We start from the raw sequence: 205,246 nt of genomic DNA, 5'->3' as shown, positions 1-205,246 counted from the left end.
TGTCATTAGGCTGAGCCATTTTATTTCTATCAATAAATAAAGTTTCTCCACCTTATTTTGTTTATATACATATTTTTGTATTTTGAATTATGTACAAACTATAGATGCAGTGTATGCTATCACAAAAATGCCATTCAAGTGGATTATATAAAACAAAAATTGTGCTGGATTGCAGTTATAATTATTAGTGTTTGTCTTTGCATGAATATGGAGTCTCCAAATACCTACTTATGGAAATACTATAAGTTTTAAAGGGGCATAATTGGGGATAATTGAACAAACTATTTTTTGAGTTAAAGGGTTGTGGAAAATCAATACTTTTCTCACTTCAAGAAACTGCTTGTTCTGTCATGGCATTCTTCATGAGAACAAGGGCACAGGAGAGGTTTTACTGAGTTTGAGAAATTGTCATTACATTTTCAGTTGCTTAATTAACGTTTGAACAGCAGTGTGAATATTTAAAGCATCATATCAGAAGTAATGCTGAAATTATGATCCTATTGAGGTAAATAACACTCCCATTAACTTCAGTAGGGCCAGAATTTCACCCAAAGAGTTCTCTATATGAATTGGGGAGATTACAGTCTGTGTTAGGCATTTATGAATGTTACACATCTAGAAGCTGTTTCAGCAGAAACCTGGAATAAAATAGTATAATATTTGCAAGTGTCTTTTGAGAAGAGCTGGCAATCTCTATGGGAAGCCTGGTTATGCCCTTTCTATAAGAAGGAATAATGCAAGTCCTAGCATAGTATAGGAATCTGGGGAGGGTATGAAATTGAAGAGCTTTACAGTGTGCTCCTGGTATTATTGAACTTGTCCTAGGTGTGGAAATCTGAATTGAGAATTCCTTGCCTTTTTAGTGTTTAAATTATCAACTACTACCCTGTAGAAAGTTTAGGTTTTTGTAGGTAGAACACATTCTCATCCTTAAATGTGCATTAACAAAGTTACACCTATTACTCACATCCCTGAATGCATTTCTGGAAGGCATGCAGATACTACAGTGATGAGGGCGGTATAAAACATTAATAGAATAGAGTGACAAGAAAAGTTATTAATGGATAAACAATGTGTTTTCACTGAGTTAAAAGCAAACTGCATTTCATTATACATCAGCAAGAGGAAAAATGACATTTGATGGCTTATTAGTATTTTTTGGTGATGGATTGCTCTAGGCAATGATCCTGGAGTCTTGGTGTATATTTTTACATTTGCTATTATGCAGAATGTTATCAAGTATCCAGGGTTTTCATAACACAACAGCTATAGTACAAGGAAGAGAGGCAGACAAAACACAACATTTGGCTCTCCCCCAAACAAATGTTCCTTGTCAGTTATCTCTATCTTAGGGAAAGATGGTATTACTGTTTAGCAATCTTTTAAGATTAAAATTTACAATTTTTGGGTAATAGAAATTTATTCACACAAATGGAGTCTGTCCCTGTTTATTTCTACAAAGACCATCTGCCAGTTGACTTCCTAGTACAAAACAGATTTCTTTCTTTGTAAAAATAAATAACATCTATTAAAGGGGGATTTATGAATTGCTGATTGCCTAACTCCTAAGCTATTGGAGTCACAGTGTTTGGATATGGCACACTTACTGGTGAATAGAAATTGTTACTCCTAAAGAATTGTAATGACTATTTCATAACTTCAGAATCTTATTAACAGTATTAAAATTACTTCATTATTATGAGGGTTTTTATCTTTTAAAACCCAATACAATTTTTTGTAGACTTTAAAATAGTAGTTGAAGACTTTTCAATTTAACTACAATTTTGACCATCACAGTGGATTTATGATAACTTGGTGCACTGTTATGCAGGAAATGCAAGTTGGGATCTGAATTTGGTGACTTAGGCCCAGATCGTCAAAGGTATTTAAGCACCTAACTCCCATTGAAATACCTTTGAGGATCTGGATCTTTCTCCTTTATGTGGGAGTGAGCACTGTACATGACTTGAATGACACTGTTGAGCTATTCCAAGGGTACTGTTAACGCTCTCCTGAGGGAATTCTCTTATAGCCCTTCTCAACCAAAAGGATAGATGGATTTTATGCTTGACCTTATAAGGTAAAGAATAAAAGAGGCAAATGAAATATAGCTCACCAAAAAAAGAATACTCAAATACGGTCAGGCTAAAAATCAGACTACCTTGGATATCTGACCTGAAGTTTTAATCTTTTTTTTTCCCTTTAATTTATGGCAACAATAGAAATTACAAAGGGAAGGCAGAATGGGGTAGTAGATCTGTACCATACTTTGTGTGCACGTCTGGTTTTTGTATTTTTCAGTATAATCAAATCTCTGTCAGCACACATGAAGGATCTAGATCCAGATATAATGTAGGCAAGTGCGGTGTTATCAATATACTCAACAAAAGTATGCTAATGCACTTAAGTTCTGACTTGTAACACCACTCCTTTTCTTTTCCCAGAACTTCCCTGAGCACAGACTGCCAGCTTTTGGATGAGGCCCAGTTTTACTTTTCTTTTGAGGCCAAAATACTAATTTTGTTCCCTGCCCTGATCAAGATAAGGGATTCAGAGGAATCTTGTCTTCCATCCTCCTATTCTTCGTGGTCAGCTGGCTTTCCCATGTTCCTACTGTCTTCATCTGATATTGGGTTCATTTCTTGGTGAAGGGTTGAGTCAATGGAGTGGTCAAGACAAGGGACTGCTTTCTTCTCAATTGCCTCTCATAAGTGGTCCTAACAACACATACTGCAGTCAGGGGCACCAGAACAGGGGAGACCAGGAGCCATGGCCCTCCCACTTTTTACAGGTTGTAAGGGAGAGTGACTGGGGGAGGGCTTGGAGAGGAGCGAGCAAGGGGCAGGGCCTCAGGGAAGAGTTGGCATGGGACTGGGGAGTGGGGCCACTGTTTGGACAAATCCCACACACACACACACACACACACTTTTTGGATGCTTCCACCTATCCTGACTGCAGTGACCTTACCTCAAAGCAACCTAAGACTCAAATGGTCTACTTAAAAAATAGAATTTATTAAATTCAGATTAAAACAAAATAAATGGCTTGTATAAAATATCTAGTCATAAACTGTAAGAGCTCAACTAGATAGGTACGGGGGGGCTAGCTGCAGTAGAGAAACAAAAGCCTTATGTTTCTAGAGAATACATTCTCTTTCCCCCAGCTGGTTATAGGAATATAGGAAATCCCATATTGAATTTGGATTAGACCAGTGGTCCATCTAGTCCAGTTCTGTCTGTAACAGTGGCTAGTACCAGATAGTTCAGAGAAAGTTGTAAGAAACCCTGCAGTAGGCAGTAATTCCATTACTTTCCCTTGTTTCCTAACACCCAGTAGTTAGAGCCCTGAAGCATGAGTGGTTATATCTTTTCCAAAAGTTGTTCATTTTTTGTTTTGTTTTTAGTATTATTCATGTACATATCTAATCTTTTGAATCCTACTAAGATACTGGCTACAATGATATATTGTGGCAATGAATTCCATAGGCTAATTATAGATTATGCAAAAAGGGTATTTCCTTTTATCAGTTTAAATTTGAATTATTTTCTTCACTGATTCTTTCACACCTTTCAGTCTGTTATCCCTCTACCTTCTGACCCTCTGACTGTTATAATTTTCATGTTTCTTTGATGTTCCTATCTTATTAATTTACCAGCATCCCCAAGTGTTTTTGGAAAGGGCTGTACTAGTCTGCTTCACATGCTTTTATCAAAGTCATTCATCACTGTAATTTTCACGTTAACAAACAATTTAGGATCCTCTTTTTCTGTACAAATTCCATAACTGAAAATGTTCCTTGAAGGTATATCCCCATAAGAGTTGTTTCCCAGTCTACCTTTGCATCTTTTTACCTTTTTCACCCCCTCCAAGGACTATCTGCACTTTCATTTTGCAAGTTTTGGTGTTGTTTGGAAATGTCAATGTGAAGCCAGCTGAGGCCTTACCTATGCTTGGGTCAGCAGCACCACTGCAAGTCATGGTTTACACTGGCATGGTGTGTTTATGTGAGGTGTTTGCACTGGTGCACCTACATCACTATAACTACATCAGTGCAACGCTCTCACCTGCCCACAGGGTTTACAAGGTCTGTTTTTAAAAATAATGGGTTTATATAATTCTGATAATTCTTTCTTGATATTAATTCTGCTCTATATCAAGTTTGAATTGAGGACAGATTAAAACCAACCTATCACAAAGTCAAAGGTGCTCCCCATAGCATTTCAAGATACATAAAGTAAGATTGTGCTGCACATCTACACTGTAGCTGTGAGTATGCTTCCCAGCTCAGGTAGACAGATGTGTTAGCTCTTCTTGTGCTAGGATGATAAAAATAGAAGAGTAGATGGGGTTAGCACTGGCAGTGGTTCAGGCTAGGTGCCTGAGTACAAACCTGCCCTCACCCCCTGGGTACATACTCAGGCTGCTAGCCCAAGCCACTGCCTGTGCTTCCTCCAACTACACTGCTGTTATTAGTGCACTAGCTGAAGCAGCCCTAGTGTGTCTGTCTCTGAGCTGGGAAGTATGCTTCCAGCTTCAGTATAGAAATACCTAAGAGGCATAGTAGCACACAGAACTCACAGCCCAGGGGAGTGGGTGCTAAAGTGGGTTTAAGCCACTTTTTCATCGTCCCAAATCTTGGGTGACCAACCCCCTGGTTTTATATAGACAGCCCTGGGACTGCCCTATTGGTCACAGCACTGGGCCCACCTCTAACTTGCCTTCCACCTTGAGCCACATCTCAGTACACAGTGTATATGTAAGGGCTTGCAAGGGAGTCCTTTCAGGCAGCCTGTGGCTGTCATCAGTTCTTGTGTTGGAGTAATTAATTCTCCCTTGGCTGGATCAGGAGGTTTTAGAGACCCTTTATGCAACTCCAGCCCTTTTATCCAGTGTAAAGGAGCTAGAGAGGGTGAAAAATCTCACCTATAATTAATTTATATATATACATATTTGGGATCATTTCTATACTATTCATGGATGATACATACATAATGTCTTATGGACCATTTTCTGTCCATCTTTGTATGTCCTTGATTGCTGTTGGAACGGTGGCTTTAATTATACATGACAAAATGCATCAGAGGTGTAATATGGCTAGCTAAAGGAAAGTGGCACAGTTTAGAATTTGCTTAAGAACTTTCTGGAAACCTATATCTGTTCAAAGCAGATGCTATGACCACTGCTCAGCAAGAAAGGAAATAAAAAACTTGGGACAGGTGTGAATAGTAGGGTGCTTTTGAATACCAGTTCATCTATTTTCTTTCCTGCTAAACAATGGCTGCTCTGTTCAACATGCAGAAAAATTCTTTTATATATGGTTTTGTGGGATATTGGACACAGTACATATAATTTCTTATGGCTGTAGAAGGTTCTTGATTGTGGGGGTATTGCGGATAGTTGGCTAGATACTACCTCTAGAAAGTATCCTTATATACTTCTCTCAAGATAGCCAAGACATGTAAATAATTCAGCTATTTAATTTGGTGCTATCTATCAGTTCTATAGAAATTGCTGATATAAATCACAATATGTTTTTATATATGTTTTTATTATGACTTCTTAAAGGAAATCCAAGATGACTGGAAAAAGGCTAATGTAGTGCCCATCTTTAAAAAAGGGAAGGAGGAGGATCCGGGGAACTACAGGCCAGTCAGCCTCACCTCAGTCCCTTGAAAAATCATGGAGCAGGTCCTCAAGGAATCAATTCTGAAGCACTTAGAGGAGAGGAAAGTGATCAGGAACAGTCAGCATGGATTCACCAAGGGCAAGTCATGCCTGACTAACCTAATTGCTGTCTATGACGAGATAACTGGCTCTATGGATGAGGGGAAAGCAGTGCACATGTTATTCCTTGACTTTAGCAAAGCTTTTGATACGGTGTCCCACAATATTCTTGCCGGCAAGTTAAAGTAGTATGGGCTGGATGAATGGACTATAAGGTGGATAGAAAGCTGGCTAGATCGTCAGGCTCAATGGGTAGTGATCAGTGGCTCCATGTCTAGTTGGCAGCCGGTATCAAGCGAAGTGCCCCAAGGGTCGGTCCTGAGGCTGGTTTTGTTCAATATCTTCATTAATGATCTGGAAGATGGTGTGGACTGCACCCTCTGCAAGTTTGCAGATTACACTAAACTGGGAGGAGTGATAGATACACTGGAGGGTAGGGATAGGATACAGAAGGACCTAGACAAATTAGAGGATTGGGCCAAAAGAAATCTGATGAGGTTCAACAAGGACAAGTGCAGAGTCCTGCACTTAGGATGCAAGAATCCCATGCACTGCTACAGACTAGGGACTGAATGGCTAGGGAGCAGTTCTGCAGAAAAGGACCTAGGGGTTACAGTGGACGAGAAGCTGGATATGAATCGACAGTGTGCACTTGTTGCCAAGAAGGCTAATGGCATTTCGGGCTATATAGGTAGGGCATTGCCAGCAGATAGAGGGAGGTGATCATTCCCCTCTACTCGACATTGGTGAGGCCTCATCTGGAGTACTGTGTCCAGTTTTGGGCCCTACTCTACAAGAAGGATGTGGAAAAATTGGAAAGAGTCCAGAGGAGAGGAACAAAAATGATTAGGGGGCTGGAGCACATGGCTTATGAGGAGAGGCTGAGGGAACTAGGATTGTTTAGTCTGCTGAAGAGAAGAATGAGGGGGGATTTGATAGCTGCTTTCCACTACCTGAAAAGGGGTTCCAAAGAGGATGGATCTAGACTGTTCTCAGTGGTATCAGATGACAGAACAAGGAGTAATGTGGTCTCAGTTGCAGTGGGGGAGGTTTAGGTTGGATATTAGGAAAAACTTTTTCAGTAGGAGGGTGGTGAAGCACTGGAATGGATTACCTTGGGAGGTGGTGGAATCTCCTTTCTTCGAGGTTTTTAAGGTCAGGTTTGACAAAGCCCTGTCTGGGATGATTTAGTTGGGGATTGGCTCTGCTTTGAGCAGGGGGTTGGACTAGATGACCTCCTGTGGTCCCTTCCAACCCTGATATTCTATGATTCTAAGTGACGCCATAATTGGTTCCTGTGGCTTGTTGCCCTATGCTGCTGCAAAAAAGTTCCTAGTTTGCAATAAAAACATGATATAAATTATGGATTAAAAAAATGAATAATAAAACATGCATCCCTAATGGAAGTACAGGCTGGCTCAAGCAAAGTTAATTGGATAAAATGGCTAATTTGTGAGTGATGCATGTGATCACGCGGATTAGATGAACTGCCATTGCCACTCAAAGAGGCAGAGGTCTAGATCTACAAAAGTACTTAGGTGCCTAAGTTTCAGGTTTAGACACTAAGTCCCAGTTTTGGCTCCACTGTGATCAACAAAACTCTCACTTGAACCAAAGTGATTGGAGCAGGGTCTCCCATTTCCCAGGTGGTAACCTAACCGTTGGATACAGAGTCATATTCTTTCTTTCTTTCTTTCATTGGCCCAATGTCAGATCCACTGTGGATAAATACTTAAATAGTCACTGACACAGAATGACTAATCCAGTCCACCTGCTCCAACTACTCATTATTTATTCACCATGGAATGGCTTCAACAGGAAAGACTGAGGGAGCCCCACCTCAGAAAGTCCCATATATCAGTGGTTAGAGCACTATCTTGAGAGGATTTCATCAGCAGTCTCCCCTCTGTCAGAGATGCGGAATTGAACCTATGTGTTCCATATCCCAGGTAAGTGAGCTAACCACTGGGTTAAAAGGAGGTGGGCGCTTTCTCCTTTGGCCATTTTGTGTAGAATGAGACCGGCACCTAACTCATTCCTGCAAGAAATTACTTAGGTGCCTAAGCTACCTGACTCCAGGAGATGGGTTCCCATTCATGGATTGCTAAACAGAGATGCCTCCCTGTAGCCTGGTTATAGGAGCATATCTTCGAGAGGGGCAGGGCTTAGAACATAACCCTCTTCTTGGCATCTCCCATTAGCTAGCTTAGGTGCCTCTGGACCTGCCATGCTGGCTTTGTGGATCGTATTCTGAGGTTCTTGTTGTTCCCCATTCATTGTATAAGGACCTAGGTCTTTAACACAAGTCTTTGTGGCTCATAGTATGTTTGTGTGATTTTTCTAGTTGCTAAAAGTTAGATGCAGTGACATGATACTCAGCATTGCAGCATCTACATCCCTGTGTGGAGCTGTGCCAGAGAATCCAACCATCCCTTTCTCAACAAGGTACTTGAGCCTGTCCTGCTGGGGAACTCTAGGTGTTTTCAGTACAGATTGGAGAGCATATGGGGAGTGATGCAGAGTCCTGCACATCCAAACTGCATCTGGTCTAAACTAAAAAGTTAGATAGACTCAGCTATGTCACTCGGGTGTGAAAAATTTACACTCCTGATTGATGTAGTTAAGCAGATCTATGTCCCAGTGTAGATAGCACTAGGTTGATGGAAAAAGTTCTTCCATCAACCTAGCTACTGCCTGTCAGGGAGGTGAATAACCTACAGTTATCGGAGAACCCCTCCTGTTGGCGTAAGTAGTATCCACATTGAAGCTCTAAAATGCCATTGTAGCGTTTCAAGTGTAGATGAGTCCGTAGCATGAGTGGTACTGGTTTCACTCACTTCCTGTGAAACTATATTTTAATTTTCTTGCATTTTTTTCTTCTTGGTAAAGTCTCTGTATGGTGTTAAACTTATTTGACAGTCACTCTCTGCAGTTGCGCTGTTTGTTATATTCTGGTACTGCTGATGCAGTGATGTTTTTTCTCTCTGATTAAATTTACAGGCACATTATCTTGCCTGAAAAGAACAGTGTGCCATAAAGATTTCCTGCTGAGAAACTTTGCAGTGCAGTGTGTTGACCACTCTGATTTTCCAGATATAATAATTACACCATCCCTGAGATACAGAATTGCTAATTAATCAAATAGCCTGAATTAAAATCCATGAAGGCTTTATTTCAGAGAAATAATTGTGATCTTTAAATAAATCAAGGAACAATCAGATAATGCATATTGCTGATCTCATTAATTTGTGGTAGCATCCACCGATGCTAGATGTTCTCCAAACACTTTTTCCTTTATGCCCAATGCACAAATGCAAACATTTTTTGAGAATAGGGGAGATGCTCAGTTCTTGACAGATGTGTTTCTCCTCAGTTGGGGAATAGATGTGATGTATGCTTTCTTACTTTTTCAGTTAATATTGAAGGCTGTAAAGAAAATCAGCCAGGACTCTGCCAAAATGATACTTGTTGCTCTAGCACGGCACAGGCAGCAAGAATACCCAGGACTTGCTTCTCTTCTGCAAGGGGAAATTCAAGCTGTGACTGAGGTCCCAGGGGGCCACACTGATGTTACTTAATTAGGGCAAACTGCAAGGAATGGGACAGACAATCCCCAAAGCTGGTGGTCATTCCAATACTTAGATCCACCAAGCTAGTCACAAAACAGCTTTACAGTAATACTTTACTGGTTACCTAGGAGCTAAAACACAGTTTCCTTAAAGCAACCCAGCCTTGGGCTTCCACCCAGATAACCCAGTCAAATATGACAAGGATTACTGAAAATCTTGTTCATCATATAAAAAAGTCCTACCAGGACTAGACACATTACCTCCCACGCTAATGAATATTTCAGATCTTACCCAAATACACATTTCCAGCCAATTCTTATTAAACTGAAATTTATTAAAAAAGAAAAGAGAATTGGATAAGAGATACATACAGACATGAATACAGTTTGGAGGTCAGTTTCCATAGTAGAGATGGTGAGCTTTCATGTTGCAGAGAGTTCTTGGATAAGACTTGAAGCAGTGATGGCACAAACTGTTAAGTGGTTAAGTCTCCGGTTGCTCTCAATTAATTGGAAGGTCCTCAGTCCCTTGGTTAGAATGCTCCCATTAATATAAGTTCAGAGTCCAGAGATCAGAGCAGGAAAAAGGCAAAATGGAGATGTTTCCAGGGCCTTTTATAGCTTTTGTCCTGTGGAGGGAAACCCATTGTTCCAAACAAAGCCCTCAGCCAAGTTTGTGGAAGAATACAGGTAACAAGATGGCATTTAGGGTCACATGTTCTAGTCACATGTTCTTGCATGCTTTGCTAAGTCATAGCAGAGGCCATTATCCATACTCTAGTTAGAACATTAACATGAAAGTCCATCAGATGTGGATAAGCCTCTTCTATAGTCCATTGTGAGTTAAGTGTTCATTCAGATTGAATAGTCCCTTTACAATGTACTGGCCAGACTGAATGCAAATTACCCTCAGGGGTGATATCACAGGAGCAAACAGATTTGAAATACAGGTACATAGCAATATTCATAACTTCAGATAAAAAACCATACATGCCTACAAATAGGATAATCCTATTCAGCAAACCGTAAATTTTCCAGTGACAGCTTACTTGACACACTTTGTACAAGATTTTTTGTGATTATATAACAGTGGTAGCAATAATGATCTACATGGTCATATTTTAATCATATAACATCACACAAGTGCTTACTTGTATCACCAGATATACTATCATAACAAGGGGAATGAATGTATCATCCAGACTCTCATTTGCTCCACCTTATGGCATGAGTGGTAGATTTTGAGAACTCTTTTTCTCTTGAAATGCAGCATGTATTGATTAATTCTATAAAACAATCTACTAGAAAATACTGATTAAAAATTGAGGCGATTTCTACTGTGGGTATCAGATAAGGGTTTTGATCCAGTATCCACTCCTATGCAAGTGTTTTTAGAGTACTTGCTGTTTCTAAAGAATAAGAGATTCTGTTTGATTCCTTACAGCACATACAGCTACAATGGAGGCTTTTCATTGTCCTGTGGAGGATGTCATGGGGTCCCATGAGAGTCTTTTCCAGCCTCTGTAACTGACCACCAAAACACCAGGTGTTCTTAACCACCACACTTTATTATATCACTTCAGCAGGCCACAGCTATTATTTACTGTCCGTATCCAGCTTCCCCCACATGTTTCTGGGGAAGGGTACAGTAGTAGACGCCACCAGTCCTGTCAATTCTTCCATTCCTTCAGGCTCCCTACTCTCCTTCCTAGCACTTCCTTCCTGTCTGCTTATATAGTACCAGCTGCTCGAGGATTACTTCTGCTCAGTTAGCCCCTCAGTTGTATCCCCACTCAGTTAATAGGCAACTTCTGCCCACTGCCTGTCTTTTAATCAGGTCCCAATTAATGTATACTGGTGGGAAGTTGAGTGACAAGGCACTGAGTCAGCTCCTGACTCAGCAAACCCTATTCAAAGGGGAAATCTTTTTTTCTCTCATTATTTTGTAGTAAGGTTTTTAAGAGGTCTGTTGAACCGATACTTGTCCATAAGGGACCCAGTTCCTCTGTGAGACTTAAACGTAGTTTTAACACAACTGATGTCTCTGCCATTCAAACTTTTATTAACTAGCTCTTTATTTCATCTTTCTGTTAAAACAGCTTTTATTATAGAAATTACATCAGCTAGAAGGATTAGCAAACTGCATGCTTTACTGGCAGACCCTCCATTTATATTCTTTTATAAATACAAAATAGTGCTCTCGCTGCACCCTTAGTTTTTACCAAAAGTAATTTCTGATTGTCATGAAGCAGCAAAGAATCCTGTGGCACCTTATAGACTAACACTATAAGGTGCCACAGGATTCTTTGCTGCTTCTACAGAACCAGACTAACACGGCTACCCCTCTGATATCTGATTTTCATGTTAATCAGTGTACCAACTTAACCTTCCAGTATTCTTTCCAAAACTTCACACTCAAGAGTGAATCAGTTACATTGTTTGGATACTAAAAGAGTTTTATCTTATTACTTAGATAGATCTGAAATATTCAAGACCTCACATAAACTGTGTGTTTCCTACACAGATAATTGTAAGGAAAAGCTGTTTCTGCTCAGACTTTATCTGAGATGGGTCTAGGGTGACCAGATGTCCCAATTTTTGGGTCTTTTTCTTATATAGGTTTCTATTACCCCCCACCTCCTGTCCCGATTTTTCACATTTGCTATCTGGTCACCCTAGATGGGTCAGACAGTGCATAGAAGAGAGATATAAGAATGTTTCAAACAATCCTCCTCTTGCATTAAAACACATTCTACCGGGATAGTTGGGACTTCAGCAGCATGCTTTGGACATGTTCCATTAAGTGAAATCTAAAACAACCACATGGAGCTCGATGCATACAGGGCCATCCTTAGGATTTATGGGGCCCTGTGCAGTTTTATTAAACTGGTACCCCTATGCCCGACTGGCTCTTAGCAACACAAACATAAGCTTACAGTATTGGAAAACTTGTCACATGCACTTTATTAAAAACAGTTTAATTGTGCCGCCTTCACCCCTAACCTCTGCACAGTGCCGCCTTCGCTCCTAACCCCTGTACTTCCCTCCCACCTGCACCCCCAACCCCAGCCCTGTGCTGCCAGTATGCCCTGCCACACTGCCCCCCCCCGGCCCAGTAGCCCCCCCACCCCCCTATGCCCAGCAACCCCCATGCCCAGTGGCCCTTCACCCAGAGATCACCACAGATCCCTATTCCCAGCAATCTCCCCCCCACAAATCCCCCCCAACTGCCCAGCACCCCATATTCCTGAGGCAATTCAGCACCAAAAAATTAAATTCTGTGCACAATATTTTAAAATTCTGCAAATTTTGTCAATAAATAAATGTGGAGGCTCCAGCATGGCAATGGCAAGCATAGGCCACTGGCTGCATGGAGGTGGGAGATCACCCTGCAGGCTTCCCCCTCCTCTCCCCTGCTAGGATAGGGACTTGGCAGTGAGATACCTCTGTATGCATGTCAAAAGGCCACAGGGGAGCGTTTTACATGATGGCTGGGATGTCAGCCATGACCCACAATCCATTTGAATGACAAAAAGGAAATAGCTGATACCATCCAGCCCTCATCCAGGCCCTTGCCTGCTACCACTCTGGGCTATCAACTCCCAAATGGCCTTTCATTCTCCCTAAAAGAGAACATTTCCCTCTAATCCAGAAAAGTAAAGAGGTGCTTGGGATGTGCAGTTCAATAAGAAAAGGAATTATATTCAGGAACCAGTCTTTTTTTCTGCCCTGATTTACGCTCCTGGTTGCCACACATGGCTCAGTGAACTGGGTATAACTCAGCACGCAGTTTCAACAATGCTTCGATAGTGGGGCTGGAGCCACAGCCAGCCAAGTCTCATTTGAACAATGGCTCTTGTTTTGGATTATTTAAGGCAGTTTTTAAAGGTCTTTCCCGCAGGTGAGGAAGAAGGTGCTGCATTCTTGAAGGGACCTTTAAAATCCCACTCAACTCTGCACTGTTTAGAACTCTCCCTCGTTCAAAATGGTACCAGCTTGAGAGACAGCCCTGGAGATACTTGGATCCACAAGAAAAATAATCACCTCCCTTTTCCCTAAATAAAAGTTTTCAGCTACTCCAGCCTTGTCAAGTGCGAGTCCATCTTCCTCCCCAGCTAAGAGGTTGCTCCCTCCCTTGCATTCTGCAGCCCTGATCGCTGCTTTTCTGCTCCTGGTACATTGCCTTCCTCTTTTTGTTTTAGTGTCAGTTTCCTCCTCTTGAGACCAGAATATTGTGAATGGGCAGAAAAGCAAATGCCACCTTCTTTTATTTTCCTTTAACTTTCCCTCCTCCCCAGCCAGGTTGTGTGTGTGCCTCTCCCTCCTCCCAGCCCACATCTACTGCTGATCCCGGTAGGGGAAGGGAGGAGAGGAAAAGGTGATGGTCCAAAAGGGATCCTCAGCATCTGGGCTTAAACTTCAGAGAAGAGGGCGGTGAAGTGAAAGAGAAGAGGGCCTGGTCTACACTGGGGGTGGGGGGGATCGATCTAAGTTATGTAGCTTCAACTACGTGAATAATGTAGCTGAAGTCAATGTACTTAGATCGACTTACCGTGGTGTCTTCACCGTGGTGAGTTGACTGCTGCTGCTCCCCCATCGACTCCACCTGCGCCTCTTGCTGTGGTGTACAGGAGTCGACAGGAGAGCGCTCGGGAGTCGATTTATCATTTCTAGACTAGATGCAATAAATCGACCCCTGCTGGATCGATTGCTGCCCGTTGATCTGGCGGGTAGTGTAGACATACCCTAGGAGAGATTGCAGGGCATTGCTGGCAGGGCAGGGCATGTGGGCAGAAGAGGGGAGAGGTGCAGGTAAAGTGTGGGGCTGCTTGGAACAGCTGCTCTCCCCTGGGGCCACGATCCTGCTCCCCAGGAGGCCCTAGTGCGTTCGCTGCTTGCTCACTGAGCCAGACAAAGAACCCCCTCTTCTCTTTTCCCTTCCCAGCCCAGCTCCCCCAAGCCATCGCCAGCTCAGTTCCTCCTCTGCCCCCTGCTCCCTGAAGTCCCGTGCCCAGTTCTCCCCCCCGAGCTCAGCTCTCCTCTCTCTTCCCAGCCTCCAGGTATCCCCCCAGTTCTGTTCCCAGCCTTGCCCGGCTTGCCCCCCCCCCCCCCCCCCCCGCTCACTCACATGCAAACTTTCATTCCTGGCCCCGCGAGGCCCCGCCCGAGCTGGAGCCCTTAGCTGGCTGCCTGAGGAGGGAGTGGGTGGAGGGGAGGGGCCAGGGCGTGGGTTCGGGGAGAAGCCTGCTGGCCCAGTGCGGGGGAGGGGCCGGAGAGGAGAGGAGTCTGCACCACAGTCAGTGAGGGTTGTGCCCCAAATTTTTTGGGTGCCCTACGCAGCTGCGTATGCCTAAGGACAGCCCTGGATACATACTTTTACTAAAGATTATGCACTAGACATAGCTACTAGGTCTAATACACAGTTTGGCAGGGCTGTTCTCCACTATCTGTTTAATTACGGTACCATGTCAGTATCTGGTTGACCAAACTATCGCAAGAGTGGGACTATGCAGAGGACACTCAAAGAAGAAGGTTACTTCGAGATGGACTCTGTATATTCATGCTCCCAGCCTGCCTTCCCCTCTTCTGAAGAGTCCTAATTAAGCACGGCTCTGCATTAGTGGTGGAAGGAACTGAGGTGGTACTGACACTCCCTCTGAATGTGCTGGAACGCTGAGGGGAGAGGCAGGAAGGGGCACTCGAGTACTAAGGCACCGCTTACAGCGGTTCCACCGTTCAGCTGCACCAGTCAGCACATATCCCAAGAGATTGAACACGCTCAGTCCATCTTGAAGAACCTCAGTTACAAGAAAGTAATCTTCATTTCACTCTGTTAGAATGCACCTCTCATCCCTTTATAGGTTCATGATAGCAGTCCCAGGATGCTGACTCGAGCAACATGTAGGCTGAGAAAAGAGGGCATGTCATTCTTTCTCCAAGCACAGTCGGAAAGCCCACATGAAGCTGTTCCTCCTCAGGAGACCAAGCAAGCCTCCTCTCATACAGACAGGAAGGCTGTAGCCAGGTCTAAGCCCTCTGGTCAGTCTCTCTCTCTATTAGTGCCCCAGTGAGTCATGATTCCACCCCAAGCTCCTGAGCCACATTTATTCAACGGCCCCATTTGCCTGCCACTACATTGGTGCTGACCTCTTTTGACAGGGGCAGAAAGGAGCACTTGGTGTAGTCCTAAACCTGAAGGTACCAGAATGCCACTGACTAAAAGGGGCAGAAAGCAGGGGATGAGGCTGGGGGGGGGGGGCAGAAAGAAGAAGGGGAGATTATACATCGGGGGCATAGAGAGTAAAGCGTGGGCCTGCCTAGGGCTCAGGCTACCAGAGTCTGGTGCAGGGGGCTAAGGGCCAGGGCAGAGCTGGGAGGTAGGGGGCAGGTACAGTTAGCTCGGGCTGGTCCAGGTCATGTCTCCCCAGGGAGTTTACCCAGCGTGATTCAGAATCCTGGGGAAGTTTCTCCTGTTTGCCCCATGGAAGTGCTGTCTCCAGCTCCTGGCTCCAATTTCAGCTGGTGTCCAGAGAGATTTCCCCTACCTTCAGTTGACAGAACAACCCAGCAAGCAATTCTCAGACAACCAGAAAATGGTCTGTCAAAGACCCGGTTCTACCCAGTCTATTGCAAGTAGGAATTCCCAGAAATAGACCTGTCATAGGCCAGAACAAGAAGTGTTGGATGTGTTGCTCCAGAGGCTTTCCACCCAGACTTCCTGACAGATGTCTTCCTCCTTCCCTGGACACCAGGACTGATGTATGTCTTTCCACCAATTCCCATGATACTGAGGAAACTGCGACAAGATGTAGGACTGGTAATTATGATAGCCCCAGCATGGGCCAGACAGTTCTGGTATTCAGATCTGATGGATCACTCAGCCCCCCCAATCACCCTACTGGCCCTGCCTGACATAGTCTGACAGAAAAATGGTCAGATTCAACACCCAGACCAAGCTTTGTTACATGTAACAGCCTGGATGATGTACACCAAACAAAGCTGTTCATTTGAGGTTCAGACATTCCGTTCTAAAGCAAGAAATCTTTAACCAGACTGAATTAAAAGGCTAAATTGAAGAGATTTCCTATTTGGGCATCTCAGCACCAGCTTTCTCGCTGGTGTAAGCCTGAAGGGTGTGTGTGTCAATTTTTATGCAATTGCTGAGGTGCCAGTTAGACTTTAAAGCTGAAATCTAACAAACTAGATTTGCCAATTGAATAAGTGTTTATAGCCATAATAGAATGGAATCTAACAGGATAATCCCTTTTATTGAGTTTATTGAGTTCTAAGTCTGGGTTCTTTTCAGGTCAACTTTTATCTTGAACAGTATATCTCAAATCAGGACACTTTCTTATTCCTAACCAACCAACAATTTATGAATTCAGCCAGAATCACATTAGTATACAATCAACAGTTCACCACTCCAGTGCAGACACAACCAATGTTCTAGATGTGTACTGCATACAATACAGTCTTGCAAAGCAATTATCACAGAATGGAGTTGAGGCTTAGTAGTTATACTAAAGAACAATGCAAATTACCAAGATTTCTTATGATATTTACTTATGATCATCAATTCTTTAGTACCTAACACATCTATCACATTTCCAAGGATGCACTTGTTTTTAAGACACTTTTAAGAGTGTGGTTACTATTGTTTGAATGGATTGGTCCAAAAGAGACAAATTGAGAATTTCAAAGCCAATTACTTGAAGTTATTGTTTTCAAGCTCTCTTAGGCCAATTTGCTTGGATTTATAAAGGAGTTAAAATCTAAAATATGGCTACGTGATGTCTCACTGGAAGGTGTAGACTTAGCAAGATAACCTATAGTTATTTGTATTAAAGAACAGAAGGGGAAATACAATATTTGAAATGAAATCTCACCGCTTCTTATCCTCTTAACTCTGGGTTGTGGGAGAGTCCTTTCCATATGGATAGGCCGGGTGGTGGTCACACTTAGGATTCTGCAGCTGGTTGCTGAATTCAGTCAGCTCTCAAGTTGCATGTGGTTATCTCAGTTTTATCTCAGGTCTTATTGCAGGGGACCACTCTCTGATTTCTATAGGACACCGGCCAAGTGAGTGCTCAGTTTTCAGCTCAGTTTCTCTGCTGCTTCCATTGGTATCCAGTAGATGGCGCAGGTGTACAACCAATTTCTTCAAGTTTTTTCTTATCGGAGGCTTTTTATGTTTGATTCATTTCAAGGATTGCATTTCATTATTAATCCCTACTAGCAAGCTGGATCTCCCCTTTTAAGCAATTTCACTTATTCTAAAGTTATATGCTGGTTTATATCTTTCAATATTCCCTTTTTCTTGTGCCAGACAATTCCTATTATTTCCAGAGTGCAACAATTATTTACAATGAAAACCAACAAACTCACTTATATCTTTTAAATTTGTCAGACATATGCCATACATTTTTTGATTGTACATAAGCAATTCACATTATTTGGGACTGACAATAGAACAAGAGACATTATCCATATATAGAAGGATGTAGAACTGACTCACAAGGCAAAGAAATGGCAGCTTCTCATTGGGGGTGAAAGACATGTTATCCGTGGTATATTTGATTTACACAAAAACAATATATCGTTAATAATTTGAGGGTGAAAACATGTGACTTGGATTTCTTGGGGTAGCAGGTAGTTTGCTCAATTTGACCTTCAATGTTAAGCCAGTCATTTCAAGTGTGCTTAACTTGCAGCTTGCCCACCCATCAGGAGCGATGGAAGCTCTCCAAAACTGGAGGGGCCATTGGCACCCAAACCAGGCCCCCCCATACTTCCCCTTTTCCCCAAGCCCCCGCCTTTGTGCTGCCTCTTGTCCCCATGCCCCTGCCTTTGCACCACCTCTTCCTCCCAAGACCCTACTCGCTCCTTTCCAGCCCTTCTTCCCCCATCGCTTGCCCTTATGGACAGTCAAAAGTGATGGGGCCATGGCCCTCTGCCCCTCCCCCCCATTTTGGTGTCCCTGCCACCCATCCCTCAATCCACTCAGAATGTGCAATGGGCCACTGCACAGGAAAGCAGGATGTCACCCTTGGTAACTTGGAGTTCTTTTTAGTTAAGTTGGGAAGGAGAAAGAGGTGTTCTCTATATGCACATTCTGAGAGATTCTTGCCTAAGTGATTAACAATGCTCTCATTTAGCCATTTCAGTTTTATTCTTGTGGATAGGGACTCCAATCTTGGCTGATTTGTGGGTCCTTAGCATAGGTGCTGACTCCATGGATGCTCTGGGGCTGGAGCACCCATGGGAAAAAAATAGTGGGTGCTCAGCACCTACCAGCAGCACTGTGCATCAGCTCCTCCCTCTCCCTCCCCATGGGGACCCCACCAAGCAGCTCCTCCACCTCCTTCCCAGCACCTCCCGCCCACCGCGATCAGCTGTTCAGCAACATGCAGGAGGCGCTGGGAGAGGGGTGCGCTCAGGGGAGGGTGTGGAATGGGGCAGAGCAGAGGTGAGGGCTTGGGGGAAAGGGTGGAGTGGGGGCAGGGCCTGGAGCAGAGAGTGGGGGGTCAAGCACCCCCTGGCAATTCACAAAGTTGGTCCTTAGACAAAGTGTCTCACATGATGTGACTGTTTTCTTATTGTCTTTACTTCCTAGGTGTATCTTATTTTGGGATAAACAGAAGTGGATAGCTTTTCTCATTTTGAGGGCCAGAAGGAATCACTAGTTATTAATTGTTTTAAGGCATATCTATTCTATATATCTCTTACACTTGTCATCATCACCAATTTCAGCAATACTGGAATATTTGCTAATCCTGAAAGAATCTAGGCTTTCCATCAATTCCAAAAGGGTCAATTTGCACTGATATCTGTGCAAGGCCATACTGTTTTTTCCCTCTCTAGAGTGGCAAGATTCCTTTAGGGCCTCATTCTTGGGTCTTCTCTTGGTTCAGGAGCCCCTTCCCTTCAGAAACTCCATACAATATCAATTGGGTTGATGGATCCTGCCTCTTTGAGCCCTTAGCAACCTGTACTCTATACTACCTTCTCCATACCACCGATCAGGGAAGTCTGCCTTTTTAATATCCATTACATCAACTTGAAGGATAGGGGAGATTTAGGCCCTCATGGCAGGTCCCCCTTAAACAGTGTTTAACAAGGAGAGGGTCACTCTCAGATCTCACCCCAAGTTTGTGCCCAAGGTTGTCTTTGAATTCTGTATAAATCAAAGCATTCACCTCCTGGTTTTCTTTCCTAAGCCTTACTCAATCCTTTGGGAAGCTGAACTTCACACACTTATTGCAGTAAGGTTACCATCTTTTTACATCTACAGGAAACAGTCATGCAAGAACATGCCCAGGCTATTTGTGGCCTCTGCTGACAGAGTTAAGGGGCAAGCCATATCCTCACAGAGGTTATCTAAGTGGGTCTCCAATTGTATAAGGATATGTTATGAGTTAGTCAGGTTAGATTCACCTAGCCACATTAGAGCTCATTCCACTAGAGCTCGGCCTTTGCGGCCCATTTAAGGAATGTCGCTATACCTGAAATTTGTAGGGTAGTTATGTGGCACTTTACAAGACACTATTTTTTAATAGAGGCTTCCAGACTGGGTGCCTGTTTTGGTAGGGCTGTCCTGCAGTCATTGTTTAAGTAGGGCTCCTTGTACCTGCCTCCAAGCAAATAGGCAACTGCACAGTAGAGTGGAATCCATGTGGACAATCACTTGAAGAAAAGAGAATGGTCACTCACCCTGCAGTAACTGTGGTCTGTGAGATGTGTCGTTCACATGGATTCCATGACCCACCCTCTGTCTCTGTTACTACAGAGTTCTGCCCTGTTGGGGTTCTGTATTGATAAAGGAACTCAGAAACAGTTGGGCCCCTTTGCACTTTATACCTTCAGATATGGGGGACAGGAGGACAGTTAGGGCACAAGTGCGGCCAAAAGAACCGGATCTTGCATGCACAGGGAACATGTACACCAAGAGTGGAATTCATGTGGATAACACATCTCAAAGAACCACAGTTACTGTAGGGTAAGTAACTGGTCTTTATTTTACCTATTTGTTTTTAATGAAGTTGAAATTAAAATGGTTCTGTAAGAGGGCATTATAGATCTTCTGTGGAGTCATGCAGGTATTGGAACCCTGTTGAGAGATACTAATCAAGTCCTGCTGATTTACTAGGGCATGTGTGGTTTGTTAAACTCCAGCCTGGATATAACAGAGTTGGGAGTTGTCCTCTGGACAGAGGAATGTAGAATCTGGAGCAGAGATGTCAGAAGGGAGGAATCCTAGGAACACCCAAAGGGAGACAAAATTGTCTGGCAGATAGGACACTGGACTGCAACTCTAGGTTCTTTTCCTGACTAGGTCACTGACTTGCTTTCTGATCTTTGCAAGTCACTACATCACTCTGTGCCTCTGTTATCCCTGCCACTATTTTCTGTCGATCTACCTATGTTGTAAACTGTTCAAGGCAGAGACTGTCTCTTGTTATGTGTTTGTACAGTCCGTAACCCAATGAAGTCCTGATATCAGGCAGTCTTTAGATCCTGCTTTAATACAAATAATCTAAATAACCCAAAAAGCCTTGAACAAGAGTATTAAAATAAATACCTCTTTATTAAAGCCAGAGCCCAGGAAAAGGTGAGTTTTGACTCTGGACAATGTGTACTGCCTATGTTTTGGAGCAAAATGGGAACACCACATGATTTATGGCTTTTTGGTTTTTTTACTTTCTATTTCTGCACCAGCTTCCCCAATTATATAAGCACAGCTTGGGCAAGAGTTAGTTATCTGAACTTCTGTGGATGAGACAGCAGTAGACAGACATGTGATTTATTTATTTGTTTCCTGCAAAGTGGTTTATTTTTAAAAAATTCTTGGAGTGCTGAATTTTTAATAAAAAAAACACAGTTATTTACAATATATAGAGCATTTCCCACAATCTCATAACATTTGTAAGGCATGCCAGTGAAATTTGGGTCCTAAGCTACTTGAAAGTCCTTCTAAACAACATATAATTACATAATTTAAAAAGTAATTAAAAAGAAAAAATTGTCCCAAAATTAAAACAAGACATGTAAATGGTTTTATGATTTATTAGTTAGATCAGATGCTGTTTACAAATGATAGGAAAAAATATAAGTAAACATTTACTTTACAAAAGGAAAAAGGAAAGTATTTACAACATATGTAACAAACACAAATAGTACAGGAATACATACAGCACACTAATTGAAATTGAAATCCCCACCGCTGCTCTGACACTGAGGAGTAAAGTTTCAGCATGATGCATGGGAATTAATTGGACTTTTCCAGTTATGAAGTCATACTCATGGCTCCATATTTAAGGCTGAGACCAACAATCCATTCTAAGTCCTGTTTTTGACACCCTGTATTGAAAATTTTCAGAAAAATCTCCTTTGTCCTGGAAATTATCGTATTTATTCTTAAAATTAAGTGAAATGGCTAAGCCATTTTAAATAATAATAATATAATAATATATAGCTCTTATATAGTGCTTTTCATTCATAGATCTCATAGCATCTTACAAGGAGGTAAGTACCATTATCCCCACTTCATGGATGGAAGTCCTTTGACTAAATCTTTATTCCCCCATACATACTGAATATTTAAACCTTTAGTCTCTGATTTTTACTATACATCATATAGTAGATAGGACACTGGACTGTGACTCTGGGTTCTTTTCCTGACTAAGTTACTGACTTTTTTAAATGTGAATCGGTAAGAAACGTATCTATTTATTAAAAACCAAACAAACCCTGTCTTACATATCAATACTTAAATATACTGGGAGATTTTTAAAATACAATATTTCAAATTCCATGGCCAAGGTCAACTCCTAGAGATGTAGTTCAGTGTCTATTCCTTCAAAATGTCATCTGTACTAGTCTAGAAAGCCCTCTTAAAAATGTTCAGACTGGCATAATAATAATTCTGAATAATGTTCTGAATTATTGAGATTAAAAGCAAAACATAAATCAGTGCTCTTACATCATCAAGAAGAAAAACAAAGGCTTGATTTGGCTGAAAAAGCATATAATAAGGTAGTAAAGGATATAGAAAAAAATAAACATTTGCTCTCCTCCTACTAGCTATTATTTAAGTAAAGAATCTGTATTAAAGCTTAGACATTTCTAGCTATCTGAACCAATTCAAAAGGAGCAAAAATCACCTCTCTAAATCATCATAATTATAACAAAGATTATTATTAATAAAAAGTATATTACAGCACTTACAATGCTAGTGTATTCCAACATCTAACATACAAGCTGAAAATTTCAGCGTACCAAAAGTAAAAAGTATATAAAGATTTAAATGTCTTAGAAATCAATTGATGTCTACAAGAAATGTGTAGAAACAATGCCCCATCACAACATAGCCATAATTCATCATTTTAATACAGGTACATTTAAATATTGTACATTCTATTAAAAAAAAGGTGAAACATCTCTTGTAAGAGTCAAGAAAACTAGATATGTAACAAATTGCTTCAATAAATAATTCTCCTGCACAGATTAATTCCGTAATTAACATTTGACTGACATTAGTGGGTTGAAAAGGAAATCACTAACTTTTAACTGCAAGAGAGCCAAATTAGATGAATTTGGAGCCCAAAAGATGTAGTAATAATAAACTGCAGCAATGCAAATGATGTGACTATAATTTATATGACTGAAAAATACAATGATATTTTTTCTATTGCTTTTGGGACTGTAAAGGCTGAAGTATGTCATTAGGTGGATGAGACCTTAAACACCAAGGCCCTGTAAGTTTTGCATGGACATTAAAGATTCCATGGCAGGTGGATCTTCCCCATTTTTCTTGGCAAAAATATCTCCTCCTTACACTGTTGTGCAGAGTCTGGTCTACCAGTTGCCAATCTGGGGGTTTATCCTGCGCCATTGAAGTCAATGAGAATTTTGCTGGGTTGGGCCACTGGTTCCTATTCTCCATCACAGAGGTGGCTGCATGATTTCTTTGTCTATAGGACAAAGATCTGTCTTAACTTATCCTGTTTAAACATGGCAATTTAAATTCAAAGTAAATGGTGGGACTAGATGAAGTAACATCCTATTTGGCTAGACAAATGAGAAGAATGACGGAAAGGGTCTGTCGTTCTGTAATACACGTTACAGAGGGCTCAATCCTGCAAGGTGCTGAGCACTCTGGGGCACTTTGGCTCCAGTCCATAGTTATCTTTAAGCATGTGCTTAGTTCTTTGATGGAATGGGGCCAGAGTGCTCAGCACCTTGAAGGACTGAGCTCCAAATGTTTCTCAGATTTTCATCTTCATTGATGTAGCATTGCTACACACTAGTTCCGAAGGTCCATAATATTATGGCATGGATGTACTCCAAAAGGAGTCAGATGTGACTGAGAGACCAGGGGCGAAATTTTCATGCCCACTCCAGCACATTTACACAGGATAAACTGGCCACAGTGGCATAAAAGAGCTTTAAAAGCCCTGCAGTCTTCTGAGGACCCTCTCACAAGCCTTGGCATAAGGGTATGCTGAGGCCGGGCTGACGCAGGAGAGGGGTGGCTGCAGCGCTACAAGCTGGGCAAAAGGGTGCAAAGGTGGCCAAAAATCACCATAACCACTCCCCCCACAGACCTCAAGTTCTGTGGTGCACCTGTTAGACATAAAGCACAGACTCTTACCCTGTTATCAGTGATTGGGATAGCAGAAGTACATTCTATTTGTGGTCTCGGGATCATTGTCATAGTAAGACTAGACACTTGTCCCATACTGAAGATAGGGAGGCAATAGATAATCTAGCAATTGTGGTAAGGGCTATGGATTTTAAGTAAAAATGTGCTTTGTTTTGAAAGTCTCATCACATGAGAAGGATACACTGCTCGGTTATTGCTCTGTCCATTATGTGTAACAGCAGGGAAAACATGAGCATTTGCAGGAGAGTGGAGGGGAGGATTTATTGAAGCAGTTGTTGAGATGTTACTGTGAGAAAACAATGGAATTATCGCAAAATGGAATTCCACACTCCCCAGCACGCCCCAAGCCAGGGACACTGTATTTGCACACAGAGCCATGCAAAAGAAAGGAAACATCCAATATAATCTCTAGAAGTTTCACCACCAAGTCGTCGCACATACCACCACCATCTGACCTACTGAAATCTCAAAATGACATAAATTAAAAAATACAATGATCTGTGGTGAAAGTACTTTTCAAATGACATTTTAAATGATTCTAAGCAAGTCTGTGTCACAAAGAACCAAATTTGTACAATTATTTAATTGTGACCAACAACAATAAAAATCATAAACTAGTTGTAAAACTAAACTGGTCTTTGTTTTCTAGTATTTTAAACACTAAATAAAAAAAACTATAAAAACTGTACCATCTTTATTGATGTTTTGGTTTGATACTTTCATCAGATCAAAATATCTGATTATAGAGAGGTAAAGGCTGGAAAACAATGTAGCAGAATGGATAAGGTAATGGGAGGGGGAATAAAACAATGAACAAGATGTTGCAAGAAAAGATGATATGAAAGATGAAATGGAAAGAAAGAAGCAAAGAAAGAAAATCATGAGAGACAAACAGAATGAAACAGTAAGGGACATTATAGGAAAATGATTCAGAGAACAAAGAAATAGAAAAGAGACACAGTCCCTGATCCAGCAAAGCATGTAACCATGTGTTTGACTTTAAACATGTGAGTAGACTCACTGGATTCAAGTTAAGCATCAATTTAAGTGCTTTGCTTTATTGGGGCCAGGGAGAACAAAGGGAGAAAACAGGATAATTTTAGAAGGTAACTACCAACATCCTACTGTTTTCAAGTCATAACTGAAAATCTGTTTCTTTTTAATCAGCATTTCAGATATTCCTAATGAGTCTGAGATTCCATAGAACACTAGCAAAAATAACACAGAGAAACTTTCAAGACCACCTTCTTTAAGATAGACCACCTGGTATGAGAGGAGACCACTTTTTGTCATCTGGTCCCTAATATATTCTTGTTTTTATTTTTGAAAATGTAAAGACAGTGTTTTAGAGAGACCATTTGTATAAGAGGTCACTGTTACCTGGTCCCCGTGGGTGGCCTGTGTGGATATATTTCTTTGCACTGAAAATTAACATGTCAGTAAAAAGCACCAGTTTGCTAATGAACTGGGGAAAAACAGGGCAAAAATGTCCTTAGGAACTTTGGGGTGGGGAGTATTTATAATCCTTATATTCCAAAGTCCCACGGAAAATACTCCTAAAAGAAAACACAATGAAATAAAAAAGAGCAAATGTATTGCCATAATAATATTAATAACAGAAAGAAAAGTGATTAAAATTAGCAAACTATAAATATAACTTTTTTCATTAAAAAACAAAAGGCACACCGCCTGCAGTTCTGGTCAGGTTCTTACACCCCGAAAAGTAAAAACTACAAATAAAAGAAATTAACCCCTTCATTAACCTGAAGATATTTCTCTCCTTTGCTAATACATTTATTGCACAAGCTGTGTGACTGATATACTTCTTAAGGAAATTTTGCATCACATATTCTTTAAATGATATTTCCTGTCCCCTTCATCCTTGAATTATTTTGGAAGTAGACTTTCTCTGAAAAGGTTCTGCATAAGGATGAGAAGAGGTGGATACTGTATAAGATCTCATAGTCAATATGACCTATAATCTGTTTAAAGCTTTTGCTGCCTGATAAAGGCTCTTCATCAGGGTGGATTTAATGCACTGGGACTGCCTAGAGGCAAATTAGGATAATCACAAGTGTGCCTTTCCTGTGGGCATTCCAGTATTCCATACAATTTCCCCTACAATGACAAACGTTGACAGGTTTGTGTTCTCATTAGTTATTTCAGGACCTGCTCTCTGTTCAGACTAATATTGCCATACTTGGTACATCCCTGTTTATGAAGTTATCCTGAGACATAGTAGTTAGAGTTAGAACCAGAGCGGGAAGCATCTTCTTCTGTCCTTCAAATTACAAGTAAGTCTTCTGTATTCCCCTTGTTGAAAAAACACTGGAACGTTGCTTACAAAATATCTTGGATCATTTAGTACAGGGCTTCTCAAACTGGGGTTGGGACCCCTCAGGGGGGTCACAAGGTCACTACATGGGGGGGTTGCGAGCTGTCAGCCTCCACCCCAAACCCCGCTTGCCTCCAGCATTTATAATGGTGTTAAATATATTAAACAGTGTATTTAATTTATTAAGGGGATCGCACTCAGAGGCTTGCGATGTGAAAGGGGTCGCCAGTAAAAAAGTTGAGACCCACTGATTTAGAAACTTGAGTCTCAGCGACTCCAAAATGCTTTGCTGCCATGTTTGTAAAAATAGTGCCAGTAGATCATTGGTTATGGAACTCTGAAGTGGGCTTTTTAACACTAATCATGATTCTTAAACCTGTGTAATGGGATCATTAATTTTCCTGGTGAGTTACAGTCCACCACATCTCTCAACTTCAGATCTTAGCAGCCAATCACATGGAGATAGATGATAACAAAAGGTGCATTTTAGCTGAAAAGCAGTTAGTAAAACACTGATAAAAAACAAATAAACCCCAATGTAGGCATGGTAGTGTCAGCTGAAGTGAGAGACGCTTGATATGGGTATATATATAAAAGTATCTTATTTCTGGGATTTATTCTGATAAAAAATAAATCACATTGGATTTGATTTCTGAATTACAACATGAATTGCTAGCCCATTATCCAAATCAGCCTGATTTTCTCTAGTGATTAAAATAATGTAATGCATTTAGCAAAGCACTTAACATATTTAACTTTAAGCATATGAGTAATCCCATTGACTTTAATTGGACTACTCATATGTAAGTGCTTTACTGAACTGGGGCATTAGTGCACTCAGTGCAATATTTGTACTTATTTTATAAATTGTAGCTCCATTGTTTTATTGCAGGAACTCTATAGTAGAGATACTCCATACAAATATATATGATTAGAGTTTCTTTCACTCTCAGTAATAGGAATAAAATAGGGGATGCCGTATTTGTGTGGTACGTGTTGTGAGGCATCTGAGGTTCTGGTGTTGTACACTCAGAATTTCATATGAAAGGGGAAATGTACTCTGTGACATTTAACTCCTTGCCTAATCTTTTCTTCGCTCTAGTAAATCTGTGCAAAACCCCTTAATATCTTGTAACTGTTAGAAATTGCACCACTGTGATCCTTCCTTTCAATCTTGGAATACTTCTGTTGAAATGTACCCACAGAAAAGTTTACATAAGCACTTTATCAAGACATGAGAAACATTTCTGGAGATCTAAAGACATCATTCACATTATTTTGTTCTGGTGTGTAGTGCCAACTAATACTTCCAATTTACATCATGAAAGACTGAAACTGAATGGAACTCCAGTATCCAAAGCAACTGCTTCATGAAAACAGACTTTCATCAAACAGCAGAATTTTTGTCTATTATGCCAGGATATAATGTGATTGTACAAACGGGATAGAAGTTTTGTTTGTGTGTGTACAAAAGATTCATTAATGTATAGCTTGTGGGGAGAATAAAAGGTTATGAAAGGATTAAAGATGGAATCATCAAAGGGAATAGATGGAAGTTTGTCATCTCGTAACCAGGAAAGGTAGCAAAGCTTTTACCATGTCCTCTTGGAGCTGCTCCCCAAAATGAATATACAAGTTTTTCTTTAAAGAGATGATTGTTCAAGAGAGAGAATTTCCTTATTGTACTGAGAGAGTCCCAAAGAATTATTGTCTGTATCTATGTTACACTTACTTTACATATTGGCTGCTGGAAAACAAACCTAATTCTTCATGCGAAGAGTCTGATGACGAAAATAGAATTTGGGAAAATGACCAAAAAAAAATAAATGTAATTTTCTAGCTCTGCTGTTGGCCTCTGGAAGGAGGGGACAAAAAAAAACAAAGCAAAAATGGTTGGTATGCCCATCTCCAGTAGCCACACCACGCATGCTGGTCAAGGACAATACTCTGGTGTGCGTGACTGAAGAATTCCTTCAAACTCCTGGATGGTAATTTGCAAACATCTTCAGCAAATATTCAGGAAGGATGTTCTTCTCCTTTCATTGTTGCAGTCATCCCCCAAGCTTGTCTCACTTTTTGGCTATCAACCAAGGAGTTTGACCCTTGAAGTGGTAGACAAATGATTTAATATGAAAATGGCCTATCAAAGGTAATACTTAATACTAGCACTGCTTTTTATTGCTCTAGGTTTTAGTAGAAATAGACCAAAATCTGAACCTTGAATCCAAACCTTCAAATTTCAGGGTGGTTCAAATTTGATTCCACTGATGACAAAATGCCTCTACGATCTGAGTTCTAGTTCTAATCCAAAACTGTAAGGGTCTGGAATCTTGTGAGAATAGCTGTTCAACCAAAATTTTAGACTAAGATGGTGGAAATATCATGTACCTTATATCTCATGCAATGCTAATAAAGCAGGACTAGATCATGGCTGGCCCTGTGCTGGTGCACAAGGAGGGGAAGGAGGGCACAGGGAGTGGATCACAATACCAGTTTCTGTGATTCCTGAATGCAAAGGCAGCAGGAGTGTTAGTGCTGCCAGCAATGTGAAGTATTCTGAATGGAATTAGGCCATGCCCTTCCATCAACTGCTAGTCACCCAAGAGGAAGGAGGCCTAGGAACTTCCAGTAGTGCAGAGTGGCCCTTTAAATCTTTCCCTCATCACCAGCATAGCTTTATCTTATGAAGCCACAATAGAATTTTTAAGTTTCTGTTGACTGGCCAAAATTTTTAGGGAAACCAAGGGAGCAAATTCAATATTTTTCCCTTTGCAGAGGTCAATTCCCCTTTTTACTTTGTGAATTGCCTGCTATCTAGGTATCATTGCCTCCTCCTCACTTCTCGCACTCTCAGATTTGTGTATACCTTGTAACACTCTTCTACTTTTCCTGTAGCTTCCTTGTTGTTAACTCTGTCAGACTCTCAGGGACAGATTTTCAAAGGTGTTATGGTTCCTTAAAGAACCTAAGCGAGTTAGGTGCCAAGCTCCCTTAAAATTAGTATTTAAAAGCCAAGTTTTCTTTTAAACTGAAGTCTACAGATCCCCTTTGCCTGGAAGTATTTGCTATTTTTCAGGTCAGGATAAAAATAAAACTAATTTGTAAAGTCGGTGGAATCTACCCAGAGCAAAACCAGGCCCGGTCTACACTACGGAATTACTTTGGTATAAATACATTGCTCAGGGGTGTGAAAAAATCCCCACCCCTGAGCAACATAGTTATAGCAACCTAAGCACCAATGTAGACAGCGCTGTGTCACCGGGAGAGCTTCTCCTGTTGGCGTAGAGCGTCTTCACTAAAGCACTACAGCGGTGCAGCTGCACCAAAGCAGCATTTTAAGTGTAGACCTGCCCTCAGTCTTGAAAATTTAAAATGCTTGGGCCTGAACTTAAGCTTTCAGAGAGTGTTTATGTGTTGCAGGGGAAACACTGTGGGGAAGAAGGAAAACTGGACTATCCCAGGGAGTAGAGGACTGAACTGAGAAGTTCCTGATACAGAGGAGGAGCACACAAGGCTAATTTCCAAATGGGCAGGGAAGGAAGGCTAAAGGTGGTGCAGATCAGTAGAAAAAACAGAAATCCCAAACCGCTCTCTGCATAGGGCTAGAGACGTTACTAGGAAACACAATCTTATTTATTTATTTATTTTTTATTTAGGGGGAGACTAATTGTTACTATTGGAAAATAATTATTTGGGGGGACCCCTTCAGTGCACGGGACCTGGATGTGCTGATCTCTTAGATATTTTACCCCATCATTGCCACTGAAGATGGGTGTGGGTCAAACTGCAACACAAAAGCTGCAGTGACATTTTTAAAATGTGCAGTGACTTCTTTAGGAAACCACAGAGGGAATGGTAAACCCCTGAAAGGCCTAAGATCTGATATCCAGACTCAGTAATTCACAGCCCAGTGATATCTTGGAAATTATTTAAAGAACAGGCCAACCCAAAGCTCTGAATGGAATTGTTCAAAGTAAAGCTGAACAAAGAAGTGGGGAGAGGAGCATGAGCTGACAGTTGCGGGTGTGTGTACTTGCACATTGCTGACTAAAAGGAAGAGGGTTCTAGCTGCAGCAATTGGTCTTTGATTCGCCTTTCATTTACACTGGTGTAAAGCAGTAACAACTCTACTGAAGTCATTGGAGTTACACTGGTGCAATAAAGGAGTAAGTGACAGGAACATCAAGCCCATTTTGTTTAGTGCTCCCAAAACCTCTTTCTTTTTTCTGTAGGGTTGCCAGGTGTCCCATTTTTGACTGGAACGCCCAGTCAATAAGGGACCCTGGCGGCTTCGGTCAGCACTGCTGATCAGGCTGTTAAAAGTCCGGCCAGTGGCGCAGCAGGGCTAAGGCAGGCTCCCTGCCTGCCATGGCTCTGCGCGGCTCCTGGAAGCAGCAGCATATTCCCCCTCTGGCTCCTACACGTAGGGGCAGCCAGGGGCCTCCGCATGCTGCTCCCGCCCCAAGCCCCAGCTCTGCAGCTCCTATTGGCCGGGAACTGCGGCCAATAGGAGCTGAGGGGGTGGTGCCTGTGGATGGGGCAGCATGCAGAGCCGCCTGTCCATGCCTCCCCATAGGAGCCGGAGGGGAGATATGCTGCTGATTCCAGGAGCTGCTTGAGGTAAGTGCCGCTTGCAGCCTAAATCCCTGACCCCCTGCCCAAGCCCTGATCCCCCTCCCACCCTCCAAACTCCTTGATCCCAGCCCAGAGCACCCTCCTGCAACCCAAACCTCTCATTCCTGGCCCCACACCAGAGCCCGCACCCCCAGCCGGAGCCCTCACACCCTTCCAGACCCCAACCCCCTGCCTCAGCACAGAGCCCTCTCCTGCACCCCAACCCCTGAGCCAGCCCAGTGAAAATGACCTAGTGAATGAGGGTGGGGAGAGTGAGCAACAGAGAGAGAGGGGAAGGAGTGAGCGGGGGGCTGGGCCTTGGAGAAGGGGTAGGGTGGGGGTGAGGCCTTGGAGGAATGGCAGGGTAGGGGGCAGGACAACGGTGTTTGGTTTTGTGCGAGTAGAAAGTTGGCAACCCTATTTTACTGTCATGATTTAGCAGCTTCCAAGCTCTGGCAATTGCGTTTCAAGGTCCCTGATGCCTCAGACAACAGCTTCCTTCCCCATAAAATTATCAGCTGAAAAACAGCCTGAGAAATAATAAATAAATATCATACTCCTCTGAGCACATGAATTAACTTTCAGTTGCCATGTAAAACAATGTTACCGTTGTAAGTTTTGTTTTCTTTTAGATAAAAAAAAATCTTGCCGTGACAAATTCATGCCATGCAACAAAGAAGAACACATTCAGAAAACAGGAAAGGGGCAGACAAAAGGCAGACAGTTGTGAATTTTCTTAGGAGTTTGTCAATGCCGGCTGTTTAAGTACAGCTGCCATTTTTAGAAAGGGTTGGACTGATTCATCTTGGTTGTTTCTTGGTACGAGGTTAGCAAAGGAATTCCTCTCTAACGCCGTAACAACCCTACAAGGACTGAGTTATAGGGTTACTATTAGGACAGGGTTTTATTTTGATTTTCGTACTGGCTGACTTTTTTGTGTCTGATCCAATTATAAGACTAGAATTGGGTAATATCAGTTAGTGTTCAGATAACTGCTGCCCATGCCAGCCTCGCTCCACAGCTCCACAACCTTGTAACAGGTAGCTGGATTTGAATATCAATGTTTTTATGAAAAAATAGTGCTATACAGTTGTTAGTGCTCATGCTACACTGTTTCAGACAAAGTGTCTTAACGCAGGGTAATGGCAGTTCTGTTTAGATGGTAGCTCCATTTGGCAACAAAGAGGAATCTGTTGGCTAAGATAACAAATTGGGAGCCCTCTAGATATGATACATGCTGTATACCGGGGCTTTTTTAACTTGCAGTTTCTCAAACCAGGTGTTCACCCTCCTTCTACTGCATAGATATGGGATTCTTTTTATGTAAGACTGATACATACAGTACTGCAGGTACTTTGGAGGTAGGGATATATAGCAAAATGGTGAGAGACCTGCAGTATTGCATTAAGCAACTTGATTTCAGTGCCTCTGTTTAGTTTAATTGATGGAGTACACTTTGTTCATCTCCACTGTGACTATTAGCTTCCCTTCTATCCCCCGATTGCAAACTTTATTCCTAGTGTTTCACCTTTCAGACCCAGGCTACAAAAGGTGCACAAGTTTTAGGAATTACACATCATCCCTTTCTTTCCAATACATAATACACACAGTGGGCAAAATTCAACCAAGGCATAAATGGAGTTATTTCAGTGGGAACTGCACTTATTTCATGACTGAATTCGGTCCATTGTGTACAATGTGAAATGCACAAGCACGAATGGAGTTTCTATGTTATTAGAATCACAGTTTGGCTTGTGCGTAATTATATGAAATTGAGATTTCTGATTTAGCAATCTCTTTCAAGTGGTCTTTATATATGGAGGTCAGTTGCTACACTAGTGTGGCACCCATTGTGTTCTTTTACTGCTTCTGCAACATACACTGTGATGTTCTCTTTACCCTACTAACATAGTTTTATCTGAGTGGGCACCTTAGAATTGAGACATTAATATAGGTAATCCAAGACGAGTATGTAAGACGTGCATATGCAAATTATGATTATTTTCTTCTGCAAATTTGCATGTAACCCTATGATTGACACTAAATGTCCAGTGGCACCTTAAAGACTAACAGATTTATTTGGGCATAAGCTTTCGCGGGTAAAAAACCTCACTTGCATCTGAAGAAGTGGGTTTTTTACCCACAAAATCTTATGCCCAAATAAATCTGTTAGTCTTTAAGGTGCCACCGGACTCCTTGTTGTTTTTGTGGATACAGACTAACACGTCTACCCCCTGATACTTGATACTAAATGTGTATTCATATGTACAGTAAGTATTCATTTAGGTCTTTATTGATCAAGGCATTCAAGCAGTTACTTAATGTTAAGAATGTGCATATCCCATTGACTTTAATGGGACTATTTGTGCTTAAAATTAAGAGAGGTGCTTGAGTTCCTTGCTGAACTGGTGCCATAATCACAAATGCTGGTGGCTAACTGGTAATGTGAGACATACCATCTTAACTCGTTACAAGAGTTTAAGACAGATTTTGTATGTGTGTACATGTTTTGCTGCCTAAACATCCTCACTGATGAATGGGCACCTTTGTTAAAATAGCACCAGTAGTGTCCTCTAGTGGTGGTTTGGTTGCACTAGGATATGGCAAACTGAGTAAGAAAGTCCTTATGCTCTAAACTGATGTAATAAATAGAAGTCCCTCATTTTAATAGCACTGCTGGCTGCCCCAGGCTTTCCCCAGCAACACCATAGTTTATTCACAAGAAGATAACATTGTCATATTTCATTTTAATAATAAAATCCATAACACTTCAAATATTCTTTACTTCTCCTGATTTGGCAAGGGAAATGACCTTCAGATCTATATAGGGCAGTTCCTTTTGGCACCTGAATGCAATAATTTATTAAGTTCCAATACTTATCAAGTGTGCACAAATATCATGCAAATATTACAGCTGGACTCCACAACAATATAAGCATAATATAGACACAGAATTATATAAAGTATTGACAAACAGAAAAAGGGAAATTTAGTATTTTCTGTACAAAATATATGCAGCTTTTGATAATTTGTAAAATGTATAACTTCTTGGCATTTCAGAAAAGAACATTGTATAAAAATAAATATTCTATGTACAAAACACACACAGGCCAGTCCATGGTTAGAATCATCACTGCAAAAGAAAACATAAACCTGTGTTAGTTTCACAATTCAAACAGCTGCAAGGATTTCTTAATGGAGGGAAACATAGCTGGGGGGACCTTGTTATCTGAGCATGCTCCAGGACACACAACAGTTGAGGAAGCAATCAAGAACCTCAGGAATGACCATTTTCATTTGTCTAGTTAGGAAGGAGGGGGTACAATGTTGGATAACTCTCCACCCTCCTCAGCCCCACCATAGCCATTGAAATTGCTGTTTGTGGAGCTGCTTTCTGCACTAATGCAAATAACAGGTAATACTAATAATAATGATCCAGAACCTGAAGTGTGGCACTGATGAATGCATAAGCCTGAAATGGCTATAGGGCATCAAGACCTCCTATGCAGCTGAATGGCAGAAAATGAAGGGAAAAGAAGGGACCTGAATAGGTTTCTATGGTATCTTTCTTTAAAGAAAACATGTTATTACAAGGTTTGTGTCAGTGCATGCCTGTGAGTATATCATTGATTGGAATCTTCAGGTCAGGGGGCCCCTACATTTCCATCTGATATTTCCATTTCGAAGATATAAATTTCTTCTTGGATAGCTGTCAGCCTGCTTGGGGATGTGTGTGTCATACCTATTCCTCTTGGACATCAGATGCATTGCATGATCTCAGTGCCTCCTTTGATGTCCTCCTCAAGGACTTGGTTGGGGGGAGTATCCCTGGGATGGAGTAGGTTTTGGGCAGCCTTGTAAGGGCTCTAAGTTGCCTCAGGTAGTGTGTCCTTTCAGAATTAGCACAAACTGTCATGACTGCAAAGCTCAGACAGACCACAGAGTCTGAGTGCTCTCCATCCTGGATACACTCAGGCCAGGATTTGGCATAGTAATTCTATTTTTCACTTAAACAGCAACCCTTATCCAAAGATCTCAAAGCACTTTACAAATCAGTTAATAAATTGATCTTCAAAGTAGATAATACACCCCTTTTTTCATGAGCACACTGAAGTTAAAACCTAAATGATCAAAAAAGGACTTCTAGTTTAGAGTCCTTCAATTCTGGATGTCTGAATTTAGAAACAAAGGGCCTAATTTTAGTGGGGCCGAACACCTACAATTCTAAGTGAAATGCATGAGAGTTGCAGGTGCTCAGCAGCTCTGAAAAATCAGGCCTGAGATGTCTAAAGTTGGGCACCCAAAGCTAGAGGCAGGTTTTGAAAATTAGGTCCCATGTGACTTGTCCAAGGCTACAGAGTATTTCAGTTGAACAGAGATTCCAAGGCTAGAAGGGACATTGTGATCATCTGGTCTGACCTCCTGTATAGCACAGGCAATAGAACTTCCCCAACATAATTCCTAGAACAGATCTTTGAGAAAAAACATCCAATCACGATTTTAAAAGTTTCAGTGATGGAGAATCCACCACACCCTCTGGTAAATTGTTCCAATGTTTAATTACTCTCACCATTTAAAATGTATGCCTTGTTTCCAGTCTGGATTTGTCTAGCTTCAACTTCCAACTGAATCATGTTACACCTTATACATCTGGGACTAAAACCTGAAATTCCCAGTCAATATTATAAACAATAAAATTGGAGCTGCTCACAGCAGTAGGGCTTGAATTATCATTATATTTTTAGATTGGAATTTCCAAAGGGGACTAAGGGAGTTAAGTACCTAATTCCTACTGAAAGTCAATGGGAGTTATACGCCTGACTCCTTTAGGCTCTGTGAAAATCCCAGCTGTACTGTTCCCTTCAGAGCTTTTAAAACCTCCTCAGTTGTAAAACATAAAGTATGCTAATTATAACCCAGGCAGAAGGTTATTGGAAGGAAATTTGGAGCTTTAGTTTATTTATCTTGATTTTTATCTTAGCATGCTGGATTGGCTGTAATAACAATTTAAAACAACCTAACCACATATAATAGATTTCTTTTTCAAACTCTTATCTCATTTACACCAGTAACTCCAGATTAACTCAGTTGAAGTCTACTAGATCTGCAGGTGTTTAGAACTTCTTAAAATCAGGTCAATTACCTTTATTTGGGTGCCTAAAATGGATTCAGGTGCTTAATATTAGGCACTCCACTTTGAAAATGTTGGCTTTTTTTGTGCGTCAGTTTCCCCCAAATGGGGATAACAGCGCTTACCCATCTTTGCAAAGTACTTTGAGATCTATGGATAAAAAGTATGATTTACTAATAATGATATGTAGGAATATAACACAGCTAATGAGTTTTGATTCGGTGCAACTATAAGATTTTTTTTTAAGCCTGGAATATCCAGGGTTGCCAATACAATTCCACCATTTTTAATCTATTTTATTTGTATATTATTGGATAAATCAAATGGACAGTTTTGGTCCTTGCATGTCATGAGCACTGGCACTGAAAATCCACTGCATGCTTTACACATCTGTTTTGTCATTAGAAAGACTCATAGAAAAGCATCTGCAAAATGCATCAACACCTTTAATTCAGCACAGTCATAGAAGTTCCAAGATTATTTTACCTTATTCCAGCAGCCCTGAACTGGCAAGCCATCTTCCCCCTACAACAAAGAAGGAAACAAACACAGTTTAGGATCAGGAGACAGAGCTGGAAGGAAGGAAGGAAAGGGTTAACTACTATAACTACTATAGCTGCAACAAACAATTTAAGTCTGAGTTGGGCTGGGATGAATGTCCTAATGTCTATAATTTCCCCCTTTCTGTTTTGGGTGACCCATTTTTCTCGCTGAAAGACCTGGTTAGGGTTCAAGCCGAAACCAGAGATTCGAGAGGGAAATTTGTCTGTGTTGTGCAGGGAACACACACAGGCTTCCTGTTGATGGGTATTAGGCTGCAGGGTTACGCATTTATGCTCTAGTTCTGCTCAGAAAATGTGTTGGGCTCTGCTTTCCTTGAAGAGGGAAACATAAAAGCTCCAATTCAGGAGTAAAACATATCAGGATGTTGGCAGTGGGAGATACGAACTGGCTGGTTATGTTGTCATGCGTGACTCCATGTCATAATTCGGAGGTTACGTGCCGTTCCTGACAACATACAGCAAAGCGGATCCCAAACACTGCACTAACATCTGGACTTGCAGGAATGTCTAGAAAATATTTTCATTTAATTTATCTGGGCTGGCTTTAGCATTGAGTGAGGAATGGTCACTTTGTCCACTTGAGCAAAATTCATTGGGAGTTATGCTTTCTTATGTCTTGGCTGTATGGTCCTTATTTCTAAATGTCAAGAAATCCCTTGTGTCAAATCTGCTGAGACATCAGAAACCTCTGTGTTGCACTGCTTGACACTTTTATTCTATTTGTAGATATTCTTCAATAGCAAGAAAGGAAATACAAATAGGGGCACTGGCAAATTCTATACAGCATATAGGGCACAAAGGAAAAGGTGTGGCAGTCGCAGATTTGTTAGAACACCAGTTCAGGATATGAGTTGGTACTTTAAACAATTTTGAAGGTTCTAGATTGCAAGGTGTTCATAGTGGGGACTGCCTCTTTATCTGTGTTTGGGCATACTAGGGTGGGATGTTTGGGCACTACCATAATATAAATTTTATTAACCATAATAACAGGACAGATACAGTAACTCCTCACTTAAAGTTGTCCAGGTTAACATTGTTTCATTGATGATCAATTAGGGAACATGCTCGTTTAAAGTTGTGCAATGCTCCCTTCTAATGTCATTTGGCAGCCACCTGCTTTGTCCACTGCTTGAAGGAAGAGCAGCCCGTTGCAGCTAGCTGGTGAGGGCTTGGAACCAGGGTGGACCGGCAGCCCCCGTCTCAGCTCCCCTAAGTTCCCTGTGGGCAGCCGCCCAGCAGGCTATCAATTGCTGGCAGTTCAGCTGTCCCTCCCCATACTGCCATGTACTGTTCCTGCCCTCTGCCTTGGAGCTGCTCCCTGAGACTCCTGTTTGCTGGGGGGGTGGGGGGGGGGAGGAGCGGAGGAAGAGGGAGACTGTTAGGGTGTCCTCCTCCCCCCTGCTCCTGCACCCCGCTTACCCCATCTTCTATAGGGCAGGTGGGACACACCAGGGCTCAAGATGGAGGGAGCTTGCTGGCAGCAGCTGCGGTCTCAGCAAGCTAATCTAATTAACAAGGCAGTGTACTTAAGAGTAGGGTCAGCATACTTAAAGGGAAAATGTGCATCTCTCTCTCACACACAGTGTGTGTCACTGTCTCCTCTCCCTCCATTCCTGCTGCCTTGTAGAGTGTGAGAGTTAACCATTGAGGGTTCAGCCAATTGCTAGTTCATCATTGAGCAGTAAGGCATTCCCTGGGAAATATCCCACCCTCTGACTCCTCCACCTCAACCAAGCTTCACAATCATCATCACTGTGTACCAGTATTATATTGTTTGTTTAAAACTTATACCGTGTGTGTGTGTGTGTGTAATATAGTCTTTTGTCTGGTGAAAAAAAATTCCCTGGAACCTAACCCCCTCATTTACATTAATGGTTATGGGGAAATTGGATTCACTTAACATGGTTTCACTTAAAGTCCCATTTTTCAGGAACATAACTACAACGTTAAGTGAGGAGTTACTGTACAGATAATCTTGGCCCAATAGGCCCATTTTTAAAGTGTTTGCGCTGTGCTTTTTGTGGGGAGTGAAGTGTGGGGATTGAGGCCTTTTCAGTGCTGGTTTGAAATGGATGCAAAATGTTTTTTCTGGTGCATCTGGCTAATCCCTTAGAGTTGGGGTGAAGTCCAGAATCAATGCCATCCAGATGGAGGCTCTGAGAATATATTAAGACATTACTGCCTCCATTTTGCTCAATTCCTATAGTGGTGGCATGGGACACTGATTTGGGAGAATGGATTATAAAACCGATTTCACCCTGCTTTGAAAGCTTATTTCACTGTCACAATAGGAACTTAACTGTTTAATAAGGAAGCAAAATATTTCATATCTAAATGCAAAAGTTTGTTTTTAATGTTAACTATAACATCTATAAATCTGGTTGAAAATGTATTTGGTCTTTGACATCAGGCTCCCTTACTTCTGCTGTCACTTTTCATCAAGATGGCTGCTGCCATGCTCAACCTAATTAAAATCCTAATTATTTTAAATGCTTACTACCAGGTGGTAGTTGGAGCCCTGTACTGAGGAAAATGGGTGCACTTTTCTTTAAAAGGGCCGTTTTCCACTATCTATCTTTCTTACCTACCCCTAATCCTGGGTACAGCCAGGGCCAATTCAACCTCTGGGATAACCTAGAGCAACCTCAGGGGTGCTCTTAATTGTGCTGGCTGGAAATAGCTTACTTGGAGCCATTATGTTTGTAGGGATTGCTGGAATGCAGACCGCTCCAGTCACATTCCTCCTGCCCCAACATGTTCCTACACTGAGAGAGTCTGGGAGGTGGAGTAGTAGAGTCGGCTCCACACCAGATAAGGATTCCTCTACCATGAAGAAATCTTTAGCTGCCCCTTTAAGACAGCTTTACGACCCCTTTGTGGCATCCTGAATAGCTGGCCAAATAGGCATTTTGCCTCAACAAAATGGATGGGATTAGGCCTGTATTCTCACAGGGCCCAAACCTTCAAGCCTTTCTTATGCAGCATTCCTTTTGAAGTTGGCAGGATCCTGCACTAAAGGATCACAGGATCAGACATCCCTATACAGGTTTAGTGTTTCTAGTTTGAAAAAAAATAGTATCCTGTAAACAAGTGGATATTAAAAGTAAACAAACAGGGTGACCTTTGCCTTGGTAACGGGTAGATGAATTTTTGTGAAATGTTATCATTAATTCTACTCAGATCAGCACTAACCAGCCTTGTGAAACAGGTAATAGAGGATGGTGGGGAGAAATTACTGGGCTAATAAACAGGTAAACAGCCTAACCTAACAAGTTAGGCCATTGATAGTTAGACAGTTCAATCAAATCCTCATAGAAGATGTCTACAACTGCTCTAACAGTTCGAGCTATTGGGTCATATACACTCCTGATGTAACTCTACTGCAGTCAGTGAAATTATACAAAGGATGAATTGGACCCATTTTCTTCAATCAAATTAGTTTATTCTTAGCTTCTTAACTATTGTAGGAGACATCTCCACAGCTCACCATCTCATTTTGAAAAAAGAAAAGGAAAACCAAAGAGAAGAAAATGAACATTGTTATAATGAGAGACAAACTAGTTAACTGAAGTACACGGATAAGCAACTTTGATGGATCAAATATCACTGGGTGATGACAGAAAGTCTTTTTCTCTTAATGTAGCCTCCCAGCAATGCTCCCTCCCCCAGGCTGCAGGACTGTGGAAATAAATGATTATGGATCCTTTACTGGGGAAGAAGTGCATTCCCATTGGTAGGCTGGTGCGGGGGGGAATGAATTGTGTAGTGGATTGCAGGAGGAAATTGAAAGTTAGGTGTGTAAAGGAACAGGAAGCTGGAGAGTTATGGTTTAGGGATCAAAGGAAGAACAGGGTCACAAGGAAGTGTTTGTTGCAGGCTAGTTTGCAGAGGGAGGGAGGTGGGACATGCTTATTAGTAATGAGTCATTAGAGTCCCATATTTCAGATTTGCATTAGTTCACAGACTCCATACATTTGTGCAGATCCTGCATGGAAGTAAGTTGTGTCAGCAGAATGCCAGGCAGAGGTAAGTGTTAACAGTTTTGGGTCAACAAACATGCTTATTTAATGTCTCAAACAGGCTTGGATGCCAGAATACTGTATATTGTTGGCATTTTCATTTCACCAGATTTCCTGGTGTGTCTCCCATAACAAAAATAGTCATGATAGACATGCATTATGCTGCTGCCCTGCAGTGCAATTTTCAGTTGGAAGGAGTAGTGCCAGAGAAGAGAAACTAGTCTTCCCACATAGTGGAAGAATCCTTTTATCTAGAGATCCTCTCAGAGTGTTTTATGCAATTTAGGAATGTTCAGTATAGAAGTGACTTGCAGTTGCAGGAGGTGAACTAGTTGATTGAACAGTTCTTTTGCATTTTTAGCTTCTGTGATCACATGTGTGAATGAGGGCAGAATTTGTTTATTTACCCAGTGTTCACAGAATAGGAGTTTCCATTAAAATCTTTATAGTTTGGCCTTTAAAGATGGCTATTATTACAGAAGTATTCAATTATTCACTCTGCAAAGAAAATTGAAGTGCAAACTGCAGGGAACGGGAACACTTGGAGTAACAGTAATGTTAGCAACTTGCAAAGGCAAAATTGTAAAGATTTTAATGGCAACCACTGTATTTATCTACTCAGGAAAAACTCAGTTCAGATGCAGCAACTGTTTCTCAGTAAAGTCCCCCCCCCCTTTTTTTTTAAACATAATTTTCCATTGGTTTGTCTATGGTCCAAGAAGGTCAAATGAGCTGGTTGTGTTCATACCTTTTGCAAATGTGGTTGTGCATATGTAACACTGAGTAGGACTTGGTGCTAACATTCTAAGGGTATTTCTACCCTGGAACTAAAGGTGTGACTGAAGCATATGTAGCTGTGCTAGCTTTGGTCTAGATAGCTTGAATAACAGCAGTAAAGCCAAGGCAACACAGGCTAGCTGCTCAAATCCATACCCTGGCTCCCAGGTGGGCTTGTACCACCCATGCTGTCACAGCTGTTCCCGGACTGGTCAAATTAGAATTGGAAACTAGGAGGATCAAGGATTTAATCCTTAAATCCTTAGACCTCACAGACTCTCAGTAGCTCTGCTTGAACTAGCAGGATAAAAATAGCAGTGTGGACATTGTGGCACAGGCAGTAGCTTGGACTTAGGTGGCTAGCCTGAGCTGCTACCTGTGTGTCCACACTGCTATTTTCAATACACTGGCTCAGTTGGTGCTATTGTAACTCACACACCTCCTGGGTGTGGTGTTCTGTCCTATCTAGTGCCACTTAGAGAGAAATTAATGAGTCTGTTTAACAGGCAATTGGCTTTTAGCTCATGCAGTAGAAGCTCCTACACTAAGCTCCAAAGGTCCCCAGTTCAATCTCGCCTGCTGACAACCAGGGTCTGTTGGCATTACACTATCATAAGCCTCACCCATGCTCCCAGACATACCGTAAGGAACAGATACTGCATTTGAGCTGAGTTTTTTTTTTGAGTAAATGAATAAACTGAAGCTTTTTAGTGTGATGGCAAGAGCAGCTTTGTCATATTTGGGTTAGATGCAGTATTTAGGAAGGGGCATTAAAGTGATAATATCTCTTTAAGAGTCAAGTAAGATGGATGTCAGGAAATGTACTAGGCAGCCTTCAAGTCAAGAGTAACCTTCTCTGAAACACTAAAGAACAACAGAAGGGAGAAATGTTGGGCCTGCTGCCAGAGCTGAGGCCAGAAGAGGAGTTTGAGCTGGCACTCCCTTATCACAAGAGAGAAGGAGCTGCTGGCATGGGATTCTCCATGAAGGTCCCTCAGTTCTGAAAGATTCTTCCATTAGAGCCCAAATTTGTTTACATTCTGAATGCACTGCAAAATCCATAATTTCCCCCCAGACATTTATGTTGCTCATGAGCAATTGAAAGATGACTTAGGTGAGGTCTTTTGTTAAGTCATGGCATAAGAGTGGAGTGCTTCAGTCTTTTCAGGACACTCTTATAATTAGAAATTAGTTACTGGAAACTTGATGACTTGAAATACTGTACTGGTATGTTTCTCAGGGATTGTTTGAGAGTTATGTCTGCATTCTGATAGGTTGTTTTGAAATGTGGGCGGTGCATAGGTGGTGTGGAGAAGAGTCAGACTTTACTTTCAAGTATTCACACTTGGCCAGCGGAGTTAATGGAGGATTTAAGCATTTCAAATGATCAAATAGAGAGTTGAGGTGTTGGAGGGTCAGCTTTCGAAGCATTGGTCCAGCAGGGGTTCTGAAGGAAATCTTACAGGAAGAAATGAAGCAGTTATGAACAATACTCTGTTAATACTCTAATGTGGTAGAACATCCTGACTACTGCTTCATTTCTCCCCGCACTACAAAGGGATGGCTGTAGCAACCGTGACTCACTGCAAAGGGTGTTATGGGTCATATTGTGAAGCAAGCCGGGTGAGGGGAGGTAGGATGGAGATTGGTAAGGATGACACCATTGCTGTAGGTTTGCAGTTCATGCCACTATTTGAAGGTATCATAAAATAACAATCAAGAATGAAAAGCAAACAGAAGCATGCAGGAAAGGGAAGGTAACACCATACCAATGGGCAAGGGGCATCCAGCCCGTCCAGCCCAGGTAACCCCGGCTCACCCTTCTCGCCTTTAAAACCTCGGAGTCCCTGTTCATGAAATCAACCACTATAATTATTCCAGTCAATGCCATCCCCTCCATGTCATGGGAGGAGAGGCCCAGTCCCGCACTGGTATAATCAAAGGGCACTCAAGCTACATACCCAGTACATAAATAATCAGTGTTTGAATCTCTAGTACATAACCAGTAGGAAAGGTTGCCTTGCTGGTTCTGTATTCTGTGTGAGTCTGAAGATGCTTTTCTGATTTTGTTAAATCTGGGAGGACTTTATTGGTTGGGGGAGTGGGAAGAGGATCTCTGTTTTTAGAAATCATCTTCAGTTGCTGTCCCCACTTTGAAACAAAAGAGAATAACTTCTGCGCAGGATCTGTCTGGGCACGTACACTGCACTTATTATTGTGGTACGCAAGTGACTCTTCAGCTTGAGGAAATAATATACTGGGGGGAGGGGACTAAAAAGGTCAGTGATAACATTTTAGACACACAGAACTTCCTTAATAGCGAGGGTATGATTGATATATATATAAAATAATCCTTGCTGCCATATATTATTGTTTTCCCATTCGTGTTTTAGAAAATAATTTGGATAATTCTTGCTACTTTTTAAATGTAAAGAGGCTTCCAATGAAGTGAGATAATGTCACGTTGAGTGACATGGCCATCTTGATCATTTTTTGTACCTCCCATCAGATTTTGCACCAATTTGTTTTCCCTCTGGGTATCCTAACCTGGGTGCCCTGTGTCATTAACAAGGAGTGACTCCCTTACAAACACATCAGATGGACACTGCTCAGAGGCAAAAAAGAAGGCATTTTCGATTTCATCGCTGCTTAAGGGTGATGATATTAAACATTGCCAAAGAACAGCAACCCGCAAGTGGGAGTTCCAGGGTTCTCCTTTCATAGTAAAACCCCTTTGCTCTCAGCCTCCTGCCATTTCACCCATTCCTTTTGGAGCTCCTGAAAGGAAAGGGCCAAAGCCCAAGTTACTCCATAGCCCAATTGCTCTTTAAGGGACTGTTCCTGCCTCACACTGAAGAAAACAGCTGTGCCATAGACTCCAGTTGGAGCAGCGCAGGACCTTATTTAAGCAATGTGACTTTCGTTATAGCAGGTGCTCTTTATGTCCAGCAGTTACTTTAAGTTTTCCTTCTTTCTTCCTCATTGGCAAATCTTAAAATAAAACATTTCATAAAACAGAACATACCAATGGACAGGGTGCATCTAATCCAGGCGCTCCTTGGTCTCCCTTATCCCCTTTAGGCCCTCTAGAGCCTTTCTTGCCCCTCTCCCCCTGTAAATAATAGTTTAGTCCAAGAAAAAAAATACACAAAAGCTTTAGGATCATCCATTTCAAATAAATGTCAGAGATAGTTTAAAAAAAAAAGAATAAATAAAACAAATGTCTAGAAAAATATTGTAAAAAAGGAGATTCCTTCAGTTAAGTTGCTCTGATAGGAAAGCCTTTTGTGGATTTATTGATATTTTTTATTTACATGTATTGCACTTCAGCAATTGTCTGATAAGGATTCTGACCCCACGGTTGCATTAAATGAACTGTCAGTCCCCTGAACTTTGTAGATGGGATTGCACTGGGGACTCCTCCAGCCAGGAGAGTGACACCTAATACCACTCCGCAGACTGGCTAGGACAGGGGTGGCCAACCTGTGACTCTGGAGCCACATGAGGCTCTTCAGAAGTTAATATGCGGCTCCTTGTATAGACACCGACTCCGGGACTGGAGCTACAGGCACCAACTTTCTAATGTGCCGGGGGGGAGCTCACTGCTCAACCCCTGGCTCTGCCACAGGCCTTGCCTCCACTCCACCCCTTCCCGCCCCCTCCCCCGCAGGGGCGGCTCTAGCCATTTCGCTGCCCCAAGCATGGCGGCACGCCGCGGGGAGTGCTCTGCCGGTCGCCGGTCCTGCGGCTCCGGTGGAGCTCCCGCAGACGTGCCTGTGGATGCTCCACCGAAGCCGCAGGACCAGCAGACCCTCCGCAGGGACGCCTGCAGGAGGTCCACCGGAGCCGCCTGCCGCCCTCCCGGCGACTGGCACAGCGTCCCCCCCACGGCATGCCGCCCCAAGCACGCACTTGGCATGCTGGGGCCTGGAGCCGCCCCTGCTCCCCCGAGCCTGCCGTGCCCTCGCTCCTCCCCCCCTCCAGGCTCCTGCACACCAGGAAACAGCTGATCAAGAGGTGTGGGGAGAGAGAGGCGCTGATTGGCAAGGCTGCCGGTCACTGGGAGCAGCGGAGGAGGGGGGAGGGAGCTGATGGGGGCGCTGCTGATGTATTACTGTGGCTCTTTGGGAATGTACATTGGTAAATTCTGGCTCCTTCTCAGGCTCAGGTTGGCCAGCCCTGGGCTAGGAGATGTTTGGACACTGAGTGGTCCTAAGCCTGGCTCAGGAGCCCAAGTGTGTCACTTCTTAGACTCTCATGAGCTCCACTGAGCCAAGGAATGAGATACTGGCCACTTGATTCCAAGTCTGGCTCTCCTGTTTTGTCACATCCTTGGACCTGATTACCAATTAATTAGTTTTACACCTGTTTTCCTTTATACTTCTCCTTGTCCTTCCCTCAAAAGTATTTCTGGTTTATAATAAGTAATTTTAAATGCATTCTCTTAAATGATTTTTAAAATACCGTATGTTTTACGTAAGCATTTTCCACTGCTTTGTTAAATGCTGTACTTTAAAAAAAAATCTCTCTCTTTCTTAATTAACAAAGGTAGGTCTGTATCGGTCACAGCTTTAATTTTAGCAAATGAATTAGCCTGATATTGCTGCTGTTTTGTGCAGAGAGGGTCTGAGTTTTCTCTGGTATAAAATTGGTTTAAGTCAGTGTCACTCCACTGACTTCAGTGAAGTCACTCCTGATTTACATTGGGGTCCGTGAGAAAAGAATCACACCCACAGAATGAAATTCATCCCTGTGCAGAGGGCCAGCATAAAGCCTATGTAAAAACAGGGCAGAAGAGGATCTTAAATAGTGAACAGGTCTCCCACTGGCCCTCTGCACAGGGTAAATTTCACCCTCAGCTCATACTGAATTAAATAGAAATTCTAAGTGCAGGTCAACATCAGGATAGGCCCTCGATCTTTACAAGAAAATATATATACAAAATATCTTCATATTAATTATATTTTAAAAAGAGCAGAACTTTTCAAAGCTGCTGAGGATACAATGGAAGTGGGATGGCTGAAGGGGGAATAAAATCAGGCAGCACAGGTATAGATTTAAAAAAAAAAAGTAAAAGGTTTTAGACAAAATAAATTACAAGCTGACAAAAGAAATGGATGGGATAGGAGAGGTAACTAGGAGAAATCACCCAGGATCAAACACTGGAACAGAGAGAGGATAATCCAGGAGAAAACGTGGAATGGGTTGTAGTGGAGGGAGGAGGAAGGACCCAGGAAAAAAGGCAGAAGAGGAGGAAGGGATAAAGGGGACAAAGGTGGACCTGTAGAAGCAAGGAATACATACGAACACAGACAGGAGAAGGAAAAAAATAGATATTATAAAAAAAATGTGAAGAGTTTAGCTTTAATGCACACGTTCAGCATTTATACTTTTTCAGTTGGGTATTCCACAAGGCTGTCATGTTCCAGTAACATTTCAGTTGTTACACAGCACACTATTTTCATGACCGCACTGGACTTGAAGGCTATTATTATACATCCTACAGTGACATAAGAACAAAGGGCTCTGCTCCACAGAAAAGATCCACAGCATAAAAAGGCAGGGTTCTGTCTTTTGCAACTGGAAGGCCTGTAAAGGGGATTTTTGCCAAATTACTGCAGGGAATGGGGTGGGCGCTTCAGAACCTATTTTTCAATGTGTTAATCACAATGTACGGGCATAAATCTTATTAATAGCCCATGGCTGTTACTAGTACCTACTATTAAAAAGATTTTTAAATAACAGCTTCTTTTCCAGCAAGAAAATGTATCAAACACAAGGCAAGTGTTTGAATTCAGTTGTTAAAACCCTCTGTTCCAGGTCTCCTGTCAGAGAGAGTCTATCTCAGAGGATCAAAATAAAAAACATTCGTGCCTGAAGAAGTGCATGTCATTTCATTACTGTGGCGTGTCTCCCATAAATGGGTATGAAAGTACCATCGCCCATGCTCAACCCTGGGCTATGGGAAAGGAGAGCAAACTCCTCGTGACTAAACAGTTTGGCTAATGAGAGACCCCATTTGGTAGCCTGACAATGAATTTAAGCACACAGAAGTCTCCAGATTTCTGCGGAATGGAGCTTGTGAGGTATTTGTAAGAATGTCAGTTAGACTGGGGCATCAGACAAAGCCATTTGCTGCGGGAAGCTTACATTTTTTTAAAATAAAATGTACCCTAATTCCCCAGAGTAACTCTAATAAGTGGCCCACTTAATAATTTGTTAAAAGGACTGTGGGCTGAGGAGGAGCCCTTCGTTAAATTGCTAGTGATAAAATATATATTTGCTGGATCAGACCTGAAAAGCTACAGTATTTGCCCATTTACAAACTCCGTTTTCTCAAACATTTTTGTTTAAAAAATTTGTTGCATTTCTGCCAAATATTTATTTCAAGGGGACTGTGACACTCCCCTCTCATCATCTATGGAAGTTGCTGTTCTTCTCACTTGTCAGTTATTTTTATGTGAGGGAGAACAATGAAGCCACGTTAACCCAAACTGATTCCTACTGCAGCCAACAAAAGTCCCATTCTCTAAATACATTATCCAGATTTAAAGCCAACTGAAAAAGTCTAAATAAAGATCCTGTTAAGCTTATGTCTTATTCAGGAAAAAAACCTTTAATAAAATAAAGAGAAGGTTAAAGAGCAAAACCAGAAGTGGAATGATTAAAAGGTAGCAGCACCTTGGAGCTGCCATGAATGTCAAGAAATTTGGAATAGTCTCTCCTTGTTTAAGATGCTGACTGGCAGTGCATTTTTCAAAATTGTTAATCTGTCCAACACAGAATCAGAGGAGCACTCCAGATGATAAGGAAGGAGAGACAGCACTCGCCCAATGTTATCAGCAAATATATTCATCTCATACAATTACTGCTTTGGCACATATTCCATCACAGCTTTAGTCTATTTCTGAAATGCTTGCATATGGCATCAGAGCCTTATAAAGAGTTTATAAAGTGAATAAACTATTCTCAACTGTGTATCTCTTTATTGTTGTTATCAAAGGATTCAGATCACTAATAATCCTAATATAAAAAATCTTTTAAATATGTACACTTTGGTATAGTTTATTTCTTTGTAACACAGGCACATGATGTAAAAAAGATTGTCAGCGATTAATATAATCTATTGCTTTTCTTAGGACCTGGCTCTGCAGTTCTTATACCAATTGAAGTCAAAGCCTGAGTAAGGAGTCTAAGACTGCATGATCCGGTTCTTTATTATAGTCATATTTAATTTCTTCTCCAGATTTCCATGTTTGGTTGAAAAAATGAAGTAATTCTGGAAATTTTGGAAAACATTTTGCTGCAATAAAGTGGCTGACATTCTTTTTCAGCATCAAGGGGAATTTGAGTACCATGTGACAAGATTTAGCTATACCGCCGTTATTACCACTGGTGGGAATTGTCTGGTTTACATCCCTGCACATCTCACTAAGCATGCTAAGGTAGGATTTTCAAAGGCACTCTGCATTGGCCTCATTCAGTGAGAACAGAGAGAGGCCACCACTGAGCGCTTCTGAAAATACAGCAGTATGCTTTAGTGTTTGAATGATGTAAACACTGTAAATTACACATCATAATTGCTTTATAAGGGTTTAACACGTAGGCATTCATCTGGTTTTTTCCAGGTAATTCAGAACTTAACCATTCCACCACTACATAAAGACATTAGTAACCAAATGCAGGAAGTTTGGTTCCTGACTTACCCGGTTTCCTTTGTCACCAGATGGGCCTTGTAAACCCTAAAATAGATCAGTAAGAGGGGGGAAAAAAAAAAGGATTTTATGTCAGCCAAACTGGTCCCTTTGTTTACTCAGTCAAAATAATTCTTCAGACAAAAACTCAGCAAATAAACTAACCTCTTCATTTCTATTTTAAAACGAAGATAGTTTGTGATCATCTAAAGCTACAGCTCCAATCCTACACCCGCTAAGCACATGAATAAACCCTGATCATGTGACTAGTCCCATAGAAGGGCTACTTGCGTGACTAGGGTTCCAAAACGGGGCCCCAATTCTGTCTTGTTAGCCTTTGGAAGGCTGGTGTTCAGTTCAGAAAAGTAAACACTTGGAATGGATATGTTCAATAATAGCACAAGCATGGCTTACTTTACCTAGTAATTTCAAGATCTACACTGTTACATATTTGATTCTCTATATTGTTCTGCTGGCTAGAATAATTCTTTTTCTATTATTTGTTTTAAAATATTTGAATTATTTAAATAATATCACTGAGGGCGCTGGGACTGGGAGAAAAGTCTCTTACTTTGAAAATTAAAACCAGGGTTTCAATTTACTGTTATTTGTACAAATTCCTCAACTTCACTTTGGCATTAATATGTCAGTGAGGGAACATTCTCTCCCATTACAGCAGAGTATGCTGCTGTTGGAAGGTGAAAGCTTCATGGATGGCAGACAATTTAGAGACCCCAATACTTACAGGAAGCCCAGCTAGCCCCATTGGTCCCGCATTTCCAGGGTCACCTTTACTGCCCTAAAATAGAGACAAAAGAGAAGATTTTTTTGTATACAGTATGGGGTACAAATACACTTCGATCTGGAGGTTCAACTCACAAGAGTGTAGCTGCAGTGGTACGAGCAGAAGGAGGTCCTAGCATGTATGTATATAGCACCTTGAAGGGTAAATGCTTGGGGTGGCTAGCCCCTCCTGCCACTTGTGCCACCACGGCCACACTCTACTTTTAGTGGCTGGCTCGATCAGAGCTAGCATGGGTATGTCTCCCCATGTTGTAATTCATACTTCCAGCTTGAAGTATAGACATATCCATTAATGGGCTGGGCACAGATGGATAAATGAATACTTCTGAAAATAATGCAGAGGGCATCCATTTCAGGGCCTCTAGTTGCCGTACAGAAAAAAGCCAAAATATAAAATTCTTAAAAGTCACAAAGAGCCAAGTCCCAACTTCTGGAAGGAGTGGCAGTTACTGTGCTTCAGAAACAGTAGCAGCTGGCACCGTCCATGAAACTTTGAAGAAGGTGTGTGTGGGGGTGTGAGAGAGAGAGAGAGAGTTAAAGCTAACTTACCCTTTCCCCTTTTGGTCCTGCTGGTCCTGGAGCTCCAATTGGTCCTGGAGTACCCTGCAATTTTAGAGACAAAAACACATAAATCATTTTCTTCATGTTCAGGCTTCTTTACAACTGAGAAACAGCATGGTCCCTGAGGAAAAAGCAGAGCTGAGAAGGAGATTCAATTATGTAAGGAGTCATTTGAATTACTACAGCTTTCAGGGTTGATGAGGACAGGTTCTCTTAACAACTCTCACATGCAGTTATAGGATCATAGAAATGGCCATACAAGATCAGTATATTTTTACAAAGCCTTATTTTTATTTGGGGTGTGGCCTTCTTGAAAAATAACATTGACAGACACCCCTTTATTTGCTAGGTGACTGTAGTTTTACCCATGAGTTTGCATCCCCAGCAAAGCTGAAACCTGTAGCTGCAGAAAGGCGATGTAGACATTTTAAGCTTTTTTCCAAATGAGTTCAGTTGAGCAAAAATGAAATAGAATTTGCATTATTTTTTGGTAGGCAGATCATCATGCAGTTTGAAAGGTCACCATGCCGCATGGACTAATGCAGATGCACGCATACACAGAGGCAAACATGAGAGAGTACCCATTCAATCCTAAATCCTCTGTCCACCCTTTCACCATTTAGATCACTCCAACAAGTTCTAGGTCATGGTAAAGGGAAAATCCAGTCTCTGTGCTCAGCCTTTGGCCCAGAATCAATCTCCCTTTTTCGTACGAAAATTTTCAGCCACATTGAAGCTTGCTTGGATGTTGGTAAGTTAATTAGTCAACCCAATCAATTCTTATCTTTTTGCATTAATAATACAGTAGGAGGCAATAGCCCTTTTGGCCATGAGAAGTGTTGTTATTCTTAAAGACAAGACGACTAATTTAGATTTTCTGTGGAAATCCTTATGATTTACACTCATTTGAATCTGGATTCAGCCTCTTGTGGACTCCTATACCACATATCATAACTAGGGTTGCCAATTTTGGTTGGACATATTCCTGGAGGTTTCACCGCATGACATAAGATTTAATCTTTAATTAAAGATTAATTCCTGGAGACTCCAGGACAGTCCTGGAGGGTTGGCAACCTTAGGCCATATGAGTGTTCTGTGCCACAGTATCTAATGTTCTCCAGGCTGCCATTTTAAAATCTAAATAAAGGATTAGGAGATTTCAAAGCACCTTCCTAAACAGAACATATTTATGCATTTACCTTTTTAACTCTATGCCAAATCAGATCATATTATGTTGGACTGGTGAAAAACTAGCTATCCATCCAAGTTCCAATTTTGTAATTCTTTCATGGACTGCTAGAAAGGAAAATTACCCCTCAGTCAGGAATGTAAAAGGGAGACCTTTGGACCTTTTACAGTAGCTTAGCCTTTTGATCGAAGGAAAAGGAAGTGGAGGTTTACTCATGAGAGGCTGGATCCTGCAATCCTTACTCACAAAAGGAGTCCCACTGACTTCTGTAGGATGACTCGTGCGAGTAAGGAGGACTATTTGTACCTGTAAGAATTTGCAGGAACTGGCTGGAGAAGTAATTCATCATGACACACACATGCCACTTCAGTGTAAACGAGGAAAAAAAATCATTCCCTGGACTCATGCAGGGAACCATAAGTGCACCATGGGAATTTTAACTACCTATACATTTTCTCCATTTTAAGATAGTTTAAGGCTTAGAGTCCCTAAAGATCCATAGGGAATATCTAGAAAATTTGTAAAAATAAATATACAACTTCTTAATATGCAAATTAGAAGTTGTCATTCATTTTCTGTTTCAGGGGAGTTATGGGGCAATGAAATTAATTCCTGTTCCACTGAAATAGGGGAAATCAAAGTACCTCTGAAAAAGTGAAATCTGACTGTATTTGGAGGCTATATAGCATCCTCTGAAGAAATAATAATACTTTGCCTTTACATAGTAATTTTCATCTAAGGATCAAAAGTGTTTTATAAAATTGGGTTAGCATCATTATTTTTGTTCTCATTTTACAACTTAGGAAAACTTAGACACAGAGCGGTTATCTGACTTGCCCCAGGTCTCACAGCGATTTAATGACAGAATGAGGGATAGAACCTAGCAGTCTTGGTTCTCAGCCTCCTGCTCAGCCACTAGACATCGCTGCCTCCCAGATGAATAAAATTAAAGTTAAAACTTCCACCAATGATTTTGAGACTTGGTAAAAGCATTTATGAAGCTGCTGAAGCTCAGGAAATTGTGTGGTGTGTTGGTGCTCACTAAAGGGTGGCTTGTGCTGTTTTTCAGAAGGTTTCTCACATGCCTCTCCTCCTACTGGAGAGGTGCATTTAAGGTTATAATAAGAGCTGCGCATGCAACCCATTGCAATGCAGTCCTAAATGGTATGTGTGAAAACAGTACACAATGAGGAGTTACTATGTCTAAGACAAGTCTGAGGAGATGCTGTTGCACAATGCTGTAAGCAAGGCTACCACGGGGAAAGACAAGACGGAGACAGTTCACAATATGAGGACAGAAGTACATGGCATAATGGGTTCATGCAGAGGCTTCATTTAATATAATCCTGGTAATAATAATAAATAAAGTAAAAAAAAAAAAGGTTAAAAGGATGTGAAGTACATTATTGAGAGTGACAAGAAGGCGATCTTTCACCTCTCAGTAACAATATCTAAATTTAGCATTTTGACATCCTATCCATCTTCAGGGAAAAGAAAGCGACTCATAATGTAAACGAGGGCATAGTGCGATGGACAAGACACATCACAGTACCAGGGAAGAGGAATGTAGGGTAATGGAGAAATGAAACTCACCGGTGGTCCAGGCCTGCCGTCTAAACCTGAAGCACCCTGAACAGATGGGAAAGGGTTAACAAAAAAGGCAGGAAGGAGTGGGAGGTGAGGGGAGAAAAAGGAAAGGGGGAGGGAAGAGGTGAGTGAAGCAGTGACTTGAGACAAACATATGCTCGCAATAAACAAAAAATAAGAACTCAAGGACAGGTGATAGTACTTACAAGGAAACCAGTGAAAACATAGAGACACTGAATGCATGTAATACTGGCTAGTGCCTTTAAGATACCTTTGAAACTGCAACATTCCCTCTTACTCTGTACCAAAGTACCGCTCAGTGATCACCCTAGGGAGAAGCTGCTCTGTGCTGTTCTAGGCAAGGAGGAGGGCACTGTGACAGTGGAGCTGCGGACCCTTGTAATGACAGTGTCAGGCTGTCCAGTGCAGCATTGAATTATTGGTGAAATGAAATACAGCACTGGTACTAGAGTGGAATTGAGGTGTCCGGAACCCACCCAGATATCGATAGGTTCTGGAGAACCATCCACTGCTCAGGGAGTTCCCAGCTAGAAGTGTGTATCAGTGGGGATGTACATTCCATTTTCAAAACTGCCCATGCCTCACATAGAGAGGGCTGCATGGTCTAGCAGTCAGATAAGGGGGTAAAGCTAGCTGTTGGGAGTGGCTGAAAATCAGATTTATATTGGGAATCTTGCTTTAGCTTCAACTTTGGAAGGGTCACTGCTGAGCCTTAATTTGAATTATAGCTTTCTCTATCTGCTTGAATCTTACACTGAAGTATACACCTGAGTTTAGTACTTAGGTATTCAGATACAATGGTGGTGAGGGTGGTTTAAATGCCTACATTGGTAGACAGATGGGTTTATAGGATCACTGTGTCGTCGTTGGTATTATTCTGACATCATATGTTTAATATTAGGTGATCATTAAATTATCAAACAGGAACAGCGAGTTAATGATCAAGGAGAATTCTTGCACACACACATGATATCTTGTAATCAATAGTGTAGGACATGTACATGATAGAGTGTTGACACAATATTTCTCAATTTTGATCTCATTCACCTGATTGCAGTGTGAATGCTTTAATTTGTAATACCTTCTAGAGTAGCTGTGTATTAAATATGTAAGGCCAATTCCATAAAGGTACTTACATGCCTTAGACCCATTTTTAGGCTCCACTGTGGTCTGCAAAACTTTTGCTCAGCTGCCACCTAAACTCACTTGGCCCCTACGTTTTTGTCTCTGGGTATGTGCACTGCTGTCTCAGTCTAGGTGGCTGAATGCCTGTGTCCCACCTAAGCCCCTGTGCAATCCACAAAGCAGGGGAAGACAAGCAGAGGAGCCAATCTCACCCATGGGGCCCGATCCAGTGGGTACGCTCAGAGGCTGCCTACCAGATTGGGTCCCATTCAAAATTATTATTATTATTAGTGGTGGTGACCTTACAATATTTAGCCAGAGGTCAGTGCTCTGACCTGGGTTGTGGGAGATCCAGGTTCAATTGCCCTTTCTGCCTGAGTGGGAGAAAGGATTTGACCAGTGGTCTCCCACCTGTCACGACAGTGTGCTAATTACTGAACTAAGGGATACTCTGATGTGGGACTCCTGCAGTCTCTCCTGTTGAACCTGTTCCTCTGTGAATAAATAATTAAAGGATCATTGGAACAAGGGGACTGGGCCCTCAGTGTCCCATTTCCCTGGTGGCTGCCCTAACCACAAGGCATTCTCACTCACTATCTCTCTGGATCCCTTTGTGGGTCTGGGTCTAAATGTTTAAAGTCGGTGGGCCAAATTCTGGTCCAATTTATTGCCCTTAGTTGAGCTCAGTGGGACTGTGCTGCTTTAACAATTGATTTCTAACACATTATCTACAGTCTATCTGTCACAATAAATGCTAATTAGATGCTTAATTATTTCAACCACATTTAGGGGTCTACATTCTGAAAACTAGCAGGATCAGGCCCTTTATATCTTAACAAGAGAGTATTTATATGTCCTGAGTAAGTAGCTTATTTCCTCTGAATATGGCAAATAAAATCCATCTACATCTCAATAAACATTTTGCTAACTGTCAATGACTGCTTAGCTCAATAATTACATTCTTTGTGGTTCATTTACTACCCAGTTATATTTTTGAGGGTGAATGTGAAATTGGGAGGGTTTCTGCTTTCCGCCTTTCTTATAACTCCCCTGAGAGCAAGTTTGTTTCTTGATTTATTGCCACTTGCATTGCATTATAAGGAACTGTAGATGGGGGACCCGACAAGGAAATGTGTGAGCCAGTCCATCTGTGCAACATGCTTCCCAACCAAGTTTCAGATGTCATATCCTCATTTTTTAAGTCATTTAGCACATCACTGCTTTAAACATCTTGGCACTATTGTTATAAACAAAGACATGCAATTTTCAGCCAAAACTATCTGGACAAGGGAGCTGGGTGATAACACAAAGGCCAATAACAACAAATCACACAGGTGCACACAACAAGCTCTTTGCAGTGAATGTTTCTAGGCAGTGTGAGGTTCAGCAAAGGTGTACTTTGGTGCTTTCACTTCAGTGCTTTTTTCTGAACAGGTAAAACTTTGTGCCTTTTCTTTACAAAGTCCTTTGGTTTTGATATAAAGCGACCACACTCTGATTCTTAACTCTACTGAAATGCATTAGTGCTTCCTTGATAACATGTAACTGAGCAGCACAGTAACACTGGTTTAAACATGAATATGTTGAAATAGAATATCCTTACTACATATACAAGAAAAGAATGAAACTTAATTGGATATTTACTGCTTCTGGGAAGGCAACAAGTTTTATTGCAAAAACAACAGGGATAAGTTAACTGGATTGGATAAATTAAAAAGACCCCAAAGCTTGAACAAAACCTTTCTTCGTTTAAAAACAGCTCAGCAAACTGTTTTCTCTTCATTTTTGCACATCTCAGCATTTCAAGGACAGGACCAAAACCAGAAGTGCCAAAAGACCAGAAGAAAAGCTGTTCATACAGTATTTTCAGCCAGGAAAGCAGAAGGAACTTGAGGGAACCTGTTCTAATGAGATTCCTAGTCCAATTTTACAGATCCGAGGGATAAGCTTTTCCAGTTTCAGATGCTGATCCCAACCAACTGTCCAAAACAGTTGAGGCTTGTCCATCACTAAAACCCAATAGGCACTGCTGCTCATAGGCCAGCTTTTTGTCCCTAATTCTAATTTTAGATAATCAAATCTTTATCTGTCTCTCTTATTTTGGGATCTTTTTAAGAATGGACTATGTATGGCTTCCCAAGTTCTCCTTGCTTCCTGGAGACTTACGGGCAATCCCAGTGGACCTCGGTCTCCTTTCTCACCCTGGACACCCTTCTCTCCTTTCATTCCATCAATCCCTGCTTCCCCCTGAAGGAAGAATGGATCAGAAAATAAACCCATCATGGCACCACTTCTAAAACAAACATTTCTCCATTCCAAAGGCATAGCTGCACCAAAGATAGTGTACGAGAGGCTAAAGAAACCTTGGATAGTGTAGACCTGGTTTTCCTCTCATACTGGAGAACAACATTGTAGCTCAACTGACTTCAGTAGGGTTACTCCTGATTTACACCAGTGCAGGAAAGACAAGAATCAGGGCCAATGTCTCATTACAGAATTTATGGGGAACAGAGCTCATATATTACCCTCCCTCTGGTGTTCAGAAATTAGTGAGAAAGTAGATCTATGACAAGCAGGTGGAAGGTAAGCGTATATAATAGAGCTGGTCAGAAATTTTCTGGCAGACATATTTCATGGAAATGTGTTGCCTTTGATGAAGGTTCATCTTGAAATTAAAATTGAACTAAAGTGACATTCTATGTTGACCTTTTTGGAATGGAACATTTTGGCTTTCCGCTTCTAAATGATTGATCTTTTTTTAATTTCATACTATAAAATATCAAATGAAAAAAGTTGTAATCAGAATGAAATGTTTCAATGTTGTAAAAAAATGTTTTGATCAACCAGAAACAATTTTTTAATGTGAATTTTGGTTCACAGGAAATTTTGCAATTTTTTTGTTTTCATTCCATTCTGGAATGGAAGAAATTTCAAAATTGCAAAACTCCCATAGAAATGCAAATTCCAGTTCTTGCACAGCTCTAGTATGTATATATAACACATACTTGCCACCTTTCCCTTTAATCATGAAAAAGCATTCCTTTTTTGGTAAAAATTGATATCATTGCCCCATTGTCCCAGAACAATTCTATTTGGCTTAGTGTATGTACTTGGAAGAGACTTCCTACCTCTAACATGTGCTTCCAAAGGGTAGCCAGTTCTCTTCCTGATCGCTACAAACTTGCCATAGGACTGAAGGTGCTATAAGGAACCTGGGAGTTTAAGGGGATGGAATAAAAGACTCCATACCTAATTTTTCCTGGACTTGTTTCTTTTGGAATCAGGCCAATAGGTATCAGAGCAATTTGAGGAGGGTCATGTGTGGTCCATCCTCCCTCACCTCTAACCAAAACTTCAAGAATTTCTTTGGTCTGGGTCTTTTTGGTATATACCCACACAAACTACTAGGCCTGGGTCTTTCAAAGGTTTTTCAGATAAGTGGTAGCAGTGGTTAGTGGTTTATTGAGCAACTGACATTTCTATATTTGTATGTGTACCCAACGCTTGGGGAAATAGGAATGAACATCTCTGGTTTTTACAGAATGTACCAATTCTGAAAGCCAATTGGTATGCAATGTGAGGACATCTGTCCCAAAAGTGCTGCGTCCTGTAAAAGCGCCATTCCAATTGGCACCATGAATGTATTAGGACGGTAAGCTCAGGTAGCCAAACACCTAGACTACTCAGGAGAAGTGGGTACTTCCATGTTTAGATCAACATCTTACAACATTCACTGAGAGGTCATTTAAACCACCTAACTGGATCAAAGCTAAAATGTAGACCTGAGCAGAACATTTTTTATAAAATGTTTTTTAGTTGAAATATGCTGTCTTGTCAAAGCCAGAATGTATTGCAGAGACATATTTAGTTTGGTGAAGTTTTCATCAGGAAGGTTTCTGCGGTCCAAGATTGCCTCTCAGGTCACAGAGAGAGACCTGAATTGAAAACTTGACCTTTTCAATCCTTAAACAGATGTTTCTGACACAATTCTATTTTGCAAAAATGTCTGAATGTTTTATCTTCATTCCAGTGCAGAACAAAAACAAATTTTTAAACCTCAAAATTTGTCGTGAAATGGAATTGTCATTCTCCAGCCAGCTCAAATAAAATATCAATACTTAACAGCTTCTAGCCTTACCTTCGGTCCTGGAAGGCCTTGAAGACCCTACAGTTGAGATAAGAAATGGTAAATATTTTGTTACTATGATTTTAAATCCCAGTATCCTGGTTTCATGTGCAGTGTGATAACTTGCTTTTCTGACAAGGTGGATGAGGTAATATCTTTTATTGGACGGACCAGCTTCTGTTGGTGAAAGAGACAAGCTTTTGAGCTTACACAGAGCCGATCCAATAAAAGGTATTACCTCACCCACCTTTTCTCTCTAATATCCTAGGACCAACATAGTTACAACAACATCGCATACAACCTTTCTCTTCTGGCATACTGAGCTCATATATGCTTAATATGACATTGTCAAGGATGTAAGCAGAGTCAGGATGAGCCCCACCCTGACATCTGGTGGTAAATTATGGGGAGTGCGGAAAGAAGTTTCGGTTATTTGCATTGGCACTCCCACCCCACTTAGCATACCGCAAAGCAGCATGGGATGATTATTTTCACAGCTGTGGGACCCCCAATTTCATTGTTATTGGGGCAGGAGCAATGAAATGTTGTCACCCTGATTGGGTAAATGGGGAACTACAAAATTGTCTTGTGATGGGGGGTTTCATTGTCAGCAGGATAGCGCTTGCTAGACGGGGGACATGGGTTCCAAAACCCATTGAGAAGAGAGAGAGGCTGGGGACAGGTATCTGTACTTGGTGGTGCAGGCTCCTTGTGTGAGCCAGAAGCACCAGTTCCACCTATGCTTCTCTCCACTGTGGAATGTCAGAGTTAATTTTTGATTCCCTTAAGAATCTAGATGCAGGTTACTGAGCTGAATTCACTGGTACTGGGGCTCCCCTACTATGAGCTGAAATCACTGAAGAGCTGGACTTGCTGAGCTGAGAGCACTGTGCTAATGAGTGGGGGAACCTGAAGCAATACTGGCAGAGTGGAGTGGAGCAGTTTGTGCAGCCACTGGGTGAGTGGAGCTGAGCAGCTTGTGAGGACGGCTGGAGCGGATCACAGGACAGCTGGTGGACCAGAGCAGCTGGCAGAGTGGAGCAGCCCACAGAGTAAGCGGAGCTGAGCTGTTTGCGGGGACGACTAGTGGAAGCAGAACCCCATGAAGAGGCAGGGCAGTTGGCCCCAAACCACGTAAGATGCCCCTTTCTACCTAGGCTGGGGAGGGGGACCTCTGCAAAGAGACTCTTGAACTCTGGGGCTGCCTGACCCGGGACAGAGACTTTTGAATTGTGGGACTTTTGGGACTGTGGGTGATTTGGGGGGTTGCTGGACTCAAGGGCCCAGAGAGAAGGACACGGCCCAAGTTGCTGGGGTGGGTCTTTGCTCACGGTTTGACCTATGAACTCTAGTTAAGGTATTTTCCAAATTTAATGCTTGTTGTTTATCTTATGTAATTAAACCTTTTCTGCTACACCAAGAGTCTGTGCTTGCGAGAGGGGAAGTATTGCCTCCTTGAGGCGCCCAGGGGTGTGTGTAAGATTTTCCCAGGTCACTGGGTGGGGGCTCGAGCTGGTTTGCATTACGTGGTGGGGAACGGACCCCTATGTATTGAACCTGGCCCTTGCTGCTATCATTTCAGCCTAGCAGAGGGGTTACATACATACATAGTGTTTTGGAAGGTATTTTTTACATTAGGGCATACTTCATGGACTTTGGTTTGCTAATGAAGAGAGTCTATCCAAAAACAATCTGGCAGTGGTGCATACCTGCTGCTAAGACTTTCCCACAGCACTTCTTATACACGAGAAAAGCTCCATCAAAAATCTGTACAACCATTACACTAACTTCATTCAAATATCTCCTTAAGTCTCATCCCCCAAAGTAATCAATCAGAACTTACTGCAGCACCTGGTGGGCCTTGGGGCCCGGGTGGCCCCGATACCTAAAAACCAAGGTAAAAAAGTAATTGTCATAATAAATGCTTCTGCGAAAGTACCAGGCACAGTCTACAGAAAACTAGGTATTTGGGAGCAGTGGATGGCTGGTTATTAAATCACATGGAAAATGGCGTTTTCCACTCCAAGAAGCTCATGAAAGCTTTGAGGATGCTGTCATGTCTGTGAGAAGGTGGCTGGTGTGAGACCTGCAGAGTTTCAAGAACCACTGGTGACAAGATTCAACTGTACATCATCTGATAGTACAGAAAAAAGTGAAGAGAGACACTTACTGAGTCCCCTGGGTCTCCTTTTCCCCCATCCTCACCAGGTTCTCCTTTTTCTCCCTGTAAACACAACAATATAACTATGTGAACAGAAGCACCAGTGAGTCTAGCTCCACCAACAGCCAGCTATGAAACAGCCACAAGTTTAGAAATAGCAATGCCTTCAAGGAGGAAAGAGAACTTAGCATTTATTTACAGACATCGTCCCTTTCTGCTCCCCTGAACATCTGTGCCAATATTACACACCATGTGAAGATTCAGGTCTCTGAAAGTGTTGTCCGAGGATGGATTTTCAGTATAGGGATTATTCCCTTAAATCCTAGAGTTGGGGTATGGAGAGTATAGCTAGGATCTACTATTATTTCACCAGCATGCAAGGTAAATTTTTCAAAAGTGCAAAGCAGTTTAGGAGTAAAATCCTATTGACTCTCATTCAGATTTAGGATCCTATATCCCTAAGTCACTTTTGAAAATGGATCTAGGGCTCCTAAATTATGTAAGCCCTTTTGAACATGTTACCCTCAGAGTTTTGGTGCTTGCTCTGCCCTCTGCTTAACCCAACTTGAAAATTCATTCATTCTTTTGCACTCTTACTGTCAGTCCTGGAAGTCCAATTAGACCTGGTAATCCTGAAGGTCCTGGTATCCCTTGGTCACCTTGTTCTCCTTTCTCCCCAGTTGGGCCATCAAGACCCTACAGATCAAGAAAGACGTTTGTTTCTTGCAATAGTAAATCATGCAAATACAAAATAGACATAACATTAAACTGAAATTTGAAAAGTTCCTTTAGTTCCTTGAGCAGCATGGGTGATGTTAATGTTCTCCACTTCACTCCACTTGAAATCAGAGGGTTACTTGTGCATGAAAACATGCACGTTTAAATGTTTTGCTGCCTGGTTTTGCAGTTGTGAAGTGCTTCATTGCTCCATGTGAAGTCAATGGGAATACTCACATGCTTAAAGTTATGCTCATGCTTAGGTTGTTTCCTGGATTACTGCCAAAATCTCATCCTAAAAACTAACTCTTATGGGACTGAGAGCAATAGTCAATTATTAATAACCTTGTGGAAACACATAAGAGATGCTTTATTCTGTAAAGCATTATTAATCCACTATTACTTTATTCAGAGAAACAATTGGGATGTGTCACTCAGAGAGCAGCCAGGGATTTCAACACTGAAAGACTGATGTGATTACTTCTACACATACATGCACTGTACACTAAGGAGGGTCCCTGTTCCTAAAGTTCACATTCAAGGCCCTCAACCTCTGGGAGTGTTTGCACTCAGGCTTTTGGTTCATGTCCATCTCTGCCGTGACTGTTTGCAAACACAACTCACTACTATGATGTGTTGTATTTACTCACCGGAGAGCCAGCTTCTCCTGCCTCCCCCTTTTCCCCCTTTGCTCCTGGGGTCCCTGTAAGTCCAGTCGCTCCCTTCATTCCTGGAGGTCCCTCCTTTCCTGGGGGCCCTTGGGGACCAGGAGGCCCCACTTCTCCTGATTTACCTCGTGGCCCCTAAAAAGATATTCACACGATTTAAAAATAATACTTCTACAGTTAGGGAAAGACATCAAAGTATGGGGCTTAGTTCACTGGAGTCTCTGGGCCTGACTCTCATTCACAATGAAGCTTCTTTACACCACTCAGGCAGTGTAGCAGAGCCTTACAGTGAATGTAATCAAATGTAATTCACAGAGGAATATGGGGGCAGGAGGCTTAGTATAAATGAGATTTAGTCCCTCTCGCTCTATTACAAGATACAGCAGGGGTAGGCAACCTATGGCACATATGCCAAAGGCGGCACGCGAGCTGATTTTCAGTGGCACTCACACTGCCTAGGTCTTGGCCACCGGTCCCGGGGGTCTCTGCATTTTAATTTAATTTTAAGCGAATCTTCTTAAACATTTTAAAAACCTTATTTACTTTACATACAACAATAGTTTAGTTATATATTATAGACTTATAGAAAGAGACCTTCTAAAAATGTTAAAATGTATTACTGGCACGTGAAACCTTAAATTAGAGTGAATAAATGAAGACTCGGCACAGCACTTCTGAAAGGTTGCTGACCCCTGAGATACAGTATGGTGGTTTACACAGAGGTAGTGCTTAGCATATGAGTAGATGTCATTAGACAATACTCTCCTCTTGTCCATGGACAAGTAATGTGAAATTTACAGCTTTCCTTTATCAATATTTTTGGGGTGAAAGAGGAACATTTTATGAAGTAGTGAATAAAAGTCCAAAATTATAAGCAGTATCTTGAAATCTGCTGATTTTATTTGAACATTGGGTATTACATGGTCATCTTATAACCCTCTGATGAAATTTGCTGTCACATTCCTGAAATTTTTTCTTTAAATTTTCATTTTTGCAGAGTGAAAATGATTTTTGTTGTTGGTTTTTAGTGTAAACACTCAACCAATCATGGGAAAAACATTTGTGACATGTCACCAGTAAAAAAGAAATGTATGTGTGTGAGTGTAATGGCAGAATGCAGCACCTTTACATAAGGCTCATTAGAAAAGTACTGAGGAGTCTGGTGGCACCTTAAAGACTAACAGATTTATTTGGGCATAAGCTTTCATGGGTAAAAAACCCATTTCTTCAGTGCATCTGAAGAAGTGGGGTTTTCACCCACAAAAGCTTATGCCCAAATAAATCTGTTAGTCTTTAAGGTGCCACTGGACTTGTTGTTTTTGTGGATACAGACTAACATGGCTACTCCCTGATACTAGAAAAGTACTGGAACTGCTGTGGTTTTGCTATTTGACACTTTTGCATGCAGTTCAGAGAAGTTGTTCATGGAGATTCTATCCCACAAAGCTCTGCTCTGTGCACTTTTTCTTCACAGATGCATGGAGGAGGATTTGGGTGTCAAGTTAAGGGCAGAGGCAGAGCTCATGTATCAACAATTATGTGAGTGAAACTAGAAAAAGGGAGACTGTATAATTCCTGACTTAGGGCTCTATCCCACTAGCTGCTGAGCACTTTGACCCCAGTCCAGCAAAGCACTAAGGGGTCTGATTCAATGCCCTTTAAGGTCAAGAGAAAGAATCCCATTAACGTCAGTGGACATTGGACTGGGTCCTAATGCCCTAGTTCAGCATGGTTCTTAAGCATGTACTCAACTTTAAGTACCTGAGGAGTCTCATTGGTTTCAGTGGGGCTACTCATATGCTTAAAGAAGTTAAGCATATGCTTAAGCACTTTGCTGAATCAGACTCTAGGGGACTACTCGTGTGCTTAGCGTTAAACACATTGTTAAGTTCTTTGCTGGTTCAGGGTCAGAGTACGCAGCAGCTAGCTGGATTGAGCCTTAATGGGTCTGATTCTGCTTTCATGTAAACTAGTGTAAATCAGGAGTAACACCATTGTTCTTACATTGCTGTAAATCTGGTACAAATGAGAGATGAATTAGAGTGTATATCTTTCATGTATACAAAAAAATGTGAAAAAGGATGCGGGTGAAAGGTTCATGTATGCTTATTATTTAGAACTGGTCAAAATTTTCCAAAATCAGTTTGCCATCCCCTTGTCCCCCCAAAAAACATGGATACATTTTTTTTTTGCAAAAATGTTTATGAAAAATGAATCCTGTTCTTGAGCAGCTACAGTGCTGCTCAAGAAAATTTCAGAATTTAACAGGTTGATGAAAACTTATGGTGAGATTTTGAATTTCAGTGGAAGAGAGAGAGAGATTGTTAGAAAAATGTTCATGAAAAAATATTCCCATTGTTGACTAGCTCCAGTTATTATCAGCCATTAAATTCCCAAATCCAGCAACAGAGAAGAGTCATAACTCTCATCTGCACATGGCATCCCTCATCTTACCTTCTCGCCATCGTGTCCAGGAGGACCCGGTAAACCAATTTCACCCTAAAGTGCAAAATCATCATAGATCATTTTTTTTAAAGTGTTATTTTGCCTATTTTTACATGAGGCCTGGAAACTGGAAGATGGGGCTTGTGCTATGGAAACAGTCAACAGCAATGACTCTGGGAGAGCTAGTTACTTATTACCAATAACCACAAAAAGAAAGGCTGGAAATGCTTAAGAGACAGGGCTCAAAACAATGTCAGAATTTTAAGGGTGATTAACTCCACTATAGTTGTTCATGCTGATTGGCAGTTCATGGCCTGGACTACTCTGTAACGATGCACTGAGATTAACTCTAATATGCAGTTGTTTGAAGGACAGTAGGAGTAAGAAAGCATTCTCCTTCCTGGAGCCAAGGCCATGCCTCGTCATTGTGGGAGGAATGTGAGATATGGAGAAGGCAAAGAAATGATAACCGAGCATGTACAGAGTGCAAGGAGGAGAAGAATTGCAGAATGTCATGGGTGATGCAGGTGGACAAGGAGCATAATCGCATCAGTATTCCAGCCTTTGATTCTCATGCATTTCTAGTTATCTTTTCATGAATGACAAAGGGAAAGTGGTACCTTCTGTCCTGGTAGCCCTGGGGGCCCAGCTACTCCTGGAAGTCCAGGAGGTCCCTAAATAAGAAAAATACGCAAATGACTTTTTTTTTCAAAACCTCCTCATATTGGAGGGAAGGCAGAATTGTATTTTCTTTACATTTTTGCACTGGCAATCCTGAAATATATTAACTTGGAAAATGAATAACTAACAGTGGGTTACTGAATAACCAAAAATAGCAATTCAGAGTCAAATATAACCATAGATTTATTTCTCCACTTGATGAATGAAAAATAATTACCATGAAAATTTTTGATTATCTGCTTCTGATAATGAAGTGAATTTAATTAATTATTTGCTATTGATAATAAATACATTATGCTTGTAGAAATCTGGTACCCAAATAGAGAACACAGATAGCAGGAAAATTCTATATTTCTGAGTTCCTCAGTGTAGGTTAAATTTAATTAAGTGACAAATTATCACAAATTTAGCAATGGTAGAAATGATTTATTTACCTGTAATTTTCAAAAGTGCCCCAATTTTTGGGTACCCAGCTTAAGACATGCATGTTGTCATAAAGGTGGGCACTCAAAAATGGAAGCCCCCAAAATAAGAAGCCACTTTTGGAAACGGTGGCTGATATGCAAGTTCCTAATGTGCACATAATCATAGTATCCGTTTGCTACATATTAAAGGTCACAGCTATGTGTGTCCTATAATGGACCGAGTTCTTCATCCCATTTTAAATTGCCCCCTCAAGTGGGATTAATATTGATGGCTATCGCCCAGGAGAAACAGTGCTGAGTTATCATACATCCCTGGTATTAGGGAAGGGTATGCTTAAGAGAGGAGACTTTCACTGGCCTTGAAAACAGCACTACTTAGGCCCATCCTGACCTGCACTTGGCTTTCCTTACTTTGATCCTCTCTGCTGTCTTGAGTGCCTGAACAGCAGCATAACCTTTACAAAGCAGGTAAACAAATAGTACTACTAATATAAGAGCCTCAGGAGTATAACACAAGAAGTGTCCTTCTTTTAGCAGTCAATGCTGCTTTTTATAAGTGTCAGCACATAACTGTAAAGGCCAGACATTCTTGTGGCAAGGAATTAAAAGTTTGTCAGTCTGTATCACTGTCTACTTTCCTTCTAGCTGTTACTAAAATCCAGTTACTTCTTCAAAAAACAAAATGCACAGCGAGAAGAGTAAGAACTCACCATCAGGGCCAAGGTTCGTATTTCCTAAAAATTAAAAGAAATAAATAAATACAAATAAAAGTCCCACTTGAAATGAAACTATTTCTGACCATCATATTTGTGGGTTTTTTTCTCTTTTAACACTATACTGGTTAAAACAGCTAGGGAGTATATTACAGGCATGAAATTAAAATAAGCAGAAAAGTAGCCCTAGCCCCCTTTGTAATAGTATTCCAGAAATGTACTCCTTCTGTGCGGGGAGCACTGAGGGGCTGCCAGGAAGGCTGGATGATAGAAGTTGTGAGTAATCTTCTGCTGGTAGGTGCATGACTAGTCTAGAGTGAAAGACATTTCCCTGCATGGTTTATGGACTTTTTCTAAACAATCTAATATGTATGTTCTGGGTTATTCTTATGAGGGAGTTCAGATGAACTCTGTGTCTGTCTTTATTAAGAATGTGTCCTGTGTCGTTGTAAAGGACTAGCACTGTATAAGTAATAAGCATTATTCATTGCTATTAGTATGGAAGAAGTATGTTGGGCTGGACTGACATGCTTAGTTTTGTTCATTCAAAATGAAATGTGAGATCAACAGTCTTAAATTTTCTGTCTTTCCAAGGGGACATTCTCTTCCTCTGGCCCCACCCTTCTTCCATCACCTGGGCTACTAAAAAGTGTAGCAAAGGGAGAAAGAACCAATCTGACTGAGAGAAAGCATCACATGGAAAACAACCAAACAATTCACTCCAGGAGTCACTGAACATGGCTCCTGAGCCATGTAGGATAGTTTCTCACCTGTAGAGCTTCGTTGATGTTACCATCATAATCCACCATTTCATCCTTTCCTGGCTCCCCTTTGGGACCCTATAAAATGAACCAGAGCTCCAGTCAGGACTTGGTGTTCCCATGCAGAGTGGAGTTGTCTGAATTCTTCTAAGTTAAAACCGTTCAAGGAGCGATTGATAAATACAGCTGTGGGGAAGTGCTTATGGTGGGAAGACTCCAGCATGTAGGTTCTGTGGGTCAGATTCATCAGTATGCTCTAGCTGCTGTTCCCTACTATGGCAATACAAAGGCGCTATAAATAAACCCAGTTGATCATGATAAAGGAGTTTGGTAAGACACTAGGAAAACAGTCTGGAAGCCATTTAAATGGGACAAGTAGTCTTCTGCTCTTTCTAAAATTTCTTATATTTTCATGAATGAAGCCCCTTTATTAGTCAGTGAAGTAGCACCTACCCTTGGACCAACAGGCCCCTGTTCTCCGGGTACTCCAGGTTCTCCCTGTAACAATACAAACATTGCATTATCAAAGGTCTGGAGTTTTTTGCTGCAACTATGAAATGATTTAGGGCTAGATTGTGCAATACATTGACCCTGTGTAAGGGGCAGTGCATAGCTGTGTCTCCCCAGAATTACCCTGCAGAAGGATTCTCTTTCCCTGCTCTCTCCTTGCCCCAGTGGGGGATAGTAATTTGCTACAGACCTGTACCAGTAGCAAATTACTCCCCCCCCCCCGACACCTCATGCTGTCCCACTGTGCTGGGCAGCGCATTCAAGAATGACAGAGCCAAATCTCTGCTCCCTCTCCACCTCTCCCTACCCACCTGCTTGAGGAGAGAGTAGCAAGTGCTCAGCTGCCACTTGCCTCTGAGCCCAAGGTCCAGGGCAGGCACTCAGACACGTGGGGATGGGGCACTCCTACTGCCACCTATGCCCCTGCGCAGGCCCCTACTCCAGGCCCCAGTCTGCGTCTTAGTATATTGACTTTGATATTCCCTCTTCCATTGCTGATGGAATGTTCTGCACAGACTAAAATGATAGTTCTGTGATCAGGAGTGCGGCTCTGAGACATGACTGTGTTCAGTCACGAAAAAAGAAGAGCAAAATGGGAAATTGATTATGGTTACCAGTACTCAGAATGGTCACAATACAGGGACCTTGGGTACACAGCCTGTTGAGATGGCAGGGGGAACGGTAAAACAAGAAGTCACAATCTAATGTTCGGGGGCACTTGAAATCAGAATGTGAAAAACACACCAGGAGAGGTGGTTCACGCGGGTAGTACACATTAATGAAGGCAAAGGCTAGAAATGCCTTTATTGTTCAATAACATTACCAGGGATATTTGTTGGCTTTTCCTGTCTAACATATCTCCCACCACCAAATAGCAATCCAAACTAGCAGTGTTTAAAATTCTCTGTATTGAGAAGTTTGATACTAGACAAAGCTGATTGTTTCAGGTCAGGGAGATGAACATGGAGTGGCCAGCTGGTATTTTGTTGGTGATGAATAGCACTAAAGTCTTTGATCCTCCTACAAATTTCATTCTTTATCCTTAGACATCCCATCCCATCGGAGCCCTGATTTACAGCCAGAGTGATGCTCTGTGCTTCAGCTGCCTTAACAGGATTTTCATGGACAATTCCCATTGTGTATGTGGCCTTTTGTAATATTCTTTTCAGAGAAGCATTCTTCAATACTATGATGTAGACACTACATATAAGTGCCTTGTATATGATAATCTGACATCTTGTTTGAACTTCAAATGAGACTGTAAAGCTCACATTTCAGGAGCGACCATTAAACACAGTCACAAGTGCTACATCATTATGTTAGGAGGTAAAGCAAACGGGGATCAGCTGATTAATGAAGATACAGCTTTCCAATCGAAGAGACCCTTCACTCCCCAGAAAGTACATTTAGTAATAACCCCTATTTCTTTTTCTTATTTCAGGACGTTCAGCCCAAAACACTTATTGTTGTAATTCCATCTGCTGTTTCTACTTGCAGTGTACAGCCTGGAGTGACTTTAAAGAAGTAGTTCCTATTTCAGCATACTAGAGGGATCTGGAAAAACATATTTTTGAGCTAAGTTTACGCCCTACTATCACCATTCCACAACACTGTCTAGCATATTCTTTATTCAGCACATTCCCGCAGAAGCTGCTTGTTTGAAAAGATTGTTCAAAAGACTAGGTCAGCCAAGGGAGAACCTATAAGCCTTAAAATGTTGTACATCTCCTATTTTCCTAACCCTTTAGTCCCAGTTCTTGATACACCTCTTTTGAAAGAAGCACTTCTGCTGTGCTGCAATGGTACTGAACAACATGTTCAAATTGATTTCAGGTAGCACCCTGCCCCCTGCTAGTCCCATCAAGGCCCGCCCTGCTCTGACCCACTAGACCCCTCCCCTTTCCTCCCAGATCCCAGGAACCCTGCCTTTCAGCCCTCCTTGTCTCACTAGCATACTGGCCAACATTTTCAAACTACTTTTAGGGAGCATCCTGCCCCTCCACTCCCCCAGTCCCACCAAATACCCCCACTGCATCCTTCCATCTCCCGCAAGCCTCACTGCCCCTGCTCCAGCCCAACCAACATCCCCACTGCCCAGGGCCGCCCAGAGGGGGGGGGGCAAAGGGGGCAATTTGCCCCGGGCTCCGCAGGGGCCCCCAAGAGAACAGCGGAGGCTCCCGCCTCCGCCCCTCTCCTGGAGCCTCAGCGCATCAAGCGCTGAGTCTCCGCCAGGGCCCCTGAACCCCGCCCCGATCCGAGCCGCGTGGTGAGGGGGCGGGGCTGGGAGCACCGGGCTGAGCTCAGCTGCCTCCGCTCGGCGTGGAGCTCCCAGCCCCACCCCCTCACCACGCGGCTCGGAGCGGGACGGAGCTCAGGCCCCGCCGGCCACACGCTGCGGCTGTTCCGGCGAGGCGCTGAGACTCCGGGTGAGGAGGGAGCCGGGGGTAAGAGGCTGGGGCCGGGGCCAGGGCCGGGGCTGGGGCCGGGGGGGAAGCGGGACCCGCCGCCGAAGCGCAGCCCGGTCTTCGGCGGCGGGGGGGCCCCTTCGGTTCCGGGACCCGCCCCGAAGTGCCCCGAAGACCCGCGGCGGGCCCCCCCCCCTCCGAAATACCGCCGAAGACCGGGCTGCGCTTCGGCGGCGGGTCCCGCTTCGGCGGTAATTCGGCGGCGGGGGGTTCCCGCTGCGGGTCTTCGGGGCGGATCCCGGAACGGAAGGGCCCCCCGCCGCCGAAGACCCCGGGCCCCCGGAATCCTCTGGGCGGCCCTGCCACTGCCACGCTCTTGCTCCCTCACTCATACCTCCATTCAGTCTCCCTGTCCGCCCGCCCAGGGCCTTGTACTCTGGAGCACACACAGTGAGGCAAACAGAATTACAGGACCCTGTCTTGGCCAGGCAATAATGAGCTCAGCCAAAGGTGGCCTTTGGGGAGACAGGCCCACAGTTACATCTGGGGAAGCAGAGACAAGACATTCACTCTTGTCAGGGTGTTTGCAGCAGAACGGACCGTGCAGCCCCCCCTCTCCCTGCTGTGCCCAGTCCTGGGTCTGGAGGAGGTGTTAGCCCTCCTCTTGCACCCAAAGGCCTGGGGAGAATGAGGTATGATCCCCCAGCCTAAACTACAACCCCTGTGCTGTGCTGAGTCCCAGAATGAGTGGGAAGGTTCCCCTCTCTGAACCCCTCATTCACCCCCTCTCTGCTGCAGCCAAGGCCTGGGGAAAATGGGGCATGGACCCCTCCTTGATATACTGATATACCACTTTGCACTGCTTCAGCTCTGCATCACCATCACACCAAATCTACCTCCCTGCCCTACCATTGGCTGCCAAGCCCAGCCAACTCCACCCCTCTTGCACTCCCAGTGCCAGAAGCAGAGCAGAGGTCAGCCTTATTACCCAGAATCTTGTGCATCAGGTGCCTCAGCCCCTCTTGCTGACTCAGGGAGAGAGAGACTGATGTGTGTGTATGTGTGTGTGGCTAACGCACAAGATTCTGGGCAATGTAGTTTTATGAGGGAGATAATGTTATTCAGTCAGGAGTCGGGAGTTTTTTTGGTTCAAATGGGAGTATCTCTGACTTACTGGGAGAGTCAATCAATCTGGCTGCAACCCTTTCTTTTCCCAGAGCCTTCTCCTTGTCTAGCCCCACACTTCCTATCCTGGACTTGTTTCCTTCCTCCCTTCCCTCCATCCTGCTAATCCTCAGCTATGGGTGGCCAGCATGATGTCATAGCTCCTGTACTACATAACTGCAGTTGCTAGGTGTGGGCTGGTTGGCCAGTCCTCAGAGTCTCCCTGCCTGCTTGGGCATTCCCACTGCAGCTTGTTTGCCTTCTTCCTGCAAATACTGTTGCACCTCAGACCCAGGCTTGTGTGGGCCTGTTGATTAATACTGCTCTGATTGCTTTGGATGTGCAGATCCTGCAGAAAATGTTGTGTGTACTGGAGAAAGTTGTTATTTCTTTTAATGACTGATTTAATGACTGTGTGTATAGCCATCAGGTTAGGTATAGTTTAAGGGAAGTTTTTTGTATTGGGAAACAATTTTCCTATTGCCGCATTGTAACTGAGCTCCCTGGCCTGGAATCCTCTGCTAAGCCATAAGCCCATATTGTGCTTTCCTCCTCCTCTGTACCTTTTCCCCCTGCGGTCCTGCAATTCCAGTCTGGCCAATGTCACCAGCTTCCCCCTAGGAAAAAAGAGAAGAGCAACAGATTCATATAAAGGAGCAGAAAGGAGCAATTCTAACAATGGCTGTGCTAGGGGTCAGCGGTTAGACCTGACAGCACTTCAGACAGGAAGCATTCCACTAGCTCAGGTAGACCTGGCATACCCAGATTTCTTTAGGAGTTTCAGAGCACTGGGGTGACTTCCCATTACTACACTACCCTTGGGCTACGGGGCTACAAAGTGAATGGGTGGTATGAACTGGGACCAATGGGTCCTCTCTTAACTGCACTGTGAATGGAACTAGTCCTACGTGTCCTAAACATCCTCTGCTATCAGATGTTGTTTGAGGGCTGCTAGTTCTCTAGGCAGGAACACAGCAGGAGAGGAGGTTCCGAGTCCTGATACACAATGTTCACCCTGTCCCAGCTGCCATCTATGGCACCAGATGCTGGCAGTGATTCTGAGGGACTGTTTGCTTACAAACCCTATAGGGAAATCATTTGAACACAGGTAGGATTTCCCCCCCCCACCAGGAAATGCAGTTCATAAATGTTCTGACCTTCAGCATTTAAAAATAACAAAGTAAAGAACTCTTCAGGAGCTGGCTAGCTTATGAAATCTCCACAGTGCATAATTACAGGTGCAGACAAATGCAAACTTCAACCCTTTCCTAAATACCCTGAGCTAGGTACATTCTCATGCAAAAAGGAAACACAGACTTCATTGGAGGAAAGAGACGCACCTTTGGTCCTGGAGGCCCAGGTAGTCCCGGGTGTCCGGGTTCCCCTTTACCTCCCCCGAGTGCATTGCCAGCATCTCCCTTCTCTCCCTGGTTCAAGGAGGAAATAATCCACTGTCAGTTAAATCAATTTCTCATTCTGTAACTTCACCAGCCAGGTGGTGGTGTTGGGGTGGGGGGAAGCACGACAAGGTTTGGCTGCTGGATGATACTGAAGAACCTGGCTGCATTTTACTTAGTTGTTTACTGGTGAATTTTAGAGCTGAGAACTGGAGACTGATAAAACTGGCTAGAGAGGGGTTCTCCCCATGCCACTGCATCTGGAGTTGTAGCCCCTCCTGTTATTGGACTTCTGTGCCTGTACACAGCTCTGCCAATGCAGTTCATGCCTGACTCCCCACGTGAGGAGACATACTCACACTGGCTCTCATCGGTATAGAATGTAGCCATGGAAGCATGAGCAGTAGGAGGAGCTAAGCTCCCTGAGTACCCACCTCGTATCTGATGGGCACACACTCAGGGAGGCTAGACCCTCCCACCACTTGTGGTGCAATGGCTACACTATGTGAGCTCGTGAAATCGGACCCCCAGCTCCATGTGTAAACACACCCTCAGTCAGCAGCGTGTTGGCAACATTTAAACAAGGGGCTCCCTCAAAAATTCTCCACCTCAGTCAGTCATACATGTGACATGGCTTGAAAAACACCCCCAACCCTCCCACCATCATGCACAAAATCCATTCATTCCATACTCTTCCTCCAGCCCCAATCCATCAGTCCTTTCAGCCCCACCCCTTTTGACCTGCTGGCACCTCTCCATCAACTCATCTGACAGCTTTGGAGACTGAAATCCTTTCTGTGGTCACAAAACAGATACAGCCTTGACAGTACCGGCACAGGCTTCCCCACATTGCTCTGCCACTGTGTCTCAGTCCCTTTCTATAATAGCCATTCTAATAGTGCAATAGGTCAGCCCATTCAGTCCATTGGCTCTCTGCTGAAGAGTTAGTGCCAGCTGCAATTGCATTTGGGGGTGTGTGTGTGACATGCACTGGGAGCTGTACAGAAACCACCCTCTCATTTTATATACAGCATCAAATAGCCATTGGATAGTAAGGAGCATTTTAATCGTCACTGATCTGGACACGATTTGTGAGCCAGTATCCTAGAGATGAAAGGATTTGTATTCTCCTGTCAGTCCCCTAAACCACTCATTCCTCTTATTCTGTAGACCAAGTTTATCACTGTCACAGGCAGCTGTGTCTCCAGTGCCATCAATGGAGTTGCACCCAGTTAGACCAGCAATATGTTTGACCCCAAATGTTTTATTTCCAGTTGGATCCCAGTGTTTTGTTTGGGTTGAAATAAATCAGATTTTCACGCTAGGTAGCTGGGTATTTTTTAAAAAAGCTACATAACAAAATAAAAATAAGGCTATTAAACTAAATCAAATGGGATCCAGCTGCTCTTGGGATGGGTCTTGAAATTGCCATCTTGCAGGGATTGAAGAGGGGGGTACCATAAAGGTAGGGTGAGAAATGTGCTGTGTTCTTCCTGTCGACATAAAATTAATTCCCTCTCCTCAGTGGAACTGGCCATGGAATCATGTTCATATTATCTGCAGAGCCTGACCCTCTCCTATCTGTAGGGTAGAGTACAGGTTATAGTATTCAGTGTATTTGTGTGTGTGCATGCATATATATGTGTAAGTGTGTATGCAAGCACATGTGCATACAGTTTAGGTAGTTGTGTACGTGAGTGCAAGCTTCTTTGTTAGGGGAAGGAAAATGGGAAAGTGTGGCAAAAGTCAGAGAACATTCAAACCTTCTGTCCTAGGAATCCAGGAAGTCCGGGATCACCAGCTCTTCCCTTCTCTCCCTGTTGGTGAAAAGCAGAAATGGTCAGGGGGTGGCTTTAAGGGCTTCCATTACTTGTGAGATCAGTGCAAGTGCTACTGGATCCATAGAGCTCATCTGATACAATACAGCAAACGTTCCTAAAACTCTTCTTTTCCCTCTGGGACACCCTTTTAAGAGGCAGCCAAGGCTTTCTCCCTGCCTTCAGTATCTGCTCAACTGTGTCATCATTTTCTCTTATCTCTGACATCTTTTCACCTTATGTTTTAGAAAGCCAGTATGTGCCACTGTCTGTTCCTTTCTATGAAACTCTTAGCATTAACAGGTCACTGTACAATGGTCCCCTACCAAGTTAAAGGTCATTTTGAACTTTAAAACCTGCACTTTGATTATGTATTTTCCTCCTTGTTCTAGCAGCCAAAACTCAACAAACTCATTGCAGATGGGCAGTGCTTGGTGTTGTTAATTCTTTGCCACCTGCGCACATGCTTCTTGTGTAGAACACATGAGTTGTTGCTAGTCCCTTTCATGCAGCAAATGAATGTTTGAAAGTGAATGCAAGATACAAATGGTCGCATGGAATCAAGTAAGAGAGACATTTTCACACAAGATACTATTGGGATAATTCTGTGGCTGGTGTCAATTGTTAGAGCTCATTTAAGTAAATGGAACTATGACCATTTACACCCGTTGAGGAACTGCTCAATTAAGTGTAAATGACTGAAGTCATCTTAGGGCCTGATCCTTGACTTCACTGGAAGGCTGAGTGTTCTGAGGTGCAGGGAATATGAAACTGGGTCCTCTGAGCAAGCCAAATATCAGGTAAAAATTCAAAAACTTGTGAGTGAATAGCATTGCGCAGCACTGCTTGATAGTGCAACAATGCCCCAGATTGTCTGAGGGGCACGTACCGAAATAACTCTTTTCATTTCGGTTCTGAAAGACATTCCTGCTCCTGCTGCTGCCACCTATCGCTTCTGAATCTGACTGCAGCCGATGAGCTTGAAGGGCATCCTGACAGCATTCCTCCAAAGGAATCAAACTCACTGTACTGTAAGGGCATCTCAGAGATACTCAGATACCCTTTGTTCGACCTTTAGATATTTTCTGTTTGTGCATCTGCTAGTACATTGATAATAACAAATCCTCTTCTCCATCATCAGGCTCTAAAGAATTAGTGCATCATCTCCTTTAGCAGCCAAACTCTCGAGTGTTCAGTGCTGATGAAGAGGAGTGAAAACAGGAATAGGGAAAATTACAAGGTCAGAAGAGGACCAGATAGGCCATCCTTGTTGTGACCCCAAAGCTGTCAAAACCCCAGCAAGAGGAGTAGTCTGATTGAACTGAGTTGCGAGAGGTATAATCAGATTCTGGATAAATTCCACATTGAAGTGAGTAAAGGACAGACACAGACCACCCCATGGATGTTTTTGTGAAGTGACTTTGTTTAGCTTGCAGTCATATCTTTTATGTGCCTGAAGCCATCAGTACAAGGCACATCTCTTAGAATTTTTGTGCCACAGATGGCTCACTTACTGCCTTATAAGTTCTGATTAAGATCTGCCCACAGGGTGCAAACTGTAAACCAAACTCAACAGCTGACAGGGTTTTGGTTGCTGTAGTTTACAATCATTTTAGTCTCTAAGAGAATGTCTCTAGTACGATTACACTTACCACTAGAGAAAAGGTATTTTCTTTCCTGTAATTGTTAGTTCTCCAAAGTTAGTAATTTTTTTAAATGATGATGATGACTATGATTTTTTTACTATCTTTTTTACTATGATTAGTCCCCATTTCCCCAACCTTTTGCCCCAATAGCATTGGATAATACTTGGGTTTAGATTTATTTAAACTCTTTAAAGAGTAACTCTCACACGAACAGTTACTTGACTGTATTTCTCAATAGCATACAGGTACATGGAATCTCTTTTAAGGTGAGTTAACGCAGAAGTTTGGTCTATAGAGCCTTTTAAAGTATTTATACAGGACCTTGACCCACAAGCTTGGCTCTATTACAACAACAAAATCGAAAGAAAAAAATATAGCTAAGGAATTTATTTTTCCTTGCATGCATCGCTGAGATATTTTAATCTTCTAGAAAGACAAGTATATGAATTTCAGCAGAGTTCAAGGACTGACATCTAACATGCAAGGTGCCTGCAAAAGTGTTCTGAGAAGGGGCATGCACTGTATGGCTCTTCAGGAATTAATTAAAAGAAAACTATCCTTGTTCTAGACAACTCTGCATCCCACCGAAGACAGCACAGTTATCCATTTTACAAGACTCTCTGACCTCCAGGTTAGTATAAGTGCTCTGTAGCTTTTCATCTTTGTTAGAACATGTACCTTGCAACCACAAGCTAATGATTTTCTCCTTGGAAAAGTGAGAAGGGCCCAATGTGCTGGATTTTGTTTCCTAAGGAAAGTTTGAATTATTGGCCATCTCTAGGATGTCAGAATATTATCATCTCCAGCCATGTCACTGTTCATATTAATCCACTGAGTCAAAGTGGAACACCTCAGTAAAGGGAAGCTGCTCTTATGGATGCAGACACACTATATCGTGTGGTGAAAAGTTCACTGAGAACCTAAAGAGCAGACAACAGAAGTCAATAATTAAAAAAACCTGAATGCTCATTGAAACAGCCATGGGTAACACCTCAATTCAAAGAGGAATGAACATACTCTCAGTCCCTTCCTATTTAAGGGACACATTTTCAATAAGGTGATATCCTTTTCATGGGCATGATTTGCACCTGCAAAATTTGTACTCCTAATTCAGTCATGAGTGCAAACGGGGTACTTCCACTAAGACTTACCGGACTGCAATCACAAAGCAGGTGTTTAGAAGTGCAGATGCTCTGATTTCTACCTGCAATTCATTTGGCATCTATACAACAGAAGGTGGGCCTTGGCCCATCTGAATATATTCATTACCCACAAAATCAGGCAGTCAGTCTTGTTAAATAATTGCATTTGTTTGGGTAGCAAGGGACTTTTATGCATCTTTGGCAGAAGGAATACTAATTGGATGTAAGGATTTTATTTCCTTTTCAGGATAATCAAACTGACTCCAGCACTCTGCTCCTGTTATGTGCTCAGCATATCTGCTTTTCATTGTATTCCAGGAATCAAGATCAGCATTCATGAGCTGTAGTGAGAGGAGGATCCAGACAGAGAGACATACAGAGAACATTCTGAGGTACATACATGTTATTAAGACATCCTGATTCTGGGTATTCAGATTCCTCATCATTTATTATTGCTGTAATCAAATGGTACAAAACCTTTCTCAAGAGAATGCTAATGCTCAGTACTTCATTCCCTTCCCAGAACGCACTCACTCCCCCTTTGGGTTGGTCTTCCTATTTCTCGCAAGGAGGAACATACAAAGCACACTTCATCAATGAGATGAGAGCATTGGCAATGGGGTAAGAGCATTCCACCACAAGCATGGAAGTATAGTGCAAAGCAGTCCCACTTTAGCCTTGGCCATAGGGGAGGAGCAGGCCAGTACAGCAGTGCTAAGAAATCACATCCAAACACGCATTGTCCTACCCTCTGTCCCCTTTTCCCTGGCAAACCTGGGGGGCCCATCATCCCTGCAACTCCAGTTTCTCCCTTGTTGGTAAGAAAAGAGACAGAGAATACATCTGTTATATGGCTGGTGGTCTCCACACTCTACAATATAACACTACAAACCTAGTCAAAGCTAAAACAAGAGGAATCAGCTGCTCAGTTGTCTGAATTTGCTGCCAAGTGAAAGAAATTCAGGGGTATTTTTGTACCATTTTTACTATTTTACACATATTGATAGGAGGGGGCATGAAACATGGGACCAATTTATATAGCATCTGCCAAAAGTGCAGGAATGCATCCCCAGCAGTTTCCTCTGCAGCATCGGCATGTCCCTGGAAGGAGGCACAAGTGCTGGTGGGGAGAGGCAGCCAAGGGAACAGGGAGAGAATATACTCTCCAGTAATAGCAGGTTGCCACATAGCCTAAGGGCCAAAGAAGAAAAGAAAGAGAATGGCAGGGGAATATCCCCCCCCCCCCAGACATGAGCACTGAGTGAGTAGGGAGGGAAGGGGACAGAAGATAGTCTAATTACAATATGGAAATCTCTCTCAAACATGCCTCTCTTCTGTTAGGGAGAAATGCAACTCTGCTTTTCTGAAGCAGAGATGGCATTTTACAGAGGCCATCAGGAAACGCCTTATAATTATAAGCTCCTGTAAACAAAATACAGGAAATGCAGATTTGCAATGATTATTCCTTTAAGAGCAATATTTTTCTCGTGGATTTCCTGGCTTGCCCTGCATGGGGAAAAGATGGAAAAATACACAGTGAGAAGGAAAGAGAAGAGAGGGGGCGGCCAACCCACTTCTAGATTAAAAAAGAGAAGGGTCATTTAAGAAGGCATCAAGCCAAAGCTGTGCTTTAGTTTGAATTTAGATTTGTGGAAATAGGGGTATAAGGTCAAATTTAAAGGCATATTACAGACTTGGTTTTTCTTTTCTCTTGGTTATTCTTGTACATGGATATTGTTGTTTTTATCTTAATTTTGAAGACATACGTTACAGCCCATAGGCTGAAAGTGCCATTAATAAAAGAGAGGTAAGTGACCATTTTTAGTTGTTTCCTAAGAAATGGTTTCCCAGACGTGCCTGTTTAAAGGGAATGTCCCAGGGGTCCTAGCAAGAAGCGTGGAATAGTCTGACCAGGTCTCTCACAATTTCAGAAAGCTTCTAGTGGTGAGTCACGTTGTTCCTGAGCTGCTACTCGTACAGCTGTCGCTGGCTCTAGGGGATTCTGCGGCTTTTGTTATTACTAATTATTTGTATTACGGTAGCATCCAGAGGCACCAATCACAATTGGTGCCCTGTTTTGCTAGGCTTTGGACAATCATGGAATCTTGGTTATACCAGTTATACCAGCCAAGGGGAGTGGGAGAGAGAGCCTTCACCAGCAGTTGAGGACAGTTCTTGTTGCTTCCAAGGTTTTTCATAGGCTGCTGAAGTTAGGCCCATGGATAGAGCATTCCATTGTTCCTTGGTATCGGTCAGTGGGTTTTGGAACTCATCTGGGCTGTTTCAAGCCAGCTAATCTGGCAATACCTATCTTTCTAGGTTTTTATAAGGTTGCCTGTCACTGTGAAATCTGAGAACTGAGCATATACTAATGCAGAAATCTATCTGGTTCAAAGGCAGTGGAGAAACAGAGATATTGGTTGAAAAGGTGGGATTTAATAATAATAATAATTTTTGTTTATTAGGAAATAAATGGAAGCTATGGAAATAGGGAGGTTCAAGTACTGTTAAGAATAGGGTTTGAGAGGAGCTGAAACCAAGAGAGGACTGCTGTCTCACAGAAAGTGAACTGAGGGACTAAGAGAACTGAAATCTTCTTACAGTCTCAGGGTTGGAACAAGAATAGTTTAGCTGCTCAGGGAAGGGATCAGTCATTCTCCCACTGGAGTTAGCATTTAGCTATAACATAGACAGGCCCTAGCCTCTCCCTGATAAAAGGGATAGCCATTTTCTATAGCTATTTTAGCTTGAGCTTTCCCCTTTCCAAATTGGCAGGAGAATGAATGTATGTCTCCATTTTCTTTTAATCCATGGCTTTCCTACCATGAACTAATGGCCATCAGTCTAAGGCTGGAGGTTTCATCTCCTCTCATGGCCCTTATCCTCTTTCTTATCCATGACCTGTCCTAAGAGGCTGCATTTTAATATAAAACTGACCTTCATCCCTGCAGCAGCCATTCCAGGAACCCCCTAGCAGAGAGAGAGGAAAGATGAGAACACTTGGTTTGAAATGAAGTAAATATAAATATATATTCTTTAAAAAAAATCAGCCATGTAGGAACTTTAAATAATCTATGTCTTTCCTTTTCCAAAGCTCAGAAGAGACATTGTAACACAGTAGCTACCACACACATCCATCCTGGTTCCCCAAGCTGGGAGTGTCATTAAAATTACCTTTCCTATAGCAGTGCCTATACTATCCAGAATAGCAAGGATGCTGTGCCACCAAAGAAAGACATCACTGGCTTAACTCACACAGAGGAAACAATGTATCCCTTCCCCCAGATTTAGGTGTGCTAATCTAGTGAAGTTGAACCCATGACCCCATAGGAGCAGTGTTGAGAAACTGATGAAGGAGACAACATGAGGACCAAATACCTAGTTAAATGTTTGAATCCAGACTCTTATTAAAAAACAGTCCCTGAAAAAAATGTCCAATGACAACAGAAAGAGAAAATGTTCTTGGTCTTGTTAACCATCATCATTCTGTTTTACCACAGAAGACATAAACTCAAGTATCAGATTTGCAGAGGAAATCTGTGAAGCCAGATATCACTGGCAAAAAGACTCTCGAGCACTCAGATTCTTGCGTCATTCTGCACGGCACAGCAAAACACCACCAACAAATTATGGACTCTAATCCCGCTCCGGAAACTGAGATGGTTGTTTATTGGACCCTTGGGGCAGGTGCTCCTGTGGGTACGATTATATTTCCCTCAGTGACAATGGTGCAAAAACAAAACTTCAGCATCACTCCCTTGCTCAGACTAGATATTTTTGTATTCTAAGTGTTAGTGCTAGTTATATCCTTGTGAAAATGTTCAGTTATGAAAGCAAACATGAGGAGTAATGACAATGTGGGAAAGGAAGTGGGGGAGAATGAGATGAAGCAGGGTTAGAAAGAAGCTAACAGGAGAGTTTGGGGAACTTAACATAGCAGATGAGAGGCAAAAAGAAGGAAGAGAATGAGTTCATAACTGGGAAGAGCTTGGAAAAATTCAAACAAGGAGAAGTGTGAAGCAGGGGAAGGGCAGGATCATACCTCTCAACTTTCTGAAACAGAAATCAGGGACAAAGCTAAAAAACACAAGGACAGAAGATGGAAATCAGGGATTCTATGTAATAAAAGGGGGAAAAGCATTCAGAAATGTATCAGAGGTGAGTAGTTTTTAGTAAATATGGGCCCGAGTCATGAAAGGGATCATGTACAAATCATGTATTGGGGGTTAGATTTTACTGAATTGATGCTATTCCTATTCCTTATTTTTCTACTTTAAAATTGTAATGAGTAAGTCTAGTGATCTTTTCCAATATTAATTTCAAACCTGCAACACATACACACAATGGCTCTGATTCACCACTGCATTCTCCATTTTTATACTGGTGTAACTCCACTGATTTCCATGGAATAACACATACCTAAAACTGGAGTTGGCAGGAGTAAATTGGGCCCACTAGATACATGTTCACAGTTTATAAAGTGCTGACCAATACTAATTAGTATTACTTCTCACTAGAAAAAAGTATTACAGGCCTGATCCTGGGAAGTGCTGATCTCAGTGGAATAAAGGACTCTCAGCTTCTTGCAGGATTAGACCTCAAAATAGGAAGTAGCATTGGGAATAGGCATGTCATTTCTTCAGTAAAACTTTTCTCCCCTGTTATCCCTTTGATAAATTAGGCCCTATGCTTTGCATTTTAGAAGCGGAAAGAAAATGATAGAGAAAGTGAGAAAAATCATTGTGGAAACCAAATTGGGGCCATCCCTGAAAGTCAGGGACAGTTGAGAGGTATGGGCAGGGTCAGGTGGACAAGCTCACTCCATTCCTTGCAGGATACCTTAGCTCCATGTTTTCCTGGCAGCCCTGGCATGCCCCTCTCTCCCTGGAAATGGAATGAGAAACAAAGTTGAGAGGGACAAGCATGAGATGAGTCTTCAGAAGGGTCTGTGTTGGTGATCGCTAAAGCAGTGGTGGACATTATATTTCACAAGATGTCAGGAAGTTCTTGTTAGGGAGGCCAGAACCCCCTTACCCCGACTCCTGCTTTTATTTTCAACAAGACAGTTTCTCTTAGTCAGAGCTTCTCTTGTTGGGTACCTCCTAGCACCTGGATGGAACCAGGAGGACTGCAATGCCATGTTCTGTCTCAAAGTATTACTCCTATTACAGTGATAGGACAATGTGAGCCAAATTGTTTTGTTACATCAGTGATATAAATGAGAACAGAACAATGAGAGCCTTATGTTTAAACCTTGCATCTGCTGCCCTGAAGAGCTTTCTAACACCCAGTGCCAGCTCCTGAGCAGAACATGGGTATGGAAGCCATTTCTTTATTTCCATTGTAGGATTGGCACTGTGCACACATCACAATATCTTTGGGCAGAAAATTCAGAATGCGGTATATACAATACACTGATCAGTATCCCTATAATTATGTAGATTTACCCCAGGACAAAGATAAACCTAAAGCCTATAATCACCATCTGAGGCAAAAGCTGGGGCAGACAAAAATGCCTTGGCCATACCCAGAAGGTCAACAGACTTGGGCTTTGTCAGATCAAAACGTGTTAATGGGTGCTTCTTTCTACTTTTGCAAGTGTGAATTTTTGCTCTTCATGTTGTCAATCCAGTACTAAAAATCCTAAAGTAAAGGAAGAGAGTATGTTCCTACCTTTAGCTTTTTTAAAAAATAGGCAGCAGGTTTAAAACAAACAAAAGGAAGTATTTCTTCACACAGTGCATGGTCAACCTGTGGAACTCTTTGCTAGAGGATGTTGTGAAGCCCAAGACTATAAAAGGGTTCAGAAAGAACTAGATAAGTTCATGGAGAATAGGTCCATCAATGGTTATTAGGATGGGCAGGGATGGTATTCCTAGCCTCTGTTTGCCAGAAGCTGGGAATGAGCGACGGGGAATGGACCACTTGATGATTACCTGTTCTGTTCATTCCCTCTGGGACACCTGGAATTGGCCTGTCAGAAGACCAGATACTGGGGTAGATGAACTTTTGATCTGACGCAGTATGGCCGTTCTTATGTTCTTCTTCCTAACTCCTTAGTTTATCCTGCCAGTTTGCAGTGCTGAGTCTTGTAGATGCCTTTTTGTGGCCTAATGTGTCCATATTTAATTTATGTGGCTGTTTGTCAGATGAATTGCTGAGAGGTTAGGATTACATCCTGTGCAGGCAAAGCAGTCAGGGGACTTCTTCAGGAGCTGCTGAGGATGTAAATCTGTTTTTAAAACATGCAGGCTTCTGTACCTGAGCATTTAGGTTGCAGGAAGCTGGGGTGTGACTCTACCCCACACTACCCATGCCACAGACTAACTGCCCATGTGGACCCTGCTGATGCACATAAACACTTCATTAATGCACTTTGATCTAGTCCTTTTTGAATGAGACTAGATCAAAGCACATTAACGAACTATTAATGTGGGTCAACATGGTCCACAGGGACAGTTATCTGTGGCATGGTCACACTCCCACTTGCCATTAACTAAATGTTCATGTAGACAAGTCCTGCATCTCAGTGCTAAACAGACAGAGCTGGCAGGTCAGCTCTGTCTGAGGTGGACTCTCTGGGATGTCAAGTAGTACAAGGTCCTCAGGCCCAGATTTTTAACGGTATCTATGTGCTCAGGCAGACTTATATTGGTATAACTGCATTGCTCAGGGGTGTGAAAAATGCACCCCCCCGAGCAACATCGTCATACCGACCTAACCCCTGGTGTAGACAGCGCTGTGTGAATAGGAAAGCTTCTCCCGTCGACATAGCTACCACCTCTCGGGGAGGTGAATTAACTATGCTGATGGAGAAGCTCTCCTGCACTTGTAGTAGTGTCTTCACTAAAATGCTACAGTGGCGCAGCTGCACCACTGTATGTGAAGACAGGCCCTCAGTGTTGAAAGATCTAAGTGACTTAGGAGCCTAAGGTCACATCTACACTATCCTTTATGCTGGAAAACTTATGTCACTCAGGGGTGTGAAAAAAACACCCTCCTGAGCAACATAAGTGTCACTGGCATAAGTGGTAGTGTGCAAAGCACTATGTCAGCGGGAGAGCTTCTCTTGCCAACATAGCTACCTCCACTCCTTAGAGGTGGTTTAATTATGTTGATGGCAGAGCTCCCTCCTGTCGGCATAGAGCAGCTACACGAGCAATCTTACAGTGACACAGCTGCATCAGTACAGCTGTGCTGCTGTAAGGTCTCTAGCGTAGACATAGCCATGGTCTCTTTTTTTCAAAAATGACTTAGGCACTTACAACCCTAAATGTCAACGACTTTCAATAAGATTTAGGCTCTTAAAAGCCAGATTATTAAAGGTATTTAGGCACCTAACTCCCACTGATTTCTAAGAGAATAAGGCACATATATACATTTAAAAATATGGCCCTTAGGAGCTTGTCACGTCTGAAAATGAGACATAGGTTCTTAAGTCACTACGGCCTTGCAGCACTGAGTGTAGCAATGCCTAAGTGCCTTCAAAAATCTAGGCCTCAGCCTGACTTTCATGCTGCCACGTACGTGCTAGTATTTTCACTACTTGAGATTCAGCGTCCTAATCTGCAACACTGCAATTCTAAGGGTCTTGTCACAGGCAGAAATTAACCTCCACCTTCCTTATAAAAGAGTCAGGACCAGCTACAGAAAACAGACTGCCCCTGCCTTAAAGCGCCCTCTATCTAAAAAGATAAGAAAGACAAAGGGTGGAAAGGAAAACAGGCCTGGAGGTAAAGTAACTTGCCCAAGGTCACCCAGCTGGTCATGGGGAGAGCCAGGAATAGTACCGACCACATCTCTTGAACTGTACCTCAATGCCCTATCCACTAGCTCACACTGCCTCTTAACAGCCTGGGTGGGAATTGTGAAATTCAGCCCTCACTTCTGCATCCCAGACATCAAGACAGTCTATGTAGCTTTAATATTCACTACATAGCTGATATTGTTTGTGATACATGAGACACACACTGGATATGGACATTAGCACTCCTATCCCCAAGACAAAAACTGGAAGCAAGTAAGTTTGCAATCACTGACACAGGATTCATGTGTGGTCTATGGGTCACAAGTGATGTAGCAAGGTGTCCACAGCCAGCGGAAGGCTCAGGAAATGAAAGCTTTAATTTAAACAATGCCATTTTCATATACAACTAACAGTTAATGCAGGAAAGGAAATGGCTCTCATGACATAAGCTTTTGGAACAGCATGCTGAGCAAAATGGAGGACAGGCAGATTTGTTTCAAAGATAAACTTGGAAAAGTTACTGTTTCTTCAGATGTAATCTGGATTGGAAGAACTGCACTGACACCAGACTTCTCTTAACACCCCAGCAGAGGGCAGTGCAAGACCTCAGTCTAAGGATCAGAATTTCCAATAATGTGTTTTAGTCCCATCCACTAGCAATACCTCCTCCTGCCCTCCTCACCCATCTTCAGGCCACAAGTTGTATGGAGCTTCAATGTTTCTAACGGTGAAATCTGAAACCTCTCTCAGGTCAGTAGCGGATCAGAAATCCCAGATTAGGAAGCTGCCTATTGCTGATGTTTAATGAGCCGACCACATTCACAGACAGTGGTGAAGCTCTTATTTAACTCTCTCAGTATCTCCCTCAAAAGTACTATGTGATGTTTTATTCAGCAGAATGCTCAATGTTGCATTAACCTATTGGTATAGCTGGAAATTTCCAGGTGGGCCCAAGCATTTATAATGCTGATCAGTATTAGTATTGCTTGCAACTATGGGTATGTCTACACTGCAATTAAACACCCATGGGTGGCCAGTACCAGCCAGAGGTGAAAATGGGCTTGTATGGGCCAGTACGGCGTACCGGTAAGAAGTGGTTGCTGGTACAGGTCTGTACATAGCCCACGTTAAAACGCTGCAGCCCCTTAATGTCGCTACCCCTTTTACCCCCTCCAGGGCTGTTGGGGGGGAGGGCAAAAGGGGCAGCTGCCCCAGGGCCCAGTGATTTAAAAGGGTCTGGGGCTCCTAGCCACTGCCACCACTGCTACCGCGGCAACAGCCGGAGCCCCGGGCCCTTTGAATTGCTGCTGGAGCACCGGGTGGCACGGGCTGGGCAGCCCTGAAGAGGCCCATTTGGGGAGGCCCAGCTGGGGGAGGCTGACCCTCAGCCTCACCCCCTTCTGCCTGAGGCTCCGCCCCTTCCAGGGCCCCAGAGCCAGGCCCTCATACCAGTCAGACTTTGAAGTTACTTTCACCCCTGATACCAGCTGATGCAGGCTCACAGGGCGCAGGCTAAGGGGCTGTTTAATTGTGGTGTAGATGTTTGGGCACAGCCTGGAGCCCAGGCTCTTGGACCCTGTGAGGTGGGAGGGTCCCAGAGTTTGGGCTGCAGCCGGACCCTGAACGTCTACACTACAGTTAAAGAGCCCCTTAGCCAAAGCCCCATGAGCCAGAGTCAGCTGGCCTGGGTCAGCCATGAATGTCTAATTGCAATGTACACACCCCCTAGGTGTCAGCGCTGAATTGGCTGTACCCGTTATCCAAATGGGCCTCTTTAAGTAGCTCGTATGCCATTCTTGAGCATATTAACCTCAAACTTCTGCATATTAACTCACGGAGGGACTCTGGGGAACTGAAGACAGCTATAAAATCAAGGAAAGAGGAAATTCATAAAAGCAGAAAAATAATTTTTTTACCATCCTCTTTTCATTTCCTTACTGCTCATCTGTCATTTTAGTTTCCAGATTCAACACTTGATATTTAATTAAGCCACCACAAGAAACTAGTGTGATATGGGGCCAAGTTCCAGAAAAGTACAAAGCAGTGGGTGTTCAGTGTGAATAAAATACTCTGTATAGACTAGACCCTCCACACCCACACTTTTGAAACAGAGCGATCACAGTGGAAATAACTACCAACCCTCTAAAGTGCAATACACGTGAATGGTTATATATATTGATGCATGAAACTTTACTGATGCAATAATAAGGATGCACAGTTAAATTAAAAATAGTCAGGATATGTAAACATTTAAGTTTCTACAGCAACACTAACATGGTCACCTTGCTCATATAAATAGGAAGCAGCGTGGGCCGAGGGATGTGCTAGCCGCCCTTCTGCAGCCCCTATTGGCCTGGAGCAGCGAACCATGGCCAGTGGGAGCTGTGATCGGCTGGACCTGCGGGCATGGTAGGTAAACAAACTGGCCTGGCCCGGCAGGGTGCTTACCCTGGCGAGCCATGTGCCAAAGGTTGCCGATCCCTGCCACAGAGCTCAAAATACTTTACAAAGGAAGTAAGTTTCATTATCCCCACTTTGGGGATGAGGAAACTCCAGCACAGAGAGGTGAGGTGACTTGCCAAAGGTCACACAGCAGATAAGTGGCAGTGCTGGGAACAGAAAACAGGTCTCTTAATGCTAAACCCCATGCTCTGTCTACTGGGCAACAATGTATTCTTTATATCATACTGTGTATCCTATAAAATAAACTGGATGTGCAATGTGGCAGCAAGAACCTTAACTTTTGCATTTCCTGAATTAAAAAAATGTTAATTATGTAATTTTAACATTGCACTAGCCTGTGCACATTTGTTCCCTTTGTGTATTCAGTCAACTCTGCCAACTGATGTGGCAAAAATAAGATTCTTTCCTGCTGTCAGCCCTGTAAAACCAACCCAGCTCTGGGAGAGTGAACTGGATTCTTTTCTGGCCTGCTCATCACCAACAGAATTGTTAACTGAGCTCCAGCTGCAAAGCTACCTGGGCAAACCCACTGTCTTCAAATTATGCCCTCAGTTATACCTGAAGGCAATAGGGTCATGCAGATATAACTAAGGGTCTAATTAAAGAGGAATGAAGTTATACAGGTGCACCTAAGAGCAACATTGGCCTGCAGAATCTTTATGACTGGGAATGGTGCCCAGGTCAGAAATAACCCAGTTCACTTTCAGATCCCAGGTTTGCAAGGCTAGCAGTTAGAATTTTTTTTTTTTGTAAACTGAGCACACTTGATCTGGAAGCCACTGAAATGTGATAAATATGGAAGCCCACAATACCATTTTACAATTCCTCAAATGTCACTTGTCTCATATAAATGTGGCATTAGGTGCCATGAAAGACAGGACATTCTTCACAGCCAGAGTTTAAAGAAATGGATTGCAGCGTTTCTCATGGGCACAGAAAGTACTTGCCAGTTTCCCTCTTTTGGCAGATCTACCCTTCCTTCCCTTGCCTTTCATGTTATCAGCCTAAACACACTGAGGGTATCCCTAATAACGGAGAGTGCCACATTCTGATTAGCTCTCCGGCAGTGTTGGGTTGTAATAACAAACCCCTAATTAAAAAAAGAAAACACTTCAAGCTTGGATCCTTGTTCAGGAGACAGAAAATTATGTGGTTATTGGCTTCCTTGCCTGTAGCCAGTTGCTTCCTACTCTTCCTATTCTCCTGCCTCTGGGAATGAGGAATAACCATTAAAAATAATTATAAGAAACTTCCTAAAATAGATCATTTAAGTTAAACAGAATTTGACAGGAAAATATATATTCAAAGGGCCAAATTCTAGTCTTATCAATACCACTGATAAAACTTGTATTGACTTTAATGGGGGCTAAGATTTAGTTCAGTGCCATGGAGGCCGGAGGGGGAAGAAGCAAAGTGAGACACCCAGATTCTGCAACGAACATTGTAAGTTGTGGGAATGTAAAGTGAGAGAAGGTAAAATGTAATAAGGAACAAATGCTCAGTATGCAACTAGCTACAAAAAAGGAGCCTACATGGTCATTTTTAAAGAGTTGACGAATTAACAATATCCTGGGCAAATTCTGATAACTAGAGTCCAACTGTGACCCAAGCTACTTCTGCACAACCCTGTCACCATTAATGAGGTTGCACATGTTTAACTCAGAGCAGAATGGTTTGAAGGGGAAAACAGCAAGGGCCTTCCCAAGTCCCATATAATCTTCTTTTGTAAAGAAAATACCTAGAAAGAAGCTACTCCAGGGAGGTCAAACACATGCACTGTCTCAACGTACATTGGTTGCTGATTTACTGCTAGTCTGGGATCTCATGCTCTGCTGTTATTCTTATTCCTCTTGAGTGGGGAAATAAGAGAACCCAGAACAAAGTGAGAATGGCAGTAACAAATGGAAGAGTCTTAATAAACAGGGATAAATTGCACTTGGGATGGGAAGGTGGCCCTTTAGAACGTGTATTGATGATCCCATTCCAAAATGTGTTGCTGGGGGAGTCGGGGGGAACCTGGATTGAATAAGGATCATAAGAGCAAGGATACATTTCCCGGGTCACAATTATCCATCGCTTTCCAATGTAAAATGTGGAGGTTGCATCTGTGAATGTGTGTGTGAGTAACTGACCAAAAGAGATCACTGGATAGGTTTGAAGAAGCTTTTCTTTTTATGGCACAAAAGAAAATAACACATTGGCTTGCTGTAAAATGTAAATGACTAGAGAGAAAGGTTACCACATTTCTCTCTCCATTCCATGCAGTCTGCCTCAGACTAGCAGCTACCACTCCCAGTCCCCCTTCTTGTCTCTGTTTCTGTCCAGAGACATCAAGGAAATGGGAAGGAGAGTTTGTGATAAGCTCCTAGGATCACAATACAAGACAGGCAAGTGATCAATGCAATTAAAGTTGACAAAGGGGATTAGAATGTTTGAGAGGCCATCTCAGATTTGTCATCTGTTATTGAAGGGTTATTTTAGTCTGGAGTTGGGACCTGGCAATTTTGGTTTTGGTTCCAGAAACTGAATCAAAGGCCTATTAATCCATGTACTTAGAGTGCATGAGGAACAGGTGACTGATAGCAGTGACACAAGTGAATAAAAACAGGCTTGGGACTTGGATTCTGCTTATAGCATTTTTCCTCATTTAGGACCATATACTGCTCTCGGTCATCCACAACGCATTCTACCTATTAGTTTAAAGAGAAAGCATACAGTTGTTCAGAACCCAGTAATTTCATAGCTCTTAAAACCCATCTTCTGTTGGTCTGATTCTGCTCTCATTTACATACGTGCAAATCAGGACTAAGTCCATCAAAGTCAATGAAATTACACCAGTGTAAGAATGGATGTGTGGAAGGATCTTGAATTACATGCAGATGTTGTTTATGAGTAGGATCTGCGTAAAGCAATGATTTAGAAGATCTATTCGGTGTTGCTCTAGTTGATCTTAAAAGGAAGATCATTTGTTGCTGTAATATACAGCTATTAAATGGAGACCCCAGATCCCTCAAGAAGACCCCTTTAAACTCATTCTAACACATGAGAGTATAGTTGAAAGGAACCTTTAGTGCATTAGAATGATAATCCCCCACAAAGGAAAAATTTATGTGGGTACATTTGTTGCATGATTAATAAAATGTATTTCACATAATAAATATTTTAAATATATATGTCAGAGTTAATGTATGTAAAATATTATAAAACAGGCCTTTTCTCATTATACTTAAAATATATGGTATGGCACAATATGCTTTGACTGTCATGAAAACGGCCAATGTTGTAAAGTTTTAAACAGTCTGTATTGAGTAATATATTTTAAATATGTAGGTGCAATAAATTTTAATCAAATAGATAACATATGGGCAGAAAACCATGTTAGCTTGTAAAAAGAGCTGTCCAGCCTAGAAACAGAGGGAGACTGAAAGAATAGTGCCAAACCTCAGCCTCAGAGTTGCAGAGCTTGAGTAGATTTGATGTGTCAGCTAACCAAACTTTATGAGGAAACCCCAGCCCATCCCTTCAAATACAGAGATGTAACAAATCATTAGTAAACTTCATAGCCGGAGAAATTCTTTGGTAAGAATCAAATTCCACTAAGTGGCTAAAGACAGCTTGTATTGCATGTGCATAAAAGATCCAGGACATGGCGTGTCTGCTTGTGATTAATCACAGCTCATATGTGTATTCCATTAAATATCCAACAGGTCTCTCTCAGGCCCAGCTCCCACTTACAATACAGTGTTCTGAATAGCAACTTGTCTCTTAAAATATGGTAGAAAACCATGTTTCCCATGCCTACCTTCACGCCAGTGTCCCCCTTTTCACCCTGTGCAAGGAGAACAGAGAGAGAGCAGAAACGTAGATAGACATATTGAACAAAAAGAGAAAAACAGTATAATCTTAATAGCAATGACAATAGAAAGTAATCGATAGAGCTTAGCTTATGAGACATGCATGCTGTAGCTACAAAGAAATGACCGAAGCATAAAGCACAATGACTGTAGCATCTCGAGGGCTGACTTCAGTTCATCCTTGCACACCAATGCAAGACAATGTGTAGAGGAGAAATGGGTGCATGGGAATGTTCTATGAACACATAGGTGATCAATGTCTATGACATTCATCAGTATCCACTGGAGGCATTGACTGGGATTTTTAAAAGAGCCGAAGGGAGTTAGGTACCTACATCCAACTAACTTTTAATGGGAGTTGGGCGCCTTGCTACCTGAGGCCCTTTTGAAAATCCAAGGCATTGTCACTCGGTCACTTCCAGTATCCAAAGCCAGAGGTTATGTAAAGGAGCAGCTCCACTAACTGCCAGATCTGTCATGTTCCAGCAGAGGATAATAGTCTGTGCACATACAAGTCATTACATTACAACATCTACAAGTGACAGAGCACATTGGAGCCTGGCCCTGGTTCCAGAGAGCAAGGAATCATTCTTGCCTTGAGGCCAGTGGCTGACAATTGTCCAGGCCCCATCAACAAAAACAACTCTGGATCTTGTATGTCATCTAGACAGAGTGTGCAAAGAATCTATTGAGTCTATCTAGACATTTATATCACATTGCTTACCATGTCATCTGAGACTGTATCACACCCCTGTATACTTGTGTTTCTGTAAAAGGGGTCCATGTCTGGGTGGCAATAAGCGGCACTAAGCAGATGGAGGTACTGACTAGCTAAGAATTGTTAGTTTAATGGTTACCTTGGGGCCAATAGGTCCAGGAAGGCCAGGTGCACCTGGTAGGCCAGCCTCACCCACCTCACCCTGAGAAGAGAAGCAAGAAAATGGAGGGAGAGGCAAACACAGTCAGAAGGAAGAAAAGGGGCCTTCAGTATACCAAGAAATATTAACAAAGATGTGGGGAGGGAAGGACAGAGAACAGTCCCATAATACATGTGGCAACATAGCCTTCTTACCCTGCCCTGAGAGACATGCTGCTTAGCAAGAAGCAAAGAGAGATGGAACACTGAAGACAGTTCCTCACAAATAGCCTGATCCCATCAGTGTTTAGGTGCTAGGAACACATATTCCAATCCCTCATACAATACATTTTATCCATGGCTGAAGTGACTATATATCCACGTGTCCAGGTTTTTCACAACGTAGTGCCCCAGGAACTTCTTTTGGGTTGCCTGAAAAGTCCTGGTTTTTCATTTCATCAGCCATCATGTTGGGTTGCTGATTTTTAATAACTAGAAAATGTTTGTTCAGGCTATATTGCTATATTGAGTAGAATTTCCTAAGCGTTTACCAAGAACAAGCAATCTAGCGGTGCAACTATTCAATGTGATGAAGTGTTTGGAGTGAAGATAATGACTGCATGACTGTAGAGAGTATCAAAGCTGTTCTTTTTGCTCAAAGTGAATGTTAATTACCCTGGTTTGATGTTCAGTTATAAACTCATTGAGAATGGGGAGTTACTGGAAAAAATCTTCCATTCTGAGAAACACACCTGTGGTGCTGTTGAGTCAGAAGCTAACAGTAGTGACACCAGCACATCTTGAAAAAAAATTTTTTTTTGCCTTTTGCCTAGGTATTTTATGACCCTAAAACATGTTGCCACAAAAGTATCCTGGTTTTTAAATGTGAAGATATGGTCACCACATCCCTAGTATCACAAGACTACCTTCAATACAAAAAATCAAAATGGAGGGAGAGATTTCTCCAAATCCTGAGTCGGCCCATTATGTAAGGGCAGTATAGAAGTTTCTCTTTCCTTTCATTGTTGACTCAGTGGGGAGGACTTTCTCCTCTGCGTTCATTCAATCTTGTGTTTCCTGCACACTTCCCCATTAATGGATCCCAGACCTGGGATCACCCTTCTCATAATATGAAAGGAATTCAGACCCCTTGCTTGAGAAATAAATCAACCAGATTAACTGCCGTCCATAGGAAAAGATCCAGGTACAAACACCCACTAATATGCCATATGAGCGACATCCTCAGCACATTCGAAGGTTAAGAAGCCTCCTGAATGTCGCAAGGAGAAGGATGGATGGTTAATGAGAAAACCGACAGTTTGCTGAAAGAAGAAGCAGTAAATTTTGTGTGTGTCTGCAGGAATAGACTGTTGTCCACAGGGGCTATAATTTTCATTTCCTGACATAACAAAAACTTCTCAGTTTATGCAGAACTAATTAAAAAGCTCTCAGGTCTTGCCACTTCACCCACAGAGCACGCATAAAACAACGTATAGATAACACAGTATATACAACTGCCGGCTGTTGGGAATACTCACTTTCCTCTTCTCACTCCCTCATCCTCCTTGTCAATATTTCTCCCCTTTTATCCTCTTTCATTTCATTCTCCCCCTCTCTGTCTGTCCTTTAAACTCTCTGGGCGGATTCAGCACTGCTGGGGCAAGGCTAGCCACATCCTAGGATGGGATTTAACCTCAGGGGAAGGCAGACAGTGTTTCCCCAGGGGAGTATCTTTAACGTGCTGTTGGAGTTTCATCCGAATCCAGCTGCCTGGGAATGACTTGAATGAACATATTCCCCTGTTATCCTGGCTATGCTCCTCTCTGGCCAGTACCATATCATTTTAGGGCTGCTCTGGTCACCTCTGTGCCCCATAAAATATAGGGAGTGCATGTGCCTTGCACTGGGACAACTACCCTTTGGGCAGACCTTTCAATTCTAGAGATCCACAGCCCTGGGTAATACCAGCTTCTGCCTGGTAACCTGTGGCTGAATCAAACCTTCCATCATTTAATCTGGAGAACGATACATACCAGGGGGATTGTAAATGCCATAGCTCGTTCCAACCTCCATTCAGACTGGGTGGGTGGAGAGGGAGGATGTCCACACATGGGTGCACAAAATAAATTTCAGCCAGGAAGAAGTGACTCTATAGGGGAGTTTACAGCTTTTCCTGCCTCAGCCCCTCCCAGAAGAAACTGCTGCAGGGAAGTAGGTAGGTGTAGTGGCTATTGGGGAGTTGAAACTATCTTCAGTACTCGGCTCTCTTAGCAGGAGTCAGTGCAGGGAACGGTAGAGGAATGGTGGCTATGGGGGAGGTCAGAGTTCCTCCATACCCAGCCTCTGCCAGCAAGTCATTCATTGCAGGAAATGATGGAAGAGCTCTGGTGGGGTGTGTGTGAATGTGTGTGGTAAGGATGGCATTTCTCTGCTATTACACTCCCACCAGGCTCTGGTTCACTATAATGCATTTTAAGATACTTGATCATCCAGTTGCTCAGAAGTTTACCTCCCCCTCTTACCTTCCTCCCATGGTATCCTTGAATTCCAGGGTCTCCCTGCAAAAATCAAAATGAAGACAAGCCGGTGATGCTAGGCTGAAAAGGAAAAATCCCTGTCCTTTCCCTGTGCAGATGCAGGAAGAAAAATAGGACACTGAGTGTGAAATTCAACCTTGTGCAGAGAACCATAATGAGGCCTAGACACCATTTATTCCCCCTGGAGCTTTCAAAACAGGGCTTATATCCTGTCTGAGTCCAATGCACAGGAGTGAGTTTTACTCTGCATGAATTACAACATAATAGGAAAGCTGCACCACACACTGCAAGGCACATCATTTGGTTTTGCTTTCAATTTACACAGTTAATCTGTCCTAAAGCTGCTTAATCTTACAGCTCTGTCTGAAGTATCTCAAGGAAAGCAAACTGGGGATTTTTTAGGCAAAAGAAATCTCACATTTTGTCAGTGACATTTCGCAAGTTTGGCAAGTAAAAACGGGAAATTTGGCAAAATTAGCAACATGGCTACAAAATAAATTCATAAAATGTGGTAAATGTTTTATGGTAAAGTCCAGCAAAGACATGTCTTGCAATTTATTTATTTTTTTGCAATATTTCCTGATGATGACCTCCTCCCTCAGACAAAGCTTCCATTGAAAACAATAAGCCAGGAGTCTGGAATTGGGCCCTTAATAAGATGTTTCAGTCTGGTTATGAACTTTTTCAGAAGTATTATGAAGCAACCCTCTTTTTTCCCTCCTCCCCCACCTTTCCACAATGATCATGCCCAGCTTTGCTCACATCTATGCTAAGGGTTTTAAACTTCTTATCCTCGTTTATGCTTACAGATAATGAAAAATGTCTCACCTTTGGTCCAGGGGATCCAGGTAAGCCCTGTAGATAAAATAAGAACACATTCTGAGGTAGGGAAAACTGCAAATATCTAGAGAAGTGGGGTGCAGGTAATTATTTTTCTACTGTGACATCAATCGCTGCCTAGCTTGATTTTAAAGAGTTCATCACTTTAGAATGTCATTGCAAAAATGATTCTTGTTGAGTAGATAAACTGTATGGAAATACCAGCCAAGTCTCCCTCCCACAAATACTATCCCAAACCACCAGGCTTTGTCTCAGTAAATTTGAAAACCAAGCTACTTTGCCCAACGTGTCATGGTTCCAGAATATGATCTGGTTTATTTTTCTTGCCTATTTTTAGCTCATTCCCAGCTCACTGTATGTATACGCACTGGAGAAACAAAACCATCACAACTGGAAACTGGTAGTATTCAATAAATGGGTAGTCTCTTCCTTACGCAACTAGGTGATCTCAAAGGAATTAAGGGAGGGAGAGAGTTGATATATACTACCTGTCCTTTAGAATGCACTGTGGAATAACAGAAAGATCCTTTCTTCATGGTGGAATGTGCTATTATTCGATTTTGAATAGAGCTGTTCTTTTCTTCATTAAAAAGGAAATCTACCTGTGTGGCATGCTACACGTCTGAAAGTACTCTTTAGGGGCAGGAAGCATGGGTTTTACTGAACATGGTTTTCTTTGACTTTCCTAGTAGTGGGAATATGTTCATAAGACTTTCAGAAGGAAGGGAGACCAGTAGCTGTGCTAAATTAGAAATAGCCATTCAATCTGCACACATATCAAGCAATAGGTACTATACATGCCATATAAATGTTAATATCTAAAATTTCCATATGGCAGCTGCCCTTGTGATGTAAACAGTCCAAATGAGACAGATGGAACGGATACCCCACATATGTTCTACGGCCTGAGTTTACAGTATTTTTGCCTGTTTATGGCCATTCAGATGGCTACTTTGGGTTGAAAGGTCAAAAGTGGGGATTTTCCAAGTCTTGAGTCTTCTGCCTGTAGATAACATGCACAAAGAGGCTTCCCTTTCCTCTGTTGACTGCATGTCCCTTTTCTGCAAGCAGGTTTGTAACAGCTATTAAAAAAATTGGGGAATGAAAGCATCTTTATTTCCTAAGTACTAGGTGTCTGGCATGCCAGAATGCCATGCTCCTCATTGTTAGACACAGGAATTGAGTAGTTGTTTCGTGTGCTACTAAAGAAATAGAAGGTAATAGGCTTTACTGAGGCTTTCTGTATTCTGTTGCATGTGAACAGCACTAACCAAAAGTTAGGCATCAGCATAAGCAAGCCCTAATTTTGCTGTTCTTGTCCGGGTGATTTTTTACCACAGATCCTTATGACCTTTCTCCATTCCTCCATCCCTAACTTATTATCAGCATCTCTTCTCAATTACTCAGTCCCTAGACACTGTTATTCTAGGCTACATAAAAATGTATTGACACAGAGGTGAAGTGAGGGGCTCACAGGGTAATGATCTGAGGAGTGTTTCACATATAGGTTGCTAGTTCCAACCCATCTTAGATTGGCAAAGACCAAAGTTCATGCGTAACTGATGGTTGTTTGGTGGCCTATATGAAATGACTTGGTGCTTTCACACAGTTCCTAGTGGACAGATGTCAGCATTTGTAAAACCTCATAACTGCTATTTTCTTTGGCAGAGAGACCAAGGACTGAAAGTCTGTGGAGACTAAATTACCTGTCACCCCCAAGAGTGTCCAGGTCAGGTTTGAGGCTCATTGAGGGTGGATCAGTTTGGGAAAAGCTAGCGCTGGCACTAGCCATGCTGTATATATTCTTTTCTGGACAGAAGACTTCAATGTAAAGTGCTTCTGATCATGTTTACCATGGGAAAATATGCTAAGATGCCTCCCCACGGTCCCTGAGCAAGGAACTTGGGTACACCCTGAGAGCAGAGCCAGCAGAGGTGACCCCCGGTGAATGAAACAGACAGCAATGGAGACATTAAGTGCAGTCGCCCAGTTTGCTGAACACTTGGTTCAGCCCTGCAGGCATGTTCCACGTCCTCAGGCATTAAGGAGCTGGCTGCATTCATGCAATGAATGCTGCATGCACAAGAGAGGAGTGAGGCAGCTCTACTGAACCTACCTTTCCATCCTTGCCTGCCTTTCCAGGCTCCCCTGCTTTGCCCTGTTGTGAGAAGGAAAGGAATATTAGTGACAGTATTTTCACCTTCCTAGGCTTCTTGCTGTCAGCCTGGGAATAGAACTAGGAGAGAACATCAAAGAGATTTCAAGGGCTTTTTTTAGTCTGGTTTCTGCTGAGAGCAGGCTAATTACAGCCGGAGTGTTACTTCCTCCCCATGGCATAGGCTGGAGAGGAGGAAATGGCACTGGTGTCACCGTCTCACATATGTGTGTGCAGATAGGGATAGCTGGAGGCATAGAACTCCTCCCTGTCTGCCTGGGAACTCTTTCCTCCAGCCATGCCCTGAGAAATTGCTTGTGGTCAGTGCACCCGGCTCAGAGGAGACAATAAAAGGCAAAGGAAATTGCATGCATATCAGGGGAGAGGAAGGATAAATGCTGCTTGTTTGGTTTCTTTTAAACTTACGGGTGGCCCAACTGGGCCAGGTTGTCCTGGATTTCCTGCTGGTCCAGATGGTCCAGTTGGCCCTGGTGGACCAGGTGGCCCTGGTGGACCTTGAATCCCCGCCTGTCCTTGTTCGCCCTGAGGTTCATTAAAACAAGGATTACCATCAGGCAGGCTTAACCCATAGCCCAGCATCCAGGATGTGTGACATACAGCAGCTCAGCCAGAGCAAATGAAAGAGAGAGAAGCCAAGCAAGTTACAGTTAGTGGCAGGAGAGGTTTCCAAAACTCAGGCAAAGGTCCCCTTCTGATGGTCTTTCTGGGTGGCTGATGGGAGCCATTTCCCTTTAGTTTGCAACTACATTTTAAAGCTCCTAGTCAGAGCTCACTTAGAGGAAATGTGAAAACTGGCTCAGATACTAAAATAGTGCCAGGAGCAACCCAAATACAAAGTAAATTGGTTTTTTAAGTTTAAAAAAGTGTGATTCATTTTATATAATAATATTGAGAATCCCCCAAGAATCTTTGAGCGCTTTCCATGTGAGGTTCTTAAAGCACTGTCCAGTCAGTGATCACTGAAACCTCACAGTGCCTTCTGACATAGGGGACTACTCTCAGTCCCATTTTAGAGAAATCAAGACAGGATCACTCTGTCACTTACTGGCAAAGCCATGAATCCTCAGTGTAATTTTTTCTCATACTCTAATCATTACACAACACTCTCTCAGTTTTGGCGTGTGTCTGCTCTTTCTTAATTTCTTTTAAGTTGGAGCCTGCCAGAAACAGGAAGACCTAGGATTCTCCTCAGAAAGCCTATTCTTGTGAGACTTAAAATCAGTTTGATTTGGATAAGGTGCACAAAAGCATCCAAACTTTTGGGTGCTTATCTGAACTAAACCTTTTGTAGCTGGGCCATCACATGCCACCTCAACAGCCAGTGTCTTGGATTCCCCAACATTCTGAAGCATTCATATATGGCTTTTACCTCTGTTGTCGCAGGGTGGGGGAATCAAGAGTCATAACTGGCTGGTGGTGAGAAGGTAATGATTTAGAAGGATCCCATTTAAATACCAGAATGCTGATCTATAAATGATTAATCCCGTAAATTCCTAGGGGACCATGACACTCAAGTTAAGCTCCCTGCTTTCTCGTTTTTTATCATTCCCTCTCCTTAGATACAGTATCACAAAGTCCTAATATCAGTGGCAGGATTTAAGTTCAACAAAATTCTCTTTGTGATCTCACTGGAAGGCCTGAAATACAACGTAGTAATTTATTCAAAATGAATATATGGGTTTGGGGCTATATCACAAGAGATAAAGAGCATTGTCTCTGCTGAACTTGTACTGCGCAGAAGATGAAGTTGTTGGATACAATGTGGTTCCACTCACATGCAGTCATTATCCACATGTGTGTACAATGCATGCAATACATATCCTGTGCATGTAGTACCAATGGTACATCTATGCTATAGGTATGTGTTCTTGTAAGTCAGTTATGTGATCCCTCTTCCTACCTTCAGTGTCCTTAAGTTTATAAACTAACAACAAGCATTACATAAAAATAGGCTTGTTCAAGGTGCCCAAGGAATGGCCACAGCTATTACTTCATTAGCCATAGTGAATTCTCCTAGAACTAGTAAGGAACAACACTGACCAGCAGAAAAGGACTGCTTTATAATAATGGAGATGCTAACACTGTGAGGGGTGAGGATTTAACCTGAATGAAGGAGGGTTTGGTAGCTGGTGGCGAGTCAGTATAAGGGCACTGCCATTAGAGGGCACCAGTCACATTAGCAGCAGACCTGGTCGAAATATTTTCGACAAAACAGTTTTCCATTGGAAAATGCAGTTTAATCAACATCCACATGTTTTTTTCAACAAGTTTTTTTGATGGGAAAAAGGTGAAACAAATTGTTTTGAATTTCATTTTGTTTTGATAATGTCAAAACATTTTGTTTTAACTTTATCATTTTGATCCATTTTCTGTTGATTTTTTATATTAAATATGGTATATTCTATTTATATATTATAGTTAATATTTTATATAATATAAAAGTTGAAACTATATGAATCAAAATGAGAAAGTTGAAATGAAACATTTCAAGCCCATTAGTGACCCGGCCTCCCCTCTGTAATATCCCTCCGTATCCAATCACAATAGCTGGTTGTTTACCCTGCCCACGCTACGGCTTAGGAAAAAAGAGCTTTATCTTTCCCCCTTTTTGTAAGCAGTTTCCTAGCACATCCTGGGGTCTTTCCATAGAGATACATGAGCCTCCTTGAGCTGAATGTATTCTATAGCCAGTGTCATTAAAGGACTGTCAGCCATACACCTTTAAATATTTTTTTTGGTGTGAATTTGGTTCTGATAAAAACATGAGGCAAATAGCCTTGGATAGAGTTGAGCAGTGGCACACTACAAAATTGCCCGAGACCTCCTTGCTATTGCCTCTTATTCCTGACTTACACTGCTAGCCCTGGCACACATCTTCTGAGCACACCCTACTCACTGTTCCAAACATGGATGAGACTACATTTATTTTCACTTCTGACCTGACAAGGATCTGAAGTTAAGCCAGGCGGACGGGGAATACATTAACCTGCTGAGCTATCAAGCCTTTGGATTTGGCATAGTTTAAAAAAAAAACACATTCAAAAAACCTTATGAATATGAAAACAAACTATTAGTTGCGTACTAAGGTGATAAAGTTCACCTCTTTGTGTTTTAGCCCTCGCTGTAGGGTGACCAGACAGCAAATGTGAAAAATCGGGACGGGGGTAGGGGGTAATAGGAGCCTATATAAGAAAAAGATCCAAAAATCAGAACTGTCCCTATAAAATCGGGACATCTGGTCACCCTACTTCGCTGGTACTTTCAGTTGCTAATCCTATTTGCCTGCTCTGTCTCCCACTACTTGGATTGTTAATAACTGGAATGGGCCCTCTGTTGGATGTAGCTATCCACTTCTTGTGATCACCAGGGCACAGAAGGTGCTAATGTGTGTATATATGTTAAACCCAGTTGCCTTGATGGAAATTCACGCTGGCAGCTGGCAAGCTTTCAGAAAGACACAGGCAACCTTCTTTGGTGGGATGCCTGAGCAAAGCATATGCCGTCACTGCAGTGTCCTTGCTTTTTTGCAGGGGACTTTGTTTAAGCAAGTGCTCCATATAGACAGACTCCTAGACACATAAAGCTTAGTTACTACATAATTATATTCTTATTAGTACTTTCAGCCTGGAAAGACCCTTTAGGATTTAACTGGAATGTAACTGGGTAGATAGAGTAAGTTGGAGATCAGATATCATACTTATCAGATGTCATTTAATATTTTTAGCCATTAATTGGTGCTATTTTTCAGTTTTGTTAAACACCAATTAGTTGCCTAGATATTCCTTGTGGATTCAATGTTCTCTTCTCCCTCTAACAGGGCTAGCAGCTAACCACTGCTCCCCCCACAACAAATTCTCTGTTATAACACTCTTGCTGGTGTAGTGTAAAGTAGCAGCAGTTTTTCTTCCAACTACTGGTGGTCATATTTGTTTTACAGCTTCAGCTCTTTCTAGCATTCCAAATGTTTGGCTCCCAGAGTTCATATGACTTACTATTCTGCTGTGGGGAGGCAGGATTTGTCGGAGTGGGCTTACATTTTCTGCTGCTTACGGAGTCAATTTCACAGAAGCTAAATGAATCATATACTTCAAATTCACATTTTTTTTGGTAATGCTTATGAGATTTACAGTCCTGGAGAATGAAGCCAGGTATAGAATGGAGTGCAGCCGTGCAAGCTTCCCTACCTGGCCCAGGAAATGAACTTTGGTTTTAAAAATCTTTCTATCAGCTCAATCCTTTGCTTCTCTTTTGAGACTACCAGCTAGGGGGACAACCAATGCCAGCTGTGGTGGTTTCTGTGATGTAAACACCTGTCCAGTAGAAACTGGGCTGACAGCACCAGTTCATTTCACATGGCTGAAAAAACACCAGATGATAACTCTAGGTAAGCGGTAAATTGTACTGGGCACAGACCAGTAGCCTGGAAATGAAAGGCTCTATAGGGAATACCCATCCCTTGAGACATCCTGCTTTCTATATCTCATACACAGTGAAAACTGTTTGACATGACCATGCAAAGGAGCGACAAAAATCAGCTGATAACATGAGGTGGCTCAGTATGTTTTAAAACAGGAGTTTGCCTAGTAAGCATGGCTTCTTGCACCGGTTTTACAGCACTTACTAAATTTCAAAAAGGGATCTCTGACCAGCCATTGATGTTGTTGTTGTGCATGCAGGAACTGGCTCCTTAAGGTAGCAGTTAGGCTTATCCATGACACTACCTCCTTTTTTACCGCATTTTCCTTCGAGTCATATGTTTCATATTTAATTTGTTTTACTTTAAAAATCTGGATTCACTATGTTTCTGTTTAGACACATTTTCCCACCAAATATGTGCTCCATTCTAAAGAGAGCCCCCTGGCTCTGCCAAAGTCTTTTTGAAACCCCTTCTCAAAGGAAGGAAAGAAGCTAATTAATCTTACGATTCGGAGTAGGCTTAAAACAGGCAAGGAGGAAAAAGTGGCTACCTGGAAAGTGCGTCTCTTTATAACCGGGGGTGGAGCCAGCCGCACCGAATTGAGGAGAGGCAACAGCTGAAGAAGAAGACCGAACCCAAAGGTCACAGGGCAAAGGTCACAAGGCAAAGGAGTCAGTAGGACATCAAGAGAGAGCAGCCAATGAAGAAAATGAAAAGATAGGGAAAAAGAAAGGCTGTAATGAGCATAAACCACAGTTGAGAGATAGTTGTGAATGGCACAGGGAGGGATACTTGTCATCGGGTACCGCTTGGCAAACCTCTGAGCTCTTCTGTATTATACTTTAAACACAGGAAGGAATACCTCTGTGCTGGGCCTTGGAAGGCTCTGGTTTTCCTTGAAGGGAATATAATTTTGCTACCCCCTTGGTCTTTCACACCCAACCATTCTATCAGTTCTTTCTTGCTTTCTATCTCTGCTCAACTCAGAAAGGAAACTTACCAAGAGATTTATTGTGCCAGCTTCTGCTGCCCTCCTCAGATAATCTTTATTGTAACAAAACATAAATATTCTTCTCCCCAGAGTTCCCTTGGGACAGTGCTGTTTCTCTCACTTGGTCCTTATTAGATCTGGGGCACTTATTAAGACAGCAGTTTGCTCTATGTTTTTAAAGCTCCTCTTGTCACATGAGCTCTTTGGCAATTGCGGCTCCATACTTCTGTGACCCTCATTACAAGAAATATATTTTTTCTCTGGACATCACCATGTAACTAGATAAATCTGCAATGAATTCTCTACAAATTACAAAGACTGGTGACTATACAGTTACCCTCGCTACAGTTCATAGTTATCCCCTTTTCTTCCCTTACCCCAAGATTGTCCTTCATGTTCCTTTAAAAGCCCTAATAATCTTGCCATTTTCCTCCTCGTTAGACCTGCTCCTTCAAGCTATTGTGGGATTCCACCATTTAACTGGTTGGAGGGGTCAATGCACAACAGTGAAGGAGTCCCCCCCAAGCAGAGACAAAGTTCATCACCTATTCATCAACATCACATTTCCTGCCAGGAACAGCAGTGAGAGAATAAGACCAGTTTGTGAACTTATACCCTTTTATAGCAAAGCAGAATTCTATTAGGAGCCGTCTCACTTGTTCAAGATCCTTCATTTTCTTTTGCTTCACAAAGACACTCTGTATCATCATGACCCAACTTGCGAATGAATTGAGATGTTCCCTGATCAGCAGAGGGGATGAACTTTTGCCTCACAATATGCTGAGCCTGCACTTTGTGTCTCCTTGTTTAACAGTAACAACAGCTTTTGATCCGTTTTGGACAAGAATCCTCTCTACATCACAAAGCTGATCCTCACAAATCAAAACCATGTACTAAAGCTCTGGGTCTTCTGTTCACCCTTCTGCTGTATCTAATTTCCACTTCCAAACATGCTCCTGTCTGCCTGTGCACTCAGGAAGCTGCTTTGAACCACAGCACACTGGTGCTGACAGCACCGATTCAAACACCAGGAATGCTCATATTAGGCCTGATTCTCTTTCCCATTTACCTCAGTTTCACACTAGTCCTAACTCCATTGAAGTCATTCTTGATTTATAGCAGTGTAAGTGAGGGGAGCAGCAAGTCCTCCACATGTGCACACACAGTACTCCTCCCTGGGGGTTTTCCCTGTCTGAACTGTGAACTCGAGGCTGAGAGGTGTTGCCCGCAGGTCTCCCACGACAGTGATGATGTGCATCTAAGCAGCACGCTCTGCTCCCCCTAAACATGGGTGTTTGTGTTTTACTGAAAGCTCAGACCCAGTCTTGTTGCAAAGTGAAATGTCATCACAATATTGCAGCCTTACAGTCCTGCCCACTGGGCAGTTTATATAAACAGTAAATACATACTTGAGGCAAACCAGTGGTGAGAGCCTCTGACTCAGAGGACCACAATTAAAAGCAGATTTACAGACCACATTAGGGCGCACTGAATCTCAGAAGAATTAAATATGATAATTTCAGCTTTTGAGGTGAAGCTATATGATCAACTGAGCCTTTGAAAACTTGCAGTACCCGGGCAGTCAGCATACGTGGCATCTGGGAGGGAGTAAGCAGCCACGTTTTCAGTGCCAGGGCTCTGGAGACCAGTCAGTTTCTCAGAGGCAGTCAGGTTTCACATCATTTTTAATGTTATCCTGTCCCCTAATCTAACACAAGAAATCATAAGCTATCAAGAAATACAAAATGACCCTAGAAAACTGAGCAGGCCACTTTTGATAGGAGCAGGTTCTCCTCTGCCAAAAAGCAAACCTTTGTGAAGAGTGGGGCAAAGAACAGAGAAAGGAAGGGCTGAAGTGGGACGGGTGGGATTTTGACCAGAGCTTTCACGGTACTAATTAGGGTGTTCAGTGCCATGTGTGCATTGTGTGGAATATGGCCAACACCACTCAACATGATGCTGTATCACAATGGCTGGAAAATACAGAGATATTCTAGAATTTTCTTCAGCTTGGTTTGATGAATGGATATTTCCTTTTGGGCATTATTAGGACAACGTCAGGGAGCAAGGTAATATGAGACCAGCCTGGTGATTGAGTGGAACATTCTGGATTGGTTGCCTGTTTTGTGGGGGCTGGGAAAACTGTTATCTTTCAGGTGGGCAAAGGATCCATTTAGCATCTCCTTGTAGTAACTCAGGTGAATGATCTGGGAGTCACCAAGATGGGATTTGTGTGTGTGTGTGTGTGTGTGTGAGAGAGTGAACCCTGTTGTATCTCATGTAACTCTATTGACTGGAAGAGGTAGTGGCTGAAATGTGCTGGCTAGAAGGAAGGGAGTGAGAGGGGCTATTCAAAATGGGTAAGGAGAAAAACGGCATGGAAACTCAGGAGCCTATTTAGTTTCCCTTCTTCAAAACTGAGCATAGGTGAGAAGGGACCTGGCTATGAATTCAAGTATATAGAGAGCAAGCATATGAGGTGTGTAAGAAATATATTTCAAGCCTCTTTCTTCTGTCCCCAGAATTGCATCCCCAAAGTCCCAACGGCAAGTTCTTTTCAGAACAGAGCATGCAATATTGGATCCACATCCTTGTTTCTTTTGCATCAGAACTGGGTCCAGTTAGACCATTACCCACAAACCTTTAGTGTAAGGATCTGATTAGAGCGCAGGGCTGCAAGTGTTGTACTTAGGTATTCCTAGGGGATAGTGAAGACACAGTGACACAGAACTGGGTCAGTTAGATACACCACATCATCAAGAGAAAAAAGAACTTTACTGGCCTGACTGTTCTGAGACCAGGTTCCATTCCCAGCCCTGCACTGGCCATTGTGATTTTGTAACATGCTCTGATGACCCAGTCTGTCTTTAAGGATTATAACCCTGTAACCTCCTAGTATGTTCTCTTTACCCACGGGAATGTATGTCCTGTTTGCTCATGGGTTACAAAATAGACTGATGGTTTAAAAAATGGGCCAAGGCAGGTTAAGAGGGAGCCCTGACTTTAAATTTCCCCTCTTTAAAAAAAAACCAAAAACCAAAAACCTGTCCCTGTTGTTATATTTCTAATTCATTGTCCTGCCCATGGCATCTGCTGATGGTAACTGCTGCTTGTTTGAACCAGACAAATTCTAAGTTAGCTAAAAAAGTGCATAAAACTATTTAAAAAGGGACTTTTCTTAATGTTCATTTCTGTTTTTTTAAATCTTATAATGAGGAAGAGAGGGATATCTACTATTCCCTTCCCCCTAGAGCCCTCTGGCTCACAGGTATATTCAACACAGGAAACTGGTCTGAGGGCAGTTGTCACACACACGTCAGAAGCTCTGACTCAGACAGGTTAAGCACCTCCATACCACTTTTTAAAAGATTGGATTTGGTGCTCCTGTAGTCCTGGATAGAGCCAAGCAGGGCACTGGCGGGCTTCCCTTGCCTAGCTTCGCCAGTGTGCGTCATAATTCTAACCTGTAGCACCTCTTGTGTTACAGTCTTGGGCCTTTTTAAAGTGGAGACTGCCAACTATTGATTGGGTGGTGGTGGTATTTAAATGTGGACCAACATCCAGCAATGACTATGAATTGAGACCACTTGTGACCTCAGTCAGGTATAAACTGAGGTTATGCCTCTTAATTTGTAAACAATTTCTCCATTTCCTAATTGTGATGGGTCCCTGCCACTGCTTGTCACTTTGAACAATGTGGACAGTCTGGAGCCAAGGGCTGTAATGGAACCCAGGACACTGCTTAAGTGAACATTGTTGTTAGCTTTTTTTTTTTTTTAACATAACAATCTAGTGAGATGGCTTGTCTAAATAAACACAGCTGACCTTCTATTATTGTATCGGGGCCGGAACACACGACCACCCTTCTCCCCCCAACACCCAGATGCCACTGACAGGTTTGCTATCTACATGCAGTCTTCATACCAGAGACTTGGACCACCCCTCACCCCACTTCTCTCTGGGCCCGGGGCCAGCACCCGATCTAATTGTCCAGAGACTTTTGAAAAAATAAATAGAAAGCTTTTAAGCCTATCTCCCTGTGCACAGTGGTTACAAGTTTCAATTCTCTCATATGATGTCCTTCCAGTGCATTTCCAATGGCTTTTCAGAGCTAGAGTTGTTTTTAGTTTTGTTTATGCCTGGTTAAATTCTATCCCTATAATCCCCTAAACCCCATGATATACTCCCATCTCTCTTGAAAGGGCAGGATGGGGAAGCAAGTGGGGCTACTTCCTGGGCTTAATAAGATTATTACCAAAATAAATAAGTGTCCCTCCCCTTTTCCAAGCAGTGATGTGCAAAAAGCCAGGTGGCATCTACAAGATTACAGGGAATTCACTGGGAACTGTGACAGAACTGGATGTCTAACTCTAAATGTAGACCATAGGCATTATTTACCAGGTAAAGAATTTCTACCCCGCCTCCCTCAAAAAACTTCCCTCCCCTCAGTGAATACATGGACTTGAAGCGTTCTAACTATAAATATATAGGCTTTCCAGGCACACGGCCAGTTTTACCCATTGTCTTTTGCTGATTTGCTCTTGAAGCCTACATTTCTGCAGCCCTTTATGGGCCAGATTATGCCCTCTGGATCTGCACATGGAGGGGGCCACCCATGGAAGTTTCGCCCAACTTTAGCTCAGTCAACTCTGCAGCACCATACCTCCCTTCGGGCTCTATAGAAGGCTCTCCACATGGTCCAGGGCCTGTGCTGGATGAGGAGAGGGCAGAGAGCAGAGGGGCTGGGAAGGGAGAGACAGCCAGGACAGTGCAGAATCAGGGCAGAAGATGCCCATTGTGCCCTGACTTGGCCTTATGCAAATTAGGTGAAAAAGATAACAGAGCCCTTAGCTGTATGACATTTTCCCTGAGGCCGCCCATGATGTCCTAGCCATGCTGCCAACGAGGGCACTCACTAGGGTCCAGAGGTGGTTTGGAGGCACAAAGCCTCTGAATGACCCTGGATTCCAACAGATCCCTAGGGATCCACCAGGTTTAGGGGTGCAGCCCGCATCCTTTTTCTCATGAGGCAAAGCCCACCTCCTGACAGGTGGATGTCGGGGGGGGTTCTCCCTGAGGGCATGGGATGGGTATATATCTGGAGGTCTGTCCTAGTTTAAAGGAATGAAATAAAGTTGTAAATCCCTACTAGAAAATTCTATGTAGTACATTCCAACAATACATGTCAGTCAGTAAAATGGCACTCGTGGGACACATATGATGGACCTCATTAATGAAATATCCTATAGTCTCATATAAAAGCCATTCAAATAGACTAGGATTAATGTGCAGGAAGCCATGGGACAGTTAATAACAAATACTGCTTACCCTGTGTGGGTAGTCTCCACACTGGCCCTGTGAAAGGAGGGGATTAAAAGAAAATAGTTTAAACTGTGAATGCAGTGAACTAAAGTAGGTATATGGGGTCAGAGCCACAGCAGGTAAAAATCAGCATGGCTACACTTGCAGCTATGCCAATTTATACCAACTGAGCATCCAGCGTATTATCCATTACCCCTTTTCTCCCCAGTGTCGTCATTTGTCTTTTGCCCAGAGAGCCACAGAAAGCAATGGACAGACAGACAAACACACTCTCTCTCTCTCGCTCTCTCTCATTTTGAAATGTACCCAAACTATCATTTTATAGGATTTCCCAGCATATAACCCATCAGATTTTCATTGTAGCTGCTGGGTCTTCACAGTTGGGAAAAGATTTAGAAAAAAACAGGATCCTAAATTCATATTTAGGCACTTAAATAAATGGTGATTTTCAAAACTCTTGAGCCAACATCACTGAGCACTTTTGAAAATCAGACCTCTTATTTAGAGGCCTACATGTGGATTTAGGAGACATGCTTTTGACTTCTAGTTTTGGAAACACTGTCTTTTGTTATTAGTGTCACGGTCTTTTTCTTAAAACAATTTAGGAAAAAATAAAACCTCATCAAAGCACCTAGGTCTCATGTTGCTCCTTATCCATTGCTGCTTTTAACTCTCCTTCATGCTTTAAATGTATCTGTTCTGATTTCAATGTGACCATGTGGAAAACATTTTAGCCTCAGTTAAAATTACAAGTATGGTCAAAAAAGGCACTTTGGTATAGCTAACATTGGCTTCCTATCTCTATTCTGAGTCAGAGCTGCATAATTCAGTGAAGAAAAGAAGTTTTTACCGTAAGCTCTTTAGCTATAGAAGAGCAGGCTGTATTCCATTCAGCCTCAGGCATTATCAACAGCATTTCTAGAGGAGTTCTCAGTCCATAATCTTTGGCATTGGTCATGACAGGAGTTGATGTATGAAGCAGGGGGAACGCAGCTTGATTTTCAGATGTCCACAGGATAAGCCCACAACTAGAAAAATCTTGTCTGTTTTGTGAACTGACCTAATTTGCTCTGAAAGCCATAGCTGAAGGCTATGGAACACCAAGATGAACCACTTAATCATTTCCTTGCCTTTTAAATGTCATTATAAACCTAGCTCCCATTAAAATTACCTTTTCTCCTTTTTGTCCTGGAGGTCCCTGTGAAAGGAAAACAATTACAAAATTAATTAAAGAGCACTGTGTCTATTAGGGGGAAAGTGCCAAAAGAAGGTAGATTTACAAGAAGGTGATAAGTTCAGCACTTACCGGCTGTCCCTTGGGACCAGCAACACCCTTTAAAAAAATACATTGTCGTGAGTTATATATATGCTTATACATTCAATGACAGGAACATTAAACATCTCAGCATGTGGCGTGTACTCAGATGGAAATGTGGCTTTTAAAAAAGTCTTTAGCCAAAAATTTCTATGGTAGATCTCAGTTCCCCTTGCAGTGTTTCTTACACTAGAGGAGCGAAGATGCACAAGTCCTGCAGCTTTACTGAATGGGGATGCCAACAGGAGAGTGAAAAATTAAGTAGTTATATGACAGCCACCCTCTTGGCTGACACACTGGGAACTGAAGCAGGGACTTCCAGAACCAAAAGCAAAGTTGATGCTGGAGCAACTTATATTCTCTGTGGATCAGCACAGAGGGGCACCAGTAATACTGACGCACCAGAGGGTTACATATTTCATCTGCTCAAAGGATGCTCATCCTCAGCATCTGAGGCTCCCCAAATGAGCCCCCACTTATCTGATGGCCACAATCTTGGCTGACACAGCAGGGATTGAACCAGGGTCCTCAGAACTAAAAGTATGAGCTGCTAAAACTCTCTGAGGGGTTGTAACAATATCCTCTGTGGCATGGGATGGCACAGCACGGCATGGCCCAGCAGGGGACCTCTAACACATGCTCACCAGCGGGTTCAGCTTCACCTATAATTTTTCTTTTTTAAGACTTAATTCTTGCTATGTGTTGGGCACCCTCCGTTCATTTCCATGGGAACTGAGGTTGGTTAGTGTCTCTCTGCAGTTGCTCAGCACCTTGCAGCTTCACTCCTGAATAAATTAAAAGCCAAAGTCTGTGCTTGAATTCCTTCATACAATTTTAATTTGCTTAATTGAGAATCGCATGTGTGCCCTCAAAGGGCAGCATTTAGCCCTACAGAAGGATGGGCTCTAACTACAGAAGCCAATGGGAGCATCCTGTGTAGGTCAGGCCCATTTTAACTCTGTTTCCTCAATGTGATGTTTAGGAATACTCTGGAAGCATCCTTCATGACTGGATATAGATTTATTGAGTCTAATGGATTATATTAAATACAAAATATTTAGCACCTTGAGCAGTCAGCTTCTGTCTGGCGCAAACAATGATATGCCCTGTGCACGCAGTATATTAATGAAAGCTACTTGAACAGTGAGGGGACAGAGAAAGACAATTAATTTGCAAAGTAGTGTTAAATCAGTAATTGCTGGCCTTCGCATCAGGTCAAGCAGGAGTTTGGTGAGGCTGAGGCTTGTACTATTTTGACAGATTCTAGGGAGAAAAGAAAGGGGGAGCTATAAGATTTTACTTTAGCTTCAAGTGGAGAGTAAGAGAGAACACCCACATTGCTTTAGTTCTCTGTCTTGCATATCAACACATGGACTGCAACTCACTGAAACTAGTGACTTCACTGGAATAAGCACACTCAGGCAGAATAGCAGTAGAGTTAACAAAATGGATATTTTTTGGAAGAACAAAACCAGTAAAAACTGAGTAATCCAAAGTGTGTCCAGTTACCTATATGTAGCTGATATGGTTGCTGGCTGCAGGGATATTACTAATTGCTGGCTTTCCAAATTACTCATTTGAATAACCTTGTGAACAGTGAACTCCCTGAACCATGTGAAACGTGAAAATTAGAGCTGGCCTAAAAAAATCAAAATTTGAAATTTTGATGAAATGAAGGAAATTAACACAGCTACATATTAGTTTTAAACATCTATATCATTGTGATTTCACAACTAAAGTTCTTCAGATATCTCAAAGTCACAAGGCCTTGTTTAAAACCCCATAAAGTACATGCCAAGTTGGTAGCATTAAAATTAAGCCATTTTGGATTTATCAAGAAAAATCTGAAAAATCATCTTAATAAGTGACAAATGTGCTTTTTGTTGTTGTTCAGAAAACCCAAAATCTGCTAAATGAGTTTTTATGAAACTTTCCATAAACATTCACTTCTGAGATGAGTCCAACCATGAAACATTTCAGTTCCCAAAGTATTTTTAAAGAACATACTTAGTAACCGAACATAAGGCTTAATAATGGAAATGACATTCCCATGTATAACTATAGAGTTGCTATTGTAACATGATGATACAGGTACTCATCATGTAAAAATGATAGATAAACCTCCCAGCTTCTGCTATCATGATTTTCTTATATTAGCTAGAAAGTTAGTATGTTAGCAGGAATTTGGGTGGTTAGTATGCAGAGACTACTCATTTCATTTGAGTCAAACTCTAGTTAATGCCCCTGAGGAGAACCAATACAACCCCAAACCAACCCACTACTCCCTGAAGATACACATGTAATTTTTACCATCTCCCCCTTCTGTCCAGGATGGCCCTGAAAAGGTAAAAGAGTGTGTGTTATCATTATAGAATCAGGCCTAAGCACTGCATTTATACATCCCCATGCTGTGGCTGGTCATTTCATTTTGCTTATTCTTGGCACCAAGAAGACATAATGTTGTGCCCATGTAGCCTCACAGCAAGTGGATCATCACTTCTGATCATTCAGGTGCAAAGCACAGAAAATAAAGCTTTGCTGATGAATAGCATGGACATGTGGTAAGGTATTTAGACCCTCCCTAGAGGTTGACAGGAAGGGGTTAATGCTCTCCTTTGGATTAGAGGAAGGAGCACAGCTGTCTGCCCCGAGTGCAGTGATGTGTAGGGTAGCAGTGCTCTGATTGATTAATTATCCCCAACAGAGTATAAGAGGGATGCTTCTGGGAGCTGCTGAGGGATGTTTCTGGCAGTAAGATAGGATCCTTAGTATACGGTTTGGGGCTAGGAAGAGCACTGGGTGGGGCAATGTGGTTTCTTTTTCTTTCTGAAACTTGGTTGCAGTGAGCTACAGTTTAGACTTTTCTTTTGGACATGCCTGAAACAACTCATGCCTTGTTTCTTGACTGTGGTTGGGAGAAACTCTGCAGTATCTGTGTTTCCCTTTTAAAGGGGCAGGACATTATTTACATTTGCCTGTTTTACAACAAAGCTCACCACAGAAGAGGCTTGAGTGCCACAAAGGCCTTCAGAATCCTTTGCTGTGCTGGCTGACTTGTTGCCATGTGGGGGAGGAATAAACCATAATGTTCAATTAATAGCTAGTCTAGGCTGTAGTGAGATGATATCTGAAGCTTAGGAAACTCATTCTATTTGTCTCTGTCTCTCGCTGTCACTGCTGGAGGTGGGAACTCAATTCCTCAGTTAAGTTTAAAGGGCAGCTTCAGGGATAAGTGCTAGTTCATAGGTGAAGCAATAGGGTAACCAGAAGAGCAACATCAGTAGGGCACCTTCCATGATTTGCTGATGCTCTGAAGCCTCTCCAGGGGAGTTTGGTGGTGGTGTTCTCCTGTCCAAATGGGCATGCACACACTTTGCAAAATAATTCTATACAAATTAACCTCTTAACAGCCTGGCTCAGAGGACGGGGGAAGTACTAGACAAAGGGACATGGACAGGGAGAGAGAAGCTGTGAGGGAAATGTTTCACTTACCGGTTTGCCATCCAAACCAATTGGGCCCTGAAAGAAAAAAGGAAGAGCTGATGGGAAACTAGTTCATTGGTGGTTTATGCATTTGCCCCACAAATCTGGGTGGAGACTTAGTAGGATGCAGATGGATTACACAGGATATGGCAGAAAGAACAGTGAAGGAATGATGTGGCTGTGACTTTAAACAATGAACCCCTTGAGATGCAGAACATAGGAGAAAGAAAGCAAATTGACTAACCCAGTGGAGTGCTGCTATGTGAGAGATTTCTTATCCTGGTCTCTCACTGGTGGGGTGTGCTGCAGAGCCAATGTAGCCATCGCTCAGTCCCATGGGGGAATTTCTTGCCTCAGTCACTAGTGGCCTCTGGCTAATTAAGGAACTATCTTGATGGGCTCTGAATGGCCCTTGCAGTTTTCCTTGGCTGGAAGGATGCTGGCTGTGATGCAAAGGCTCAAGTTTGTGGGGCTGTGTAGGAAAAATGGTGGGGGGGTCCTCAGGACTCTGGCAGGATGACTGAGAAGTCGTGGAGAGGGGCAGAAATGAGGGGAGAGGAAAGGATAAAATGGGAAGATGGGAGTCATGCACTAAAACACCTTTCAAGGTCTGGGCCCTGCTTTGTTTTTATTTTAACTCGATCTGGTCTTGTTTGCTCTCCTTATGCTTGGACATCAAAGTGTGGCGAGATCTGCTTCTCCTCAGTGCCTTGCTCCTACTAAAGTGAGGGTAGTTTGCAATTATTGGCCACCTTTCAGAGAGGCAGGGCAGAGCATCCAGTGCTCAGTGAGCATGGAGACTGCAGAGTCCTCATTTTTTTTCAGTCCAAGGCAATTGCCCACAGATCTGTGTTTATATACAGCAAACCCTTGAATAAAAACTACCAAGCCCTCAGCTGAACTGAGCAGGCTGGCGGGTGTGTGTGTGTGTGTGTGTGTGTGACAAAGGTAGTTCAGTTATCAGAATAAATTAACAGAAAATACATAATGAATACAGAGTTTTGGAACAGAATAGCTGCTGTGGATGGTGCTGCAGGACCAACCTGCCAGCAAGTGTGGGGCTGAAATGGAGATTTCTTCATCTTCAGAATCTGTTTTTCATGTCATGGCCCACTCAGGCTATATCTGTAACTTACAGTGCTGCAAAAGAAATTCCAGCCAGGCTTTCACCCTCTTCCCCTCCTGTTGCCTGGGCTTTCAGTCTAGCAAGGTCAATAGCTGAGCCACACAGCACAGAGCTGGATGAATCTCAGGGGCTCTTTGTTATTGCAATATCACATTGGAGTTCATTAAGGATGGAATTTCACTTACCTGGGGTTTATTTTCTTTATTTTGGTTGTTTTGGGGTGTTTTTTACAGCACAGACCTGGCGTCAAGCATGGTATTTTAACATTAGGGTTTTTAAAAAATTTAATTTCCTTTAGTGTTGTATCTTTGTTTTTTAAGGCATCATTAAAAAGAAAAGAAAATAGTAATGAAACAGAAAAAACCTTTTCAATTACATTATATTGGATCCATGGTTTTAGATGGAAATGCTGAAAGGCACTTAGCTTTAGTGACACGGGCTGGCAATATTATACACTTGTACCTCATAGATTAACAGTTCCACTTACCGGAAATCCAGGAAAACCTCTCGTTCCAGGCTGTCCCTGAGAAGAATAAAATGGAGACAGAGAGGTTTAAAGAAATCTGAGAGCAGTGCAACATATCTTCCTAAAATTGCTCTGCAGGGCCTCAGGGTTTGTTATTTTCCCCAACCTGATCTCTGTGTAATATCACTGCAGTTCTCAGTATAGTCACCCAAGACTCAAGTGTGTTTTAAGAAAGCAGGCTACCGGGGAGCCAGGGGAAGTCTCCAATCGCAGCTTTGTTTTGTACGTAGCCAGGACAGTGTTGGAGATGGTCCAATTTGGACTCTGAGTACTTTGTCTGAAGTTTCTAAAGTAATTAAATGGGCGTTCCTAGCTCACACGCTGGCCTTCTGGAGCATTTTCCAACGCCTAAGCTCTCTTTATGGAAATTCCTTGCATAGCCACATGCATGGCCATAAAATGAGGTGTTTAATACTGAGTGATGTGTAGTGCAATGTGCAAACCTTTGCAGCTCACCAAGTCTATATCATCAAGACAAACTCTATGCTATTGCCCCAGTTCATTAGTTTTACCCACAAAGAAAATTTTGTAGCAGAGATTCTGCAAAATAAAAAGGGATTGTATGTAAAGTGAATGGGTGATGTAAACAAGCCCCTTCCCTGCTCTTCTTTTCCAATAAGTCAGTTTCTGATTGTCAATGCAAGATCTGAATCAAACAAAATGCAGCAAGTATTGGCAGATTACACAGTGGAGTGACTGTCAGACTACTTGTCATAGATTCAACCACATGCAGACAATTAGAGGGTGAAAGCCTCATGGCTGCTAGTTTGCAAAACACTAAGTTCCAGAGCACAGATATCCTACAAGTCCTGTTTATTTAAGGGTATCTTAAATCCTGATTTAGCTAGCGATGTGTGAGCCATCTTGGAAAGAAGAACAACAATTTTCAGTCTGATTCTGAAATTAAGCCGTTTAGATTAAAATAGTTGAATGAAGTAAATTCTGTGCCTCCCTCTTCTTCTCTGACCCCTGAAATCCATTTTGCAATTTCAATAGGTCTTGTTCTCTCTGCTGGGCTAACTATTCTCTTGAGACTTTGTGCATTCTGGGACTTCCCAGTTCTGAGCTGGGTGAGGTGGGGAAGGGAAATACCTTCTAGGGAACTTTTAACCTAGGGAAGTCCCTAAGCATATAAGATTTGAATGAAACAACTGCTGGGACTGAACATGGATTATGACCACACCTTTGATCCTCACAGTGGAGAATCAGTGAAGGTTCAGGGCTGTTTAGCAGTTGAGGCGAATGACTTGGGAGCCGGATGCAGAACGGGAGAGAAGAAGTTGGGAGGTCAGGTGAAGGATCTGGCTGGGTTGGGAGAAAAAGGGGGTGCAGAGGCGCAGCGAGCAGTGGATAAAGAAGTGTTCATGATTTTGGTGGGGCTCTTCGGAAATTGTGAGCCTGCGTGCTTTTTGAATTCCTCCATCACTGTAGTTAACAGTCCTATGTAGTAGCAAGGGATTAGCTCACTAGACAGTGTGCAGCATTGTGGAATTAAGCCCAATAGACTATAGGAAGCACGGAATAGTCAGAGCACATCAATGCCCAGCCTTGCCTCTTCCCTCCTTTGGCTCCCCCGCATGTGCTGGGGACTGGGAAAAGGGCCAGATTAGAGCCCTTTTGGCAGTAGAAGGAGCCTTTACCTCAGGGTATTCCACAGAGAATATTTCCACCTCTTTACAGCCCCTTACGCCTCTGGAGTGACATAATGGGGCCTTGGCACAATGTAGAGTTGGGCCCAAAATCTTTTTTACAGGGCTCTAGAGAACTACAGCTACTATAAAATGTCTCAGATTGCACCAAACAGCAATGTTGTTATTCAGAATGCTAGAATGACTGAATCATTCACATTTTTTTTTAAAGCTTTACTAAAAAGCTTTTCTCGTATGTGTTTCTTAGACAGCCCTGGTTCAGCGGCCTCTACCTTATCAGTTAGTTAATTTGCATTAACACAGATGCTTTCTGGCTTGCTTTTTTTACTTTTAACTCCTGCTTTTAAAAACTGAAAGAAAACATCACCACTTATAGTGCCTGTAGAGCCTAATAAAATGTTCATTACATAGCACCGTATACATTCTTCAACTGATTTAACAAAATTGTTCATAGCCAAACGATTGCAATCTAATAATTTCTTTGCCTGAATTTATTTACAAACATTTCAAAGACACCAAAAAACTGTTCTCTTTAGCATTTTTACAAAGTTCAACTGCTGTTCCCTCCAGCAACTACAGAGTCAATTTTCCACTTTCCCTTAAAAATCACTTGCTTTTCCCTTCCAACAGCCACTTTACCAATTCAAATCACCATTCCAAATATCCTTCTGAGTATTTGAAATTCTCATGCTTATATTCACTTACTCCTTCTTTCCACTACACCCTCAAAAGTTTCCAACCTGTTTTCCAATCTCTCCGTCTGTTGCCTGCCCGCCTGGGTCCGATCCTGCTTTTCTCGCTGAATCGTCCCTATCGTAGGCACAACTTGTTCCACTACCAGTTAGCTAGGAGGGTGGGCTTCACAACTAGCCCCCACCCTTCTGGTCTTTTCCCTAAAACATTTTTACTTACAAGACTACCCGAGTCCTCCCTAGTAAGGCTTGCCACCTGGGCAAAAATACATGGCCATTGGGTAAAGGCCATTTACTTAACACATAATCCAAACCCCTTTGGGGGTCTACCCAGAGACCCACCCATTTGTCTGCTCACACTTAAACAGAAAAGAAAATTACACAGAGAGCAGAGAAAATTACAGTCTAAGCCAGATTTTTCCACTTCTATTACATTGTCCGTCACAGGGGGCGGGACAGTAGGATCTCAATACAACCTCAGAGCTTCATCGCACACATGGCTTCCACCCTGAGGAATTACGAACGAGAAGTTCAGTTCCACCCACACACCTAACGCCCAAATGAACAGAGCAGAAAAACAACAGTAACCGGTTAAACAAAACAGAACAAAACCAGATAGTGTTTCCTTACTCTATTAGGGCTCACCTTTAATCATGCTATTCTTAACATATAATACCAACAGCACCAAACAAAACAAACATAAAACAACAAGGGTAAAAGAGATAGATGGTGTAAATTCTGCAGGGCTCCCCCATACATAATTGCTCACCAAACTGTGACAAATTCCTGTTACTAATTTATCCCTCATGTCAGGTGATCAGACTGACACTGCATATAATCAAATTTTAAAGCTTCATTAAAAATAATAAAACAACAATGGAGAGTGTTGGGAATGCTCCCACCTCACACAGGAAAAATATGAATGCCCCAAGCCTTAAGCCACTTTAATACTCACACATGTCCCACTGGAAAGTTAAGCTTTGCAAATATAATTCCAATTCTGTAACTTGTACTGCCTTTGGTTTGCCCCTGTCTCTATTTTCCACAAGCAGCTGGGGCTGAAAGCAGTTTTTCTTTGCACTTAGCATAGTCCGCACTGATTCTTGATCTTGAACACAAAACAAGTTCTCCTTTATCTCTGGGCTAAGCTGAATTTCAAATTAACCCGTTCCTAGACAAATTGCTCACACTGTGTCAGAGGCTTTTCTTTCGTGACTAAAAGCTCCTCTGAGATATATGATCTTATCTAGATTGAAGGTACCTTCTAATGGGCATTGTTTAGATGGATTTTCACATGTGTGAAGATTCCAATTCTCTAAATACCTGCAGGTTTTAGGACCATAATGTACGTACATGTAATATGCTGGGGTACCCTTAGGGGATGAGGAGGAATGTTTAGACTGTCCCTCCCCCATTTTCCACTTACACACAGAGAGAGGGTGCCCTGTCCGCGCTAGCGGCTCAGAAACTAAGGATCTTTCCCTACAGGGCACTCACACAGGAGAGACTCACAAGGAAGACTACGACTCTCCTACACCTCCCTTCAGCAAAGAGCGTCGGCTAGTCTCTGGGAGACGGCGCCGCTTATTCTGATTGCATCCAGTGAGATGATCAGACTGTCAGTAGCCCACACGGAAGGGAAAGGGGAGGGAAGATGGGTTCACACACCCCTAGACCCAGGCAGCTTCCTCGCCGGACTATGCCAGGCTGAGTCAGCCCACCGTGGGTCGGATCTCCTAAAGATCCACTAGTTACCGGGCTTGCGTTAGAGCAGTCCTGATCATTAGCTTCCGCTTCACAGGGTACTCTGGGCGTCTTCCGATAATGATCACTCACACTGGTGTACACACACACACACCAAGGCCTCTTTTCTTCCTTTTTTGTTTCTTCCTTTTGTTTGTTCTTCCTTTTTTTTTGTTTCTTCCTTTTGTTTGTTCTTCCTTTTTAAACCTTTTTATCTCTTTTTACATTTTTTTTTTTTAAACCACGATGCATTTTTACCTGGTCCGGACCAATACCATGAGGCGGTATGACAACCCCTCTTGAGGTGGTAAAAACCCCTCAGCACCGGTGCATTCTAATGCATTTACCTATGCATTTACCTTGGCCAACTCAGCAGTTCCCAGTACTGCTATAAACTAACCTTATTGGGGCCTCTTCCCAATACCACTTTGCATCTGATCCTGCTGCACAGTCAATAAGTTCAGATGGCGTGAGCCCAACAGAGACAGACGTCCTCACGGAAAGTCCTCCTCCGATACCCCAATAGAGATTTCAAAAGGTCTCATACCTCTCATGTGGTGCCATGGGGTTCGAAGGGGAATGATCCGTAGTAGCCGTCTGTGGGTCCGTGGGCGTTGCCATCCCGGACGAGCCCCCAAATTGTCGAAGAAAAACTCAGTTCTCGCTTTTTGTTTGGGTGCAGCAAAATCAAATACTTTATTATTTCTCCAGTAATTACAATGGAGGGAGAGAGTGCCATAGGACACAGGGTCGCCCCAGTCCTGGACAGGTCTCTCAACTGGTAAACAATTACATCAAGCCTTTATACCTTTGTTACAGACAATTTCTAGCAATCATGGAGACAGTAAAAAGCAACAAATACATTTTATTTATACATAGCAGAAAGGCTTATCTTATTTGTCTCACTCCTAAGAAAAGCAAGCCTGCATTTTGGTTAGTGATTGCAAGGTCGTAATAACTTTGAACACAGTTCTTGTCCTGTCGCCTCGCACTATCTTTGCTCCTACAAGTCTCACATCATTAGGGTTACAGTATGGCCTGACTCTTGCTAACTGACTGACATGCATTAAAATCCCCTTCAAATCCTTATTGAAGCTTTCCCTGCTTCCACAGGTCATAGTTGCTTTGCAGGATACATATAAAACCACCTGGATCCATTGGCTTGTGATCAGAGGAGAAGATACACTATAAATTTAAGGATCTGCCCAATGCTGATTTCCAAAAGGGTGAGAACTGAGAAGATCTCATTAATAAATCATTAATTTTTGGACTACTCCTGTAGACAAGAAGTGCTAAGAAAAGAATCAGGGAGGAAACCCGGAAATGGTGCAATTTGGCCTCTGCTACCTTTCTTGTAAACTATAAACTGCTTCCTTTTACTCCTTAGCTAAAGTCTGATGTGTACAATAACAGGCCAAAGCTAAAGTTGACCAACTAAAGATTCCAAGAAACATTTTTTCCTTCTCTTGTTCAAATGTTGTTCATATAAAGTATATAGTCCTGGAAATTGCCAAATCATGGAGATAGTGGCAGAAACAGACAATCAGCACAATGCTTCTTTCTGGCCAGAATGCCTGAAGAGAAGTTAAGCGGCAGAAAACTCTGGAAGTGAAAACTTGAACCTCCTCTTTCCTCTAAAAGAAAATCTGGAAACTATTTGTCATCCCACTTCTTTCCAAAGTGGCCCCAACCTCCAGCATTTGCTTATTTATCTTTGGCATTAGGTAATCCTTTATACTTATCACCAACTCTTCATGAAATTAAATCATCTTTTCAACAGACTTTGGGGGTGGAAGAAGTGAATTTTGCCAGTACAGGCTTGTGAAGTTCTGGGGTACAATCCAAACCAGTAAGGGGCTGTGTCTCATAGACTCATGGACTTTAAAGTCAGAAGGGACCATCATGATCCCCTAGTCTGACCTCCTGCACATTGCAGGCCACAGAACCTCACTCACCCACTCCTGTAATAGACCCCTAACTTCTGGCTGAGGTACTGAAGTCCTCAAATCATGATTAAAAGACTTCAAGTTACAGAGAATTCACCATTTACACTAGTTTAAACCTGCAAGTGACCCATGCCCCATGCTACAGAGTAAGGCGAAAAACCTCCAGCATCTCTGCCAATCTGATCCAGGGGGAAATTCCTTCCCAACTGCAAATATGGCAATCAGACCCGGAGCATGTGGGCAAGACCCACCAAGCAGATACCTGGGAAAGAATTATCTGTAGTAACTCAGAGCCCTCCCCATTTAGTGTCCAGTCTCTGGCCATCGGGGATTTTTGCTAATGCCAGTTGCCGATGGGCTACATGCCATTGTAGGCAGTCCCATCATACCACTCACTCCATAAATGTATCAAGCTCAGTCTTGAAGCCAGTTAGGTTTTTTGCCCCCACTGCTCCCCTTGGGAGGCTGTTCCAGAACTTCACTCCTCTGATGTTTAGAAACCTTCGTCTAATTTCAAGCCTAAACTTGATGATGGCCAGTTTATATCCATTTGTTTTTGTGTCCACAATGGCGCTTAACTTAAATAACTCCTCTTCCTCCCTGGTATTAATCCCTTTGATGTATTTATAAAGAGCAATCAGCCTTCTTTTGGTTAGGCTAAACAAGCCGAGCTCTTTGAGTCTCTTCTCATAAGATAGGTTTTCCATTCCTTGAATCATCCTAGTATCCCTTCTCTGCACCTGTTCCAGTTTGAATTAATCTTTCTTAAACATGGGAGACCAGGATTGCACACAGTATTCCAGGTGAGATCTCACCAGTGCCTTATATAATGGTATTAACACTTCTCTGTCTCTACTGGAAATACCTCACCCAATGCATCCTAGGACTGCATTAGCCTTTTTCACGGCCACATCACATTGACAGCTCATAGTCATTCTGTGATCAGCCAATACACCAAGGTCTTTCTTCTCCTCTGTCTCCTCCAACTGGTAAGTCCCCAGATTATAGCAAAATTCTTGTTGTTAGTCTCTAAATGCATGAGCTTGCACTTTGCACTATTAAATTCCATCCCATTTCTATTACTCGAGTTTACAAGGTCATCCAGATCTTCTTGTATGATATTCTGGTCCTTCTCCTTATTGGCAATACCTTCCAACTTTCTGTCACCTCCTGCCCCACAACCTTAGATACCTCACTATGCTTTACTGTTGTAGCTCCCACCCTGGGCCACTCACATACAGCCTGCCAGCATGCAAATCACACCCTGAATGTCTGTGTATAGCCACAGCCCTGGTCCAGCAACTCTGACCCCAGCAGCCTGTCAGCAACATGCCAGCCACACTCTGGCTTTCACCAGCCTTGGTTACTACTTGCAGGGTGACCCCAACACACTCCCAATCCTGAATTTTCCCAAACACATGTGTCCAGCCCCTTCTGGGCAGCTCAGATATAAAAAGTCCATTGCTCCTGTAGAGGGTCAATATTCAACTGTTTGCGACTTTAACTGGAGTTACCAAACAGATCAGTTTAAACACAACACTGGATTAGTTTAGATTAAAAATAAAGCACATTTATTTAACTACAAAGAGAGAGATTTTAAGTGGGCACAAGTACAAGGTATTAAAGTCAGAAAAGGTTACAAGAGAAATAAAGATAAAACTCTTTCTAGTCGCTGAAACTTAATAAGCTAGACTTGGTTCAAGGTAATATCCCAGCAACAGAGCTGACCAAATTCTCTGATCAGGATCTCCCCCCAGAGTCAAAGGGCTGGTTCCTTTGTCTTCTTAGGTGGAAAGAGAGAGAGAACCTGGTGTGTTTTTGCCCCTCACTTTTATAGTCCTGTCCCCCTTTGAAATACATTTTCCTGGGGGTTACCCCTAGATAAAGTTCATTCCAGCTGTGAGGAAGGAAACAGGGAGTCTCGTGGTACAAGAGGTTCCATATTGTTGTTTGCTAAAATGCAGATCGATTTGTTCCTGCCCCGCTTTGTTGCCAAAGAATGGCCATTTGACAGGTGATTGCCAGTCAACTTTGAAGACACCTGGCTAGAGGTGTCAGCTTGTCCTTTGTCTTTGAGAAAGCGGTTTACCCACTCCCCAGACTAATCTGGTAAGCACATTTGTAGTCATAATTTCAGTTTATGTTCATAACTCTTAATAAGCATTTCACACATACATTACACAAGAATATTGATGATCAATGTGTCATTAGCTTTTAAATGATACCTCAGAAGGCATATTTTGCACAAAGATTATTACACTAATGTGTAGGGTGTGTATACAGGGGTGCTTTCGGTCATAGGTCTTCTAAGAGCTTTGGCTGTGATAGACAAAAATTCATTTTAAACATTGTTATTACTTGGGTGAACCCTTTTTATGGGTTGAGTTAAAACCCCAGTGAGATTAGCAGATGTGAACTTGCCCTCCCGTTAACATAATTGTAAGCATAAGCCTCACTTAAGACAAAAGGTGTGTGTGTGTGTGTGTGTGTGTGTGTGTGTGTATACTTACCCAGGAGTTTTTGTTGAGTGTTGTTTTGGATTGTGTGTGTGTGTGTGTGTGTGTGTGTGTGTGTGTGTGTGTGTGTGTGAGTGAGAGAGAGCGATCACAGAACTGAGGTCACATAAGAACAGATGGAGTGAGAGAGGCAGCCTGAAGGAGCAGCTAAAAGTATGAGGCTGACCCTGGGACTGTTGGTAGATCTATTCAATTACAACTCTCAGGACATCTGCATCACTCTTCAGGCCGATTATGAGCTAAGAGCTGCAGTTTATGACAAAGGGGGAAAGGGACAAGCCTGTTATTCTGATATTCCATTGTGTGGTTAATTCAGTCCTCAGAAAACTAAGGGACTGATCTACTCTGAGCCCAGCATAGTGCAGGCAGAACAAGCACTGTCAATGAACCCTGACCTGTAACACCCCTTGCTAGTTTATTCCTGGATCACAACACAACTCGTCTGAAACACCTCAGTCCTGAACAACAACCTCTTTTCCTCTGTCTCTGCTATACTAAGTCTGGGAGACTTATAATGTACTTCCTCAAAGTGCTTATGCTGAGCCTTTCTCACTGAAAATTAAAAGTGTGCACATAAACTCAATAAAGAGATGAGATTAATGCTTTGCAGGACACCCTGTTGTTGGCTAAAAGGATCAGGACAATAAAATATCTTTTCCAGTGCCAGAGAGACGCTCCTGTCAGGGCCGGCTCTAGACCCCAGCGCACCAAGCGCGCGCTTGGGGCGGCATGCCGCCGGGAGGGCGGCAGGCGGCTGCGGTGGACCTCCCGCAGGCATGCCTGCGGAGGGTCCGCTGGTCCCGCGGCTCGGGTGGACCTCCCGCAGGCGTGTCTGCGGATGCTCCACCATAGCCACGGGACCAGCGGACCCTCCGCAGGCACGTCTACAGGAGGTCCACCGGAGCCGCGGGACCTGCGACCGCCAGAGCACCTCCCGCGGCATGCTGCCTTGCTTGGGGCGGCGAAATTGCTAGAGCCGCCCCTGGCTCCTGTTCCTAGACTCTGCAGAGAGTGAACAATGTGTTTCACCCTGGGGTAGTGGGGAGGGACATTTTGTCTATTAGGTCTTCTTTCCCAATCTGCTTGATGTACTATTGTCCTTCCTTATTGCTAGGGCCCTACCAAATTCAGGACCAAAAAAACGCGTTGCAGACTGTGAACTCTGGTCTCCCCCCATGAAATCTGGTCTTTTGTATGCGTTTGCCCTACACTAAGCAGACTTCATGAGGGAGACCAGCGTTTCTCAAATTTGGGGTCCTGACCCAAAAGGGAGTTGCAGAGGTCACAAGGTTATTTTAGGGGTGGTAACGGTCAGTGTTCCCTCTAATTTTTCCCACCCATGTGCGGAATGAATTTTGTTCTGTGCACCAATATGGAGATGATGTGTGACATATCACCTTCAAATTGGTGCACATAACAAAATTCATGGGGTGGGGGTGAGGGTGGGGTGGAGGAGTTTGGAGTGTGGGAGGGGGCTCAGGGCTTGGGAAGAGGATTTGGGTGCAGGGATGTGAGGACTCCGGCTGGGGCTGTGAGCTCTGGGGTGGGGGTGGGGATGAGGGGCTCAGGGCTGGGGCAGAAGGTTGGGGTGGGGGGAGGGCTCCAGCTGGGGGTGTGGGCTCTGGGGTGGGGCCAGGGATGAAGGGTTTGGGGTGCAGGAGGGTGCTCTGGGGCTACAGGGCCTCTCCCCCCCAGCTCTCTCCCACAGCAGCACCTGGGTTGGGGGGAGAGGCACCTCTCCCCACCATGGATGCTCCGAGGCTGGGACTGCAGGATAGGCACCCCTGGCCCAGCTCTTGGCCCCCGCAGGTCCAGGCCAGGGCTGGGTTGAGGGAGGGGTGTCCCAATGTGTCTGGGTCAAGCCACCTGGGTCCAGGTCGAGTGGTCCAGGCCGGGCCACCCAGGTTTGGGTCCAAGCCGGACCGCCATGGTTGGCTCGGAGACGGGCTATTTGGCCAGGCTGCCTTGGCTATGCCTGGGCTGGGCTGGGCTGTGCCGCCCCATGGCTGGCTGCGCTGCCCTGCGCCACCCTGGCCACGGCTGGGGCTGGGCTGCAACGCGCCACCCCAGCTGGGTTCAGGCTGCGGTAGGGGTGCCCCAGCCAGGGGCGGCTCTAGAAAATAGGCTGCCCCAAGCAGCCGTGCGCAGCGCCGCCCCTTACCCGGTCCCGCGGCGGGTCCCCTCTTCCCGCGGCTCCGGTTGAGCTGCCGCAGGCATGCCTGCGGGAGCTCAACCGGAGCCGCGAGAAGAGGGGACCCGCCGCAGTCATGCCTGCGGCAGGTCCGCTCCTCCCGGGCTCCGGTTGACCTGCCGCAGGCATGCCTGCGGGAGCTCAGCCGGAGCCAAATGCCGCCCCCCAGGGAAAGGGCCGCCCCACGCGCCTGCTTGGCGCGCTGGGGTCTAGAGCCGGCCCTGGCCCCAGCCATGGCAGGTCCAGGATGCAGCATAGTTGGGACCAGGGGGCCGCCCTGGCCATGGCAGGTTGGGGGCTGAGCTAGGTTGTGGCTGGGGCAAGGCCGCCTCTTCCCCCACCATGGCAGATCCGTGTGTAGGTTCTCTGAGCGCCTGCGCAGCGCTAAATAGGCTGCTGCATGGCCGCGCAACTTACAGGGAACTTAGGTCACGGTATTCCCACCCTTACTTATGTGCTGCCTTCAGAGCTGGGTGGCTGGAGAGTGGCAGCTGTTGGCTGGGAGCCCAGCTCTGAAGAGAGCTCCCTGCCATCAGCAGTGCAGAAGTAAGAGTGGCAATACCATACCAGGCCATCCTTACTTCTGCGTTGCTATTGGTGGTGGCTTTCCCTCCATCAGCAACCACCGCTCTCCAACTGCCCTGCTCTGAAGGCAGCACCGCTGCCAGCAGCCGTGCAGAAGTAAGAGTAGCAGTACTGCAACCCCCACTACAATAACCTTGTGCCCCCCTCCCCACAACTCCTTTTTGGGTCAGGACCCTTACAATTACAACACCATGAAATTTCAGTTTTAAACAGCTGAAATCCTGAAGTTTACAATTTTTAAAATCCTATGACTGTGAAATTGACCAAAATGGACCATGACTTTGGTAGGGGCCTACTTATTGCTGCTAATAGCAGCCTAGCAGGAACATCTTGGTTGAAGCAACTTCTGCAGTTTAGCACAAGACCCTAAAAGGCTATCTGCCATTCAGAAAACTGCAGCCATCAAAATAAAAGTCACTGTCTTCTGAAAAACCCAAGAATCTGCATTTGTTTCCTGGTTTGGGTTTGTCATTTATCAAACTCACAGTGGCGGACAGGTGGCACTGGGAGCAGACTAAGCTGTTTCTTATTAGGAGCACTTACCACGGGACTTATGGAAAGATAATTGGAAAGCCAGATGTAGCCGACTGTCCAGGCTGCTGAGGTCTCTTTCACTTGACCTCAACCAGTTAGCTGTGAAACAAGGTCATATGTTTCCCATCCTCTCTCTAGGTCAAGGATGCTACTCCTCACAAAGTTAATCAAAAAAGGAAGTTACCAGGGCAGGTGAGCGGCAAGGGGGATTGAAGTTTTTTCTGTCACACTGCAGTGGAAATCAATGGTATATCAGAATGGATGGACCTGAGAGAGAGTGAAAATGCTTGCCTGAAAGAGAGTGGTAATAACCTATTTGGGCAATAAGCTGTAAAGCAGTGAAAACATGGGCTAATATTTGTCACATACTTGTCCTACCTAATACACATTGTCTAAACTCATTGTCTCCTTGTGGAGCTTAAATTAATATTTAATTTCATTCTGTGAGAAAGGTACCTTTCTAAAGTGCTACTGGAGGGGCAGCCATGTTTAGGTCCTGAAGGATGGGGAGAAATGTGCTTCAACTTTTTCCATGGCATGAAGTTAGATCAAAGAACCCCAGCAAAGTTAATGCCATTAATACAAATCTAAACTCTAGCCAATAACCACTGGAAATGTACTGGAAAACTGGAGTTTCTATAGCGATACAAAGACCTAACTGAAATTTGGACGACACTGTGCATTTACTATGTTAGGGAGAGCTGGAAATATGAACTTCAATCCAAGGAGGACCTAGAATTTGGGATGCATGAAAGCTCTAAGCCTGTATTCTTTCCAGGACACTAAGGCTCCAGTTCTCTGAGGAGCTTCATGTGGGTGGATCTCTGCACCTGCCTGGAACTCCTTGCAGGATCAGGGCCTAATACTGTACTTCTCCAGCCCAGCATACCTCTCTAAGTGCCTCTTCTCTGCTCCCTAATTAAAACAAGCCTTTATTAAAACAAGTCATCAAGATAGCAGCTGAGGAAGGGTTCACTGAACTCTTCAGAGAGAAACCTCAGCTCTCGTTAATTGACAGTAGCATGCTTGTCATTGGTGAACCTGGCTGAGCAACAAAAACTTTGGGTCTTAGGATAAGAAATTGAATTTTTCAAGCAAGTTCCTAAATTACCCATTTTTGTTATCTCCAGCAGCCATTTGCCCAGACTTAAACCCAGACATGTTGCACTGTAAAGATGGAGCAATGCCATCTACCAGCTAGACTGATTGCAAAGAGCACTCAGCCAAAGAAGACATGCTTCGCCCAAAGCGAAGGGCGTAATCACAGCAAGGCATCAGTGCTGCTGCCAAGAGGTGGAACTATTTCTCTTCCTTTTAAACACAGGAGAAAAAACCACTGGAAAAATCTATATGGTTTCCTTGCTAAGGACTAGGTGCTCACTAATTCTAGCAATATGGGCTGTAATTTAATTATATATAGTAAATAATATTTGTATAAAAACAAGCCTGGCCAAACAGGAAAACCACATCAGATAGTGTTATTGCTCCTCTGGAAATGCTGCTGCTGACTTGGTACCCCTCCTTAGCCTTTTTTTGGTAAGTCACCCACAGCCTGCATCATACAAAAATAGAGAGAAAATCACTTACGGGAGGGCCTCGGGGACCGATGATGGACATGCCTGCTTCTCCAGGGGTTCCCTGCAGAGAGAGACAGAGGCAGAAAAGGTGTGAGAAAAGAAAGATTAAAAAGGAAAAAAACTGGAAGGCAAGGAAGCAGAAGAAGGAAAGAGGAAGAGGAAGAGAGATGTGAAAGCGTCAGTGAGAAGACACAAGAGAGCAAAAAGTGAGATGAAGAAAAGAACAAGGGTGGATAGTGAATCAGTAGAGGGGAGGAGAGAGAGGTGATTGCATGAGATAATGAGGAGGAGGAAGAAAGACAATTATGGAAAAGAGATCAAAATAATCAATATTCACATTCTCTAGAGAGACCATGATTAACCTGTGATTGCTTAGAGCCCTTCCCACCTGAGATAAAAAACCTCCTTGGTCTTTCTTGCTCATGAGAGGAGGCCATTTTGAAGTGTCCCACCCCCCCTTAAGAGATGGTACCACTAGGAGTCCCTTTGGTGAGGAACATGAGACCTCATCTCATGCCTGCATACTCCCCATGCCCTGGGAGCACACATTTGCCTCCCCTCTATTTGATCACTCTTTTCGGCCTGAAGCTTCACCTGCCCTAGTCTAGGGACTGAATAATGCAGAGAGGCATAGCTAGGAGTAAAGCTGTGCTGTGTAAGGGGAAAATGAGATGTTCCGCAAGGAAAATTATAGACACATAAAATACTTTTTGGATAAAATGCAACACAGAGGCCCTGACCTCTTGTGATTATTAAAGATCCTGTGGCACTTTTAGTAAGAGCTGTTACTCTCAAGCCCTGGGTAAACTCTAATTCAGGTCATGACATTTTGCCTCCCTAAATTTCCTTTGTGAAATTGAATTGATGATAGTGATGTTCATTTCCTTTTCCAGTCTATTGCTGTGTGCTTTTTAAACAGATTTCACATCTCACCCCAGATGCATCTGCATTTCAATGGCAGCTCTATACCCAAAATGTACACACTTTATCAAGTTTATGAAGCGGTCAGGGTGCCTTTGGAGTGAAAGGTGCAATGTAACAGAAAGACATAAGATCACTATTAGGATGGAATAGTCTCCTGAGGTTCACTTGTGAAAGCACCATCACTGGAGATATTAAAATACTGGCTGGTTAACCCAGCTCTGAATATACACTGGAGATCACATTGTGTCTCACAGGGTAGGGCAAGGAAAGTGAGATAGATTGCATAAACCGCAAGGTCTTTTTCAACTCTAGTACTTATGATTTTATGAATGGATCAAATGAGATTTAGTGACCAGATTGGAATTTGAAAGTTTAGGTCTAAAGTAAACTAAATAACTCCATGTGGAAGCAGCTTAATGTATTTTACCCAGAAATAAGTGGCTTGGTCAAACCTGGTTTTGAAAATAAGTAGGAACTGACATGGAGACAAAATGTTCTTATGACTTAATCATGTATTGTATGCAATGATAGACATTTATGGTATGTCTATACTGAGCTAAGAGACCCAAGGCACAGCTGTAGCTGGCCTGGGTCAGCTGACTTGGGCTCACAGGGCTCGGGCTGTGGGGTTATAAAACTGCAGTGTAGACCTTTGGGTTCAGGCTGAAACACCACCATAGGGACGGTTCTGCCTAGGGTGACCAGACAGCAAATGTGAAAAATCGGGACAGGGGTGGCGGGTGATAGGAGCCTATATAAGAAAAAGACCCCAAAATTTGGACTGTCCTTATAAAATCTGGTCACTCTAGTTCTTCCGGCCAAAAACCACTGGAGTGCAGTGTAATCTGGCCATGCCCCTCCCCAATGCCCTGGGTCCACCCTAGTAAATATCTTCACCATTCCTTCTCTCTGGTCACGCACTGCAGAGGAGGGATGTGCTGCTATGGAAACTTTTCCACTGCACAAGACACCTTCTGTGTTCAAAAGCAGGGATAGGCCTAAGCATCAACGGCCTCATCCAGATTTAAGTAGCAGCTTTCCCTGAGCTGAGATGTTCAGATCTGAGGTTCTACTTTGGTAGATTACTAGTGTTAAAGAGCAGCATTAATTGCTGAAGAAAGACTAGCATACTTAGTCCATGGCTCTAAAGAAGTTACTTTCTCTTTAAAGGGAGTAAACTTTATTCACTGGACTTGGAAACAGGATTTTAAGTCACAGAAAGACAAGTGTTCAGAGAGAAGAATGATCTGGCTGCAAAAAGGAGGGACAGCCTCTCAGTTTTCCTCAGTTCAAAGTGAAAGAAGAGTAGCAGTGATTTGGGGAAGAATGTTCTAACTACTTAAAGGAAAAGAAGAGAGAAACTGAGTGAAGAAAGCAAGAGTAAAAATGGGGAACTTTGGGCTACTTAGAGCAGCTGTGACCTGCCATGACCTGGGGAGTGGAAAAGTCCTGTTTGTAGCTATTTATAAAAGGTATTCATTTTGGATTAAGAAAAAAACAGCAAAGTTCTTCCTGGAAAAATAGAAGCCGTCAAAGCTTCATGGCAAACCCAGGTCATATGACTGGCAGACTATCTCAACAATATGCTTTATAATACACAATACATGACTGATAGTCACAGATGATAGATTTCAAGGTCAGAAGTGACCATTATGATCATCTAGTCTGACCTCCTGCATAACACAGCCCATCAAACTTCCCCCAAAACACTGTCTAGAGCAGATCTTTCAGAAAAATATCCAATCTTGATTTACCCGGAGATGGGGAATCCACCACGACCCTGGGTTAGTTGTTTCAATGGTTAATTACGCTCATGGATTAAATGTACCCTTATTTCCAGTCTAAATTTGTCTAGCTTCAACACTGGATCACGTTGTATCTTTCCCTACTAGACTGAAGAGCCCATTATTAACTATTTGTTCCTCATGTAGGTACATTTAGACTGCAAGCAAATCACCCCTTAACTTTCTCTTTTTTTCAGCTTAATAGTCGAGCTCCTTAAGTCTATCGCTATAAGGCAGGTTTTCTAATCCTGCTCTAAACCCTTTCCAAGTTTTCAACATACTTCTTGAATTGTGGACACCAGAACTGGATACAGTATTCCAGTTGCGGCTGCACTAATGCCAAATGCAGAGGTAAAATAACCTTTCTACTTCTACTTGAGATTAACCAGTATATGCATCCCAGGATTTTCATTAGCCATTTTGGCCACAGCATCACATTGGGAGTTCATGTTCAGCTGATCACCACAACCTCCAAATCTTTTTCAGAGTCACTGCTTCCAAAGTTCCCCATTATGTAAGTACAGTCAAAATGGACACTGTTTTCTTGTGCCCAGTTTACCAGGCGATCCAGATTGCTCTGTACTGGTGACTTGTCCTCTTTGTTATACCACGCCCCCAATTTTTGTATCATCTGCAAACTTTATCAGTGATGATTTGATATTTCTTCCAGGTAATTAATAAAAATGTTAAATAGCAGTGTGCCAAGAACTGATCCCTGCAGGACCCCACTAGAAATATATCCATTCAATGATGATTTCCTATTTACAATTACATTTTGAGACCTACCAGTTAGACAACTTTGAATCCACTTAATGAGTACTATGTTAATTTTATATTGCTCTAGTTTTTTAGTCAAAATGTCATGTGGTACCAGGTGAAATGTCTTACAGAAGTTTAAGTATATTATGTTAACTCTATTACCTTTAACAGCCAACTTGTTAGCTCACCAAAAAAAGATATCAAATTAGCTTGACAGGATCTATTTTCCATAAAGTCGATTAGCATTAATTATATTACCCTTGCTTAATTCTTTTGTTATCAAATCCCATATCAGCTGCTCCATTATCTTGCCCAGGACTGATGTCAGATTGACAGGCCTACAATTACCTAGGTTATCCCATTTACGCTTGTTAAATATTGGCACAACATTAGCTTTCTTCCACTCTTCTGCAACAGCGCTCCCATCTTCTAAGACTTATTGAAAAATCAATATTAATGGTCCAGTGATCTCCTCAGCCAGCTCTTTCAAAACTCTTGGATGCAACTTATCTGGACCTGCTGATTTTAAAATGCTCATCTTTAATAGCTGCTGTTTAACTTCCTCTTGAGATACTAGTGGAATGGAAAGAGTGTTATTACGTGATACAACTACATCATCTGCCAAAAGGGCTTTGGCATCTTGGATGATTTGATAATGCTGATTGGCTACCAGGAGAATCCAAACAAGGAACAAGAGGAGTGACCTGAAGAACAAAAGGAAGGAGAAGAAGAAGAACCAGATTTTCATCCTGCCTTGCCCTTTCTTCCTATGGTATGTCACTGTTTTGCTCCCTATCTTTTTCACAGAGGTCTGAACAGGTTTGCCAATACCATACTCTTTACAGATGTTTCCTCAAACAATGGGGTGAACATCTAGACATTTCCTAATTTCTGCACATTTTGCTGTTCATTTTCCAATTAATTAGATGCTGCCTGAATTGATCCAAGGCACTTCTGTCCCTCTCCTATCTTTCCCTTTTGAGTGTATGATGTAGTGGCATCTGAAGACATAAAGTGTTGACTGACATTGAATATTTCATGACATTTGTGTCACCAATGTGACATATTAGTGGCTTTGTAAACTACCAGCTCTATGTAGGGACAAAAAACTCATTCAATACTTTTCAAATAGTTTAGGCAACCCCTCAGAGAGACAGGAAGTACTGCAGGGTCTTTTTTCTTTAAATGGAGAAGATATGATTGAAGTAAAAAAGTGTGTGTGGGGGGGTGGTTGCCATATCTATCCTGTTTCCCTCGTGTTTTTTCACTATGCGACTAACCCTGGAATGGAGGTGATGAGCCATGGTCTGTGATCAGAAGAATGGTGAATAGGAGAAGCCCAACACATAGGAACTGGATGGGCCATTAGGACATAGGTGTTATATCTTATCACATTTGCATATGCACATTTCCTGGACTTACCAGGCACAGCTGTCAGCAGTGAAGAAGCTAATGGTTAAAAAACCACAAAGGCCCAGCTGGAAATATTGAGCGTGCCCATCCACCTCTGGAAGTCAGCCCTTAAAATGTTAGTAAATTATAGTAAACAAAAAATCCAACATCCTCAGATGCTGTGTGGGCTGGAAGTAATTCAAGAGATGAGCTCACATTGTGAGAGGAGAGGGGTGGGGCAGTTCAGAGCCATGTGTGCTTTAAACACACGGAGGGCTTTAAAGGCACAGCTCTTCAATTGTTGTGATTTGAAGTGAAGGGATTTCAGGTGGCTGAGAGAGGTCAGGGTATGACATGATGAGCTGGAAAGAGCTGACTCACCTTCTCTCCGGGTTGCCCCTTTAGTCCCTGGGTCAATTACACCAGTCGCAGCCGCATGCAAAAGGGTGAAGGGGAGAGAGAAAGAGACACAAACACAGGAATCAGTGTTAATGGCACACTAAACCCAAACACAAAACAACACAACAAAAAAACAGGTCACAGACACTGACGCATGCTCTGTTTAAGGTTCACACACAAGCACAATGACCTTTGCTTTCCCCCTTCCACTGCCATCAGGATCAGCTGTCCTGGCAATGTCTCAGAGGAAGGGCAGCTGAGAGAGGTGGCAGCTGAAATTGGGTTTTCAGCCAGCATGAGAAAATCAATTCTTGATTTTAACAAGTGGTGGTGGTGTGGGGGGAAACTGAAGCTGTGTGTTAGTGATAAGCTTGCCATAGTTAGCAAGGCTGGCTCAGAGTACAGAGACATCAGCTCACAAGTAAGTGAGGCAGCAGCAACAGACCTGACAAGGAACCTTGGCACAGCTGCCACCAGGGATGATAGTCCCCGGGTGGGATTAGCCATGGTGGTCAGAACAGTAGCTGAAGATGGACTTGGCTAACAGTCAGTCCACACTGGCCAAGTGGCAGGAGTTCCTGGCCAGCCTTTCAGTGTGTGAGACAGGAGGGTCATTGAGGAAAGGCAGAGGAGGATAAACGGATGAATGTGCTGGGAAGAAGGTATCTGACTGAATGGGAGGGTGGGGCATGGGAAATATATTTAATTGACAGGCTTCATTACTGAAACAGTAGTAAAATATTGATTTTTTTTTCTCTTCTTTCTCTTCTGCCTGGCTCAAAATGGGGGAATTAGATATAATATATGGGCTGGCAGTGTGAAATCTGTGGGGTAAATGTGCAAAATACATTTAAGTCTTACATACTGAAATATGTTTAATATATTAAGTCACTCCAGGTAGATTAATTACAATTAAAACAGGCCTGTTTTATGGTAGGACCTTATTCTACCACCCTTATTCACACTGAGGAGTAACCTACTACATGTGGAATCTCACTGATTTCAGTGGAACTACTCACAGAGGAAGGCTTCACTTAGTATAAGAACGGCAAAGCTGGGGCTTTAATGAACAGAGTGTGTAGGCTTTAAACAGGGGCTCATCTGGAAGTGTTGTGATCTATGTTACCCACCAAAAGTCTCAGGTTCGATTACTAGCTCATCTTTCACTATCCCGGTGGTTGGCAGGGGCTGGCATTTCTGCAGAGCCAGCTTCCTCTGCCTCTCAGAGGCCTCCTAGCAGGGTCTAATGGCAGTTTTACTCAGTTCCCCTCTTCTAGCACATACAAATAAGCAGAAAATGAGAGACACTATATAGATTTCTGTCTGTTTTCCATCTCTGTCTAGAGCAGTGAGCCTCATAAACTGCGCTACCTTGCGTTATATCCTGTTGTGTCACATTACTGAAAGCAGCAGTTACTTCCAAAGTAATGCTGTCATGGCAACACAACATCAAATCAGAAGGGCATCATGAACATGTATTAGCATTGCTTGAATCACCCTCAGTCTGGCAATACAGTAATAGTGAAGAGCTAACCCCCTCAGGCATGCCAGGCTCCAATACCAATGAGGCATTGGGAGCAGACCTTACTGGAGAGAGAAAGTTACCCAGAGGTATCGCTAAGGAAGTCCTCAGCATAGTACATAAAATATAATGGACCCATAAAACCCTCCCATACTTTGGGGGCTTGGATTAATTGGGACTCAAAACTGAATTACCCTGGCTCATGAGGTTTGTAAAAACCAAGCCACCCAGGGTTATGCCCACCCGATCTGTGGAATTCGCTGACTCTTTCTCTATATTTTTTCCATCACTGTTGATGGCAGTGAGTAGCTGATTATATCATTAATGTTTATAAATATGTTGAAGATGTAAAGAGTCATTTAATGTCAAGAATTGTTAATTGTTAATAATATTTGTTGTATTTGTATGTAAAAAGAGAACTTCTCTTTGCTAATCAGCCTCCATAACAAACACCGTGGGCCAGTTCCTGGTGTAAATTCATATAGCTCCATTGGCTTCAATGGAATTGCACTTATTTACACCAGCTGAGGATCTGGCCCTGGATGTGTAATCTCTTATGGCATGACCACTTTAGCCACTCTATATTACAGCTGCCTGTGAAATTGCAGGCATCAAACCCAGACACATCTCACTCATCCACACGCAGCCTTCCCAAAAGATGTTTAAAGATGTAAAATGTTTGCGGGGAAGATATCCAAATGGTAACTCAGAGGAGCTTAGCTGTGGCAAGCTGAACAGCTGGGAACTGGCAAGGAGTGAAGGTAGCTAGCAACACAGTCTCCTCTTTCTGTCTGAAATGTGGGGTGGTCATAGGGCAGGTGTCTCAGCCAGAGAAAAGCATAAGGATTCAGGACCTATTCACAATTCAGAATGAACTTAGTGGAATGTCACCTCACCCCTGAAGCTGTTATGTTGTCCTCTTTGGAAAGACATCAACATGTATGGGGAGTAAAGAGAACAACTCCATGAAGAGGGAACACAGGGAACAGAAGGCAGAGCCGCACAATGCAAAGGTGTTTGGGGTGCTGATGTGATGCTGTATGACACGCGCTGCCCAGCCTTTCTTCAAAGTGTCACTGTTATTTTAAATATGTACTGTATGCCTGGAGGGCCAAATTAGAGCCAATGTGCTGGGCAGACATTGTACATTCATAGGCTGAGAAAAGGCTGCAAATGTTTATTTGATCTGTATCATTTTTTCAACACACAGATCCGCAGGGGGAACTTGCCTCTCCTCCACCTTCAGAGGCACATAGGCAAGTACATTGCAGGCAGCAAGAAACCATCGGCAGCCCACTGCTTGGCACCACTAGAACACGTGGTTCTGCAGGGACCATTCTCAGAATGTAGCCAGGGCCTCCTTCTCAAGAGTCCCATTTAGATTTGGTTTCGGTATGGAAATGTCTCAGGTAAGAGCCCCCTATAGACTTACCAAGGATTCATGCCTCCGTTTTCGGGGTGGAGCCTGGTTACATCACAAATGATAGAACCCGCAGCCTAGAATTTCTAAACCTGGAAGCAGATCTGAGCAGCAGTTCATTCCGTTTTATTCATGAGGGAAGCTGCTGCTTTTTTCCTTGTTGTACCCAAACCAGACCTGAAAATGGAGCCAGGAGCTGGGGGAATCATTTCCCTGAAATAATGAAAGTATCACCCCAAACGACCCAGAGCATCCCAGCTTTCGGAAAAATGTGTGTCAGTCAGGTCAGGCAGATGCAAGAGGTTGTAACTCACCGGTCTTCCAGGGATTCCCATGGCGCCTTTGTCTCCCTAACAATTAATGCAAAATCAGACGGCAGTTGGAAACTGACCATAAGCAAGACCACAAAATGACACAAATTAGATGTCACATAGGAGTGTATCTTTGATTATTAATTGACTGAGGTGTGTGAGTGTGTAGGTGCACATATGTTGACACATGATATATATGTTTGTATGTATCTTTGAACATATGTGTAAGCATGTGGGTATGGATGTGTATGTAAGTCATCAGTATAACTCCTTGCTATATAGGCACAAGGAACCAACACAGCATAACCATTTAGAAAGGGAAAAAAAGGCAAGTCTGTGATCCAACTATGAATCTAATCATAATTTCAACACTTTCTATAATCCAGCTGCTGGGAAACTGCTCCCTTCAGTACCTAATTATCACATTTTTCTCTTGCTTTCCAAGGAAATCTGAATGGTAGCTATTTATTTACAGAGCTGTTACCACTTAAGATAGAACTCTCAGAGACCATGAACAGGTCCACATTTTCCAGTAGTCCAGAAAAGGGCAAGTTATACTAATGTGGATAACAAGATAACACAGGAAATGGCGTGTCTAGCACAATGTATATTAATGGCTGTGCTCTGTGTCTCTTAACTGTAGAGAATGCTGCCCCGTGCATCTTTAGGGCATGAAAATCATTAAGTGAGGTTGCATGAATGTTCCTGCCTAAGAATGTATGAGACGATACTTGAACTGAATGGCAAAGACACATGGACACAAAGCCATTGGCTTATTCTTAGCCATTTATATAGATTTTAGTTCTGAATCTTAAAGAATATTTTTATTATTTAACTATAGAATTAAAAAAAACTCTGTATTTTTGGTCACAAAAAGTGAACGGCTCTGCAGACTTAGAGAGCAGTATGCTGATGCTCAGAGGATACAGAACTATTTATGGTGTCCATTGTTTTGTGGATTTCGCTGCACAATTTGCAAAAATGACATTGTAAAATCTCTCAGTATTGTTTCTGATCATCAATTTGGTTTTTTCCTAAGTTTCACTATGGAAAAAAAATCAATGTTTCTGTTGTATCTTCTCATATATTTTCACTATAATAGTGTTTTCTGAGAAGATTGGTTTCTGCAGCACCTGACAAGAACATAGACAATGTAGGAGGCTCAAGGATGAGGGGAAAACAACCCTAACTGTGTCACCTACATGAAATCGTTGAGCGTCTTCTGTCATTATTGCTTTAATCATGGCAATGAGCCAGAACCTTAGTTCGGTGTCCACTAGTGATCAGTAGGAGTTAGGGATACATACTGATTACACAGGTAACTCTGCTGAGGAAAATAATCTTTGATGTTGGTAAATGTTCAGAAATTCTTTTTTCCCCAGCAGTGTCTGTAATCAATACTGATGATCATTTTTCTACTGTGACCTGCCAATTTGCTCTGCTATCCAGTGATGGAACTGCAGAAAGCAGTGTAGAGAAAAAGCAAATGGAGAAGACTGTCTTGAAATCTGGGGAGTGGGCAGATTATTTCTCGCCATTCAAGGAATGCACTTTGCTGCCACTGTTGCTCAGTAACCTTTCTTTGCTCCCTGTCTGATGTACATAATAATACTGTAGATTAATCTTCTAAATACACTTCAATATGCACAAGATTTAAATGTAATGGGGTAAAAAGTATTTAGAGGTTTAACAACTCCATAGTTATAGACAAGTACTATTCCATAATCAATGGGCATTTCTTTCACATACGTGTTTTGATAAATCAAAAAGCCATATCTCTGCTGCAGTTTTACTTCAGGTGATTTACACAAGCAGTTTGATTAAATTTACATAGATGGTATGTGACTGCATAGTAAAAGGAGACAATATCTATTCTATTTCATCCCATTCTGGTTTTTATACTGCCCCCATCAACATGCTATTTGATCTATCTCTCTATCTCTGTGTCTAGGTGCTGTACATGGTTTATTCAGAAAACAATGGAATTTCTCCATAAGGGACAGGAAATTCATTGCCTTGCTCTTTGATTTCTTGGCTTCTGCTTGGGAGCTTGCTGCTGAGTTTTCTTGTTCTTTAATTTGGACATTGCTTTCTTCTACAGCTGAGCTTGGCAACTTGTTATGAAGATGACAAGGGTCAAACTCTCATGATCTGTAGTGGAAGGGTGTTCCAGACTTTTGGATCTGTTGAGAGAAACTCCTTCTGGCTGTGCTGTGACTGGTATCTGACCACATAATGACTTATACTGTATAGGACAGAGCTGTGTCTGATATTAGTCTGCACAGTGATTGGTACAGTACCTGATGTCAAATTGCCAAGTACCTCATCGTGAAATGATGTATGAGTGCACTGTGTCTGGTATTGACTACACAGTACTTAGGGTCTTCTAAACAATACAAGCAGGGGGGAAATGGTCCCAGTAGTATAGCAAATAAATGCCAGATGTTTATGAGAAAGAGTTGCCTATGATGTGAAGCCAGGAAATACACTTTGTTGTAGATAATACTTATGTCCTGCACTGTATGCTAGCATTGTATTCATAGCCCCACTGCCTGCCTGCCTGCTGTATTTCTAAAGTGGCTATTGTTTTAGTAACCAAGCACCAAACAATAGTTATGAAGAAGGCTTGAGTGGTCTTAAAAGATGTTTTGCTCTCTCCTTCCCTTAGGCAATGGGTGGATTTTTGTTTTTGTTTTTGTGGAAGTCATTGCTGAGGAGACTTCATCCAAAGGTGGTATATGTTGAGATCAGAGTATGGTCAGGCTGTGGCTTGGTCTGATCTCCTCTGGCCAAGGGTTTCATACCTGATTCTGTTGCTGAGAATGTTCTGCTCCCTGAGCCTGAAAGACTTATCCTGAGTCTCTCCAATACAGGAGCCCAGCTGGCTTGGATAGTCTCTGAAAGTAAGGCTACTCTGAAGTAATCTAACCCCGGATTGTAAGAGCCCTGTAAATTAGAGACAAACCATGAATTTGGGCCTTAGATGAAGGGGGAGCCAGCAGTTTCACACAGCACTTTGCATCAGCTTTTACTACTTGTGAGGTGGGACACTGTGCTGCAGCAATTGCAGCCTTCATGTGACAATTACATTCAGCCCCAGGTAGCATGAATAGAATAATCTTACCTGAAGGCAATGAAAACATGGACCATGGTGGTCAAAACCTTGTCTAAAAAGAGAGGGAAGAGCCTCCTGACCCACCAAAAATGTAACAAAGGAATTCCTTTCTACTGTGGCAATCAGTATGTCCACAAGTCGTGATGAGTCCACCACAGCCCAAGGATCTGCACTGCTTTGATGATATGTGGCCTGCTGCCCTCAGATGATGGTGAGCTTAGAGTATTTTCTTCTTTCTGTTAATATTACTTCTGTGTCTCAATATTTGAGTTTGAGCCAACTACTTTTCATCCATCTATTGATTTCTCCCCTGGAGATGGCCCAGGCTGCCACAGTGGAGAAAATATATTGATCCTAGCATATAAAATCCTTATCATGATTTATCTCAGCAACAGACCATTGCTAATACTTCATTTTCATTTGGATTAAAGTTAGTAATGGATTTACAACTCCCTGAGAAGTTGGCAGGCACCATGTTGATTTAATTTTAACCAGTGATAATAGGACTGTTCACGAAAACAAGCTTGTGGGGGGCAAAGAAACAAACTGTTGAGAACTTTAGGTTACAGACTGACTTTTCTGTTTGAGGGGTACTGAGAGGGGAGAGTGGAGTGGTGGCCATTGAGCAGAGGTTCCCTTTGCTTGCACTGGCAGGCAAAGGGGAGCTGGAGACTGGACAACACCCCAAATCCACTGTCTGTGCACCCTTGGAAATGAGAAGCGCATCTGGGCACAGTACCCAGGTTGCCTGCCTTACACTCAAAGTGCTAGGTCACCATTCTGCCTGGCCCCTGGGAGTCGGGGGGGGGGGGGAAGGGGGGAAGGCAAGAGGCCCCTGACATCTCTTCCCTGCCCAGAACGCTTGCAAAAGGTGAAGCATGTACCCCTAAGTGTAACTCAGAAGCCAGTTTGACAATGTAACAAAGTTTCCCCTTCACTAGGAATACATTAAGAAACAGGTGGAGTGACTGGCCATAAACTGGCTCTACTGTGGCCATGAGAAGGGATGGCTTGGTGTCCATTTGATGTCTGAATTTCACTTCTCCGTGGCCTGATCTCTATATATCCCTTTCACCTCTACTTCCTGTATCAGCATGGATTAAATGGATGCTTCCTGCATCCCCCAAGCTCCCCTAGAGTTAAAATAAATAATCCAAATCACTGCAATATCCATCCTGGTATCTGCTTGAAATAGAACCTCCAGTCTTTCCTGGAAAGCCTGTAGAAGCTCAGATTCCTATCAGTGAGAGTACAATACAAACGTGGTTTTTAGATGGGGAAGGTGATTCATATTGGAAAGGTGATCTTAAAAGGCCACATGTTTCCCAAACACAAAAGGATCTTATAAAAAATGTGTTTCTTGGAACATTGTCCTGCCAAGGTCCTGTTGTTCCTATCCTATTGGGATCCATATCTCATTTGCAACATGCTCTTCATCTAATTTAGTTCCACCACTGGAGACCACTACCACCTCCCAATTTACACAGCCTTGAGGCCTGCCTTTCAAACTACTGTCAGAGAGAGAAAGAGAGTGAACAAAACAGAAATAACATTATAGAAAAAAGCTATTTACCGGAAGCCCTGGTCTTCCTGTAGGGCCCTGAAATAAAACAGAAAAGGCAACATTGGCACAAAAACTGGGGTAGGAGGTAGGGAAAGCACTGATTAAAAAGAAGAAATCCAGTATAAACAATGAGAAAACAGAACTAAGTCAAGTCATCAGAACAGCTCTCATACTAACCCGAGCTAATTGTTCCATTTTCCCAACCCATCTTTAAAGCTTTATTTCTATTTGGTATGTGTCTTTCACAGAGATTCCCAAACTGGGGTCTGTGGGTAACTGGTAGCCCACGGAGAGCTAGGTAGCCACATGCTTCTGAGTCTTCTCCTTGTTTCCATCTGATGAATATTAATTATTCATGTACAGAATTTCTGGAGTTGCCACAGAGATATTGTATAATCATGACTGGGAGGGAAGGTATCTAAGATGTGGTTCACACTATGAAAAAGTTTGAGAACCTGCAAACTAACACATACTTACTTTCTTTCTTTCTTTTTTACCAATTACACATCTACAGGTTGCTGGCTTTCAAATTACCCTATCTACATCAAAATTGGTAAAGAAATGATAGAATCTGCCACTGGAAATTCAAAGAGTCTAGGACCATTCTAATTCAATGTGTAATTTTAAGCCCCTTCAGTTGCTCTGACATTATATGCCCAAGAACGAGTATAACTAAGGAGTGTTTTAATCTTTTCTGTTTCTCACTTTTTGGAATTCAGCCTTGCCAATCCTATCCACCACTGTCGTGTATCAGAAAAAGCCCTGCAAAAACATAGCCCCTCAGTTTGGCCCTAAATGGTACAAGATAAGAGCTGCTCCCATTTTGTTCAGCTCAGAAGTCTGAAACTTCACATTTACATGCTGTGAAATGTATAATAAACTGAGATTTTTGGTGTGTCAGCATTTCTGAGTTGCTGGCTGGACTGACATATGTGAAACCAGCAGTGTGGGAATCTGTTCCACACATCATAAACTAATTCTCATCCATTTTAATCAGAAAAAAACACTGGCGAAAATCTTCAGCATGTAAACACCAAGTGCTTTGCTTAAATAGTTAACAGGGAAGTTATGCTTGTGATTTTTGAACTGCTATCACTTGCAGTCCCTTAAAATCTCCTGGCATTCTTAGTGAGAATAGGGCGTGGTTAGCCTGAGAGCCCAGGAAATATTCCACTTTGGTTAATTAAATTCAGTCCACCTAATTTCATCTTATTTCAATGGGCTACAGTATTCTCACCTCCTGTCCTAAACAGTTGTTTATACAGACAGATTCAGGGGTCAGAAAAAGCTGGTATACAGTAGCACATTGTGTCATCACTTCTCTGGTGGTCCCATTTGTTTTTGCAGGATTTAAGCTTTCATTAGAATATTAAGTTTCTAGCCCTTACTGTTGCAAAGAAAACCTGTGAACTGATGGAGGGCTGTCTTCCTCTGCGTACAGAGACTGCTTGAAAGTTTTGCATTTGAGGGTTTGCAGGATCAGTATTTCAAAGGGAATAGAAATCTGTTCTGTAGCAACTAGTTCGCCTTAAAATGTCCTCTGTACATTGTTTTATAAGCCTTGTTGCTTAAGTCATAACAGAAAATGCAATTTTTACGCTTACAGACAAAAGATGTCAAGTATCAGAGGGGTAGCCGTGTTAGTCTGGATCTGTAAAAGCAGCAAAGAATCCTGTGGCACCTTATAGACTAACAGATGTTTTGGAGCATGAGCTTTCGTGGGTGAATACCCACTTCGTCGGATGCAGACAAAAGATGACTACTGGATGTCTAACTGTCCAAGTCCCATTGCAGAGATCTAGTATGATTATTATGTTATACATTAATATAAAACAAGTTCCTTTATAAGGTCTAAAATGTAATAGTTACCGTATTCCTTTGTATCAATTAATGTTTGTGGGGATATTCCTTCAGTCCTTGTAAGGCTTTTTCTGATTCATACCCTTCAAGGTCTTTTAGCAGCAATAATGAGTAACTAGAAACATTCTGGCAGTAGTTGGGACATTTTTCTGAAGTCTAAGTTGTCTGAGTTGAGTTTTTGCATTTGGCTAACATTTGGAAAGGAAGCTGTCTACACAATTTTTCTTCAAAACTGATAATTGCACATCTAGCCCCAAACATTCAGCAACGTTGGCTGAGTGGCAGAGAACAAGTTGCACAGGTATGCGTGTAACATATATTTGCACCCGGTTTTTAAAAATATGTTGAATTCAGTGTATGGCATCCTATGCATGCAAATTGCACACTGTTATCCTCCTTTTTGTATGTGAAAATAGTTGAGAGTATTTCTAGCCCTTTATATTCACTGTTTCTACCCTGTGAGCTTTCTCAATCCCATGCTGTGAGATTTCAGAATTGTGCAGAGCTATATGGGTGTGTCTGTGAAATCCCACTAAGGATCTAGGCACTCTGACTGAATACAAAGGATATTTGGTGTTTGAGAGATTCTGGGAGATTTTAAAGGCAAACTTGGGTATAACATGGCATATGGGAGAAAATTGTTACTGCTAATTTCCCCTCAAGGCCCCTTCACCCCATTACCATCAGGTGCACACTTCGCAAACGCACTGGAACTTTGGTACTTACAGGAGGTCCTGAAAGAAAGAAGAAGGAAAATAAACAGGTATTAGTGCTGTTATAGAATAAATCCTGAAGACAACGTTTAGATGATCACTCCTTACATTGCACTCACTCATTCTCTCTGTGGACTGGATTCTGATCTCACTTATTCTTGTTCTACACCCAGGTAACTTCATTGTTGTCAGTGAATTCATCCTGATTTACACCACTGAAAACAAGATCAGAATCAGACCCCAAATTTCCCTCCTTCTTTCTGTCTTCTGCCTGTCTCTCACTCATTTTCATTTCAGGTTAATTGAAATCACTTTGCTGCCAAGAGCAACGAATTACAAATTTGTGAAATTTGATTTTTAAAACCTTTGAGGGTAAATATGATGAAATAAAATCAGGATGCTGCATCATTTACAGATAGGTTTAAAGACAGCTGAGTGTAGTGTGTCTTGTCAGAGTCTCTTCTGGTCAATCAATATTTCATTTTACCATAATTAAATAAGTAATCCTTATATTTATTTTTGCTGATCATTTTCATCCAGGCTGTGGGTAAAATCCAGAAGTGATATGTTAGGTGGTGTGAGAGGGGCCTTCCTTACACTAATTTATGCTCAGTTAAACGCCCTGGAACCTCCTCACACTCTGCCAACATGTGAGGGAGGCTAAATTTGTTTAGTTTCCACAAGAAAGAGTTGTAAGAAGATATAAGAAAGGGTAAGCCAAAGTAGCTGCCATTCTACTTGGACGTATGCCTTCTGGGTCTTCATCATTTAGAATCCCTTGCATATCAATAGAAGGTTTAAGGGAGTCTGAGTGTTAGGGGTGTAACATATACCACCTTAGCCATCACTGTCTTCTGTTGACCGTCTCTTCTAATTTCTTTTAAAGGAGGAATTTCTGATTTAATGCTCTCGTCTCCTCCAGACAGTCAAGTTTAAAATCAAAAGGTAAAGTGGAAGGACTCTACAGAAATGTCCTTCTCATGGTCCATTGGACATATATGGGTGACCTTACGTAGAGGTGATCTCACTTGGGGAGAGAAGACAGAGAAAGGCCTGTGGTTTCTTACAAATGTGCTCTAAAATAAACCCTGTCAGACTTTCTCAGATCACATCCCTAAATTCCAGGTGCATATTTGTTGTGGGCTGAATTCTGCCATTTGTTAATACACTAAACTCCCACTGATGTCCTCAGGTGTTGCACTCATAACCTACGGCAGAATTTGTCCCTATAAGTTCACGTTATGGTTTGAATACTGTCTCAGTCTTATATTGCAAAGAGGCTTGGGTTTTATTTAGAAGCATGCTTGCCAAAATCATGCTATAGACTAACCCTCAAGCTTGTCCATACCATGTGGGTTTTTTTTTTAATCATGGCTGCAGCACAGCTGGCAGCTGCAAAGTATTGATGTTAATCATGACAAGCCTGTGCCAGCTATTAGCTATTGAGCTGATCCTGCAGCCCTCACTCATGTTGCTTGTCCTTACTCATGCAATTTACTCCAATGGGATGTCTCACCTAAGTAAGGTTTACAGCATCTGCACCCTTTTTCAATCACAGGGACAAACCATCATGTGGATAGAACTTAAATCCATTCATTCATTGCCAAGTACATCTCTTTTTAACGAGTTTTGTGCCTTTCTGGGCAACAGCCTGACCTTCCGGAACATGTTGCATTTGAGAAAATAATAATAAAATCCAACCGCCCAGCAAATGCCACCAAATAGCAACTGTCCTCAGTCTAGAAATTGCACCTAATTTATGCTCCCCATTTCTGTTAAGAGCTTTAACCACTTTGTTCTTTTTCAGCACAAAAAGTTAACAGAAAAATCCAGTCTCTCTCTATCTCTCTCTCAAGTCAGTCACTGGTATTTTGGAGATGTTTGTGGCCTAGTGGAATTTTTGTCTGTTTTTATGAGGAAAATGGAGACAGACATCCACTGTGATGTCACTTGTTACCGTGACCATTTTATGATATCACAGAATATTTTAGGCTGCCATTCAGCAAGCTCATCTGCATCTCTTACTGAAATCATGGGCTGCTTGAGACCTTGGAAGCTGATGTGATCAGATTGCAGTGAAGCATGCCAGACCTCTGTCAGAAGCAGCAGCAGCATGGTCTGCCGGTGCACTACATTTCACAACATACACTCTGCCTGGTCCCTTGTCCCCTTCCTCCCCCGTCCCCACTGCTCCATCCCACCTTTCTTTTATTACAGCAGAGTGGGCCATGTAGATCTCATTGTCTGAGAAATATCTCTTCACTCATTCTGTCACATAATAGAGAATGCCCATTCAGAAACTGGCATGGTGAATATATGTTTAAGCAGATGTGACACCATATGCAGCCAGTTTACATTGGCCGATCCTTTATTCTAACCTAGCTGTATTCAGCACAGGACTGGAGCAAGGGATCAAAAGTGGTTTTAAACCATATTTATTTCCCTCCGATTCCATCTGGCAGGGACCATTTCACAAGTTAGAGTAGGTTCAAACTCTTCTAACTGATACCTGGCTGCCTGCAGACTGCTGGGGCATAAGGATGCTGCAGCCACACCCTCTTTCCCTTGGACACACCCCAATGTCAAGGGAGTTCTCACAGAAGAGATCCTCTAGCTTTACAGCAGCTTTGTGTCGCCGAAGTGACATAAATCAGGTGGAGCAGAGGGCAGCTGAAGCCCATGCTAGTTCCTGGGGTAAGTTAAAGCAGCCTCAGGGCTGCTCTTACACACAGCTGTTTGTGGCCTTGAGGGGTCATTCTGGCAGTGGGGATTGCTCAGGCATAGAGATGCCCGGCCTTGCCCATTTCCCCTTGGCCAGGCCCCCTACATTGGAAAGGGAGAGTGGAGTAGGAGATAGTACGCTGCCTGTATGCCACCCACAGATTCACTTATCCTAGGGTATCTCCATTAACCACTTACGCCTGCATTATGGCTGCTTTATGACACCAGATGCAGTGCAAAGCAGCCATAATGAGGTTGAGGACTGGGCCCGGTGTATTTAGGCAGCAGTCCTAAGCTGCCTCCCATGCCTCATTTGTTGCTGAACGCCCAAACTCCCCACACTTAACTTCCAAATTTTCCAGCTTCTCTCACGGTTATGTGTTGTCAGTACAAACGTGTGTAGTACACCGAAACTACACTGAACTGAATTTCAAGATAAACACTACCAGGTGCTACTGTGCTGACTAACCCTCCACTTTTTAACTGGAATGAAGCTGCCACAGAAGTCAAGGGGCCTTTCTTGAGCACAATACACAAGGCCTTGACTACTGGGGTAAAAACTATGCTCAGGCCTAAACCAGTCACTGTCCCATCGAGTGGTGGCAATTGGGTGGGTCCAGCTCACCTTCAGATCACCCCAGGTCCATATTAACAGGGGCAAAACTATGGCAGAGTCCCTCTGGCTGTATGTAGAGAACTGCAAAATATCTGGCTTGCATTTCCCAACCTGACAAGCCAACTGCCCGCTGCTCTCTGAGGTGGGCAATCATTTGCTGATGGTTGGTTGGTTATGGAGGAGATACTTGTTTATTATTTATGTGAATTGGCTTCTGAGATACCACTGCCATTCACCTGGTGCTTCAACAGCCTTTGTTGATAAACCTTGTGCTGAGTGATTGCCCCTAGCACCAATTCTCACTCCCTCCACATTCAGCACCATCTGACAAACAAGTTCAAGTGTCTGTTTCAAAAGGAAATGTTCTGCTATGGTTGGTATTAACAAATATTTAACTTTTACACAGCAAGTTGTGCTGTAGGTTATCTACACATCTGAGCAGAGATGGTGGATTGTGCACAACAGTCCAGAGGTACATGCTGGAAACAGCAAAAGACAGGAAAACCTCTGACTAGAGGTGGGGAAGCAACTTCCTTCCCCTCTGTGGTTGAGATTTCAGGAGACAACCCTTTCATAATATAGTAAAATTAGGAATCCTGTGGAGTTCTCTACCTAACAATGGACACTTGTGGAGTAAGGGGCAGAAGGATACTTAGTGGAGACAGACCCCCCTTTGGTTTTGGACAGAGAGAGGACTGTGGGTGAAACAGCCCACCTAATCAGAGACAGATGCGGCACTCTCCAAATCAGTGAAAGAGGGGAACTGGGGGTTGGACATGAGGAATGTTCTACCTAATGAGGTGGGTGACCTTAAAAGGTGTAACCATAACTTTGGCAGCATATGGAGAAGATGTAAAAAACATCCATTCTCTGTTTTCTCTGCTGCATCCACATCCTTCCACATACCCCTGTTTTTCAGAAATGCTCCTGGCATGAGCGTGCTCAACCAAAATAACTTTCAAACTGCCCTTTAACCTCCTTCCCAAAGAACAGCAGCTGAGAGTGTCAGAGCAGACAAAGCTGACGCTTACAACAACCAGAAAAAGAAAGCTGTGGGTAAAGAAAGAGCTAGGCTATACTAGCTCTTGCATTGCAATAGCTACTGTGTTTGTCTCCTTATTCCCAAATTATTCTGCTCAGAGATATTAGATTTCCACCCTGCCAAGCACTTCTGCTGCTGCTGGAAGCCAAAGAGTGGGAAATCTAGCCTTTAGTATTGAAACCAAACATTGAACTTAAATAACAATTGGAAACACGAAAGAAACAGACTGGGCCCAATCCTGCAAACTAAGATATGAGTAATTCTACATAAGTGCACAGCCCCATTACATTCCTCATGTGAGTAAAGTTACTCAAGTGGATTTTGAGGATCAGGACTTATATTTGTAACCACCCTCATGCCCAATAAACCCCTTAGAATTTAAAACAGTCCAGTAGACATAAGGGAGGTAAAATCCTCCTGACTTTTATATGGTTTATTACAAGCACCAGGGACCTTCCTGTTGGAGGGAACACAATAGCAAGGAAAGGGTAATGAACAAATTACAGTTATCAAATACACTAGATACCTTTTTCTTTTACTATATGCTAATTTCCATATTTTATTTCTGTCTCAGTTCCCCTGGGAGCTAATCTATCCTCCAGGAAGATGTTTCCTTAATACCTTTGGTTTCTTTTCTTTTGAAAAGCCTTTGTAAGCTGCCAATATGAAGAACTGAAGAGTCCATGTACATAAAACTTTGAATAAATACCAGTAAATATCTGGGGCTTAAACTGACAAGTTTCTTTCATCAGGTTCCCAAATTTTCCTGAAAAATTCTGTGGGTATTGCTTGTGAAAAGGAACATTTGGATTCATTTTTTGTGGTTTCCTCTCAGTAGGGAAAGTGGAATATACAATACAACTGTCAATGTTTTCTGTGTTTTCCATATTTTCTAGACAGTCTTTTAAAAGAAAAGTGCCCAGAAACTGGGCTAACTGATAAGATGGAGTAGCTGACAGCAGGCTCACCCGTTAGCATTGGATGTGGCTGTGTAAATGCCTGTGGAGTACTTGTTCATCTTTAAAAAATGTTCATGTCTAAACTCCAGTAAATAAAACTGGTGATCTTAGATTATCTCAGTTTTTTCATACTTGATGTCTCACACCCAACATGACTACCTCATGGGAGAAATTAAGATTGTTAAAAAAATTATTTGACTCTTGAACTTTGGTGATCTATGATAGCCATGTCAAATTTAATTCCCCTCCCCTGTGATCATCAGACCATGGTGAATGAATGAATGCATCAGTTTTCAGGATTGTAGCTCAAATGGGCACTTCAGCTGTAAAATCCAATAAAAGAGACTGATGACCTTATGGTGACCTTTGATCAAGGTTCAAATTTGGGATTTCTCCGCTTGTACTCAAGTGCCCCTAATGAACAAGTATATCAAGACTCTAGCTCAATGGGAACATGGAAATTAAGTCAGTTAGTCAGTTAATCACTCCATTATAAGCATCTGTATTATATTAGATATCAGAACTGGAGATGAGTCAAAACCAGAAACTTCATTCAGAATCCCTTTGCATTTTTGTGGGGCTGGTCCAATTTACATTCATGAATCCCAGGTGAGCTCTCTGAGTTTGGCCACTGGTCTTATCCAAAACTGGAAGGAAACCTGGTTCTGGTTTGGATGATGCTGAAATCTTGAGGAAAAAACATTTTTGTGAGATTTGGTTTCCAAATAGCGGAAATCTCACAAGATCAGTTATTCTCTTTAGATTTCCAGTATCTAGAACCAAAATCTCATAAAATCAGCTTGCAAAATTTTGGCACCATCCATTTGAACCTGCAACCTCACCTTAAATCTAATGTGGATCCAGATCCAGATGCCATCTCACCTCTACACAGTACAATCTTTCTGTCATAGAGAAACCAGATTGTATTAGGAGATGTTATACAATAAACCCCTGATTCCAGTAAAAACAGTGGAACATTCACCTACAATTAACCAATGAATCTCCAAACTATGCAATGTTTTTAAACCATGGACAAATTTACAAACATCAGTCCAGATAACTAAACTTTATACTGGCATACCAGACTCCCCTTCTTTCTGAGTAAGATGAGATCACCTGACCCTGTTTGCACTGCATTAAGTTAATAGTTCAGCCAATTGGGATAGATACATTTAGTATTTCTCCCTATTAGTACATCACATTTCAACAAACCATGGAATAATCTTTTATTGTATGTGCTTATTAGTTATGTAATGTTGCAACTGTAACAACAAAAAATTAAAAAAATAATAATTAAATATCCCTGCATTTCCAGACCAATTGAAACTTGACATTGGGATGTCATGGAATGATCTTGCAGTTCCACTGAAAGAAAATATAAGCCTTTGTCTGCTCCAAGAGATAAACTCAGCAATGCTGTTATATCCTGAACAACACAGTAAATCCAGTGATGCCTGCGGCTCTTTGCTGATTAGTATGTGCACAACAAACAGATCAAAGGCAGGAGACATAGCTGAGGTCCATCCTCTTTATACTCCCTCTATAAAATTAATAGTCACAGAGAGGGAGCAGCATCGTCATATATAAATAAACTCAAACTAGTGAGCTGAGCATTCCTGTAAGAATACACTAAGCCTGTAATAACTTTACATGTAGAGGCCTTCTGGGGCTGGGCTTTGAATGCAGGACCTCTTAGTATCAGCAAAAAGAAAGCTAGAGTTCTCAGATGCAGCAGACTTTTGTAATACTGTGTTCTTCCACCACTGGAGAAAGAGGGGATAATAGTGCCTATGGGAACCATGTAACCCAGGATTATCTATTGTGATTCACTGTAGAGCTTTACTATAGCAAAACAATAATTCAGGAGAGGGTATAGAGGCACCTACTGAAGATATACGAAAATGAGACTTTTTCCAGTCCTTTTATTTAAATGCTTGCAGCACATGGGGAGAATGAAAAGCAAATGGACACGACATGCTAGGTCATCTAATGTCACTGTCCCTCCCCTGGGTATCATCCCTCTTTTCTGAACAGGGACACATCCCCACTTCTCTTCTGATTCCTTAACGTTCCAATTCTCAGGCTTTCTGACACATGGTAACCTCTTCAGACTTCTCCCTATCACTAATCTCCCATATGAAAAAGCAGCAACAGTTGTATGAGCTGCTCAAATAATGTCTGCAGCCACACCTCTCACACTGTTCGATAACGTAGTCCCATAAAGCACTCAGAGATCAAGTTGAGATGATGCAAGCTGCTGCTGCTGCAATTGATACTAAGGTTCAGGACTTTGTGCACATAAATCTGCTTTGCCCTTTTCCATGTCTATCTTTTACCTCCCTTCCCCACTAAGCCCTCACTCACCCTGGTCCATAGCCATTTATCATTTCAAGTTGCATAGTCATGGATATATTATGTTTTTTGGTAGCATCTTTCTTACTGGTGCCATGTTATAGGTTGAGAATTATGTTTATAAGAAATCGTCAATGAGGTAGGAAAAACTTACACTAAGAACAAACAAAGAAGCCTGGGGTCTCTAAGCCACATGAGAGCTATACTGGGTACTTAGGCCACTTTCAGATAAACACCTGGGGCCTGACCCAGCAGGGACATGGAAGGGAATGCACTGAGTAGCAGCAGATGACAGCAAGCAGGTTAAGGTGCTGATATGGTTCAATACCTCACAGCCTGTTGAGCCACACTGTGCACTCAGGGTTTACTCCTGGGACTGAGCAGGAGTAGTGAAATACCCCCCAAATGTCTGCCACCTACCTCAGTAGTGCGCAGTGGGTTGTGCTTAGGAATGCATCACTTGGCCAGGCTGCCCATCTGTGACCACATCCCTTTATGCCCTCTGTCATGTGTGCAGGGTTTACAGAGTGGGGCTGGGCACTCTGAAGAAGGCTCTCTGATCTGTGGAAATCTTGCTGTGGAGGAGTGCTGCTGCAAGAGTGCGCTAATCACAAGCCCTGATCTAACTGTCACCCACCACTCTGCTCTATGTAGGTTGTTGGATCAAGAAGATTCTCTTCTTAATACTCGTTGTCATGCTGAAAACTTGGGGTAGAGGCTGGCTCAATGATCTGGCCATAGTGAAACACGCTACCATCTCCAGTGCTGCCATTCTCTGCTAGGTTCTAGAAATACTGTGGAGCCACCTCCCTCATGCCTCCAAATTGTCACCAGCCTAGTCCTGGGCTAGAAGGCTGTCACAAAGATATCCGGCTCTGAGGGTGGGGAAGGAGGAGGAGGGTCACACACAGTCAGTGTTCTGACATGGACAAAAGTTTGGAAGCTTTGTTTTCTCCTCCATTGATGTTTTTGAACTGGATGCCATAGGGACAATTTCTATCCTGCCATTCTTTTATCTAGATGTGAAGAAGCAAGTTGCACTATTTATGATGCATAAGTCTTACTCAAATCAGTTGAAAGCATAAGGGAAAGAGTCTGCAGAAACCATTTTGTGCTGGGAGGAACAGTTGACAATAATATATATTAACAGAAAAACCAGTGTGCCTCACTACATTTTCTGAGGAGGAGCGCATGACCTATAGGTTCAGAGTAAGAATTGCCACTTTTAACAGTTTGTCTAGCAGAACAAACACCATGCGCCACTTTGCCACATCACAAAAGCCCAATACTGATGCAATGCGGCATTACCACAATGTGATGTTTTGGAATGTTCCAATGGGAAATCAGGGCAATCCTGTAACACTTGGCCTGGGTAGTAAATCTACAGTATGTTCTCACAGGTATTTTAAGTTTCTGCAGTCCTGGTGAAACTGAGGCACTAGCTCAGAAGAAAAGGTTCTATTTACTCCTTGATGGACCATGTCTCACTAGGCCTGGATTCCTGAGGAGCAAAGCCAACAGCAAACTGCACAAAACTCTCTCAGAACTGAAACCCTCAAACCAGTGTAGGTGCAAATGAAGCCAATCATTTTTTCCATCTCATATTTTCACAGTAGGCTATTTGTATGAACCAGAGAAGGTGCTTCAGAAGACAAATTAAATCCAGTACCTATAAACAAATAGCAAACAAGGACGAAATCCATGACTAGCAGGGGGATGGAAGGTGAAGGTGACAGATCACTCAAACAGACGATCACGCATTCATAACAATTAAACCCGGCTAGAATGAAGTGCAAAGAGCTCCCCGATGAGGACCACCAAGCTTGTGTGCCTCTGTCTCTTCATAGCAGGGGCCCTGTAGTTATTACCTCCCTGAGTTCCTTTCTTTTCACTTGAATCCCCTTGTTTGCTTGTATTGATTTTCACTTTAAGAGGATATTTTGCTTGTACTGTATTTGAATGTCACTTTATTATGGTGTATGAGCCCCGAGTGACTTGGTGTGTGTTGGTGAGGGGCACTTCCCTGTTGCCAGCAGCCCTCCATGCGGCTCCAGGCAGTGACAGGACTGCTTTGGAAGCACCTCTTCTATTCAGCACTTTTGCTGCAAGGTGCTGTAGAAATGTAAGTTATTGCTATTGCTGTTAGCCAGTGGCAGTGCTTGCAGTGTGGAGAACGGGGGGTGATTAGAACAAACATTTTAGGGGTGGATCAGGGGAATGATGCAGCAATTCCCAACAAAGATGAGTCTGCAAATTGCTTTTTAAAATAATGAGCATTGAAAAAACAGAGTCATTATAGGTAGCCTATGGTCTTCTAAGGCACATGTGACATGTCAATTACCTCACCTGCCTCTACCCTTCCTAACAGCCCTAATTCTTACACAGGTAGAAGCTGCCCTCAGAGGAACTTTCTATCTGTCTCTATTTGTATATGTGGTGGTGACATCCATGTGATGAACTGCAGAAACATGCTATAAATGTTCGGATTTTGTACAGCACAATGCACATGTATGGTGCTATATGATGATAATTTAAAAAATATTGAATTCTTCATAAACCTTTGACTGCTTCCCCTGCTCTGTGCTCACAAATCTGTCTCCACTGGGACCACTCCTAACATTCCATTTGCCTTTTTTTAAACGAAACAGACAAACAGCTCTGTATTCTCCTCTCCCCTAAAAAAGGTAAAGTGCCCCCCACAAAATTACAGCATCAGGACAGTCAGTATTCAACCCTGTCCCAGTGAATGCTCAAAGGTCCAATATGTTATGATGCATCAGGGTTAGAAACAAGAGCTTTATATCATTGGGAAGAAGAAACCCTAATTTTATAACAGGATATGCCAGTACCACACTTCTTTCTAGCCTGGAAGGCCCCAAATCCCAAGATATCAGCTCTTAAAAACTTGGCATTATTACAGTGGATTCCAATGGTCTAAATATTCTACTGGTACCAAAAATATTCCCTGTCTTTAGAAATGGAAAGTTTGCCAGAACTGTGTTTAAATAGTCTTTTAAACCAGTGGAACCTTTTAAGGGTCCCCACTGATGTATGGAGAAGAGGCAATTTTTAAAAGTGTCTAAAATGTTATCCCATATAGTTTTTCTCTCCCACTGAGGTCTGGATAGCTGGACTAAGGCAGACTAGCCTTAGTTAACATAAAAAAGAGGGGGAGGTGAATACATGTTTTTAAAACGTTCTCAAATGTTTTTGTACTACAGTTTTTCCTGAATTGTTGTGGCATACCCAGAATACATGACTGTAATGGGTAGCATAAAGTCTTTATAGTCACTCCTTTGGATTAACCCTCATGAGCTCTTCAAAAAGATGAGAGCGCTAAATGTGTAATGGCATCTCTGTGAGGAAACCCAGTCATTTCACAGACCCAGAAGGCAGCCTTAGCAAGTTAGAGACATACAATTACTTCCTGACATTCAGGTCTATGTTAATTGATAACAAGATAGCGGTGTCAAGGCAATTAGTTATGAAATGCTGATTAAAATGTCAGCAGCCCAAAGCTGACCTTGCTCAGTATGGCAGGTGGCTGCTTGTGTGCTGCTTTGCAGTAGTTTAGATTAGAGCTGGGCTCAATCTGCAGAATTCAGATTCGAATCGGGATTTCAAACACTCCAGAATTTGAGGTTGTTTTGGATCCAGGTGGATTTGGCCTATGTTAAAGATAGTGGTCATTTGCAGAATCCAGTTTGGAATGTAGGTCCAAATTTAGATAATCTCTTTGCAGATGCTCCAGCTGGTGGAGTTGTTTTGTTTCAGGTGGTCCCTTGAATAGGCTTCACTGTCATTATAACACTGGGTGCTCCTATGTTCATTTCAGGGCTGGTTCATTCATACAGTCTCACCATATTGCAATTTCCATTGCTACTTATATAACAGAATCACAACACAAAGCAGTCGTCTGCCTACATAGTCAAACTCCCCCCACCTTCAGCAGGGGACAAACTCTGAGCAGAGACTCAGGGTCTCCATCTAATATAGGAGAATGTCTATTTGTGGTGGGCTAGGAGGAGGTCATCAAATACATCAGTGTTGTGTTGTTCTCTTTCTGATCATGAAAGATGCAGCCTTCTCCCGAGATACACATACTCATTTACACTTCCATTCCCTTTCTGACACAGATTCATAGATTCTAGGACTGGAAGGGACCTCGAGAGGTCATCGAGTCCAGTCCCCTGCCCTCATGGCAGGACCAAATACTGTCTAGACCATCCCTGATAGACATTTATCTAACCTACTCTTAAATATCTCCAGAGATGGAGATTCCACAACCTCCCTAGACATGGCTTAATCGTCTGTGTTACTGAATAAGAGACACTTAGAACTGAGCTATGTTGGTTTTTACACAATGGCGATCAGCTAAACCCAGAGCATGTGGACAAGACTCACCAGCCAGACTTCCAGGAAAGAATTATCTGTAGTAATTCAGATCCCACCCCATCTAACATCCCATCACAAGCCATTGGGCATATTTACCGCTAGTAGTCAAAGACGAATAAATTGCCAAAATTAGGCTATTCCATTATACCATCCCCTCCATAAACTTATCAAGCTTAGTCTTGAAGCCAGATATGTCTTTTGCCCCCACTACTCCCCTTGGAAGGCTGTTCCAGAACTTCACTCCTCTGATGGTTAGAAACCTTCCTCTAATTTCAAGTCTAAACTTCCTAATGTCCAGTTTATATCCATTTGTTCTTGTGTCCACACTGGTACTAAGCTTAAATAATTCCTCTCCATCCCTGGTGTTTATTCCTCTGATATATTTATAGAAAGCAGTCATATCTCCCCTCAGCCTTCTTTTGGTTAGGCTAAACAAGCCAAGCTCTTTGAGTCTCCTTTCATATGACAGGTTTTCCATTCTTTGGATCATCCTAGTAGCCCTTCTCTGAACCTGTTCCAGTTTGAATTCATCCTTCTTAAACATGGGAGACCAGAACTGCACAACAGTATTCCAGATGAGGTCTCACCAGTGCCTTGTATAACTGTACTAACACCTCCTTATCTCTACTGGAAATACCTCACCTGATGCATCCCAAGACTGCATTAGCTTTTTTCACAGCCATATCACACTGGCAGCTCATAGTCATCCTGTGATCAACCAGTACTTTCCTGGAAGGTTCTCTGCACCTTGAAGTCTTTAAACCATGATTTGAGGACTTCACTGGCTCAGCCACAGGTTTGATACAGGAGTGGGTGGGTGAGATTCTGTGGCCTGCATTGTGCAGGAGGTCTGACTAGATCAGGGGTCGGCAACCTTTCAGAAGTGGTGTGCCGAGTCTTCATTTATTCACTCTAATTTAAGGTTTCGTGTGCCAGTAATACATTTTAATGTTTTTAGAAGGTCTCTTTCTATAAGTCTATAATATATAACTAAACTATTGTTATATGTAAAGTAAATAAGGTTTTTAAAATGTTTAAGAAGCTTAATTTAAAATTAAATTAAAATGCAGAGCCCCCCGGAGCGGTGGCCAGGACTTGGGCAGTATGAGTGCCACTGAAAATCAGCTTGTGTGCCGCCTTCGGCACACATGCCATTGGTTGCCTACCCCTGGACTAGATGATCATAATGGTCCCTTCTGACCTTAAAGTCTATGATTCTATGAAAAACTGTAGTCCCATTTCATGCACCATAACTGTTCCATGTGTATAAAGAAAGGCCCAAAACATATCCCTTGTTAGGTATTAACTGAATGACTGGCACAGCGCGAAATCTAGCACCAGAATGTCATCACACCTTGCACTTGGCTTATAGACCATTGACTTAAATCTCTGTTGACATTTTCTGGCATATAAAACTCTTCTCTACCTTGCTGCCATCTCTGTCTAAATCCCTGCCTTTTCCTGAGCTTAGTCAGGTGCATTCAGCTTATGGGCACTTGAAATAACAAACCTAAACCCAGACTCAAGCTGGCAGGAGAAAGCAGTGCTTTAAGTTTGGATCAGACAGGGGCTAAATGTACTGGTGACAGGCTTGTTCCTGCCTAGACTGGTAGATGATTCACTACAAAAAAGATTTAAGGTGCAGGCGTAAATGGCTTGTTTTTATAAATGCATAGAATCACAACCTGAACATAACATCTTAGCAAAGTTCTTACAGGATATCCGACATGTGAACTAGGAATGGTTAATAATAAGAGTCAGAGACTTAGAATTTGTACTCATTAAGGCTCACAGGAGTTAGACACTCAATCATATTGAATTTCAGAGGGAGTTGGGCACCTAACTCCCACAGGTCTCTTTGAAAATCCCAGCCTAAATCCCTTTGTCTCCCACATGCTGTCCCTAACATAAAAAAAAAGTTGCTGTTCAAACAAGACACCTGTCCAAAGAACAGATCCTGTGAAGAGTGTTGGGTAGTATCTATTAAGCTTCACACTGTAGTTTATCTAACATAACATATTCTGCTCCAAGAGTTTAGGTGATACTCCTTCAAAATTCTGGAACTGCACGTGGCCATTTACTTAGAAAATCCATGAAATTCTTCTTCTGGGGAGCTAGACATTATCCGTAGCCTCCAGCCATGCACTGCACAACCCCATAGAAGAATCAGTAACAAACTACAGGAAACTTGGCTAACACACACACACAAGTAAATCATGTCCAGATGAACTAAAAAAGAAATTGTACTTGTCTGTGGCTGCAAGTTATGATATCTCTCTCTTGTAGGGCAGTTGTCCAGGTGCAGTAGATAGTTGGAGACTACTGTAGTTAATAATTATATAAAAACGTCTGATGATAATATGTCCAACTTTCTAAATTTACAACTTTCCAGTGACCTTTTGCTCACTTGCCAAGTTACATAAATTCATTCCTGCTTTTCTGTCTTCCATTATCTTAATTACCAATGTGCAACTCTTTGAATATTTACTTTCACACATTAATTTTTAGCCACTTTCTCTTCTAATTCTTGTTGCTTTCTTATCTCACTTTTTAATCTATACACTATCTTCTTTTCATCCTTCCCAATACATTTTGCATCTTATTTTTCTAACCACAGATCCTGTTACCTAAGCTGGGAGGAGCAAATGAGAGTTGCATATCCCTGGTCTTTTTAAAGACTCTCTTTCCTCTCTCATCACTGTCTACTTGAGTTGTCTCTCAAACATTGTCTCACATCCCTTGTGGATATTAAAATGTATGGGGTGGTCTTTCCTTTAACTGAGATCATGTCTGGCCACCATGATGATTGATATCTCCTGTAACTATAGGAGGAAGTGGGACTTCAACCTTGTCACAGCTCTGGCCCTATAAAGGCCAGTAACACTCCCCTGTTGCTTGTCATCCTTTGTCTAAAGGATGGCACAGATTGGCTCCTGGGTGCCTCCCAAACCCATCATTAGAGTAATCATAAATTCTTTCTTCAAGCTTTTGCCCATGCAATTGCCCTGCTCCTTTGCCAGTGGGACTTGTGGACAGAGCAGGGCTGAAACTGCAGCTTTCTTGTCAATTTTCTTGTGAGGGGACACCTGTGATGGTGCTTCTGTTTGGTCACTGTAACTTCAGAACCAACAAGGCCACATTCAGTCAAGGCACTATACGCCTTTGCCTAAGGCCCCAGCTCCTGGAATCACATGATGAAATTAGAATCTTAGCTTTCATTTTCAAACAGTAGGTTTTTAGTCCTCATTGGATGCAAAGAAAGCTTGAAATTGTGATCCTGGGAGCTACCTGTCAGGGCAGAGGTACTGCCTGGTCTCTCACAGTCATTACACTTGCTGTGGTTTCTAGGAACCTTCCTTGACCCATGCACACGCCCTCTATGGAGTCGCTTGCTCATCTGAAGTTTATTACCTTCCATTCATGTATTGGCCATATGTCTCAGTTTCTTGAAGAAACTTTAGGTTGCCTGTATAACAAATCTGATTAAAAGATTAAGTGCACAATATTGATTAATTATTCTAAACCTAAATCATTCATTAATAAGTTTTGAATCTCTGGGTTCCATTGTCCTGCTATACTTACTTTGGCTAGCCATTGGTGCACTGTGTAAGCCCTTTATCCAAGAGCAAACCCTGGATGTGACTGATTGGGAAAGAGGGATTTGTAGTTTTCTTTACCTAGATCAAACTGCGGATATTCACTGAATACTCTGCTTGAACACTGCAGACACCAGACTCACACCAGACTCACCAGGTGTTGCATTTTATAGAGAGAGTACGAGGGCCATAGGAAACTGAAAGGCAAAACCAAAATTAAAAGAACAGCCATTTCTGCATTTAACTTGGCCTTGGAAACACCAGTGTTTCCTCCTAGTCTCAGTCACACTGTTGCATCGTTGAACAAATCCATGGTATTAGCCAAGCTCCATTAAAGTCTTCATGATTTATCCATTTTCTTAATAGCCAGGAAGCTGGGCAAATCTGTCAAGGCCTTGGCTTTGTGTTAGGCCAAAGGGTGTTTCTTAACTAAGTCCCAAGAGGTTCTTTGTTAATCTAAGAAATAAGGGAGAGAAACGAAGATGTAAAAGGATGGGATGTTTCTTTCTTTTTTCTTTTCTTTTTCTTTTTTTGCTGTTGGGGAAAATCAACACAGAGAGCTACTCTCCTCATTTCATACACAGCAAAACAAATGGGGAAGAGTTCCCAGAGGAGGGACAATAAGGTTAAAAGGAAACTTCCCCCCAAGTCATGAGGAAAAAAATAAGTGTAAATCTCAGAAATCCCTCCAACAAACACACAATAAAAGGATGCCATGAAGACTTCCAAGACCCATGGCTTTTACAAATGAGAGCAGTAACAAATAGAGACAAGGGGGGTGTCTCTCCAAGAAAAGTAGAGTGCTCTGTCAGAATACAGTGCAATATATCTATGGAGGGATCAACAATAGCTTGGGAAGGAGATATGGGGAGACATATTAGCTTTTAGCTCATAATCTCTTTTGTAAAGATTCCAGGCTTAGGTCTATAGGAATGGAAAATGTATTAAACGTGTCAAATACACAAGTATGTGTGTGCACTTTTCTGAAAAGAAAGCAATTGCCTGTAGTGGGAGGGAAAGGAGAGCTCCTGGGAGAAAGTGATAATCCAGCACTCAGACAAACTTAAAAAAAATAAAATGACACCGTATACTGAACAATTCAGCAGGCCAAATGACATATTACATGGCGTTAGGTGGTAAGCCCCTGGGTGCAAAGGTTGTTCCTTACTCTCTGCCTCGTGCAGCATTGGGCACATGCTCAATAAATATAAGAATCAGTACAAATAAAAATAATAATTAAATAATTAATCAGGGAAGAGATTTTCAAATGATGCCTTGCACAAGATGGCAGCCACTTAGAGATGCTCCCCACGTGAGGGCACTGAAAGTGTCCTGTATGCGCTTTTTTAATGTGCTAATGCCACAGTAGCAGAACCTGAACCTGTGGGAAGAACTGGTCCAAATGATGATGCCAGCAGAAGACAGAAACAGAATCTAATAAGTGCAGGGGTTGGGGTGGGGGCAGCGGGGTGGGGGGAGGGTTACAGATTTGAAAGGCAGCATGCTGGTGAGTCAGTCACTCGTCCTGCATTCCTCAGGGAGCAGGTAATTGCAGCAGTAGCTAACGTTAGACTCCACTGGGATTTCCATTTCCTTTAGGATTCATATATAAGTTTCAAGACTTTATATTTTCTTCAAGTTAAAGAAAGTGAAAAAATCCTTAAAGACATGGGGGCTCTGCTGGACACAGCACTCCCTCACTAGCTGAAACCCAGGCTGGGAATGCTGGTAGCAAGGGTGGTATAGTGGGTAAGGCACTGCAGTGGGGCTCAAGAGACCTGGGTTTACTTCTGGCTTAGCCCCAGACTTTCTCTGTAACCTTGGGCAAGTCCCTTAATCTAATCAGTTCCCCATTTGTACAGTGGGGTTAGTATTTCCCTTCCTCACTGGTGTGCTGTGATGAAAAATCCATTATTGCATGTGGAGTGCTAAGCGATTATGGTGATGAGGGCCTTATAAACACCTAGAGAGACAGAGTAAGTCATTAGCTCTTTTTAAAGTAGGAAGAAGATGGAAGGAGTGTAAGTGTCAGGAGCCTTTCATGGGAGGAGTGGAGACTGACTCTGGCATACATTCTCCCCCTTAGCAATGATCACAATTCCCATACAAATATGCAAGACTGCCCTTGGCACAGAGAAATTTGTCTGCTGGAGAATTCCTGCCTGGTGACAGATTCACAGAGGTGTATTCTGTAACCACTGGTGAGTGTGTGCAGTGCTACAGTGACTCTTGGTTTTAGAGGAAGTACCAGGCAGGATAAAGGTGAAGCCAGAAAAAAGGTGGGAGAGAAGGTGTCCAGAGGAAATCAGCACACTTTTATGTTATGTTGGTTGAGAACCCTACTTGTCTGCCAATGCTGATCCAATATCACAACACTATTACAAGTAAAAAGTTACATAGTACTTCACATGTTCAAAGAACTCTACAAACACTTAGGTGTCTGAACCTAGGCACCAAGAATCAGTGGCCACGTTTGAAAAATGTTGCATAATCCTGACAATTCCTATATGAGGTCAGTATTATTATCTCTAGGGAACAGAATTTGTGTATCTCACACAGGGCCACAGAGCGAGGAAGCAGCAGAGTTGGGATTAGAACTCAGCACTTCCTGTCTTTCAATATTGGGTTTATTTCCCTAGATCACAAGAAACTATGCACCAGCATCAACAAAACTACTGAAAAGGTGAGTCTATAACACAGAAATAAATGTTTCATACAAGAACAACCTTGTCCCCCTATATCTCTGCTCTGATTTTCCTCCCACTCTTCATCCTCTTCCCAGTCCTTTCATCTAACATCTTCTCAATGCTAATGCAGTGCCCACACATGCAGTATTGCTAATCTGATCATGGTCTGCACCAACCACTACAAGCCCTGCATGCTCCCACTCCTGTTAGGGAAGCTCTTGTGGAGGGACACTATTTGCTGGCCATGTCGTGGTACCAAAGCTTGGCATGCCAACTGCAGGAGCAGCCACAGAGGAGATGGAAGTGAGGGCACAGGTGGAAAAGTAGAGTTGGTCAAAAAAAAACATCAATTTTTTTTTATTTAAAATACCTTTTTGACCACAAGACCATTTTTGTCTAAATTTTTCAGGTTTTCTCCAGAATGTGAAAACTGAATGTTTCTATTTTCAATGGACAAAAGCAGAAAACTTTTCAGTTTCCAATATTTTTTAATAACAACTTAAAAAGTAAAACTGTGGAAAAGTTTGCCGAAAATAAACATTCCTTACTTTCATTGAAAATTTTCCTGGAAAATAAAATCCATTTCCTAACCAGCTATAAAATAAAAAAAAAAAGCAAAGAGGAGGAGAGGGAGTGAGGGAGAGGAGCTGAGGCAATTTGCTGGGTATTTTATTTCTGCGCAGAAAATGCATGAGGAAACTCCTATGGTAAAAGAGCTCTCAGACTAGCAAGGGAGCAGTCCTAATATCCAGTGCCTGTGACCACACTTCATGCAAGGAGTCTGATGCTATTGGCTTCACTTCTGAACAGAACTGAGAACCAGTCCCCATTATTATCTGAAAAAGATCAAAGCTTGTCAAGAAACCCAGAAATCTCGATGGACTGACAGTAAAATAAGTGCATTAACACAGAGGGCATGGAAAAGCAATCGGGAATTCGCTCTGAAAATTGGGGACAGGAGAAGTCACAAAGGGAATGCCCCATTCCTCTCCCCCCCACCACCTCCTTCTCTTTCTCCTTCAGTATGTTCAGTACAACAACAAAGGTTGTGTCTGAACAATAGGTTACCACACACAGGTTTAAATGAACAAGGAAGTGCATATTAGTTGATAATCAATTGTGAAATATTAGGCTGCTTATATGAAGCAGCTGGTAACATCACATACTTTCAAATGCATTCTCTCTCTCTCTGTTTTTGCATCTTTCTACTTTACTGTGTTTTATAATTGTCTCGTGCACACATGACATCGTTTTTACAATAGCCCTGTCTTAACAACCAGATACTCAGCCAAGGCATCCTGAATGTGTCTATGGCATCAGTGTATTCAGACTGTTACTGTGTCAGTTCTAAAGGGGTGGGATTAGGAACTGGATAGATGAGTGCTCTGAAACCAAGGAACCAGCTGAACTGGTGTGACACCAGGGAACAATCCAGGTGGAGTGTATCTTCTGGTGTCAGCAGATCCCCTCCGTAGTTTGAAGAGGTAGAAAAAGAGTGGAATGCTTCCATGCTCACCCAGTCCCCAGACCTGACTGACTGCAAAATGACTGAATTGCAGCGGTCATATGAATTGGAGAAGGGGGAGACAAACAGAATCTGCGCTTAGTGACAACCAATGCACTCCTCTGAGTTCACCTCATGGGAAGATGTCACTTTTTTGAGACTTCACTGAGGTTATTCAGGGGTAAGTCAAAGCAGAATGTATCCCTGAGACCTAGCTTTCGCCACTGCCCCCATTTTTGGGATGCATGCTCCATGATAGGACCAAAATGTTTCCCAGCCATCTATGAGAAACACTGAATTCCCAAACAGGGGGTCTGTTTGGACCCTCTGGGTTTTTTTCATGGGGTTATTTCTCCCCAGTGACATACAATCTGTTCATAAAGATGTGGCAATATGTATCCCTCCCCTTACAGGGGTGCAGATAGTCTGAAAAGCCTTGGTGTTCTTCAACAGCACAAAGAAGAGAATGCACCAGTTTGTGAGCAATTTATAAAATACAGGACATGGATAAACCTGAATGAAAACCCGTGGAAGCCATGTGTCGATGTTATTGATGGGCCCAGAATTAACATATGAAAAATAAACTCTGGCCCATAGTATTATTTAATATCCTTACTCATGCTGGGTAACACCTTGCTACCCAAAAACTCCCTTTCACTTGGGTGGAACTATTTCTAGCATAAACACTGCTCAGGTGAGACGGGCATCCAAATCTGGCCCTAGAGTTGTTGCAAGGGTTGTGATATTCCTGCTTTACATGGACATTCCACCTTTGCACCGCCCAGCTTTGTTTCTTTAGTTTTGTTTTTGCTCTTGTTCTGCCTGTTGTTGCCCCTTGTTCTTTGTGCCTGGCGTGGTTTGCTTTCATTCTCTGAGAGGTTTCAGGGATGAGCTATTAATTAGGCAGTGACTATCTTGAGGGGAGGAACAGTAGCTCCCTCCTATTATTAAAATCCCTTAATCGAGAGCTAGTATTAAAATAATACCCACAATGTGCCTCAGAGTCCACTAGCGGCAAGGCCAGGGTACAGTTCTCAGCAGTTGTTACCACCCCAAGCAAAATATCCACTCCATCAGAAGGCACTGACTGATTTTACTAAAGAGGGAAAACCAGGGAGTACACATGTGACTCTGGCCTGTTCTGTTCTGTGTTAGGTCCCTGTATGAGATACTGCACCAGGCATTCCATATGTTACCTAACCTTTCTGATTGCAAGTTATTCCTGCACCCCATGTCACTTCCCTACCTGCTCCTCTCTGACCCGCACAGCTGTAATGCTTGGGGGAAGGGGAAGTTTGTGTTGCCTCAGAGAAGATTACTGGGTGGTCTCTTCTGTAATACACATGCTGCCTGAAGCTATATCAAACCATAATAAACAAGTCCCTCACACAACCCCCCATCAGTTCATATTCCAGTTAGGCTGATATAATCTTCAGTTTCTCTTTGAAAGGGAAAAAAAAGACATCCTAAGGGAGGGAGAAGAGGCAGACAATTTATTGATATTACCCTTCTGCCAATGTGGTCTCAGACCATGTGTGTAAAATGTGCTGTTAATCAGCCTCCCCTCCATTCACCCTACACACCCCGTGGGAATACACTGATTTAATTACATTGTCCTGAGTGATGGTGATGCCGCTCACCAATGACATCATAAAAGAAGAGGGCAGCCCTCAGGCTTTGTGGCCTTATTAGAACGAGTATTAAAACCAGATCAGACTAGTGCAGGAAATACTGAGAGATACCACAGAAAAGTGGAAGCCCAACCAAATTTAGAGAACAGAAGGACACATATGGAAAGAACATAGTTGCCCAAACATCTAGCACATGTGAGTTACATAACACATGTGAGAGAGATTTAAAATACAATACTGCACATTGCCATAGCACCATTTGTAGAGATATCTTTGTAGAAGATTATAATTTTGAGACACTCCGTCATAAGGGACAGTATTATGAGCATAGGGATTTGGCGATGTGCCTTGGAGGCGGGGGTTGGGAACACCACATGGCTTTGTGCAGCAGTTCCCCAGAGACGCTCTACAGTTTGTTTTATTCCTTTCTCATTCACTGGTTTGTTATTTAATGAACTCCAAGATCATTACACCATTCATCCCCAAAAGATCCAAAAGGACTTTAAAGATCCAAAGTGTTACAGGGATTGCTTCACCCACCTCTGAAATGCAGCCAGCCTGTGTGGAATGTAGCAATGATACTGCATCTGTAAGCCTAAACAACAGTGTTTTCAGGAAGGAAATGCAAAAAAACAAAAAACCCAACTGTATCCAAGTGAAATTACATGGATGAATTAGGCTGGTAGAATTTAATAACTTGACATCATTTAGCTAAGTTCCCAGGGCTCATTCTTGTCATAAGTGCTGTGGAGTCTTTAATGATCACAGAGGGTCAAGGATTTCTAATATATCTCAGCAAAAAGATAGCCTTTCCACTAGCACAGTATTCCTTAGCATCCTATCAAGAACTCATTTGAAAGTGACAGAAAGAGTGTCATCTACCACCACCATTATTTCAAATACATATTTAAAAAAGATACAAGTTTGATTAATACATTTCTGTTAAAAATATTGATTTTCATGCCATAGGTATTTCATGATGTCAAGTCAGGTCCATTTTGTCTATGTCCCCAAATGTGTGTTTATAAATTTTGGATTTTATGTAAGAAAGTGCTTGTGGCTGTAAAACTGCTGGGGCAAACATAAAAACTGAGTTGAAGCTCCAGAAAATCTGGTGCATGAGAGAAAACCAAACTATTGAATTAACTGCTGACTTCATTAATTAATTTTATCTGGTTTCCAGGGCATGGAGAAACTGACCCAAACTCTGGAAATGCCGCACCTGCCTTACACCTATTGTTTATTTTCATCCCCACACAATGCCAGGCACCAGTGGATACAGAAGTACAGAGCACAGGAAACCTGTCTGAAAATCTGAAGAGAGGGAGAAGTTCTAACAAATTACATTCTCACATATATTCTTATGCTATTCTTGATACAGTTGTTAATCCTCTCGCATTTAAACTTCTCCAGCCTTTCATGAGCTGAGAAGCTGCAGAGCAGAAGATTTGTATACAGAGTGGTTATTTATCTGGACTAGATACAGGCCCAGTACTTGGGGTCAGGGCAGATTCAGGCAGACACACAAGCCTAGTTCTGGTTGTTTTCATCCATATTACAAAGTGAGTGGACAGTCTGAGAAAGTCTTCTGTCTGTCTGATACTGCTTCAGACTGTGTTAGTTCAATTTCCTCCCCCTGGGACTGAATTGCAGGTAAATCTCAAATTGAATGTCTGCTCCTGTCAGAAATCCATAGCCCTGGACAATTTAGCGATGTACCAAAATAAACAAAGAAATAACAATTGCAGCAAAGTGGTGGTAGGTCTGATTGCTGCTTTCCATCCAGTGAGCTTTGGAAAGTGGATTCAGAATTATTAATGGATCTCTACCTGAGGGTTAACATAAGAGTTTAATAATTAATTGTTATAACCTTTACTTTGAAACCAAATCATACCCGAAAAGTGTTGCTGTGTTTTTAATGACAGTCTGTGATGGGAAACTCATTGGTGTGTGTATTTGGAGGGGAAGAAGGTTAAGATGATTAACTGGTGCTAACAAGTTTAGGATGTGGAAGAAGTATTTTCTTGGACATCCATCAAAGAGAGGATTGAATGTGTTCCTAAGCAGGGGGGCGGGGGGGGGGGAGGAAAGGAGAAGGTTGGGGAGAGTGTTATGTGTTTACCAGATGATGTTTCTCTCTGTACCAGCTCTGCCTTCTAAGCTGTCCTACCCAGCATGCAGTGCAACATTTTCTCTTTCCTCCCTCCCCCCAAATGTACAGACCCCAGTTAAGGATATGGCCTGGCAGCTGGGCTGAAAAGTGATCTTGGAGGAAGAAGACAACGTCATTGCTCTTCCTGTTGATCAGTGCATTAAGGACACCCGTTAGATACCAGCCGCAGCAGATCCTCAGACTTCTCGGTCTCAAGGGCTGGGTTAAGAGATAGGGCAGAGACTGATCAAAACAACTGAAACTGAATCTAACTCCATCCAGAAACAAAATATCTCAAAGAGAAAAGCTCACAATCCTCATGAAGAGTGAAGCACCTGACTTCTCTTCAGTACATTCGAGAGGTGAGGAGCAGTTTCAGGCTGGTGAAAGGTGCCAAACTGAGAGCCCTGGAGTTCAAAATCCTTTGTCTGTCAACAACAGGTACTGAGTGGGCAGTGGTAGCTCAGCCTTCCCACAAGCCTGCCTCAATCCTGACTGCAAGGCAGGGTTAAAATACGGAAAGTCAGAGGGAGTACATTCCCCCCCTCTTTGCTAAGAGCTATTGAGAGCTTCAACTCTGGCCCTCTCCTTGGCTGGGTGAGCTCAGCTCCCCACTGCTCCTTTACTTGTGAAGTGAAAATTCATCAGGCAAGGGACTTTGAAATGGGAGCAATGGGAAGAGCTGGTGTCCGGCTGATGAGTTTCTTGGGCTCCCAGTCTTTCCTGTTGTGGAAGAGACATACTACTTAAGAGTTCCCTGCTCTGTCTCCCTTCCTCTAGGGGAAGAACTGTTCTCTCTCTCTCTCTAGCATTTCCTTCACTCCATTGCCACCTCCATCTCCTCTCTGTTAGTAAAGACTGATAATTAACCATCTTCTGAAAGGTTTTAACATCTACCACAAAGCAGGAAACTCCACTGACAGCTTCAGTCATTCTAAGGAAGAAGGCCCTGATTTTATTTGCTTTTACATCACTGCAGATTATGCATCCTGGCCAAGTATAAGTGACAGTATTTATAAGGATGGAGGTAGGGGAGCACCAGGGATGTTTCTCTTCACAACTCTGCATACTGCATGACCATATATGCACATGCATGTGCACACTTGGCTGACTGTGAGCCTGCTTGGGGACATCAACTCCTTTCAAACCTCATTCTCATTCTCTTCCCTTTGCTGCATCTCATCCCCTCTGCCCACAGTAGAGTCTTCTCAGCTCTACTACTTTAGCTCAGCTAAAGATGAGGTTCTGTTCAGTAGTTCAGGACTGTACTACTGGGATGTTTTTGCCTTGCTTTGTCAAGCCATTGATGGATGCACATGTGTATCATATACATTATAAGCACAGGCATGCACTTGATGTAAATACTCTTGAGAAACCTCTGTAAACAAACCCAACAAATACACACACACAGCATGTTTCTGCTGCAGCCATCACCATGGATCTCAAAGTTCCCATTCGGAGATACCCGAGTATCTATTTTCCTTGAGCAGACAAGACCAAAAAATGGATCATTACATCGATTGCTTCAGGAAAAAAAATGACTGAAGTCCTTAACAAACATTACATCCTTCACAATCTCTCCACCACTGAGAGGACAGCTGTACAGTCATTGAAATCCAGCCACGAGATACTGATCAAACCAGCAGACAGAGGGGGTGCCATTGTAGTCCTCAGTTGTGATGAACATCAGTGAGGGCAGCTGATAACTCGCTGATGCCAGCTATTACAAAGAACTGAAAGAAAACCCTACACCACAATTCATACAGGAAATTAAGGATATCATCAAATTGTTCCCCACACAACTGCAAGAGAAACTCTACAACCTCATCCCCCACTAACCCACCCCAGGGACCTTCTGCATGCTTCCCAAGATACACAAACAAAGTAGTCCAGGCAGGCTCATCCTATCTGGCCACAGATTCTTTCTTACTGAAGGAATATCAGGACTCATAGAAAGCATCCTCAAACCACTCACCACACAAAGAGTCAATTTCCTCCAGTACACAACTGACTTCCTCCAGAAACTTTGCAACATTAACAACTTCCCTCATAACACTATGCTTGCCATCATGGATGTCATCTTTTTATACACCAAGATACCTCACCATGATGGCATTGCTGCCTTCCTCAAGTATTTACAAGACAACGGACGATGCTCAGAAATCCACCCCAAACATCTCACCAAATACATCCATTTCATCAAACAACTTCACATTTAACAACAAACACTTTGTCCAAATCATGAGAACAGCCATGGGTACTAGGATGGCTCCTTAATAGGCCAACCTCTTCATGGGCCATCTCAAAGAAGAATTTCTGGAAAAATGCATAACAAAACCAATGATATGTTCATCTTCTGCAGAGAGGACCTAAATTCCTCATAGATTTCCACCACAACTTCAACAACTACCATCCATCCCTCAAATACCATCTAGAACACTCCTACACCATCATCAGCTTCCTGGACACCATGGTCAGCTTCAATAATGGAACCCTAGAGAAAACTATCTACAAGAAACCCATGGATTGCCACACTTACCTCTACAAATCCAAAAACCGCCTCAGACACACCAAGAAATGTGTTATTTACAGCCAGACACTCAGATACCACAGAATATGCTCAGAAGAGAAATTTTGGGATACACACTTTAATACACTTAAAACTAACTTCACTAAATTACACAGAGAAATAGATGACATCATGGAATGGGGTACTGAAATATCACAGGAGAACCTGCTTCAATACAGAAAAAACCCTACCAGCATCACATCTGTAGTTGTCACCTACCAACCCACGCTAGAATCCATACAGGGTATCATCAAACAATTACAGCCCATATTCAATGGAGACCACATTCTGAAATAAATCTTTCCCACTCCTTCTTCTAGCCCTAAACCAACTCCCCAATCTCACCACATCATCATCAGAAGCAAGCTCCCACAGACCAGGAAGCACCATTTCAAAGTGGCACCAGACCCTGCCTGGACAATAGAAGCAAAACCATCTCCATTGCTATGATGATCAGTACTCCCACCACACACCTTTCAAGTTCCATAGATCCTACACATGCCTATTACAACACTTGGTGTACCTCTTCCAATGTATCAACTGTTCCAACAACATCTCTGTGGGTGAAACCAGACAATCACTATGCTCTTGAATGAACGCACACAGAAAAATGATCGAAGATAAAAACCCATCACCCATGAATGAACATTTTCACAAAGCAGTCACGCCATATCTGACCTCTCAGTCCTGGTCTTCAAAGGAAACCTGCATGACACCTTCAAAAGACAAATGTGGGCTTGTCTATACTTAGGGCTTGGCTACACTGGAGAGTTGCAGCGCTGGTGGAGGCTTTACAGCGCTGCAACTTAGTAACTGTCCACACCTGCAAGGCACATCCAGCGCTGCAACTCCCTGCCTGCAGCGCTGGCTGTACACCTGGTCTGCTTGGGGTATAACGAGTGCAGCACTGGTGATGCAGCGCTGCTCGTCAAGTGTGGCCACACACCAGCGCTGTTATTGGCCTCCAGGGTATTAGGAGATATCCCAGAATGCTTTTAACTAAATTACTGTCTTTGTTTTGTTCTGTTGTGAACTTGGGGCTCCGGGAGCTGCTTATCTAAAAAACAAACACAGCTCTTGTTTGCTGTGATCAATCTGTAACTGACTGTGAACAATCAATTGAGATAACCCACTACTTTGCTGTGAATGAGGCAGGCAGGGGGATGAATGTTTGCTTGAGGAGAGAAACAGCGGGGGGGGGGGGGAAGAAAGGGAGTCAGTTGGAGCAGCTGCTTATCTGGTCTGCAGGCTTATTTGCAGTTAGCAGTGAATGAGGGGTCGAGGAAATGTTCAGCTCCCTGCCTTGCAAAATCTGACACACAGTGTCGGCTCCAAAAATCCACTCTCTCTCTCTCCCCCACTACCTGTCACACTCCACCCTACCCCCCTCTTTTGAAAAGCACGTTGCAGCCACTTGAATGCTGGGATAGCTGCCCATAATGCATCACTCTCAACAGCGCTGCAAATGCTGCAAATGTGGCCACACTGCAGCGCTGGTAGCTGCGAGTGTGGCCACACACCAGCGCTTTCCCTACATAGCTGTACGAAGACAGCTGTAACTCCCAGCACTGTACAGCTGTAAGTGTAGCCATACCCTCAAAATGCTGCAGAGACGCAGCTTCACCACTGCAGCTGCACTGTTGTAGCACTTCAGTGAAGACACTACCTATGCCGATGGGAGGGGTTCTCCCATCAGTCTAGGTAATCTACTTCCCCAAGAGATGGTAGCTAGATCAATGGGAGAATTCTTCGGTCAACCTAGCGCTATCCTCACAGTGGGGATTAGGTCAGTTTAACTGCATTGTTCAGGGGTGTGGATTTTTCACACCCCTGAGCAATGTAGTGATACAGACCTAATTTCCTAGTGTAGACCAGTTCTATGGGAACTTAAATTCATAACTCCATGACTTAAGAGAGACACTCATTTTATGGATACACTGGTTTTATGCATGCATTGGATGAAGTGGGTTTTAGCCCACGAAAGTTTATGCCCAAATAACTTTGTTAGTCTCTAAGGTGCCACAAGTACTCCTCTTTTTTTTACTGGTTTTATGGCCCATTACAAATTGTAACACACCCTGTTGCCTACTAGCACTTCATTGTCCTATGACTGCAGATGTGTTAATTTCCTACTTCATTTTAAGTGGTCTCTTACAACATGTGTGAACCACTGATGGTTAACAATCTGTCCCACCTTGTATTAAGCTTGGAAACTCTAGTTTCCTTTACCAGACTGTGAAGTTCGAAAGCTCATCCCTTCCACCAACAGAAGTTGGTCCAGTAAAATATATTACCTCACCCACCTTGTGTCTCTACTTGTTTGGAGTCATTTTATAAATTGACATGATCTTGGGATTCAGTCTTGCTGGAAATGGAAAAGATCAGGGCCAGATCACTAGTTGGTATAAATCAACATAGCTACAATGACTTCAGTGGAGCCACTCTGATTAACACCAGCTGAGGAATTGGCCTCAGGAGTTCAGGGACAGAGGCTTCTTCCAGCTGCTGCAGATCAGGGGGAATTCCACATACACGGCACAAAGCTCATACATACAAATACGTCTCCCCAGATCACTGTGTAACACGTGTACTACACAGTAAAATATAGATTATATCCACATTTTACTACTCATGTTGCTCAGACTCACTGAAATGACTTCACATATTCTAAACCACTATCTTAATCTTATTCCTCCTTATGAAATTAGAATTATTAGAGACACGTGTGTGGGCAGGGAAACATTTCTAGACAATAAGTGATGAGAAGAATTAGAGAAGAGTCAAAGGAGATACATAGTGGGATTTTCAAAATAACATAGCATTGGCCTACCTTTGTTCCCACTGAATTCAGTGGTAAAACTCCCATTGAATTCAATGAGAACAGAATTAGGCTAACACTCAGTGCTTTTGAAAATCCTATCCATAATCTAGATGTTTTAAAATAAATGGTTTAAAATAAAGAAGGCTGATCAAGTCCTCCTATTTATTGCCTTCAATAATATAAGAAATTTAGGCTGCTAGGGAAGAGACTGAAATCCAGGACCTCTATGGTGGCATTTTCAGAAATGCTCCCAGTTCCACGCGCAGGGCCAGGTAGGCAGGCAGAGCTTCAGAGACTCAATGCGTGGATGAGACGATGGTGTAGAGAGGAGGGGTTCACGTTCATTAGGAACTGGGGAAACTTCTGGGATGGGAGGAGCCTATACAGGAGAGATGGGCTCCACCTAAACCAAAGTGGAACCAGACTGCTGGCACTAAACATTAAAAAGGTTGTAGAGCAGTTTTTAAACTAGGAGATGGGGGAAAGCCGACTGCTGCAGAGGAGCGTGTGGATCGGACACAGACTTCTCTTAGGGGAGAGTCTGATGATAGAGAATCTCCAGGTTATAGTCAGGAGTAGAGGACTGAAAAGTATAATGTAAGGGCCGGATCAGATGATAAACAGTCACATAAAAAAGAATCTGGCACATCAGAAAAAGGCAGGCTAATAAACAGGGACAAGTTTTTAAAGTGCTTGTACACAAATGCCAGAAGTCTAAATAATAGGATGGGTGAACTAGAGTGCCTTGTGATAAAGGAGGATATAGATATAATAGGCATCACAGAAACCTGGTGGACTGAGAGCAATCAATGGGACACAATCATTCCGGGGGACAAAATATGTCGGAAGGACAGAACAGGTCGTGCAGGGGGAGGAGTGGCACTATATGTGAAAGAAAGTGTAGATTCAAATGAAGTAAAAATCTTAAGCGAATCCACATGTTTCATAGAGTCTCTATGGATAGAAATTTCATGCTCTAGTAAAAATATAACATTAGGGATCTATTATCAACCACCTGACCAGGACAGTAATAGTGATGATGAAATGCTAAGGGAAATTAGAGAGGCTATCAAAATTAAGAACCCAATAATAGTGGGGGATTTCAATTATCCCCATATTGACTGGGAACATTTCACTTCAGGACGAAATGCAGAGATAAAATTTCTCGATACTTTAAATGACTGCTTCATGGAGCAGCTGGTACGGGAACCCACAAGGGAAGAGGCAACTCTAGATTTAATCCTGAGTGGAGCGCAGGAGCTGGTCCAAGAGGTAACTATAGCAGGACTGCTTGGAAATAGTGACCATAATACAATAGCATTCAACATCCCTGTGGTGGGAAGAACACCTCAACTGCCCAACACTGTGGCATTTAATTTCAAAAGGGGGAACTATACAAAAATGAAGGGGTTAGTTAGACAAAAGTTAAAAGGTACAGTGACTAAAGTGAAATCCCTGCAAGTTGCATGGGCCCTTTTTAAAGACACCATATTAGAGGCCCAACTTCAATGTATACCCCAAATTAAGAAAAACAGTAAAAGAACTAAAAAAGAGCCACCGTGGCTTAACAACCATGTAAAAGAAGCAGTGAGAGATAAAAAGACTTCCTTTAAAAAGTGGAAGTCAAATCCTAGTGAGGCAAATAGAAAGGAGCACAAACACTGCCAACTTAAGTGCAAGAGTGTAATAAGAAAAGCCAAAGAGAAGTTTGAAGAACAGCTAGTCAATAACTCCAAAGGTAATAACAAAATGTTTTTTAAGTACATCAGAAGCAGGAAGCCTACTAAACAACCAGTGGGGCCCCTTGATGATCAAAATACAAAAGGAGCGCTTAAAGACGATAAAGTCATTGCGGAGAAACTAAATGGATTCTTTGCTTCAGTCTTCACGGCTGAGGATGTTAGGGAGATTCCCAAACCGGAGCTGGCTTTTGTAGGTGACAAATCTGAGGAACTGTCACAGATTGAAGTGTCACTAGAGGAGGTTTTGGAATTAATTGATAAACTCAACATTAACAAGTCACCGGGACCAGATGGCATTCACCCAAGAGTTCTGAAAGAACTCAAATGTGAAGTTGCGGAACTATTAACTAAGGTTTGGAACCTGTCCTTTAAATCGGCTTCGGTACCCAATGACTGGAAGTTAGCTAATGTAATGCCAATATTTAAAAAGGGCTCTAGGGGTGATCCCGGCAATTACAGACCGGTAAGTCTAACGTCGGTACCGGGCAAATTAGTTGAAACAATAGTTAAGAATAAAATTGTCAGACACATAGAAAAACATAAACTGTTGAGCAATAGTCAACATGGTTTCTGTAAAGGGAAATCGTGTCTTACTAATCTATTAGAGTTCTTTGAAGGGGTCAACAAACATGTGGACAAGGGGGATCCGGTGGACATAGTGTACTTAGATTTCCAGAAAGCCTTTGACAAGGTCCCTCACCAAAGGCTCTTATGTAAATTAAGCTGTCATGGGATAAAAGGGAAGGTCCTTTCATGGATTGAGAACTGGTTAAAGGACAGGGAACAAAGGGTAGGAATTAATGGTAAATTCTCAGAATGGAGAGGGGTAACTAGTGGTGTTCCCCAAGGGTCAGTCCTCGGACCAATCCTATTCAATTTATTCATAAATGATCTGGAGAAAGGGGTAAACAGTGAGGTGGCAAAGTTTGCAGATGATACTAAACTGCTCAAGATAGTTAAGTCCAAAGCAGATTGTGAAGAACTTCAAAAAGATCTCACAAAACTAAGTGATTGGGCAACAAAATGGCAAATGAAATTTAATGTGGATAAATGTAAAGTAATGCACATTGGAAAAAATAACCCCAACTATACATACAACATGATGGGGGCTAATTTAGCTACAACGAGTCAGGAAAAAGATCTTGGCGTCATCGTGGATAGTTCTCTGAAGATGTCCACGCAGTGTGCAGAGGCGGTCAAAAAAGCAAACAGGATGTTAGGAATCATTAAAAAGGGGATAGAGAATAAGACTGAGAATATATTATTGCCCTTATATAAATCCATGGTACGCCCACATCTCGAATACTGTGTACAGATGTGGTCTCATCACCTCAAAAAAGATATTCTAGCACTAGAAAAGGTTCAGAAAAGGGCAACTAAAATGATTAGGGGTTTAGAGAGGGTCCCATACGAGGAAAGATTAAAGAGGCTAGGACTCTTCAGCTTGGAAAAGAGAAGACTAAGGGGGGACATGATAGAGGTATATAAAATCATGAGTGATGTTGAGAAAGTGGATAAGGAAAAGTTATTTACTTATTCCCATAATACAAGAACTAGGGGTCACCAAATGAAATTAATAGGCAGCAGGTTTAAAACAAATAAAAGGAAATTCTTCTTCATGCAGCGCACAGTCAACTTGTGGAACTCCTTACCTGAGGAGGTTGTGAAGGCTAGGACTATAACAATGTTTAAAAGGGGACTGGATAAATTCATGGTGGCTAAGTTCATAAATGGCTATTAGCCAGGATGGGTAAGAATGGTGTCCCTAGCCTCTGTTTGTCAGAGGATGGAGATGGATGGCAGGACAGAGATCACTTGATCATTGCCTGTTAGGTTCACTCTCTCTGGGGCACCTGGCATTGGCCACTGTCGGTAGACAGATACTGGGCTAGATGGACCTTTGGTCTGACCCGGTACGGCCTTTCTTATGTTCTTATGTTCTTAAGAAATTGAGGGTAGCTCAATTTAATTAAAATACAAATACTAAAATGGCTAAAAGGAAATGCACAATACAATGCTCAGATTCTGAGCATACAACTATTTTAGATAAATAAACACAGATATCTCCAATGCCTAGAAGTTTTCAGATCCAGTGTTTTGAATCTCATCTATGTATGCTTATAATATTTAACTGATTTAATTCTAATTTAAAAGCAGAAGGTTCAGAATTGGACTCACCTTCATTTCTTCATAATCAGAGCTGGGCAAATAGTGGGGAAAATATTTACCAGCATGTTCGCAACTTCAAAGTAGAATTTCACTTTGACTGTTTTGTAGCCTGTTAACTCACTTTTCACAAATACTGTATTCATGAGATGGGAAAAGTTTAGAGAATCAGCGGAAAGCAAGTTTTGACCTGAGATTTTTTAATTATGAAAGCTCATTTATTTTATAGTGAAACAAAATACTTTTTTGGACCTGATCTAAACCCCACTGAAGTCAACAGAAAGAGAGTCCCATTGACTTCAATATATTTTGATTTGAGTTGAAGATACAAAGGTTTGGTCAACCATTCAGAAACAGAAACAATAACACGATTTGGCTGACCAATCGCACAGATTAAATATTGAATTATGGATATTGAATCCTTGAAGGAATAGTCACAATAAGCAATAGGCTGAAATTTGTTCATTTACTCATCAAACAGTTCTGAATATTTTCTAAGCTGCAGTCTGTTAATTCACTAATAGAAAAGGGGTTAAATTACTAAATAAATAGTTCTTTGTAAATTGTTCACTCACATCAACTTATTTGCAGAGTCCATGGAATTCATTGCGTGTTTATATTTTCAAAACAAATGATTCAACAGTATTTCTAAACCAAACAATCCCCAACCTATTTATAATACTGCCAGCAGCCCAGTGTGCATGAAAAACCCCACAGTCGAGAGTGTGTGGATAAAATGGAGGGCAAAAAATGTTGACAAGAGAACAGTGCCACAAGTACTCCTGTTCTTTTTTTAAATTGAAGTGAATCATATAATAATTTCCAAGCAGAGTTATTATATAGTAAAGTAAGGAAAAATATTTAAACAATTACTGTGCTATAACTTTCCAGATATGTTGCACCCACAAGGTGCTCTTGCTAGGTAATCAGCTTTTCTGATGCTGCTAAGTCATTTTTAAAGTGTGGCACTTTCCAGGAATGGCATTAGCAGAAGAGCCAGTGGTGTCTACTGGTCTGACGAGGAACTGCTGAGTTCTAAACTGGGCTATGCCATAATTCACTGACTGATCCTGGAAAGTCATTTAACCTCTCTGAGGCACAGTTTCTCCATCTGTAAGTACTTATACACAGAGCTGATTGGGAATTTTTTTGATGAAACATTTTTTCATCAGAAAATGCCAGTTGTCAAAACCAAAACTTTTTGGGAGAAAGGTGGTTTTGATGAATTTCCCAGTTAAAAAAAATGTAAAAAGGTTCAAAATTGATTACATGGAAGTTTCATTTTTCAGTTTGAAATAACTTTTCATTTCAATATTTGTTAATTTATAGTTTTAAAAAATGTAAAAATAAAAAGCTTGAAATCAGAGTTGAAACATTTTAATTAACCTGATCCAAGATTTTTTAATTGCAAACATTCAAGATTTCAATTTTTCGTCCCAATTTGGGACAGGAATTTTTTTTGAAATCTTGAAAATTCTTGCAAGATGGGAAAACTGTTTCCTGCCTCACTCTACTTCCCTACTTCCATGGGGTGCTGTGTGATTGATTAACATTTGTATTGTTCTTTGAAGATGAAAACAGCCATAGTAGTCTAAGTGCCTCACAAATAGCAACATTAAAACCAGCAAATATTAAAACATCAACAGATGAAAGATGACATGATGTAATCACATAATCAATCAAAACTTCATTATTGTGATGTGTTGAAAACATTGTCAAATAATCCTCCGACTGTCTGAAAGCTAAATCTATAGCCCTTCTCAGTACAGTATTACACATTGCTGGTATTGCAAGCCGACAGCTTCTGTCCCGGCAAGTGTTCAGGACCAAAGACCCCATTCCCTTTGATCTCAGAGAGTGTGGTGAACATAGGGTGCCCGAATCCCAGCCAGTCATGAATCTATCCTAGTATATATTACATGCAATTAGGAGCACAGGCCTGCAGACCCACAAACACACCCAGCCCCCTGCCATTGGTGCAGGAGCTCTCCTCTCTCCATCTGTGCTTGGATGAGCTCAGAGAGCTGTGTCTGTGAGAGGTAGGTATGCCATCCCCTACGGTTCCTACAGCCATATCTAGTTACAAACCCTGCTAGCACTTCTCAGTGGCCCCAAGCCAGACAAACTGACAAATCACACTTCCTCTCAACAGAGCCCCTGCATTTAAATAGTCAGACCACTCCTTTTCATCTCCCCCACCTCCAAGAATCTCAAAACTTTTCTACACCCCCATGCCCTGCGAGCCAAACTCAAGAGTTCAGCTGGTTTCCAGGACTTTAATCTCACAGGCCGCTCAGGAGCACTAGTATCTGTCATGCTGTGCCTGTGCCAGTTCTCCTAACAGGACAAAAAAGGACAGAGTTAAAAACAACAACAATAAATAAACCCCCCCAAACATTTCAAAGGGTCCTGGCAGGTGAGAGGAGGGATGGAGACTGACTCCAATATAGATCCACTGAGTAAAGCTCTAGGAACTGCTGACACTGGCGTGACTCCGAGCATGCATGGGGGGAGGGAGCACTTTGCGTCAGGCCTGAATCATGTGACCTGTGCGGGTGGATGGAAAAGAATGGAGTGAAGGGTCTCCATGCTGACTTGGCATTGCACCGCTGGAACACTTATCTTGTGTAAAAGGAGTAGGACTAGATTCCTCCCGCTTCCCTGCCATCGTGACAGGCGTATAGGGTTCTGTGAGGGACGCTGACCTCCAAAGTGTATTTTTCTTTGGCTGTAACTTAGATCAGTGTGTTATAGCATTGTCAAGGGCAATGAGAAAGAGTCTTGCAGAATCCCACATCTTCTGCTGCTACCCTCTCCAGCCCCCCATCCCCTTCTGGCTTCCAAATGCTAAAGTCCTTTCATGGAGCTCGATTGTGGCATTTAGTTTAAGCCCTTTGGGAGGGCTAGGAAAGAGCTGTGCTGCTCCAGCAGGAGCATAGGTTGGCATAAGGGTACAACTGACATGAGTAGGGGGCAGAATTCCATGGACATCACCAGGAATTTTGCTGAAGTAAAAAGGGAGGGGGAAATGGTGGTCTCGGCTTAGACAGCCACACAGTGTACATGGGGGAAGGAGTAAAGAACCTCCCTTTGTTTGGACCACAAAAGAGCCAACCAGAATTGTAGCCCCTGTGTTTGGGCAAGTACTGGGGCTGCTATTGAGTTGCTTCCCCTCTCACACACACCCATAAAGTACCTTCCCAGAAAAGGGGGGGAAAGGAGCAGATGGTAGGTGGAGCCATATCTTGTCCTCACCACTTTCCACCACATCTTGCCCCTGCAAGTGAGCTTCTACCTGCTGCACCTCTTACAGGGGTGTCACGGTCTGATTTCCACCAGAGCAACCAAGGAGCTCCAGGAAACATTCTGTCCTGTCACAGCCCTGATAAAACATCCTCTGCTGGACTCTCACCAAACTGCTGGACCCATGTGCTCTAAGTTTCAATGAAGACTCTTGCCTTTCTGGCACATTTCCTAGGCACAGAATGTCTGCTACCTTCATGGAAGGGGGATCTTGAGGCCCAGCTGCTCAAGGCCCCCAGGACCAGTGCTGTTCCCCAATGACAACCCAGTTGCTTACACCCTTAGGGGCACTCTGGTTTACAGTTTACCCTTTCAGAGATGTGTGATCGTTGAAGAACATAATACACAGGCTTTGCAAAGGTTCCACAACGAATTACTCTTTACTTCAGACAGCACGAGAGATATACAGATCCAGACAAAACATGCATTCCCGTGCCTCAGTTTCCTTCCCTCTCTTTAACATTCTTTGGGTTTAAGGCAGAGCCTTTCAAGGAATCCAGGTTCCTTCTTCTCTCCCTTTCCCTCCTACACATGGACTCTTTTCCAGAACATTCAGTGTCCTCTCACTCCTTCAAACAGTTTTTTGCTTTTTCTCCTTTCTCTCACTGTCTCTAAAGTAGCAATGAGACACCCTCTCTTTTATAATCGCCAGTCCTCTTTGTCAGGTGACCCCTGATCAGCATTATTAGGTGATCAAAATCCCCTACTAGGTGATCTGTTGCTTAGTTACCTCCCACCCAGAATTCAGACTTGAAAAATTGATTTGCCTCGGGCCAGGGCCGGCTCCAAGTTTTTTGCTGTCCCAAGCAAAAAGATTTTCTCGCACCCCCTCAGCCCCACCCCAACTCCGCCCCTTCCCCGCCCCATTCTAACCCCTTCTCCAAATCCCCGGCCCCGCCTCCTCCCCCGGCCATGCTGCATGTCCCCTCCTACCCCTCCCTCCCAGGCTTGCATGGGAGGAAGGGGGGAGAAGTGGAGCGGTGGTGTGCTTGAGGGAGGAGGCGGTGAGCTGGTGGGGGAGCGGTTCCTTTGCCCCCCTAGGGTACTTCCTGTGGCCTTCCCCGCGCCCCCCACAACCACAGCTCACCTCCGCTCTGCTTCTCCCCCTTCCCTCCCAGGTTTGCCGCAAAGCAGCTGATTCGCACAGCAAGCCTGGGAGGGAGGGGGGAGAAGCGGAGTGGCAGCGTGCTCGGGGGAGCAGGTGGCAGTGGAGCGGAGGTGAACTGGGGGGAGGGATTGGTTCCTCTTCCCACCCCCAGATTACTTCCAGCGGCCCTCCCCATACCCCCCACCACCACAGCTCACCGCCGCTTAGGGCCGGCTCCTGGCTTTTTGCGCCCCAAGCAAAAAAAAAAAAGGAGACGAAGTGCCGCCCCTTGGAAAGTGCTGCCTCAAGCACATGCTTGGAGCGCTGGTGCCTCGGGCAGTAGCCATCTCTTTGTCCAAGTCTTGCTCCATTTGAATGGATGATCATCAATATTTAATGACCTTCCAATGTTAGCCCTGTACCAAGTAAAAGAATTTCTCTTGTGCGTTTTAGCTTAACATGGAGGCAAAACACATCAGAGAAGGCAAGCAAGCCCCATGTTCAAAATGGAGTTTGCCTTGTAACATAGAAACACATTGAAAGTCTCCAGTACCAAAGAGAATTCAGAAGCTGTTCAAAGACAAATTCCCCATATTGCTACAGCTTCCCTTTAGTGAAGGGTTCCTGGAGGAAGTATATACTGCAGCCCACTACTGGGTGCAGCTTGCTTTCCCCTTCATGCTGGCTCAGCCCTGCTGACCAGCATGTTATGGGGGTCGAGCCAAGGTTCAATCATCAACTCGCCCTTCTGCTTGGGGAAGGGTAGTACCAGATCTTCAGCCTCTGCTCTCCACCCCTTTGTGCCTGGAGCCATGATGAGGGGAGGGCTAATGTAAATAAGCAGGGAGTGGTTTTACTCCTCCTTGCTCCCCTGCATAGTCATGCAGTATGAAGAAACGCAAAGTTCTGTACTTAGAAAAACCTGGTATTCCTTCCTCTTTACTGCTAACTGTCAGGCAAGGAAAAAGAGCAGGGGTGGGGAGTAGGGTGACCAGACAGCAAATGTGAAAAATCGGGACAGGGGTGGGGGGTAATAGGAGCCTATATAAGAAAAAGACCCAAAAATCAGGACTGTCCCTATAAAATCAGGACATCTGGTCACCCTAGTGGGAAGATAGGGAGAAATGGGAAATCCTGTTGCTTTCTGCCAGTTGGCTTGCACCAGTGCTGGGTGACATATTCTGGACTGCAGCCTGTGGCCTGGATAAGTCCAATGAGATTCCTTTCTAACCTCCTTAAGTTAAGAGGATCCCAGCTGCAGCCATGCCAGGAGACGTGGGCCTAGAGGAGAGAAGTTGCTATAGGTGTGGGAAGGAGAGTGAAGAGAGGCCGAATATGTCACCTGCCATACCACTTTCCTGAAGGCGTTACAGGGGTCTCATCCTGATTTCTTCCTGGAAAGTGGAGCTTCTGGACTAAATCCTACTGTCCCCACTGGCTCAGTGTGCTGTGAGTTTGGAGAGAGGCAGAACCCCCTGTCTATCTTTGCCATCACTGACTACAAAGCAAGAAGACAAATATTAACAGCAATTCAGGGCTCTGGTGGCCCCTGTCAGTAAGTGTGAAATCTGAAAGAAGGAGGCACTTTATCTTCCTTTCTTGTAGTCTTCCTGAGGGCCTATGGCTGGGCAAGGACTTTCATGAGAACTGAGGAAGAAATTATGTTAGAGAATTCCCAGGACTCAAAGGGTCCAGAAGACATTTCTCACAGGAGCTCTTTCATTTGACAGATGGTGAAATCATTTTATCAGGCTGTGCCAACGCCTGGCTCATGTAACTGACAGCAGGGTGGTGTCAGGTTGCTGCAGTCGGACACAGATTATGCAACCCTCCTCTGCAGTCAGAAGTGTGAGTACTCTCTATTACTATACAGTTCTTCCTAAAGTCAGGTCACAGTCCTAAACTTTCCACCATTACTAACTGGTCCATCAGCTTTCAAATTCAATATCCCCACAAACAAACAAAATGAACCCTACCTCCTCATTATCTGTGATCACTACTTATAACAATTGTCTCACTCTTACCTTGTGTCCCCTTCCTCGCTATCTCTATCTTGTAGCCACCTGTTGTCCCCAGTCAGCTATATAACAAGATTCCAGGAATGTCATTCTGAAGCCTAAAGTGTCTGAAGAGTCAGTGTGAAGCAATGGAAGCAGCTACTACTAGCATGGTTCAAAGCTCTTTTTGTTCAGACTATCACCAGGCTGAATCATCACTAGGTTTTGTGGTCTCTTATTGCCCAATTTTCAAGTTCTCAGCCATTTTGACTTTAAAATTGCACCTGTGCCAAAGGAAGGCATGTATCTATGCCATGCCAAGAGTCCTTTGATATCAGAGAAAACTCAACTAATCATCACCCTTACTCTCCAGCTAATTTATGAGGGAGTCTTCACAGATCATGATTACTTGTCCCAACTGCCACAGTTCTTCAAAACTACCCACACAACAACACAACCAGCACACACAATAACCCCAAACATCACACTGAAACCTAGAATGTCTTGTTGAGTCAGTGTAGAGCAATGGAAACATCTACAAGCATGGCTGAGAGCTCTTTTTGTTCAGAATATTACCAGATTCAGCCATCACTGGGATTCACAGTCTATTGCCATCAAATTCTTACATTTTCAGACTTTTTCAGCCTTTTTATATACCTGACTTTACATATTACATCCATGAGACAGCCTGGTCTTTTAGCTACTGATAGACTGACAGGTAGGGACCAGCTTTTCAGTATATGCATGTACAGTGCCTAGCACAATGAGATCCTAATCTCAGTTTAGAGCAATACAAATAATAATAACCTGCTACTTAGAGTGATGGAAAACTCAACTTTGCCTTATTTTGAACTCACTCATGTTCTCAAAAGTTTGATAAACTAAAATATTTTGAACTGGGATTCTGCTTGAAGACAAATCTTGCAAGAAAATGAGCAAAGAAAATATCCAATAAAAATTATGTTGAAAACTGAAGCAGAGAGCCAGCAGAGCATGAAACAAATACAAAGGAATTGTGAAAATAGGAGCAGAAGAGAGGAAAATAAAAAAATTATTATAAAAATGAATGACGTATGTGAGATATACAGGCCAGCCGCTTGTGCCAACCTGCTTTTCGGGGGGAGGGTTCTTGGCTGTGTTTCCGTCACTAAGAGCTCCTTGAATCCAAGCACTGAGATTCAGGATTAAGGTACAGTAGATAGCTATAAGGGAGACAAGTTTCAAATCTGGATCATGCTGAGGTTAGATTAGGAGGGTTTACATTTGCATTCTGTGATACTGCAATCTAACAAGCTGTTCTTGTGACAGTGTGGTACCAAATGGCAGGAATCTGGGGAAATCAGCTGTCCTTGAGAGACTTCGGTCATCTCAAGCAGTCTGCAAGAGATTTCAGCCACATCCAAATCACTGCTGGAAAAGAAGCTCCGGACAGTTTTGCATCTGACCACACGGTAGTCAGGTTCATACTTAGGGATCAAATCCATGGACAATCCAAATTCAAATGAGTTTGGATTTGAGGTTCTGGTTGTGGCTCTCTTCTAATAACCATGAACTTTATTTAACATCTCTGCTCTGCATGTGCACAGTCCTAATGAAGCTCCAAAGTCTTGCCCAGCAAGCAATGGCCTCAGATCAAAACCTGGGATGGATCTTTGACTATGGTCAGTTCTTTAGACTTTCCAAAATCCTGCACAGAAATCTGAAGGGGGCTTTCTCAAGACATGGCGTCACTTCCACTCCCCAGAAATGAACAAGGGCATCTGCTGATAGTATAGGCTATATATATGTAGTCACTAAACAAATCCTTGGACTTTAGTTTATTGAATATTCTGGGATGTTATAGTCAGGAAGAGAACAACTCATCTCAGCTAAGGTTGGTTTAGGGTAGATGTAGTCCTGAATGTGAGGGTATTCCTCACTTTTTCAGAAGGAGATTAGGATAAGAGATCTCTATAGTTTCTTAAGGAGAGAGATATGGCAGGTGACCTTGTGTGGCTCTCTTGAGTGTATGATAGTCCTTGTTATTTTGACAGCCTGGTATGTGTCAGTATGATAGGGCATGGATAGTTTGTTTGTCTATTCTTGAGAGTCTCATCACCAGTGTTTAGGACTGCAATCTTTGCTCTTCTGGGCTGGTCAGTAAATGCTTCATTTTTCCTTTCGGTATTGAGTTGTTGTTCCTAAAGAGCCTATACTCCGTGCTCTTTGTGGCAGGAACTTAGTCTTAATATACGCTTAGAAAGTGTCAGGCATATCGTAAACTCTACCGTAATTCAATTAATCTGTGTCATCATCATTACCACAATTCGTAGACTATACATGAGGCAATCTGTTGCTCAGCTGCCAGCCGAACTAGTCTGATACTTGCACAGATATTGTTTTCATTCTAGTTTTATATAAACACCAGTTGTGGTAATATGTGGGGTTTTCTTCAAAGTCCACCTGAAGCATTCAATGTTTGCCCGCCCATCTATTTTTAAACATCATATCTCCTTTGAAAAATCATTGGTTTAAATTACAGGAAAAAATAATTCAAATACTTGAGGTAGTTTTGCAAACCCAGAAATAGTTCCCAAGGTTTGTTCATCCCTAATTGTTAAGGTTTGTAGTGGGAAGAGCCCAACAGCTACCATATGTTTTGTGGATACTTGGGTCTATCTCAGGACATACATCAAACCTGTTTGAGGCAGTCTGGTACCAGAGAAGCCTGGCAGATTACAGGAAAATGAAAGGGCTCATGGGATATTAATCTCATCCAAGGAATCTAGTTCGAAATAACCAAGGCTCGTGCTGTTAACCTGAATGCACATGCCTTGAGCACTAAGAAACTTGCTATTATCTGAAGAAGTGGGGTTTTTACCCACAAAAGCTTATGCCCAAATAAATCTGTTAGTCTTTAAGGTGCTACCGGACTCCTTGTTTTTTTAAAAACGCAGTGACCCAGCAATGACACTACACTCATAGGTGGTCACACCCAAGCAAAGCATGAATGATTTGAAGTATCAACTTCCCAGTTTTAGGAAACATATATTTCCTTATTCTTTTCTATATATAAGACCAAAAAAAACCTTGTTGTTTTCCTGACCGTGCTATTCTTGTTATTCTTATCATGAATACCCAGATAACTGAGACATAGTTACACACTTATACATCCTCTCCGCTTCCCTACTCTCTGCCTTCAAATTGTTTAAGTTCACAAACAAACCTCTCATGCCCTAGAGCTGTGGACCCCTCCTACTCTATGTGTGACCCTTCTCTGACTGTCCAGGACCTTTATATCCTGTACTGAGAAGTTCAGCAAATGGATTTGATTTCCTTTTCCCTTATGTACCATGCAACAAGTTGGACTTGGAATTGTGGTTATACTCAAATGTCACTTTTGCTAAACATTTATTTTCAGCAAGGGAGATTGTGTGCTTGTTTACAGGCCTTGGAATGGACTGGCTGGGGAGGAAGGGGCTTATAACGAGTGCTTGCAACATATTGATGCTCTTCCATGCTTGTGATAGCCTTGGACTCCCCATAAGGGTCACACTGTCTAGGTCTCCAGATTGTGTCTAGCCCTCAGACATCTCAGGCATCAGAAAAAATGTCAAGGGTAAAATGATTTCCAAGGTCTCCACCTGGATTATGGATCACATTGAAGCAGCACATGTGCACAGGTTGGCGTCAACCAAGGCTCCACCAGCCGTGCCACCTGTTTTGAAACATGGCTACATTTCACCCATTGAATCAGGAGACTGACTGAAGGGAATTTTGCAAAGAGCATTTGTGCCTTTGGAATATTTATTCATGACAGAGCGGTGCAACACGCAATGAGAAATCATCATCCTCACCTTCAATTAAGGTCTAAGGTCTAAGAAATATTCATCTCTCCTTGGAATCAAGGCTATCTTTTCAGAAGACACTGAGAGCTGCATGGAATGAGCAGCCACCCAAATCCTACGACAAGCCTGCCATTGTTGCTGTCAGCACTTCACAAGGGTCTTAGCTACCTTCAGCTGACCTCATGGGCTTGAGGCAGGAATTCTTGGGTGACATTCTATGACGTGTTATACAGGAGGTCAGAGTAATTGATCATAATGATCCATTCTGGCCTAATAATGTATTAATCTATTTTTTTTTTACTCTGAACTCAAATTCCAAGGTCCCTGCTTTTGGCTGCTCCAGAAATATCATAAGAAAATTGTTTCTTGTGGTATTTCAGCTCTTAAATGTCAAGTCCTGGCAATAACGTGGGGGTGGAGCAGTACATGAAGTTGTAGGCTAATGGCAGGAAAAATTAGTGGAACTTTTTTGAAACTCAACAATGGTTCAACTAAGTTTTGATTTGAGTTTTGGAAAGAGATTTAGGCTGAGGGATTCCTATTTGATTTGAACTGCTTCACCCATCTCTGCTATACAGTGTAGATAAAGAGAGATAATGACCAGTCCATCTAATTTATGTTTAATTTGAATTGTCTTTTAAACTAAACATAAATTGAACCTGTTGTACCATTGTGGAAAAGGGCCTGGTCTGTAATAATGTTCCAAAGTTCAGGAGTGTTTGGACACTGGGTTTTGGTTCATTCCCATCACAGACCAGTGCTATTGTTCTTTAAAAATAAAACAGCGTCCACCTCTCTATTTCCTCTGTACTTAGTATACTTTATTATAAGATGACAAAGAAGACTGCATGACTCATGATGATGGAATAAAATTCAGCTCATGAATGGGTTTTCCACAATTTTTTTTCACCTATTGTATTAAAACTACATCAGAGGAAGTATTTGCACGATCCTTTGGAATTGGAAACAAGCATGACTGAACAAAGCCATAAAATATAGACTTATTTCTATACATCAAGGGTGGTAATTTTACAAGATGCCTCAGCTACCTGTATAATTCCATGGGTCTTAAAGGTCACTGCCTCAGAGGCATGCAGAGAGACAGCATAAGAACACACTTGGTTGTCTATTTTATTGCTCACGTTGGGTGTGTGGATATTGGTGTTCTCATGAGTTTCTGTCATACAGAGATTTATTATTTATAAATGAATAAGTAACCAAACCTGTATGTATGTACTTATACATTCCGTACGTAGGTTTATTATATTATATGTATCATTATAACCCAATACTGCAGTACATTAGGAAAGCTTTCAAGGTGAGATGAGATAAATAAGAGCTCATTAGTTATTCTAAGGTACCAAGGCCTCAGAGATCCCTACCTGCTGGGCAATTGCACCTCTGGTGGGTATCTCGAACTTCTCGATGTCTTGGCAAGTTGAACTTTAATTTCTGTAAAGTAAACGGGGAAAAAAGCATCAGTAACAGGGATGAAACCCAAACCTTAGCATATCCGAAAAGTAGGATGGGAGGAAGCTAATCAGTGAGATACAAAGAGAAAGAGATGTCTGGTGCTGGATTGAAGGCAGGTAATTAGTCCACAACCTTAAACTTTATACCACATGTCTCTTGATTGAAAGCAGGCAGCTAAAACTTCAAAATAACCTTCAAGAGTGATTTTTTGGCAAAAAGCCGTAATGATGAATTAAGAGGTGACTATGTGCCCACGTGAAGACTGTAATGCTCACAAACCCAACAGAAAACTCTAAGTAGCAGATGAAAAATGGAGACAGGTCCTGCTCTCCCAAAGAGCCAGCTCCTTGGCCTACTGGTAATTTTTGTCCAAAGAGATGATCCTAGAGAAGACGGCAACTTTCAAACATTCCATATAGAGCTGGTTGGGCAATGACAAATCTATTTAATAAAAACTTCTGGGGTTTGGAAATGTGTTTCCATTCCATTGGAACAAAAAGAAAACCATTTGACAATGTCTGTGAAAGAGAGCTGTGTTGAAATGTCCATTTTGGATCAAACATGTCAGGCTTTTGATTTAAGTCTTTCTCTCTCTGGGAATTGACAAGACAGTCCACGCTGGATCTCAGAAACCTTTCTATCAAAATCAATACATTTCTGTGAAACACTAGTTTCTACAAAACACCATTTTCTGAAAACGAAAACTGATTTTGTTGAAAATGTTCTGACCAGCTTTAATTGTATACACATGAGTGTACTATTAATACACCTATCATGACTGAGAAGAGAAAACATGAATCCATCTAGGTTGGCTACACATTACTGAGATGCTGGGTGAGCCACACAGGGTTTCTGTTCAGAAGCAGTTTATGATTTACGCCTCTGCTGTCTGCATCTTGTTCATGACTGGAGCTGTGGGTGTGTTGATAATTTGAGAAGACTATCCATTAAATAGAAAACTATCTGTACGAGTTTTAGGGCAACACTCCCCACTAATGAATCACAGCTAACTTTTAAGGATCATTGTGTATCATATTCACCTGCTCTTGTTATCCACATCTCTGAGAACTTGGGCCAGTGTTTCAAAGATAAGTGTCTGACTTTAGGCTGTTATATCCATATTTAGGCTCTTAAATGGATGACATGATTTTCAAAAATGCTGAGCACCCAGCAGCTCTTACTGACCTTACTGAGAAGTCAACAGGAACTGATCAGTGCTCAGTACTTTTGAAAATCATGTCACTTATTTAGGAGCCTAAATATGGACTCAGAAGCCTGACTTTAGGCTGCTATTTTTGAAAATCTTGGTCTGGAAAACTAAAATATATCATCTGAGCCTTTTCCTCTCAACATTGATAACTGTCCAAAAATAGGCACTGTTCATTGCATATAACTATGTAGTGCTGGTCAAAAACGTTCTGATGGAACAGTTTATCGAAATAAAATTTTCCCATGGGAATAGACTGATCTTGACATAATTTAATTTAAAAAAAGAAAACTGAAACAAAGTGTTTAGATAAAGTCAAAATGGAACTACTTTTCATTTCAAAATGTATCATATAAGGTAGTGCAATATAATTAATTAAATGTCAAAATTAGAAGGAACCATTTCAATTGACCCAAAATGAATTTTTTCCTAAAATTTCATTTCATGGGCAATTCCTAGATTTTTTGTTTTCATTCTGATTCATGGGATTTCCCTCAAAATGGAAATTCCAGTTCCCTTATATATAACATGTGTACCCTCCGGAACTAAAAACCTAACTCTGAATGCTTCTGTACTTTGGGAGTATTGAGATCTGGATCCTAATCTAAATGTTGTGGCTCAGACCCATCTGCAATTAAAGTTCACAGCTGTAATTTGGTTTTTAATACTCTGGGCTACATTTCAAACATGAGCACAAATAGGAGATTCATATGCTTTATATGGAATCTTAAATTGGAACAAATGGACATGTATGTTCCCCTTTTCATCTAAGTGCCAATTTAAACATCCAAACACAAGATTTCAACATTTCAGTAGAGTTCCTACACTTGGAAATTGGGCCTTGCATGTCATTTATCTTTGTGAATTAAGAGATGATGTCACAGTGCATGATTTGCATGGACAGGAGTGTTTTGTGACAAGTCATTCTCTAACTAGTGAAGATTAATGCTCTGCCTGGAACTCGGCTCTTTGATGTACTATTTATAGACCAGAAGTATTAAAAATGTAAAAAGGATCTGTCAGTCAAATTTGCAGAGGACATCCAGGCTGTCAAAAGAAATTGACAGTGACACACAACTAGTGGAAACAAACATTTATTTAATCAGCAATTTACTTTGCTACTGTAGAACTTTGTGCAGAAGAAGTGATGACCCACCAGACTCTGGAAACAGAAATACAGAACTCACCAGAGCCTTATTCACTGAATGTGAACAGTGGAATGTACCTAATGTACAGTACTGTTAAAATCATCTATAAGATCAGAGCTAGCACCATATGTTCCCCTAGAGTTTAAAAACAAAATTATAAACAGATAGTTAGAAATGGCTGGGAGAGCTTGGAATCTAAGAATTTATAAAGGGTGCTGATAGAAGGCTGGCCCCTCTTCTCACAGAGGAAAGGTCTGCAAAGTTCCCATTGTGGAATTTCCTTCAAATTCTCCTACTGTGGTTTGAACCCATGGAAGAAGTAGCCAGACTGGCCTCTAGACTACACGGATCCTCTGAGATCCACTGGAACCTCAGGGATAGGTAGCAGGGGCTTTGTGGTTTTCTGCTGTGGAATTAGAATTTAGGAGCCGCTGGATTTCAATTCCATGAGTAATATACTAGACCAATATTGACTACTAACAGAAAAACACATGGCTTCAGGAGACCTAAGTTCAATTCCTAGATTAGGTCACTAAGGAAAGTAATTTTACTGCTTTCATCTTCACTTTCATTTCTCCATATCACAAAACCACTATTCAACTAAATACAACAAGTAATTTCTGCTCCAAAAAGCTCAAGACCCAGAACATGAGGGAGTGTGGCAGATTAGACTAAGATGTATTGGGGATCTATAAACGATTTTCCCATGCTACAACTGATGTTCTCTGTCCTTCATCATGAGCAGCAAAGTTACCAGTTTTTTATAAGAGAAATAACTTGATTTTTTTGAAATTTGTATCCAAATAATTAAGCAATGAATATTGATGTAACCCATTTGATATTTTAAACCCCGTAAAATGTTTGAATCTATATAAAATGTAACTACTGGAAAAGTCCTGGATAACTATTTGACAGCCCTGGATATGCTTTTAGTAATTCTTCAGCTGATAAAAAAACAGACAGTACAGTGGGTCAAAACTATGTATGTGTTTGTTTATTTACAAAACATGTTTTTTTCATTAAACAGAAATTTCTATGAGAAAATTTCCAATTTTGTTGTATTTTTTGTGGGGGATGTGAAAATAGAAAACTGATTTTTTTCTGGGGAGCGCTGTTGATTTTCATCAACTCAAAACTAATCAGTGAAAAAATACACATGGAAATTATACATTTTCATTTTATTTGAAATTTCCCCCCAAAAATAAGATCTATTTTCCCACTAGCTCTAGGATCCAGTCTGAGATGTCTGTAAATCGGCTGACACCAAATTAAGTGGGACTGGAGTGTGTTATTACATGCCTCAGAGGTGCATCCACACTGGACAAAATCAGACTCCTGTGCAGCTGCATTCATGGTAAAAAAGATGGAAGTGCTAGAGGTAGGCAGGGCTCAGGTCTTTTTACCACTCTGTCACCCTGTCAGTTTTTTCCAAGGTTAGGTTTGATATTAGGATCATGATACCATTTGCCCAAGTTACTTCTTTAAAGCCACTTAAACATCCACATTCCTGGCTGCACTTTTTCTGTTTATACAACTAATTGGTTACAAACTTGTCCTGAGTTTCTGGAATTGCAGCTCTCATGCTCTGGTTAGTGCCCTGTGTGTTTGCAGCTACAGGCTGTAAGTTCTACTCTTGGTCCTGTTTGTCTGTGATTATCTGGCAACTACTGTGCTTATAGTTATGGGACCACCCATCACTATGTGCCGCAGTAGCTGTGAGCAGAAGGCAAGATGTAGTGTCTGGGAGTGGGCAAATAGAACAAAAAAAATCCGTCTGAAATACATGTTGGAAATAGCAAATGAAGCTGGCAGTGAGTTTCCTTGAAGGTGATAATAGATGGCAGCTTACTGCTAACTAATTTATACGGCCTAATCCAAATCCAGTTAAAGTTAATAGGAGTCTTCCATTCTTCCATTCCAAGTGAGTACCTGGTTGGGATGTGTCCTAGCTTAGGGGAAACAGAGAGTGGTACTTGGGAGGAGGTAAACTAGAGCAGTGGTTCTCAAGTGGTGCGGGCCGAGGGATGTGCCGGCTGCCCTTCCCGCAGCCCCCATTGGCCTGGAGCAGCGAACCATGGCCAGTGGGAGCCGTGATCAGCCGAACCTGTGAATGCAGCAGGTAAACAAACCGTCCCGTCCCGTCAGGGGCTTTCCCTGAACAAGTGGCGGACCGGCTTTGAAAACCACTGAACTAGAGCAGTGTTTCCCAAACAGTGGGTCCCGACCTACAAGTGGGTTGCGGAAAGGGTCTAGATGGGTTGTCATGTACAGGGCTGGATGAACCCATCACTGGGCTCTGGTCTAGGCAAACATACTTCTCCTGCCCCAGTGCTGAGAGGAGGCCCCAGGGAGGGTCTGGAGGGTTGGAGAGTGAGCCCACTACACAGCGGTGACTCCTGTCCCATAGGGCTGGGCCTAGCTCACTGTTCTGGGCATTGTGACCTGGCACACAGGGCTGCAGCACCACTCAGGGTTGGCCCAGCTGTCACTCCAGGAGGGGTGGCTGGACAATACCTTAGAGGTGCTGCATCCTCATGTACCAGGTCAGAATGCCACACACTCAAATGTGGCCTCTCCTCTCCTCTGTCATGAGTGAGTGAGTACAGGTAAGTGCAGGGCAGACTCACTGTCCAACCCCATGCCATGGCCCTGGGCGTCCCCTCCACACTGGGCCAGGATTAGGGCTCTGGTGCTGGGGGGAAGGTGCATATATGTAATGTTGGGTCACAAAAAAAAAAAAAAAAAAAGGCCAAATGCAGCTGATGTGTCACCTTAGTCAAACATTTGGGAAGCACTGGATTAGAGCTCTTGAGCAGCTGCAGTTGTTTTGGTTCATGAGGGGGTAAAATCATTTTCTGCTCCACCCCAGCTGCTAAAGGAAACAGATTCTAGAGAATCCATTGTAGCCAGTCAGAAGAGTTCAAAGACTAGTAGCATTGCTAATAGCTCGTGTGATTTTATCTCAAGTCTCATGGTATTTGGTGTTCTTATAGCCCCACCTCCTGGAGCATGTTACCTGAGCATGTGAGACTCTCACATTCATTTTTTAAAAAGTTTCTAGCCCCCTTAATTGCAAAGAAACACCTTCAATAGTGAGCGCTACAAACTCAAAAACCAAAAGGCAAATAAGTAGAAACCAAAACTTATTTTGTAAAATGTCATGATTTTAAGCCAATCTCATGATTCTGGGACCTTTCTCATTTTCTCATTCTCTGATTTTTGAATGTCGGGGGTTGGCAATGCTGAGATGGAGAGCCAGGGAAAGGTAGCACATAGTACTAAAGGCACCGCAGCTTGGCACTCGCTGACCATTAGATAGCAAGAATCATGAAGTTTAGTTCCCTGAACCACTTAAATAAAGTGAGAGAAAATCTGCAGATGGGAACAGAGAAGGAAAATATACGAGGAGTTCCCCTGCTGAGCACCTTCCCCAATGCTGAGAAAATTAGAAGTCTATACCGACACATGGAAAAGAGCATTGATCCATTCTCCCCTCCTCCAACACAGCCCCAAAATCTCTTTTAAAAGGTGACAAATGGACTCCGTGACATTGGATATATGGCTGAGTTGTATTTTGTACAGGTGCAGAGTGACAGTAAAGTCAACTCTCTGTTTCCTGGGGGTTTTCAGGATGATGATTGTTTTTAAATTATGTAAAAAAGATGAATTCCCAACTCTGGAAGTTCACCGTTTCTTCATGTATTGTGAGCAGGCAGCCCTGAGAACACCCTGTGCTCCATCCCACTGAGCTTCTGGCAAGAAGAGACAAGACCACATGTTCACCAGCATGAGGAAATGCTTCATTTGCCTCTTTTCAAATCACTGCCTTGGCTTTCAATGCCAACTATACAGTTTATTTGCACTTTTTATTTGATTTTTCTCATGCCCCATAAATACAGACGAATTCTAGCCTGCAGCCAAAGTTTTCTCAGAAACATCCATATCAGACCTAGTCGGCACAGACTTTTTCAAGGAAAGACATAGAATCCATTTCTGGCTGGCAGAAAACTCCAGCCCAGTATTTACTACACATGACCATAGTGAGAAGTTTTGATAGTAGTTAATGAAGTCTGCACTAGTCAGACTGGCTCCGTAGAGGACTGCCCACCAGTCTGTTAATTCTATTGGACTGAAGGGAGGAACAGCAGTGTAGCCAACACCAAGTGTGAGAGTTAGGTAAAAAAAAAATCATGAGATTTGATTAAAAAACATGAGATTGTAAAAAATGATAAGTTTTGGTTTCTTTTTATTTGCCTTCTGGTTCCTGAGTCTCTCAAGCTTTTCTCTGCAACCTTGACAGCTAGAAACTTACATTTAAAAAAATGAAAGCTGAGATTCTCCTGTAATGCCCTGACCCCAGGAGCTGTGGCTTTACAAAGACAACAAATATCACAAGATTTAGAATAGAAATGTGAGCGTGGGCAGCACTGGAACAACCTGCACTGGAGGTAGATGCTCACATGGAATAGCTTGTGGCTACAGCTCCTGGGAAGAAGAGGAAATTGAAATGGATGAGAGTGGCTTTCTGTTAGGCTGGATGTGTTTCTCCAGGTGATTCCTCACTCTCCATGGGAAGCAGGAATGGGCCCTTCCTCTAGGTGTAAGTGGCAGAAATGTTTTCTGTGTGAGTGAGAGTCTTGCTAGATCACTTATGTATTTAGGCACCAAGTCTCTGTTGCTCCATTCCTGCTCTTCACGAAGGAACGGGGTGTGGATGGGGGTCGGGGGAGCATGTGGCTGCCAACCTCCTTCCCATCCCCATGTTTTCAGGGAAGCTGGGACTCTTTCATGCCCCTGGTGCAAGCTAGAACTTACACTATGACTGCACTGGCTGCCCTCAGGCAAGAGCAGCCAGAGTCCAGCATGGTCCAACCACACCCTCACCTTCCCTTTTTCCCTGCCTGCCTCTTACTCCTTGTGGGGACGGCAGTGTGGAGCCATTCTGGCAGATATAAGCTAGCTGAGAAACCTGCTTACAAAGGACGAGTCCCAGAGTGCCATTGGTGTCTCTTTATGCCACCAGAGTGCAGGTGAGAACTGGGCCCTTAGTCTTCCCAGCTGCTGCCCCCATAAAGGTATGTGGTGGTAACTCAGCCTGAACACGCACAGGGAAACATAAAACAACACACAATCACAATCCACTCTCAAGCATACGCTCAGCCATATAAACACCTCACAACATGCCCATTTACAACACACTTGCATACATACACCACACAAAACTGCACATTCACAATAAACACACAAACACATGCCGTAACAGTTCTCGTACATACATTGACTTTATATCCACACACAGAGAACACACAGCCACAGGCATGTGAATCCAAGCCCCATACATGTACATATACACTCACAAAATCCCCAGTCCACAAATACAGGTGTCCCCCCAGCCTCACCCCCTGACACAATTGAAAGGAGGATCCCAGGCTGCTTCACTCCATGTTCTTCTACTTACCCCAGCAGTTCCCCCCTTCCCCAATTAGGAAGTCTGGGGATTTTTTTAAAAACATTATTATGTGCTGAATTCTATGAAACTGGCAGCTGTATAACTCATTAAGGTCAAAACATCGAGGGAGAGTGTAGTTCGTCCAGGAGGATGTGGCCGTAAGAGGCCTGACGCTCTGAAAGAGAAGGGGATGAATATGCTTCCTTGCTCACCCTTCCTCTAAAGTGATCTCCCAGCCTCTTTCTCTCATATTCCATCAGTTTCTGTCTCCCTCTCTTGCTTTTCCCATTCTTGTTCTCCCTCCCTTTAAATCTCTTTTCTCAGTCTCCCTTTCTACTCTCCTTTATCTGTGTCCTCTATGCTTTTGCTCTGTCTCTTTCCTTCTTATCTCTTGACATCCTTCCTGGGGACTTGTGTCGCTAAAGTGTTGAGCTAGCTATGAGAAGAGAAAACATATAGTTTACTGGGTTTGATTCTCCTCTCACAGACACGGGTGTAAATCAAGAGTAACTCCATTGAAGTAGATGCAGTCACAACAGTGTAAATCTGGTGTAACAGGAGAATCAGACTCATTTTCTCTTAGAGAACCTAACTTCTTTCATTGAGGTCTGTTGTAATTTTGAATCTTTCGCAGGGCAATGTCCTAGCAGTGCTGTCTCGTCTGCCAGCTTCCTTACACCAGTGTCCTGTCATACCAGCAGGGACTCCAGCGATAGGGACTTCCTTCATATTCCCATTCTCCCAGGGTCAGCTGGGAATGGAACAGTGTGTGAGCCTCTTCATGGCAGTGCCCCACAGAGGTCAGTAGGACTTTAGCAGTGTGATCTACTTCACAGAAGTGCATTACTAGGACTCCAGCAGTGTGGGCTTGTAGGGTTGTGCCCTGCCAATCCCAGCTAGGAGTTCAGCTGTGTGAGCTTCCTCACAGCAGTGCCATATCAATGTTAGCTATTAAAGAGCTCATCTGCAAGCTAATCAGGCTGTCAAAGAACCATCCACAGATATCAAACACTCAGAGTCATTACATGTAGTACAGCAATATTTTATCCAGAACCCCCCATTATTTTAACCTGTGCCAAAAATCCTCTCTCAGAGTATGATGACACAATGGCAGAGTCACAGTGCTGCTCTTGTTCATTGTTTGCTGGTGTTCTAGGGTAATGCAGCTCTCAATGGTTTTATTACTTTGTTCCTTGACTAGTTTCCTAATATTGCAATATGTGAATGAAATAATGAAGCACAGTGGACTGCAGAAACTGGCTCCATTTTATAAGCTAATGGGTCTGACACCAGTCCTTTCCATACCCTGCATTTGTACTAATCTGTGATACTTATGACCTGAGCAAAAGCTGGAGTGGTTTGCACAGTGAAAGAGAAAAAAAAGACCTAGCGTGCTCCCTCCTTCTCTCCCCCCTCTCCCTCCTCCCGGGTTCTCTCTGGGTATCACAGAACATCCTGATCATTTGAGTCAGTGCACACCAAAGTTCTGCATCTTTGACCGGTTTGGACAAGTGAGCACCCATCTAACTTCTAGCACTTGTCAGAGCCACAGCAAACCCCACAAGCTGTACGGGATTTTAAAAGTTGGCCATCAACAACAATTGAGAAGAACAAATGCATTGTATTAACAGGAGTGTCCTATGTAAGACTAACTGTCATGCTCTACTGGGCACTGGTGAGGCCTCAGCTGGAGTACTGTGTCCAATTCTTGGCACCACACTATAGGAAAGATGTAGACATATTAGAAAGAGTCCAGAGGAGAGCTACAAAAATGATAAAAGGCTTAGAAAACCTGAGCTATGAAGAAGGTTAAAAAAGCTTGGCATGTTTAGTCATGAGAAAAGAAGAGTGAAGGCAGACCTGATAACATCATATACATTAAGGGCTGCTTTAAAGAGGACAGTGATATATTATTCTGCATGTCCACTAAAGGTAGGAAAAGAAGTAATGGGCTTAATCTGCAACAAAGGAGATTGAAGATAGATATTAGGAAAAACGTTCTGACTATAGGGATTGTTAAACTCTGGAATTGGCTTCCAAGGGAGGTTGTGGAATCTCTGTCACTGGAGGTTTTTAAGAACCTGTTGGACAAACAACTGTCAGGGGTGGTCTAGGTAGAATTGGAACTGCCTCAGTGCAGGGGATTAGATGACCCTTGAGGTCCCTTCCAGCCCTACATTTCTATAATTGTATGATTAGAAACATGAAGTGAGTACATTACAATGATGAAATGGGAGATCTTTCAGGGCTGGAGGGGTTTATCTCTGAGCTTTAAGATGCACAATATGACTCATTAATCTATTGGTGTGTCCGTCTAAGATTTTTTGACAGGAGCCATCACTGTAGTATCTACGAATCTGATCCACAGCCCAATAGACTCCACAGACAGACTATCATTGACTTTAGTAGTGTTTGGATCAGGCCCTTAGTGCTTAAGCCAGTGAAGAGCTCAAGAGTATGAATTTCTGTTAATATCTAGAAGGACTCTAGCAATATTTGTCTTTTTATTTTCCAAACTACTGTAAAAGTAGTTTGGATCGAAATAAAGGGGAATTTCTTCCAAACTGCTTTGAAACAAGCACCTAGGACATCAGCTTATCATCATATTTACCTGTCTCTGCCTGCTGCTTTTCCCAGTTTACCTGTCACAATATGGGTACCTTTGCTACTATCACCAGGCTATTCCCAGGCATGTTCAGTTCAGCTGGCGATGAACTTTTCTATTTGTTTTAAACTGTTAATGTGATGTTTAAATCTGCTCTCTGAATTGCATCCTGTATACCTATCCCTACTGGTATTCTGTCATCTCATATGAATCGAAAACCCCTTGTTAACAGACTGAAGTTAAAAACTGATGCTATAAAGGGCTCCTTTCTTGGGCAAAAGAAACAAAACCCTCTAATTTTAAAACCATGAAAGCTCAGACAAATCATAGACTTTGTCAGACAGAAGCAAAATCTGAGCTGCTTATAAAGAAGGAGAGCTAAAGGGGAGCGATCTGAGGGGATTCACATCTTAATGAGTTAACGGGCACTTAGCTTAGAAAATTCTTTAAGCAAAATAGAAAAAGCTAAAATATATATTTATATGAAAATGAAAGCACACAGACCTCATCAAGCAGTTGGTCAACTCTTCCCAAAATAGCTGTCTCCATTTGGTCTGCAGAGAGCCAGGCAGGGAGCTGAGTGCATCTGTCTGCTTCCAAATGTGAAACCCTGGATTGCAGGTCTGATGTCCTAAAGTATAGCAGGAGGCTCAGCACCAGAGAAATCAAAGACACCCCAGGAAGCCCAGAGCCCAGCAGTAGAGGAAACCTGCAGCATCTTTCTCCATCCCCTGTCCTGGGGGGAGCAATGCACCCCCTGTCAAAGGCACCATTGCTAGCACCTTTCCAGCCCTTCTCCTCCAACATTCCCTCCCTGTCCTGAGAAACAATAAATAAATAAATAGAATAAATAAAGTTTCAATCCCACTCCAAGAAGAACAATCCAGAATTCATGGAAGAGCAGCGTCCGAGGGAATCCCAATGCCACTGAATAATAGAAATTATAACAACAACAACAAAAATTGTATGGATAAAAAGGGGAAAAACGTGATTTAAAAAAAGAAAGGATCCAACTCCAGAAAAGTTTTGGGGAAAATAATCAGATCAGTTTATGTCTTTCAGTCTTTTTTGTTTGTTGTTCTTTTCCTCTCCCTCTAGGTTTATCAGTTTCAGTTCCTTAGCAGAGTGGTTAAGAGATTGCACATGAAAGTCCCCATTAGAGAGAGGTAATTCTCAACTGCTTTGGAGTTGCACTGTGGCTGATCCTGGCTTCTCTGTAACATGACACACTCTCTCTGAACTACACGGATCGGATGAGCAAGCTGTACTGCTTCCCAAAGTAACCTCCTCTGCTCTCCCTCTCTCTCTTTCTCTGTGCAATGATTTATTTATTTATGCAAAGTTTCTGGGTGGGATCAGACCTTGCGACGCCCCCATCCCCATCAGTCCCCAAAGCACCTCTCATCAGCTACCCCTTCCCTTTGAAGTGACACTCACTGCAGTTATTTATAGCATCAGGAAAGAGATTGTAAAGCAGAGGCAGGACTCACACTTCTTTCCTTGTCTCACACCATGGTGTTGTTTTAACTTCCTTCATAGGGGACTTTATGATACTGGCACAAATGGGTCCTGGTTTCTGGATAGGTCTGGTGTTTTGAACTTGTCTGGGATGGAAGTAACTGGGAGCAGAACTTCACCCTGCTTTCAGGTTGTTCTGAAGTGAATCTTCCACTGGCTTCTTTCTTGGTGTGGAGACAAATCTGGCTCAGTAACTAGGACATGTAGGTTAATTTGGTGCCGGTGTTTCAGAAGAGCAGCTCCCTGATGTGGGACAGGAGGGAAATAGCCAAAACTGTGAACAAGGTCCACAAAAGCCACATGGGATCTAACATTCAGCATGCAGCTGAACTGAATGGGGTCTGTCCTTTCAGCAGCCTCTGCTGGCATATAAATTGAATATAGAGCCCAGATATCTTAAATCAAACCTATGTTGTGGCTCAAAATGGAGGAGCTAGAGAATGTGTTGGGAGGGAAGGGGATTACTGCCTGGGGGGCTCAGACTGTCTTTTAAATGCTCATATTTCAGTCTGCAGGCAGCGTACCTTGTTTTCTGATCATTTTAGGTCTATAGCCTAACCAGGATTGGCCACGGTCAGTTGTTGGACAGGACGCCTCCCCTGACACACTCTGGTGCTGCAGGAAGTGAGGCTGATGATTCAGTATGTATTGTTCTCCTCTCCAAGCACAGGGTTAGGGGGCACTGAGCTGCTCAAAGTACTATTTTTTCAACCAGATGTAAAAAATGAGGCTCTTATCACTTGCGGTCATTACAGATCGTGTGTCACTTTCTGTTAAAGTAAAAATATGGGTCCTGGCTAAATTCCAGCTGAGGTAATTACATTCTGTCTGCCTACGTTCCCTTTGCAATTCCCACTGGGTTCTATATTATTCATTTTATCTAAAATATAATATCATTTTATTATTATTATTATTATTATTTATTGCTATTATTATAATTTATTAATTACATACCATGTTGCTTAGGATCCCCAGTCAAGGACCAGGACCCCATTGTGGTATGTGTTGTACTAACACAGAACAAAAGATGGCCCCTGCCCCGAGGAGCTTACAATTTAAGTATAAGACAAGAGACAACAGATGGAGACAGACAGACAGGGAAGGGAAAGGAAACAATGAGACAATAGTGGCCAGCACAATGGGCAGTGGTCTTGGTGCACCAGCAGCCTGCATTGTTATACAGGTGCTATGTTCCACTGGGGAGATGGCTGCATTTCAGTGGTGGGTGAATTGGTCTCAGTATCTCTCACTTAACTCACATGGGTTTTAATTAACAGCCAGGTCTATATCAGATTTTGCTGGAACAGAGTGTAGCAGAGGTCTGTGGGGACAGCAACTCCACTAAAGGAGGAGGTTACAGTGGAAAGTGACCACAAACTTCCTTGCACTGGGGAAACAGGCAGGGGAATGTAGAAGGCCAGTGTAGCCCCACTGTAGGCTGTGCTAGCTGGTGAAAGGAGGTGTCCAGGCAGTCTGGCAGTACACTGAATGAACACCTCTTTGCAGTGATTCCTGCTCACAGGATTCCCACAGAGCGCCCAGTGGGAGTGAAGAAGGATCCCTTCCATAGCAAGCATCCCCGAGAGGGCCCTACTAGTGGAGACACAATCAGATCTCCATTAGAATTTATTCCCTATGAAGTGCAAAGAGGGTCATTAGTGCTGGACCATCTTGAGTACTTTGAGATCACGGATTGGAAAGGGGCTATCGTTAGACATGCCAAGTACCTCAATCAGTGCAGTCTCTCCTTTGCACTAAGCATTCCATGAAATAGGATTTCAGCTTCTTGGTTCCCCTTCCCCAGGCACCTCTCCATGTTTGGAGAAGATTTACAGAGTGGTTACTTTGTCAGGAGAAGGGATGAGAGCTGTGTAGTGGGCTGGGTAACAGGAATAAAGCGCTGTTCTTTTAATGGCTCTTGCTCCCACAGGAGTCTGATTAGTTCCACAGAGCTAAATGAACAGCCACTCTGCCCACTCAGGAGCATCCCCAAGTCCTGGATAAAGCTCTAAGGGTGAGCACAGCCAGGTGAAGGATACCTGAGAAAGTGAGAAATGCCTTGCAGGCTCATCTGGCATTTCAGGGCACTCTACAGCAACCACCATTTCACCTCTCTCAGAGGGATAGTTTCAGGTTATCTGCTGACTTAAGAAGACAGCATTGCATCTGTTTACATTTGGTTCCTGTTTTCAAGGTTATCTTCCCAACCATGAGGGCCTGAAATGTAGCTTTTTTATAAAGTGAAAAGTTAGCCCTGAGCACAGTTCTGCAGTCAGGGTGTCCCAGAACCCAAGGACCTGGCCACAGAATGTAGAGAGAGCTTGCCACAAAGTACATGTGGCTTTGACAGTAATGCCGCAGATATGCTATAAAGAGTATGCACCACCCCTGGGGCTGAAATAATGACCTATTGCTAGAGTCCTTCTAGATATTAACAGAAATTCATACTCTTCATATTCTGCTTTTCAGAGCATTGAATAAGGACCTCCTAGCTTTGCCATGTTCTTCACACTGAGGAAAATAAATCCCATTCAATATCTCACCCCAAGGGGTCGTGTGTCCCCTCTGTCTCTTCATCTGCCCATCAGTCTGTCCTTTGGTCTTTCTGTTTCTGTCTCTCACTCACACACAGCAACAAAGCAATGTGAGGCTACAGTGATGTGTGATCATTAAATCACAAGCTGTGAACCGACCTCTTAAGTCAAGTTCCCCTGTGACTATTTATTTCCCTGTCATTTACACATTTTAAATGAACATTTTGCACGCAGTCTGTGCTTGGAATTACTGGCAGAGAAAACTCATATTCATCTCCAGCCTGATCTCCGTTTTGGAGAGTTTGAAGAAATAGACCTGTGGGATCAGGTTAAAGAGAGAGAGAACTGTTCCCCCACAGTCAAACAAACCCTCTGAGGGCCCAGTAGCACACAGTGTTTATTCTTTGAATAGCCACATCCCTTTCACAGCCACTTATTTTCCAAAATGAGATTGTAGCGTCTGCTAGGCAGGAAATCCTTTTTTAAAAAATTTCTTTTAACAGGTTTCTTGTCTTTTAACAGTTCAAATTAATGTTGTTTCTTTGGATAAATGGAAAACATTCTCTGTCTGCCGATGGTTATATTCTTTCAACAGTTTCTCATATAAAATAGTTGGTGCTGCATAATCTGAGAGTTTGGTACACAGAGAAAGTGTGTACATTTCAGGAGAGCATTCTGTGGCTTTCCATTGAATTTCCTGAAGCTTTTGATTTCCCCCTATTCTGGGGGGTCTCTTGGTTACACAGTGCTGTACAGCATGTTTCTTTGTAAAGGAAAAGGACTCTTGGGCCAGGTTATTTGCAGTCATGCTAGTTCTCAACCATTTCTGGGAACTGCACCAGTTAACTAGGTTAAGACCTTGGTTGTACCAGCCGCTTACGTTCAGCAATGCATGGGGTTTGCAGCAGCACAAAATTCATTGTAGGTTTTAATATAGGCAAAGGAAAGGGACTCAAGCTGCATATACACTGCAGACCAGCACAGAAGTACCAGTCACAAAAGCCTGAAGTGCCTGCATTGTCACATGAACACTGTGCTAACTTCCTAACCCTCCCTATTTTGTGGTTTGGATGTTATCCACCTCTTGGGACAAGCCAGAATTTAGGAGTTATAAAACATGCCCTGCTCATGGTCTTATATGGCAGCATCACACTATTTGTAATAAATACTTTTCTTTCTACGATTCTTTCCTATCTATTCTTGACCTTCTTTCCCTCTGCATTTAAATCCCCATTGATACCAGATATCAAGATGTCAAGATTATCTAGATATCATTCCAATAGGGCACAAAAATTATAGCCCTGTCTTCTCCCTGGTGGTTGTATCCAGAGTCTATTGAAGGAATCATTCTCTGTCCTGTTAAAATCTACTGTGCACATTTCAATATAGCCAGTCCAAACCATTTTGGGTGAGTTTTGGCCTGGTCAGACACAAAGGAGGCTATATCCCAAACAGAGTCTCCTATTTACTGCTGCAGATGAAGGATGCAGGGACATCCTGAGGAAGGGAAATTGGTGATGGAGGGGCAGATAGTCAATGGTGAAAAGACAGAAAGGCTTCTTGGTTTTCTTCAGGTTTATCAAGGAGGATGACCTAGTTGCTCAGACAATTTCCTTTGCCTCTTGGCTTAAGTAGTGACTCTGAGGCATTTGAAGAGGCTGGATGTCTCCTCTAATCAGGAACTTCATAGGAGGTACCACTGGTGAGCTAGGGTCCACCAGCCCACACTCTCTGCTGGTCCCAGCAAGCTGCTGGGTAGTGGCTGCAATCTGAGGACTGCCTATGGACCTGAGTTTGTTACCCGTCATTCCCTCACAATTTTCTCTTCTCTGTTTCAGTTTCTCTCCAGTTGTTACGTGGCTTTGATTTCATGTACGTGTCTGGTGTATGTGAAGCAAAGAATGACTGGGTGCATGTTGAATATTCTACATCTCCTCATAACTGAGTTTATTGACAAGTATATTGAACTTTGGAAAGGTTAACGCATTTGTGTCCATTTACTTAGGGACAGGCCAGCAACAAACCCCTAGATCTAAAATCCTTGAGCTTGGAAAGCGTTCAGATCCAGATCTGACCTTTTCAACTCAGGCCCATTTCTACATGACTTTCCAGGAGATCAACATCACTGTGTCACCCTGAAGTCA

The 205,246-nt window shown here is 42.7% G+C and overlaps 1 protein-coding gene and 2 long non-coding RNA genes across 21 annotated transcripts; 2 read left to right on the top strand and 1 right to left on the bottom strand.

Moving 5' to 3' along the window:
- The first annotated feature begins 6,958 nt into the window (after window positions 1-6,958).
- On the top strand, window positions 6,959-8,849 carry LOC123373628. Its single transcript, XR_006580790.1, has 3 exons — window positions 6,959-7,673; window positions 8,069-8,169; window positions 8,725-8,849. It is a non-coding gene; the product is annotated as an uncharacterized LOC123373628 (long non-coding RNA).
- Window positions 8,850-33,632: 24,783 nt separating this feature from the next.
- COL13A1 (collagen type XIII alpha 1 chain) lies at window positions 33,633-200,343 on the bottom strand. Of its 18 annotated transcripts, XM_045025545.1 has the most exons (43): window positions 199,555-200,343; window positions 188,551-188,620; window positions 144,015-144,022; window positions 141,438-141,464; window positions 136,753-136,788; window positions 133,479-133,505; window positions 128,249-128,299; window positions 114,767-114,802; window positions 113,163-113,189; window positions 111,981-112,007; window positions 109,662-109,688; window positions 109,527-109,553; window positions 108,362-108,388; window positions 105,675-105,731; window positions 98,031-98,147; window positions 97,566-97,607; window positions 95,438-95,464; window positions 94,595-94,630; window positions 92,074-92,136; window positions 91,165-91,191; window positions 81,992-82,036; window positions 80,090-80,122; window positions 74,311-74,364; window positions 72,491-72,577; window positions 71,714-71,767; window positions 67,525-67,569; window positions 67,081-67,149; window positions 66,308-66,331; window positions 65,112-65,165; window positions 64,501-64,545; window positions 62,029-62,181; window positions 61,259-61,357; window positions 60,671-60,724; window positions 60,344-60,385; window positions 58,513-58,539; window positions 56,541-56,621; window positions 53,235-53,270; window positions 50,441-50,494; window positions 49,833-49,886; window positions 49,100-49,135; window positions 44,419-44,505; window positions 36,521-36,559; window positions 33,633-34,036 (listed from the first exon to the last, which is right to left on the bottom strand). In XM_045025545.1, the coding sequence occupies exons 1-43, from the start codon at window positions 199,855-199,857 to the stop codon at window positions 34,034-34,036; spliced, it is 2,337 nt and encodes a 778-aa protein (XP_044881480.1). In that variant the 5' UTR covers window positions 199,858-200,343; the 3' UTR covers window positions 33,633-34,033. The 18 variants fall into 18 exon arrangements, with proteins under 18 accessions (XP_044881480.1, XP_044881485.1, XP_044881484.1 ...); XM_045025550.1 differs by lacking the exon at window positions 53,235-53,270; XM_045025549.1 differs by lacking the exon at window positions 80,090-80,122.
- Window positions 193,467-200,285, top strand: LOC123375021. Of its 2 annotated transcripts, none has more exons than XR_006581295.1 (3): window positions 193,467-193,602; window positions 197,080-197,245; window positions 200,149-200,285. It is a non-coding gene; the product is annotated as an uncharacterized LOC123375021 (long non-coding RNA). The 2 variants fall into 2 exon arrangements; XR_006581296.1 differs by lacking the exon at window positions 200,149-200,285 and adding an exon at window positions 199,611-199,853.
- Window positions 200,344-205,246: the final 4,903 nt, after the last annotated feature.

The sequence above is a fragment of the Mauremys mutica genome, chromosome 7, assembly GCF_020497125.1.
Source record: "Mauremys mutica isolate MM-2020 ecotype Southern chromosome 7, ASM2049712v1, whole genome shotgun sequence".
In the NCBI taxonomy this organism is placed as follows: Eukaryota; Metazoa; Chordata; order Testudines; family Geoemydidae; genus Mauremys; species Mauremys mutica.
The sequence above is the reverse complement of the archived record's forward strand: the minus strand, read 5'-3'. Positions and strand labels throughout refer to the sequence as shown.

Bases quoted from the DNA above. Each gene is read 5' to 3' on its own strand.
- COL13A1 (XM_045025545.1), bottom strand. From the start codon at position 199,857: ATGTTGGAGGAGAAGGGCTGGAAAGGTGCTAGCAATGGTGCCTTTGAC. The intron at 112,008-113,162 runs GTAAGTGAAACA...TTACCTTTTCAG, and splicing joins TTGGTTTGGATGGCAAACCG to GGCCATCCTGGACAGAAGGG. The intron at 64,546-65,111 runs GTACCACTTTCC...TTTGCACTTTAG, and splicing joins CAGGGCTACCAGGACAGAAG to GGTGAAATTGGTTTACCGGG.